General features: G+C 43.6%; 6 protein-coding genes and 1 long non-coding RNA gene across 14 annotated transcripts in view; 4 read left to right on the forward strand and 3 right to left on the reverse strand.

Moving 5' to 3' along the window:
• amn1.L (antagonist of mitotic exit network 1 homolog L homeolog) overlaps positions 1-3,963 on the forward strand; it is a 7,417-nt gene extending 3,454 nt beyond the window's left edge. For 2 of the 3 annotated variants that reach the window (XM_018251887.2, XM_041585855.1), the window contains 4 exons: positions 222-439; positions 667-723; positions 1,875-1,986; positions 3,700-3,963. In XM_018251887.2, the coding sequence (XP_018107376.1) occupies positions 222-439; positions 667-723; positions 1,875-1,986; positions 3,700-3,773 (461 nt within the window). In that variant the 3' untranslated portion in view covers positions 3,774-3,963. The remainder of the gene's footprint in view (positions 1-221; positions 440-666; positions 724-1,874; positions 1,987-3,699) is intronic. The other variant, XM_041585856.1, reaches the window with a different exon arrangement.
• Positions 3,964-9,297: 5,334 nt separating this feature from the next.
• On the forward strand, positions 9,298-74,931 carry LOC108710730 (DENN domain-containing protein 5B). Of its 4 annotated transcripts, XM_041585857.1 has the most exons (23): positions 9,298-9,584; positions 28,941-28,991; positions 34,157-34,266; positions 37,223-37,892; positions 40,733-40,920; positions 46,090-46,626; positions 47,268-47,499; positions 51,591-51,741; positions 53,236-53,329; positions 55,496-55,606; positions 58,716-58,847; positions 61,068-61,220; positions 61,341-61,419; positions 61,530-61,611; positions 64,984-65,112; positions 65,202-65,323; positions 66,821-66,966; positions 68,477-68,595; positions 68,806-68,993; positions 69,841-69,923; positions 70,293-70,419; positions 72,083-72,257; positions 73,816-74,931. In XM_041585857.1, exons 1-23 carry the CDS (start codon positions 9,479-9,481, stop codon positions 73,997-73,999), a joined length of 3,969 nt encoding a protein of 1,322 aa, XP_041441791.1. In that variant the 5' UTR covers positions 9,298-9,478; the 3' UTR covers positions 74,000-74,931. The 4 variants fall into 4 exon arrangements, with proteins under 4 accessions (XP_041441791.1, XP_041441792.1, XP_018107378.1 ...); XM_041585858.1 differs by lacking the exon at positions 28,941-28,991; XM_018251889.2 differs by lacking the exon at positions 55,496-55,606 and having other exon boundaries at positions 9,299-9,584.
• Positions 74,932-83,637: 8,706 nt separating this feature from the next.
• On the forward strand, positions 83,638-92,418 carry sinhcaf.L (SIN3-HDAC complex associated factor L homeolog). Of its 2 annotated transcripts, NM_001096009.1 has the most exon segments (7): positions 83,638-83,722; positions 87,719-87,879; positions 88,068-88,167; positions 89,682-89,811; positions 90,236-90,374; positions 90,513-91,455; positions 91,534-92,418. In NM_001096009.1, coding segments are annotated over 5 exon segments (645 nt in total). In that variant the 5' UTR covers positions 83,638-83,722; positions 87,719-87,751; the 3' UTR covers positions 90,661-91,455; positions 91,534-92,418.
• A 5,777-nt stretch (positions 92,419-98,195) lies between these two features.
• Positions 98,196-107,899, reverse strand: LOC108706426 (golgin subfamily A member 6-like protein 22). The gene is made up of 11 exons (XM_041585859.1): positions 107,323-107,899; positions 105,057-105,307; positions 104,182-104,219; positions 103,168-103,240; positions 102,608-102,647; positions 101,974-102,061; positions 101,133-101,180; positions 100,651-100,698; positions 100,475-100,548; positions 98,873-99,848; positions 98,196-98,376 (listed from the first exon to the last, which is right to left on the reverse strand). The coding sequence occupies exons 3-11, from the start codon at positions 104,203-104,205 to the stop codon at positions 98,317-98,319; spliced, it is 1,431 nt and encodes a 476-aa protein (XP_041441793.1). The 5' UTR covers positions 104,206-104,219; positions 105,057-105,307; positions 107,323-107,899; the 3' UTR covers positions 98,196-98,316.
• A 61-nt stretch (positions 107,900-107,960) lies between these two features.
• LOC121401363 lies at positions 107,961-110,577 on the forward strand. Its single transcript, XR_005966181.1, has 2 exons — positions 107,961-108,423; positions 110,170-110,577. It is a non-coding gene; the product is annotated as an uncharacterized LOC121401363 (long non-coding RNA).
• Positions 110,578-116,545: 5,968 nt separating this feature from the next.
• Positions 116,546-168,361, reverse strand: LOC108710732 (lysine-specific demethylase 7A). Of its 2 annotated transcripts, none has more exons than XM_018251891.2 (20): positions 168,194-168,361; positions 145,701-145,786; positions 136,928-137,045; positions 136,231-136,391; positions 134,465-134,606; positions 134,081-134,267; positions 133,823-133,985; positions 132,270-132,357; positions 132,030-132,136; positions 131,631-131,722; positions 130,557-130,646; positions 128,662-128,868; positions 127,498-127,622; positions 126,534-126,688; positions 126,354-126,451; positions 120,575-120,735; positions 120,298-120,488; positions 119,889-119,968; positions 118,174-118,441; positions 116,546-118,031 (listed from the first exon to the last, which is right to left on the reverse strand). In XM_018251891.2, the coding sequence occupies exons 1-20, from the start codon at positions 168,292-168,294 to the stop codon at positions 117,937-117,939; spliced, it is 2,715 nt and encodes a 904-aa protein (XP_018107380.2). In that variant the 5' UTR covers positions 168,295-168,361; the 3' UTR covers positions 116,546-117,936. The 2 variants fall into 2 exon arrangements, with proteins under 2 accessions (XP_018107380.2, XP_018107379.2); XM_018251890.2 differs by having other exon boundaries at positions 120,575-120,738.
• A 24,473-nt stretch (positions 168,362-192,834) lies between these two features.
• Positions 192,835-205,483, reverse strand: slc37a3.L (solute carrier family 37 member 3 L homeolog). The gene is given in 15 exon segments (NM_001088723.1): positions 192,835-194,421; positions 194,514-194,579; positions 194,660-194,811; positions 195,426-195,473; positions 196,807-196,908; positions 197,342-197,483; positions 197,735-197,922; positions 198,073-198,157; positions 199,656-199,752; positions 199,848-199,993; positions 201,537-201,620; positions 202,030-202,122; positions 202,206-202,320; positions 202,597-202,730; positions 205,372-205,483. Coding segments are annotated over 14 exon segments (1,512 nt in total). The 5' UTR covers positions 202,698-202,730; positions 205,372-205,483; the 3' UTR covers positions 192,835-194,328.
• Positions 205,484-206,771: the final 1,288 nt, after the last annotated feature.

A 206,771-nucleotide genomic window follows, 5' to 3' on the forward strand; every position in this document is an offset into this window, starting at 1 on the left:
ATCCAAAAAAGTGGATTTGGTGCATCCCTAATTTAAAACACTAAAGACTTCATGAACCTTGTGGGCCTATTGCAGAAGAATCCAGGTTTCATAGCAATTTAACGCTTTCATTGACAACATTCTTTGCTAATCACGTGTAAATTTAATTACAGTCTGGGTAGTAACGAGTAGTGGGAGGGGCTTATTAGTAAATTCATTAGGAATCTGTTCCATGTTTGCAGGTATCTCAGCCCTGGCCCAGTCCTGCCCCAATCTCAGTGTGATCTCTATGAAAAGATGCTGCAACATCACAGACCATGGGCTCCTGTCTGTCACCCGCAACTGTCGTCTCCTGCGAGTCGTTAATCTGAGCGGCTGCTCCGGGATCAGCGATGGGTCCCTGGGGGCCCTGGGTCAGAACTGCACTTTCCTACAGAGCGTGGACTTCTCCTCTACCAAGGTCTGATGTTCTCCTTTATGGAGGCAGTGGAAACAAACTGATGATGGAGCTGCCATAGAGCTATGGGAGGGGCAGGGAGCCTGTTAGTCCAGCAGTGGGCAGGGCTAGAACACAATGATGGCCTCCCCCCATAGATAAGCTGCGGGAAAGTGATCAGAGCAGAGGCGGGAGTTGCCGATTAACCCACTATTGCTCAGTCCTGATTATTTAACTCTTTCCTTTCACAGGTCACAGATGACGGCGTTAGAGCCCTGGTGAGTGGCAGTTGCGCACAGACGTTAAAGGTAAAGTAACACTTTTATTTCTGTTTCATTCCCGGCTTTATCCCACTCTCTCATATCCAAAAAGATGAAGCACAAAAGGAAGCCATATTGTTCAAATGCCATAAAAAAAGAAGACCAACCGCAAAGTTACTAAGACTCCATCTATAAAATACAAGAAGTAAAAGTACAGGTTGCCCTTATTTTTGGCATTTGTTCTCTGTCGCACAGTGAGGGGCAATATTGTAATTCACTTCCAGCTTCTCATTCCCGTATTCTCATTCTGAGGTTCTTCAGGGGTACCAATGTCCTCCCTTAGCTAAAAGTCACTCTACTTGGCCATGGGAAAGAGAGCAGCCCAGGAGCAGGAAGTACAGAGAATCAGAGCTCTGTACCTGGGTAAGTACTGGGGGAGATTGGATTCACTTACCCAGGGGGAGGTTCCTGTCTGACCATGGGAAAGAGAACAGCCCAGGAGCAGGAAGTACAGAGAATCAGAGCTCTGTACCTGGGTAAGTACTGGGGGAGATTGGATTCACTTACCCAGGGGGAGGTTCCTGTCTGACCATGGGAAAGAGAACAGCCCAGGAGCAGGAAGTACAGAGAATCAGAGCTCTGTACCTGGGTTAGTATTGGGGGAGATTGGATTCACTTACCCAGGGGGAGGTTCCTGTCTGACCATGGGAAAGAGAACAGCCCAGGAGCAGGAAGTACAGAGAATCAGAGCTCTGTACCTGGGTTAGTATTGGGGGAGATTGGATTCACTTACCCAGGGGGAGGTTCCTGTCTGACCATGGGAAAGAGAACAGCCCAGGAGCAGGAAGTACAGAGAATCAAAGCTCTGTACCTGGGTAAGTACTGGGGGAGATTCACTTACCCAGGGGGAGGTTCATGTCTGACCATGGGAAAGAGAACAGCCCAGGAGCAGGAAGTACAGAGAATCAAAGCTCTGTACCTGGGTAAGTACTGGGGGAGATTCACTTACCCAGGGGGAGGTTCATGTCTGACCATGGGAAAGAGAACAGCCCAGGAGCAGGAAGTACTGAGAATCAGAGCTTTGTGCCTGGGTCTAAGAGCCCAGTAATACAAAGAATAAGGACAGTGCTCAGTATTACTGGTCCAGTCTATGTACAGATATCTGTGTCCGGGGCTCTAACACTTTCTCCTTCTCACAGGAAGTTCTCATGAGCCGCTGTGTTTTACTGACGGACCGAGCGGTGGAATACGTCGTCCTCTCCTGCCCCCACATCAACATCTTTGTGTTCCACGGATGCCCCCTCGTCACAGGTCAGTTACCCCCCTCCATAATGTGAAAAAAGGACAACTAAAGCGTTATTTGTATTTATACCTATGGGAGGAGCTGCCATACTGTTAGTGCCGTGGGTATAAGTAATAAGCTGAGGTTACTGTGTGATGCTTCAGTGCTTCAGAGGGTTAATAAATCCCCTAATCTCAGTGGGTGAATGGTATTAAAGGGCCGGAGCAGATTTAGTGGGAGACACAGGATTTGGGCCAAGTGAAATAACTTGGAACATAAATGATAAAACAATGTTATCTCCATCCCTGTGTCTCTCCCAGACGCACACGTGAGAGGGGGGTTCCGTTTCTTTTCAGACTGGGCCTTAAAGGGGTTGTTCACCTTTAAATTAACTGTTAGTATGGTGTAGAGAAGGATATACTGAGACTATTTGCAGTTGGTTTTCATTTATTTGTGGTTTTTGAGTTATTTAATTTTTTATTCAGCCAGATTCTAATTTCAGTAGTCTGGTTGCTAGGTTCCAAATTCCCCTAGCAACCAGGCACCGATCTGAATAAGAGACTGGAATATGAATAGGAGAGGCCTGAATAGAAAGAGGAGTAATAAAAAGTAGCAATAACAATACATTTGTAGCCTTACAGAGCATTTGTTTTATAGCTGGGGTCAGTGACCCCTATTTGAAAGCTGGAAAGAGTCAGAAGAAGAAGAAGGCAAATCATTTAAAAACTATAAAAAAAATAATAATAATAATAAAGACCAATTGAAAAGTTGCTGAGAATTGGCCATTCTATAACCTACTAAAAGTTAACTTCCCCTTTAAGCACAAACAGTCAGGAGTCTCAATGCTCAGGGCCTATTGATATTTCTAAAGCTCCAACATATTCCGTAGCGCTGATCTGCACTCGTCTCCCTACTTTTTGGGATCTGCACCCCAAGGAATTAATAGAATTAATTTTGGGGGGCCGAAGTGCCTGTGATCCCCCCCCTATAAAATCCTGTTCAGGAGCAGCTGGAACAGATTTACTGATAAGGAGGAGATTGACGGTCCCTGGTCACATGGTTTGTTCCCTGGGAGAGAGAATGTGGCTAAACTTCCCAACGCACAGATCGCTCCTGGTTTTGGACTCGGACCCTCTGTTTGTAAGTAGCGATGGGCGAATTTGTCCTGTTTCGCTTCGTCGAAATATTCGTGAAACACATTAAATTTAATGGGCATCAAAATTCTTTTTGACGCGCACCTATTTTGCTGAAATGCATTAAAGTCAATGGGCGTCCCAATAATTTTGACGCGCAACAATTTTTATGTGTGCAACTATTCTGGAAAAATTTCGTGCGGCAGAATTTTCGCCATAGTTTGGTGACAGCCAATTTGCCACGAATTCGCGCCTGGTGAATTGATTCGCCCATTACTATTTGTAGGTTCTGTGTCTCTGCAGCCTCACGATTGTCTTTTCTATTGAGCCATTAGCAGTGGTTTGGTGACACCTTGTGGCTGATTTGTGTTACTACAGTCAAGTCATTTATCAGCTCTTTTTTGGATTCTTTCAATCTGCCTCTTATAATTACCAAAACCTCCATCACATGGACTGACAGATTGACAGACAGACAGACCCCCGGCTGTACCATGAATAGAGAATTTAGCCATTTACAGGCAAGACTTCCTGTAGTAACTAAACTACATTTCCCAGCATCCTCCACCAACACATTTCTATTCTTTTTTTCTTTTGGTTTTGTCTTTTCAGGTTGGTCACGGGAGATTCTGGAGCGCATGGCTCAATCCAACAAACTGAAACAAGTCACCTGGACAATTTACTGAAGCCTCGGACTCCTGACACCCTTTTTGGGGCTCATTCACCTTTTCTCCACGTTCTGAAGGCAAATAGGAACTGTGTATTTGGGGGGGGTATTTAATTTGTTCTGTTATTGGAGAATAATGAGTGTGGGAGTTGCCATACACATAGGGGTGATTCCATTCCAATAAAACAAAGAGAATATTTCTAATATAAGCTAAAGCTGCCGTATTGCTTGTCTCAGCAGTAGCGCACTCTATGGACCTCAGCAGCAGCAGCATCTCTGTGTATTTGTATTTAGGGAGCTGTTGTTCTTATTATCAGCTAAAGCCACATGGCAGCTCCCACCGTAGGTACAAATACAAACTGTCATACAAGGAATTCTCCGTACACACACGGTCGAGACGGTCACACGCTGACAATTTAGGGGACAGTTTAAGGGGTATGGTCCCCTTTATGGTCAGGGAAAGTAATGTAAAGCAGTTTTACAGGTTCTGTCATTGCTTTGAAGCCCCCCCAGATATCAATATAAATGTGATTGGGACAATCAAGCTTTCCTTCTGGCTTCACATTGCAACGCGTGACAGTGGGAGGAGAGCAGCCCAAGAGCAGGAAGTACAAGAGGTTTAAGGCAAATGCTTCATCACAAGTGGATTTATCCTTTAATCCCATGAAAGCTCGATTTTATTTATAGGCCTATGGAAACAATCCCCTTTGTTCTCCCGTATCTTATGTCTCCGTCATTCTCTTGCTTGGTGGATTCAGACAGTGAATATTGGGGTGAGTTGGGCTCCCCAATAAGCACTTTGGTGTCGTGACTGCGACTCTCCAGCCAATCGTGAAGCAGATTCTGCATCATAAAAAATCCGACTCCAGGGCTCCGTCTCCCGACCAATCAGGTTCTCTGCCTGGAAAATCAAAGGCTTCATGTTGTTCATCTGACAGTTCAGGCTAAAGGGAGGGGTGAAAGGGTTTCTTATATTTTCTCTATTTCTGTCGGTGGCAGCTGCCGTATTAGTTCACTTGCTACAGAACAAGGATATTGTTTATTATGGGCCTGTTTGTGGTGATGGATCATTTGCTACATTAACCCTTAGAGAAAATACCAGGATCAATGTGATTGGCCAGGATATAGGAGGCTCCGCCCAGCAGCAAAACCACAGACAATATGCAGAACTGGAGCCCCTCTGACAATCTGTGGGTTATTCAATAGAAACTTGGGATACGGAGGGTTAATTCTGAGTCATCAATAGGAATTGGCATAAAAAAGCCACTTAGAATGGGGCAGCGGGGGCTCAATTGTTTTGCACGGGGGTCTCTGCTGATTAATTGGATCATTAAGTGCCAGAGGGGGAAATTGATGCAAATTCTGCAGGAGAAAAAGAGTCAAATCTCATTGGAATTACCGCAAATAACCACGAGGTGGCGCCAGATCATCAGAAATCGATCGCAACAACTTGTTCAGCGTTAAAGGATAAGTTAACCTTTAAAATAAGTGAATGTAATATTGATGAGGGGGCTATTCTAAGCACTTTTGCAATGTACATTCATTATTTATTTTGTTTTGATTCCAAGATATTAAGGGATACATGTGCTGTTAATATGAATGAATTTTGTTACAACAGCGCCACCTGCTGGTCAGTTTCCCACCAGTCTGACCAGCAAGTAGTCAAGGAAGTTGTCAGGAGAAAGAAAGAGGCTGATGTTCTTCTGCTTAGGAAAGATGTGAGAAAGGCTTATAATTTTATTCCTAAACAGAAGAACATCAGCCTCTTTCTTTCTCCTGACAACTTCCTTGACTACTTGCTGGTCAGACTGGTGGGAAACTGACCAGCAGGTGGCGCTGTTGTAACAAAATTCATTCATATTAACAGTACATGTATCCCTTAATATCTTGGAATTAAAACAAAATTAATAATCAATGTACATTGCAAAAGTGCTTAGAATAGACCGCTCATCAGTTTTACATTCACTTATTTTAAAGGTTAACTTATCCTTTAAAGCGTCGCTCGCCTGATCACTGCGTCTCCTTCCGGCCAATAAGGGGCCCCGTAGGGCCACAGCTCCGGTTTGTGACGCACAGAAGTCACAGCGCGGGGTGAGAAGTCGCAGGTGGATCTCTGGGGTCAGAGGATCAGACGTCGCTTCGGTTTGTTGCAGGAGGCGCTAGTGTTCAGCAAGAGGGAGGGGAGGCTGCGCGTCAGAGCTCGGCAGACAGGTGGCGCTGGTGTTTAGCAATGGGGATTGAAGGGGAGGCTGCACATCAGAGCTCGGCAGACAGGTGGCGCTGGTGTTTAGCAATGGGGATTGAAGGAGAGGCTGCACATCAGAGCTCGGCAGACAGGTAGCGCTGGTGTTTAGCAATGGGGATTGAAGGGGAGGCTGCACATCAGAGCTCGGCAGACAGGTGGCGCTGGTGTTTAGCAATGGGGATTGAAGGGGAGGCTGCACATCAGAGCTCGGCAGACAGGTAGCGCTGGTGTTTAGCAATGGGGATTGAAGGGGAGGCTGCACATCAGAGCTCGGCAGACAGGTGGCGCTAGTGTTCAACAATAGGGATTGAAGGGGAGGCTGCGCGTCAGAGCTCGGCAGACAGGTGGCGCTGATGTTCAGCAATGGGGATTGAAGGGGAGGCTGCGCGTCAGAGCTCGGCAGACAGGTGGCGCTAGTGTTCAACAATAGGGATTGAAGGGGAGGCTGCGCGTCAGAGCTCGGCAGACAGGTGGCGCTGATGTTCAGCAATGGGGATTGAAGGGGAGGCTGCGCGTCAGGTGGCGCTAGAGCGCATTCGTGGGTAAAAGGTTCCCGAAGAGAAGCCCCGCGAGTCTCCAGCACAAGGGCAACATGGCAGCTCCACCCTGGGATGCTCCGCCCCCTCCGGAAGTTGCTTGTTGCACGGCTTTAACCCCTGCTGCCCGGGAGGGAATTAGCTCTGAGCTGTCCTGTCTTGTCTCTGCTGCAGAAGCTCTTGGGGCAAAACTGTGCGAGTCTCTGTGAGTCTGTAACTGAGTGTCCCCGTCCCCTCGTCTCTGCTGTTAACTCTTTATGTGCCAGGCTGCTCTAAGCCCCGCCCATTAGTACATGAAATGGAGCAGAGAGAGTTGGTGCTGGTGGGTCTGTGTCAGTTGCCTGGCCCTGGCCAGTAAAGGGTTAATGGGTTGGGAGGGGACTAGGTACAGTGCTGGGTATAAATTAGCCCTAGAATAAAAACAGTAACCAAGGCAGCAGCAACCTCTTGATGCAACAGTTATTTACAGCATCTGTTGCTATGGCCGCTGATCATAGCAACGAGGGAGTAGTTCAGATTCCAAGATGGAGGCGAACTAAGTTGCAGCAAGATGTTCTGCAGCAGTGGAGAGGGGGGGGTGGGCTAAATAATAGAAGAGGGGCGGGAGGAGCAAGATTTGGAGTTGCAGAGTCAGTGAGTTGCAGAGTCAGGGAGTTGCTCATGGGGGGGATAAGATGATGGGGGGCAGGAAAACCAATTTCTTATCATCAGATAAAGAGTTAATGTGATTGGACAAAGTGTGTTTTGGGGTGCAATGAGTTAAATCTACATAAATATTAAAGGGGCGGTTCACCTTTCAGGTAACTTTTAGTAGGTAATAGAATGGCCAATTCCAAGCAGCTTTACTATTGGTCTCCATTATTCTTTTTTTTTTTATAGTTTTTTAATTATTTGCCTTTTTCTTCTGACTCTTTCCAGCTTTCAAATGGGGGTCACTGACCCCATCTAAAAAATAACCTCTCTGTAAGGCTACAAATGTATTGCTACTTTTTATTCCTCATCTTTCTATTCAGGCCTCTCCTATTCATATTCCAGTCTCTTATTCAAATCAGTGCCTGGTTGCTAGGGGAATTTTGTTCTTAGCAACCAGAGTTCTGAAATTGCAAATTGGAAAGCTGCTGAATAAAAAGCTAAATAACTCAAAAACCTCATATAATAAAAAATGAAAACCAAATGCAAATTGTGTCAGAATATCCCTCTCTACATCATACTAACAGTTAATTTAAAGGGGAACAACCCCTTTAAAGAGATGAGAAGTTTTTATACAGGGGGTGCATGTGGGGGTGGGGCTGGGTTTTACCATCAGCTCTTTACACCTTTATTCTTGCCCTGGTCTTTATGGACTTTCCACATCTCCAGACCCGGCTGAAATTGGGGGTTCACATGGTAAAATGAACCAACAAATGGGGGGGTACATAGATTAATTGGGGATGAAGAGGAACAAAATGTGAGTGGATAATGGGGGAGTGCGAGGAGTTAGTGGCAACATTTTCTTTCCTATTATTCAAAGGACGTTTAAAAATAACAAAGACCAACTGCAAGTCGTTTCAGAACAGCTCACTTCAAGGCGGAGAGACCTATTAATTCTACTGCACGGTTGCTATGGTCACTATCCCTGGTAACCAAAGAGGACAACTAAAATGAGCGGTGGCTTTATAGATCAGTGAATAAATTCTTGGTATTGCGTCGGCCTGCAGTTTACACTTCTGCCAGTAGAGGGCAGTCATGTAGCGCCGCATAGACAGAAGCCAAGACAAGACTATTAGCAGAGATGTGCAGTTCAGCAGTATCAAATGATCTCCTTTTAGTGGTGGTGGTAGGGGCAATAATCTCCTTAGAAATGTTCTTCTCTCTGTCACTTGTATTTACCTGATGACTCCTGTCACTTTGTATCCAGGGAACAATGGGAAGGATTTTCTCTAAAAAATTTTCTTAATTTTTTTAAAGAACCCCTTTCCTATGCTGATGGTGAGATCTCCTTTCCTCCCCACCAATGAATCACTCATTCCCCCTCTCTTGGTAGGGAATCCCATAACCTAGTGGCTAGTAGGGTGGCTAGTAGGATGGCTAGTAGGGCGACTAGTTGGATTGCTAGTAGGGTGGCTAGTAGGGCGGCTAGTTGGATGGCTAGTAGGGCGGCTAGTTGGATGGCTAGTAGGGCGGCTAGTAGGGCGGCTAGTAGGGTGGCTAGTCGGGTGGCTAGTAGGGTGGCTAGTTGGATGGCTAGTAGGGTGGCTAGTAGGGCGGCTAGTAGAGTGGCTAGTAGGGCAGTTAGTTGGATGGCTAGTAGGGTGGCTAGTAGGGCGGTTAGTTGGATGGCTAGTAGGGCGGCTAGTAGGGTGGCTAGTTGAATGGCTAGTAGGGCGGCTAGTATGGCGGCTACTAGGGTGTCTAGTGATGCAGTGGGACGTACAGTAGATAGAAATTGCTTAGAGGAGTTTCCTATAGTAGCAGAGCACAGTCAGGGGCCCCTATATATCCGGATCCCCAGGAACCAGGGCTGGTGTTAGAGTTTCACACAACAGAGAGACCCAGGCTCAGTATTAGCCCCTGGGAAGAGTGGAGCATATAGAGTGCAAGCTGTGTAGTTCACGTCCCAAGCACAGTCTGTATGGAGCCCACTGTATATTAATGGCAATAAATCAGCGCAATCGTTAGGAATTCCCGGGCAGCGCAGTGGTTTCGGGCTCCGCAGTGGCAGGGAAGTGGTTAAGCCGCAGCGCAGAGAAGGGGCGGAGCCAGAAGATAAGCGCACGGTGCGGTGGGCGGGGCTGGAGTGAGTGCGCGCTCTGGAGTGTCGGGGACGCGCTGGGATCAGAGAGGAGACCGGTTTGTGTAGCGGGAGCTGCTGTGACAGCCAGAGGGGCCCGACATGGAGACACCGGAGGATCAGCGCTAGTGACGGACACTCAGGGGCCCAACTGCTCCCGCGCTACCGACACAATGAGCGGCTCCTCGGGCACCGCCGGACCCCCCTGCCGCCTGGCTCATTACTTCGTTATCTGCGGGACGGACGCGGACAGTGGCCTCGAACCGGATGAACTGGCGGGTAAGGGTCGCCGGGGGTCGCCCCCTTTATTTTTAGCGCTGCAGCTTACATCTCACACATGGGGCCCCTTATTCCTGCTACAAATACACGGGGCCCCTTATTCTTCCTACAAATACATGGGGCCCCTTATTCCTGCCACAAATACATGGGACCCCTTGTCCTGGCCCTGGCCCAACTAATGCCCCATATTCCTGCCACTAAATACCACTGGGTGCCCTTTAATCCTTGCCCCATATTAATTACAATTTCCCCATTATACTGGACACCCGTGTTAATGTCCCTGGGGCTGAGAATGTGCCCCTATCTCTAACACTCAGTAGCGCTGCTTCTAGGGGCATCAGTCTGATTGGCTGCCAGGCAGGAGGGAAGTAAGACCCTAATACTGTTGGGCATTGCTGTGTTGCCCTTTGTCCTTATTGCCATTGGGATGCCAGGCTGGGCCGATGCTTTTATTTCTTTACCAGCTGCACAATTCCAGGGTGCATTTGCCGCCTCTAAGTGTCAACACAAAGGCTGGTTTTGGATTTATTGGGGTGCTGGGCTGGAATGTTGTTGTGCCAGTCTGGGGGTGAATTAATAAAGGACCCAATGGGGCGTGAGTATCTGTGCCAGGTGGTGCAGTTGGGGGTGTCAGATTGAGGGTGCAGAGTTGAGGGGGTTCAGTTCCAGCACAAAACACAGTCAATATGTTGCAGCAATTTGTGGGCAAATGACTAGAATTTCCCAAGGAAGGGTTAATATGATTATTTCAACTCCCGTTCAAGGCCACAAAACCAGATGAATGAAATACGTCTGTGGTGATGTCACAGAAGGAGGTAAAATCGTGACTCGGGACATAAAACTGCCTACTCTATGGGGGGGTACTAGGTCTCACCCCAGAATGTGATTCTAGTAACAGCGCCCTGGTGTTTGCTTATTGGTGCAGGAGGTGGGTATAACTATAACACTGAAACAAACTATACACTGGTAATGTATCATAGGTGCCTATCTGCCAGTTGGGCAGTCTGTGGGTGTGGGCACAAATCTGGGTTGCCAGGCATAACTTCCAGCTGTCAGTTTGTCTTTTGTAAGGTTCTAAAGCTGAAGGATCTCAAAGTTCCTGTGTAACTATAAGGTGCTGCAGCTGATGGATATAATGGTTCCTATATAATAATAATAATAAGGTGCTGTAGCTGATGGATATAGTGGTCCCTAAATAATAATAATAAAACGGTTCTGTAGCTGACGGATATAGTGGTTCCTATATAATAATAATAAGGAACTGTAGATGGATATAGTGGTTCTTATATTATAATAATAAGGTGCTGCAGCTGACGGATATAGTGGTTCCTATGTACCGGTAATTATAATACGGTGCTGTAGATGATGGATATAGTGGCTCCTATATAATAATAATAATAAGGAGCTGCAGCTGGCATATAGTGGTTCCTATATAATAATAATAGTAAGGTGCTGCAGCTGATAGATATAGTGGTTCTTATATAATAATAATAAAGTGCTGCAGCTGACGGATATAGTGGCTCCTATATAATAATAATAATAATAAGGTGCTGCATCTGATGGATATAGTGGTTCCTATATAATAATAAGGTGCTGCAGCTAACAGATATAGTGGTTCCTATATAATAATAAGGTGCTGCAGCTAACAGATATAGTGGTTCCTATATAATAATAATTATAATAATAATAAGGTGCTGCAGCTGATGGATATAGTGGCTCCTATATAATAATAATAATAAGGTGCTGCTGGGTTTAGTGGTTCCTATATAATAATAATAAGGTGCTGCAGCTGACGGATATAGTGGTTCCTATATAATAATAATAAGGTGCTGCAGGATATAGTGGTTCCTATATAATAATAATAATAATAATAAGGTGCTGCAGCTGACGGATATAGTGGCTCCTATATAATAATAATAAGGTGCTGCTGGATATAGTGGTTCCTATATAATAATAATAAGGTGCTGCAGCTGACGGATATAGTGGTTCCTATATAATAATAATAATAATAAGGTGCTGCAGCTGATAGATATAGTGGCTCCTATATAATAATAAGGTGCTGCTGGATATAGTGGTTCCTATATAATAATAATAAGGTGCTGCAGCTGACGGATATAGTGGTTCCTATATTATAATAATAATAATAATAATAATAAGGTGCTGCTGGATATAGTGGTTCCTATATAATAATAAGGAGCTGCAGCTGATGGATATAGTGGCTCCTATATAATAATAATAGGGAGCTGCAGCTGACGGATATAGTGGTTCCTATATAATAATAATAATAATGAGCTGCAGCTGATGGATATAGTGGTTCTTATATAATAATAAGGTGCTAGAACTGATGAGTATAGCAGTTATCCATATAAGGGGCGCCTCCTGCGTGGGTTTGGGCCTAGGATGCTGTTCTGGGTTCCCTTCAACTCCCAGCACCCTCCCCCCATGCTGTATCCACACGCAGCTCCATAATAAAGCCATGGCTGGAATAATTTGACTGCTGATGAGCTCACAGCCGGGGCTGCTATGGAGGTTTCACGCGGGACCTTGTAGCAGCGACATGAGAACAGTTGTTGCACACGGAGGCCTAATGTGTTGCTGTCTCAATAGGCCAGGCAAGTTTGCATTAGTATATGGGGGGGGGGGGATGATGCTGTTGGTGCAATGTTATTTAAATGTGCAGACCAATCACTTCTATTCATCCGCCCCCCCATCCCCCCCAAAGAATGGGTTTACAAGGCACTTGTGATGGTATTCAGCGCCCCCCACCCCCCCCTGTCTTTATTGTGGTTGGAGTTTGACTGGGCTCAGCCATTTGTTTGTATCCCATAATATATGTGTGTGTGACACCCAAGTACCACTTACTGCTGCTGGGGGCTAGAATTTCAGTACAGACGTCCGTTTATTAATAATAATAATAGTAATAGTAATAATAATACTCTGTGATACTTGTTGGGCTGTATCTGCCAGAACTAGTTAAAGTGCCAGTGGTACTAATGATGATAAAAGAAACGCCGCTGTCTGATTGGGCAGGAACAGTAGAGAGAATACAATGAACATAATTGCCTTTTAATCCCACGTTTTTGATCAGCAAGTTCCTTTTATTCTCCAGTTCCGATGAGAATTCTGTGTTGCTGCGTCACGGCTCCGGCACTCGCAGGAACCACCTTTGTACTTTGCTTTTCTCATACCTGAAACGTGAGCTGAGCGCCTGGCCGGTCATTAGTGTGTCACTTACTAAACACAAGCCTCGATTAATATCTGCTGTGGATGGGAGCTGCCATATTGATTCCCTTAGACAGTACAGTATGAGGGTATAGCTTATTGTGTGCCCAGAACATTCCTTCTCTGTATATTTGTATTTATACATATGGGAGGAGGGAGGTGCCATATTGATTCCCTTAGACAGTACAGTATGAGGGTATAGCTTATTGTGTGCCCAGAACATTCCTTCTCTGTATATTTGTATTTATACATATGGGAGGAGGAGGTGCCATATTGATTCCCTTAGACAGTACAGTATGAGGGTATAGCTTATTATGTGCCCAGAACATTCCTTCTCTGTATATTTGTATTTATACATATGGGAGGAGGGAGGTGCCATATTGATTCCCTTAGACAGTACAGTATGAGGGTATAGCTTATTGTGTGCCCAGAACATTCCTTCTCTGTATATTTGTATTTATACATATGGGAGGAGGAGGTGCCATATTGATTCCCTTAGACAGTACAGTATGAGGGTATAGCTTATTGTGTGCCCAGAACATTCCTTCTCTGTATATTTGTATTTATACATATGGGAGGAGGGAGGTGCCATATTGATTCCCTTAGACAGTACAGTATGAGGGTATAGCTTATTGTGTGCCCAGAACATTCCTTCTCTGTATATTTGTATTTATACATATGGGAGGAGGTGCCATATTGATTCCCTTAGACAGTACAGTATGAGGGTATAGCTTATTATGTGCCCAGAACATTCCTTCTCTGTATATTTGTATTTATACATATGGGAGGAGGAGGTGCCATATTGATTCCCTTAGACAGTACAGTATGAGGGTATAGCTTATTGTGTGCCCAGAACATTCCTTCTCTGTATATTTGTATTTATACATATGGGAGGAGGAGGTGCCATATTGATTCCCTTAGACAGTACAGTATGAGGGTATAGCTTATTGTGTGCCCAGAACATTCCTTCTCTGTATATTTGTATTTATACATATGGGAGGAGGAGGTGCCATATTGATTCCCTTAGACAGTACAGTATGAGGGTATAGCTTATTGTGTGCCCAGAACATTCCTTCTGGCAGCTACAGTACCAAGAGCACTTGTACACTAAATATGCTAATGAGTGTAAGGGTGATTGGGTGCAAAGTGTACAGTTTACAGTGGCACCTTCCACACTGCATAAAGCTGGTGTATAATCAGATGCCCTCGACAGCTCCCAAGTTTAAGTATAACAAACATTTATATGGGTTTTACCCTTTAAAAGAGGAGTATTTATGGACAGGGTGTGTGTTAGAGTTTTGTTCAGCAGGGCCCCAAAATCCTAAATGTATGTGAAAAATACACACCGCTCAAACACATTGTTGTGCATGTTACTGTCCCTTTAATTGGCAACATTCTTGCATTGCTATGATACCCTGTCTGGCCTGGCGATCTCTCCTCTTCTGTGTTACCCACCCACCTCCCTCCCTCCAAAAACACAGGGTCCTTGACTTTATAGACCATCCCAGACTGATTTATCTGCCAATAATTCCCCAATGGCTTTGCTTGTAAATTCCTAATCCTTACAGTGGTGCAATTTACTAAAGCCCCATTGTAAGCAGCAGTCCTGTCCTGCTTTATGGCAGCTGAGATTCTAGCTATCTGTATAACAGAACATTCTGTCCCAGTGGCTGCACAGATCCTATCTGATCCCCATTGTAAGCAGCAGTCCTGTCCTGCTTTATGGCAGCTGAGATTCTAGCTATCTGTATAACAGAACATTCTGTCCCAGTGGCTGCACAGATCCTATCTGATCCCCATTGTAAGCAGCAGTCCTGTCCTGCTTTATGGCAGCTGAGATTCTAGCTATCTGTATAACAGAACATTCTGTCCCAGTGGCTGCACAGATCCTATCTGATCCCCATTCGAAGCAGCAGTCCTGTCCTGCTTTATGGCAGCTGAGATTCTAGCTAACTTTATAACAGAGCACGGATCAGATGGAGTTTGGGTGACAGTTGGCTAAGGATACTGGGGGGTGTTGGCAGTTGTTGTTCTGATTCGCAGGAGAGTCGCAATGATCTCATTACTGATACAGATGCAGCTGTATGAATAATTAATTATATGTAAATGAGCCTTTTCAGCGGTTGCTTTGCAAGTGGCGTCACCGGGTTTGTTACTGAGCAGATATATATCCTTATAAAGAAGGATAATGGGTTTGCGTGGGTCAGCGCTTCACTATTAGACGCCTGATGTTGATGGACAGCGGAGCCGAAATTTCTGCCCCCGAGACTTAATCCTACGGTCCCTGCCATTTGCCATCTGTATCCTGAATCAGAATCATTCCCTTTCACTCTCGCTGGCTGTGGGATTTATTGGGTTTAGCAGAGAGAACTTTATTTGCTGTTTTGTTTTTAATCAGTGCGTTATGTGCTGGCGGTTGGGCACCGACGGCTTCTTGTTATAGTCGCACAGCGGGGGGAGGAGCCTTGGTTTAAATGCACCTGGTGCCTTGGCAGAGACTCACTTTTGATCTGAAATGCAGTTGAAATTGTTTTTCATCTACTGAAACCATTACTTTGTTTGGGACAGATAAGGCAGAACCAGCAAAACCACTAAAAGTTGCAGTTTTATCAGTGTCCCTCTCATCATTATTTGCAGAGTAAATGTAAAGGTTACCGATGTGTAACAACTCGTTCCATCTATTTAACTTGGGATTGAAACACTGAGCCGGGGCCTGATAGGGGCCATTGTCTTCTGTCTGGTGTTTGTCTGGCAGTAAAGTGATATTCTGTGTTTTATTGGCTGAGGGGATTTCTTCATTGTCTTTATTGCTCATTAGGGGACTTGTTTCGTCAGAGCTGGCCAATAATGACTTAGAATAAAACATCGGCCTCATGTGACCTGTCCATTCTGTTGTATTTCTCATCGATCATTAACTTTGTAGCCAATCGGATGTTTCCCTTGCCAAGCAGGTCATCCAATTAAGTCATTTATATTTCCTCTGCCTGTTGTTCATTATGTCCATGTTCTAATATATAATATATGTATATAGATATAAATACAAATATACAGAGAAGGAATGTTCTGGGCACACAATAAGCTATACCCTCATACTGTACTGTCTAAGGGAATCAATATGGCAGCCCCCTTCTCCCATATGTATAAATACAAATATACAGAGAAGGAATGTTCTGGGCACACAATAAACTATACCTTCATACTGTACTGTCTAAGGGAATCAATATGGCACCTCCCTCTCCCATATGTATAAATACAAATATACAGAGAAGGAATGTTCTGGGCACACAATAAGCTATACCCTCATACTGTACTGTCTAAGGGAATCAATATGGCACCTCCTCCCATATGTATAAATACAAATATACAGAGAAGGAATGTTCTGGGCACACAATAATCTATACCCTCATACTGTACTGTCTAAGGGAATCAATATGGCACCTCCTCCTCCCATATGTATAAATACAAATATACAGAGAAGGAATGTTCTGGGCACACAATAAGCTATACCCTCATACTGTACTGTCTAAGGGAATCAATATGGCACCTCCTCCTCCCATATGTATAAATACAAATATACAGAGAAGGAATGTTCTGGGCACACAATAAGCTATACCCTCATACTGTACTGTCTAAGGCAGGGATCCCCAACCTTTTGAACCCGTGAGCAACATTCAGAAGTAAAAGGAGTTGGGGAGCAACACAAGCATGAAAAATGTTCCTCGGGTGCCAAATAAGTGCTGTGATTGGCCATTTAGTAGCCCCTATGTGAATTGTCAACCTACATTAAAGCTGTTTGGCAGTGCACCTAGTTTTTATGCAACCAAAACTTGCTCCCAACCCAGAAATTCAAAAATAAGCTCCTGCTTTGAGGCCACAGGGAGCAACATCCAAGGGGTTGGAGAGCAACATGTTGCTCACAAGCTACTGTTTGGGGATCACTGGTCTAAGGGAATCAATATGGCACCTCCTCCCATATGTATAAATACAAATATACAGAGAAGGAATGTTCTGGGCACACAATAAGCTATACCCTCATACTGTACTGTCTAAGGGAATCAATATGGCACCTCCTCCCATATGTATAAATACAAATATACAGAGAAGGAATGTTCTGGGCACACAATAAGCTATACCCTCATACTGTACTGTCTAAGGCAGGGGTCCCCAACCTTTTTCACCCGTGAGCAACATTCAGATTTAAAAGAGTTGGGGAGCAACACAAGCACAAAAATGTTCCTGGGTGATGCCAAATAAGGGCTGTGATTGGCTATTGGTAGCCCCTATGTGGACTGACAGCCTACAGGAGGGTCTGTTTGGCAGTACATCTGGTTTTTATACAACCAAAACTAACTTCCAAGCCAGGAATTGAAAAATAAGCACCTGCTTTAAGGTCACTGAGAGCAACATCCAAGGGGTTGGAGAGCAACATGTTGCTCACGAGCTACTGGTTGGGGATCACTGGTCTAAGGGAATCAATATGGCACCTCCTCCTCCCATATGTATAAATACAAATATACAGAGAAGGAATGTTCTGGGCACACAATAAGCTATACCCTCATACTGTACTGTCTAAGGCAGGGATCCCCAACCTTTTGAACCCGTGAGCAACATTCAGAAGTAAAAGGAGTTGGGGAGCAACACAAGCATGAAAAATGTTCCTCGGGTGCCAAATAAGTGCTGTGATTGGCCATTTAGTAGCCCCTATGTGAATTGTCAACCTACATTAAAGCTGTTTGGCAGTGCACCTAGTTTTTATGCAACCAAAACTTGCTCCCAACCCAGAAATTCAAAAATAAGCTCCTGCTTTGAGGCCACAGGGAGCAACATCCAAGGGGTTGGAGAGCAACATGTTGCTCACAAGCTACTGTTTGGGGATCACTGGTCTAAGGGAATCAATATGGCACCTCCTCCCATATGTATAAATACAAATATACAGAGAAGGAATGTTCTGGGCACACAATAAGCTATACCCTCATACTGTACTGTCTAAGGGAATCAATATGGCACCTCCTCCCATATGTATAAATACAAATATACAGAGAAGGAATGTTCTGGGCACACAATAAGCTATACCCTCATACTGTTCTTTTTAAGGGAATCAATATGGCACCTCCCTACAAATATACAGAGAAGGAATGAAGGGGGTTTTGCACTGAAAGTCCATCCCTACAGCTCCCAACTTGCTCATTGGCCTGACTGGTGGCTACAGATGGGCACGTATCAGCTTGCCCGCGACTGCCGGTTCCCACAGTGAGTGCAGTCACAGTCGCATGGAGCTGCAGATATGTACAGACACGCCAGTGGTCCCTGGAATGGGAACATTATAATGTGAGATTTAACCTTAATAAGTAAAATAATGGAGAAAGTCAATTAAAGGGCACATTGTTGCTGTTGTCACATTTTTCATTGTGCTACGGGCAATTGCTGTGGAGTTAAGTCACTTAAACCCCCCTCTTAGATTGCAAGCTCTGTGGAACAGGATCTGGTCGTGCTTGCTAAATCCTACCTAGAGCAGGGCATGTAATAAATGCCTACAATGTGATACAATGTTGCATTCCTGTGTTACTTTGTCTTTCGTTTGACTCTATAAGGCAAGAAAAGACACATTTGGATCCTCATACCCTGCCATGTGCCCTGGGGACAAATGGATTCAGCTCATCCCGCTCCCTGGCAGGAACCTTCCCTGGAATTGTCAGGAACAATCAGCCTTTAAGCCTTCAGAGAAAGGCAGCAGAAACTGCCCGGGGGCAATGGAACCGCAACAAGGTTGTTCAGAGGGATTAGTGCTCTCTCTGCCTGTCAGCGCTCACAATGAATGAGAGATTTAAAGGGCCACTGCAGAGTTGCATTTTCATTTAACACCCCTTACAATGAGCCGCTCCACTCCTGCTGAGTTGAACAGGAGAAGGATAAATCCAGCAGCGGCCTGAAGAAATTCCTTCTCCCAGCTGGAAACACAGGAACAGCATCAGCCGACGCATTTTGAGCAACTTTCTCGTGGCTGCAGCCGTCCCTGGGGATTGCGGGAGCCAGATTTCTGTCAGTGCAAAAATGCTGGATGTGCTAATTATAATAACTAGGGCCATTTATCTGAGCAATGGGGAGGCTCCGCCGCAGCTGAAATCTGTTTGACTTTCACATGGGAGAAGGAGACGGGGGGTCACAGGCAGGTGCAGTGCGGATGTATGGGTTCTCACAGGATTTGCCCAAAAAAATATAGAAAAGGAACACGAAAGAGAATGGGAACAGCCTGTAGTAGGTTCTCCGTCCTCCATTGGGTGCTGAGGGCATCTCAAGAGCTTGGAGGTTATGTTGTCGCCCAACATTCTACTCTCCATTCATGTAATGCGCTTTCCCTGTAGAAGGTTCTCAGTCCACCATTCAGTGCTGAGGACATCTCAAGAGCTTGGAGGTTGTGTTGTTGCCCAACTTTCTACTCTCCATTAATGCAGGGTGCTTTCCCTGTAAAAGGTTCTCAGTCCTCCATTGGTTGCTGAGGGCATCTCAAGAGCTTGGAGGTTATGTTGTCGCCCCACATTCTACTCTCCATTCATGTAATGCGCATTCCCTGTAGAAGGTTCTCAGTCCTCCATTGGTTGCTGAGGGCATCTTAAGAGCTTGGAGGTTGTGTTGTTGCCCAACATTCTACTCTCCATTCATGCAGGGCGCTTTCCCTGTAGAAGGTTCTCAGTCCTTCACTGGTTGCTGAGGGCATCTCAAGAGCTTGGAGGTTGTGTTGTCGCCCAACATTCTACACTCCATTCATTGAATGCGCTTTCCCTTTAGAAGGTTCTCAGTCCACCATTCAGTGCTGAGGACATCTCAAGAGTTTGAAGGTTTTGTTGTTGCCCAACATTCTACTCTCTATTCATGCAGTGCGCCTTCCCTGTAGAAGGTTGTCTGTCCTCCATTGGGTGCCAAGGGCATCTCGAGCTTGGAGGTTGTGTTGTTGCCCAACATTCTATTCTCCATTCATGCAGGGTACTTTCCTTTATATAATTGCATCTCACATTGCCCTTAAATTATCCATTCTGTGCTAATAGATTGCGTGTGACTTCCAGTTGGGAAGCCAGAGAAACACAACCGCTGCCTCTGTAAAACCTGTGACCCATGGTTGGACCATTCTGCATTGGCGTGCATGCTCATGAGTCTGAATGAGTTATGCCTCTCGGAATATTAGACCTGCCGGCACTATTTATTGGTTGGAATGGAGAAGGTCAAGCAACCATTGAATGAGCAGTGATTGGGAGGAGGGTGGATGGAGATCTCTTTAGGGGGCAGCATTCAGTGGGAATACTGGGAGGAAGTAGGGCAAGATGGCAACAGTAATACTCAATACGATTGTTTTCTCAACCTGCAGCCCTTTGTTGTTGTAGTCCGCTCCAAAAAGCCTTCTGCCCCGGCATCTACCAATGCTTGGCTTGATAACCTGCAAGACGTTCCCTATAGATGTTCTTCCTTCATAGACTTGTTACTGTTTAGACGATCTAGACGTCTCCTTGGTTCCATCACTAAAAACTTCACTTTATTTACCCTCAATCTCTGCATCACTGTGACCTCGTTACCCTCCTGCACCCACGTTATCGCCCACCTTATTAAATGAAGTCCCACTGAGTTTCTATGTGTGCCAGGTGTTGGTGCCATAGCTGGGATCACGGATATGATGTGAAACCAACACGTGTCTGTTACGTTTCTCACTTCCCCTTAATCTTCCTTCTAATTATACTTTCTGTAACAGCCGGGGGGGGTGTTGGTTAACCACTGCTCATTAGGGTTTAATTTGACTGCCTCAGAGAGGATCATTTGGTAAGAGATAAAGCTTCAAAATGAGAATCCCAAACAGGCCTTGTGTAATACAATAAGACAACGGGCAGATGAATATACCCGCCTGGTCCTCTTGGGTAAGTCTCAGCGGGTGCCAGTCCCATCAGGGGTGTCAGAATATGTTTCTCTCTATTTTCCAATATAAATCGTTGCGTGTCCTTCAAGCAGAAGGCGCCATTCATCGACGCCTCTCATTATCCCTGTTAGAGCAGCGGCAGCTTGTCACACTGTTTATATCAACACCAGCAGCTGCGAGTCCCTTGCCCACATTATAGCCCAACGCTCTGTCGGTTGTGCCATGTTACAGGAGCGCCACGTCTCGCCCACGCCACCCAACGGGAGAGCTCAGCCCTCAATCAGAAGCACTTTCTGCTTTAGCCATGTATTGTTACTTATTGGCCCCTCTATGTGGTGGCACTTGGGTTCCACTCTGTATTTGAGATGCCCCTGGGTAAAAATATACGGTGGTTTAATTTAGGTGAGTCAATGCCCTGGGCACACAATAAGCTATACCCTCATACTGTACTGTCTAAGGGAATCAATATGGCACCTCCCTCCTCCCATATGTATAAATACAAATATACAGAGAAGGAATGTTCTGGGCACACAATAAGCTATACCCTCATACTGTACTGTCTAAGGGAATCAATATGGCACCTCCTTCCTCCCATATGTATAAATACAAATATACAGAGAAGGAATGTTCTGGGCACACAATAAGCTATACCCTCATACTGTACTGTCTAAGGGAATCAATATGGCACCTCCTCCCATATGTATAAATACAAATATACAGAGAAGGAATGTTCTGGGCACACAATAAGCTATACCCTCATACTGTACTGTCTAAGGGAATCAATATGGCACCTCCTCCCATATGTATAAATACAAATATACAGAGAAGGAATGTTCTGGGCACACAATAAGCTATACCCTCATACTGTACTGTCTAAGGGAATCAATATGGCACCTCCTCCTCCCATATGTATAAATACAAATATAAAGAGAAGGAATGTTCTGGGCACACAATAAGCTATACCCTCATACTGTACTGTCTAAGGGAATCAATATGGCACCTCCTCCCATATGTATAAATACAAATATACAGAGAAGGAATGTTCTGGGCACACAATAAGCTATACCCTCATACTGTACTGTCTAAGGGAATCAATATGGCACCTCCTCCCATATGTATAAATACAAATATACAGAGAAGGAATGTTCTGGGCACACAATAAGCTATACCCTCATACTGTACTGTCTAAGGGAATCAATATGGCACCTCCTCCTCCCATATGTATAAATACAAATATAAAGAGAAGGAATGTTCTGGGCACACAATAAGCTATACCCTCATACTGTACTGTCTAAGGGAATCAATATGGCACCTCCTCCTCCCATATGTATAAATACAAATATACAGAGAAGGAATGTTCTGGGCACACAATAAGCTATACCCTCATACTGTACTGTCTAAGGGAATCAATATGGCACCTCCTCCTCCCATATGTATAAATATCAATATAATATAAATGCTGTAGGCTCATTCCATGATATCATTCTTCTTTGACATCAATAGACATTGTGGATATTGATTAAGAAGCTGGTGGAGCTTAAAGGGCCGGTAATAGGTGGTAATTGCTGGGAATTCCTTGGAGTAGCTCTTGTGGCTAGATGGGCTAGAGACCAGCACCCTACCTTGGTCATTTCACTTCCGTTGGCTTTGGCAGAAATCTTCTCTCATCTAAAATCTGCTGTTGGGCACTTTGCCAGGGAACTTGCTGCCATCTCTTCAGCTTGTGGCCTCCTTCCCAATGACTGGGCAAGAGACAAATGTGCGGCCGTGTCGCTTTAATGTGCTGCAAATCATTGGGTCCTGCGGCCGGTCGGATCATTATTAATCGTTTCTCCTTTGCCGTCCGGCCCCACTGCAACTCATTAGGCTAAATCTCCTTATAGATCCGCTGCTTGTAGTCCTTCTACTGGCCCATTATGGATTCTGCAATGGATAAATGTTTGTAAGCCCTGGGCCTGTGATTTATTGGAATGGCACATATGGGGGTGCTTATACTCACTTAAAGGGATTCTGTCATGATTTTTATGGTGTTGTTTTTATTTCTAAATGACACTGTTTACACTGCAAATAATTCACTGTACAATATAAAATGTCATTCCTGAAGCAGCAATTGTATTTAGTTGTAATATTGGTGTGTAGGTGCATCTCAGCTCATTTTGCCTGGTCATGTGATTTCAGAAAGAGCCAGCACTTTAGGATGGAACTGCTTTCTGGCAGCCTGTTGTTTCTCCTACTCAATGTAACTGAATGTGTCTCAGTGGGACCTGGATTTTACTATTGAGTGTTGTTCTTAGATCTACCAGGCAGCTGTTATCTTGTGTTAGGGAGCTGTTATCTGGTTACCTTCCCATTGTTCTGTTGTTAGGCTGCTGGGGGGAAAGGGAGGGGGATGATGTCACTCCAACTTGCAGTACAGCAGTAAAGAGTGACTGAAGTTTATCAGAGCACATGACTGGGGGCAGCTGGGAAACTGACAATATGTCTAGCCCCATGTCCGATTTCAAAATTAAACATAAAAACATTTGTTTGAGAAATGGATTTCAGTGCAGAATTCTGCTGGAGCAGCGCTATTAACTGATGTTAATCCCATGACGGTATCCCTTTAAACCTCCTCTCCCGCAGCTTTGAGAAGCTCCTAATGGCACTAGAGCCAAGCAGTATGGCGTTTCCTGCATATTCATTAATACATATTATAGGGATGAACCGAATCCACTATTTTGGATTCGGCCGAACCCCCAAATCCTTTGCGAAAGATTTGGCCGAATACCGATCCGAATCCTAATTTGCATATGCAAATTAGAGGTGGGAAGGGGAAACCATTTTTAACTTCCTTGTTTTGTGACAAAAAGTCACGCGGTTTACCTCCCCGCTCCTAATTTGCATATGCAGGTTCGGCCGGGCAGAAGGATTCGGCCGAGCCAGGCATCCCTAACATTAGGGATTGCTCCACCGAAAATTAAACGTTTCCCGTTTCTGATTTGTGTTCTTATTTGTACTTCAATAAAAAGCTCATCTTTAATGACCTAGGACATGGCCAGATGCAGCACATGTATATGAGCATCTGGCGCAGGGAAGATATATATGTATATATATATATATATAGCTCAAAGCAAAATGGAGTGGATTGCAATCCCAGTCTGTGATTTAGTCCATACATGACACATTATATAAGTTGTCTGGACCTTTTTGTTTAATAAATATATATATATATATATCAGACAGAGTAAGAGCTTCTGAAATTCCAGTAGAGATAATGAATTCTTTCAGTGCAAGGTCACCGGCCGCATTTGTCCATCATCGGATTCCTGCAATGACTCCAATTCCTCACTGTTCTGTTTGCTCATTAAAGGGGAACTAAAGCCTCAAAATGGCTAGAAATGACTGTTTTATATGATTTAATGCTCTGTCAGACTCAGGAAGATGCTGTGAACCCGTAGAATTTCACAAGGAGTTTAGAGGGCGGTCATTGGAAGCTACCCCACGTTTGCCTTACAGCTTTAGCTGCCCTTTAATGCCCTACTTTATGTATGTGGTGATTGCTTGATTTATTCCGCAGCTTCTCGAAGCGCCGGAGGATTAAATTTATGTCCATATCTGGAGAGTTTGACACTTTTCAGCAGCGCGGCTCTGTTCTCCAATTATGCCCCCCACCTGTCTCACACATACACGGGGGGCCCACGAACGTTCTCCCCTTTCCCAAAAATTCAGTTTATGGTTTTCTTTGGAGGGCAATTCAATAACGAAATCACAGCACCATCCAAATGGTGTATAATCTTAAAAAGCCTTTATTGGGTTTCTGGCTTGGATCTCGAACAAACTAGATTGTTCGAGATCCAAGCCAGAACCCCAATAAAGGCTTTTTAAGATTATACACCATATGGATGGTGCTGTGATTTCGTTATTAAATTATCTAGCCAGTTGGAGTGGACAACCTTGCACGTGCACCTGTCTATTGGGCTTGTGGTTTGGGTGAGTGCTGACCCAATTGTTCCAGTATTCTTTGGGGGGCAGCAAGTGGACTCTGTAACCCCAGTTCCAGCACCTTTTTTTATTGTATTCAATAGACATTTTCCCACCTGTGGCAGAAGAGGGAGTAAAATCGGTTTGCCGACTCCAGCGCCGATCGGATCATAACAGAACATTAGCTGGGGGTGCACACTGCGGGCAGGACTGTATAACGGGAGGTTTTTATTTGAGGTGGGTGTTAAAGGGGTAAACGGGCAACCCTTCCTGAGTTGTATTTTTAGTAGGGGTGCACTGAATCCACTATTTTGGATTCGGCCTAATCCCTGAATCCTTAGTGAAAGATTTGGCCGAATTACTGAACCGAATCTGAATCTTAATTTACATATGCAAATTATGGGCAGGAAAGGTAAGAGTGGAGAAAAGTCGCGTGATTTCCCTACCCGCCCCTAATTTACATATGCAAATTAGGATTTGGTTCGGCCAGGCACAAGGATTCGCCCGAATCCTGCTGAAAAAGGCCGAATCCCGAACCAAAATCCTGGATTCGGTGCATCCCTAATTTTTAGTTGGTGCTCTTATACAGAGCTGTGTGCAGCCAGAGAGGGTAGAACACAAGTGCAAAAAGCTGTTTTAAAGGGAAACTAAACACAGTTTTAATAAGAGGTTTGGCTATCCAATAAGAAGCCTTTTTCTGCATCCTGGGCCTGTTGGATCACTGCTTTGGGCTAACGGAGGGACAGAACTGGATCTGTGAGCTGAGAACAAAATGTTGACGTCTGTGTCATTATTCATCTGTGATTCCTTTAGCCTTTAGGGTTAATGGGAGCGTTTGGCTTCACACACATGAACCACAGAGTGGGGGTGTTTTTTTGTTTTGTGTTCAGGCTCCAGAGTCCATCCTCTCTCCTGCACCACGTGAATAAGGGTGACGTCTCCCAGTTGCTGATATAAATGTATATACATGTGTATATGGGATGCCGAAGTCGAGGTTGTATTCAATATCCTCGATATTATAAACCGTGTAACTGTGACATCACTGCACAGCTCCCCCAAACACTAATGCTGTCTCCCCTCAGGGAGCCCCAGTTTGAAGGCCGTATAGACTGAGATTTGGGTGGGTGCCATTATGTTCTCCTTGTGTCTTCTGGGAGCCCGGCCTGAAGGTCATTCGGGGTGAGATTTGGTTAAACAGTTATTTGCAGCCCTAGATATTCTTGGCACCCGTTCGGAATGGCTGATATGGATGTTTTTAGGTGTCTGTAACCTTGTCAGGAGCCCAGGGGGACCCTGATTTATCCTTCAGCCTATAGGGTGCTAATAAAGGCTTTGTCTGATGATACACAGGCGCAGAGCTGAACTGTTTCATTTTTGGGCACATGATCAGAAGTGATACTTTTGGGTAGAGTCCTGCAGCGGGTCGGGTACCCGCGGGTTACCCGCAAGAACCTGTGCTACCCTGCAGGTTGCGGTTAGAGGTTCCGGGTGCGGGTATAGACGCGGGTCGGCGGTTTTGCGGGTCGGGCCGCAGGTCTTCTTAATAGCGATTTTTACTCCTTTTTTCTGATCACGCCTACTTCCGATGATGTCAGTAACTGATTCTTGATGGTCAGTGGGTCCGGGTTGCGTATAAGGTACTTGTGGGTCGGTTAGCGGGTCCAAGCGAGTAAGAACGGGGGTCGCAGGTTGCGGGTATGGGTCGTGTACGGGTTCCAGAAAATGGACTTGCGCAAGATTTTACTTTGGGGTAACAGTGGAGGCGTCACAGCGGGTGAGAAAAACAAATAGGAAGGATGGAACACACTGTTGCCAATGGAGTAAGGCACATGAGTGCCAGCGGGGTGGCCACATCTGCATTAAGGCCACTGGGATTAGTGGGAAAGTGGGACTTTTGCTGCCCCTCCCCCCCTTGCACATGTAGCACCCCTTTAAAATACCAAATGTTTCCCCCTGGTTAAGTATCTGATTTTCTCAGAGGCAGCAGAGGGGCGCAGATGCTGATTGGGGTGTAGGGAGGTAATTGCTGCTCATCAGTAACAGACATTTGTATTATTCTGGCTTCTCTCAGTGACTTGAGTCATCAGGAACCCACATATCACCCACCTCCTCCTGAATTGTAATCACAGGCTGAAGCTGACAGCTCTTTTATGGGGAGCCAACAAATTCCTGGTGGGGATGTGGGGTATTGGGGGACAGGGGTGCACCTGTCACTGGTGGGGGGGTGTCTGCCTGGGTCAGTGCTGGGGGGCTTCTGTGCTGAGTGCTCTTTTTGGTGCCCCTTTACTTTTATATCTTATTATATCTACCAAGATTCATTTATAAGTAATAATAGAGGTGCAGGTACCCAGGTAATAGAGAGGTTTGAGTATTATGAGTCACTCGTAGTTCTGTGTCAGGATTGGTGGTGTCAGGATTGGTGGGGGCACAGCAGAATGTGCCTGGGGGCGTGTATCTCAGGTGTGACTCACTCCTCCCATTTTCACTCATTAACCCATTACGCTGTCTGTATCTACCCATCATTCTGCGCCACATACTATAACTGAATCAGTGAAGGTAAAATCACAGTCCTTCCCTAAATATATATATATATATATATATATATATATATGGTATTCCTATGGGCAGTACTCCGCTTCAATCTGAGCCCCAGGTGCTCAACAGTATATTCAAAAAAAGACCAGCAACACCGGGATTTCTCATAAAAAATCAATCTATTAAAGTGTACATGTGCAATATATTGATTTTTTATGAGAAATCCCGGTGTTGCTGGTCTTCTTTTGAATATATATATATATATATATATATATATATATATATATATATATATATATATATATATATATATATATATATATATATATATATATATATATATATATATATATATATATATATGTGTGTGTGTGTGTGTGTGTGTGTGTGTATATATATATATATGTGTATATAATGGGTGGGAAAGTGTATATTTAATATATATCCCTATATATATATCTATACCAGACCAAAACGTCAGTCTGTAACTTCTACAATAAAAATTATTTTCCTTTTAAGAAGTCCTGAGAGTTCGGACCTTATTGCATTTTGGATTATTTATATATATATATATATATATATATATATATATATATATATATATATATATATATATATATATATATATATATATATATATATATATATATATATATATATATATATATATATATATATATATATATATATATAAAATCCAAAAAAAAATTGCTTTTTATTCCTCCAGAGATTGTTCGAGAAAGGGGCAGATATAATGAGCATCACTCTCAGTCCTCAATGTGCAGCTGTCTCTATTGAAACTGCCGGTTTTCATTGTGAAAATAGCAGCTGCCGCCTCCTCTTCTGTCCCAGTGATTGACCCCGCGTTACAATTGAATTGACCAAGCTGTCTGCTTGTCTGTGACCTGTTTTACATGTTTATATTATAGGAACCTAAGTTTTCTCATAGTCTGTACAGAGAGATCCCATAAAACTATGGCAGCATAGGTATTCCCTGTACTAAGCACAATTCAGCAGGAACAGTCCCCTAAGATTGCTCATAGTCTGTACAGAGAGATCCCATAAAACTATGGCAGCATAGGTATTCCCTGTACTAAGCACAATTCAGCAGGAACAGTCCCCTAAGTTTGCTGATAGTCTGTACAAAGAGATCCCATAAAACTATGGTAGTATAGGTATTCCCTGTACTAAGCACAATTCAGCAGGAACAGTCCCCTAAGTTTGCTGATAGTCTGTACAGAGAGATCCCATAAAACTATGGCAGCATAGGTATTCCCTGTACTAAGCACAATTCAGCAGGAACAGTCCCCTAAGTTTGCTGATAGTCTGTACAAAGAGATCCCATAAAACTATGGCAGTATAGGTATTCCCTGTACTAAGCACAATTCAGCAGGAACAGACCCTAAGTTTGCTCATAGTCTGTACAGAGAGATCCCATACATTTAGAAAATTCAATAACTGTATTAAGCACAAATGAGAATAATGTTAAGGTATTGTGACCCTTTAACGTAACGAGACCTTTTATTATCAGCATACTCTTAGTGTTGCGGGTGTGACTGGGTTTTCCCATCATCCTCAGTCAGTGAGACAATGGGACCATGTAGTTCTATATACAATATATATAAATATAAATAGGGCTGTGCTACAGTGTGTCTGTGTATATCATGTCCATGCCACTAACCATGTGTGTGTCCTTTTCCATTCATTGTTCATTTGTCCTTTTTTCGTTTGTCATATAGTTTTGTACCAATGGCTCGAGGCAGACCGGCATGGCAGGGGCCACGACACAGGTAAAACAGGGTGGCCACTAGTCTGTCTGCGCCCTCCACCAATCACGGTGCCATTTACTCCTTAGTAATTCTGCACTCTGTCCTGTGGCTGCTCCCTCACTTTACCCCTAGACCCCCGTCTCACCCCAACCCCCAAAACATCAAGCAGTGATCTAAAGGGTTAACTGCACAGCTAGTTCACTATCTTACCAATGACTGTACAGTCTTAGCTGCTGGCCCTGGTGATAAGTGAGTCTTAACCGCTTGTTAGACAGGCTTTAGAACAGGTATGGGATCCATTATCCGGAAACCCGTTATCCAGAAAGCTCCGAATTACGGAAGGCCTGTCTCCCATAGACTCCATTTTAGCCAATAATCCAAATTTTTAATAAATTAATAATAAAACAGTCGCTTGTACTTAATCCCAACTAAGTTATAATTAATCCTAATTGGAGGCAAAACCAGCCTATTGGGTTTATTTAATATTTATATGATTTTCTAGTAGACTTAAGGTATGAAGATCCAAATTATGGAAAGATCTGTTATCCGGAAAACCCCACGTCCTGAGCATTCTGGATAACAGGTCTCATACCTGTACAATTAATCCTTATAAAAAGTAAAAATCAGCCTATTGGGTTTATTTAATGTTGATATGATTTTCTAGTAGACTTAAGGAATGAAGATCCACATTATGGAAAGATCTGTTATCTGGAAAACCCCAGGTCCTGAGCATTCTGGATAACAGGTCCCATACCTGGAGTATAACAAATGTAAAGCAGCGTCCATTTAGTCACATTTACTTCACCCACTAGTTATAAGTCATAGTTCTCGCAGCTTAGTATACCCACCCCCATTCCATTCAGTCTCTTCTTGTGCCTCTGTACCCCCTCTCCTATCCTCATAGATTTGGGGCCACGCTTAACCCCTTAACCCCTTATCTGCCGCTGATTGGCAGATAACCGTGTTTCCTCTGACTTCTGATTGTTTCTCTCTACTGATCAATAATATGTGTGAAATGTATCTGAATCTCCAGGGGGAGCGTGGGAATAATTATTGGGGTTCTTTTGATTTATTTGATTTCCTGATTCTCATCTCTCCGTTAGGGCAGAGACACGCGGAGATTCGGGGGGATTTAATCGTCCGGCGACAAAACGCCTGTTCTTCGGGCGACTAATGTCCCCAATCTGCCTTCCCGTCGGCTAGAATCTAAATCGCGACTTCGTAAAACAAAGCACTCAAAAGTGCCATCCTGCCGGCGATTTCGATTCTAGCCGGCGGGGAGATTAGTCGCCCAAAGAAGAGGAGAGACTAATCTCCCTGAATCTCCCTGTGTGTCTCTGTCTCTGTTCTTCTCATCAGTGGAATGTTCATAGAGATACCGGCTTTATTTGCATTTCTCTTTAGCTGTTAGTTATTTCTAGATAAAGCCGGGTCAGAATTATGTGGTTAATGATCCGTCACACACAGACGACTTATTGCTGAGCCCAGGGAGGCGGATGAGTGTAAGCACTACTCATGTTTATGGTTAACGCATCAGCTATTTGCTTTTCTGTGAACCTTCAGCCCAACGGGGAGCTCGGATTTTGGTAGGAAAAATAACAAGTCATAGGGTTCATGTACAACAGAACCTAAATCCTCTGTCCTGGGCAGAATTCATTCTGAGGTTTATTGTAGCCTTAGATTTTCACTTTATTATTATTATTATGGAGATTATAACAGTGTGTCAGTGTTTGCCTTTAGTGGGGCAAAACTGCTGGGAAGTCTATGGGAACGAAATGAATGTCTTATATTATTCCTGGTTCACGGTTCTGCTGCTTGAACTTGTATCAGAACCAGAACCTTCTTGTCTTTGGAATGCTGTGGGCAGCTGATAGTAAGGATGGCCCAAATGCTGCCCCTCTATTTACTTACCTTTACATGTTACAAATATAGATCAGTGGTGTTACTGGGCCCACAGCGAATTAGTTTTAGGGTCCCCAGCATATCCAGAGGCTTTTTTACCAATATATGTGGAAATTGTTTATTAATTAGGGCCTCATGGGGCCCCCTATACCTCCTGGGCCCCTCTGCAGCCGCAGGGTCTGCTTCCCCTTTAGTTACACCTAGGGTTGCCACCTTTTAATAAAATTTCCACCGGCTGGTGGTGGGGGCGGGAACAAAGGGGCGGGCCGTGACGTAGAAAGTGCCGTAAAGGGGCGGGACCAGAACAAACGATTGGACAGAAGACAGCAGAAAGGTAAATTTGAAGTGTATTTGGGGCAGGCCGAGGGCTTTTGTTAGGAGTAGTACAAATATACAGGCAGATACATTGCCGGTAAATTTGTAATACCGGCCCCAGCAGGTGTTTTACCGGCTAGGCTGGTAAAAAACCGGCCGGGTGGCAACCCTAGTTACACCGCTGGTTCACTTGTTTCCTCTGGGCAATAGCAGCTTTTCTGCCCCATGTGTTACTAAACTATGTTAGCTCCTCACCTGGGCTCACGACAGGTGCTGTTACTGTCCAGATGCAATACCAAGGGGCAGATTTATCAAAGGTCGAAGTGAAAATTCAAATTCAAACTAGGGAATAGTCCAAATTCAATTCAAATTTGAAAAAAATTCGACAATTCAAAAATTCATTTCGATGAAATTCATGTACTGTCTCTTTAAAACTTTGACTTCGACCATTCGCCATCTAAAATCTGCCGAATTGCTGTTTTAGCCTATGGAGGACCTCCTACAACCTATTTGGAGTCAATTGGTGGACTTTAAAAAAATTTTTTTTTTTTTTTGGAAAAAACTTCAATTCGAATTCGATCGAATGCAATATTACTTCGCTTTGGACTATTGACCCGCAAAAAAAACTTAGATTTTTCTTTTTTTAAAATAAATTTAATAAATTTTAATATAGTTACAAAGAGTTGAATTTTTACTAGTCCCCCTTTTTTTAAAAAAAAAAACAAAAAAAACTTGCGAATCAAATTCGCTAATTCGAATTTGAATGACAATGGACTATTCAGCCGCAAAAAAAAATCTTTTTTAAAATGTATTTTGGCTGATCTTTTTTAATTTGAATTTTGACGGTTTTTAAATTTGAAATTCTGTCCCTAATACCCTTGATAAATCTGTCCCTAAGACTATAGAGAAACCATGAGAGATGGTGAGTATCATGGTAAGTATATATGTTACAAAGAGTTGAATTGTTACTAGTCCCCTGATTTAAAAAAAAAACCAAAATAATTTAACATTATAATGAACTCCTCCTTGTCTGCAAACCGGAGACCCAGGCTGCAAATAGCAGAAGGGGGAGGGGCAGGCTCATTCTCTCTCTCTCTCTCTCTCTCTCTCTCTCTCTCTCTCTCTCTCTCTCTCTCTCTCTCTCTCTCTCTCTCTCTCTCTCTCTCTCTCTCTGTGATAATTTTATGATTACAGGGGAGGGAGAATAAAATTAATTTTCAGGACAAATCCGAATTTATTTGCTTGTGTTAAACCTTCGGTGTATGTTGAAGTGTAACGTCCTGCCCAAAAAAGTAGATTATGTGTAGCGGGGCTATACGTGGTCCTGCTGCCTACATATAGGGGCAGATTTATCAAGGGTCGAATTTCAAATTTAAAAAAATGTTGAAATTCGAATTAAAAAAGATTTTTTTGCGGGTGAATAAGTCCCTATTAGTTTTTTCCAAAAAAAGAAGTCCACCAATTAACTCCAAATAGGTTTTAAGAGGTCCCCTATAGACTAAAAACAGCAGTTCGGCAGGTTTTACATGGCGAATGGTGGAAGCCGAATTTTTAAAGAGACATTACATGCTAAATTTCGATATTCGAATTGTCAAATTTTTTTAATCGAATTTGGACTATTCACTCGTTGAAGTACAAAAAAAAAAAATAGCTCGAAATTCTAATTTTTTTTTTAATTTGAATTTTCACTCCGACCTTTGGTAAATCTGCCCCAAATAGTGATGCAGCAAACGGAGGCCCAAGCAGATTCCTCAGTGTAGGAATCTTTCCCTTGGGCAAATTCCATCTGTTCTGCAGTTACTGTACATTCCGGCTGCACTTTGTTTAACCACAAATGATACATCGTTACCATCTTGTTCATTTATCTTTTTCATATTACGGTGCTCATATTGTCCTAATAAATGCCTGTAGCCAAATAAAGGGGCATTTATTCCTTGTTACTGCAGAGCCGCAGAACGAGAGGCAGGAACAGCCTGAAAATAAAAAAAACAACAACTCGCTGCTTATTTATGAACCGCAAAACATTAAATTGTGTTGGAATTGTTATGTCAAGCAAAGATGATGTTGCAAAAGAGAATTTTCCCTTAAAGGGGCAGTTCACCTTTAAAGGAACAGTAACATTAAAATTTATTTTAAAAAAAATTTAGTATACTACAAAAAAAAAAAACCAACACATATTCAACTTTAAAATTGCAAAGTCTTTATTATAAAATAACTTAGCAAAACTCCGCTTGCGCTCCTCTTCAGAAACTGCGATCCATTGTGCGGCGCTCGATTTCTCCTCCCTGCCTTCCTTTTAGGAGATAGCCAGGGGGAGAAATCGAGCGCTGCACAATGGATCGTCGCCTTTTCTGAAGAGGAGCGCAAGCGGAGTTTCAGTAAGTTATTTTAATATGTGTTGGTGGGTTTTTTTTCATAGTATACTAATGAATTTTTTTAAAAATGTTGATGTTACTGGTCCATTAAGTTAACTATTAGTATGTCATAGAATGTCCTATATCTTTTCAACTGCTCTTTTTTTATAGTTTTTTTCCCCCCATTATTTACCTTCTACTTCTGATTATTTCCAGCTTTCAAATCAAGGGGGGGTCACTGACCCCAGAAGCCAAAAAAAAGTTGTATATCCACAGTTTAAAAAGGTTTAGGGTTTCTATCACTTTATTATTGCTGATTATCTGCAAGTACAGGTAAGGGGCTGGTTATCCAGAAACCTGAGGTTTTCCAGATAAGGGATCTTTTTCTAATTTGGATCTCTGCTAAAAAAAATCATTGCAACATGAAATAAACCCAATAGAGTTGATTTGCATCCAATAAGGATTCATTCCTGTAATTTGGAGTTTTCTGGATAATGGATTTCCGGATAACGGATTCCCATGCCTGTACTGCTGTTTTTTGATTGGCCAGATTCGTACGTGTAGTTTTGGCTGTTTCACAATGTCGATTTCATCAACTAAATGTAACAATTACAGGGGAGAACTTTGAGCAGAGCCCGCTGCGCAGGACCTTCAAGTCTAAAGTTCTGGCCCATTATCCGCAGAACGTCGAGTGGAATCCCTTCGATCAAGATGCCGTTAACATGGTGAGTCGAGTGATTTCCCCTTTAGTGAATAAGGGAGACTTTAAAAATGGAAATCAGTGGATGGTGGTAGTTTCAGGAGTCAGAACCAGCAGTGCAGAAAGGCACACACAATAGCAATGACCGAAGTTGCTAGGAATGAGAAGAGGGCATTTGGGTGGAGTTCCCCTTTAAATGTAAGTCACAATAAATTTCCTGCAGGAAAAGACATATTTAATATTCCGGTCAGGTCTGTCCCCTCCCTGGAATCTGCGGGAAGCAATTTTCTTTTGTATCTTTTTTTGTTGTTAAAGAGCAAGATGATAGAAATTAGGAGAAAATTACTTCTCTCCAGTCTGAGAAAGAGAAAGAAAACTCATCCCATACTAACTGTCAGCTCACCACACTGACTGTCAGCTCACACACTGCCTCCTTGGCCTGGGGGTCTTGAGAGGGGTTGTTTGACTTTAAATTAAATTTAGTATAATGTAAAGAATAATATTCTGCTATGATTCTGCAGTTGGTCTTCATTTTTATTATTTGTGGTTTAGGAATTTGTTCAGCAGCTCTTCAGTTTGACATTTCAGCAGCTATCTGGTTGCTACGGTCCAATTCACCTTAGCAACCAGGCAGTGACTTTGAATGAGAGACTGGAAGATGAATAGAAGATGCCTCAATAGCAAGATAAGTAATAAAAGATAGGGATGCACCAAATGCAGGATTCTGCCTTTTTCAGTAGAATTCGGATTCGGCCGAATCCTTATACATGAACCGAATGCTAATCCTAATTTGCATATGCAAGTTAGGGATGGGGAGGGAAATCACGCAACTTTTTGGCACAAAACAAGGAAGTAAAAAATGTTTTCCCACCCCTAATTTGCATATGCAAATTAGGGTTTGGCTCGGTATTCAGCCGAATGTTTCGTGAAGGATTCGGGGGTTTGGCCAAATCCAAAATAGTGGATTCAGTGCATCACTAATAAAAGGTGGCAATAACAATAGAATTGTAGCCTCACAGAGCAAGAGTTGTTTTGCCTGCTGGGGGGTCAGTGACCCCCTATTTGAAAGCTGCTAGGAAGGCAAATAAGTAATGAACTATAAAAAAAAAAAAAAATTAAGACCCGTTAAAAACTTACTAGGAATTAGGAATTCTGTAACATACTACAAGTTAACTTAAAGGTAAAGTACAGAGCAGAGCAGCACCTCCTGCATGTGAAATCTAAGCCCCACCCACAGACTCCCTGCAGGTAAGCAGACCCTGACCAGTTCTCAACCTCATTGAGCCCCAGAGAAGAAAAGAGGCCAGAGAAATCTAAAATTTGAATTCAGGGTTATCAGTTAAGAGTAACGTGGAAGTGTAGTTGTCGATATCACTTTAAGTATCATTAAAATACTGCAAATTGGGCTCCAGACCCCTCAGTGGATTCCATTTATATCTCTGCTAGTCACAGGCTCTTCTCTATTCATAATGTGTGATGTCACGGACACATCTGCGGGAGCTGCCCATTGACGGAGGGGTTGGGGGAGTCATTGCCAGACACAGGGGGCTTTCTCCTCTCCCACCTGCCTTTCCGATGGGATAAAACAAAACTCCATTCTGTGGGGGCAGCTGTGTCGGAAATCAAACCTCCGTGCCAGCAATCTGATTGGACAAGGTCGCTGTTTAGAAGGGGGGTAAATAAAAGATCTGAGCTCAGCTGCTTAATTTGTCTTTCCTGTCATTGTGTTACAGCCAGAAATGTCCTAGAGAATGCGCCTCTGAATATAAAGTACATTTACCCAATAGTCCTATGGGCAGAATTGTATATATTTGTATGCCCAGAACATTCCTTCTCTGTATATTTGTATTTATACATATGGGAGGAGGAGGTGCCATATTGATTCCCTTAGACAGTACAGTATGAGGGTATAGCTTATTGTGTGCCCAGAACATTCCTTCTCTGTATATTTGTATTTATACATATGGGAGGAGGAGGTGCCATATTGATTCCCTTAGACAGTACAGTATGAGGGTATAACTTATTGTGTGCCCAGAACATTCCTTCTCTGTATATTTGTATTTATACATATGGGAGGAGGAGGTGCCATATTGATTCCCTTAGACAGTACAGTATGAGGGTATAGCTTATTGTGTGCCCAGAACATTCCTTCTCTGTATATTTGTATTTATACATATGGGAGGAGGAGGTGCCATATTGATTCCCTTAGACCAGAGGTCCCCAACCTTTTTTACTCGTGAGCCACATTTAAATGTAAAAAAGAGTTGGAGAGCAACACAAACATGAAAAAGTCCATGGGAATGCCAAATAAGGGCTGTGATTGGCTATTTGGTCGCCCCTAGGTGTACTGGCAGCCTAAAGGAGGGTCCGTTTGGCAGTACACCTGGTTTTTATGCAACCAAAACTTGCCTCCAAGCCAGAAATTCCAAAATAAGCGCCTGCTTTGAGGCCACTGGGAGCAACATCCAAGGGGTTGGAGAGCAACATGTTGCTCGCGAGCTACTGGTTGGGGACCACTGCCTTAGACAGTACAGTATGAGGGTATAGCTTATTGTGTGCCCAGAACATTCCTTCTCTGTATATTTGTATTTATACATATGGGAGGAGGGAGGTGCCATATTGATTCCCTTAGACAGTACAGTATGAGGGTATAGCTTTTTGTGTGCCCAGAACATTCCTTCTCTGTATATTTGTATTTATACATATGGGAGGAGGGAGGTGCCATATTGATTCCCTTAGACAGTACAGTATGAGGGTATAGCTTATTGTGTGCCCAGAACATTCCTTCTCTGTATATTTGTATTTATATATATGGGAGGAGGAGGTGCCATATTGATTCCCTTAGACAGTACAGTATGAGGGTATAGCTTATTGTGTGCCCAGAACATTCCTTCTCTGTATATTTGTATTTATACATATGGGAGGTGCCCAAATGAATGAACCTATGGAAAGTAAATGAAGCATCTGATTTCTCCCCGCAGCTGTGCATGCCCAAGGGGCTATCATTCCGGACACAAGCCGACAACAGGGACCCGGAGTTCCATTCCTTCATCATCACCAGAGAGGACGGTTCCCGCACCTACGGCTTTGTGCTGACGTTTTTCGAGGAGGTGACCAGCAAGCAGATGTGCGCAGCCATGCAGACGCTGTATCACATGCACAATGCGGAGCAGTCGGGCAGCGTCTACGCCTCGTCGTCGTGCAGCATGGACTCTCTGGCGAGCAGCATGGAGGACGGCGACGACACGTCATTGGCCAAGACCCAGCAGCGCTACAACTCATATGACATCAGCAAGGACACGCTGTATGTATCCAAGTGCATCTGTCTGATCACTCCGCTGCCGTTCATGCGATCCTGCAAGAAGTTCCTGACGCAGCTGTACAAGGCCGTCAACTCCCCGCAACCCCCGCCTCTGCCGCTGGAGAGCTACATCCATAACCTACTGTACGAGGTGCCTCTGCCTCCCCCGGGGAGGTCTCTCAAATTCTACGGGGTGTACGACCCTATTGTGTGCCAGAGGCCGGGGCCCAGCGAACTGCCGCTCTCCGACTACCCCCTAAGGGAGACCTTTGAGTTGTTGGGACTGGAAAATCTGGTGCAACTTTTCACCTGCGTCCTGCTGGAAATGCAGATCCTGCTCTATTCCCAAGGTGGGTCCTGTTTCCCTCTCTCTTCCATCTTGTGTGAGTCAGTGGCACTGCACATGCTCAGTGGGCTGCTGCTGAGAAGCTGAGCTTAGGGGTCGGGGGAAATCATCCAGCAGAAAGTGAGGTGCAGCTGCCTTAGAAGCTGATGCTACATGACTGATTATGAATCAATTCTGATGCAGGCTGCACTGGTTTCTATGCTGCCATGTCAGGTGAATCTGAATTAATTTCTAATCAGCCTTTGTTGGATTGTATGTATATTGGAAATGGGTTGCTAAGCTCAGTAAGTGACAGCAGCTCAGAGCATGTACCTGGAATTAGCAGAAAAGAAGATGGGGAGCTACTGGGGCATCTTTATGGGCGCAGATCTTTACTGCTAAAGGGCCAGGCTGGTACAGTACCCCAATACAAAAGGTTTGTAGCCAGATTATTCATTCAGATGTCGTTGTCCCCCCTTTTTTTGTAAAGTATTTAATGGAACAGTAAAACCAAAAATTGAAAGGCATTTAAAGTAATAAAAATATAATGTAGTGTTGCCCTGCACTGTTAATACTGATGTGTTTGCTTCAGAAACACTACTATAATTCATATAAACAAGCTGATGTGTAGGTGGAAATTGAAAAAAAGTTTGTATGGCACAGGTTACATGGATAACGGATAACACCAGAGCTTATCTGCTGTGTAACCTGAGCCTTTTCTTTTTTGAATGGCTGCCCCCATGGCTACACAGCAGCTTGTTTATATAAACTATAGTAGTACTTATCTGTTATCTACTGTGTATCCTGTGCTTGAATGGCTGCCCCCATGGCTACACAGCAGCTTTATTTATATAAACTATAGTAGTACTTATCTGTTATCTACTGTGTATCCTGTGCTTCAATGGCTGCCCCATGGCTACACAGCAGCTTGTTTATATAAACTATAGTAGTACTTATCTGTTATCTACTGTGTATCCTGTGCTTGAATGGCTGCCCCCATGGCTACACAGCAGCTTGTTTATATAAACTATAGTAGTACTTATCTGTTATCTACTGTGTATCCTGTGCTTGAATGGCTGCCCCCATCACTACACAGCAGCTTGTTTGAATAAACTATAGTAGTACTTATCCGATATCTACTGTGTATCCTGTGCTTGAATGGCTGCCCCATGGCTACACAGCAGATTGTTTATACAAACTATAGTAGTACTTATCTGTTATCTACTGTGTATCCTGTGCTTGAATGTCAGCCCCCATGACTACACAGCAGCTTGTTTATATAAACTATAGTAGTACTTATCTGTTATCTACTGTGTATCCTGTGCTTGAATGTCAGCCCCCATGGCTACACAGCAGCTTGTTTATATAAACTATAGTAGTACTTATCTGTTATCTACTGTGTATCCTGTGCTTGAATGGCTGCCCACATGGCTACACAGCAGCTTGTTTATATAAACTATAGTAGTTTCTGAAGCAAACACAGCAGTTTTATCAGTGCAGGGCATCACTACATTATATTTTTATTACTTTAAATCACTTTCATTTGTTTGATGTTGCTGTTCTTTTAAAGGCCACATTAACCTTTAGTAAGTGCTGTGCCTAAATTAAGCAGGCTCTGCTAATAAATTAACTCCCCTGCACTTCCCATATTTTAAAATTGGGAATCCGTGACGGGCACCTTTTTTTCCCTTCTGACTTAACGCTCCTTAGTGAATCACTCCTGGCAGTTAGGAGGCTGCACCGCCGGATATTAAATTGCTCACCCATAGGAAATCAAGTACTTGGCGTGTGCATTTAGGGGCTGTTAACTGCCTGTCACAAAGGCTGACAGTTTCCATTATCTGAGAGACAGACGGCACACAGGGATGAGAATCATGACGTGTGCCACAGGCCTTATCCTCTTACCGGCCCTTTAATTCTCCTGCTGCGAGAGAGCCCAGTATGGAAATGAGCGGCTTTTTGGAACAAAGGTTCTCTGCACTGGCTTCCTATTGGCAGAGAAAGGAGCAGTGACGGAATCTTGAGCAATCTAGGCCAGACGGGCTTAGTGTGGGGTCAGTAGCTGCAGCTGAGGCTGATTAACCCCTGCTTTCCCAGGCTCAGGTCTTACATTACTCACACTGATTAATAATTAAACGCTTCCTCCCAACGGTGACCTGACACTCTGTGAAAGAGGTTACGTAAAGGAAAAATCTCATTACTGAGCCGCACTGCTGAAGGCAAAGCTATCCCCACAATTCCAAAATGTCACTCTGTTTCCAGGGAAGGTTTGATCAGTTGAAAGCTTTAGTTCCCCTTTAATCTCGCTGCCTGAGCTGCAGCAGAAACGGTGATCGTTTTTTTTTTTTTTATCATATATTTATGTTCCAGGGATCACATTAGGTTAAAATGATTATGTTTCACGGTGATGAAAAACTCTTAATCTGCACTCGTCCTACTTTCCTGGAGGATCGGACCAAATCCGCTCTTCGGGGGGGAAATGTGATTTGTTAATCCCTAAAGGGAAAGTTCACTTCTTTAGGAAGTTTTCTTTTTTAGTCTGTTGCCGATAAACGTAATCCAAGCCACTTTGCTATTTGTCACGTTAATGTCACGCCGGGCTGTTTCAAAGTGATATGGAAAGTGCTCTTTGGTTTCTAGGGTCAGTGACTCCTAGCAACCAGAAATATGTATCATTTTAGTGCTGCCTATTCTGTTGAGGCTGCCGCTTATTGCGCATCTGCCAAATTACCTTTGTCAGAGTATAAAAACGAATATGTCACACAATTCAGAGACTATTACTGAAAATAATCTATTTTGTTGTTAGTATTTGCTTTTATATTTTACTTTGTAGTCAAATTCCTTATCTTTCTTCTCCCGGTACAGACTACCAGCGTTTAATGACTGTTGCTGAGGGCATCACCTCTCTCCTGTTCCCGTTTCAATGGCAGCACGTCTACGTCCCCATCCTACCCGCCTCCCTCCTACATTTCCTCGATGCTCCTGTTCCCTACTTAATGGGTCTTCAGTCCAAAGAAGGGACCGACCGCTCCAAACTCGAACTTCCTCAAGAGGCAAGTAACTGAAATAGGGTTCTATTAGTGTCTGGGCTATTAGGGGGCTGTTCCTGCTGAATTGTGTTTAGTACAGGGAATACCTATGCTGCCATAGTTTTATGGGATCTCTCTGTACAGACTATGAGCAAACTTAGGGACTGTTCCTGCTGAATTGTGCTTAGTACAGGGGAATACCTATGCTGGCATAGTTTTATGGGATCTCTCTGTACAGACTATGAGTAAACTTAGGGACTGTTCCTGCTGAATTGTGCTTAGTACAGGGAATACCTATGCTGTCATAGTTTTATGGGATCTCTCTGTACAGACTATGAGCAAACTTAGGGGACTGTTCCTGCTGAATTGTGCTTAGTACAGGGAATACCTATGCTGCCATAGTTTTATGGGATCTCTCTGTACAAACTATGAGCAAATTTAGGGGATTGTTCCTGCTGAATTGTGCTTAGTACAGAGGAATATCTATGCTGCCATAGTGTTATGGGATCTCTCTGTACAGACTATGAGCAAACTTAGGGACTGTTCCTGCTGAATTGTGCTTAGTACAGGGAATACCTATGCTGCCATAGTTTTATGGGATCTCTGTACAGACTATGAGCAAATTCACGGGCTATTCCTGCAGTTTTTTATTTCCCCAGTGATAGAAATGTCCCAATGTCACATTAAGGAGAGCCCAGGAATTCCCAGTATAGGAGCTGAAATGACAGTTCCTTCCTGATATCAGTGTTTCCTTCCTGTGACACAAACTGATTAACTCCGCATGTTTCCAGGGGAGCCCGCAGGCAGAGCTGACATGCTACTGAGTCAAAAGACGAGATTTGGCAGGAGCCTACGCACAAGGCAGACGCTGAATTTGTATTCCCAGTTGGTCGATAAAGATATAATATAAATTACCAGCGGTTAATAAATAGCTGTCTTTATTGAGGTCACCTGCCAATGTATTTTATTTGCAGTCCTTCTGCCAGCGTTATTAAAGTGCCACTGCCATCCACCCGCCTGACAGTTGTGTTTGCAATCACTGGAAAATAGATATTTACACAAATTTCAAAAAGGGTTATAATAATATCTGTGTATTTGTATGATTGCCCCCTCCTTTCTCAAGAAATGCAGCAGTCCTGCCCTTGCTTTATGGCTGAGATCCTAGCTCTCTGTATAACAGAGCATTCTGTCCCAGTGGCTGCACAGATCCTATCTGATCCCCATTGTAAGCAACAGTCCTGTCCTGCTTTATGGCAGCTGAGATTCTAGCTATCTGTATAACAGAGCATTCTGTCCCAGTGGCTGCACAGATCCTATCTGATCCCCATTGTAAGCAACAGTCCTGTCCTGCTTTATGGCAGCTGAGATTCTAGCTATCTGTATAACAGAACATTCTGTCCCAGTGGCTGCACAGATCCTATCTGATCCCCATTGTAAGCAGCAGTCCTGTCCTGCTTTATGGCAGCTGAGATTCTAGCTATCTGTATAACAGAACATTCTGTCCCAGTGGCTGCACAGATCCTATCTGATCCCCGTTGTAAGCAGCAGTCCTGTCCTGCTTTATGGCAGCTGAGATTCTAGCTATCTGTATAACAGAACATTCTGTCCCAGTGGCTGCACAGATCCTATCTGATCCCCATTGTAAGCAGCAGTCCTGTCCTGCTTTATGGCAGCTGAGATTCTAGCTATCTGTATAACAGAGCATTCTGTCCCAGTGGCTGCACAGATCCTATCTGATCCCCATTGTAAGCAGCAGTCCTGTCCTGCTTTATGGCAGCTGAGATTCTAGCTATCTGTATAACAGAACATTCTGTCCCAGTGGCTGCACAGATCCTATCTGATCCCCATTGTAAGCAGCAGTCCTGTCCTGCTTTATGGCAGCTGAGATTCTAGCTATCTGTATAACAGAACATTCTGTCCCAGTGGCTGCACAGATCCTATCTGATCCCCATTGTAAGCAGCAGTCCTGTCCTGCTTTATGGCAGCTGAGATTCTAGCTATCTGTATAACAGAACATTCTGTCCCAGTGGCTGCACAGATCCTATCTGATCCCCATTGTAAGCAGCAGTCCTGTCCTGCTTTATGGCAGCTGAGATTCTAGCTATCTGTATAACAGAGCAAGGCAATGCTAGTGCTGCTTTTGGGCCAAACCCAAGCTTGATATAATGGTTAGTAATGACCTTGCTGTGTGTTCCAGCCTGTTAATGATGTATCATGCAGTCAAATAATCCCTTTAATCACAAATTGCTTTTTGAAGAGAGACGTTGCCCCGCTTCCCCCCGGGGTTTTATTTCTGGGATCTTACATTTCAGTTTCGTAATAAGCATGAAATGCCCAAATGAATCAAGTCTTTGAAAAAAGCCAATGACAGATGAGGAGGTTGGAAGAAGGGAAAATATATTCCTATTGCCCCAATGCTACACTGAAATATACAGGGGTCCCCCCTGTTAGTAAAAGTCTGAATTGGGGGTAGCCTTGATGTTGATGGGGGTTCCTTTACTTAAGAAGGGCCCAGGCATAAGGAAGAGGGTCAGGAGCATCTTCCTGACTTGTATCTTGGGTTGTATTTAGAAGTAACAGAAGAATTTGCCGCAGCAGAGATGTTCCTGTGCAGAGAAGCAGAGAAGGAAAAGCACAATAATAGAGATGCCGACGTGGCTGGAGGGGATCTAATTACACACTGGATATTAACAGGCTGAGTGGCATCACTGCTGAGAGCTACGAGCAAAGACGATTGTCATTAAGTGGCTTATTCAGCAGCTTCTTACCCCTGTCACTAGGAATATATACCCTTGTTTAGCCCTGGGCTTTCTCTTCTGTTTATTTCCCATTGGATAGACAGTACAGTATGAGGGTATAGCTTATTGTGTGCCCAGAACATTCCTTCTCTGTATATGTGTATTTATACATAGGGGAGGAGGAGGTGCCATATTGATTCCCTTAGACAGTACAGTATGAGGGTATAGCTTATTGTGTGCCCAGAACATTCCTTCTCTGTATATTTGTATTTATACATAGGGGAGGAGGAGGTGCCATATTGATTCCCTTAGACAGTACAGTATGAGGGTATAGCTTATTGTGTGCCCAGAACATTCCTTCTCTGTATATTTGTATTTATACATATGGGAGGAGGTGCCATATTGATTCCCTTAGACAGTACAGTATGAGGGTATAGCTTATTGTGTGCCCAGAACATTCCTTCTCTGTATATTTGTATTTATACATAGGGGAGGAGGAGGTGCCATATTGATTCCCTTAGACAGTACAGTATGAGGGTATATCTTATTGTGTGCCCAGAATATTCATTCTCTGTATATTTGTATTTATTTATATATATATAGATATATATATATATAAGGGAGGAGGGAGGTGCCATATTGATTCCCTTAGACAGTACAGTATGAGGGTGGAGCTTATTGTGTGCCCAGAACATTCCTTCTCTGTATATTTGTATTTATACATATGGGAGGAGGAGGTGCCATATTGATTCCCTTAGACCATACAGTATGAGGGTATATCTTATTGTGTGCCCAGAACATTCCTTCTCTGTATATTTGTATTTATATATATATATATAAATAGATATATATATATGGGAGGAGGGAGGTGCCATATTGATTCCCTTAGACAGTACAGTATGAGGGTGGAGCTTATTGTGTGCCCAGAACATTCCTTCTCTGTATATTTGTATTTATACATATGGGAGGAGGGAGGTGCCATATTAATTCCCTTAGACAGTACAGTATGAGGGTATAGCTTATTGTGTGCCCAGACACTCCTTCTCTGTATAATTGTATTTATACATATGGGAGGAGGGAGGTGCCATATTAATTCCCTTAGACAGTACAGTATGAGGGTATAGCTTATTGTGTGCCCAGAACATTCCTTCTCTGTATATTTGTATTTATACATATGGGAGGAGGGAGGTGCCATATTAATTCCCTTAGACAGTACAGTATGAGGGTATAGCTTATTGTGTGCCCAGAACATTCCTTCTCTGTATATTTGTATTTATACATATGGGAGGAGGAGGTGCCATATTGATTCCCTTAGACAGTACAGTATGAGGGTATAGCTTATTGTGTGCCCAGAACATTCCTTCTCTGTATATTTGTATTTATACATATGGGAGGAGGAGGTGCCATATTGATTCCCTTAGACAGTACAGTATGAGGGTATAGCTTATTGTGTGCCCAGAACATTCCTTCTCTGTATATTTGTATTTATACATATGGGAGGAGGAGGTGCCATATTGATTCCCTTAGACAGTACAGTATGAGGGTATAGCTTATTGTGTGCCTAGAACATTCCTTCTCTGTATATTTGTATTTATACATATGGGAGGAGGAGGTGCCATATTGATTCCCTTAGACAGTACAGTATGAGGGTATAGCTTATTGTGTGCCCAGAACATTCCTTCTCTGTATATTTGTATTTATACATATGGGAGGAGGAGGTGCCATATTGATTCCCTTAGACAGTACAGTATGAGGGTATAGATTATTGTGTGCCCAGAACATTCCTTCTCTGTATATTTGTATTTATACATATGGGAGGATGGAGCTGCCATGTTGTTTGTGTGGTTCCCCTTCTGGATCTGATTACAGAAGAGATCTAGTTCTTTGTACCCCTCATGTTGTGTTTCCTGACTGGGGGAAGAGAGAACAGTGTAAGGTGACATTATGTGATGATTATCTGCATCTGGAGTATATAATGAAGAGTATAATATAGATCGCTCCCATCTGTCCTTTTTTTACAACACCCGGAGGATCCAGCACTAGATCACAACATGTGTTTGATTGGGATTAACCCCTGAGCATCTGAGACACACAAGACCCGTCGTGATGCTGTTGCTCTATGGGATGCAGCTTAATGGCATTTCCTTAGGATTAATTGAGAACATTTTGTTAAATTATTTGCATCCAATTTTGTATAAAAAATCTAAAAAATGTAGTTGCCCCTCCAACGCAGCCCTGTTTGTCCTAACTGTTGGGGTCACATGATTACTAATGCAATCTTTTATGCATCCTTTATTATAGGGACAGGGAGTAAGGTTAAAATAAAACATTTGTGTTTTGGTTTTTTTTAAAGGGGAAGTCAAGCTTTTAACTAGAGATTGCGCTGCAATTTTTATTTCTGTAGAGGAAAGCTCTGCGCTATTTAATACTAACGTTGATTGCTTCTCTCTCGCAGGCCAACCTGTGCTTTGTTGATATCGATAACCACTTCATCGAGCTGCCCGAGGAGTTCCCCCAGTTTCCCAACAAATTGGAATTCATTCAGGAGATCTCGGAGGTCCTTTTGCAATACGGCATCCCCCCCGAGGGCAACTTGCACTGCAGTGAGAGCGCCACCAAGCTGAAGAGCCTGGTCCTGGACGACTGGGTCAACGATAAGAAGAACGGCAACCTGTCGGCCAATAACATCAACATGTACGAGCTGCTGAAAGGCAACGAGACCATCGCCCGGCTGCAGGCCCTGACCAAGAGGACGGGGATCACCATGGATAAAATCAACCTGGCGGCCCCCACGATGGACCCGGAGGAGGAGCAGAAGGTGCAGTGCGCTGAGAAGGAGCTTCAGGACTATAAACTCAACGTGCAGCTCCGGGAAGTCTTCGCCAGTCGCTTCACCCAGATGTTCTCCGACTACGAGGCCTTCGTGATCCAGTCGGCCCATGATATGGAGTCGTGGCTGAACAACAGGGAGCAAATGCAGAACTTCGACAAGGTAACCACGAAACAGCGTTACGGCACATACGTACTCTTCTCATAGGAAGTCGTAATATTTGTAGACCTATATTGGCAGCCCTCGGGCCCCTTCTTACTGGCTAAATGCAGTCACCCCTAGGGATGGGCGAATTTGACCCCTTTCGTTTTGCCAAAAATTTGCCGCCGGCGAAATGTCGCCGACGCCCATTAAAGTCTATGGGCGTCAGAAATTTTTTTGTTGCACTACGCCATACTAGTCTAAGTCATTTCTGCGTAACAAGGCGAAAAAATTCGCCCATCCCTAGTCACCCCCAAATCTCAGTCTGATTTAGACTTCCTCTTCACCCCTTGTAGGTCTTTAACCCCACTTAGGTGAGCTAGACCCTCAGCATCTTAAACTGCTGATCCCCAAACACATGTTGCTCTCCAACCCATTGGATCCATATAGAGCCTACCAATAGTCAATCACGGGCACTTCTTTGGCACCACAGGAACTTTTTGCGTGCTTATGGTGCTCTCCAACATTTTTACAGTTGAATGTGGCTCACGGGTAAAACAGGTTGGGGATTCCTTTATCCCTAAACAGTTTCTATTCTCAATAAAGAAAAGTCCTCTCTCTTAAAGAGACATCTCAGGCTTAAAGATGTCCTCCAATTGCAGGCTTCCTTTCTGTCGGACCAGCCCGAGCCCTACCTGCCGTTCCTCTCCCGTTTCATCGAGACGCAGATGTTCGCCACATTCATAGACAATAAAATCATGTCCCTGTGGGACGAGAAGGAGCCGCTGCTGCGAGTGTTTGATTCCAGGATTCAGAAGACGCGGCTGTACAACGGCCGGGCCCCTGCGTTACGAACCTCGAATTATCAGAAGTGCACTACCCTGAAGGAGGCAGGTTTGTGTCTACGCCCACTGGTTTGTTTACGAAAAATGCTGGGGTTGGAGCTGCCATATTGTTTCCTTTGCAAAGTAAAGATAAGAACATCAGAATGTATTTGGATAATTCATCTATATATACACATATATGTGTATATATATATATATATATATATATATATATATATATATATATATATATATATATATATATATGTATGTATGTATATTACACATACATACATATATTGATGCTGCCATGCCATGGGTGAGATGCCTATGGCTTCATTAATTCAGATTCATTAATTAGTGCCCTTCCTTAATCAAGGGACAGATTTATCAAGGGTCGAATTGCAAATTCGAATTTTCACGTTTTTTGATGGTCAAAACTGTCATTAGACTAGGGAGTTATTCAAATTCGATAAGAGTTTTTCAAGAGATTCAAATTAGATTTTCGAGATTTATAATACTCTGGCCCTTTAAGAACTGAAATTCGAATATTCGCCACCCAAAAACTGCAGAATTGCTGTTTAAGTACATGGGTCAAGTCCAGGGATCAATTTGGAGTTGTTTGCAGACTTCCTGACATTTAAGTTGTTAATGGAGAAAAAAAAAACCTCGAATTGAGTTTTTAAAATTGGATTTAATTCGAGTTTTTGGGTTGATTAAATTCACCCGAGTTTCAAAAATTTGATTTTTATACTTAATTTTGATTAGGGATGCACCGAAACCAGGATTCAGTTCGAAATTCGGCCTTTTTCAGCAGGATTCAGATTCGGCCAAATGCTTCTGCCGGGCCGAACCGAATCCTAATTTGCATATGCAAATTAGGGATGGGGAGGGAAATCGCATGACTTCACAAAACAACGAAGTAAAAATGTTTTCTCCTTCCCACCCTTAATTTGCATATGCAAATTAGGCTTCGGCATTCGGCTGAATCTAACGTGAAGGATTTGGGGGTTCGTCCAAATACAAAATAGCAGATTCGGTGCATCCCTAATTTTGATTGGTCTCATTTCGAGTTCATGGGAGTTTTAAAAAAAAAACTCACATGAATTCGAAATTCGACCTTTGATAAATGTGCCTCCCCGTGTTTCCCTTATTTTGGCCCAAATAAGAAGTGGCGACATAACTGATTGGACTGCGGTTCTGTTAGGGAATCTGTGATTGGAACGTGCAGCAGAGCAGCTGTGATCACGACATCTCCCGGCTGGGCGCACTAATCACTAACAGCTGTAGAGCGGCGAGATTGATGCGGCTCATTAGTGCCTTACGAGATTACGCAGGACCCCGCCGCAGCGGCTCGCTGCTGCCAATACACTGAAATGTGTCCGTCCGTGTGAAATGCTTCACCGCGAAGGGAAAATCTGGGCGAAAGGGAACTTAAAATGAGGAAGCATGTGACACAAGTTTCACTTGCACAGTGATCACAAGCCGCGTCTGATCTCTCAAGGAAGGACGTGTTACTGAAAGGGGGACGTAAAGCTTATTAAGATTTCACTTTAGGGGTTTATAACTACTTTAAAGGAGAAGGAAAGCTACCAAATAGGTTTATTGCCAATAGATTAGGCACAAAAGTGCAAGCTATAACACTATATTTATTCTGCAGAATGCTTAACTCTCTGTTTGTTTAGGATAGCAGCTGCCATATTAGCTTGGTGTGACATCACTTCCTGCCTGAGTCTCTCCCTGCTCACTCATAGCTCTGGTCTTAGATTACAGCAGAGAAGGGAGGGGGAGAGGTGCAAACTGAGCATGCTCAAGCCCTAGCCCTGGAGGTTTAAGCTGAAAACAGGAAGTCTGATACAGAAGCCCATGAGTACACAATAGAAGGAAAGAAATATGGTGTTTCTTTTGACAGAGGACTCAGAGCAGCATTACTTTGAGGGTTTACTGGTGTATTTATATAGACCTTTCTGATAAAGCTTATTTAATTTTAGGCTTTCCTTCTCCTTTAAAGGACCAGTAACATCAAAAAATGTTAAGGCAGCACATACGTATAAAACAAAGAAGTTTCTTCCCCTGGTTACAATGTAACAAAGGCTGTCCCGAGAGATCAAGCGAGAAAAAAAACTGCACCTTAAAGGACCAGTAACATCAAAAAAAAATGTTTTCAAAAAAATTCGTTAGTATACATCGAAAAAAAACACCAAAACAAATTAAACTTTAAAAGTTATTAAGAAATAGCTTACCGAAAATCCGCTTGCGCTCCTCTTCAGAAAGCAATTGGGCGATCCATCGTGCAGCACTCGATTTCTCCTCCCTGCCGTCCCTATAGGAGATAGCCAGGGAGGAGAAATCGAGCACCGCACGATGGATTGCCGCTGTGTTGCCTCTACTAAAGAGGAGCGGAAGCGGAGTTTCGGTAAGTTATTTCTTAATAACTTTTAAAGTTTAATTTGTCTCTGTGGTTTTTTTTTCTGTGTAAATGTATATTTCTATGTAAACTATCGAGTTTTTTTCAAAAATTGATGTTACTGGTCCTTTAAGGTGCAGTTTTTTCTCGCTCAACCTCTTGGGACAGTCTTTGTTACATTGTAACCAGGGGAAGAAACTTCATAGTGTTATGGGTATGTGCTGCCTATAGGCAAACGCTGCACTGTTGGTTTAACCCGGGATTAGATGGGTTCTACCAAATGCTTTGTTTGGGGGACGTCCTGTTTGTTGGCTCAGCACCTCAATCACAAAGACCCGGGAAGTGTCAATAGTAAGCGCCCGCTGCCCTGATTATATTGGGGGTAAATCTCTGCTCCGAGGGGGCACTGGTGAGGGGGTCGCAGTTTGTCTTCTCAGGAGGAGATTAAAGTTGAGCCGAGGCAACAGCAGGGCAGCAAATGTATTCACTGGGAATAAAAGCAACTGGAGGCTTATGGGCACAGCCCAGTGTAAATCCAACAACAGCAGCTCCTTTGTAATTAGTTAATAAATGTATATTTAACGATAGGGGAATCTGTATAATGATCTTCTTCAGGACTCTTTCCCCCATATGTAATAAAAGGCATCAAGTTACTGCCCAGGAGCAGTAACCCATAGCAACCAATAAGATGCATGCTTTTAAAGGAGAACTAACCCCTAAAAATGAATATGGCTAAAAACGGCATGTTTTATATAGTGAACCTATTGCACGAGGCTAAAGATTCAGCTTGTCAATAGCAGCAATGATCCAGGACTTCAAACTTGTCACAGGGTGTCACCATCTTGGAAAGTGTCTGTGACACTCACATGCTCAGTGGGCTCTGATTGGCTGTTGAGAAGCTAAGCTTAGGGCTCGTCACTAATTATCCAGCAGAAAATGAGCTTCCCTGGCTGTAATATAAGATGATGCTACAGGTTTGCTGATTATTCAATTCTGATGCTAATTGCACTGGTTTCTGTGCTGCCATGTAGTAATTATCTGTATTAATTACTAATCAGCCTTATATTGTGACATTTCTATTCTATGTGTACTGTATATTGTGAGTGGCTCCCTAAGCTCAGTAAGTGACAGCAGCACAGAGCATGTGCAGTGAATCAGCAGAAAAGAAGATGGGGAGCTACTGGGGCATCTTTGGAGACACAGATCTTTACTGCTAAAGGGCTGTGGTTGCCTTGAGCTGGTACAGAAGCACAAAACATAATGTACAACATTTCTACCTACTTCTTTAGTTAGGCTTTAGTTCTCCTTTAAACACGTGACCAGTAAATGCTACCTGCTGATTGGTTGCTATTATTGCCCTTGTGCAAACTCAGTGCGTTTTATTAAATAACCCCAATAGCGTTTTATCTCTAGTGTAATAAAATTAGAGTGTCCCTATCCCCCCAGCTTGGATGGGGAGTATAAAGTGCCTGGGTGTACCCCGATACCCCAGGGCCACCTGTGCGTGCTCCGAATGCATTTGTCTGGATCCCAGTACATAACTGATCTCCTATAGAAAATGACTTTGCTCTTCTGGGCCAATAAAGGAGAATAAAAATGACATAATGAAGTGTAATGGCGTGTAGCACCTCTCTCATAAGCGCCTACTATTAACACAAGCACACGTGTCAATATAAATCGACGCACTTTCTCGTGATTAGTGCGTGTTGTACATTCTCTCTCTCTCTCACATTCCTAATAAATCTCTTTTACAGCCCAGGCCATCGAGCAGCGGCTCACTAAGATCGATCACACGGCCGTCCATCCCCACCTGCTGGATATGAAGATTGGCCAGGGCAAGTACGAGCAGGGCTTCTTCCCCAAGCTGCAGTCTGACGTCCTGATGACCGGACCGACCAATAACAAGTGAGTATATTTGTATTTATAGCTTATTGTGTGCCCAGAACATTCCTTCTCTGTATATTTGTATTTATACATATGGGAGGAGGTGCCATATTGATTCCCCTCGACAGTACAGTATGAGGGTATAGCTTATTGTGTGCCCAGAACATTCCTTCTCTGTATATTTGTATTTATACATATGGGAGGAGGAGGTGCCATATTGATTCCCTTAGACAGTACAGTATGAGGGTATAGCTTATTGTGTGCCAGAACATTCCTTCTCTGTATATTTGTATTTATACATATGGGAGGAGGTGCCATATTGATTCCCTTAGACAGTACAGTATGAGGGTATAGCTTATTGTGTGCCCAGAACATTCCTTCTCTGTATATTTGTATTTATACATATGGGAGGAGGAGGTGCCATATTGATTCCCTTAGACAGTACAGTATGAGGGTATAGCTTATTGTGTGCCCAGAACATTCCTTCTCTGCATATTTGTATTTATAATATGGGAGGAGGAGATGCCATATTTATTCCCTTAGACAGTACAGTATGAGGGTATAGCTTATTGTGTGCCCAGAACATTCCTTCTCTGTATATTTGTATTTATACATATGGGAGGAGGAGATGCCATATTGATTCCCTTAGACAGTACAGTATGAGGGTATAGCTTATTGTGTGCCCAGAACATTCCTTCTCTGTATATTTGTATTTATACATATGGGAGGAGGGAGGTGCCATATTGATTCCCTTAGACAGTACAGTATGAGGGTATAGCTTATTGTGTGCCCAGAACATTCCTTCTCTGTATATTTGTATTTATACATATGGGAGGAGGAGATGCCATATTGATTCCCTTAGACAGTACAGTATGAGGGTATAGCTTATTGTGTGCCCAGAACATTCCTTCTCTGTATATTTGTATTTATACATATGGGAGGAGGGAGGTGCCATATTGATTCCCTTAGACAGTACAGTATGAGGGTATAGCTTATTGTGTGCCCAGAACATTCCTTCTCTGTATATTTGTATTTATACATATGGGAGGAGGAGATGCCATATTGATTCCCTTAGACAGTACAGTATGAGGGTATAGCTTATTGTGTGCCCAGAACATTCCTTCTCTGTATATTTGTATTTATACATATGGGAGGAGGGAGGTGCCATATTGATTCCCTTAGACAGTACAGTATGAGGGTATAGCTTATTGTGTGCCCAGAACATTCCTTCTCTGTATATTTGTATTTATACATATGGGAGGAGGAGGTGCCATATTGATTCCCTTAGACAGTACAGTATGAGGGTATAGCTTATTGTGTGCCCAGAACATTCCTTCTCTGTATATTTGTATTTATACATATGGGAGGAGGAGGTGCCATATTGATTCCCTTAGACAGTACAGTATGAGGCAGATGTATTATACAGTACATGAATGTCCTATACAAGTTATACATTCTGTAACCCTCAATACACATTTTACATCTTAATTGCTGTCTGTCTGTTGTTATTTACAGCCGATGGGTCAGTCGTAGTGCAACAGCGCAGCGGAGGAAAGACAAACTGCGACAGCACTCGGAGCACCTGGGCCTAGACAATGACCTTAGGGAGGTACGTTACGTGTACAGTGATTGCCAGCTTTATGGCCAACTTCAAACTCATTTATGTTCAAAAATATTCCAATTCCTCCCTAAGCTGGACTTTTAAAGTTTCCCTTTAATTACTCATTAAAATCCAGCGACAATGAGGAATAAATGGATATACTAGATTTTCTTTCATGTTGTAAAAATAGTTTTATGGTGCAGTTCCCCTTTAAATACTATTTTCCTGCAGTGTAATAAAGCAATTTATTTTGAGAGATTCCTAAGCAAATCCATTTAAAGGGACAGTACGGCTGCAACATTCCCGTTATTTCTAGCCAGTAAACCAATGATAGTATTTAATGTACTTGGGGAAAAAAAAAAATCTTAGAATTACATTTTTTCTTTCATTATTGAAAATACAACCTTTGGTTGGCGTTACCCTTTAATCACATGACTTAGTGGTGGATAGGGATTGTTTACGCATGGTGTGTGGCCCTTGCATGGTCCCTGCTGGTGCCCAGCTTGCATGGCATGACCTGGACGGGGTTGTTGGACTTCAGCTCACACTCTATGTACATAGAGAACCATGAAATTATGAAACAGAGCAAGTAGCTTTGACTCCGCCTCTTGTCAATCAAGGTGGGTGGAGCTTTTTAAAATAACATAACTCCGCCCATTTGGGTGTACATTGCAGAGACTGCATCAGCTCTAGTTCCAGTAAAGATAGAAATGATTACAATTCTCCTTTAAAGGGGAGGTTCACCTTTAAGTTAATTTTTAGTGATAGAATGGCTAATTCTAAGTAATTTTTCAATTGGCCTTCATTTTTTCTTTTGTATCGTTTTTTCATTTTTTGTAGGGATGCACCGAATCCCTGAATCCTTCGTGAAGGATTTGGCCAAATACCGAATCCGAATGCTAATTTGAATATGCAAATGAGCGGTTGGAAAGGAAAAAGTGGAGAAATTTTCTATGCTTTGTGACGAAAAGTCCTGTCCTTTTTCCTTCCCGCCCCTAATTTGAATATGCAAATTAGCATTCTGAATCATTTCGACCAGTTGTAAGGATTTGGCCGAATCCAAATCCTGCTGAAATAGGCCTAATCCTGGATTTGGTGCATCCCTTATTTGTGTTGTTCTTCTGACTCTTTCCAGCTTTCAAATGGGGGTCACTGACCCCATCTATAAAACAAATGCTCTGTAAGGCTACAGGTATTATTACTTGTCCTTCTTTTCAGGCCTTTCCTATTCATGTTCCGGTCTCTTATTCAAGTCAGTGCATGGTTGCTAGGGGAATTTGGACCGTAGCAACCAGACGGCTGCAAATACAAACTGGAGCGCTGCTGAATAAAAATACCACGAATAATAAATAATAGGGCTGCTCCAAACCCACTATTTGGGATTCGGCCGAATCTTTTGGGAAAGATTTGGCCACATACTGGATCCAAATTTGCATATGCAAATTAGGGGCAGGAAGGAAGGAAGAAATTTTTTTTTCACTTCCTTGTTTTGTGATTAAAAAGTCACGTGATGTACCTCCCTGCCCCTAATTTACATATGCAAATTAGTATTTGGATCCAGTTCGGCCAGACACAAGGATTCGGCTGAAAGTGGCCAATTCCCCAACTGAATCCTGGATTTGGTACATCCCTAATAAGAAATGAAAACCAATTACAAATTGTCTCATCAGACTAACAGATAATTTAAAGGTGTACAACCCCATTTAAGATCTATATTTCCTGTATTTGTGTCTCACAGGGGTCCTCGTCTCCCCCGCCCCATCACAGTGTCTCCAGTTCTCTCTTAATAATTTATGCGGAAAGGCCCAATTCCCAGTGGGCGTGGGGGGGGGATAAACTCATTGTCAGAAGCAGATGGAGGGGGCGACTTCCAAGCTGTTCAGGTCACTGTTAAGGTCCAACATTGGAATCAAATGATTTTTTAGTTGGGGACCTTTGTTCCCCCCGGCAGCTGTAGGGGGGGTCATTCCTAATCAGAGAATGGGGCCATTACTGGGAATAGATTTGCCGTCTCCTCCATATTTATTTCTGTTATTTTGATTTTATTTAACCTCGACATGTTCTGCTTTCCCATATTTACTTTGTCTCTTTTTATTTCTCCTCTCTCTGCCCATGTGCATGCCCCCCCCCGTCTCTTTTTGTTCCTTCCTCTCTGACGTATCACCTCCTCATTAGCCCTCAGAGGAGATAGTGATCCGGCAGAACTCTATGGCATTCTGGGAGTGGGATCAGGGGTCCCCCCCTCCAGCACGGCCTCCCAAAAAATCCTACTCTGAGTGCTGTCTGGTACGTTTGCTTAGCGCTGCCGTGTAGTGACTGCCGCACTCTAATATTCCTACTCCAGCTTCCTACTCCTCACACTTTCATCTCCCTCCTTTGTATTAGAATCAGTGGTAAATTCCTTATTCTTTTTCTTCGTGTCCTTTAGGAATTCCTCTGTCCACAAATAACCTTGTAAATTCTATTTGATGCCCTTTATATATTTTATTTGCACATTAGTTCTGTGTCCTCAGCATAATAATCCCCAGAATAGCAGCCCTGTACTACAACCTCCATTCCCCATGTAGTGTTTAGTCTATATACATAGTATTGTGTGTTCCACTAGCTCCTGTTGTACTGCAACTCACAGTAGCGTCATCTTTATTGAAAGTGGGTTCCCATTATTTACATAAAATAGGATTGACCTGTATATTATTCATTATATGTTATCCCCCACTGTTACTATAGACACCATCTCTCCCTACTATACCTGCTATTCCCACAGTCACACTCCCTTCCCAGAGACTATTATCCACTGTTACTATAGACACATCTCTCCCTACTATACCTGCTATTCCCACAGTCACACTCCCTTCCCAGAGACTATTATCCACTGTTACTATAGGCACCATCTCTCCCTACTATACCTGCTATCCCACAGTCACACTCCCTTCCCAGAGACTATTATCCCACTGTTACTATAGGCACCATCTCTCCCTACTATACCTGCATATCCCACAGTCACACTCCCTTCCCAGAGGACTATTATCCCACTGTTACTATAGGCACCATCTCTCCCTACTATACCTGCTATCCCACAGTCACACTCCCTTCCCAGAGACTATTATCCACTGTTACTATAGGCACCATCTCTCCCTACTATACCTGCTATCCCACAGTCACACTCCCTTCCCAGAGACTATTATCCCACTGTTACTATAGGCACCATCTCTCCCTACTATACCTGCTATTCCCACAGTCATACTCCCTTCCCAGAGACTATTATCCACTGTTACTATAGACACATCTCTCCCTACTATACCTGCTATTCCCACAGTCACACTCCCTTCCCAGAGACTATTATCCACTGTTACTATAGACACCATCTCTCCCTACTATACCTGCTATCCCACAGTCACACTCCCTTCCCAGAGACTATTATCCCACTGTTACTATAGGCACCATCTCTCCCTACTATACCTGCTATTCCCACAGTCACACTCCCTTCCCAGAGACTATTATCCACTGTTACTATAGACACCATCTCTCCCTACTATACCTGCTATCCCACAGTCACACTCCCTTCCCAGAGACTATTATCCACTGTTACTATAGACACCATCTCTCCCTACTATACCTGCTATCCCCACAGTCACACTCCCTTCCCAGAGACTATTATCCACTGTTACTATAGGACACCATCTCTCCCTACTATACCTGCTATCCCACAGTCACACTCCCTTCCCAGAGACTATTATCCACTGTTACTATAGACACCATCTCTCCCTACTATATCTGCTATCCCACAGTCACACTCCCTTCCCAGAGACTATTATCCCACTGTTACTATAGGCACCATCTCTCCCTACTATACCTGCTATCCCACAGTCACACTCCCTTCCCAGAGACTATTATCCACTGTTGCTATAGACACATCTCTCCCTACTATACCTGCTATTCCCACAGTCACACTCCCTTCCCAGAGACTATTATCCACTGTTACTATAGACACCATCTCTCCCTACTATACCTGCTATCCCACAGTCACACTCCCTTCCCAGAGACTATTATCCCACTGTTACTATAGACACATCTCTCCCTACTATACCTGCTATTCCCACAGTCACACTCCCTTCCCAGAGACTATTATCCACTGTTACTATAGACACCATCTCTCCCTACTATACCTGCTATCCCACAGTCACACTCCCTTCCCAGAGACTATTATCCCACTGTTACTATAGACACCATCTCTCCCTACTATACCTGCTATCCCACAGTCACACTCCCTTCCCAGAGACTATTATCCACTGTTACTATAGGCACCATCTCTCCCTACTATACCTGCTATCCCACAGTCACACTCCCTTCCCAGAGACTATTATCCACTGTTACTATAGGCACCATCTCTCCCTACTATACCTGCTATCCCACAGTCACAATCCCTTCCCAGAGACTATTATCCACTGTTACTATAGACACCATCTCTCCCTACTATACCTGCTATCCCACAGTCACACTCCCTTTCTATTATCCCACTGCTGCTATATCAGTAGGTATAATAGGCATTCATGTATTTAATTTGTTACTCTATTTCATTTAGAATGTTATTTCTCATTATAGATAATCTGAAAGTGTTAATGCTTAACGTCAGACTGTTACATTAGTTGTGTGCATTAACAGAAGATGTAATTTGCCTTTTGGGCAGTTACACCCCAGACAGAATAGTTTGTGTGAATATCCAGCGTGTGGCTACATGTGCAATGTCCCTGGTATAAACAGATAATCACCAATATAAAGGAAGAGCAAATACAAAATACCTAAATGGCCTGTAGTCTGGTTGCTATGCCCCCTGCTGGTGAGTTCCCATTGGAAAGAACCTGATGTCACTTCCTGCTCCTTCCTTGCGCTTGGGCATTTTTAATCCTGCCCCATGGCAAGATGGAAGGCTGATTTAGTCCAAGAACCACATTTGTCATACTTTGTATCCCTTATTTCCTTTATTTTGGAAGTTATCTGTGTGTACAGTAACTAACATAGGATAGACTCCGTATCCACCAATGAAGCCTCATCCAAAAATTCTGATTCAGCCGAATCAGAACCTACATAATTTCTTTTGTTTGTTTTTTGAGTTACCCTTAATATATGATAATACTCGAGCGCTGTCTATGTCTGCGGTAAAATACAATTCCCAACAGATGTGGCTGCCTGAGCTTTCTGGGAGTTGTAGTTTTCCACAATGGAGAGCGGGTTGGAGCCTCTGATCAGGACTTTGTTGTTTTTATGCCCAGAGAATGCAAATAACTGTGTATCAGTACTCACATCACTCCCTTGTTTTGGACTGATGCACCTCCTCTGTGCGGCTCTCTGAGAACTGGGGGAACCCTAAAATAATTATGTTTGTTACCCATTTCAGAAATACATGCAAGAAGCCAGGGGTCTGGGCAAAACTGTCAGGCAACCAAAATTATCGGATCTCTCCCCGGCAGTTATTGCTCAGACTAATTCCAAGTTTGTTGAAGGATTATTAAAAGAATGTCGCATGAAGGTAAGTGGGGTCTTGTTTCTGTCCCTCTATTTGTTACCTGGGAACTCTGAGTATCACTCATGTATTATAAGGGATAATGTACCCCCTACTGTAAATGATAAGGATATTAGAAATCACTGAGGGGTTGTTCTGTGACCATATAAAGGCACAAGGCTGCAGGCTGAGTTATACAGGGAACTCTGAGTATCACTCATGTATTATAAGGGATAATGTACCCCCTACTGTAAATGATAAGGATATTAGAAGTCACTGAGGGGTTGTTCTGTGACCATATCAAGGCACAAGGCTGCAGGCTGAGTTATACAGGGAACTCTGAGTATCTCTCTTGTATTATAAGGGATAATGTACCCCCTACTGTAAATGATAAGGATATTAGAAGTCACTGAGGGGTTGTTCTGTGACCATATAAAGGCACAAGGCTGCAGGCTGAGTTATACAGGGAACTCTGAGTATCACTCATGTATTATAAGGGATAATGTACCCCCTACTGTAAATGATAAGGATATTAGAAGTCACTGAGGGGTTGTTCTGTGACCATATAAAGGCACAAGGCTGCAGGCTGAGTTATACAGGGAACTCTGAGTATCACTCATGTATTATAAGGGATAATGTACCCCCTACTGTAAATGATAAGGATATTAGAAGTCACTGAGGGGTTGTTCTGTGACCATATAAAGGCACAAGGCTGCAGGCTGAGTTATACAGGGAACTCTGGGTATCACTCATGTATTATAAGGGATAATGTACCCCCTACTGTAAATGATAAGGATATTAGAAGTCACTGAGGGGTTGTTCTGTGACCATATAAAGGCACAAGGCTGCAGGCTGAGTTATACAGGGAACTCTGAGTATCACTCATGTATTATAAGGGATAATGTACCCCCTACTGTAAATGATAAGGATATTAGAAGTCACTGAGGGGTTGTTCTGTGACCATATAAAGGCACAAGGCTGCAGGCTGAGTTATATAGGGAGATTTATTTGTCTGTATGCTTTAAATTAACTGGGCACTGAGTCATAGCCAAAAGTTTTTTCTTAATTGAAAAAATATTCTTTCAAACACAAATACATGACAAGATGTAATGAACATAAGCCATTACCGTGGCAGATCGATGTTAAGTGGTTGCTACGTGACCGAGATGAATTAGTGACCGTATTGATGTTCGAGAGGCTCCCCAGTCAGTCATCAGAGTGAGAGGCTCTTGGAGCAGCGCCAGGGTCTCATGTCTTTTAATCTGCACATATAGAGGGGGCGCCCCGGGTAACATAACATATTGATAAAGCCTGGTCTGGGTTGTTAGAAAAAGAAAGACATGATAAATAATAAAGAAAAAATCAAACTTGTTTGCGAATAGTACCGAGTACATTATACCTGTAATAATAAATAAGCCTGACAATCCCATGAGTTCTAACTGCCAAAATCTCATCACCCCAATGTTTCTATATATCTGTAACCTAGTTATGAGCTAAGGGGGCCCAGTCTGAAGGTCAGTTAGGGGGAGATTTGGGGTGAGTGCTTATTTGTACCCTGGGTACCCCTGGAACTATAGCAGGGTGACTGTTACCCCAATGTTTCTATATATCTGTAACCTTGTTATGAGCTAAGGGGGCCCAGTCTGAAGGTCAGTTAGGGGGAGATTTGGGGTGAGTGCTTATTTGTACCCTGGGTACCCCTGGAACTATAGCAGGGTGACTGTTACCCCAATGTTTCTACATATCTGTAACCTTGTTATGAGCTAAGGGGGCCCAGTCTGAAGGTCAGTTAGGGGGAGATTTGGGGTGAGTGCTTATTTGTACCCTGGGTACCCCTGGAACTATAGCAGGGTGACACCCCAATGTTTCTATATATCTGTAACCTTGTTATGAGCTAAGGGGGCCCAGTCTGAAGGTCAGTTAGGGGAAGATTTGGGGTGAGTGATTATATGTACCCTGGGTACCCCTGGAACTATAGCAGGGTGACACCCCAATGTTTCTATATATCTGTAACCTTGTTATGAGCTGAGGGGGCCAGTCTGAAGGTCAGTTAGGGGGAGATTTGGGGTGAGTGTTTATTTGTACCCTGGGTTCCCCTGGAACTATAGCAGGGTGACACCCCAATGTTTCTATATATCTGTAACCTTGTTATGAGCTAAGGGGGCCAGTCTGAAGGTCAGTTAGGGGGAGATTTGGGGTGAATACCCTTGTAACTAAGTTTCTGAGTCTTTCCTTATTTTCCTTTAGACAAAGCGGATGTTGGTGGAGAAAATGGGCCATGAAGCGGTGGAGTTGGGCCATGGAGAGGCAAATATCACTGGGCTAGAAGAGAATACTCTGATTGCCAGCCTGTGTGACCTGTTAGAGAGAATCTGGAGCCACGGCCTCCTCATCAAACAGGTAAATATCATGGTTACCTGCACCACGACTGAACCTTCCTACTCTCCTGTTCCCTCCTTCTCTCCTGGTTCTTTGCGGGGTTAATTTCAATAAATCGTAAATTCTTTTTTTGTACTTTAGGGTAAATCTGCGTTGTGGTCGCATCTGGTGCAGTTTCAGGAGAGAGAGGAGCGACTGGAGCACATGGCAGAGTCACCAAGTAATTATCAGACTCTCTGTATAGAAATAAATGTGGAATGAATAACTTGGCGCCTCGCAGTTCATTCAACAACATTGTAACCGCTAATTTATTCCTTCACCAATTAACAGTGGCCCCTGGGCCAGACAGAAGGAAGTCGGACACGGGTGTCAGTTTGCCGTCTCTGCGAGTGTCGCTGATTCAGGACATGAGGTGTGTGTAGTAAACATGACACTGTGTATTGTGATACGTTTATTATATACAGAAACATTATAGAATAGAGAAGTATCATCCCATAGTGTTGTACAGAAACATATTTGGATCTCATGTCACAGCATCAGGGAACAGTGTCACACAGCCCAGCTGCTGCCATTGCAATGAAATTGTAGAACAGATTTATGTGAAGCAGCAGTCCTGTCCTGCTTTATGGCAGCTGAGATTCTAGCTATCTGTATAACAGAGCATTCTGTCCCAGTGGCTGCACAGATCCTATCTGATCCCCATTGTAAGCAGCAGTCCTGTCCTGCTTTATGGCAGCTGAGATTGTAGCTATCTACATAACAGAACATTCTGTCCCAGTGGCTGCACAGATCCTATCTGATCCCCATTGTAAGCAGCAGTCCTGTCCTGCTTTATGGCAGCTGAGATTCTAGCTATCTGTATAACAGAACATTCTGTCCCAGTGGCTGCACAGATCCTATCTGATCCCCATTGTAAGCAGCAGTCCTGCCCTGCTTTATGGCAGCTGAGATTCTAGCTATCTGTAAAACAGAACATTCTGTCCCTGTGGCTGCACAGATCCTATCTGATTCTCATTGGAAGCAGCAGTCCTGCCCTGCTTTATGGCAGCTGAGATTCTAGCTATCTGTATAACAGAACATTCTGTCCCAGTGGCTGCACAGATCCTATCTGATCCTCATTGGAAGCAGCAGTTCTGCCCTGCTTTATGGCAGCTGAGATAGCTGTATAGCTAGCTATTAATTTTGTATCATTTTTAAATTATTTGCCTTCTGATTCTTTCCAGCCTTCAAATGGGGGTCACTGACCCCATCTAAAAACAAATGCTCTGTAAGGCTACAAATGTATTGCTATTGCTACTTTTTATTCCTCATCTTCTATTCAGGCCTCTCCTGTTCATATTCCAGTCTCCTATTCAAATCCGCGCATGGTTGCTAGGGGAATTTGGTTCCTAGCAACCAGAGTTCTGAAATTGCAAACTGGAGAGCTGCTAAATAACTCAAAAACCATAAATAATAAAAAATGAAAACCAATTGCAAATTGTCTCAGAATATCCCTCTCTACATCATACTAACAGTTAACTCAAAGGTGAACAACCCATTTAAATCCACAGTATAACAATGTATCACAATGGCTTTTTTGTTAATAAAACCCATTTTAGGAGAAGTTTACATATTAACACTGAGGTTATTTGCTTTGCTGGATGTAAAGCCGTCTGGATATAATTATTTTCATGTAGTGTTTATGTTATATGTTAGGGTTATTACCACTAATTGCAGATCCTATCTAATCTGTAGGATACAGACTGTTAAATCAATATATAAAAGCCCAAATTAACATTACGGGAATAAAAGAGCTCTGTAATGGTTTTCCCTCGGCACAAAGGGCAGAAACCCCTGAAATTGCGCAGAAATTTGGTTTTATTAAAGAAGGAACGGTTATGTGCGCCCACCGCTGGCTAATTTCAGGCACTTTCCTGCACTCATAGGGGCAAATTCACTAAGATTCGTAGTTTCGCCAGCGCTCCGCAAATCCACTAAAATCCGAAGTTGCGCACAGGGGTAGCGCAAGGTTGCGAAGTTAGAGTTATTCGCTAAGTGAAGCGAAGTTACGCTAGCGAAGGTTAATTTGCATACGGCGCCAAATTCAAATTTCAATGGAGGAATACGTATCAGCACTACAAATGCCTGGGAAACCTTCAAAACATCAAATACATTTTTTTTTTGCCCTACACATGTGCCCACTGTATAGTTAAGTCGCCATGAGTCAGGAAATGTAGGGGGGAAGGAGGGGAGCCCCAAAAATGTTTTCGATCTTTTTCAGCCTATCACCCATAATATAGAAAACACGCCAGCGTTTTTTGGGACTTAGAAAAAATTTGAACTTTTTTGGAAGCAATCCCTATCTACTCTATTGCGCTTCGCCTGGTCTGAGGTGGCGAAGGAAGTCTAGCGTAAAAGGTAGCGTTCAGTACGCGTTAGTGAATTTGCGTAGTTACGTCCGTAGCGACAATTCGCCAGGCGTAATGGTGCGAAGTAACGCTAGCGAATCTACGCCAGCGTTCGTTAGTGAATTTGCGAAGTAACGAAAATGCCCAACGCTAGCGAATTGACACTAGCCTTCGGCGCTTAGTGAATTTGCCCCATAGTGTTTTTTGGTTTTAAAGCCAAAATTAAGAATCTTTTCCTTTCTTTGTTGCTTTTCCTTCCCCTCATCTGATTCTTCGAACGTTATTTTTGTTTTCTGTGCGGACGTGCCCCTCATACTAACCCAGGACCGTGGGCCCCAGCAATGAATTATTGATTCAGACATGCTTTCAAATATTTATATTGACATAAATACACGTGATTAGAGGGGCCTCATTGGCAATGCATTATTTACTTTTATCGCACGCTATTGATTTTTGCCAAAGAGGAACTTGGTTTAAAGGATAAGTAAACCTTAAAAATAAGTGAATGTAAAATTGAATGGGGGGGGCATTCTAAGCATTTTTGCAATGTACATTCATTATTTATTCTTTTTTAAATTCCAAGATATTAAGGGATACATGTGCTGTTAATATGAATGAATTTTGTTACAACAGCGCCACCTGCTGGTCAGTTTCCCACCAGTCTGACCAGCAAGTAGTCAAGGAAGTTGTCAGGAGAAAGAAAGAGGCTGATGTTCTTCTGCTTAGGAAAGATGTGAGAAAGGTTTCTAATTTTATTCCTAAGCAGAAGAACATCAGCCTCTTTCTTTCTCCTGACAACTTCCTTGACTACTTGCTGGTCAGACTGGTGGGAAACTGACCAGCAGGTGGCGCTGTTGTAACTGCTGTTGTTTTGTGACAAAAAGTGACACGATTTCCCTTACCCACCCCTAATTTGCATATGCAAATTTGGTTCGGCCAGGCAGAAGGATTCAGCCGAATCCGAATCCTGCTGAAAAAGGCTGAATCCTGAACTGAATCCTGGATTCGGTGCATCCCTAATAAATAATATATAGATTTTAGGTGCAAAATATATTGCTGACCATTGATTTGTGTGATTTATAGGGATGCACAGAATCCAGAATTTAATTTCAGGATTCACCCTTTATCAGCAGGATTCGGACAAATCCTCGTGCCTGGCCCCTATGCAAATTAGGGGCGGGAAGGGAAATAACATACCTTTTTGTCAAAAAACAATGAATTAAAAAATATTTTTTCCACTTTTTTCCCTTCCCGGCCCTAATTTACAAATTAGGGTTCGGTATTCGGCCAAATCTTTCATGAAGGATTCGGCCGAATCCCAAATAGTGGTGCATCCCTAGTTATGTACTTATAGATAAATGACATTTTCTCATCTCTGTGCCATGTCTCCCCCCCAGGCATATCCAGAACCTGAGTGAGATCAAGACGGACGTGGGCCGAGCTCGCGGGTGGATACGATTGTCCCTGGAGAAGAAGCTCCTGTCTCAGCACCTCAAGCAGCTTCTGACCAATCAGTCTCTCACCAAGTAAGAACGGGCTGTAGCTTTAAGACTTACATGTGCAATGAAACAGGACAATGGGGGCGGCCATACTGATTGCTTTATTTTGCTTATAGGAAGCTATACAAGCGTTACGCGTTTCTCCGCTGCGAGGAAGAGAAGGAGCAGTTTCTCTACCATCTCCTGTCCCTCAATGCGGTGGATTATTTCTGCTTTACCAGCGTCTTCACCACTATAGGTAGGTGTCCATTGCTCTCTCGTGTTGTGGTTCCAGTGGAAACGGCTTATAATGGGAATAAGTAGCACAATCCGTAGCTGGGAGTTGTATATCGGATGTTCGACCTCTTCATCTGGTCAGGTTGTTTCAATATTTAATTCTGCAGTGAGTAGGACTAAAACATTCTGATTCCAGTGTACGGGGGAGGAGCAACTCGAAGTGGGTGGGACTAGAACAATTAAATGGCAGCTTGCAGAGTGAAGGGAAGTCTTTTAAAGTGGTGGTTCGCCTTTAAAGGAGAATTCAGCAAAAAAAAAAAACCCTACCCCTCCCACCCCACGTAGACCCCCTTCCCTCCTCCCCCCAGCCTAACTGCTGGGATTCAGGCATTGGAGTTCCACTCAGCCATCTTCCGGGTCTTCAGTAAGCCGGAGTTGCAGAAGTGCCGGAAGAAGACATGAAGACCCGGAAGATGGGGTAAGTATAAAGTTAGGGGCATTTCCACAGGGGGGGGGCAGTTAGGCAGTTAGGAGGGGTGGGTAGGGTTTTTTTTTTGCTAAATGGTTGAATTCTCCTTTAAAGGCGAACCACCCCTTTAAAGACTTCCTTTCACTCTGGAAGCTGCCATTTAATAGTTCTAGTCCCACCCACTTCTTGAGTTGCTCCTCCCCCGTACACTGCAATGGCCGATTGAGCAATTTTCATTGGGTCTTCATTATAAATTTTTTATAGTTTTTAAATGATTTCCCTTTTTTCTTTCCAACTCTCAAATGGGGTTCACTGACCCCACCGGACGGGACTAAAAATCCCGTCGGATTGTGGCCGCATCTGTTCGTTGATGCAGTCCCGCGATCCGACCGCCCGTTACTATTCGTTAGGATCCGATCGTTGGGCCCTAGTGCCCTCGATCGGATCAGATTGCCCACCTCAAACCGGGCATATCGGGGAATGATCCGCTCATTTGGCGATGTTGCCAAACGAGCGCATCTTTTCCCAATATGCCCACCTTAAGGCTAAACATTTATTATTATTGCTGCTTTTTATTCCTCATCTTTCTATTCAGTCCCTCTCCTATTCATGCTCCAGTCTCTTATTCAAATCAGTGCATGGTTGCTAGGGGAATTTGGACCCTAGCAACTGGATTGCTGAAACTGCAAACTGGAGAGCTGCTGAATAAAAAGCTAAATAACTCAAAAACCACAAATAATAAAAAATTAAAACCAATTGAAAATTGTCTCAGAATATCCCTCTCTACATCATACTAACAGTTCATTTAAAGGTGAACAACCCCTTTAACGTTGGCAGCTTTGAAGGAGGCGGGGACTATTTCTTCTATGTTCAATGTGAATCGCCTAATTTTGAAACTCTTCTCTCGTGTATTAAAACTGCGAAGCTTTTTTTCCTACATTTCTTTGCAATGGTTACAAAAACCTGATTCCTCACTTTGCCTGTCCCTGGTCTACGATGTACGAAATTCTGTGAAATGTTAAAATGTATCCCCCCTTTCTTTGTTTCCAGTGGTTCCGTACCGAGTGTTGATCATCCCCATCAAGAAACTGAGCAACGCCATCAACACGTCCAACCCGTGGATTTGTGTGTCGGGGGAGTTTGGGGACACGGGCGTGATGCAGATTCCCAAAAATCTCCTGGAGATGACATTTGAGGTTGGTAACCTGTCAATGTCAATGGGAAGGATAGGGGTGGACTGATCTCTCCTTCCATCACATTGGACCTACCTGCTCATGAGTCCTGCTCAGCATCGTACTGGGCCTGCTGGATGCTGGGAAAAAACCTGATGGGCTCTGACCCCTCTCAGTCCGACCCTGGTCCTGCTTCCAGCCTTTAGAGGAGCCTGTAACATCAGATACCCCCCTGTTATGGCCAAAAAAAATATTTGTCCTTGATCTTTGCACTTAACCCGTTTCCTTACTTCCTTGGCTTATAAAACCCATCGGATGCCATTTATTTCCTCCTGTCACCTTATGCCCGGGACCGATAAACTGATTGACTTGGCGGCCGCCCAAAGCAACGCAACACCCAAATGGCATTTGTAAAAACCTGCACTTTTTGACGGTACATCATCAGTCAATGGGAAGCAAGAGATCAATTTCCCTGCAGAGTTAAGCTGGCCATAGATGTTGAGATTTTTAAAAGATCAGATCCTGATCGTGAGACCACGATCTTCTCAGAACGATCGTACGATCGTACGAATCTACCATCAACTAAAAAGACCAATTTACCAGGAAAACAAAGGGGAGCTGCCTGCTTGGCCCTGCAAACATAGAGAGATTGCACTGGGACCGACAAAGATTTTTTGACCTGGCCGATCAATTTCCCGACAGATGTCGGACGAAAAATCGTAAGATGTACGATCGTTCGAATACCACTAACCGCACGATAATTTCGAAGGATCGGTCGGGCTTCCCTAAAATCGGTCGTTCGGCAAGAAGAATCGTCGCGTCTATGGGGACCTTAACACTGAGACACTCAGTGGGGTCACTGTAATACATTCAAATCCCTTTTAGACAGTATGGCGTTTCCTCTATATGTTTCCCCTGATCAGCAGAAATACCGGTTGGTAGGAATGCTTACGTTGCACTTTGTGTAGTTGCACAATTGTGTTGCAAATGTATTCTGCTGTTGATGAAATAAGGTGCTCTGTATTAAAAAACCTAAGCTGAAGCCTTTGTTAGGCTTTGCAATAAGAAGCAGATAATTTTGATTTTTTACTACCTGCTCCTCTGCAAACAGGGACTTGGCAGAACCAGGATGTTGGAAAGACAAGGCCAACTTAATTATGTGCAGGTCCACAAATAGTCTACCCCTATCCAACCCTAACTTGCCTTCTCCTGACCTGGACTCTACCAAACCCACAGGGCTGTCGTCACTTATTTTATATATTATATATATTCCGGTGCCTGACCTGCCCTTCTCTTGTGTCAATGGTGGGAGCGGGGCAGGTGCAAGTATATAAATGAAACACGGCTATGGGCTAGGGCACCCACTAGAAATGTGTTTTGCTGCCCTTTTTATAGCATCTCTTTCCCAGGGCTCCCGTCTTGCAGGTGTCAGCGGAGAATGGACTGATAAGCCGTGGAGACCAGTCTGTATATAGAATGACTATTCTGCCATTCACAGCAACAGAAGTTTATTCTCTTGCTTTTTTTTTTTCAGAGCCAGAATTTGGGCAAAATGACAACAGTTCAGCTGGGACACGACAACTCGGGTCTTTTGGCCAAGTGGCTCGTTGACTGCGTCATGGTCCGAAATGAGATCACGGGACACACATACAAGTAGGGATTATTCCTCGCTGTGTTTTACTCCTATTTACTGTTGGTATACTATGTATTAAAGTGTATTTTTGTAAAAGTCTGTGCTTTGCTGTGGTGTGAAATGCGTCAGGCTTGTCTTTCTTTAAGCTTTTTTGTGTTTCCCCAGGAAGAAAACAGCCGCCATGTTGTCCTTGAGTCAATGTAATGTGTGTTTTTTTATCTGTCACTAAGGTTCCCATGTGGCCGTTGGTTGGGGAAAGGGGTAGATGATGGAAGCCTTGAAAGAGTTTTGATTGGTGAGCTGATAACCCCCATGTCAGATGATGATCTTGGGAAACAAAGCCGCACCCCTCCCCAACAGAAATCTCCCACTGTGGCGCGCAGGCTGAGCATAACCTCCCTTACTGGGAAAAATAACAGTAAGTTGTTTATTTTTAAGAGGGGGGACAGTGAGTCTGTGACTCAAGCAGTGGGTGGGACTAGAACACTCTGATGGGAGCTTACTGGGTGGGGTCTGGAAGTCTGTACCGCAAACAGTGGGTGGGACTAGAACACTCATGTCGGCTTACAGGGTAAATACAGGGCGTTTGTGACTCAAGCAGTGGGTGGGACTAGAACACTCTCATTGCTGGAGAGTCCTAAATACCTTTAGTAGGCTGTACAACTATAGCAGCTCACTGGGAAGTAGTGATGTGTGGGTAGAGAATTTCTCGACCCGCACCCGACCCTAACCCGCCCGCTCCCTACCCGCATCTGACCTGGGCCTGCTGCTCCCCTTTATTTATAGGCCCACGAAGTCTATAAATTCCGGCGCCGGGAAGCCGACAGTACTAGGTCGCAGGCGGGGAGAGCAGGAGAAGAGCTCGACCAATCGCCCTCGCATTTCGTCCAGGGGTCGGCCCAAACCCGCCCTTGGCCCTCACATCACTACTGGGAAGCCTAAGTTGTTGGTGTATTAGTGATGTGTGGGTAGAGAATTTCTCGACCCGACCCTAACCCGCCCGCTCCCTACACGCATCCGACCCGGGCCCACTGCTCCCCTTTATTTATAGATCCGCGCCCGCCCCGCCGTGACATCACAAAAGGGGCCGGCAGGCGGAAGTCTATAAATTCTGGCGCCGGAAGCCGGCAGTACTAAGTTGCCCGCACATTTTGTCCAGGGGTCGGCCCGAACCCGCACGACCCGCAGGCCTTGGGTCGGCCCGCACATCACTACAGTGTATCCCACCTAATTATGTTTTCCCCCTTTTTTTTTTTTTTTTACAGAACCAAATGCTGGGCAGATCCAGGAAGGAATTGGAGAAGCCGTGAACAACATAGTAAAACATTTTCACAAACCTGAGAAAGAGGTATGGCTCATATGTACATAACATTGGCTCAGTAGATTTCAAGCATTTTGCTGGGGATACTGGGAGATGTAGTACAACAGCAGCTTGAGCCAATGGTTTTGTTCTGTGATCATTTCTATGATTTGGTACCTTTATTTTAATTGGTGACTATCACTCCACCTGTTAAGAGTCCTCCGCTTCCTAATTCCGGCCCTGCTTGAACTATATTCCTGAATATTCAGCTCTCTGTTTCCTTGACTCCCAATCGCTCATTATTGAACTTTAATTGGGATAATAGTGATTGTTCAGCTAAACCAGAGAGATGTTCATACATGGCAGCTATTTCATAAGACTACAGACCTCCCATCTATCCCAATTGTTTCCCTGCAGAGGGGCAGCCTGACCGTCCTGCTGTGCGGAGAGAGTGGCCTGGTAGCGGCGCTGGAGCAGTTCTTTCACCATGGATTTAAATCCGCTCGGATATTCCAGAAAAGCGTCTTCATCTGGGACTTCATAGGTACAAATGCAAGCTCTGTGGGTCTTTGTGTATCGGTTATTATTCTGTACAAGGTGTATGACCCCCGCCCCCCCCCCCCAAAAAAAAAAATCAAAGTGCAGTAATTTTCAGCCGGGGGAATGAAGAGTTAATAAGAAGTGGCTCCACCAAATCATTTCCATTTTTTGTCCTTTACTCGGGACGGTCACTGCTACAGAGTAGGACGAGAGCCCTTAAATCTGATGATTTACTATTGGCTAATGCAGCTATTTTTGGCAATGTAATTCTGCTGCGTCATTGGACGGGCCAGCGAGTCTCCGCTCTCACTCACAGCCAGGAATATTGAAATCGGATCATTAATGTGCTGCTCAGGGTTTCAGCTTTGCTGTGATTACTAGGAGCTCATACTGCCACCTGCAGGCTTTGTATGGGAAGTGCAGCCTTTCACCCATTTATAAGGGCCCAAAAAAATCTGCTATTATTATTATTATTATTATTATTATGTATTTATATATATATATATATATATATATTATATATATATATATAATATTGGCAGGTGAGGACCACACTGGTGCAGTGATGTAGTCCTTGACCTACGGACTCCATAAGCCCACAGCATGGGCCCCATTTGGCCCTGTGCATGATTAGGCAGATATCTTTTAAGGGGTTGTGCACCTTTAAATGAACTGTTAGTATGATGTAGAATTTTTCTGACACGATTTACATTTGGTTTCAATTTTTTATTTGTGGTTTTTGAGTTATTTAGCTTTTTATTCAGCAGCTCTCAAGTTTGCAATGCCAGCAATATGGTTGCTAGGGTCCGAATTACCCTAGCAACCATGCATTGGTATGAATAAGGCACTAAAATATGAATAGAATAGAGGCCCTCAGTAGAAAGATAAGTCATACAAATTAGCAATAACAATAACTCTGTAGCCTTAAGGTGGCCAGCTTATTGGCCCATGTACGGGGTCCTCTGATGGGCTTCCCCGATCGATATCTGGCCAAGAGTTGGCAGATGCTGATCGGGCAGGGGTAAAAATTCCGTTGGATTGCGGACCGCATCTGATCGTGGTCCCGCGATCCAACCACCCGTATACCTTTCATTATGATCCGATCGTTGGGCCCTAGGGCCCACAATCACATCAGAACAATATTGCCCACCTCAAGGTCGCTCGTCTATGTATGGCCGCCTAAACAGAGCATTTGTTTTTAGATGGGGTCAGCGACCCCCGTTTGAAAGGAAGAAAGCAATTAATTAAAAAATGAAAGCCAATTGAAAACTTGCTTGGAATTAGCCATTCTATAACATACTAAAAGTTAAATTAAAAGTGAACCACCCCTTTAATGTATCAATAACTTCCTAGTCTTCTATCTTTAATCCACGGTATTGTAGTAGTGATGTGCGGTTTACCCGCAGGTCGGTGGGTTTGGGCCGACCTCACACTCCCATTTGCTCTCCCCGCCTGCAACTTACACTGCCGGCTTCCACTTTATAGCCGCGCGCCTGCTCGCCCCTCTTTTTTTTTGTGATGTCATCGGCGGGGCGGGTCTATAAAAGTAACCCAGAAGTCGGACACAGGCGGGTGCGGGTGGAGGGAGGGTTCGGGTCTTGCAGATTAGAATATATATAGAGGGTCAGATATGATGTCATTAATCTGTGATGTCACTTGTTCCCCAGAGAAGGCCGTGGTTTACTTTGAAACTACTGACCAAATAGGGGACGGGGAAGCGGATCAGTTGATTCCAAGATCGTCCTGCAAGACCTTCTGCCACTATGTCAATACGATCGTCGCTGCCCCCCGCAACATCGGCAAAGATGGGAAATTCCAGCTCTTGGTCTGTCTGGGGGCGAGGTAAGTGGCTGGATCTCGGGCACCCAACTCCAATGCTGGGGTTGTTCCTAGGAGACGTTATCATATACCACATTAGTGTGAATTAGTGGCCCTATTAAGGGCCCGGTGGAGAGATCCCAGTTTATAAGCAATGTCTGTATATGTGACAAACAGGGCAGTGGGAGGGGGGCCGGGAGGGTCCTACAAAAGTGTTTTGTGTCAGGCTGAGTAATAGAGACCTACCAGGAGAATTTACTACATGTATCAGACCTGTTATCCAGAATGCTCGAGACCTGGAGTTTTCGGGATAACACATCTTTCCATAATTTGGATCTTCATACCTTAAGTCTACTAGAAAATCATGTAAACATAAAATAAAGCCAATAGGCTCCTTCCAATAAGGATTAATTATATCTTAGTTGGGATCAAGTACAAGCTACTGTTTTATTATTACACAGAAAAAGGAAATCATTTTTAAAAATTCTGTAATTCTGAGCTTTCTGGATAACGGGTTTCCAGATAACAGATCCCATTCCTGTACTAAAAAACTGCATGGTTTGACCTCTGCAGGTATCGAACCTGTTATCCAAAATGCTCGGGACCTGGGGTTTTGTGGATAATGGATATTTCTGTAATTTGGGTCTTCATACCTTAAGTCTACTAGAAAATCATATAAACATTAAATAAAGCCAATAGGCTGATTTTTCTTCCAATAAGGATTAATTATATCTTAGTTGGGATCAAGTACTAACGACTGTTTTATTATTACACAGAAAAAAGGAAATCTTTTTCAAAACATTTGGATAAGGTGGAGTCTATGGGAGACGTAATTTCCATAATTTTGGAGCTTTCTGGATAACTGGTTTCTGGATAACGGATTCCATACCTGTACTAAGAACTGACAATGTGCATGGTTGGACAGTCCTGGGCTCTGCAGTTTACAATCACGGCATGTAGGATACGGTGTAGTACAGGTATGGAACCTGTTATACAGAATGCTCGGGACCTGGGGCTTTCCGGATAACGGATCTTTCCGTAATTTTGATCTTCATACCTCAAGTCTACTAGAAAACCATGTAGATATTATATAAACCCTATAGGCTGGTTTTGCTTCCAATAAGGATTCATTTTAGTTGGGATCAAGTACAAGCTACTGTTTTATTATTGCTAGGGATGCACCGAATCCAGTTCAGGATTCGACCTTTTTCAGCAGGATTCAGATTCGGCCATACCAAATCCAAATTTGCATATGCAAATTAGGAGCAGGTGAGGAAAATCGTGTGACTTTTTTCCTCTTCCCATCCCTAATTTGCATATGCAAATTTGGATTTGATATTCGCTGAATCTTTCGCAAAGGATTCGGGGGTTCGGCCGAGTCCAAAATAGTGGATTCAGTGCATCCCTAATTATTACACAGAAAAAGGAAATCATTTTTAAAAATGTGGATTATTTGTTTATAATGGAGTCTATGGGAGACGGCCTTTCTCTAATTCGGAATTTTCTGAATAACAGGGTTCCTGATAACGGATCCCAATAACCACATTAGCAAGATTTCAGCCCCTTTTCTGCCTTGTTACAGGGATCACTTGCTGGCCCTCTGGATCCCCCTGCTAGCCGAGTGTCCGGCCATCACCCGCATGTACGAGGAAAACGCCCTTCTCAGAGACCCCATGACTGTCAACACGCTCATACGGGTGCTGCAGACTTTACAGGATTTCAATATCGTGCTGGAGGGCTCGCTAGTTAAAGGCGTCGACGTGTAACCTTTATTTTGTGGGGGCGGGGCAAATCCACCTGAAGGTGGTTTCCCAAGGCACCCCTTGACGCTCATGGGAACAAAATGCTTCAGGCGTCCCCTCCCCCCACCCACCGAACCGTTCTCGTCTCAGAAGCTTGCATTTGTTTCTGAAAAAAAGCCACGGGGGGCGGAGAATTCAGTATTGTTGCTCTGGGGGCAACGCTGCAGTGTCATAGAGTAAATTTGAATCAGATATTTAGTACAATAGAGTATTTTTCCTGTGGTGTGTGTAAATACTGCTGTCGTTTTTTAAGAAGAAGAAACGAAAATAACGTTAGAATTACCATGAATTATTCCCCCTTTTTTCCCCCATGAACTGTAAACGACATCCTGACCGGGTATTACAACTCCCAGCATTCTCTGATTGCCTGTGAGGATACTGGGAGTTACATGTCATACTTGATAAAGTGGAACCTACAAGAACCCTTTCCGCTTTCCCTTTAGACTCTTCCTCCTCCCCCATTGACTGTGCTTGGTATGTCCTACAGGTAAAGCCGCCTGGGATCCCATGAAAGTGATAGAAATACCTCAAAATCCTGGGATTGCCATTGTTTTCCCCAATAATAAACCGCTGCGAGTATTAAGCTGTAGTCACACAATGGCCGTCTTGTATATTAATATATATATATATATTTTTTGTGAATGTAAAATGCTTATTCTGAGGTTCTGTTCTCCCCTTGTACTTGATTGTTTTATTTAACGTTTCAAAGTGTTTATAAAGGTGCGGCCCTCCTGCTGGACACGCTCTGGGCATTTAAGGGTGCTGGGAGTTGCAGAGGAGAGGCCGGTGTAAGTGTTTCATCTCAGTGTATCTCCCTATAGGACTGAGCTCTTGCTTAACACTGCTAACTGTATTTTAGGCTTGAGACCTTCCCTGTAACCTTTAATCTCTTTGGACCCCCCTTTCTGAACCCCCTCCACCCAGTTATTGCTTTTTTTCCCCATAAAAATAACCATATGTTTGCTCCATTTCTAGTAACCTATAGCAACCAGGCATCAGGCTGAAAGCAAGCATCTGATTGGCTGCAATGCTTCATGGATTATTTGTATTAAACGTAGGGCTCTAGTCTGAATTAGCACCGGCATGTGGCACCAGCCTAGGAGTTCACTGGGTTTTTATTGCAGAACTTTTCACATTGGGAAGCGATGTTGTTTAATTAAAGGCAGAGCAATTAAAAGTGCCAGATTTGGGTTCTTATGGTGGTTCCGGGAGTTGTAGTTTAACGTCGGGTGGAGGGGTAGAGTGTAGATAGCTTGGAGCAGTGGGGATCCTAGGGACATAAACTTTATGTTGGCCTATCAGGGGTTTAAAGCATTCTGGGAACTGTAGTTCAGCATCAGCAGATTCTCTTAAAGAAACACTGATGGATAAACCTTTTCCCAGAACTCTATCTAACTTTTGCATGTGGATCCCCCACATCCATGAGATCAGGCTGGAAGCATTAAAAATTAGGGATACATCGAACTCGGGATTCGGCCGAATCCTTCGAACCCAATCTGAATCCGAATTTGCATATGCAAATTAAGGGTGGAGAGGGAAATCAAGTGACTTTTTGTCACAAAAAAAGGAAGTAAAGAATGTTTTCCCACCCCTAATTTGCATATGCAAATTAGGGTTTGGTTCGGTATTCGGCCGAATCTTTGTCAAAGGATTCGCTGTTTCGGCTGAATCCAAAATAGTGGATTCGGTGCATTACTATTAAAAATACAGTTTTTCTGGCCCTGGACACCTAAGTAATGTAATCTGAGCAGCCGGAATAGTCCGTAAGGTGCCTGATATGGAGCTGGCGGGGGGATCCTCATTTGATCTTAATAAGAGCGAGGCAGGGAACCCCAATATCTGTCCCTTGCTGCTTTTAGTATTATATCTCCCCCTCTCTATCCCAGAGGCAACAGCTGTTTGTCTGTCTGTCTTGTATTGGGGGATGTTGCTTTTCTACAGTATTCTTACATGGGCAGTGTGTGTGTGTTAAAGGATAACTAAACCTTTAAAATCAATGAATGTAAATTTGATGAGGCTTCTATTCTAAGCACTTTTGTAAATTACATTCATTGTTTATTCTTTTTAAATTCCAAGATATTAAGGGATACATGTTCCTTGACTACTTGCTGGTCAGACTGGTATCATATTAACAGCACATGTATCCCTTAATATCTTGGAATTAAAAAAGAATAAATAATGAATGTAAATTGTAAAAATGCTACGAATAGACCCTTTATCAAGTTTACATTCACTTATTTTAAAGGTTTACTTATCCTTTAAGTGCTTGTCTAGCTAAGCATTATGGGAATTATAGGCCAGCAACGTACGGATGCCTCTTGGAGTAACTATCTGTAATACCCAAGGCACTGGCATCTCTCTTTCTATTTGGCTACAGGAGGTCTCTTCTGTGTTCATCACAATAAAGGGGAGTTTTAAATGAACATTTAAAGGAGAAGTGTCCCCTTTCTGTCATCCAATGGCCACTGGGTGGAGGCACTGGCTGAAATTTTGTTCATCAAATGGTGATTGTTCCAGACAGTTATTGGACGAGCCCGCACTCTGATTGCAATGGCATTGAATGTGATTGAATTGGGCAAATACCTTGTCTTATCTGTAAATGCTAAAATACAGTCTGTGCTATAATAATATTCTTAATTCTTCTCTGCTCCCACCGTTACTTATCGCACGCTGCCATATAGACTGCTTAGTCCTCCCACCAACCTGAATTCTAATATTGATCTGTACATAAATACTTTGCCCTTTAATTCCCTACAGCTGGAGCATGCAATATTCTAATTAAAGGGCACGTGTATGCGAATATTTGGCTTCAGGTTCTGTTACGGCCGCTGACTAGGATCCGGTACTACTGAGGGGCCAGTCTCCCTACCCCTGTGCATGGCTCCCCTTTAGCCTGCAGCGGGGTTTCATTTATAGGAATGTGAATGATTATACCTTGTACTGTTCCTTTAATTACGACAGATGATCTCTCATTTGCTGCATTACAAGACGCTGTACCTTTAATTACGATGATTATTTTGTGCTACTGTTCTTAAAGGTTCTGCTGATCGGCGGCACCAGAACTCCGTTACAGTTATTAAATGCCTTTTGTTTTGTGTTGAACTACTGAATTGCATATCCACTGGGTTTTGCTCTTACTGGAAAGTATTTTAAATAATGCACTTTACCTGCCAAGTCCAGGGCCGGAGAATCGAACCTGCGACCCTTCCGCTGTTGTTATATTAACATCTGAATGAACAATTGTTACGTAGAATAATGAACTTTAATCTGATCTCCCCTTAGGGGGCCCCTCAGCAAATGCTCTCTGCACCCCTCCCTAAAACTGAACCCTGTGCATACTTTGAATATATTGTCATTTCCAGCAGATACACAATGTATAGGAATTGGGTTTGCTCAAATGTTAAACTTCATGACATAGGGGCAAACACTGGCCCGAGAGCCCCACCTTGTTGCCCCCCGTTGTCTCAAATGAGCAGGGGAGGCAGAGAGTAGATTTGCTTTCCTTTTTTCTTACAATAAGTGAATCCATTCAATGTAACTGCTTTCCTTCATATGGAATAAACTTTTTTTTTTTTCTTGCTACAAAATGTCTTTTGTGATTTGTATTAAATTAGCATTATTTAAAGGGGAACTAACATCTGGGGGTGAAGTTGAATTTTAATTATTTTTATGGTCTAGGGCTACTGTGGGTTTCCCTTATCGGCATCCCCATCACTTCATAAGGATCTATGCCTATAAATTACATTATTGTGTATACATTATTACATATACATCATTTACATTAGTGTATCTAGAGGAATGTGTGGGCTTTTGCAGCAGTGATATTTTCCTATGAATTTAGCTGATGTTTACCTCTTCCCCATCTACTCACTTTCCTCCATCCAAGACAGGTCTGTTAACCAATTGGCTACAATGCTTCAAAAGTCTGAACCACCAGTGCAGTGAATAGTACGGGGCAGATACTGCTTTCAAAAACTAGTTCATTTACTAACTTTAATCAACTTTACAGTATGTTTCCATTATCCATTTGAACTCTTGAATATCACTAATGTATTATAGGGGATAATGTACCCCCTACTGTAAATGATAAGGATATTAGAAGTCACTGAGGGGTTGTTCTGTGACCATATAAAGGCACAAGGCTGCAGGCTGAGTAACTCTCAGTATCACTCATGTATTATAAGGGATAATGTACCCCCTACTGTAAATGATAAGGATATTAGAAGTCACTGAGAGGTTGTTCTGTGACCATATAAAGGCACAAGGCTGCAGGCTGAGTTATACAGGGAACTCTGAGTATCACTCATGTATTATAAGGGATAATGTACCCCCTACTGTAAATGATAAGGATATTAGAAGTCACTGAGAGGTTGTTCTGTGACCATATAAAGGCGCAAGGCTGCAGGCTGAGTTATACAGGGAACTCTGAGTATCACTCATGTATTATAAGGGATAATGTACCCCCTACTGTAAATGATAAGGATATTAGAAGTCACTGAGGGGTTGTTCTGTGACCATATAAAGACACAAGGCTGCAGGCTGAGTTATACAGGGAACTCTGAGTATCACTCATGTATTATAAGGGATAATGTACCCCCTACTGTAAATGATAAGGATATTAGAAGTCACTGAGAGGTTGTTCTGTGACCATATAAAGGCACAAGGTTGCTGGGAACTAGGAGTATCATGTACAGTATTATAAGGGATAATGTAATTATCTGTACAGTTCCTTACATCCCATGAGATACAGTGAGTGTAGAGAACAGGGGGAAAGTGCTGAGCTGCTCACCTGAACAATAACTGCAAATCTCTTTCCTCGCAAGGAATCCAAAGAATGTGCGGTGTCTCCGATTACCTGCATTTCCTTTGATCAGGTCTCAGGGCGCAGTCACTCGCTTCCTTTTCTCATTGTGTAAAGCAAATAAAGTCTGGGACACAAAAATGTCACCGCCAGTAGTTCTGCCATCGGGTTCTTCTTCTGCTGCTGCTGCGACAGTTCTGCTCATAGAATAAAAGAACAATACGTTTCACCAGATACAAAATGGGTTTGATAAATAATCATTGCAAGGAATGAGCTCAACCCTTTACCCCATCCACAGGCTGCATTTAGGATTGCCACCTTTTCTGGAAAAAAATATTGGCTGATTTTTCCTATTAGTTGAATAAATAGTAGAAAATTCCATCAACCATACCAAAAACAAATGAATTATTATTATTAATTTATTATTAATACTTCTCATCTGTAAAGAAAAAAGGGGGTAATATATGTATTATATTTATTAAAGTGTCCATGTGTACTTGGCCATCCAGGGCTGTTAAAGTAAGATTAAATGAACACAAAAGTGTAATAAGGAATTTTAAAGGATAAGTAAACCTTTAAAATAAGTGAATGTAAACTTGATAAGGGGGCTATTTTTACAATTTACATTCATTATTTATTCTTTTTAAATTCCAAGATATTAAGGGATACATGTACTGTTAATATGAATGAATTTTGTTACAACAGCGCCACCTGCTGGTCAGTTTCCCACCAGTCTGACCAGCAAGTAGTCAAGGAAGTTGTCAGGAGAAAGAAAGAGGCTGATGTTCTTCTGCTTAGGAAAGATGTGAGAAAGGTTTCTAATTTTATTCCTAAGCAGAAGAACATCAGCCTCTTTCTTTCTCCTGACAACTTCCTTGACTACTTGCTGGTCAGACTGGTGGGAAACTGAACAGCAGGTGGCGCTGTTGTAACAAAATTCATTCATATTAACAGCACATATATCCCTTAATATCTTGGAATTTAACAAGAATAAATAATGAATGGTATTTTCTAAAGTGCTTAGAATAGAAGCCTCATCAAATTTACATTCACTTATTTTAAAGGTTTAGTTATCCTTTAAACCTGAGACTAAGGTTCGTACACACGGGCAGTTTTTCCTGCGCTACCCTGCGGCTGAACGGAAAAAAACATGCAACACAGGGGAGTGCAGGAAAAACTGCCAGACGCATGTAATCACCGAACGCTGGTGTCCCACCTGCGTTTGGCGCATACATGCGCCTGTGTGAGTACAGCCTCCTTCACAATAACTGACTGCGTCTAGTCCTGCGCTCCCATGCGGCTGGACGGAAGAAAACGCAACGCAGAGGAGTGCAGGTAAAACCGCCCCGTGTGTAAGGGTCCTAACAGAGAAAGTACTAAAAAAATATAAAAAAGAGATTTTATTGGCGAAGTATTTTTTTTGAAACATAACCTATTTCTCAATTAAGATGACAGGTTTGAGAGGTGGTACAGAATGTAATGATGTAAAGAAATGTTTATTAAGGGGTGAGGCCTATTGGATTTGGCAATTAAAAACGCTCAGAGGGCCTCAATGAGAGTTTTAGTTTAACATGTTTTCTTTAAATGGCAATGTATAAGGTTCCACATGGGCCAATAGGCTGCCGACTTGGTCTGTCACAGCTTTTATTGGCCCGTGTATGGGGACTTTTGGATTCGAATTACTAATGGGTTAAAGGGGATGTTCACCTTCCAAACACTTTTTTCAATTCAGTTGTTTTTAGATTGTTCCCCAGAAATAAAGACTTTTTTCAATTACTTTCCATTATTTATTTTTTACGTTTTTTCCAAAATCAAAGTTTAAAGTTGAATGTTCTTGTCTCTGATGTTTGAGTGACAGCTCAGTAATTCAGACTCTGAACTGTTACAATTTTTAGTTGATCCATTTCTCAGCAGCATCTCTGGAGTATCAGCAACTATTGTATCAATTCTAACAGCTGCCTGTAATGAAACTCAGGGATTCTGCTCAGCAGGGACAAAGATAAGAAATGGATCAACTAAATGTATCAATTTAGATCAGTTTACAGGGTCGGCGACCCCCCCCTCCCAGAGCTGCTTCAGAAGGAGAGAAATGACACTTTACACTTCAATATTAGAAAAACCGTCACACATAGAAAATAGAAAGTCATTGGAAAAAGTCGTTATTTCTGGTGATCTATCTGAAACCAACTAGGTTTAAAGGTGAACAATCCCTTTAAAAAAAAAATGTGCATTGTGAGTAATGGACTGTGGCTGAAGAGGTGATTGTTGCACTTGAGGGAGGTTAAACATCCCGAAATGTTGATCTTGTTGGTGATATAATAATAAACAGAGGGGCCACGTCCCCGACTGCAGAGAATAGTTTAATGCAGATCTGTGACATCTAATTGCTGTTATTCTGGGGGCTGGACAATGACCTCCTACATAAATCAGGGACCTGATTGCAGAGAGGCCTGAATAGAAAGATGAGGAATAAAAAGTAACAATAACAATACATTTGTAGCCTTACAGAGCATTTGTTTTTTAGATGGGGTCAGTGACCCCCCATTTGAAAGCTGGAAAGAGTCAGAAGATAATTCAAAAACTGTAAAAAAGAAAAAAAATTGAAAAGTTGCTTAAAATCATCCATTCTATAGCATACAGTGAACTGAAAGATGAAGTGCCCTTTTAAATCCACTGATAAATCCCCCATGGGCATTAGGCCTGGGCCCCTTGATACCGAGTAATAACAGATATTGGCACTAGGCCCAAGCTGAGGCTATGTAGCTGAGGTCAGACAATTCCCAGCATGCTGTGCGGAGCAGTCCCTGTTTCAGCCTCAACAGAGACTATTTACAGTAGGGATGCCGGGAGTTATAGTTCAGAGGCTGCAGGACACAGACTATTTACAGTATGGATGCTGGGAGTTATAGTTCAGAGGCTGCAGGACACAGACTATTTACAGTAGGGATGCTGGGAGTTATAGTCAGAGGCTGCAGGACACAGAGACTATTTACAGTAGGGATGCTGGGAGTTATAGTTCAGAGGCTGCAGGACACAGAGACTATTTACAGTATGGATGCTGGGAGTTATAGTTCAGAGGCTGCAGGACACAGAGACTATTTACAGTATGGATGCTGGGAGTTATAGTTCAGAGGCTGCAGGACACAGACTATTTACAGTAGGGATGCTGGGAGTTATAGTCAGAGGCTGCAGGACACAGAGACTATTTACAGTAGGGATGCTGGGAGTTATATTACAGAGGCTGAAGGACACAGACTATTTACAGTAGGGATGCTGGGAGTTATAGTTCAGAGGCTGCAGGACACAGACTATTTACAGTAGGGATGCTGGGAGTTATAGTCAGAGGCTGCAGGACACAGAGACTATTTACAGTAGGGATGCTGGGAGTTATATTACAGAGGCTGAAGGACACAGACTATTTACAGTAGGGATGCTGGGAGTTATAGTTCAGAGGCTGCAGGACACAGAGACTATTTACAGTAGGGATGCTGGGAGTTATAGTTCAGAGGCTGCAGGACACAGAGACTATTTACAGTAGGGATGCTGGGAGTTATAGTTCAGAGGCTGCAGGACACAGAGACTATTTACAGTAGGGATGCTGGGAGTTATAGTTCAGAGGCTGCAGGACACAGACTATTTACAGTAGGGATGCCGGGAGTTATAGTTCAGAGGCTGCAGGACACAGAGACTATTTACAGTAGGGATGCCGGGAGTTATAGTTCAGAGGCTGCAGGACACAGAGACTATTTACAGTATGGATGCTGGGAGTTATAGTTCAGAGGCTGCAGGACACAGACTATTTACAGTAGGGATGCTGGGAGTTATAGTCAGAGGCTGCAGGACACAGAGACTATTTACAGTAGGGATGCTGGGAGTTATAGTTCAGAGGCTGCAGGACACAGAGACTATTTACAGTAGGGATGCTGGGAGTTATAGTTCAGAGGCTGCAGGACACAGAGACTATTTACAGTAGGGATGCTGGGAGTTATAGTTCAGAGGCTGCAGGACACAGACTATTTACAGTAGGGATGCCGGGAGTTATAGTTCAGAGGCTGCAGGACACAGAGACTATTTACAGTAGGGATGCTGGGAGTTATAGTTCAGAGGCTGCAGGACACAGACTATTTACAGTAGGGATGCCGGGAGTTATAGTTCAGAGGCTGCAGGACACAGAGACTATTTACAGTAGGGATGCTGGGAGTTATAGTTCAGAGGCTGCAGGACACAGAGACTATTTACAGTAGGGATGCTGGGAGTTATAGTTCAGAGGCTGCAGGACACAGAGACTATTTACAGTAGGGATGCTGGGAGTTATAGTTCAGAGGCTGCAGGACACAGACTATTTACAGTAGGGATGCTGGGAGTTATAGTTCAGAGGCTGCAGGACACAGACAATCTGATTGAGGAGACAAAACAAATAACAGGTGGCGGTATCCAAGGCTTTAGCCCATTGTTTCCCATCTCCCTCCGCCACCATCTGCTTGACGGGACCAATCACGGCCATCGTATTCGCGAACCGGCCCGCCCACTCCAGCTTCGGACCTATCACCGTCATTGTTGTGAAAGTCTTAAAGCGACGGCCCCGCCTCCGTGTTTGGAAGTCCCGGTTGCCATGGCTGTGATCCGCATCATCCCCCTTTCTCTTCCCGTCGCCCCGCCCCTCTTTTGATTTTTCTTCCCGCCCGGACCTTGTTCCTAATAAGGCGAGTGAAGACGCGGGAAGGGTGACGTCAGAGCGCCCATGCTAATGAGCTTGATTGAAGAGAACAAGAGCGTGGGAATCGCGCATGCGTCGTACAAGTGCGAGTTTGGAGGTGGCCCCAGTGTGAGAGCTGTAAGTGCGGTCTGGTGCCCTGCAAGTGTTTGGGGACGCGGGATTATTCGAGGTGAGTAAGAGGTTGGCAGCGCTTATATTGCTTCCCCCTCTTGTGCTTTACTTGGTACTTCCCGGAACTTTGCAGCCGCGGAGACTTTGTTGCTATTGTTACACAGTCACGTTGTTACTTCACATCCCGCCCCCAGCGCTGCTGCTGTGGATTCTGGGTGGTCCTGGGAAGAGCAGCAGCTGTGTCTCACTGTAGGACTGTCACGTGTTTACTCTCTCGTGTGTGTGACACCAGTGTGTGTGTGTTTAGTCCATTATTATTATCCCTGCTGTGTGGGCTGCACACGTGACCCACTTCTGGTGCAACTTGTGTACGTGACGGGCAGTGTGTGGCGATAATATTGCGCAGGGATTCGGGGCTCAGAGATGAGGGGGAGGGGCGTTATAGTTGTGCTGGGGGGATAGGAAGCTGCACGTAGACACACAGCCACGCCCCCTGCTGAGCTTTAGCCACGCCCACAGGGTATTTATATGGGGCAGATTCACTGGCAGGTGTTTAGTTCCATCTGAATTATCTGCTCATCCCCCCCAGGACAAGAGGTGAGTTGGGGGCATTGGTGCAGTTAATGGGGAGGGAGTAGTTTTGTAGGGGCAGTTTGTGAATACTGAGAGCTGTAGTTCATCTACATCCGGGTGCTGAGCTTATACAGATGCCAGACAATTGCTCAAGAAAGGGACTATAGGCCCATGGCCACCAACTTTGCATTTGATCAGCCCCAATGGAATCCACTTGTTCCCATGACTTGTGGGGTGTCCTGGGCTTTACTGGAGTCCTCAGTTGCCCCCCACATCTCCTGCGTAAATCCAGCCCTTGGGCACATTACATTGGCTAATGGTTATGTCCAGTAGGTTCAGCCATGTCCAAACTGTGGCCCTTCTCAACTTGCCACGTCCCTAAAAATGGGGCCTGCAACCCTCCGGCCTTGCTGCTCTTTAGCTTCAACAATCCCCAGCATAACTAGATGGCAAGCTCTGTGGGCAAGCTCTGTGGAGCAGAAGTGGCCCAGTGACATAGGGCAATTTGCGGGAGAGGGACAAATGCTGGGGACCCTTGTTATTTCTATGGGAGGTTGGTGTCTGATTATAGTATTGCATTGGCCATCTGTTGTGATAGTAACTGGTTAGCAGCTCTAAACTGGCCCAGTTACTGACAATTGAGATCTGTGTGCAGTTCATTGTGCTTTGCATGGAAATGCCCTGGATTAAAGGGGAAGTTAACCCGTGCACATCTTCTGGTTGAGGGGGGCAGCGTGTAGGTTTCGATAGAAATAATCTCTGCATTAAAGTGTGTGACCGTTACTATCTCTTATGTGTTGTTAGAGATCTGTAATTAAAAATGAGGTCAGGAAAGGGAATGGTGGGTAAATGGCACAGCAGTGCATCATGGGAGCACTCACTAGAGGTTTGAATTCACAGTTGTACAGTGTTTCTCAATGAGTGTAAATCCTGCGGGTGGCGCTCTTGTTTCAGATTTATTGTTTGGTTTGGTTTTGGGAATGTGACCATCCCAAAATGGCTGCTCTAAGTGGGGGGGGGCATGCATCAGAATCTGGATTAAATAAGGGCTGGAGGGTCCTCTGTTTTGGGAGAAAACCAAATGCTCCTGATAAAATTGTCCCTTGTGGAAATAGGGCCCTTAGATGGTTCACTTCACTGGGGCAGGGGCTGAAGGGAAGGATATTTCGGGGGTCCTCAACCTGTTTCTCCTTCCCACCTCCTTAAATGTCTCCACCACCAGAAATAACCTGACCCGGTGACATTCCCCAGTGTGTCCCCTCTGAGCCACATCAGCTGTGACTCCTCCCACTCCCATCAGCCCCCTCATTCCTCCTCTCATTTCAAATTGAACTCTTCTTTATGGCCCCTGGGTCCTTTAATGTGGCCCTAACAGACCCTGCTGACGGTCGTCCCAAAAACATGTATTTCTTATCATGCAAGTCCCGGCACCGCATTCCTATTCCTGCGATTGAGCCTGCAAACAGCCAATCACAAGCCTGCGAATACTGTCCCCTAACTGTTGATCCTTTCATTCCCATTGGTTGTTATATTTCCAGTTCAGTTTTTTTTATGTCAAAAGAGGGAAATAATGCTACCGTATATACTCGGCTATAAGCCGAGTTTTTCAGCACCAAAAATGTGCTGAAAAACTGTACCTCGGCTTATACTCGGGTCAGTACGCAAAACCGAAAGGCTGCGCTTCAGGAGAACAAATGGTGTGTGAATGGAGCAATATGGAGGCTTTAAATGAGACGGAAAGGCTGGAGACACTTGGGGGTGCCAAACGTTAGGCACCCCCAAGTGATTGTAGCGATTTACTATAGGAGTGAGCAGCACGGAGAAAGTTACCGGTACTTCCGTCTTCACGCAGCTGCGCATTAGAACGAAAAGCCGAACTTTAACTGTAAAGTCGGCTTTTTTGTTCAAATGCGCCAGTACAGGGAAATGCGCAGCTGCGCGAAGACAGAAGTACCGTAGCTTTCTCCGTGGTGCTCACTCCTATAGGTCCTGGGGTTTTGGTAAGTCGCTACAATCACTTGGGGGTGCCTAACGTTTGGCACCCCCAAGTGTCTCCAGCCGTTCCTTCTCATTTAAAGCCTCCATTTTGTGTTACCATGCCTACAGTAATGACTGCTGCCCCTGTATGTCGCTACAATCACTTGGGGGTGCCTAACGTTTGGCACCCCCAAGTGTTTCCAGCCTTTCTTTCTCCTTGAAAGCCTCCATTTTTTGTTAGGAGCCATGTACCATGCCTAATTACTGCTGCCCCTGTATGGCACACACTATCTCTTCACTGATGGATATACATAGCTAGTCTGAGGCACAATAAATATGTGTTATGTGTGTGTACAAGAGACTTCAACCCATTCTCCATTGCTGACAAACTGCCTTGGCTTAGACTTGTGAAATGTACCAGTTTTCTTTAACCCACTCACCCTCGGCTTATACTCGAGTCAATACATTTTCCCAGTTTTCGTAGGTAAAATTAGGTACCTCGGCTTATACTCGGGTCGGCTTATACTCGAGTATATACGGTACTTGTTTTACATTTACATAGAGGATGTTGCCTTTTATGCAAATTTTATCTTGTAGAATAGAAATATTTTGCCTCCCCCTTCTGCCTCTTTCCAGCTTATAAATTGGGGTCGCTGACACCCAGTCGCAAAAAAAGTTTGCTTTGTGCTTCAGTTTAGTGGTTATTTTCTATTCTCCGCCTTTCTCTTCACCTCTCCTACTCATATTCCAGGCTTTTGTTGAAACAACTGCCTGGTTGCTAGGATAAATTGCACCTTAGCAACCAGACAGTTGCTTACATTCCAGACTGGATAACTGCTGAACAAAATTTACTTTTTTTTTTTTTTAATAAATTGCAAATTGTCTGAACATGTCACTGTCTACATTATACTAAAAGTTAATCAAATTTTTAGTTTAGGTCCCTCAGAAGCCAGTCCTGTTTGTTGAAACAATGCAGTGAGTCCGTTTATCCACTGGCTTCTGCGGCATTGTTTCTGGGGTCAGAACCACCAGGGGGCAGGGAAATGAAAGGGACAGACAGACCGACACGTACTGCTTTCAGGAGCAATTTATTTTTGTTTCTTTTTATTACTCCTCTTTCTATTCAGACCCTCTCCGAGTCATACTCCAGTCTTTTATTCAAATCAATGTATGGTTGCTAGGGTAATTTGGGCCCTAGCAACCAGATGGCTAAAATTGCAAACTGGAGAGCCGCTGAATAAAAAGCTGAAATAACTCAAAAACCACAAATAATAATAAAAAAAACTGATTGCAAATTGTCTCAGAATATCCCTCTCTACATCATACTAACCATTAATTTAAAGGGCATATAAACTAAATGTGAATTTATGGAAAGGCTGAAGGAATGTGATAAAATGGAACACATTTACTTACTGATTGTTCTAGGGCATCTTAGTCTTTTGCCCCATCCAGAGGCTTCTCTTTCTTCCCTCACCTGTTTGTGCTTCTCCATGTTTCCCGGCAGGTGCCTGCACTATACTCATTACAGTAAGACAAGATGATTGGGTTTTACAAGCCGAAGACTTACCGGAGCACAAGGGGCTGCTGCATCTGCAAAGCCAAATCCTCCAGCTCCCGCTTCACAGACAGCCGGCGATACGAGGGCGACTTTCAGAGCTGTTTCGGGTAAGACCCTGCCGAGTCCCATTACACTACAGACACATCTACCCACCTAATTATAGGGCAGGCTTTAAACTACAACTCCCAGCACCCCCTGACTGGATGCTGGGAGTCATAGCTCAGAAACTGGATGAACTTGTACAGCAACAGGCGTCCTCTATGTAAAACCCTGACTCGTCTTCATATTCTTTTAGGATTCATGAAAGCCGCTCGGGGGATATCTGTAATGCCTGTGTCCTGCTGGTGAAAAGATGGAAGAAACTTCCCACTGGGACCAAGAAGAACTGGAATCATGTGAGTGTTGCATACATTAACCAACTTGTATGGACATATTCTATATAGGGGTTTCCCTTAGACAGTACAGTATGAGGGTATAACTTATTGTGTGCCCAGAACATTCCTTCTCTGTATATTTGTATTTATACATATGGGAGGAGGAGGTGCCATATTGATTCCCTTAGACAGTACAGTATGAGGGTATAGTTTATTGTGTGCCCAGACACTCCTTCTCTGTATATTTGTATTTATACATATGGGAGGAGGAGGTGCCATATTGATTCCCTTAGACAGTACAGTATGAGGGTATAGCTTATTGTGTGCCCAGAACATTCCTTCTCTGTATATTTGTATTTATACATATGGGAGGAGGGAGGTGCCATATTGATTCCCTTAGACAGTACAGTATGAGGGTATAGCTTATTGTGTGCCCAGAACATTCCTTCTCTGTATATTTGTATTTATACATATGGGAGGAGGAGGTGCCATATTGATTCCCTTAGACAGTACAGTATGAGGGTATAGCTTATTGTGTGCCCAGAACATTCCTTCTCTGTATATTTGTATTTATACATATGGGAGGAGGAGGTGTTATATTGATTCCCTTAGACCAGGGGTCCCCAACCTTTTTTACCCGTGAGCCACATTCAAAAATAAAAATTGTTGGGGAGCAACACAAGCATGCAAAAAGTTCTTGGGGTACCAAATAAGGGCTGTAATTGGCTATTTGGTAGCCTCCTATGTAAACTGGCAGCCTACAGGAGGTTCTGTTTGGCAGTGCATCTGGTTTTTATGCAACCAAAACTTGCCTCCAAGCCTGGAATTCAAAAATAATCATTTTCTTTGAGGCCACTGAGAGCAACATCCAAGGGGTTGGTGAGCAACATGTTGCTCGCAAGCTACTGGTTGGGGATCACTGCCTTAGACAGTACAGTATGAGGGTATAGCTTATTGTGTGCCCAGAACATTCCTTCTCTGTATATTTGTATTTATACATATGGGAGGAGGAGGTGCCATATTGATTCCCTTAGACAGTACAGTATGAGGGTATAGTTTATTGTGTGCCCAGAACATTCCTTCTCTGTATATTTGTATTTATACACATGGGAGGAGGAGGAGCCATATTGATTCCCTTAGACAGTACAGTATGAGGGTATAGCTTATTGTGTGCCCAGAACATTCCTTCTCTGTATATTTGTATTTATACATATGGGAGGAGGTGCCATATTGATTCCCTTAGACAGTACAGTATGAGGGTATAGCTTATTGTGTGCCCAGAACATTCCTTCTCTGTATATTTGTATTTATACATATGGGAGGAGGAGGAGCCATATTGATTCCCTTAGACAGTACAGTATGAGGGTATAGCTTATTGTGTGCCCAGAACATTCCTTCTCTGTATATTTGTATTTATACATATGGGAGGAGGAGGTGCCATATTGATTCCCTTAGACAGTACAGTATGAGGGTATAGCATATTGTGTGCCCAGAACATATTATGGAGCAGCCCCTAATTCTCACTGTATTCACAGGTGGTCGATGCCCGAGGAGGGCCCAACCTGAAAGCAATGAGGATACGTCCCAAAAAGATCCGACCCTTTGCCTCGCGAAGGCATCAAAGCAAGCAGGTGGCGGAGCTGAAGAGCGGTATCTCAAGTCTATGTAAGTAAAGCTGCCCATAGATGTAAAGATTTTAAAAGATCCAATCGTGAGACCACTAATATTTCGAAACGATCGCTTAAATGTACGATGTGTCCAACTAAAAAGACCGTTTCAGGCGATAACTGAGGGGAGCTGCCTGCTTGGCCCTGCAGACATAGATACATTATACTTGGACCCATCAAGATTTTTTAACCTGGCCGATCAATTTTCTGACCGATGTCGGATGAAAAATCGTAAAATGTACGAACGTTCGAATCCCACTGAGCGCACGATAATTTCGAAGGATTGGTCGGACTTCGCTAAATCAGTTGTTCGGCAAGAAAAATGTTTGCGTCTATGGGACCTTAAGCCCCACTATCAGCCAACAGGACTTCTAATTGTGTTAAGTTGCAAATGATTTAGTGTTTGTCTGTGTATCCCGCAGACTGTGGAGCATCGAGCACCTCCCCAGAGCATTCCTCGTCCTGCAGCAATCACTCCGATACTGACACCGACACTGAACTCAGGTCTGCATCCAGCACCGACTCCGGCTTCTCCTTCCTAGACCCCACCTACTGGAAAAGGTCAGCATTGTTTTGGCATAAAGAAACTCTACCCCAGCCCTAATAATGTAGTATACCTGATAGCCACTAGAGGGCACCCCTTCACAATCCTACAATTTAAAGGGGAAAGTCATGATTTTTGTTTATTTCTCACTCTAGGCAGAAGGTTTGCTGTGGGATCGTTTATGAAGGTCGTTATGGGGAGTTGCTGATCGACGCCCGGCAATTCAAGCCATGCTGCACCTCTAAGAAGCCAGAGACCCCACAAACGGAGCCAGTCGACTCCCAGCAGCCTAGACCAACATAAAAGAAAATTTGTATTGTGTGTGGGGGCTCGGGCTCTGACCCTGATTTGCCAAAGAACTTTGATACAATTTACTTTTTCTTTTTTTCCCTTCCTGTTGATGCCAGTTTTTTACTGTATGTAGATATATAATATATTTAACGTATATATTATGACTCCCGACCGCCTGCTCTTGTCCTCAGACTCCACCCCCTCCCCCTACAAGAGATTGTGCATTTAGGATACGGTTTGTTTTTCTGCCTCATATTGACTAGATGAGCCGACTCTTGTATATAAGCTATTTGCTAGTATTTTTTTTTTTTATATTGTATATGTATAATACTGATGTGAATGCCGCTATTTCTATTTGCAAATGACGTCTATGCATTTCTGTGGAAGGCAGAATATTTTTGAACATGTAAATGTGAGATTTTCTTTGTGCCCCAATTCCTTCATCTCAACTATGCAGTAACCCAGCCTCCAGCAGGGGGCAGACGAGAGCTTGATATTTTAGATTGATAAGGTGTTTAAAGGATAAGTAAACCTTTAAAACAAGTGATTGTAAAACGGATGAGGGGGCTATTCCTATTCTAAGCACGTTTGAAATTTACATTCATTATTTATTTTGTTTTTATTCCAGGATATTGAGGGATACATGTGCTGTTAATATGAATGGATTTTATTACAACAGCGCCACCTGCTGGTCAGTTTCCCACCAGTCTGACCAGCAAGTAGTCAAGGAAGTTGTCAGGAGAAAGAAAGAGGCTGATGTTCTTCTGCTTAGGAAAGATGTGAGAAAGGTTTCTAATTTTATTCTAAGCAGAAGAACATCAGCCTCTTTCTTTCTCCTGACAACTTCCTTGACTACTTGCTGGTCAGACTGGTGGGAAAATGAGCAGCAGGTGGCGCTGTTGTAATAAAATTCATTCATATTAACAGCACATGTATCCCTTAATATCCTGGAATAAAAAACAAAATAAATAATGAATGTAAATTACAAACATCCTTAGAATAGCCCCCTTATCAGTTTTACATGATGTAAAGAGTACTACTCTGACGCAAATTGCAATTGGTCTTCATATATTTTTAATTTATGGGTTTTTTGATTATTTTTGTGCAGTGACTACAGTTTGACATTGCAGCAGCTATCTGGTTGCTAGGGTACTGCTTACCCTTAACAACCGCCCATCGGTTTTAATGCGTGGCTGAAAGGTGAATAGGGACAATGACCATTTAGCCTCACAAAGCTGCTGGGGTCGGTGACCCCCCGTTGGCACTCAGATCAGTTGAAAGGTTGCTAAGAAGAGGACTTTCTATAACATAGTTCTGGTTAATGTAAAGCAGCACTGGTCCTTTAAAGAAGTGGATCCCATGGGGCAGACTGTAATATTTGTAATATTAAATGCATGGGGTTTACTGTACACACCACGTTGTGCCTCAATATGCAGAGGGCGCCTCTAAATAAAGGGGGGGAGCCTTTGTTAGCATTTATTAAGCTATTATTTATACTTCCCCTTTATCCTGTGAACCCAAATCCTCCTCATTAGGGTTGGACTCGGTGTGTATATATACAGTATATTCAGGCAGCTATTAATACTTCTGGATACTGGAAGTATGGGACATTTCTTTGGGGTGTATATGAGACCCCCCTGAATCTTTCAACCGTTTAATCTCCATGTGAGATTTGTGACGCTCATGTTTGTACATGGATGTTTTATAATGAAGATTTTGTACCTCTGTATAGGGAATGTTATTCTTTCTACAATAAACGTTATATACTTGTATATGTGCCGAGGCTCCCAGCAGGGGGCAGTGTTTTCTCTCCCTATTGTAAATAATGGGATTAACCTGTAGTTTCCCAATTACTTTATTGCGAGGTGCTTTAACTTTTTATACCTCCCCGGTGGGAGATTTCTTGCTTTGTAAATAACTTACACCCCCAGCTGGTAAAACATTGTCTCCAAGGACCAGAGTCGCCCCCCAGCTGTTGCCCCCGGGTCCCTCCTGAAGTTGCTCATTCACGGCTTGTGCCTTGTGCGAATATTTTCTCTCCAAACAATGTGGGAGGGGGAACTGGATTGTGATGTCAGAGTTGGACCCCTCTGAGCTGATTCTGAACAACTTTCTGTGCCATAGATTGTACAATCTACTATTCACCCGGTCTATGGCTGGCTTGGAAAGGGTTAAAAGAAAAAGCATTTAGGGGCTGTCACGCTATAGTAGGAAATATGTGGCTGAGGAGACTGAATACAAGGGAGATTTATGCAAGTCTGACACTGCAATCACTATATCAAGCCAAGGGGTCCCTTAACTCCGGGGGCTGTTCCTGCTGAATTGTGCTTAGTACAGGGAATACCTATGCTGCCATAGTTTTATGGGATCTCTCTGTACAGACTATGAGCAAACTTAGGGGACTGTTCCTGCTGAATTGTGCTTAGTACAGGGAATACCTATGCTGCCATAGTTTTATGAGATCTCTCTGTACAGACTATGAGCAAACTTAGGGACTGTTCCTGCTGAATTGTGCTTAGTACAGAGGAATACCTATGCTGCCATAGTTTTATGGGATCTCTCTGTACAGACTATGAGCAAACTTAGGGACTGTTCCTGCTGAATTGTGCTTAGTACAGGGAATACCTATGCTGCCATAGTTTTATGGGATCTCTCTGTACAGACTATGAGCAAACTTAGGGGCTGTTCCTGCTGAATTGTGCTTAGTACAGGGGATACCTATGCTGCCATAGTTTTATGGGATCTCTCTATACAGACTATGTACAGAGAGAATGAACATTTATATTATTCAGTATCTTGTGGGGGAAGCAATAGTCGGTGCAGGGGGCTCATGGCAGAGAACAACACATGGGACTCAAGGGGTGGAGGTTGCAGGGAGTGGTGGATTTATTTGGAATGATTGGGCTGTGGATTTGTCTAAGGGATTTATACATTGAGCCCCTATTAATTATGGGCAGGTTCTTCCACCCTTGGGGTCCAGGAGGTTAATAGTTAGGGCAACATTGAGAGTAGATTTGTAGTAACAATAAGAACTTACCCTGGAGCTGTAGAATCCTCTGCACCTAAACAGCAGCTCCTGTCGCCCTCCCTTTATTTCTGTGTATTTAGGGTCTCTGTCCTACGCTGATCTTGCCACAACTATCAAGAAGTCAGGGGGGCATTACATTTACCTTTTGGAGACCCTCTGCTTCAGTGTTTGACTAACAAGCTGCTCAGACTCACTTTCTGTAAGTGTCTTTATTCCCATGTATCTGCCCTGCCCTGAGAGGGAACCATTGCTCACTGAGGAATCTAATGTCCCTGCTTATTGGCTATTTTCCAGGCCTTCTCTTAGCCCAGTGGTGAGTTTGGCATTTTGGGCAGTACCTTGTAGAACTGTGAGTATCACACCGTCCCATGAGTACGGGACATTTATTCACATGGAGAGAGGGAGCTCTGTATAAACAAACTGTTCCCTAAGCTGCAGCCTTTGTTAGGCTATGAGATAAGAAATAGTGTGTTACACAGGGACTACATACAGGGGTTAGGACATTGTTTTGTTGAAATCTCAATATGAATATACAGAACAGACCCCTCATGGAGCATGAGAAGCATTTCTAGGTATAACCCAACTGTTGATGCTCATTAAGGAATTGGGTGCAGGGTTTTCACCCCTTGATAAATATGCCCCATTGTCCTTATCTCTCATCATTTCCCTGAACTGCTGGAGCATCAGCTGGTCGGCCAATGTCCTGACAGCTTTCTCTGCCACCAAGTTGATTGCCAATAGACCCGTCATCTTTCCTGGGCTGATTGCACTCTCCGCAGGTTAGTCAAGACTCCTCCCATAAGAGGACACATAATGATTCCATATATGCTCATCAGCTTCCTTGCCAGGAGTGACCTCATCATTGTTGGATCATAAATCTTCATCAACTTTAATGATGTCATCACCTGCCCTCTTTGGCAAGACCCAGGAAGGAATCTCCTTCCTTTCCAGTTATGATGTCATCAATTTGTTCCATTGGGCGGGGCTACAAACACCACTGGCTGCCATGATTGGTAGATGCAGCTCCTCATCATTATGGGTCATGGAATAATACATTTGCCCCTCTGTTATTTCATTCTTTGCAAAATGAACGAGGCTGCTCTGATCTTCTTCTGCTTAGGAAAGATGTGAGAAAAGGAATCTGAGGTAGAAATAGGGCCACTTAGCCAAGACAGGGCCAACAAAACCACTGAATCAGTGTCGGACTGGGCCGGCGGGACACCGGGAAAAACCCCGGTGGGCCCCGGGCTCTTGTGGGCCCCGCCGGCCCAGATCCGCTACTTAGTGGGGCGGTGCGACCCCACTTTGTTTGGGGTCGCGGTATAATAGAGTAACTGCGCATGCGCATAAAGGTAGCGCCGCGCGCCTGCGCACAAACACGGCACCGCGCGCATGCGCACTAGTCCCCTAAAGCACTCCGGAGCGGTAGCGGCAGCCGGAGGGGGGCCCTGGGGCAGTAGCCCCGGTGGGCCCCACGCCTCCCAGTCCGACCCTGCACTGAATGATCAATAGCCAAAGGCAGAAAATATAAATGAGAAGAGAACAGGACGGCTGGAATCCATATGGAGATGGGCTTATATAAGGAGCCAACGGGCAACGACAGTCTCCAGCCACTTCTTATACGTCATTATTATATTTGGCTGACGTTCAAATTGCCTGTGGGTTTGTTCAAGTGGGCGTGTCTCACTCAGAGGGGGGAGTGGTTAACTGTACTTTTTGGTAAGATATTTAGTATATAAGGAGGGGGGTCCGCCTGAAACATCTAATCTGAATTTTTCAGCAGTGGAATCACTAGTTATTGGGCCCTCCAATCAGATCGTTGGATCCCCTAAAGTCCCAATCAGCCCCATATAATTCCTGGGCACCCCAATAGTTGCAGGCTCATCTCCCTCTATAGAGTCCCCCCTGCATTTCTGTAAAATGATTTGTATGAATCTCAGCAGCTTTGGTTGGAAAAAACCCACATTCATTGAGTTCAACCTTTTGTCCTGGCAAAACCTGACCAACTGCAGGGGGGTATTTGTGCGGCACATACAAGGGGCACAGCCAAAAACTATTGGTACTTCCCACTTGTGTTCATAGGGGGGCAGACAAATAATGTGTGGAGTGAATTGAGATGGCGGTGCTATTACATAGGGGGCACTTTACCATTGATGTATATGGGGGTACAGTGGGTGGGTGCTGGGATGTATTTTGGTGAGGGGGTGTCAGACTAGTGTATTGGGTCCTGTGATTCGCTGTCGGCTCAGTGAGGCACTTTAAGAGGCAGTGACACCCCTTTTAAGGGGAATTTTGGTCCTTTCCACTTACACAAACTGCTGCACCACTGACTGTGCTAAATCCAATGTGACTGAGATACACCTGGGGCATTTTTGGAGAAACCATTGTATATGTTGCTTGTAACCCACCCAGCACCCATATAATACTGTTACATGATGTACTGTGGAATAAAGTGATATTGTAGTATAATATAGTAAGTAGGGTCTCCTCGTATCTGTGTCTATTGCTCCTTCTGTATTTCAGCCCATCACTTACATATTAACCAATGAATTCCCAGAGCAGAAACCATTCTAACAACCCCCTGCACAGATATTAACCCTGTGTATTTCAGCCCCATCACATACATATTAACCAATGAATTCCCAGATCAGAACCCATTCTAACAACCCCCCTGCACAGATATTAACCCTGTGTATTTTAGCCCCATCACATACATATTAACCAATGAATTCCCAAATCAGAACCCATTCTAACAACCCCCTGTACAGATATTAACCCTGTGTATTTTAGCCCCATCACATACATATTAACCAATGAATTCCCAGATCAGAACCCATTCTAACAACCCCCTGCACAGATATTAACCCTGTGTATATCAGCCTTATGATGTACATATTAACCAATAAATTCCCAGATCAGAACCCATTCTAACAACCCCCTGCACAGATATTAACCCTGTGTATTTTAGCCACATTACATACATATTAACCAATAAATTCCCAGAGCAGAACCCATTCTAACAACCCCCTGCACAGATATAAAACCATACGAACCTTTAACAAAACCTCTTTCCCACTCTGCCCCACACCTGCCCATTTGAGCAGTCCCCCCACAGTATTAAATGACACAATTGGTCAGTTACCTTTATCAGAATGAGGCACTGGAGCCTCTTACCTCCCCTCAAGATTCACCATAGAGATTCAATAAAAACACAAAGACATATTTATGGGTAAACCTGTTGGTGGGAACAGGATTTATTCATTTTAAAGTCAATTTGGGTTGGGCATTCATAACAGCTAATGATCCAGAGGAAGGCAAAAACCCTAGGGAAAAATTCCTTCCTGACTCCAAATGGCAATCGGTATTACTCCCTGGATCATGGCTTAAAGGAACAGTTCAGTGTAAAAATAAACACTGTGCAAATAGATTGTGCACAATAAAAAATGTTTCTAATATAGTGAGTTAGCCAAAAATGTAATGTATAAAGACTGGAGTGACTGGATGTCTAACATAATAGCCAGAACATTACTTCCTGTGGCCCCCCTTCAAGTCACTGATTGGTTAGTGGCTGGTAACCAATCAGCTGAAACCAAGAGAGCTGCAAAGCAGGAAGTAATTTTCTGGCTATTATGTTACACATCCATTTACACCAGCCTTCAAACATTACATTTTTGGCTAACTCACTACATTAGAAACATTATTTTATTTTCACAGTCTATTTACCCAGTTTTTCTATTTACATTAAACTGAACACAGGAATCGTATTAAAGGAATCATTCGGTATAAAAATAAACACTGGCTAAATAGATAGTCTGTGCAAAATAAAAAATGTTTCTAATATAGTAAGTTAGCCAAAAATGTAATGTATAAAGGCTGGAGTGACTGGATGTGTAACATAATAGCCAGAACACTACTTCCTGATTTGCAGCCCATGTGGCCCCTTCAAGTCACTGATTGGTTAGTGGCTGGTAACCAATCAGTGGAAACCAAGAGAGCTGCAAAGCAGGAAGTAGTGTTCTGGCTATTATGTTAGACATCCAGTCACTCCAGCCTTTATACATTACATTTTTGGCTAACTCACTATATTCAAAAGATTTTTTATTTTACACAACCTATCTATTTACCTAATGTTTATTTTAATATAGAACAGTTCCTTTAATATGTCTGTGTTTAGTTCACTGTAAAAAAAGAAAAACTGGGTAAATAGATAGGATGTTTAAAATAAAAAATGTCTCTAATATAGTAATTTAGCCAAAAATGTAACATATAAAGGCTGGAGTGACTGAATGTCTAACATAATAGCCAGAACACAACTTCCTGATTTGCAGCCCATGTGGCCCCCTTCAAGTCACTGATTGGTTAGTGGCTGGTAACCAATCAGTGGAAACCAAGAGAGCTGCAAAGCAGGAAGTAGTGTTCTGGCTATTATGTTAGACATCCAGTCACTCCAGCCTTTATACATTACATTTTTGGCTAACTCACTATATTCAAAAGATTTTTTATTTTGCACATCCTATCTATTTACCTAATGTTTATTTTAATACTGAATGATTCCTTTAATATGTGTGTGTGGAAGGGAGGGTGCGTGTGTAAGTGTATGTGTGAATGCTTGTGTGGGGTCCAGTGTGGGTGCAATGTATTTACGGCGCAGGAGTGGGGCGACGACAATTTATCCCTCGGAAGAACTTCTTGGTGGAACGCTGCAAAGAAAAGAAATATCTTGTAAATTGTTAAAGAAGAATTAATTACAGATAAATAATTATTAGCATGTCAGCTCTCTGGAATGGCACCTTTTATTCTTATATTGATCAGCTGGTGTGAGTCTAGTTTCTAGTGGCAAAGTTATTTCCAAAGAAGGGAAGAGCTACAACAGCCCTATGAGAGTTACCAAACCTCCCCCTAGTTGTCTATAGAGAATCAACAGCGGTATCTGGAGACTTGGCCAGATCTCTGCTCAGAGTCAGTAACCCAGTACAACCTATAGACAGCCATACCCTGGCCAATAGGGGAAATTCTCTGACTGATCAGGCCACAGGCAAAAAAAGACAGAGAACATACAAGGCAGCTATGGCAACCTTTCAATTTCTCCAATCATTTGGGTAGACAGCCTGAACGACTGGAAGGCTATAAAGTACACGAGAGCCAACATGGTGTATTAGCATAAGAAAATAAAAAGCCAGTAATTAGATATATTACCCAGATCCTCTGGAGCCTGTTTGCAACCCTTCTTCTCCGGGTTGGCTGCTGCTGTTTTTGCTCAGCAGGAACTTCTTCTTCTAAATCCTGCTTTTTCTGCTCTTGTTCCTCCAGGTCTGTCACCTCTTTCTCCGGTTCTTCCCCATTTTCTTGGTTTTCAGCAGGAATATCTTCTTCTTGTTCCTGCTTTTGTTCCTCTTCTTCCTCCACTTCTATCACCTCTTCTTTCTCCAGTTCTTCCATGTCTTCTTGCTGTTCAAGAGGAACCTCTTTCTTCTGTTCTTCTGCCTCTTCTTGCTGTTCAGCAGGAACATCTTCCTCTTGTTCCTGCTTTTGCTCTTCTTGTCCCTCCAGTTCCATCACTTCCTCTTCATATTCAGGAGGATCATCTTTCTCAAGTTCTTCCAAATCCTCTTTCTTTTCAGCAGGACCATCTTTGTCTTGCTCCTTTTTTTGCTCCTCTTGTTCCTCCTGTTCCATCTCTTCCTCTTGCTGTTCTGGAGGAACATCTTTCTCTAGTTCTTCCATATCCTCTTTCTTTTCAACAGGAACATCTTCGTCTTGTTCCTTCTTTTTCTCCTCTTGTTCCTCCTGTTCCATCTCTTCCTCTTGTTGTTCTGGAGGAACATCTTTCTCTAGTTCTTCCAAATCCTCTTTCTTTTCAGCAGGACCATCTTTGTCTTGCTCCTTTTTTTGCTCCTCTTGTTCCTCCTGTTCCATCTCTTCCTCTTGCTGTTCTGGAGGAACATCTTTCTCTAGTTCTTCCATATCCTCTTTCTTTTCAACAGGAACATCTTCGTCTTGTTCCTTCTTTTTCTCCTCTTGTTCCTCCTGTTCCATCTCTTCCTCTTGTTGTTCTGGAGGAACATCTTTCTCTAGTTCTTCCACCTCTTCATGGTGTTCCACCTCTTCTTGCTCCTCCCGATGGTTCTCTTCCTGCAGCTGATCTTCCTCCACTTTTTCCTGTTGACTGGTCCTAAAGGGGATATAATCGAGAATCAGTCAGTGTAATTTGTTTCCAAAGTGTTGAGACTACAAATATCATTACTGAAGTAATAATATATTCCCTGATAGTCTTTGATGTGTTGTTGGGGGGGGGGATTTAGTATATTATATGGGTAGATAAGAGTAAACTGATAGACCAGCTCAAATTTTTGTGTAAAATGGGATAAAAAGAACAGGTTTTCCAATATAATTTTTTTTTGCCTTCTTGCTGTGTTATTATATAGAACCTATTTCTGTGTGATCTTTGCCTGAATGGACTGAATGGTTCCTAACTCACAATTCAAACTATTGCAAAGCCACACTCCAACTGGTTGTACAAGTGACTTTTTCTGTTTAATCCTGATTAGATTAAATTAGATGTCTAATTGTAGGCTGCAGCTGAGGAATTCTGGGAGATTGTGGTGGCACCTGCAGTCCAATATGAAACTGTGTAACGCTGAAATCAGTGCTCTGACTGGCTACATTCATTTTTTCTTTTATATATATATATATATATATATATATATATATATATATATATATATATATATATATATATATATATATTGTTCTTCTGCATCATAAACTGGAATGGAATATTAAATGTAAAATACATACATGGCAGCTTCTTCCAGCTCCTTCTCCTTCTCGAGGAGTTTTCTCTCCATGCCCTCCGATATTGATCTTAAGGTCTGTCGGGGAAGACACAAGGAGAGGAGCAAAGGGTAAATAAGACATTTATACTCTGTATTGGAGGAAGCATGAGGGACAGAGACAGTGATCCGGACACTTACTTTTAAGGCTTCAGCAACCTCCTCTGGGTCTATGTTGATGTCTCTGAGCTGTGGGAGAAGAGACTCAATGTTATACAAACACTGCATTGTACCCATGTTATTAGGGTTCCTATGAGGGGCCTCTGTGCATAACCCACACTGCATTGCAACAGTTTTTGCTTTTGCTTTGTTGCTGCTGAAAATGGGACTTAAGTGGGTGAGTTTAGAAAAGATCCGGTCAATAATACTGTTACTACTGTTACTAAGACACCCAGCAGGGGCGTAACTATAGAGGAAGCAGACCCTGCGGCTGCAGGGGGGCCCAGGAGATATAGGGGCCCCACGAGGCCCTAATTCATATACAATTTCAATAAATATTGGAGAAACAAGTCAACCTCTAAACATTTTGGGGGCCTGAAAAATAATTTGCTGTGGGGCCCAGTAATATCTAGTTACGCCACTGACACCCAGTCACTAATAATAAGACTAATAATGCCACTTACAGGTGATTCCGGCAGCTGGAAATCAGCCACAATATTATCCAGTTGTTCCTGTAAAATAAAAAAAAGTGTCAGTGTGAGGGAGAAATGGATTAAGCAATATTATCGGGTAGATGAGAAGCAGAAATATGGAGCAGCGCTGCTGTGCAGTTCCCATTCACCTGCAGTGTCACTATAGGCCACACATCAGTGATATGTTTATAATTATAATAATAATAATAATAATAATTAGATATATGATTATATGGGTTACTGTCAGTTCCTGGTTTAAAGGGCATAAGAACCAAATACTGGCAACAATAGGAATTTACAATAAATATTAGTGCTTCACCCGCATGTACATGAAGGCCACAGGGCAATGTTTTTACAGACATGGGGATAACATTTTAGTTTTCTTCTCAGTTTGGGACATAAAACATATATAGTCTCCTCTATAATTAGTTTCTAGTCTGGAGGTGCAATAGCTGACTACATTGTATAAGCCAAGAGCTGGCAATCTAATGCCACATTTGATTCAAAATAAATTACAAATAGTTAATGGACTGAATCAGACCAGGGGCGCAACAGTCCATGAGAAACAAAAGGCCTGGGGATACAATATTTCTATCATGTCTGGACTGAGAATTAAAAAAGGTCCTGGGATTTCAGGTACACAGAAGCCCAATCAGCCCACATAGAGGCCCAAACAGCCCCCACCAGCCCACTAAATACTGACTTTCTATGGGACCTTAAAGCAGCCCCTCTGGCATTTGCCAGAACCCATAGATTGCCAGTCCAGGCCTGATTTCTATAAAAATAATAATTACAATCTAATATCATTTATTCCCTATTTTGGATTCCTTACCTGATTCATGACCACGTAGATGTAATACACCAGGTTCGCCCTAGTCAGGTACTGGTGGGTGGCTGCATATCGGATCAGGAAGTTGGCTCTGAAAAAGAATTGCCATTGAGCATTAATACAAGGTTTTATCTACTGCTGCATTGCATTTCTACTATGTCTGGGCCCTGGTTAACCTATATAGAGCCCAAATGATCTAAAAACAGTGAAAATAAAAAGGCACTAATAAAATAACAATTTCCGGCAAAATAATCTTTTTTAGAGATAGTTGAAGGAGGAAAAGTCAGCTATAAATGTTCTAAATTGCTTACGATGAATATTTATAAATAGGGCCCTGGTGTGGAGCCGATGGGCAAAGTCCATACAATCTTGAAGCAGGGGGTTTATTTACTATGTGATGCTGCAATTAGAGAATGGGTGATTGGGTGCATGTGTCTGGCCCCTGGCACACCTTGTACTTTATTCAGACCCCCAAGAGATAGTGTCTCAGGGGCCAAACAATACAGGACAGGTCAATTGACTCCAAATTCTGAGGCCAATGAGGGATCCCATTTTGCCCCCTTATCTCTCCTACACCCCCCCCCCCGGGGCAATGGCCAACAATTCCCAAAAATAAGCAGATTTCTGTTTTACTTACAAGTCGTCGATCTTCCCGAACTGTCTCCTGTAGTGATGTTCTGCAAGGGAAAAAACATTTCCATGAAACACTGAGCTAAAGGAGGGAAGGACATTCACATACAATTCTCTCTCTGACATTTTCTCCCAACCTTTATGCCTTCAAAAGATCTCTTAAAATACACTTATTTAGAGAAGCCTCCCCTCCCCCTGCTTAACTACCAAATGCAATACCACATACAGTACTACATCTCTCACCCGCTTATATCTGATCCTGCCCACTCCCACACCTCGTGTCTTATTCCCTTCCCTTTAGATTGTAAGCTCTTTTTGCACAGAGCCTTCCTTACCTTTTGTACCGGTATTGGTTGTGATGTATGTAACTACATATGTTCTATGTTTGTAATTAATGTGACTTAGTTGTATAAACACATTTACTTTACAGCACTGCAAAATATGTTGGCGCTATATAAATACATATTATTAATAATAATAATAAACCAGTGCTACAGCCTTTGAAACCCTAGCAGCCTACTGAGAAGCCCATTGAATAAAGGAATGGATGATTCATATAATATTTACCATAAAAATAGAGGAGACTCTTGATGTCTGTCTCCTCCTCCTCCCTGAAGTTCTTCCGGGTCAACAGAACCGCCTGTAAGAAAAGAAGGAGAGATACAATTTAGAATGGGTGTAAACAGGGCTGCCATCAGAAATCGCAGGGCCCCATACGACAACATTTCCTCGGCCCCCTTCGCTGAGCCCACCACAAGCCCCACCTACAGGTCCGCCCTCCCCACCCCACAGGTCCACCCCCCACATTGGTGGCTAGGGTTCCCACATGTTAATAAAAAATACAAAACTATTGGTGGTCAGGGCCAATCATTAAAAAATATTGGTGGCTCGGACCCCACATGGGAAAAAAATAATTGGTTGCCAGGGCCCCCCCCACATTATAAGAAAATTGGTGGCCAGGGCCCCCCTTAAACATCCATGTAAAAAAAACTTGCCCCCCAGAAGTTTGAAAGAAAATTAGTGACCAGGGCCCCACCACACAACAGGTACCACAAAGGGTTATCTTTAGGGGGCCCTGCCATGTTGCACTTACTTCATTAGTGTGGCCCACCTGCTGTAAGTGAGCTGCCAACTGCAGAAGGGAGGAGGGGAGCAGCATTTTCTTCCCTTATAGGTCACAGAATTTCAAGTCCCGGTAAAGCTGCATGGTGATTGGATGAGCTGGAGGGGAAGTTCAAACCTCAGCTATTTAATCCAGCAGCTCAACTCTAACTTAAACTCTGTGACCAATAAGAGAAAGTAATGGACATAAGAGACCTCCCCCTGTGCTCCCGCCCTGCCTTCCCGAAGTCGGCAGCTTTCAGAAAGCAGGGGGGCCCGGCTAATCAAGTAAGTGCGGCGTGGCCAGGCCCCCCTTAGCCTCGGGCCCCCTACAACTCTCTCCCCTCTCCCCCCCTGTTGGCGGCCCTGGGTGTAAATGCCGCCTGTATCATGGTATGGCAGCTCCCACCAGAACTTCCAGTTTAGATGAAGGAATGTTTTTTCTCTTTTTTGGAAGTACAAAAGAAACAGATACATTACCTCCATCTCTAGGGAGCGGTCCATGATGTTTCAGTCGTCTAAAGGAAGAAAAATGATACAAATCAGCAATATATTCGGCACAGCAATAGTTTCACGTTTCAAAGACTTTAATATGAATGTGACAGTCGTTATTGTGTAGTTTAAGTGTTATCAGGTGAAATAAAGTACGAGATTAAGAGACAGATATTTCCTTATCTTTATTTTACGGCACATTATGTTAAATGGCACATTATAATGCTGGTGATTGTGTTGAATTTGATTCTTTTAAGGGATACATGTGCTGTGAATATGAATGAATTGTGTTACAACAGCGCCACCTGCTGGTCATTTTCCCACCAGTCTGACCAGCAAGTAGTCAAGGAAGTTGTCAGGAGAAAGAAAGAGGCTGATGTTCTTCTGCTTAGGAAAGATGTGAGAAAGGTTTCTAATTTTAATTCTAAACAGAAGAACATCAGCCTCTTTCTTTCTCCTGACAACTTCCTTGACTACTTGCTGGTCAGACTGGTGGGAAAATGACCAGCAGGTGGCGCTGTTGTAACAAAATTCATTCATATTAACAATACATGTATCCCTTAATATCTTGGAATAAAAAGAAAATAAATAATGAATGTAAATTATAAAAGTGCTTAAAATAACCCCCTCATCAATTTTACATTCACTTATTTTTAAGGTTTACTTATCCTTTAAAGGTGAACCTTTACCCTCACAGAGCATTCTTTACACTTCATTGAAATGCATTTACATTTACAGGAGCCATAGTGTATTGGGTGCAGAGTGGGAAAACACTGGGGTTAATACAAAGTCTCATGTGAACTTAGGGCAGAGTTGCTCTAACAGATATAATACAAGTATCAATTGGATTTTTTCAAGGTTACCTTTTAAAAAAACACAGAAGTCGTAGATGTTGTCGCTTCTGGAAGAAAAATAAAAGGGACCGGCACAAGGCCGGGTACCCCAAGGGGTCTCCCTGAGGAGACCTTGGCTATCCCAAAAAACTAGTTTTGATAAGATGGATAATATCAAACTAGGGGGAAGCCAAAAAATGCTCTGATGGAGATGAGCAGCAAACTTGCAGATCTTGCAAAAAAATCACAAAAATCGCAGGTAACGCGCTGTAGCCCGATGTCTGTATAGAGAGAGAGAGAATAACAATTAATACACGGATAATGCATTCAGCGCTTCATATTTCGCATAAAATACAGAGTATGGGAGAGATCTGACTATTTTACCCTTAATTTTAGCTTTGCGTCACTAGAAACTCACGGGCCTCAGATTGTACAAAACTGTAAGTCTGATCATAGCGACCAATAAGAAATGAGCATTGGCACCGATAAAGCCAGGACATAGTACACTGGTGCAATTTACTCCACGTTAGTAAGAACGGCCCAGTTATAGAGGTACAAGGGTGCAAGAAACACCATAGCAAGTAGTATTAAATGGTCTAGTACAAATTAGTATTAATACATTGGTTGCCAAAAATCAAACAATGATCCTTCTTGTCCCCAACTCAAGGACAGACTCATTGGTTTGTTAGATTTTCATCCACTGTTTAGTAGCCAGGAATGTACCAAATCCACTGTTTCAATTGGACTTTTTTTACATTTTATATCTGGTTGCTAGGCTCTCTGCCCTTAGCAACCATCCATTTGTTTGAAATCAGTGACAAAAGGAACATCCGCTAGTTAGGGGGTGTAAGCCAAATATTTCCCCTCTTTTTCCATTAAAATAAGGGTTATTTGGCAATATACAGGCAATATTAGAGGCAATATACACTTAACACAGAGCCAACCAACGGACAAAACTAACTGTCAAAACCTAGGGGTAAAGTCATCTCTCTTCTATGGGCCCTGCTGTATGTCCCCCACTCATTTACTATCACCCCCCTACTGTCCCTATGGCACGTGCCTCTGCTTCCCACCCCTAGTTCCAGACTTGGATAAAGGGAACATGTATTTAGCTACAATGTTGGTACATAAGAGCAGGGCTGGGGGCAGATACCAGGGCTGGGGGCAGATACCAGGGGCAGAGGGGCAAATCTCTAAGGAGACTGTCAGTACTGGGAACACAAATTAAGCAGCTTATGGTGAGGTACAGGGGTCCCCAAATGTTCCCTTCATTAATAAATGTGAATATTTGCTGACAGTCCTGTGTAACTGCCAAATCCTGGTCTGTGTCTCCCAACCAGCACTAAGATTAAAGGCTCCTCCCAAGCCCATTTTAGGGGAAAATCTCCAAATTCACTAAAATCAGTGACAAGAGGAACATCTGCTAGTCAGGGGGGGGGTGTAGCCCAAATATTTCTCCTTTTTTCCCATTAACATAAGGGTTATTTGGTAAAAAACAAAGTTTCAGAGGGAATATTAACAATGCAGAGCCAACCAACGGACAAAACCAACTGTCAAATCCCTTGGGGTCTCTTCTATGGGGCCTGCTGTATGTCCCTCCCACTCATCACCCCCTACTGTCCCCATGGCACGTGCCTCTGCTTCCGACCCCTAGTTCCAGACTGGGGGGCACCAACTATCCCTTTTTTCACTAATATAAGGGATATTTGGCAAAAAAAAGTCTTGGAAAGAATATAAACTTAACACAGAGCCAACCAACGGACAAAACCAACTGTCAAAACCTAGGGGTAAAGTCATCTCTCTTCTATGGGACCTGCTGTATGTCCCCCACTCATTTACTATCACCCCCTACTGTCCCCATGGCACGTGCCTCTGCTTCCCACCCCTAGTTCCAGACTTGGATAAAGGGAACATGTATTTAGCTACAATGTTGGTACATAAGAGCAGGGCTGGGGGCAGATACCAGGGGGCAGAGGGGTAAATCTCTAAGGAGCCTGTCAGTACTGGGAACACAAATTAAGCAGCTTATGGTGAGGTACAGGGGTCCCCAAATGTTCCCTTCATTAATAAATGTGAATATTTGCTGATAGTCCTGTATAACTGCCAAATCCTGGGTCTCCCAACCAGCACTAAGATTAAAGGCTCCTCCCAAGCCAATTTTAGGGGAAAAAATCTCCAAATTCACTAAAATCAGTGAGAGGCACAATACCCACAAGTTTGGGGGGCATCACCCTATTATTTACCCAAAATAAGGGTTATTTGGCAAGAAAATGTCTCAGAGGGAAAGTCCACTTACCTCTCACCAAAGTGACAACCAACGGACTGAACCAACTGTCACATCCTCAGGTGGAAGTCACCTCTGTTTCCTGCTCTTAAAGGGGAAGTGTCCCCTTTTGATGAGTGAGGTTTATATGGCATTTATTTCTAATTAGATGTGCAGTACATACACAGCCTATTAAGTACACTGAGCATTGCTTTGTATGTGTGGCCTATTGAGTCAGCGCACTGAGTCCAATGCCAATGGCAACCCACGTAACAGAGAGGAATGCTGAAGCAGCAAACATAAGCCATTAGTGACCAGTACAGAGCCATATGGGCAAGTCATTAGACTACAGGACATTGATACATGAGAAATCTCTGGAACATCCACAATAAAGAGATGAGAATGAAACGTCTGGCCGTTCTGTCCCTTATTATTGGAGAAACAGAAGTAGATAATATCAGTAAGTACTGCAGGAAGCCCCAGTCTGCTTTGTACAAAGAGTGAAAATGTGTGTAGGGAAGTCGTGTCAAATCTTTGCACTTATCCCTGTAAAGGAGCCTGTCTGTGTGCTGTGAGCTGTTACCTAGCAACCAGCTGTACAGGATCTCAGTGCTACAGGAAGTGACACAGCAGCTAGTGAGTGGCTGGCAGGAAGAGGAAGTAGCAGAAGAGAAAAGCCTGGCAGAGAGAAGCACACGCTGGACACAGAGAGAGACCAGAGAGCTGCCGGTGGGCCCAGAGAGCTGAGAGGCTCCACCAAAATCAGACATTTGGATCAGGCTGGGACAGGGAAGCCTCATACTGTGCCTGGAGAGACAGAGAGTGTGAAAGGAATCCAGACTGGAGGAACAACCAGCAGGAGATTCCTATCTGAGCATCCAAAGGGGCTGCTAGTCTCACTGTATGTCTGACTGTGCTGGACTCCACTCAAGACAAACTGTAAAGCATCTAAAGAGGATTTGGAGTGAGGACTGAGATTTAAAGTGACAGGGTACTAAAGGAGCGCTCGCAGATTTCTACACATTTCTATTAGTTGGACTGTGAGGAGCCATCCGTTACTTTAAAGAACTTATCCAGTTATTTAGTCTGACAGACCACGCAAGCAAGTTACTTAGTGAGGCCCTATTGCCACCGGTTAGTGCTGTCTCTATTAGTTGCCCATTTATTTTACATAAACAAGTTCTGTGTAACAAATAGTGTGTGTGTTTTATTACTGTGTTCCCAGTGGGGCCACTCGTAGGTTCCCGCTAGGTGGAGACACTGCGCTACTAAGTACCAGGATCATACCTCCTAACTGTCCTGTTTTTAGAGGGACAGTCCCTCTTTTCAACCCGCAGTCCCTCATTTGTACTGGAAAGTCTTGTTTTTCTCTGCACTGAACAGCCAGAAAAAGACACAAAGTTTCTAACTTAATTGGCTTTTGGCAGAGAGCCAGAACAGCCACAGCAGAAGATAAGATACTTTTGTAACAATTTCTAGATAAGCAAATAAGTAATTGTAACAGGTCCTTTGGTAAATGTTAGACTCACAGCTTAAAGGGCAATTCACCTTTATTAGAAAAACTATAATAATGGGGAAAAAAATACTGAAATATGTTCAAACTGTGATAACCTGCCAAATTTTGTAAAATGAACATGGTAATTAGGGGTGTGGCACAGAGAGCAGAATTCTGCAGGGCAGCAGCTGAAGAGTGGAGCAGGAAGCAGTGCAGGAGCAGTACTGGAAGCAGAACAGGAAGTAATACAGAAAACAGTGCAGGACGTAGAGCAGGAAGCAGAGCAGGAAGTTATACAGGAAACAGTGAAGGAAGTAGCGCAGGAAGTAATACAGGAAACAGTGCAGGATGTAGAGCAGGGAGTAGTACAGGAAGTAATATAGGAAGCAGTGCAGGAAGTAGAGCAGGAAGCAGTGCAGGAGACAGACTGGAGGAAAGAGGATCAGAGAGTTCAGTTCTGGACTTGGGAATCGACAGCAGAGAGAGGAGTTGGACCAAGAAATGACAGGCAAAAGTATTGAGCAGGAGGAGAATCGACAGGTGGTGACTTGGGCAATGGGGATTGGGAGGAATGTAGTGGCTTCCTAGTTGCTTTGGTCTGTCACACTCAAGCTCACCACACATTCAGACCATTCTGATTGGACAGATTATTGCATTGTACTAAATTGGCTCTATATTGCTAATACAGAGTTTTTTCAGAGTAAATCAGACTTGGAAGGTTGAGAACCTGGCACTGATATGTTTGCAGTCATCCACCCTATATACTGGGGCCCCCAGACTGGCCTCAGATCAGATTGAAAGACTGAACAGGTCTGTGTATGGCCATTTTAAATTTTAGGTTCGTGTCTAGAGAGTAAATCAACTTCTGACTGTTAATTATCTGTTAATTATCTCATGGTGCCAGGTGCAAGAATGAGTGTCAGCTTATGAAACCAGCTGCTTGCGTTATCTCACTGACACCAGGCACTGGGTGCATTTGTCAGACACAGGCCAGCATGGCAAATTATCATCTTGGTGAGTGGCTGCTTGCAGCTCATTTAGTAAGCAGCCAATCACGATGAGTCTGTCTAAACAACTGATGTCTTGGGTATCTGCTTGCAATATCTGTTGTCTAGTGCCCCCTACACCCCACCCACCTTGAGCTGAAACCTTTGTGCTTCATTATAGAAGTGCAAAGAGCTGCAACTATGTTCTAAAACTGCAGTGCAAAAAATAAGGCTCTTTTCACTATTTTTTTCCACTTTACACCCTGTCCAAGGCTTCGTAAATGTCAGCTTCAGTTACAACTACTGAATGAACCAGTGAATAAGAATACTTAAGATAAAGTTAACGTCCCCTTTAAAATGCAACAAGTGGAATCACTAATTTGTGTGTTGTGGTTTTAGAAGCTGCTGCAGAAGAAAAGCGCAGGAGCGGAAGGCGGAATCCCATATCCAGGAACAGCTCCCGTAACAGCAGCTCCAGGAGAAACATCTCTAAGAGACTGGAGCAGTTCTACCGCAAAGTGGAGCAGGAATCTCAGAGGGACCTGGAGATGCTGAAGCACCTGTAGGAGCAAAATCTCCAGGTTCTACGCTTGGCCATGGTCCGGTAGGAAGGAGGGAGACTGGGAATGTGCTGTTGGTGTGTGTTTGTGTGCACGGCATCAGAATGACTGCACCCCAATGAACAGAAGTCTGTACCCCTAGAGTGTATGAGAAACTGAAGCATTAACCAAAATGGAAATCACTTGGCCAACTTAAAGGGCTGAAACAATATTGGCCTTTAAATGAAATTGTAGCATTAATACAGTAGCACAGTTTGCAGTTGTTCTTCATTTATTTATGGTTTGCAGTTTTGAAATAATCTATTATTCTCCTAATGAACCGCACGGTGTCTGACAAGGAAGTGACACTCGTATACCCTCTTTATGATATGGACACAAAACATTTTAATTGGATTAAAAGATCACAAATATTTCATATTAAACTAATGTCCTTTGCTATATTGTATGTACATTATCATATAGATTCCCTTTAACACAGGGGATTAAAATACAAAGGTATTGTCAGGCCTTTTTTTCCCTTCATTCAAATGTGACCCACTGTAGATTTCATGTTGCTGGCAGGAGGTAACCCCATTGCGGACAACATGGAATCTACATTGTTGGCAAAGAAAAGGTTAAAAGTCACGCTGTTATGCCAAAATATCTCCATCTTCCTATGGATACTGGTCCATCTTTCCCATTCTGAGACATGGCCTTCCATTCCAGTAGTTGAAAGCTCCGGTTCCGGTATCATGGCTAGATCATTAGGGAAGCAGCATTTTTCAACAGGAGAGGCAGAGCCACCTCCAAAATATCGACCTCCAGATCCAGGGACTGGCCGACTCCTTCCAGAACCATAACGGCAAATATCACCGACGTAAAGTTGCTCTGGAGCTTTACCTGGAAGGGAAGGAAGTTGTTTTGGGTTCCCAAGGACACTCAGAACATTTGGGTTGTTAGGTTTTAAGGTTCTACACAAAGGTTTTCCAGACTCGATGGAAGAGCAGAAGATGGAGTTAAAAAACTTTACATTGTACGCCATGAGAATCCGGAAAACTCGGGACAGCAGAACTACCACTTACAACTGCAGTGAGACGGGAAATTAGTAGCTACTAACGAGTGGGACTGGAGGAGACAGCTAACCTTTACCATAACAACTGTCATCCTCCTGACCTCTGTCCCAGCTCTGCCATGTCCTTCATGTATCCCTCTACATCTGTGCACTGATTGGCTCTGGCGTAACGTAGGATCAGCTCCGCTACTTCCTCACCCTGTAACACATATATCTTCTCTATTACTGACCAATGGGGCAGGGGTCTGGTCAGACCACCTGTGGGACATACCAGGTAGTGGGTTTACATTTAGGTCAGGGGGTCCTGGTCAAGCATGGTTGTGCCCACACAGGCCAGTGCTGGTTTTAGAAGCAAAAAGCTTCCCTTCTTGTTCATGGAGTAACCCAACAATGTGAGTGTGATTGGTTGCTTTCACCTTGGTTCTGAAACAGCCAATCACAGTGAGATATTCCCAAGACATTGGCAATGATGTTCTGGTGCAGTAGAACCTGATAAAGGTGTGACACAAGCCTTGCACACTTACCTGGTGAACCTCTAGCACCAGGATATTTCCAGGGTGCAGGTCAGCATGGACGAAATTATCTGGGGGGGGGGAGATTGAGACAAAGAGATTCCAGTTTAGGTGATTGTGTGGACCAAGTGAAGCAGACATAGTGATCAGTGTGTGGCTGCATTTGCAACCCAAGTGTACAACCCAAACAATCAGGGTTGGACTGGGACACTGGGGAAAAAAAACATGGTGGGCCGCAGCCCTCTTGGGACATTGCACTTGGGTGCTCCTCACCAGACTCTGCTGCTCTATTGCACCCCAATGGGCAACAGTGGTACTGCAGCTAATAATCTATAAACATATGTATCTATGGACTTTAGCAAGAGAGAAATGTGAATAAAGCAGCGCCCAGATAACAGAAGCGCTTTCCATTTTGAGTAACAAGTCCAACCCCAATGATCCTTTGTTTTATCTGGACAGCGTCTGGCTCTTGCAGGTACAGGGACAATTTGATTCCCCTTCCTAAAAACACAACACAAAATTGCCATTATTGGTATTAAGTAATTTGCTATTCTCTGCACTGTGGGTCCTGACTACACAGACCAGCTCTGCTCCATTTCCCATAATGCTTTGCGCACTGCTTTCAATCTTCTTATCCCAAGGCATTGTGGGAAGTACAGCCTTGGCTGAAGGAGCTCTATAACCAAGTTTTATATAGGTCATGGGCCTCGAGCACCGTCACATTTTAAAGCAGGGGGTACATTACTTTTATAATACACAAGTCTCAGTGATGTCATTTATTACCACTGATGACATCACTAAGCCACGTTTATACAGATACATTTTACCAGGATATTCAAGGCCCCTGTCTATTAAGACTCCAAGAACTTACTTTGAAGGTCTTGAATCTAAAACACTTCTTTGAGTTCACCACTAGGAGGCAGCAGAGTATGGACTGTGCGGGGCTCATTTGTTTCTGATGTTGGTTTCTGGACTTTCCCTTTAATTTATACAATGTCAGAAGTCAAGGGGGCACTAGAGGGGAATCAATTTTCTTATACGTTGTGCAGCTAATGGCAAATACTTCTACTTGAAGTTTACGGGGTTTTTTTTTATTACCCTTAACTGGGATCAGCACCTACTTCTGTTACATACTTTCAGGAGTCAGAACTGCCAGTGTCAAGATTAAAAACAGCAGATGCTTTCAATTGAAATTACATTTGCACATAAAATCATTTATTTACATATATGAAAAAAAATAATATATGTACATTGGATTGTATGTTTGGGTGTACTTCCCCTTTAATGTTACTCAATCATCCTTCCCAGCTATCCATTAAGGTAAATACTGAACATAGAGGTTGAGGTTTTCTTTATTCTATGGCCCTGGTCTCTCCGGAGTTGCACTATGCAGGAATACACGTGGCTTCAATTTAGACAGGTTCTTAGATAAAGGCCAAAGGCATCAGATTTGGGATTTTATTGTTTGGCTCCACCTACCCCAATCTTCTTTGCCCCAAAAACATAAAGTAATTCCCAATGGCAAAGGGGAAATAAACCGATGGGTATCGGCCTTTGCTTGTTCCTGTTTCTGCTTTTTTTTTTTTAACTTCCTGTTCGTAGACTGCGTAATTTTAATTTGCTTGTTCAGGGGGTACAGTATAATTTAGGGTTGACAACGAGAACGATTTGCTTAGACTGCCCGGGCACTATGGCCACACACTCTGCTGATTGGTGCTTTGCTTTTATTCCCAATATCCAGATGGTCTGATGGAAGTGATACCCCAGGAGATTCCCAGAGAGTCTGTTACCCTTGTCTCTTTAAATGACTACAATCCCTGCCATAAAGCAAGGCAGGACTGCCGCTCTTTTGCCAGACAGGAAGTAGAGACAGTCACATGATGATCCCCTCAATCCTATTTTACACAATATTTCCCATGAGTTTGCTCAGAGCTGTACCCACTTAGCATTGTATTAAAGGGGCAGTCGATTACGGATCTTCAGAAGAATGGAAGGCGTGTGCTGATCCTAATGTGGCCACTGGGGGGCACAGTTTCATGGGAGTGAATAGAGAAGATTTCATTTAAACTCAGTAGAAGGGCAGTAAGTTTTACCCTGTGCTTATAGGTAAAGGGCAAGTAAATCCCTTCAAAGAGTTTGATCAGAAAAAAATAGCATTTAAATCCCACATTTATTTAGAAAAAAAAAGGTGAAAAAGAGAGAATACATTTGATAGCACTTTTAGTACAGTTCTGTTGACCCAGGGGCCTGACGAGGGCCAAACCCCCACATACAAAGGAGCGAAATGATGAAAAGATCTTGTTCCAGAAGCTTCTGTACAATCTCCATATTTACACTTTACACAAAATCATAGAAAGTGGGGGGAGCGCAAGTAGTAGGGGCGCCACCTGGTCAGTAAAAATGCTGCTTAAAGTCAATGTTATTAAAAATGCAGAAAAAATATATATAATTATATATAATTCTAGCAAAGGTGGCACCGCTATGTTCAAGTGAAGTCCCATTTAGTTACCATCCCCTGCCTGTCACTCCGTATAAATAACAGTCAAACTCCACTCTGATTGGCTGTTTCCATAGCCCTGGGAAGATACTCATGCTGTGATTGGCTAATATTCCAGCTAGCGGTTTCCTCTAGCCTTTTAGAATATTCTGATTGGCTGCCCAGTATGCAGTTATAGGCTGGGAATTTTATTATCTAGTCCAAGCCCAGAGTTCAACGATGACCCACTGGAGGTTAAGCCCGGGGAGAGAGGGGTACGGCTTTGGCCTATAGTGAATCTTTATCGTGTTCTGCCTCCTAGTGGGGAAACCTACATCCCACAAAGCCTATGCCCAAAAAAGTAGAAGTCAGTCAGGTTTGGGCCTTGCTCCTTATAGAAAAGGGCCAATATCTGTGCCGGGAAACAACCAATTGAATGTCCACACTTTTAATTAAAGTAGGGTCTGCATGCATAATACTCTCTCAAAAGCAGAATAACACTGCAGTTCTGTGGCAGCAAATTAAGTACAATAGTGCACCTGTATAAACAACCCCATCCCAAACCATGGTACACGGATTCAACCAACCCCCACCATACATAAGCACTATTCATCAGTTCACATTAATTAATCCCAACCACAGCCAATCAGGAGCTGGCGTCGGGTTGTCGGGGTACTTTGGTATTTTGTACATCCGAATATTTTATTCACGTCGCTCTGTCCTGAACAAGTACCAAAAGCTACAAAAGTTGAAGGATTCCTGGTGCACAATAGGAGCGAACACACAAATTGCATAAGTTCATTGATCTGAGGTAACAGCCTTGAAGCTTAATGTCCAGTTAAGCATTAAAATAAAAATAATCTCCCTGTGCCGCCATAAAAACGGGTGCAAGGGGTTCCCCTGAAGTGGGAGTCATTTATATCCTAGAAATGCAGAATTTAAGGTCCCAGCCTGGAAAAGAGTTGGTGAAACACGTGCCCTGCGCTAAATACTGATGCTTTAAGAGGGTTATAAATGATAATATTTAAAGGAGAACTAAAGCTTAAAAAAAAAAGAACATTGCTAGAAATGCTGTATTTTATATACTGTACTAGAACAAATATAGAATATGTGACTCAAGAAGCAAAAGGCAGAATACCTGCACAATAAACACTAATTAGCAGGTATTCTGCCCTTTGCTTCTTGATTCGCATATTCTATATTTGAATCTATTTTGTGGTTGCCAGTGACGGAGCACCAACGTGAATCAAGGATATACAACTACGCTTGGCTTGTGGTGTGTGCTTCTAAATGTGAACTGTACTATAACAGTAATGATCCATGACTTTAGTTGGCCCCAGCAGCTCCCCATCTTGGATCTTGATGTGCGAGTCAGTGGCACTGCACATGCTCAGTGGGCTCTGGGCTGCTACCGAGAAGCTAAGCTTAGGGGTCGCCCCTGTTAAAAGGGTGTGGTTGCCTTAATGTCCTCTCAATGGTTCCCCTTGGAACATTATTCAAATATATAGATTGGGAATCAAACACTGTGATATTGGGAACCCAAAAACATGCAACTCCCAGCTTAAAGGGTAAATTGACGGGGGATACAATAAGCTTCCAACAGCATTAAAGCCGCCACAGGGACACGTGAAAAGCAAATCCATTCTCCTCCCAGTAAGTAACCAGATACAAAACTAATCTGTACTATCTGCTCTTGGCTGCTCTCTTTCCATAGGCTTCCTGCTCCTGGGCTGCTGTCTTTCCCATGGCCAATAAGAGAGGTGGAGCCAAAAGTATAGAGTTCTCATTCTCTGTACTGCCTGCTCTCTTTCCATTGGCCAGAGGGGTGGGGCACTGTTATAGAGAGTCTTTATATTTCCTGCTCTGTATCTGCAAGTTTTTGAGGTAGACTGGACTCGCTTAAAACAGGGGGTCGCTGTAGCAAAGGTGATTGGGTGAGGTTTTGGTGCCACCAACCATAGCTGAATGTGGGCCAATGGCATGCTTGGGGGGGGGTAACCAACAATTAACTGCCACAAACCTTCTAAATCATCCCCATAATCTCTTACCTGCTTCTTCACAAACTCCCCGCAGGCCCGGCGGGATTAAAAGTACAGTCGGCACCAACAAAATGAATCAATGGACAAAAAAATAATAATAGCAATCAAAACATGCGCTTACATTAAAGGGGGAGGGAGTGCGTTAAATATTTAATTTTATATTACAGAAAATACAAAAAAATCTAAAATCAGCTTTATGTACAAGGGGAATCGAAACTGGCATGTGTTTCAACTGGCAGAAACTGGCACAGAGATGTGTGACTGAGTGGGCACACACACGTACAGAAATAAAAGGGAAACAACAAAACATGGAAATTAATTAACAAATAAAAAATACAAGAGAGAGAAATGGTGAGAAAAAGGCTCAAAATCTGGTGGGCGTCGCCCCGTTTTTCTTGTTTGAGCCGCGAGCTGGATGGAAGAATGATGGGTCGTTGTGATAGGACTGCAGGTATCCTATGTAATAATAATAATATAAACACACAAATGGCTCCGTTCCGCCATGCTCCCAATTAATTACCCTGAGATCCTCGTTAGTTGGTATAAAAAGAAAAAAAAAAAGGCTGCTGCGTCTTTAAAGCTTTTCCAAAAAGAAAAAAAAGATACATTTATATAAACGAAGCCTTTAAAGTCGTTAGTGTATCGTCGTTTCTTCTCTTTGGAGACGAGTTTTAAAATCGCGAATTGTGTTCAACTTCCCCTTTGTTTCATAGCACCAACACAAATCATAGAACCTGCAATGCTCCCCAAAAAAACTCACAAATCCTTATGCCAAATGGTAATAAAAGAAACCCGTGGCAAGATGGCGTAGCCCTTGCGTCTTCCAGGAAGATCTACGTGGCGTCCGTTAAGCCCCGCCCTCCCCTATAATAAACCAGAATACAGTGTTGACCAACACCCGGCTGCCACCGAGCCGACAGCTTATCAAGAATCAAATTAAATCAGCACAAAAAAACAAAAACCCATCAACGATAGCAAAAATAAAAATATGGATTTCGTATTAATTTAAAAATAATTACAAAAAAAACACATTAAATCCCTGTTTAAGACTACAACCTGAATTAAAAAGTTAAATGGTACCCCCCTCTTTCTTCACGTCTGTGGTTTTGCCTCACACCACGCACATAAGATATTAAAACCCCCAACTAAATAAAATAAAAACTTTCACATTGCTTAAAATCTAAAAAAAAAAAAAACCAAACAAAAAAATTTTAAATAAATATTTAAAAAAAAAAATTAGAAATCTGACTAATAAATTATTGAAGACCATAGTCCTCCCCCGCCCCTGCTGATGGAGCCATCGGAGTCAATGGGGCGCCCCCCTCCCCGAAAACCAGAAACCTGAATCCAGAGTCCTCTGGTTATTGCTGAGTGGGCGTGGCACAGTGTAAGAGCGGACATCTTTGTTCTTGCGGCGGCGCTTGGTGGGGTGAGTGTTTCAGTTCAGCGGAGTCGGGCGACGGGAAGAAGCTCCAGGCCTCGGGTCGCCCCAATACTGTTATGCGCGGGAATATGCGGGGGCTGGGTGTTAGACAAAGAAGCGGGCGTGGCCATTGCGGTTGAGCTTCAAGATTTTGCCGAGGCGTTGCTTCGCCGTCGCCATGCCCTTCTTTGGCCGTTTGCCTATGGCGGGTAAGAAGAGGAAAATTCGATTTTATACATAATAATAACAACAATTATAATATAACAATAATAATTATAATATAACTGTACTGTGTATATATATATATATATATATGGCAGCACCCCAGCCACACCCACATACCTTTAGTTGCCTGGTTGCTGATAGGAGGAGGGTTGGAGGCGGGTCTCTTTGTGGGGTGCAAGGGCAGGGCCGTCGAGGGGTCCCCGTAGATCATCGTAGGACTGAGGCTGCCGTCGCTCAGGTGACATTCGCCGGAACTCGAGCTCGACTCGTATTTATCCGCGGAGTCCCAGCAGCCGATCTCTAAGTAGCGCTGGTCCTTCGGCGACTTCTCGTAGTCCTCGTGCGCAAGTTCTCTCCGCAAAGATTTCGGAAGGTTGTGTGAATCCTGATACAGAATGATTTATATTATATATAATACACAAAAGCCATGAATATCTTGTAAATTATATCCTTATAAACGGTGAGTTCTGATGTCATTTCTATCACATGACTCACTAAAATGTGTGTATTATAATAAATAAAGTACCCCCAGTTGTAAAATATGAGGATACTATAAGTTACCTCGGAGTTCCATGACCTGTATAAAAACACTCGGCCTTCGGCCTCGTACTTTTATATGGTCATGAAACTCCTCGGTAACTTATAATATCCTTATATTTTACAAGAGGGGGTACTTTATTCACTATATAATACACAAAAGCCATGAATATCTTGTAAATTATATCCTTATAAACTGTGAGTTCTGATGTCATTTCTGTCACACAAGTCACTGAAATTTGTGTATTATAATAAATAAAGTACCCCCAATTGCAATATATGAGGATATTAGAAGTTACCTCAGAGTTCCATGACCTGTATAAAAGCCTTCGGACTCGTACTTTTATATGGTCATGAAACTCCTCGGTAACTTATAATATCCTTATAATACACAAAAGACATGAATATCCTGTAAATTATATCCTTATAAACGGTGAGTAGTGATGTCATCAGTTATAAACGGTGAGTTCTGATGTCATTTCTGTCACATGACTCACTAAAACTTGTGTATTATAATAAATAAAGTACCCCCAGTTGTAAAATATGAGGATATTAGAAGTTACCTCGGAGTTCCATGACCTGTATAAAAACACTTGGCCTTCGGCCTCGTACTTTTATATGGTCATGAAACTCCTCGGTAACTTATAATATCCTTATATTTTACAAGAGGGGGTTCTCTATTCACTATATATTTTACAAGAAGGGGTACTTTATTCACTATATAATGTAGCTCCTCCCTCTCCCCATATAGACTGGGAACTCACTGTGCCTACTGTATCCCCCACCCCTCTCCCACCTGAACTCAAACTACCTACCTCACATACCATGGGGGGCTTCTTAATGTTAAAGGAGAAGGTAAGATAAGGAGGCATTTTGTTGCCAATAGATTAGCCACAATAGTGCTGAATGCTATATTTATTCTGCAGTAACAACTCTAGAAGCTCTCTCTGTTTGTTTAGGATAGCAGCTGCCATATTAGCTTGTTGTGATATCACGTCCTGCCTGAGTCTCTCCCTGCTCACTCATAGCTCTGAGCTCAGATTACAGCAGGGAGGGAGAGAGGAGCAAACTGAGCATGCTCAAGCCCTAGCCCTGGAGGCTGAAAACAGTTAGTCTGATACAGAAGCCCATGAGTACACAATAGAAGGAAAGAAATGTGGTTTTTCTTTAGACAGAGGACTCAGAGCAGCATTACTTTGAGGGGTTACTGGTGTATTTATATAGACCTTTCAGATAAAGCTTACTTACTTTTAGCCTTTCCTTCTCCTTTAAGCTGTACAGATGAATTCACTCACCTGAGGGCTTGTTCTGCAGGAAGCATCCGGTTGCCGCATCCAGTCCAGAGGGGACAGTTCTTCGTCTTTCACGTGGGGACCTGATCAAGTCGAATGTACAACACCGTTAACCGGCTATTCTTCATCGAAAATGACTTTAGTAGGTTATACAATGGCCAAAGCGAAGCAACTATTCAATTGGTCGTCATTATTTAAGTGTTATAGATATAGATAGACTCTTTCCAGCTTTCAAATAGGGGTCACTGACCCCCATCTGAAAAACAAATGCTCCATAAGGCATAACAGTTTTATTGTTACTTTTTATTACTCGTCTTTCTATTCAGGCCTCTCCTATTCATATTCCAGTCTCTTATTCAAATTGATGCATGGTTACTAGGGCAATTTAGACCCTAGCAACCAGAATTCTTACCACTTGCTGCTTTCGGGCTGTGGGAATCCAGATGCTTCTCACTGTTTCCCTGGGAGACGTTGATGTGCAGTTGGGGGTAACCCCCCCTAGTCTTGCAGTCTGTGCTCTTTGCGGTGGGGTAGTGCAATGCAGACATGGAGAGCATTCCTTGTACAACTTCTTGCTCCATGCTGGTCGAGGTAGGACATTCACTAATAAAGGAGAGAGACCAATTAACAACTAAGGTTCGACTACAACTCCCAGCAGTTCCTATCACACCAAAGAGAAGATCTCTTACCTTTTCTGGGGAGAATCGTCATCAGACCATTGGAAATTAGGATCACAGGGCAATCTTCTCCCACTGTGTTCCTCTTTAAGGTTACGAATGGGTTCCTGCCGCTCCTCCTCCTCATCATCATCATCATCACCTGAGCTTTCCGATTCCTCGGAGAAGTGTTTCTGCTGGATCAGACAGGAGAAATTCTTTATTAAAGGACCAGTAATTCATTAGTATTCGCATGCCAGAGACACATCCCGTACTTATACAGTCATATGAAAAAGTTTGGGAACCCCTCCAAGTTCTTCTGAGTTTTCTTTCTCATTGGCTGAGCAACTTTCTTTTAATATATAACATGCCGTATGGAAACAGTAGTATTTCAGCAGTGACATAAAGTTTATTGGATTAACAGAAAATATACAATATGCATCATAACTAAATGAGACAGGTGCATAAATTTGGGCACCCCAACAGAGATATGACATGAATACTTAGTTACAAATGTAACAGCCTCTAGACGCCTCCTATAGACTTTGATGAGTGTCTGGATTCTGGATGTGGCTATTTCTGACCATTGGTCCATACAAAATCTCTCCAGTTCAGTTAAATTTGATGGCTGCCGAGCATGGACAGTCTGCTTCAAATCATCCCATAGATTTTCCATGATATTCAAGTCGGGGGACTCCAGAATATTGTACTTGTCCCTCTGCATAAATGTCTTTGTAGATTTCCAAGTGAGTTTAGGGTCATTGTCTTGTTGGAATATCCGACCCCTGCAGCGGAATTTCAACTTTGTGACTGATGCTTGAACATTATCCTGAAGAATTTGTTGATATTGGGTTGAATTCATCCGACCCTGGACTTTAACAAGGGCCCCAGTAGTCCCTGAACTAGCCACACAGCCCCTGAACTAGCCACACAGCCCCTGAACTAGCCACACAGCCCCTGAACTAGCCACACAGCCCCTGAACTAGCCACACAGCCCCACAGCATGATGGGACCTCCACCAAATTCGACAGTCTGTAGCGGGTGTTTTTCTTGGAATGCCGTGTTCTTCTTCCGCCATGTTTGTTATGAGAAAATAACTAAATTTGTGTCTCATCCGTCCAAAGCACTTAGTTCCAAAATGACTGTGACTTGTCTAATTTCCATACAACAAGCGAGTGTGTTTGTGTGAGTGCAGAAAGGGCTTCTCATCCCCCTGCCATACACATGTGCTGAATTGTAGAACGATGTACAGATACACCTGCATCTGCAGCAAGATGTTCTTGCAGGTCTTTGGAGATGATCTTTGGGTTGTCTGTAACATTCTCACAAACCTCCGCATATGCCGCTCCTGTATTTCTCCTAGGTCTGCTTGGGGGACACAGGAACAATGGGGTATAGCTAACACCACTAGGAGGCAGGACACAACAAAAAAACAGAACTAATCCCTCCTCCTCCTGCTATACCCCAGCTCCCAGGCGGAGCCAGTTCAGTTTTAGTTGTGTCCTCAGGAGGTTAGGACATAGGCTCCTTCAGGAGTTAGTTTTTATTTTTTATTTTCCATTTTTATTTGTTTCTTTGTTTTCTATTAGTTTTATCACTATCTGAGGATGGAATGGGCTTCCACACTGCGTGTTTTGCCTTCATTACCTCCTCCAACTGGATGTCTCCGGGGTCTATTGTGCCCTGGCACTGACCACCCAGACCCAGGTTTTTATTCCCCCTTACACTAATGTGGGGATGAACCGTCTGGCCGGCAGACTACACAGAACTGGGCAGGTAAGCATCTGTTTGTTTTACCTTGCCCTGTTTCTTCCATGGTGGGATGCAACTATGCTGGGATAGGTGACTCTCTGTTGTGCCTGAGTACTACCTCCCATTATGCGCAGGCATTTGGGGTCTGCTGTGCTCATGCAGCTCTTCCCCTCTGCCTTGGCGCTTCTCACAGCCCCTCTGCCAGACGCATTCGGATCGGTAAGGGACTTGTCTCAAGGCGCGCAGCGCGCCTTCAGTTAGTTTGCGCCGCATGGCGCTTCCTCCACTTCCGCCCAGCAGTTCCTCAAACCGGAAGTGCGCGCGCATAGCGCGTCACGCTGGGAAGGCGGTCTCTGTTGCTTCGCGCCCTTTCTAGTGTGGGACATACTGCGCACCTCTTCCCACACGGAGCAGTTCCCTGGCATCTCTCCTTCAGAGCACACGGGTCTCCCTGCCACACGGCCCCCCCCTCACTTCTCTGCTGGGCTATTACCTTTAACCTCTGCACTGCCTTACCTTCCACACGGCCTGGTTCAGGGGTAACCTGTATTCATTAGGGGGTTTAGTGTTTAGGGTCCTCCACCCTACTCCTGGGACATCTAGCTAGTGGGATTAACCCCTGCTCCCTTGCAGACTCAGTGTTTTTTCAGGAACAGTTTTTTCCTTGACTTAACTTCTGAATTCTTTATCCTAGCATCATGTCTGAGGGTTCCAGTGACAACCTTTTTCCACGGACGGCTGTAACTGCTAAAGTGACCTTTTTAGCCTGTGCCAAATGCCGCAAACGATTACCACTTGGTAACAAGGAACCTCTCTGCTCCACGTGCATGCCACCTGAGCCTGCTCCGGAAAATCCGGTACCCAGACCTCAGGTAAGTCTAGAAAACCAAGGGGCTCCAGCTGTTCCTGCTTCGGCGTTTTCCTGCAAATATCCCAGAGGTGGGGCACTCCAGAGGTCGACCTCATGGCCTCTCGCCACAACCGCAAGGTGCCTCTCTTCTTCGCGCGGTGCAAGGATCCACTGGCCCTAGCGGCGGATGCCCTGACGGCTCCTTGGGACTTTCGTCTCGCCTACGCCTTCCCCCTCTGCCCCTTCTTCCCAGAACCATAAAGAAGTTACAGAGGGAGCACACAGCTCTCATCCTCATCGCCCCCAATTGGCCTCGGCGCACTTGGTTCTCGGACCTCATAAACCTATCTGTCGACGAGCCGTGGCCTCTTCCCGCCATCCCAGACCTTCTTCATCAGGGACCAATTCTTCACCCAAGCCCCGTCAAACTCCAATTGACGGCGTGGCTCTTGAAACTGCTATCCTAAAGAGAAAGGGTTTTTCCGACGACGTTATCCTGACCATGAGAGCTGCTCGCAAGCCTGTCTCCGCCAGGACTTACCACCGGGTCTGGTCCACTTATCAACAGTGGTGCCTGGCTCAGGGAGCGGAATTCCTTCGCTTTTCCGTCGCCAACGTGTTGGCTTTTCTTCAGGAAGGGCTTTCCATGGGGTTCTCCTTGGGCTCTCTGAAATCCCAGGTTTCGGCCTTGTCTATCCTGTTTCAGAGGCATCTTGCCTTCCACGCTGATGTCAAGACCTTCCTGCAGGGAGTTGCTCATGTTCGGCCTCCCGTTCGGTCCCCCGTTCCGCCCTGGGATCTCTCTCTGGTTCTCCGTTCTCTTCAACGGCCTCCGTTCGAGCCCCTGTCTTCCATCTCTCTTCAATGGCTCACGTGGAAGACAGCTTTTCTCGTGGCCATCGCATCGGCTCGACGAGTATCTGAGCTGTCTGCCCTTTCATGCAGATCTCCCTTCCTCATTTTTCACGAGGACAGGGTGGTTCTACGTACCATTCCTTCCTTTCTTCCTAAGGTGGTTTCTTCCTTTCATCTCAACCAGGAGATCACCATTCCCACCTTTTGCCCTTCCCCGGCTAACCCTAAGGAAGTGGCACTCCATTCGCTGGATCCAGTCCGGGCGCTCAAATACTATCTTCATCGAGTGGAGGATGTCCGCAAATCGGACTCCTTGTTTCTCATTCCCTCCGGGACGCGACAGGGTCTTCCTGCCTCTAAGGCGACCATTTCCCGCTGGATTACACAGGCCATACAGAGGGCCTACACGGCTCAGGGACTACGACCCCCAGCTAGGATCAGGGCTCATTCCACCAGAGGTGTGAGTACGTCCTGGGCTTTCCGGAATCAGGCTTCAGCTGAACAATTGTGCAAGGCTGCCACTTGGACTTCTATCCATACTTTTGCCAAATTCTACCACTTTGATACCTTTGCGGCATCTGACACCCGCTTCGGTAGGAAGGTACTGCAAGCCGCGGTGGCTGGTTCCACGTCGGCCTCTACCTCCCACCTGTGATTTTTGGGACAGCTTTGGTATGTCCCCATTGTTCCTGTGTCCCCCAAGCAGACCTAGGAGAAAAGGAGATTTTGTGTACTCACCGTTCAATCTCTTTCTCTCCAGTCGCTTGGGGGACACAGGACTTCCCTCCCTGGTGAGGCCTTCACGTGTTCTTTCAGACATGGTCTCTAGTGCAAATCTTTTATGTATATAGTTACTGGCTTCATGTTTTTTGGTAACCTCCTGTTCCGTACTTTGGTACACACTGAACTGGCTCCGCCTGGGAGCTGGGGTATAGCAGGAGGAGGAGGGATTAGTTCTGTTTTTTTGTTGTGTCCTGCCTCCTAGTGGTGTTAGCTATACCCCATTGTTCCTGTGTCCCCCAAGCGACTGGAGAGAAAGAGATTTAACGGTGAGTACACAAAATCTCCTTTTTTCTTGACCTGCCAGACCTGGGTTTTACAGCAACTGTGCCTGTGGCCTTCCATTTCCTCATTCCATTCCTTACAGTTGGAACTGACAGTTTAAACCTCTGAGATAGCTTTTAGTAGCCTTTCCCTAAACCCTGATACTGAATAATCTTTGTTTTCTGAGAGTTGCTTTGAGGATCCCATGCTGTTACTCTTCAGAGAAGAGACAAACAGAAGCACAACTTGCAGTTGGTCACCTTAAATACCATTTCTCATGATTGGACACACCTGCCTATGAAGTTCAAGGCTTAACGAGCTAATCCAACCAATTTGGTGTTGGCAGTAATTAGTATTGAGTTCAGTTCCATGCATTCAAATTAACAAAATTACAAGGGTACCCACATTTTTGCACAGCTGCTTTTTCATATTTGATTTAATTTCATACTGAATACTGTTTCACTAAAAATCTTTGTTCAGAAAACACCCCAGTACTCAGATGTTCCTGGGAAATGAAAGACATACCACTGTTATCTTTTTTTGTTGTTGAAAGTGGAGCAAATTATTATGCAGGCGGAGAGGGGTTCCCAAACTTTTTCACATGACTGTATGTTATATATCTGCAGTGTATCCCATGTGCCTGCCTGTGGGGGAGCAGGTTTTACATTTCACAGTTGGCCCTTGCTTCCCAGAACAGAGGATAGAAATGTCGGGAAAAGCAACATCAGGGGACACACAGAGGGGAAACAAGTGCTAAGATTGAATGACCATTTATTATTCATGATAAACTATTGATTATCAGAGGCACCGGAGCATCAAACAGCTTCCCCCACCCCCCTGTAATCAATTAATGAGATTAATTAGCTGACTGATCTGTGCAACATGCAATAAGTCATTATCACAGAGATGTCTATGAGGGGGCAGGGACCCCCCTACTAAGGGCACAGACACACGCTCAGATTCGGGGAGATTAGTCGCCCAGCGGCAAATCTCCTCTTCTTCGGGGCGGCTAATCTCCCCAAAATGCCTCCCGCTGGCTAGAATCTCGATCGCTGACGGGATGCCACTCGGAGTGCTTCGTTTTCCGAAGACGCCCGAAGTTTCCTCATGAGGCGACTTCGGAAAAACGATTTAGATTCTAGCCGGTGGGAGGCAGTTCGGGAGATTAGTCGGCCGAAGAAGAGGCGATTTGTCGCAGGGCGACTAATGTCCCTGAATCTGAGCGTGTCTCTGCCCTAAATGGACATGTTGGGGAACTTACGGGTAACCCCAATATCCCATTTCCTTTTCCCAATAACCCCCCCCCCATACCTGGTTAGTGCAATTGTCTTCGGATCCCTCGGAATCAGAAATATCGGAATATTCGGAGGATCCGTTCCTGAGCTCCGACTTGACACTTTCAAAGAACACTGGGGAGGGAAAGATGGAAAAGATCAGTAAATAAAGCAAAGAGAATAAACAACACCTCGACCCCTGGAGGGTTTTACTTACTGTTAAGTGGTTTCTGTGTTTCCGCTTTATCCTCCATCCCCGACGTGGAGCACGGCTTCTCCTGCTTAATGTCCTTCCTCCACCTCGTCCGGTCGTCCTCATCTTCGCTGTCCGCCGTGTAGAGGCTCCGGTCAGTAAACGTCTGCCTTTCATCTCTGCTTAAAAAACACCAATGTTAAATAAAGGGAAAACTGCATTTTTTTTATCATTTAAAGGGACAGTGACACTGTTTATCAGGAATGTGCCACTATCCTTTTAATAATTCCAGCTTCTTCCCTGCAGACCTCTGTGCCCCCATCTCCCCTGCAGACCCCCGTGCCCCACATCTCCCCTGCAGACCCCCCTGCCTCCCATCTCCCCGCAGACCCCCGTGCCCTTCATCTCCCCGCAGACCTCTGTGCCCCCCATCTCCCCACAGACCCCCGTGCCCCTCATCTCCCCGCAGACCCCCGTGCCTCCCATCTCCCCGCAGACCCCCATGCCTCCCATCTCCCCGCAGACCCCCATGCCTCCCATCTCCCAGCAGACCCCCGTGCCTCCCCGCAGACTGTGCCCCCCCATCTCCCCACAGACCTCTGTGCCCCCCATCTCCCAGCAGACCTGTGTGCCCCCATGGAAACAGTCCTAATTCAAAAATTCAAATATAACCTGGCGAGTCAATGGCCGAGATTTGTTGAGCCATTTGGAGATGTTAATAGCCTTCCAGACATTAAATTTTTTTTTTTGGGGAGAAAAACTTGATACGTACAAATCGAATACGAATCCAATACGATTTAAATTTCTGGGTTGGAACTATTTGATCGAATATTAGACATTCAAACCTCCCAGTTGAATCGGGGGTATATTCGAATTAAAAAAAATTCACATAAAATCGAAATTCGACCTTTGATAAATGGGTCTCTAAATCTCTGCCCTGTTCACTGGCTTAACATGTAGAGAAGTACAATTGATACGGTGCCCTCACCGGATAATCCTCCCATTGGAGAGCAGAAGGCGGATGCCATTGTCCCTCACTTTCGGCTCAGGCACTGTTGAGGACGGCTGCAGGGGCTTATTGAATCTCATATTCAGTTTATAGGTTTCCGCGTCCTGGTAAAGGCAAAGCAAAGAGGCGTTAGGAGCGAAGCGATGGAGAGACTTCAGATCCGTGCGCGAGAGCTGCAGAGAGTGATCACAATAAAAACCAAAAACGTATTTCGCCAACTGTAAAATCAGCCAACTGTAAAACTCGCACTTTGGGCTTGAGGCCTGCGTACGTGACTTGGGCCTGATCCAACGTGCGCCGATTGGCTGGCACATCTGCCGGTAACAAAAAGCACCAAACACTATTGGCACTTTGAAGTCATATGTTTAGTGGTGATGGATTGATGACATCACAGTCTCCATCAAACCGTCCCACCGCTGGAGGGGAAGAGAGTGCAACATGGGTTACTTGTGCAAGTCCCACAACCACCACACTGAGTCGGTTGTCGTTCAAAGGTGAAGTCCGCCCAAATGGTGACAGAAAGCGTGATTTTGTCTAATGAAAGGAAACGTCGCTGCCAGCAACTCTCTGCACTGCTGGTACCGACTACATATGCCATCGAAACAGTGCAGCAGTATTCAGTTCCCTGTCCAGCTAAGACTTGGCTGGAGGGGGAGATGACGACTGCTACATTGTTGATGGTACATGTAGTCAGGAGCAGCAGTGCAGGGAATAGGGACAGACAATTAATATATTTAATGTATAATAATTAGGGATACACCGAATCCAGGATTCGGCCTTTTGCAGCAGGATCCTGATTCGGCCGAATCCTTGTGTGTGGCCAAACCAAATCTGAATCCTAATTTGTATATGTAAATTAGGTGTGGGAAGGGAAATCATGTGACTTTTCGTCTCGAAACAAGGAAGTATTATTTTTCCACTTATGCAAATATGCAAATTAGGATTCGGATTCTGTTCGGTATTTGTCCGAATCTTTCCCAAAGGATTTGGGCGAATCCCAAATAGTGAATTCGGTGCATCCCTAATAAAAATGAGTTGCTCACAGTGACGCTTCCTTTAATTATGCAAAATGCCGTTTTTTTTGTTATTATTTGGGTGGAATCCCCTGAAGCTGCGATTTTTCGGCCGAGTACGAACACAAACCTCTTCCCACGGGGACATTTCAAGCCTTTTCAGGACCTCCCGCGTATGATGCTCTAGGATGTCGAGGTTGGAGGGGGTTTTGGTGGAATGGTCTCGAAGTCGCCGCGCTTTCCGCCCGGGATGATGCGAGGGTTTCTCGTCCGAGGGCCGGGAGACCGGGCAGAGGCCATGAATTCCCTGAGATTTGACCGGCTTGTTCCCCTCCTCCTGTGGGAGAAAAGTAATTAGTGGATCTTGTAGTATGACATCAGCGAGTGACATCACTTCCTGGCTGGTTAAAAGAAACACAGAGCCAATCTGGATCACTGCTTAGTGTAAACGCTTTTGTACTCAATGGGTCTCAGCCTAAGACTATCTGACACACTAGTGTTGTGTATGCATTGGTACATTTTACTTTACTTTTTCTTTTCTTTTCGGGTTATTGTTCAAGTTCAACGTTAGAGCATTATATGGAATAACTATATGCTTTATACATGTTTCAGGATACCATGTAACATTCCAGTCTTGCATGAATACTGCATGTTTTAAAATGCAATAATAAAAAAAAAAAAAAAAAAAACGCAGATGCCCCCAATTATGAACTGTAAGTGAACACTAGTTGACCTCTACTCCTAGGAGGCAATTTGGGGAAACTGAAATACCCCCCAGCACGTGACCCAAAGAGATATTAGAGACAACTGGATCATTTTCAAAGCTGGTACAGTGAGGTATTATAACCCTTTGCTGCCATCTAATTGGCTGCCTCTATTTAATCAAGCAGCTGCTTAAATAAATAATGCATGCCAATTGCAGCTCTTTCCAATGATTAATAAAGGTCCAACCCCCAGTGTCGTGTCTAAGGATATCTGCTAATTGAATGGAGCTCCCCTGACAGAGCAGGAGTAGCCGATATAAGTGGTGGTGAGTGCTAGGACCCAGGATCCTTCAGCAGCCAATTCATGGGACTCTAACCTCATTAATGGCTTGTGCTTCTCCCTGTACTAAATAGAGACTAAATATGGCCATACACAGGCCTCTACAGTACCAATACCATTAGCCTGCGGGCCAATCGACAGACACTGTACTATATCCTGTTCCATATCCTATACTAAATCCTATATTATATCCTATACTATATCCTATACTGTACTATACTATATCATATACTATATCCTGTATTATATCCTGTATTATATCTTATACGATGTACTATACTATAGCCTGTACTATATCTTGTACTATACTACACTATATACTGTACTACACTATACTGTACTATATACTGTAATATACTATACTATATACTGTACTACACTATACTATATACTGTAATATACTATACTACACTATACTATATACTGTAATATACTATATACTGTACTATACTATATACTGTAATATACTATACTGTACTATATACTGTACTATACTATATACACTGTACTATATACTGTAATATATTATATACTGTAATACACTATATACTATACACTGTACTATACTATACTGTACTATACTATATACTGTACTATACTATACTACACTATACTGTACTACACTATACTATATTATACTGTACTATATACTATACTATATACTGTACTATGTACTGTACTATACTATATATTGTAATATACTGTACTACACTATAGTATATACACTGTACTATATACTGTACTATACTATATACTGTACTATACTATATACACTGAACTATATACTGTACTACACTATACTATATTATACTGTACTATACTATACTGTACTATATTATACTATACTATACTATACTATGGTTGTCTATAGCCAACGACCCAAATAACCAGAACTCCCATATCACTTCATCGTTTGCTACTGTATTATCCTGCTTCAGGGAGATTAAAAAGGCATAGAAGCTTTCAGGTTAGTATCATTACCTCGACCGAGCGAATAACTTTTGAAAGCTCTTTAACGAGATGCCCAGGTCTGATGTTATCTGGGATTTCGAACGCGTGCTCTGCTACCGACTAAAATGAAAAACAATAGATAGATCAGTGAGACAGCAGCTCCAGCATGAAATTATAGATCTGTATATTTGTATTTATACATATGGGAGGAGGAGGTGCCATATTGATTCCCTTAGACAGTACAGTATGAGGGTATAGCTTATTGTGTGCCCAGAACATTCCTTCTCTGTATATTTGTATTTATACATATGGGAGGAGGTGCCATATTGATTCCCTTAGACAGTACAGTATGAGGGTATAGCTTATTGTGTGCCCAGAACATTCCTTCTCTGTATATTTGTATTTATACATATGGGAGGAGGAGGTGCCATATTGATTCCCTTAGACAGTACAGTATGAGGGTATAGCTTATTGTGTGCCCAGAACATTCCTTCTCTGTATATTTGTATTTATACATATGGGAGGAGGAGGTGCCATATTGATTCCCTTACACAGTACAGTATGAGGGTATAGCTTATTGTGTGCCCAGAACATTCCTTCTCTGTATATTTGTATTTATACATATGGGAGGAGGAGGTGCCATATTGATTCCCTTACACAGTACAGTATGAGGGTATAGCTTATTGTGTGCCCAGAACATTCCTTCTCTGTATATTTGTATTTATACATATGGGAGGAGGAGGTGCCATATTGATTCCCTTAGACAGTACAGTATGAGGGTATAGCTTATTGTGTGCCCAGAACATTCCTTCTCTGTATATTTGTATTTATACATATGGGAGGAGGAGGTGCCATATTGATTCCCTTAGACAGTACAGTATGAGGGTATAGCTTATTGTGTGCCCAGAACATTCCTTCTCTGTATATTTGTATTTATACATATGGGAGGAGGAGGTGCCATATTGATTCCCTTAGACAGTACAGTATGAGGGTATAGCTTATTGTGTGCCCAGAGCATTCCTTCTCTGTATAATTCTATTAGTATATATGAAGGAGCCCTTATTCTGTATCTCATAAATAAAATGATAAAAAGTAAGAACCCACCTCTTTCTTCATCCAGCTCTTCAGAGCAGAAATAAGTGCTTTCACCCCGTGCTTTAAGTAGTTTGGAGGATGGAATCCATCTTCTCTTAGTTCTGAGTAAAGGGAAAGTTGAGGGAGACATATTAAATTTTATTGGGCTTTGGCTATAAGGCAGTCTCCAATTAAAGTGTAAGAGAGGTGTGGCCAAAAGAGATGGGAACATAACATAAGTATTAAAAGAACCAAGGTTGGGTCTGCTGAGCACTAAGAGCTATGGGACATGGGTGCCATAGTCCTACAGGTCTGCTGCAATGGGTGACATGAGAATATCCGACATTAAATCTATTAACCTCTAAAGCACCTCAGAACTGCTGCATTCCGGACAATCAGAGAAGACTGGTAGTAAAACAAGGTAATTACCTTTCAAGGTTTCCAGGAGATTTTTGGCCACAAACCAGCAAATTGCCTCGAAAAAAGGAAACTTGAAGAGATCAGGTGTCTTCAACCTTTTTTCCATCTCGTAACACCTACGGCCGGGGCAAAACGAGCAATCTGATTGGGCGAGGCGGTTACAGCGACCACAATAACAATGTTTTGCAAAAACAAAAGACCCGTGGGTTAGTCGGGATCAGGTTGTCCTGCTGGGATATATATACGTACCTGAGTTGCATGCCAATGTTTAGATTGTGCAGAAAGTTCCCACCAAAGGCCATGCAGTCCTGAGACGTGAGAACAGCGTGGATCCAACCTGAAACCATACAGAGGCTTAGCCACCCCTTATCCACAGCTCCCACGCCCCTCCCTAAACTACTGGTGCCCGTGGGATCAAATCAGAGGGTACAGATACCTGTAGATGAACAGCAGGGGGCACAACCTAAAGTGACTTGGCATTATAGGTGCAGGATGTGGGTTGTTCCCCTTTAAATTAACTGTTCAATGATGTAGAGTCTTATTCTGAGACGATTTGCAACTGGTTTTAATTTTTTTTATTATTTGTGGTTTTTGAGTAATTTAGCTTTTAATTCAGCAGCTCTCCAGTTTGCAATATCTGCAATCTGGTAGCTAGGGTCCAAAATACCCTAGCAACCATGCCTTAAATTAAATAAGAGACTGGAATATAACTAGGAGAGGCCTGAATAGAAAGAGGAGTAAATAAGCAGCAAAAACAATAACTTTGTAGCCTTACAAGGACTTTAATTAGATGGGGTCAGTGACCCCTCTTTTAAAGTGGAACTGGAAAAATTCAGAAGAAGAAGGCACATAATTCAAACTATTAAGAGCAACTTCATGTTTAAATTAATTACCAACCTTTTATGTGATTAAGGGGCAGACTGATCAAGGGTCGAACTAAAGATTTGAATTTTCGACTTTCTTTTTATGGTCAAAATTGTTCGACTAGGGAGTTATTCAAATTTGATTTGAGTTTTTTTAAAAAAAAATCTAGGGATGCACCGAATCCAGGATTCAGTTCGGGATTCTACCTTTTTTCAGCAGGATTCGGCTGAATCCTTGTGTCTGGCCGAACCAAATCCTAATTTGCATATGTAAGTTAAGGGCGGGGAGGGAAATCACGTGACTTTTCATTACAAAAAAAGTGAAAAAAATGTTCACACTTTTTCCTTTCCCGCCATTAAGTTGCATATGCAAATTAGGATTCGGATTCAGTCCGGGATTCGGCCGAATATTTCACAAAGGATTCGGCCAAATCCCAAATAGTGTTTTCGGTGCATCCCTAAAACATTCAAATTTTAGTTTTCGAGATTTATCATACTCTGGTCCTTTATGAATTCAAATTTGACTATTCGCTTAAAACCTGCTGAATTGAAGTTTAAGTCAATGGGAGAGGTCCAGGGATGAATTTGGAATTGTTTGCAGCCTTCCAGTTTCAGGGTTTTTTTTGGGAGGAAAAAAAAAAACTCGAATCAAATTCGATTTAATTCAGGCGAGTTTTAAAAATCCAATTTTTTTTTTTTTTTTAAATAAATTTTGATGAGTCGAATTTCGAATCTATGGGAGTTTTTAAAAACTCACATGAATTCGAAATTCGACCTTTGATAAATGCGCCTCTAAGTGTTAATTTTTCACTTTTTTTTTTTTTGTGGTTTTCAGATTGTTTTGGCTCCCTAATGTCACTCTCTCTCCGTTCATGCCTGTGTGGTTGCTAGGAACACGGACGCCAGCAACCACAGCTGATTCCCTAGGGAAATCGTTACCTGTCGGGACAAACAGTGTGTGCCCTTGTTTGACGACACACTTGTAGCATTTGTCCACTTTGTCCCCGAAAAACTCCTCGCTTTGGGTAATGGAAGAGCTCCAGGATTCATACAGTGCCAGGTTTTCTTCGGAGGGCTTGATCAAGTAGAAAACCTTCTCCCCCTGAAAGGAAAAGGAAAATATGATTCAGACGTTCCCTGGACAATGATTGGATCATAACAGGCGGCCTTTGTGAGCCCTCGCTAACTGTCACTTACCCACAGGACATGATACCAGACAGAAGTGCCTCCAAAATCTATGTGGAAGTCTGTGTAACTGTCCTTGACCCCCATCAGGCAATACTTTTGGACAAAGGGCTTGGTGAAGAGCGAATCATCGGGCCAGTAGTTTTCCACCCAAGACAGTTTCTTGCTGATGTCCGGCACCTTCACCAGATCCGCCATCCTATAAGGAGCACAAGGAATGTCAACGCTACCCCTTTAATTAAACTCATCGCCCACAGCAGCCAATCAACTGTTACCTTGTACCAACGTTTAAACAACAACATTTGATTGGCTGCTCTGGGTTTCTGGAATCACCACACCTTGTGCCCCCAGTCCCCACCAAAATGCTCCATCAGCCGCTCCCCAAAAACCACTCACTTGGTGTCGGAGAATTCCAGGCTGATGACGTTTAATACTTTGGGGCGGTCGGGGTTGGTGAAATACTTGATGAAATTTTTCAGCTTCATCTTGCTGTCCGCTTGCCTCGCCACGTCGATGACGTCGATGATCTTTTCGCCACCTGTCGGGCGGCAGTTAATGAAAGGAATGAACGAATTCCCAAAAATATTAAAGGATAAGTAAACAGTTAAAATAAAACGGATGAGTTGCTATTCTAAGCACTTTTGCCATTTACATTCATTATTTATTTTGTTTTGATTCTAAGATATTAAGGGAGACATGTACTGTTAATATGAATGAATTGTGTTACAACAGCGCCACCTGCTGGTCAGTTTCCCACCAGTCTGACCAGCAAGTAGTCAAGGAAGTTGTCAGGAGAAAGAAAGAGGCTGATGTTCTTCTGCTTAGGAATAAAATTAGAAACCTTTCTCACATCTTTCATCAGCCTCTTTCTTTCTCCTGACAATTTCCTTGACTACTTGCTGGTCAGACTGGTGGGAAAATGACCAGCAGGTGGCGCTGTTGTAACAAAATTCATTCATATTAACAGTACATGTATCCTTTAATATCTTGGAATTGAAAATTAATAAATAATGAATGTGAATTACAAAAGTGCTTAGAATAGCCCCCTCCTCAGTTTTACACTCACTTTTTTTTTAAGATTTACTTATCCTTTAAAAACAAACCAATGAGACAATGTCTATGCGGTTGCATATTGCCAGATGACTGGCGTTTATTGGGACGGGGCCCTTGGGAGCCACAACGTTGCCAGCTGTCTGTGCCAGTCTATAGCAGGGATTTTATTATTTTCAGCTGGGGGGGGGGGCGCAAGTAATGAAACGTTATAAATCACGAATGCTCTTTAGTGATCAATTAGCGAAATCCAGTTAAGCAGCTCTGTAATTGGATATACGCCCATTATATGGGGACAATGCAAGCGCCAGCTGTTGGCTTAATGAAACAAGTGCCATCAAGTGGGGAATAAGCAATTGACAGTTATTGGTACTACTACAACTCCCAGAATCCTCTCTGCAGTGAACACTTCCAGGCTAGAACCCCCCCCCTTACAAAGGGTGCAGGGCTGGGCTTTAACACATTATCCAGCCTCTTGCTTTGCCCAAGGGCATTAAACCATCTGGTGCCTTTACAAATGGCCACTAGAGTATCGAGTGAATGTCAGGCTGAAGATGAAGCCGTGCGACAGGATTCCATGGGAAACTTAATAAGCAGGCGAGACGAATATGGGCCGGCAGCCAAAGGCAGATTAAACGGCCCGGCTTATACTACTAGCCCTGTGCAGTAAACAGAAGGCCGGGGATATATACAGTGGATTAATGGGATCACATTCCCAGCACTGAATAGGCATTTGCACCAACACAAAAGGATGCGATTTGGCAGTTGTGTAGTCGGGGTTCCAGGGAGGGGCTTTCAAGGCTTCACGTTATCCACAAGGCTCTATTTAGCCGCAGAGACTTTGCAGGGTCCATTATGAATTTAATGTGGGACTGTCAGTTGTTGCAGACTGAATTAAAGGGCTGCAGATTGGCCAACACTATTTACCAGTGTTACATCTTGGCTACGATCCCCGATTATAGAATTCACTCCAGTCCCTCTGTAATCTCCCATTAGAACGTTCTAGTTCAACAAAACAGACACTCTGCCCCTCCGGTGTAATCTGCCATCCTCATGTTCTAGTCCAGCCCACTGCTTGAGTCACAGGCTCAGTGTGCCAAACTGTCACTTACCCACATATCGCTCCACATCCATCACTGAGAATGTAGGAGGCGGCAGCCTGAGGCCCAAGTCGTCCAGCCTGGGCACCATAATGGGAAGGTTGAAGCCTTGTTTCTCCAGGTACCTCTGTGTCAGCTGACTTCCATTCATTTTCAGGAGGAGATCATCAGCGCTAGAATCACACACAGGGAATGAAATGTTTTATGGCAGCTGAGATTCTAGCTATCTGTATAACAGAACATTCTGTCCCAGTGGCTGCACAGATCCTATCTGATCCCCATTGTAAGCAGCAGTCCTGTCCTGCTTTATGGCAGCTGAGATTCTAGCTATCTGTATAACAGAACATTCTGTCCCAGTGGCTGCACAGATCCTATCTGATCCCCATTGTAAGAAGCAGTCCTGTCCTGCTTTATGGCAGCTGAGATTCTAGCTATCTGTATAACAGAGCATTCTGTCCCAGTGGCTGCACAGATCCTATCTGATCCCCATTGTAAGCAGCAGTCCTGTCCTGCTTTATGGCAGCTGAGATTCTAGCTATCTGTATAACAGAACATTCTGTCCCAGTAGCTGCACAGATCCTATCTGATCCCCATTGTAAGCAGCAGTCCTGTCCTGCTTTATGGCAGCTGAGATTCTAGCTATCTGTATAACAGAGCATTCTGTTCCAGCTGCTGCACAGATCCTATCTGATAAGAATCACTTCTTTACCTTGGGAATGACCGTGCCTGTAGCTGCTGTATAAAAGTCCTTGTTCCCGCTTGGACCGGCTTCGTACCATCGTCAGACTCTGTGTAGTCATGTCTGTGCCAGTTCCGTCTCTTCTTTACTGCAAAGATGTAAATAAAGAGAATCAGAAGGTGTCCCCAGAGGAATGCTGTATATCAGTCCGTTGCATAAAATGATTTACTATCTAGAGAGACTGTGTAAGAAAGTTATTGTGCCCATCTCCCATTCACAACTATTTTAACCTCTTCCCTGCCAAAGGCCAACTCTGCAATGGGTCGCTGACACAGTTGGTAATAAAACAGTTAAATTAGTAATCATGATGCGGTTATGACAAAAAAATATCAATTGTTGTAAACACGGGAAAAAAACAAACAGAAAGGAAGAGAAAAGAGGCAGAGCAAACAAAACCACTGAATGTTTAAAAATAAAACAGATCAAACCAAAAACTGTGGGTATCGACACAGTCCAATTATAGTAAAATAATCACTGCAGTTAATTTATTTCAGAGGAACAGTTTATGGCGAGTTTGTATCATGTGACACGGGGCTTGTGCGGAAAAGATCACCATGTCCGGACTTCCAAGGTCAAATAAACAAGAAAAGCACGTTTGGCTCAGCAGAACATAAACTGGGATCCAAATGACATTTATCCCATCTGGAGAGCGACCAACATGATAAGAGTTTGGCTGATGCAGAGACCGCAACGACCAGATTAAACAGTCAACTCTGATTTGGCATCTGTACATGTTGTCTGTCTTAGGAAGGTTTTATTTTCACAAAAATCGTAAAATCTGTGTATTATGAAATAATAACACTTACATGGTGTCTTCTAAAGGGTTATGGTAAAAGCCTTGCACCTTTATATGGTCACAGAACACCCCCTCAGTGACTTCTGATATCCTTATCATTTACAGTAGGGGGTACATTATCCCTTATAATACATGAGTGATACTCAGAGTTCCCTGTATAACTCACCCTGCAGCCTTGTGCCTTTATATGGTCACAGAACAACCCCTCAGTGACTTCTAATATCCTTATCATTTACAGTAGGGGGTACATTATCCCTTATAATACATGAGTGATACTCAGAGTTCCCTGTATAACTCAGTCTGCAGCATTGTGTCTTTATATGGTCACAGAACAACCCCTCAGTGACTTCTAATATCCTTATCATTTACAGTAGGGGGTACATTATCCCTTATAATACATGAGTGATACTCACAGTTCCCTGTATAACTCAGCCTGCAGCCTTGTGTCTTTATATGGTCACAGAACAACCCCTCAGTGACTTCTAATATCCTTATCATTTACAGTAGGGGGTACATTATCCCTTATAATACATGAGTGATACTCAGAGTTCCCTGTATAACTCAGCCTGCAGCCTTGTGCCTTTATATGGTCACAGAACAACCCATCAGTGACTTCTAATATCCTTATCATTTACAGTAGGGGGTACATTATCCCTTATAATACATGAGTGATACTCAGAGTTCCCTGTATAACTCAGCCTGCAGCCTTGTGCCTTTATATGGTCACAGAACAACCCCTCAGTGACTTCTAATATCCTTATCATTTACAGTAGGGGGTACATTATCCCTTATAATACATGAGTGATACTCAGAGTTCCCTGTATAACTCAGCCTGCAGCCTTGTGCCTTTATATGGTCACAGAACAACCCCCCAGTGACTTCTAATATCCTTATCATTTACAGTAGGGGGTACATTATCCCTTATAATACATGAGTGATACTCAGAGTTCCCTGTATAACTCAGCCTGCAGCCTTGTGCCTTTATATGGTCACAGAACAACCCCTCAGTGACTTCTAATATCCTTATCATTTACAGTAGGGGGTACATTATCCCTTATAATACATGAGTGATACTCAGAGTTCCCTGTATAACTCAGCCTGCAGCCTTGTGCCTTTATATGGTCACATAACAACCCCTCAGTGACTTCTAATATCCTTATCATTTACAGTAGGGGGTACATTATGCCCTGATACATGCATTGTGAAGACCATTTGGCAGATTGGGCACTAGGATGCATATAAGGAGATCACAAGGATGTTAGTGAAAAGGCAGAAAGAGTGGAAGTGATTTCGTTAAAAGAAAATCCGTCAGCACCAGATGATGGGAAATATCTCCCTGTAAATTGGATTCAGTTCCTTTGATGTCAATCAAACACTTGGAATTAACTGTTCTGTTGCCACTGTGGTCTGCGTAACATTGCATAGCAAAGAGACGAGGTTATATAGTTCCATGGGTTGTAGTTACTATAAGGCACTGAGGCTTAACCCTGTCCCTGCCATAAAACACCATTTTTTCCACGAGATTTAGCCCAATACTGGCTTCAAGCAGCTAGTGCGGATAGGATTGCTTTAAGCCTTTGGTGCCAAGGAAGGTGAAACTGGGTTTAAGAATAAAAATGAAATACATCTGGAATAAAATAGGTTTTAAAAGTCAATGGAACTGATCAAACATGGGTCCCTATAATGCAAAAAACATGGCTGCCGGCAGCGTGGGACCCGAATAATTAAAGTAATAACAGTGATCTTCTTATTCCTGAGGTATCGAAGGGTTAACCACAAGAGACTGAGAGAAGCACAGTAGCCCATGGTTTAAGCCCTTATACTAATAATAATTTGATGGAGGCACCTAACAGAATAAGAAAATAGGATTAGCAGGTGGCAAATCCAATTTATCAGGATTTAATACTATAGTGTTTGGGTGCAGAGACTCCCACATCCAGTCTGAGGGGCCGCACAGTGGTACCTTGTGTTCTGCACAAAAGGACCAATCAGTGTAGCAAGGGGCTTGAGATGAGATCCTTTGCCGTGCCTGTTGCTTTAAGAGGAAGGCCAATCCTATTAAACCCAAAAAAAGTGTTGCCTAGAGAAGATGCAATCCTCTGCAGTTTTTTAATGTTCACCAAACCTTTTCAGTTATGTGTAAATACAATTGCTTTCCTGCTCTCTCGTTCTGACCCTTGAAACAAAGCAGCAGCAGTCAGAACCAGGGGTGCAGCTTCTAAAATCAATTCCATTTACAATTAACTTGGCATTGTCCCTTTAAATGCCCCCTGCCCATGCAAAGGGGTTTCTATGGGAAGCCAATGAATGATTGGTTCTCTGGAGAGCGGTGAACAGGTCGGTAGCCCACAGTCGAGTAAAAGACCCTCCCGGTAGGTACTGGAGCACTGGGGCAAGTGGCAGTTTTTTCTCCAGCCCGACTGCCAGCAGGGGGCACTGCAGAATTAAGAACTAATTACCTAGGAGAGAAAACACACAGGGTGAGTAACGTGCGGTACTTTATCAGTCCTGCAATGACCCACAGCGGACTCCTCCTCTCTAGATTTCTATTGCTTGCTATCAATGTACGTGTTCTTTACTTCCCCTTTAATCTGACATTCACACAAACAAGGAAAGCAACTGTGAAACAAAGCATGACATCCAAAAAGGTATACAGAAGGTTGAATACATCAATATGGCAAAAAATAAATGGACTTGGGGGGGGGGGGGGGTTTGCGCCATAAAATGTCATTTTTACAGAGCGGGGGTCTCAACTGCCGGGAGTTGGATTTTCTCGGCGCGGAGCCAGCAACAAGCAGTTAAACTCTCCGGAGTGAAATTCAATCCATTGTCACTCTGAGCTGGGGCTAAACAAGAGAGGTTTGAGTCAAGGCCGCTCCCTGGAACAAGAGAATTTGGGTCAAGGTCTATTACAGGGCAGCTTGGGGAGGGGGGATTGGGTCTGTGAGGGCCACACGGGGGGCAGTGCAACTTTGCTCCTATTGATAAGTGTTAACTAATTATTCTGTATGTGAGCAATGTTATGTATAAATATTAGCTCTAATAGAACAGTGTTTCCCTTTTAGAACTATATTGGGTCCGTATAGCTTATTGTGTTCCCAGAAAATTCCTTCTCTGTATATTTGTATTTATACATATGGGAGGAGGAGGTGCCATATTGATTCCCTTAGACAGTACAGTATGAGGATATAGCTTATTGTGTGCCCAGAACATTCCTTCTCTGTATATTTGTATTTATACATAAGGGAGGAGGAGGTGCCATATTGATTCCCTTAGACAGTACAGTATGAGGGTATAGCTTATTGTGTGCCCAGAACATTCCTTCTCTGTATATTTGTATTTATACATATGGGAGGAGGAGGTGCCATATTGATTCCCTTAGACAGTACAGTATGAGGGTATAGCTTATTGTGTGCCCAGAACATTCCTTCTCTGTATATTTGTATTTATACATATGGGAGGAGGAGGTGCCATATTGATTCCCTTAGACAGTACAATATGAGGGTATAGCTTATTGTGTGCCCAGAACATTCCTTCTCTGTATATATGTATTTATACATATGGGAGGAGGAGGTGCCATATTGATTCCCTTAGACAGTACAGTATGAGGGTATAGCTTATTGTGTGCCCAGAACATTCCTTCTCTGTATATTTGTATTTATACATATGGGAGGAGGAGGTGACATATTGATTCCCTTAGACAGTACAGTATGAGGGTATAGCTTATTGTGTGCCCAGAACATTCCTTCTCTGTATATTTGTATTTATACATATGGGAGGAGGAGGTGCCATATTGATTCCCTTAGACCAGTGATCCCCAACCAGTAGCTCGTGAGTAACATGTTGCTCTCCAACCCCTTGGATGTTGCTCCCAGTGGCCTCAAAGCAGATGCTTATTTTTCAATTCCTGGCTTGGAGGCAAGTTTTGGTTGTATAAAAACCAGGTTTACTGCCAAACAGAGTCTCAATGTAGGTTGACAATCCACATAGGGGCTACTAAATGGCCAATCACAGCACTTATTTGGCACCCCAAGAACATTTTTCATGCTTGTGTTGCTCCCCAACTGCTTTTTCTTCTGAATGTTGCTCATGGGTTCAAAAGGTTGGGGATCCCTGCCTTAGACAGTACAGTATGAGGGTATAGCTTATTGTGTGCCCAGAACATTCCTTCTCTGTAAATTTGTATTTATACATATGGGAGGAGGTGCCATATTGATTCCCTTAGACAGTACAGTATGAGGGTATAGCTTATTGTGTGCCCAGAACATTCCTTCTCTGTATATTTATATTTATACATATGGGAGGAGGGAGGTGCCATATTGATTAACTTAGAAAGTAAGGGGAAATATCTTGTAGTTGGTATCCCTTCCCATAATCAATCGAGCTATGTTGTGCTTTGAAGACAAACATATACAGGATGGCTCTCAGGGACGGGCTACAACAAGTCTCTGCAGGATACTCTGCGTACCAACATGAATGTCATTCTCAGCCAAGTAGAACACGTAGGTGCATTCACTTCCACTATCCCACTGCACTACTCGGGGCTCCAACTAAGCTGCCCAACTGCTGTTAAAGCAGGGGGACCCACCCTAAATCACATAGGGACCCTTAGAGTTTCAATGGACAAATTATATATATATATATATATATATATATATATATATATATATATATATATATATATATATATATATATATATATATATATATATATATACACACACATATATATATATATATATATATATACACATATATATACAAACCTATAAGAAGTGGAGCAAAGCTAAAAGCAAGCAGCCATGTGCCAAGCCCCAGAAGACGAGACTTCTCTTCCTCTCTGATGTAACATTCCCGAGAGGTAGAACCATGTTTTGGTTTCTCAACAATGAAACTAAAAGTCTGACATTTCCTCCGAAGGAAATGATTTATAAATAACCCTCCACTTGCCACTGAACTGATTTCCTGCCACTGATACAAATCCTTTCCTGCACTACTTCCTTCCTTCTCTGTAAGAACGAGCTACTTATTCCCTCACTTACAAGTCTGCCCTGTGAAATCTAGGCCAGGTCAACTGTGAAGAATCTATTATTAATTTTACCATACCTGGAAGACCAACTTGAAGATCAATGTCAGATTTGGGGTACCCCTGGAACTATAGCAGGGTGACACCCCAATGTTTCTATATATCTGTAACCTTGTTATGAGCTAAGGGGGCCCAGTCTGAAGGTCAGTTAGGGGGAGATTTGGGGTGAGTGTTTATTTGTGCCCTGGTACCCCTGGAACTATAGCAGGGTGACACCCCAATGTTTCTATATATCTGTAACCTTGTTATGAGCTAAGGGGGCCCAGTCTGAAGGTCAGTTAGGGGGAGATTTGGGGTGAGTGCTTATTTGTACCCTGGGTACCCCTGGAACTATAGCAGGGTGACTGTTACCCCAATGTTTCTATATATCTGTAACCTTGTTATGAGCTAAGGGGGCCCAGTCTGAAGGTCAGTTAGGGGGAGATTTGGGGTGAGTGCTTATTTGTACCCTGGGTACCCCTGGAACTATAGCAGGGTGACTGTTACCCCAATGTTTCTATATATATGTAACCTTGTTATGAGCTAAGGGGGCCCAGTCTGAAGGTCAGTTAGGGGGAGATTTGGGGTGAGTGATTATTTGTACCCTGGGTACCCCTGGAACTATAGCAGGGTGACACCCCAATGTTTCTATATATCTGTAACCTTGTTATGAGCTAAGGGGGCCCAGTCTGAAGGTCAGTTAGGAGGAGATTTGGGGTGAGTGCTTATTTGTACCCTGGGTACCCCTGGAACTATAGCAGGGTGACTGTTACCCCAATGTTTCTATATATCTGTAACCTTGTTATGAGCTAAGGGGGCCCAGTCTGAAGGTCAGTTAGGGGGAGATTTGGGGTGAGAGCTTATTTGTGCCCTGGGTACCCCTGGAACTATAGCAGGGTGACACCCCAATATTTCTATATATCTGTAACCTTGTTATGAGCTAAGGGGGCCCAGTCTGAAGGCCAGTTAGGAGGGATTTGGGGTGAGTGATTATTTGTGCCCTGGGTACCCCTGGATCTATAGCAGGGTCACTGTTACCCCAATGTTTCTATATATCTGTAACTTTGTTATGAGCTAAGGGGGCCCAGTCTGAAGGTCAGTTAGGGGGAGATTTGGGGTGAGTGTTTATTTGTACCCTGGATACCCCTGGAACTATAGCAGGGTGACACCCCAATGTTTCTATATATCTGTAACCTTGTTATGAGCTAAGGGGGCCCAGTCTGAAGGTCAGTTAGGGGGAGATTTGGGGTGAGTGTTTATTTGTACCCTGGATACCCCTGGAACTATAGCAGGGTGACACCCCAATGTTTCTATATATCTGTAACCTTGTTATGAGCTAAGGGGGCCCAGTCTGAAGGTCAGTTAGGGGGAGATTTGGGGTGAGTGTTTATTTGTACCCTGGATACCCCTGGAACTATAGCAGGGTGACACCCCAATGTTTCTATATATCTGTAACCTTGTTATGAGCTAAGGGGCCCAGTCTGAAGGTCAGTTAGGGGGAGATTTGGGGTGAGTGCTTATTTGTACCCTGGCCACACCTGGAACTATAGCAGGTTGACTGTTACCCCAACATTTATTTAATTTTGTTTCAAGCTAAGAGGGTCTCTGCTCAAATATTAAACCTTAAAGGGGAGACAAATGGTGACCCTTTATATCAGACACCACCATAACACACAGACACACAGAAGAACGTCAGAACCAACTGGTTTCCTGGAAGCTGTTTTGTAGCCAAATTGTATCTCTGTGCCTGGGATTAAATTATCACCAAAGAAATCCATTAGGCGCAGGAGCCGGGGACTTCCCGATCCCATTACTCGTGTTTCATTAGGGAAAAAGCACCAGACTGTCGCAGGAGCCGTGATCAAGTTATTTATCCATTACAATGAATTCTCATCTAAATGCGCAGAGTTTAACCTTCCTCCAAAATCAATTTCCCTTGAACACAAAAAGGCCGAGCAGACTCCCTGGCTCTGGAGATGAAGGTGCAAGCGAGGTGGCTGCTGCCATTAAAAGATTCTATTACTCCGACATCACAATTACCAATAGATCTGCCGAGGTTCTAACAATTTGGCTTTTCTTCCACCGGCCCACCAGCTCAGTATCAGTATCTGATCAGCATAGGCGCAACTCCTACAGCAGAAGGCCTGTAGGGTGTCATTGTGCTTCGGTGTCCTTAGGACTTGCAATAAATCATTGGTCTTTAGGGGCTTGAAAGAAAAAATGAAGCTGTGAAGCAGATCAGGCTCCATTCTAGGTGGAGGTGGTGCAAAAATGAAACCTTTCAGCTTTCTGTTTAAATCACCATCACGGCAAAGGGAAGGAGAGGAACATCAAGTCCAACGTCTTGCTGATAAGTGGAAGGCTGTGATGGAAAGGTTAAGTCTCATACTGCCACGACAGAAAGGGGGTTGTCCCCTCATTTTAATGTTAGAAGCACAGAGCCAGGGATTTAGAACCTAAAAAGGCAACTTCAAGTCCAAACAGATGGATTTATCCTTTTTGTAACAGCGGGAGGTAAAGAGAAGAACCTGCTGATGCCCCAAGCACAGGCCAACATGGTCCCACAAACACACAAGACATAGATATGGGCCCAGATCATGGCTTATAACGTGGACAAGGCAGGTGCTGGGTATGTGTGTGGGTAGGGAAGGGGGAAAACAAGGTGGGTAATGAGGCTACATAAGGTCCCAGAAGTGGACAAGGCCAATGCGTAGGTAGACAGCTAGAGAAGTTGACGGTTGGGTTGGTGTGTGGGTAGAGAAGCACTAATGTAAGTGAAGAGGGTGGAAGACAAGGTGAATCATTATAAAGAGAAACTACAACAGTTCCATTGCTGTAGAGAAAGAATATTTATGGGGGAGGGGGGTGCACAAGGTACTTACATTGTGACGGTCCATGAAGAACTTCACAGTTGGGACAATGATACAGGTCAATATCGGCTGCTTGATGCTCCTCGACTTTGACACAACTGGAAAGAGAACATGAAACATTTAAGACTACAAATCCCACGAGACCCTAATCCCACAGCACCCTGGCACATTAATTGGTGGCTACACAGTCACATTGATCTTTATGGAGGTGTGAAAAAGGCTAACACCCCCACCCCAAACTAACAGCAATGAATTTTATAGAACAAACAGGATTGGCCCTGTATTTATCCTGCTGTGTGTTCTGGGGTATTATACATGGTTTTGGCCCTGTATTTATCCTGCTGTGTGTTCTGGGGTATTATACATGGAATTGGCACTGTATTTATCTGCTGTGTGTTCTGGGGTATTATACATGGAATTGGCCCTGTATTTATCCTGCTGTGTGTTCTGGGTATTATACATGGAATTGGCACTGTATTTATCCTGCTGTGTGTTCTGGGGTATTATACATGGAATTGGCACTGTATTTATCTGCTGTGTGTTCTGGAGTATTATACATGGAATTGGCACTGTATTTATCTGCTGTGTGTAATGGGGTATTATACATGGAATTGGCACTGTATTTATCCTGCTGTGTGTTCTGGGGTATTATACATGGAATTGGCACTGTATTTATCTGCTGTGTGTTCTGGGGTATTATACATGGAATTGGCCCTGTATTTATCCTGCTGTGTGTTCTGGGTATTATACATGGAATTGGCACTGTATTTATCCTGCTGTGTGTTCTGGGGTATTATACATGGTTTTGGCCCTGTATTTATCCTGCTGTGTGTTCTGGGGTATTATACATGGAATTGGCACTGTATTTATCTGCTGTGTGTTCTGGGGTATTATACATGGAATTGGCCCTGTATTTATCCTGCTGTGTGTTCTGGGTATTATACATGGAATTGGCACTGTATTTATCCTGCTGTGTGTTCTGGGGTATTATACATGGAATTGGCACTGTATTTATCTGCTGTGTGTTCTGGAGTATTATACATGGAATTGGCACTGTATTTATCTGCTGTGTGTAATGGGGTATTATACATGGAATTGGCACTGTATTTATCCTGCTGTGTGTTCTGGGGTATTATACATGGAATTGGCACTGTATTTATCTGCTGTGTGTTCTGGGGTATTATACATGGAATTGGCACTGTATTTATCCTGCTGTGTGTTCTGGGGTATTATACATGGAATTGGCACTGTATTTATCTGCTGTGTGTTCTGGGGTATTATACATGGAATTGGCACTGTATTTATCTGCTGTGTGTTCTGGGGTATTATACATGGAATTGGCACTGTATTTATCCTGCTGTGTGTTCTGGGGTATTATACATGGAATTGGCTCTGTATTTATCTGCTGTGTGTTCTGGGTATTATACATGGAATTGGCACTGTATTTATCTGCTGTGTGTTCTGGGGTATTATACATGGAATTGGCTCTGTATTTATCTGCTGTGTGTTCTGGGTATTATACATGGAATTGGCACTGTATTTATCTGCTGTGTGTTCTGGGTATTATACATGGAATTGGCACTGTATTTATCTGCTGTGTGTTCTGGGGTATTATACATGGAATTGGCACTGTATTTATCTGCTGTGTGTTCTGGGGTATTATACATGGAATTGACACTGTATTTATCTGCTGTGTGTTCTGGGGTATTATACATGGAATTGGCCCTGTATTTATCCTGCTGTGTGTTCTGGGGTATTATACATGGAATTGGCACTGTATTTATCTGCTGTGTGTTCTGGGGTATTATACATGGAATTGGCCCTGTATTTATCCTGCTGTGTGTTCTGGGTATTATACATGGAATTGGCACTGTATTTATCCTGCTGTGTGTTCTGGGGTATTATACATGGAATTTGTACTGTATTTATCTGCTGTGTGTTCTGGGGTATTATACATGGAATTGCCACTGTATTTATCCTACTGTGTGTTCTGGGGTATTATACATGGAATTGGCACTGTATTTATCTGCTGTGTGTTCTGGGGTATTATACATGGAATTGGCACTGTATTTATCTGCTGTGTGTTCTGGGGTATTATACATGGAATTGGCACTGTATTTATCTGCTGTGTGTTCTGGGGTATTATACATGGAATTGGCACTGTATTTATCCTGCTGTGTGTTCTGGGGTATTATACATGGAATTGGCTCTGTATTTATCTGCTGTGTGTTCTGGGTATTATACATGGAATTGGCACTGTATTTATCTGCTGTGTGTTCTGGGGTATTATACATGGAATTGGCTCTGTATTTATCTGCTGTGTGTTCTGGGTATTATACATGGAATTGGCACTGTATTTATCTGCTGTGTGTTCTGGGTATTATACATGGAATTGGCACTGTATTTATCTGCTGTGTGTTCTGGGGTATTATACATGGAATTGGCACTGTATTTATCTGCTGTGTGTTCTGGGGTATTATACATGGAATTGGCTCTGTATTTATCCTGCTGTGTGTTCTGGGGTATTATACATGGAATTGACACTCTATTTATCTGCTGTGTGTTTTGGGGTATTATACATGGAATTGGCACTGTATTTATCTGCTGTGTGTTCTGGGGTATTATACATGGAATTGGCACTGTATTTCTCCTGCTGTGTTCTGGGTATTATACATGGAATTGGCACTGTATTTATCTGCTGTGTGTTCTGGGGTATTATACATGGAATTGACACTATTTATCTGCTGTGTGTTTTGGGGTATTATACATGGAATTGGCACTGTATTTATCTGCTGTGTGTTCTGGGGTATTATACATGGAATTGGCACTGTATTTCTCCTGCTGTGTTCTGGGTATTATACATGGAATTGGCACTGTATTTATCTGCGGTGTGTTCTGGGGTATTATACATGGAATTGACACTATTTATCTGCTGTGTGTTTTGGGGTATTATACATGGAATTGGCACTGTATTTATCTGCTGTGTGTTCTGGGGTATTATACATGGAATTGGCACTGTATTTACCTGCTGTGTGTTCTGGGGTATTATACATGAAATTGGCACTGTATTTATCCTGCTGTGTGTTTTGGGGTATTATACATGGAATTGGCACTGTATTTATCTGCTGTGTGTTCTGGGGTATTATACATGGAATTGGCACTGTATTTATCTGCTGTGTGTTCTGGGGTATTATACATGAAATTGGCACTGTATTTCTCCTGCTGTGTTCTGGGTATTATACATATATCACCCTCAGTCTACAGTTCTTTAAGAGTCTGCTGCCACATTGATTCATTTGCTAACATATGTCTATGGCTCACAGGCAAGACAAGCTACATATGTTGGTTTGTTACACACATTGTCCAGAGTAAACACACAGCTTAATGAGACTACAAACACACAACACAATCCAGGAGGCTTCTAAACACACACATATCCCCGCCACGTGCCTGACTGATGACAAACAGAAGTTGTGTTGCATTTGTTACCCCAATCCAGTGGAATAAAAGAAAATCTGTTATTTGTACAAGATACCCAGAGAGTGGTACAAAGAGCCACAGTAAATATTATGGGGAAGCGGCTGCTCGTAAATGCTGAGTACTACATTAAGTCTGCTGTTTTGGCTGTTCAACCAACTAGTCTGATGCTCAGCTGGGGATGTTTAGTCTGGATTATGCTGCCATAGTTTTATGGGATCTCTCTGTACAGACTATGAGCAAATTTAGGGGACTGTTCCTGCTGAATTGTGCTTAGTACAGAGGAATACCTATGCTGCCATAGTTTTATGGGATCTCTCTGTACAGACTATGAGCAAACTTAGGGGACTGTTCCTGCTGAATTGTGCTTAGTACAGAGGAATACCTATGCTGCCATAGTTTTATGGGATCTCTCTGTACAGACTATGAACAAACTTAGGGGACTGTTCCTGCTGAATTGTGCTTAGTACAGAGGAATACCTATGCTGCCATAGTTTTATGGGATCTCTCTGTACAGACTATGAGCAAACTTAGGGACTGTTCCTGCTGAATTGTGCTTAGTACAGGGAATACCTATGCTGCCATAGTTTTATGGGATCTCTCTGTACAGACTATGAGCAAACTTAGGGGACTGTTCCTGCTGAATTGTGCTTTTTACAGGGAATTCCCTCTATGAGCATAACTTTGGTCGCCCGAACTATGAAGAAATATTATGTTTACCAAACATGAGTATTCTCTGCAGTTTTCAATAAAATGATTCAACCTTATTTACCAGAAACCCTTTTATAACTGGTAACCAATGCAAATACCAAAGCGTACCTTTTATGAGAGAGAGCTGGAACTATTTCGAGAATGAACGTTAGTATTTATCACTATGAATCACTACTAGAAGTCGGCTGTACCGAGACCTGACGTGGTTATAACCCGACACATTGGGCTACAGACAGGAGCTGGTTATTAATCAGCCTCGTTCTATGTAAGGGAAACAATATGGCAGCTCCCTCCCATATGTATGAATACTGCACAGAGCACGTCTTAGTGGAAAAACCACAGGTTTAAGACTACAAATCACGGCACGTTGCAGACAAAGAGAACATTATAAGGGGACACTTATCAAGTGCTTTCATTTGCCAGTGTTACCGGCCCTTTAAATACAGTGGAAAATTCCGACGATGTCATTACGAGGAGTGGAAGGCCCTTTCCTGAGCTCAAGTATCCGACAAGCGTAATATTTCCAGCTGTATATATTACGCGCTAATTTGTGGTCAGCGCTGACGGCTCCCGCGGCTGCAGCTTCTCAGGCCCCTGTACAATGTGTCATGAGTCGCAATGTTTACGTTTTTCTCGGAATGCCTGCGACGCATGAACAGAAGAAACTGCCTGTTGGTTTTAAATTTTTACTTTTCAATAGAGACTTAAAGGGAAAGGAGGGGGTTCGAAACGGGTAGCTGGGGGGATTCCAAATGCTTTTTTAAAAAAAAATACTCCAGTTGTAAATATCCTACTGGAACAAGCGAGATGGAAAGAGCGGCACTTTGATGTTAATTACAGGAAACAGGCGTAATTAGGACAATTCCCATTAAACAGGGAGACCAAGGACTGGGTGCTCGGCGCTGTTATTAGAGATTATATAAAGGAAGAATTAGAAAATTCAAACTCCATCAGTGATTACTGTACTTTATTTGGCAATGGGGATACAGGCGGTGCAGTGTCGCATCCCCAACAATGTACCCCAAGCAGGTGATATTCTTATAAAACAGGTGCCAAACAAAGAGAACCCCCTCCAGTGATCAGGATGGGGGGCTTCGTTCTCTCTGCGGCTGGAGGCCTCATCTGGCCCAAACTGACCCTGCCACCACCATAACTCCCGTTTTCTGCGGGACAGTCCCGATTTGGACAGCTCAGCCCGCAATCCTGGGTTTCTTACTGAAATTTCCCGACTTTCTCCGAGAGCTCAGAACAGCCAGCAGCTGCACTTGGATACTTTTGTAACAATTTAAGATAAGCAAAGAAACAATTGTAACTATTTCAGATAAGAGGTCTCTTAGGAGAACTGTGAATCACAGTAGAGTCCTGCAGCGGGTCGGGTACTGCGGGTTACCCGCAAAAAAAGCGGGTACCCTGTGGAATGAGGGTAGGCTTTTCAGGTGCGGGTCTGCAGGACGCAGGTCGGGTTGTGGGTCTCTTCCCTACACTCATACCCCCCTTCCATCTCTTAAATCACACGTAGCGCTGCTGTCCCTGTCGGCCAAGTTTGATGATGTCACTTCCGGTTTGATGGTGGTCGGTGGGTTGCGGGTCGGGTTACGGATAAGGCAGTTGCGTGTCCGGTGGCGGTTCAAAGTGGGTAAATATGCGGGTCGTGGTTCGGGTTGCGGTCCCGGTCTTAGAAATTGGTTCCACACAGGACTCGAACTCACAGCTTAAAGGAGAACTAAACCCTAAAAATGAATGTGGCTAAAAATGCCACATTTTATTTAGTGAACTTATTGCACGAGGCTAAAGTTTGAGCTTGTCAATAGCAGCAATGATCCAGGACTTCAAACTTGTCACAGGGGGTCACCATCTTGGAAAGTGTCTGTGACACTCACATGCTCAGTGGGCTCTGATTGGCTGTTGAGAAGCTAAGCTTAGGGCTCGTCACTAATTATCCAGCAGAAAATGAGCTTCCCTGGCTGTAATATAAGATGATGCTACAGGTTTGCTGATTATTACATTCTGATGCTAATTGCACTGGTTTCTGTGCTGCCATGTAGTAATTATGTGTATTAATTACTAATCAGCCTTATATTGTGACATTTCTATTCTATGTGTACTGTATATTGTGAGTGGCTCCCTAAGCTCAGTAAGTGACAGCAGCACAGAGCATGTGCAGTGAATCAGCAGAAAAGAAGATGGGGAGCTACTGGGGCATCTTTGGAGACACAGATCTTTACTGCTAAAGGGCTGTGGTTGCCTTGGGCTGGTACAGAAGCCCAAAACATCATCTACAACATTTCTACCTACTTCTTTAGTTTAACTATAGTTCTACTTTAAAGGGCAATTCACCTTCATTAGGAAAATTGGTATAACACATAAAACATGGCGCTACAACTGCCAGAAATGTGTTCACAACTTTCATAACCTGCCAAATTTTGTAAAACGTACATGGTAATTAGGGATTGTGACAATAAAATGGGCGAGGCCGAATAAATTTCGCTCTCCGCAAGTTTTTTGTCCCTCTTTTCATTTTTCAAACGTTGGGAGGTATGCCACCACCCATTAACTATAATGTGAACCCCCATAAAGCTCTAGTACTCTTGGCCTACGGATATGCGGGTCGGGTTTTTCCAGACTCCAGATCCTAACCCGCCTTCCCTCTGCCCAAGCCCGCCTTCTCTTTATAGACGATGATGTCACAAAAGGGGCGGGATGAGCAGGCGCGCAGCTATAAAGCCTGAAGTCGGCAGTGTAAGGTGGTGGGCGGGGACAGAAGGAGGAAGAGCTCGAACCACCGCCACCACCAAATAGGGGTGCGAGGTCGGCCCAAACCCACATCACTATCTTGGCCGCCTCCCCCTAAAATGCTTCAATGCAGTTTTTCAGGCAGAGGGTTGTCAGTAGAGGTCTTTTCAGGCAGTTTATGTTACAGGCGAGTCTCCAACACGATGGTGGAGGACACGCCCATTGCCCTAAAGCGACACTTGCTCTATTGTCTCTTCTTGCATGAGAACAGCAGCTCTTCCTTGCTTTACGGCAAGGATTCTAGACACTAGAAAGCTGCAGTGGTGGTCAAAGTGCCCTTTCCCGACTGAAATGAGAAGCAGAATCCTAGGGATTCTCACAATTGTAACCCAGCCAGGGGGATTAGTCAAATTTCCGCATCTTTTCCTCGGCAATTTAACAGGGAAAAAGAAGATGCCCTTCTACAGTCATAAAACAAATTTACTTTGCGTTTGTTTTCTGTTCTCAGAGATGTCAACACTGGGAAAAGCCTTCAATAATGACTGGGTTAGTTATTAATCCACGACCATCCCAGGTGCCAAATTTACCAAACCCCTGGCGGCAATTCAAAGTACCATACACATAATGTCCACTTTTCTACTCTATTACCATAAGGACCTTTATTTATATTTATCCTTTAAAGGGGTTGTTCACCTTTGAGTTTGATGTAGAGAGGGATATTCTGAGACAATTTGCAATTGGTCTTCATTTTTTATTATTTGAGGTTTTTGAGTTATTTAGCTTTTTATTCAGCAGATCTCCAGTTTGCAATTTCAGTACTGGAATATGAACAAGAGAGGCCTGAATAGAAAGAGGAGTGATAAAAAGTAACAATACATTTGTAGCATTACAGAGCGTTTGTATTTTAGATGGGGTCAGTGACCTCCATTTGAAAGTTGGAAAGCATCAAAAGAAAAGAAGTTCCGGCTAAATATTGGGAAGGGGTTTGTTACAGTGAGAGCTGTGAAGATGTGGAATTGTCTCCCTGAATCAGTGGTACAGGCTGATACATTAGATAGGTACAAGGAAGGGTCGGATGCTTTATTCACCAGTAGCTCCTCCCAGCAGACAGGAGGGAGCCAATGAGATTAGAGGAGGGAAAGGGGTGTTACAGGGAGAGCTGGGAAGTGAATCAGTGGTACAGGCTGATACATTAGATAGGTATAAGGAAGGGTCAGATGCTTTATTCACCAATAGCTCCTCCCAGCAGACAGGAGGGAGCCAATGAGATTAGAGGAGGGAAAGGGGTGTTACAGGGAGAGCTGGGAAGTGAATCAGTGGTACAGGCTGATACATTAGATAGGTACAAAGAAGGGTCGGATGATTTATTCACTAGTAGCTCCTCCCAGCAGACAGGAGGGAGCCAATGAGATTAGAGGAGGGAAAGGGGTGTTACAGGGAGAGCTGGGAAGTGAATCAGGGATACAGGCTGATACATTAGATAGGTACAAAGAAGGGTCGGATCCTTTATTCACCAGTAGCTCCTCCCAGCAGACAGGAGGGAGCCAATGAGATTAGAGGAGGGAAAGGGGTGTTACAAGGAGAGCTGGGAAGGGAATCAGTGGTTCAGGCTGATACATTAGATAGGTACAAGGAAGGGTCGGATGCTTCATTCACCAGTAGCTCCTCCCAGCAGACAGGAGGGAGCCAATGAGATTAGAGGAGGGAAAGGGGTGTTACAGGGAGAGCTGGGAAGTGAATCAGGGATACAGGCTGATACATTAGATAGGTATAAGAAGGGGTTGGAAAATTAGCACTTAGTCTCGCTCTCTCTCTAATCCCGCTCTCTCTCTCTCTCATCCCGCTCGCTCTCTCATCCCGCTCGCTCTCTCATCCCGCTCGCTCTCTCATCCCGCTCGCTCTCTCATCCCGCTCGCTCTCTCATCCCGCTCGCTCTCTCATCCCTCTCTCTCTCTCTCATCCCTCTCTCTCTCTCATCCCTCTCTCTCTCTCATCCCTCTCTCTCTCTCATCCCTCTCTCTCTCTCATCCCTCTCTCTCTCTCATCCCTCTCTCTCTCTCATCCCTCTCTCTCTCTCATCCCTCTCTCTCTCTCATCCCTCTCTCTCATCCGGCCTGCAATTTAGATTCTCGCGAGGAAACTTCAGGCACTTCGGAAAACCAAACGCTCCGAGAGCCATCCCGCTGGCAATTTGGATTGTAGCCGGCAGGAGGCTGTTCGGGGAGATTAGTCGCCCAAAGAAGAAGCGATTTGTCCCTGGGCAACTAATCTCCCCCAGTAGCTTCGTGTGGCCCTTCCCTACGAGTCACTAACACTATTTAATCCCAACACTGCTGACCTATGCAAATAATGAACAAGCAGGACATACGTTCCATAAGGAAGGGGATCAGACTCTGGCAGCAGACAGTACATCCATATAATTAGTATATATATATATATATATATATATATATATATAAAATCAGTACTATAGCTATGCCAGAGGAACATATAATAAAACACCGTAGCGCAGGCTGGAAGCTTATCTGATTTAAACTGGTCACCTAAGGAAGAGCTTATCTTCTACTTCAAAGCCAGATCTGATCCAGCAGCAGCAGTTACAATAAGAGAGGACATTCTGGAACCATAAATCAGGAGTCACACACATTCTTTCTGGGCACAGACATGGGGTATGTACTTAGCATTTGCACCAGTCATTGAAACAAGCAACCCTACCACTCATTCTATTTCTTTTTGGCCACATATCGTTGTCTGAAGGGCCTATCAGCGCCTGACTGCTCAGTAACTTTTATTTATATATGGCCAGCTAAAAGGAACATTAACAACAAAAAATGAAAGCGTTTTAAAGTAACAACAATATAATGTAGTGTTGCCCTGCACTGGTAAAACTGGTGTGTTTGATTCAGAAACACTACTATAGTTTATATAAACAAGCTGCTGTGTAGCCATGGGGGCAGCCATTCAAGCACAGGATACACAGTAGATAACAGATAAGTACTACTATAGTTTATATAAACAAGCTGCTGTGTAGCCATGGGGGCAGCCATTCAAGCACAGGATACACAGCAGATAACAGATAAGTACTACTATAGTTTATATAAACAAGCTGCTGTGTAGCCATGGGGGCAGCCATTCAAGCACAGGATACACAGCAGATAACAGATAAGTACTACTATAGTTTATATAAACAAGCTGCTGTGTAGCCATGGGGGCAGCCATTCAAGCACAGGATACACAGTAGATAACAGATAAGTACTACTATAGTTTATATAAACAAGCTGCTGTGTAGCCATGGGGGCAGCCATTCAAGCACAGGATACACAGTAGATAACAGATAAGTACTACTATAGTTTATATAAACAAGCTGCTGTGTAGCCATGGGGGCAGCCATTCAAGCACAGGATACACAGTAGATAACAGATAAGTACTACTATAGTTTATATAAACAAGCTGCTGTGTAGCCATGGGGGCAGCCATTCAAGCACAGGATACACAGTAGATAACAGATAAGTACTACTATAGTTTATATAAACAAGCTGCTGTGTAGCCATGGGGGCAGCCATTCAAGCACAGGATACACAGTAGATAACAGATAAGTACTACTATAGTTTATATAAACAAGCTGCTGTGTAGCCATGGGGGCAGCCATTCAAGCACAGGACACACAGTAGATAACACATAAGTACTACTATAGTTTATATAAACAAGCTGCTGTGTAGCCATGGCGGAAATTGAAAAAAGCCAGTATGCACAGGTTAAATAGTGGATAACAGATAACATTATGTTCTACAGAGCTTATCTGCTGTGTAACCTGAGCCTTTTCTGGCTCATTGTTACACAGCACAGGATTATATATATAGTGAATAAAGTACCCCCTCTTGTAAATTATAAGGATATTATAAGTCACTGAGGAGTTTCATGACCATATAAAACTCGAAGGCCGAATGTTTTTATACAGGTCATGGAACTCCGAGGTAACTTCTAATATCCTCATATTTTGCAACTGGGGGTACTTTATTTATTATAATACACCAATTTCAGTGAGACAGAAATGACATCACTACTCACCGTTTATAACGGACGACATCACTACTCACCGTTTATAAGGCTATCATTTACAAGATATTCATGGCTTTTGTGTATTATAAATAAATAAAAGTCGTGTTTCTAAAGCAGACACAGCAGTTGTACCAGTGCAGGGCAACACTGTTATATTTTGATTACTTTAAAATGCTTTTAAAATTTTTTTTCAGGTTTCTGTTGCTTTAATAAACAGAATAACTGGAGTAGAGAGCCTTGAGCTTTGCTAAATCAACCGTTACAATAGGATACATTAGGTTCTTGAATTCAACAGAGAAATGGATCCCTCTTGCATCAACATATGCATCACCCCATGCATCACCCCATGCATCACCCCATGCATCAACCCTTGCATCAACCCTTGCATCAACCCTTGCATCACCCCTTGCATCACCCCTTGCATCAACCCATGCATCAACCCATGCATCAACCCATGCATCAAAATATAGCCACACAGAGAGTTGGTGAACTTCCCCTTTAATCTGGAAGTTTTTATGTGAGACAGAGAACCTTAGCTAACCCTCCCACAATGCATCTGAAAGTGGGAAAGTGCAGGCATTAGACAAGGCTACAGCAGAGCAGCGAGTACTGGGAAGAACAGAATGTCTCCTGGCTCAGGAGTGACGTGCCCCAGTACAGCAGATGATGCAGCTTTGAGTCTGGGCACAAACATTGAGAAACATTACGTTCTCTGAGAATTAGCCCCCTGCCGCGCCAAGCTGCTTGTGATTAAATCTATTCTATTTCCTTCCCTCCGACACGGAACAATTAGGCCAACGTCGCTCCCGTCTTGCTGAGAACCAGGAGAAATGGGCCCTCGGAATCAGCACCGCAGCGAAAAGACAACAACAACTTTTATATTATTAGTCGGTTTATTTCTTTAACGGGGTGGTTCAACTTTAAGTTAATTTTTAGCAGGTTATAGAACCTAAGCAACTTTTCAATTGGTCTTCATTATTTATTTTTTTATAGATTTTTAATTATTTGCCTTCTTCTGCTCACTCTTTCCAGCTTTCAAATGAGGGGGTCACTGACCCCATCTAAAAACAAATGCTCTGTTAAGCTAAACATTTAGGGGTTATTTATTATAGTCCAAATAGTAAATCTCGAAAAAATTTTGTTTTTTTTTTCACTAGAAAACACTAGAATTTTTTGAAGGGAAAAAAAACCTTAGATTTGTCAAGATTTATTATACGCTGATGCTGCAGAAAGCCTGAATCCAAAAATCCACCATCTCAGACCTGTTGGGTTATTTTACCAATAAATAAGGTCAAATTGGGCATGGGAGTTTGGTTGTGGTTTTTTAAAATAAGAGCTAAATTTGGATTTAGTAAATAACCCCTTTACTCTTATTGCTACTTTTTATTACTTATCTTTCTTAGGCCTCTTCTATTCACATTCCAGGCCTCTTCTATTCATATTCCAGTCTCTTATTCAAATCAATGCCTGGATGCTAGGGGAATTTGGAACCTAGAAACCATATTGCTGGCATTGCCAATTGGAGAGCTGCTAAAAAAAAGCTAAATTAACTCAAAAATCACAAATAAAAAATGGAAACACTCTCTCTGCATCATATTAACAGTTAACTTAAAGGGGAACAACCCCTTTAAGGTGGGTTCACCTGTAGCCCTCCAGTAGTAAGTTAGACCGCTAGTCAGAAAACGTCATTGCGATACAGCATAGAAGGGGTTAACATAGAGCCCAGTGATAAACCACAACCAAGATGCTTCACTGATGATGAGTTAATTATCCCATTTAAGTTCCTCTGACACTAATTACACATCGATAGAACACATTACATGAGCAAGGATAGGAACCAAGAAAATACATTTATTCTCAATCACCGGCACCAATGCGGAGATGGAGACACACTGGCAGTTCCATTCAGATTATTATTCAATCAGGAAATTCTAGAGTGTTTGGTACAGGTTGTTAAGGGAAGCAAGTTCTATTTGCAGAACTGACTTCCTGTACTGTAGAGCACCCTCCTGTTCTGCAGAGCACCCTCCTCTTCTGTAGAGGACCCTCCTCTTCCTCTTCTGTAGAGCACCTGCCTCTTCTGTAGAGCACCTGCCTCTTCTGTAGAGCACCTGCCTCTTCTGTAGAGCACCTGCCTCTTCTGTAGAGCACCTGCCTCTTCTGTAGAGCACCTGCCTCTTCTGTAGAGCACCTGCCTCTTCTGTAGAGCACCTGCCTCTTCTGTAGAGCACCTGCCTCTTCTGTAGAGCACCTTCCTCTTCTGTAGAGCACCTTCCTCTTCTGTAGAGCACCTTCCTCTTCTGTAGAGCACCTTCCTCTTCTGTAGAGCACCTTCCTCTTCCTCTTCTGTAGAGCACCTTCCTCCAAAATGTAACGGACAAGTGTAATCCCCCCATTGTCTAAGGAAAATCACAGAAGCATGCCAAGCATTATGGGAACCAGAGTCTTGGCTAGAGGATTGATGGCCGCTGCTACATTGTTTCAATGGTACATGCGGTCAGAACCGCCAGTGCAGAGAATAGCAAAGGAAAGACTGATACTGCTTCCAACAGCAATTACATTTACACATTACTTTAAAATCATGGAAATAATCTATACATTCGCATTCTTTTAGACAACAACTTGGTTATTGGGATAGAGTTCCCCTTGATCCACTTCAAACTCAGCCCACTTTCCAGTACGCTTTCTATTGGAAATTCTGGGGTATCAATTGGGGCATCTGGGGATGCTTGCCAATGTTTTAGGATGACAGTCCGAAATCAAGGATCCCCCAAAGGGAGTCAACTAGAAAGTGGGCAGGTTTTAGGTTGATCTGGCCTGTTGGCATGTATTGTTTTTTGCACAAGGCCAATACGTGTATCCCATTTTTCATGGGACAGTCCCGATTTTGACAGCTCAACCCGCAGTCCCGGATTGTTACTGAAATGTCCCAGCTTTCCCTTTGATCCCTTGCACTGAACAGCCAGAAAAAAGACACAAAGTTCTTAAAACTTAATTGACTTTTGGCAGAGAGCCCAGAATACATGGCAGCTGCACTTCTAAACATTGCTAATGATGTAAGCAAAGAAACAATTGTAACAATGTAAGATAAGCAGATCTCTTGGGGAAACTGTGATGTGCAGCTTAAAGGGCAATTGAGCTTCATTAGCAAAACTGTAATAACACAAAAAAAAAAAAAACACAAAAATGTGTTCAAACTTTCACAATCTGCCAAATTTTGCAAATCTTTTTGTCCCTCTTTCTATTTTTAAAATGTTGGGAGGTATGTGTATACATATGTATAATGAGTTTCCCCTTTAGTACACAGACAGGAACATGCAGCCTGTGCCCTCATGGGACTTGTGCCCCCCGCAGGCGCAAGGAATTCAGGGATTCGATTGCAGTTTGTGGCCCTCACAGGCCCCGCTCTGGGCAATAAAGAAAATAAAAATGCAATTTAGTCGGCTTGCAGAGACCGGGTCTCATTTGGAATTCATAGTGAGCAAACACTTTGGCGGGGGAATTGAGCATCTTTCTATCCGGGGAGAGGGGGGGCTTTTCATGACGGATTTTAATGCACAATCAGTCACGCAGACAAAAGCTTTGTCACAGTGCATCTCCCCCGGCCTTTGTTCTATGGCGGCTGGAGTCTGAATCTAGAAATTAATTATCCTCTCACCTCTCCATGAGATACTTCCTTCTGAGAAGTGAATGTGCAGAATGTGGCCTGCCGGGGAAGGTAGCCAATCAGTCGGCCAACCTGCTGCACTTGGACCAACACCTGGTCACCAAAACGGCAAAACTCACTTGCTCAGCTATATAGTGAATAAAGTACCCCCTATTGTAAAATATAAGGATATTATAAGTCATAGAGGAGTTCCATGACCATATATAAGTACGAGGCCGAAGGCTTTTATACAGGTCATGGAACTCCAAGGTTACTCCTAATATCCTCATATTTTACAACAACGGGGTACTTTATTTATTATAATACACAAGTTGTAGTGAGTCATGTGACAAAAATGACATCAGAATTCACCGTTTATAACGGATGAGATCAGGATATTCATAGCTTTTGTGTATTATATATGTAATGAACTATGAACCCCCTATTGTAAACTAGAAGGAAAGGAGTTAAAATGTCAAGTGCATTTATACAAGTCACAAAAATATCCTCAAACTTTATAACAGGGGGTACATTATTTATCATACCGTATATAAGCCGAGTTTTTCAGCCCCCAAAATATGCTGAAAAACTCTACCTCGGTCAAGAGCAAAATCGGTCGCCAGCGTCCAAGTATAGTCGCCAGCGTCCAAGTATAGTCGCCAGCGTCCAAGTATAGTCGCCAGCGTCCAAGTAAAGTCGCCAGCGTCCAAGTAAAGTCGCCAGGAATAGTCATCGGCGTCCAAAAACGAGACGTCGGCACCTCCAATGGGAGCAGAAACCCTCAATTTTTTGATTGAAACTTACCAGAAGCTGCTGCATTTCTCACCCTAGGCTTATACTCGAGTCAATAAGCTTCCCCAGTTTTTGGAGGTAAAATTAGGTACCTCGGCTTATACTCGGGACGGCTTATACTCGAGTATATACGGTAATACCCTCGTTTCAGTCATGTGACAGAAATGACATGGCTAAGCACCGATTATAACTGCAAAATAAAAGGATAAGAAAACCAAGCACTGAGCCATAAATACTAAGCAGAATGTAATAATAAGGGCTATTAGCTCACAGCAACCAATCCGAAGGCAGCATTTACAGTGTCAAGCAATTATCTGATTGGTTATTGCATAGCCTGTTTCATCCTAACTGCAAACATAAGGGGTAAGCAAACCAGCCACATATATTTCTGTTTAGATCATATTTCCCACTGTTATAATGCGCACAATAAAAATAAGTCTGGTATTCGGATTCCCCCGGCACCAGGTTTCCAGGAGCGCAGATGGATTAATTAGAGTCATTATGGAAAGTCCACCTGTTTTCCTAAGGTTTTAAGCTCAGTGGGGGGCCCTTGAGGATAGATGTTGGGAACACCTGACTGTTCCCTCTAAGTTTTGGGGTCCGGGGTGATTTCAACGATGCTCCAGTTCTGCCAGGAGAATGCGAAACATAAAACAACTGTACTGAACGTACAGGATAGCAAATTCCTATGGATATATAGTAAACATCGTAGAGCACTAGAGTAGCCCAAGAGCTACAACTTCAACATACACAGGGGCCCTTACGCCCCCACAAAGCATATTTAACATCCTTTCAGGAGCCAAAAATATCAAAAAGTACAGATAATATATGGCCTATGGTACCACAACATCTCAAGCCCAAACCAAGGGGTTTAATATGCAGTTGCCGCTACTTTTTCCGGCTGTAACGGCCCCTACTCTGCTGGGAAGGTTCCCACTAGATGTTGGAACATTGTTGCTTGCATTGAGCCACAGGATCATTAGAGAGGTTGGGCACAGATGTTGGGGATCGGGCTCACAGTTGGGGTTCCAGTTCATTCCACAAGGTTTCAGTTGGGTTGAGGTCAGGTTCTTCCCATCTCAACAAACCCATTCTGTAGGGACCTGGCTCTGTGCAAGAGGACATTACTGAAACAGGAAAGGGTCCCCCTAAAACTGTTCCACAAAGTAGGAAGCACAAAATTGTTAGGAATGTCATTGTACCCTTAAGCTTTCACTGGAAGCAGGGGCCTAAACCGTGGAAACAGCCCCAGACCACATCAAACTGGCATATGAAGAGAAACGATTCATGACTCCAGAAAAACCCTTTCCACTGCACCACAGGCCACTGGTATGGTGCTGCTCACCAATAAACATGCCGTGTAGTCTTCTCTTGATGTTGCTTCTGGAGACCTTTGAGACTCGACAGTGAGAGTTCCAACTTAGGAGTTGTTTTTTTAAATGATACTTCTGGCCATACAGTGTATTCCATACTTAAAATAGTAAGGTAAGAAGTACATATTCCTCTACTTTGCTTCTGGAGACCTTTGAGACTCAACAATGAGAGTTCCAACTTAGGAGTTTTAGACGTGCCCAGATACTTTGGGCCATACAGTGTATTCCATACTTGAAATAATAAGGCAAGAAGTACATATTCCTCAACGTTGCGTCTGGAGACCTTTGAGACTCAACAGTGAGAGTTCCAACTTAGGAGTTGGTGTTTTAGACATGCCCAGATACTTTTGGCCATGCAGTGTATTCCATACTTGAAATAACAAGGCAAGAAGTAAATGGTCCCCTACGTTGCTTATGGAGACCTCTGAGACTCAAAAATGAGAGTTCCAACCTAGGAGTTGGTTTTTTAAATGCGCCGAGATACTTTGGTCCAAACAGTGTATTCCATAGTTGAAATAGTAAGGCAAGAAGTACATATTCCTCTATGTTGCTTCTAGAGAAGTTAGAGACTCAACAGCGAGAGTTCCAACTTAGGAGTTGGTGTTTTAGACATGCCCAGATACTTTGGGCCATACAGTGTATTCCATACTTGAAATAATAAGGCAAGAAGTACATATTCCTCAACGTTGCGTCTGGAGACCTTTGAGACTCAACAGTGAGAGTTCCAACTTAGGAGTTGGTGTTTTAGACATGCCCAGATACTTTTGGCCATGCAGTGTATTCCATACTTGAAATAACAAGGCAAGAAGTAAATGGTCCTCTACGTTGCTTATGGAGACCTCTGAGACTCAAAAATGAGAGTTCCAACCTAGGAGTTGGTTTTTTAAATGCGCCGAGATACTTTGGTCCAAACAGTGTATTCCATAGTTGAAATAGTAAGGCAAGAAGTACATATTCCTCTATGTTGCTTCTAGAGAAGTTAGAGACTCAACAGCGAGAGTTCCAACTTAGGAGTTGGTGTTTTAGACATGCCCAGATACTTTGGGCCATACAGTGTATTCCATACTTGAAATAATAAGGCAAGAAGTACATATTCCTCTATGTTGCTTCTAGAGATGTTAGAGACTCAACAGTGAGAGTTCCAACTTAGGAGTTGGTGTTTTAGACATGCCCAGATACTTTTGGCCATGCAGTGTATTCCATACTTGAAATAACAAGGCAAGAAGTAAATGGTCCTCTACGTTGCTTCGGGAAACCTTTGAGACTCAACAATGAGAGTTCCAACCTAGGAGTTGGTTTTTTAAATGCGCCGAGATACTTTGGTCCAAACAGTGTATTCCATAGTTGAAATAATAAGGCAAGAAGTACATATTCCTCTGTTGCTTCTGGAGACATTTGAGACTCAACAGCGAGAGTTCCAACTCAGGAGTTTTAGACGTGACCAGATACTTTTGGCAATGCAGTGTATTCCATACTTGAAATAATAAGGCAAGAAGTACATATTCCTCTACGTTGCTTCTGGGGATGTTAGAGACTCAGCAGTGAGGGTTCCCATTTAGGACTTGGTGTTTTGGCCATACAGTGTACTCCATACCAAAAATCGGTTAGTACAGCACATTTGTAACGGATTTATTTTATTAATAAAAAGCCCTAAAAGATACGACTTCCCCCTGTAAATAAGAGTTACGTGGCAGAAACACGGAGACTCATTAGGCCGAGTTTCTAGCTAAACTGTATAGCAACACGTCTCGAAATTAATCGGTCCTTGACGCGCGCCACCAATCAAGGCAAATTAAGCACTTGTCTGAGCAATGAAGTTACAGGAAAATGAACTAATTCTGGGGGAGACGGTGGGTTAAGAAGGAGGGGTGGGAGAAAAAAAGCCGAAGCAAACTCAGCAGGTGGAGGAATTATGGAAAGCAGGCCACTGCTGTGAGATATAATTTTACAAACGTGCAAAATATTTACATAGCAACTGATTCTGAGAGCTGTTTATGAAGGTAATCAAAGTGCACTGGCAACCTGGAATGCACAGGGTTTTCTGCTCTGCAACCCAAAACATAGGGATTCTGCCAGGGATATTATATATTGGGTGGGGTCTGATGTTTCTACTGGAGGAAGGCGGCAGTTGCACCAACTGAGTGGCAGCTAGATGGACAAACCAGATATAAACAGTAGCGGTCACCATCCTGCCCTAATCTCACAATCATGATCTGCCATATGTACCCCCTACTGCAAATGATAAGGATATTAGAAGTCACTGGGCATAAAGGCACAAGGCTGCAGGCTGAGTTATACAGGGAACTCTGAGTATCACTCATGTATTATAAGGGATAATGTACCCCCTACTGTAAATGATAAGGATATTAGAAGATACGGTAAAGGTTTTTAGATCTTTTTGGATTAATCCTTTGAAGTACAACATTTGAACAGGGCCCAATCAGCTCACAAGATAGTTACAGATATATATAAAAAAAATAAAAAAAAAGCTGCCGTATCAGTGGTAGAGTAACAAGGATATAATAGAACTTTTCACTCCACATTTCACTCTAAATGACCCTCAATCTGAGCTTCCAGGTGTATTTAGAAAACACAAAAAAGCCGTCTCTCTAAATCTCCCCCTGGCCGGCCTTCAACCTGGGCCCCATCTCTCATCTCTGTATTGGTATTTGGGAAATACCAATACAAAGGCACCAGGTGCAACGCGGGTAAAAAAAGCACAGAAAGGTGTGACTATACACCTGTTTGTACATAAGTAGCACCCATTCAATCCCTTTGCCTTAGTTCTGGATTCTTTCAGTAAGTCACACACCCATATACACAAGACTCTGGTTATTGTTGTCTGAACACATTCCATAGCACACACAGGGCACGAACAGACATTTTATGCAATCCATACATTTACACGACAAACACTTTTTATTGTTTTAAATAAACAATTTTTTTTTTCAAATTGCCAGTGGCGGTTGGGTTTTTTACAGTAGTAAATCCAGAGTGTAAGCTCTTTGGGGTAGGGACCTCCTTGTATCTTATCTAACACAAGGCATTGTATCTTATAATGGTGCATATTCATAATTACAGGTATGGGACCTTTTATCCAGAATGCTCAGGACCTGGTGTTTTCTGGATAACGGATCTTTCTACAATTCAGATCTTCATACCTTAAGTCTACTATAAAATCATATAAACATTAAATAAACCCAATAGGCTGGTTCTGCTTCCAATAAGGATTAATTATATTAGTTGGGATCAAGTATAGGTATGGGATCAGTTATCAAGAATGCTTGGGACCTGGGCTTTCCGGATAATGGATCTTTCTGTAATTAGGATCTTCATACCTTAAGTCTACTAGAAAATCATGTAAACAATAAACCCAACGGGCTGGTTTTGCTTCCAATAACAAGTAATTGTGCAGGTATGAGACCTGTTATCAAGAATGCTTGGGACCTGGGCTTTCTGGATAACGGATCTTTCTGTAATGTGGATCTTCAAACCTTAAGTCTACTAGAAAATCATATAAACATTAAATAAACCCAATGGGCTGGTTTTGCTTCCAATAAGGATAGTGACAGGTATATCTTACTTTGGATCTAGTACAGGTATGGGACCTGCTATCAAGAATGCTTGGGACCTGAGCTTTCTGGATAACAGATGTTTCTGTAATTTGGATCTTCAAACCTTAAGTCTACTAGAAAATCATGTAAACATTAAATAAACCCAATGGGCTGGTTTTGCTTCCAATAAGGATAGTGACAGGTATATCTTAGTTTGGATCAGGTACAGGTATGGGACCGGTTATCAAGAATGCTTGGGACCTGGGCTTTCCAGATAACGGATCTTTCTGTAATTTGGATCTTCAAACCTTAAGTCTACAAGAAAATCATGTAAACATGAAATAAACCCAATAGGCTGGTTTTGCCTTCAATAAGGATTAATTATATCTTAGTTGGGATCAAGTACAAGCGACTGTTTTATTATTACACAGAGAAAGGAAATCACTTTGAAACATTTGGATTATTTGATTATAATAGAGTCTATGGGAGACAACCTTTCCGTAGTTCGGAGCTTTCTGGATACCGGGTTTGTGAATAACGGATCCCATACCAGTATCTATTGCAATCTTTGTCCTCCGTGTGAGTCCAATACATACAGCCGGTGTATATTATACAAAAGAAATAAGGTAAAACTAGTTAAAAAAAAGAAAAACAAAACTCAAAGCCTTATCGCAGGTCACACACAAAAAAAAAAAAGGTGGGGGGGTCGCCTGCCCTCCGTCTGACTTCCATTAAAATAAAAAGTAATAATAAATCACTTGCAGCTGCTCAGGCAGATGAAAAGGCTTAAGGTTACAACAGGAGGGGGACGCTCACCTCTTACTTGTTCTACTAGAAAAAAAAATTGAATTTGTCGACAAAAAAATTAAATTTTTTTTTTTTTAAAGGCACATCTGGTTGTGGAAAGGGACAAATAAAAAGTGTGGGTCGTCGCGCTGACTGACATGAAGTGCAGCTGCTCGGCCATTGAAATCAAAGCAGCAGTCGGGGGAACAGAAATACACACACACAGCAGAAGGTGCAAGGACACTGCAAGTGCAACTTGTATCCACAAGGGGCAGCAGAGGGGCAACTCAGTGTTTTTGTTAGCTGGGGAGGATTTAAATGTCCTGCTGTTAATCATCAGCACCCCCTGACAATCACAACCTCCTCCTCTCCCCTCAACAAATACCCCCTCCCAGCACCACAGCAGCTAAATAATGTCTGAAAACAAAGCTAAAAGCACAAAAGGCAAGTCCCTGGTGCAACAAGCATGCAGAATGCGCTCGGCAAAGTGCAAGGGGGCAGTATGGAGGCGAGCATGCAGCGAGCATGGGGACAGCAGGGCGACAAAACTACTTCCTTTGTTTAAATGTCCCTAAACAGGAACAGGAGCACATGACAGCCAACGAGGATCTCTTGTCCGAGCCATCAGGGGTTAACCATAAACTGTCAGTTGTCTGCCGCCCGGCCATTTATGTCTACATTATAACAACACAATAACACCGACACACACAATAAAAGGCAAAAAAAGTTCTGTAGAAGGGGCAGCGGTGGAACATGAAAGGGAGACAATTACCCCCGATAATGAGTCTGATCGAAGCGCAGGAAAGTTCCCTGGTGCGTTTAATACACATTCCCCCCCACTGACGGGGTATATGGAGCAGACCCCTCATATAAGAACAGTTTCCAGGGAACTCAGACAACACCCCATAAAAGCTCAAGTATTGGGGAGAGTCTTTTTGTAAGAGTCCCCTCTGTGTTTATTATTATTATTATTATTATTATTATTATTATGGGATTGATGAGGTCATACCACTAAGTTGTCTCTGTGTCACCCCCAAAAAAAACCTCAACAAAGGTGGGGGGCACAGGGCTATAAAGTGTTGTAAGAAGTTAGGGGTGAGGGGGGGCTGCCCTACATGTCACTATAATACACCCCCTCCTCGTGTTCAGTGTCTGCTTATGACTTCCCCTCCCCCAGGCAGCCCCCCCCCGTACCCCATTAGTTGGAGGGGTTCCCCAGTACTAGGGACAATGTGAGTCCTGGATTCCCCCATTACCTCAGAGCACCTTATTGTTGTTATGTTCCCTCCCCCAAGTCCCACTCACACTCGCCCCTGTACCCAGCGACCCCCGGCGACCCCCGGGCTCTTGCCCCCTGCCCCCCGCACCCCTCACCTGCTGTGGAACCAGTCCTTGCAGATGTCACACTCGATCATAAAGCGGCTCACATCATACGGCTGCCGGCACACACAGTACACTGGAGCCGCTCCGGCCATCTTTAAAAGCCACTCTCAAGCCCAGACATCGCACACAAGTCTCGGAGCGGGGGAGGGGGAGAGTACGCATGCGCCAAGGCGCAGCGGCCTCCACACACTCTGCCTTAGCTCCTGCCTCTTCATTGGCTGCAGACTTAAGCCCGGGGGCGGAGTTTCCCCTCTGCTGGCGGAAAGAGCCGAATAAATGCAAGTTCAAACCAGGAGTGTCCGGAAATCCCCGAGTCCCCGAACATGTGCGGAATGACAGCGTATTTCCTTTACTACTCATCTCTAATGATCACTAAAGCATCGTGTCATCCATGTGTCTGTCTCCTAGGCAACGGGATAGTAACTCCGCGTTAAAGGAGAAGTAGTAACACATAGGGATTGTAGTTGTACACTTTTAATTAATTATTAATTTGATGTAGATAGGGATATGCTGAGACAATTTGCAATTGGCGTTCATTTTTTATTACCTGTGGTTTTTGACTTATTTAGCTTTTTATTCAGCAGCTCTCTGGTTTGCAGTTTCACCCATCTGGTTACTAGGGTCAAAATTCCCCTAGCAACCAGGCATTGATTTGAATAAGGGACTGGAATATGAATAGGAGAGGCCTGAATAGAAAGACGAGGAATAAAAAGAGCATTTGTTTTTAGATGGGGTCAGTGACCCTCATTTGAGAGCAGGAAAAAGTCAGAAAAAAAGGCAAACAATTTAACAAAAACTATAGAAAAATATAAGAGACTGGAATATGAATAGGAGAGGCCTGAATAGAAAGATGAGGAATAAAAAGAGCATTTGTTTTTAGATGGGGTCAGTGACCCTCATTTGAGAGCAGGAAAAAGTCAGGAAAGCAAATAATTTAACAAAAATTATAGAAAAAAAAGAAAGAAAGGAAAATGAACAGGAGAGGCCTGAATAGAAAGATGATTAATAAAAAGTAGCAATAACAGTAAGGGGGTTATTTAGTAAAATCCAAATGTATCTTGTATATGATGTAGAGAGGGATATTCTGAGACAATTTGCAATTGGTTTTCATTTTTTATTATTTGTGGTTTTTGACTTATTTACCTTTTTATTCAGCAGCTCTCCGGTTTGCAGTTTCAGCAATCAGGTTGCTAGGGTCCAAATTCCCCTAGCAACCAGGCATTGATTTGAATAAGAGACTGGAATATGAATAGGAGAGGCCTGAATAGAAAGATGAGTAATACAAGTAAGGTTGCCACCTTTTCTGGAAAAACATACCGGCCTTCCTATATATTTATCTTTTTTCCCTATTAATAACATTGGGATCAACCATCATTTTTACCGGCCAGGCAACCCTATATACAAGTAGCAATAACAGTAAGGGGCTTATTTACTAAAGTCCAAATGTATCTCGTATATGATGTAGAGAGGGATATTCCGAGACAATTTTTTCTTTATTATTTGTGTTTTTTAAGTTACCGTATTTAGCTTTTTATTTCAGCAATATGGTTGCTAGGGTCCAAATTCCCATAGCAATCATGGACTGATTTGAATAAGAGACTAGAATATAAATAGGAGAGGCCTGAATAGAAAGATGAGGAATAAAAAGTAGCAATAACAATACATTTGTAGCCTTACAGAGCATTTGTTGTTTAAATAGGGCCATTTGAAAGCTGGAGAGTGTCACAAGAAAAAGGCAATTAATATAAAAACTATAAAAAAATAGACAGTGAAGACCAGTTGAAAAGTTGCTTAGAAAAGGCAATTCCGCAACATACTAAAAGTAACCATGAAGGTGAACCACCCCTTTAAAGGGAAAGTAAACCGTTAAAGTTAACTGTTAGTTTGTTATACATTGGCTAATTCTAAGCAACTTTTCAATTGGTCTTAATTTTTTCTCTTTTTTTTTTATTTTTCGAATTATTTGCCTTCTTTTTCTGATTCTTTCCAGCTTTCAAATAGGGGTCACTGATCCCATCTGAAAAACAAATGCTCTGTAAGGCTACAAATATATTGTTATTGCTGCTTTCTATTACTCATCTTTCTATTCAGTCCCTCTCCTATTCATATTCCAGTCTCTTATTCAACTCAGTACATGGTTGCTAGGGGAATTTAGATGCTAGCAACCAAATTGCTGAAAGAGCTGCTGAATAAAATGCAAAAAATCCCTCTCTACATCATACTAACAGTTAGCTTAAAGCTATACAACCCTTTTAATTGTGCCTGTTGGGTAAAATTTAGCGTCTTGACTTTCAATTGAAATTTATTTTGTGTTAATTGGAAGCAACATCAGACTGGGGGGTCCAGGCCCACCGCAGCTGCCGCCTCCACAGCCACCACCACAGCTGCAATATCTCTTTATTGCAATTGGGTGGGGGAGGTCAAGGAATAGGTCAGGCAGTGTAAGGAACGGGCCTGGGCCAGCAGGGTCCCCAAAGGCCAGGGGCTGACTGGGTTTTTTCCCCACCACTGTCCCGTTGACCCAGTTCGACCCTGATTAGAAGTTGACTTTTACTGTGACAGGTGCAACGGAGGAAGCTTTTTTACCTCTGTCCCCCCTGTTTCCTCTGTTCTGCAATCACAATGGCAGCCCCCGCCCACGGTCCCCTCGCACTGTAACAGCTGCCAGAGGTGATACAACAGCCGGGAGTCTAGACGGAGGTGTCACTTCACACATACATTTGATCTTGTTGGCATGTCACACACAGACTGTCTGCATCTGGCTTCCCACACTCACTGCTCTGTCACGTTTCCTTTCATCTGCCACTGCAACATTATATCAGTCTTTAAAAACTGACTTTCACCAAACTTCTTTCTCTATTCTAGGCACCAGAAATGGAGAGTATACTAGCAATAAATCATTATAAATTATAATCAGGGCCGCCATCAGGGGGAAGACCCAAAGTCACGAAAGGAGCCGAACTTGAAGACCTGAAGTCACGAAGAGAACCTAAGTCAAAGGAGCCGAAGTTAAAGTCCCAAAATTAAGAAAAGTCCTGAAGCCATGAAAGGAGTCGAACTTGAAGTCCTGAAGCCGTGAAAAGACCCAAACTCATGAAAGGAGCCAAACGTCATGCACCATTGCCCGCCCCCCTCTAGTTACGTTTCTGGTTGAAGTCCTGAAACCGTGAAAAGACCCGAAGACGCGAAAGGAGCCGAAGTTGAAGTCCCAAAGCTGTGAAAAGACCCAAAGTCATGAAAGGAGCCAAACGTGAAGTCCTGAAGCCATGAAAAGACAGAAAGTCACGAAAGGAGTCAAAGTTGAAGTCCCGAAGCCGTGAAAAGACCCAAAGTCACGAAAGGAGCCAAAGTTGAAGTCCTGAAGCTGTGAAAAGGCCCGAAGTCACGAAAGGAGCTGAAGTTGAAGTCCAATAGTGGTGAAAAGACCCAAAGTCATGAAAGGAGCCAAACGTGAAGTCCTGAAGCCATGCTTGACAAAGGGGACCACCCCGAAACGTTGCATCGTGTGCAAATAAATCTTCGCAAGGGTTTTCCCTGCTTGATCGTGCCCAGTGTGCCATTGCCTTTCTTTCCTTACTATTGGTTGAGGAGGGTGCCGATCCCTCCTGGTATTTGAGCACCTGGCAGAGTTCCTGAAGGCCAGGGTGTGCGAGGTGACTCTTCTTTTTCTGAAGCCATGAAAAGACAGAAAGGAGCCAAAGTTGAAGTCCCGAAGCCGTGAAAAGACCCAAAGTCACGAAAGGAGCCAAAGTTGAACTCCTGAAGCCGTGAAAAGACCCAAAGTCACGAAAGGAGACAAACGTGAAGTCCCAAAGCCATGATAAGACCCAAAGTCATGAAAGGAGCCAAAGTTGAAGTCAGTGGCGGAACTACCGTGGGAGCAGGGGGTGCGAGCGGGCCAGGGCCCACACCCCTCAGGGCCCCCCTGCAGTCCGAGCGCCACTGAAATGTGGGCCATACGGAGGGGGCGGGGGCCCGGCTGCGTGTCATGCACCAGGGCCCGTCCCCCTCTAGTTACGTTTCTGGTTGAAGTCCTGAAACCGTGAAAGGACCAGAAGTCGCGAAAGGAGCCGAAGTTGAAGTCCCAAAGCTGTGAAAAGACCCAAAGTCATGAAAGGAGCCAAACGTCAAGTCCTGAAGCCATGAAAAGACAGAAAGTCACGAAAGGAGCCAAAGTTGAAGTCCCAAAGGCGTGAAAAGACCCAAAGTCACGAAAGGAGCCAAAGTTGAGGTCCTGAATCTGTGAAAAGGCCCGAACTCAGGAAAGGAGCCGAAGTTGAAGTCCAAAAGTCGTGAAAAGACCCAAAGTCATGAAAGGAGCCAAACGTGAAGTCCCGAAGCCGTGAAAAGACAGAAAGTCACGAAAGGAGCCGAAGTTGAAGTCCCAAAGCCGTGAAAAGACCCAAAGTCATGAAAGGAACCGAAGTTGAAGTCCCGAAGCCGTGAAAAGACCCAAAGCCACGAAAAGAGCCAAAGTTAAAGTCCCGAAGCCGTAAAAAGACCCAATGTCACGAAAAGACCCAAAGTCACGAAAGGAGCCGAAGTTGAAGTCCCAAAGTCGTGAAAAGACCCAAAGTCATGAAAGGAGCCAAACGTGAAGTCCCGAAGCCGTGAAAAGACAGAAAGTCACGAAAGGAGCCGAAGTTGAAGTCCCGAAGCCGTGAAAAGACCCAAAGTCATGAAAGGAACCGAAGTTGAAGTCCCGAAGCCGTGAAAAGACCCAAAGCCACGAAAAGAGCCAAAGTTGAAGTCCCGAAGCCGTAAAAAGACCCAATGTCACGAAAAGACCCAAAGTCACGAAAGGAGCTGAAGTTGAAGTTCCAAAGTCGTGAAAAGACCCAAAGTCATGAAAGGAACCGAAGTTGAAGTCCCGAAGCCATGAAAATACCCAAAGTCACAAAAGGAGCCGAAGTTGATGTCCCAAAGTCATGAAAAGACCCGAAGTCACTAAAGGAGAAGTTTTTACAACTGTGTGTGGGGGGGTTTACTGTTTTTAGCGCTTATGTCTGTGTGGTCTTTTAACTGTGGTGTGGGTGGGATCTGGGGTGGGGCTTGGGGTGAGCAGGCCCAGATGGTCCCAGAAATTTTGTTGTATGGGCCCCGTGATTTCTATTGGCGGCCCTGATTTTAATTCTCTGTCAACTCTGCCGCCATCTTTTTTCTTCCCCTGGGATGTTTGCTGCTGTCCTTGAGGGGTACAGACTTAACCCATACCTGACCCAACCCGACCTGCTGTCATTAATTATATGACAATACCTAACCTGCCCATCACTGAGGTCACCAGATGTGGTTGGGGCTGGCACAAGTTTATATATGATAGGACTGAGGGGAAAATGTTATAGCGTTGGGTCTTGGGCATGATGTGTTGTGGAAAGGTAAGCCCAAGACCCACTAGGAAAGTATTGCGCCAGCCCGAACCCACCTGACCTATCCTGTGGGTTTCAAACTGGTCAGCACATCACTATTGGGAAAGTCAAGAAGATCTTAAAGGGATACTGTCATGGGATTTTTTTTCTTCAAAATGCATCAGTTAATACTGAAATCCGTTTCTCAAAAGAGCAAACAGATTTTTTATATTTAATTTTGAAATCTGACATGGGGCTAGACATATTATCAGTTTCCCAGCTGCCCCCAGTCATGTGACTTGTGCTCTGATAAACTTCAGTCTCTCTTTACTGCTGTACTGCAAGTTGGAGTGATATCACCCCCTCCCCTTTCCCCCCAGCAGCCTAACAACAGAACAATGGGAAGGTAACCAGATAGCAGCTCCCTAACACAAGATAACAGCTGCCTGGTAGATCTAAGAACAACAATCAATAGTAAAATCCAAGTCCCACTGAGACACATTCAGTTACATTGAGTAGGAGAAACAACAGCCTGCCAGAAAGCAGTTCCATCCTAAAGTGCTGGCTCTTTCTGAAAGCACATGACCAGGTAAAATGACCTGAGATGCACCTACACACCAATATTACAACTAAATACACTTGCTGGTTCAGGAATGACATTTTTATATTGTAGAGAGAATTATTTGCAGTGTAAACAGTGTCATTTAGAAATAAAAACTACACCATAAAAATCATGACAGAATCCCTTTAAGCCCCCTTAAGAACAGAAACTCCAGTTATTAAATTGGAAATTAGGCTTTTGGAAATTAAGAACTTTGTTTAGCTGCAGGGGGGCCCATGAGGCCCTAATTAATGAGCCATTTCAACATATAGGCAAAACAGAACAACCTCTGGATATTTGGGGAGCCCTAAAAATGAATTTGCTGTAGGGCCCAATAACATGGAGCAATTGCCATAAACTGCAGCGCTGGAAAAAATATTGACACCATGTGGGCCCCTGGAGTTTCATTTTTGAAGAAGTACAGAATCAATATCATTGAACGTATCTATTAGTTTTCCCTCAACCGTGTCTGCAAACAAAGCGTGCGGGAAGGAAACCCAATCTGCCATCAACCCACAGTAAAGGCTGAAAAGGAAACTTTATACGAGTCTGGGCAAAACTGCACTTTATCCGCTGCGTCCAGAAACTGGCAAGACACTGTCCTCTTATGGAGCGGAGAGGAAATCACTGAGTCACAGATTCCACCCACGCAGGGTCCCTGAAATAAAGAAAAGGAACAATCTGGTGATTCAGGATCCACACTTTCTCGTGCCAGAACGTCACAGATCTTCTTCTTCTTCTTCCCCAAGCCTCCTCCTCCTCCTCCAAACACCCACACAAACCCCCAGTGTTCTATTACACAATGTGTCAAGGAGGGAACAGACTTGGAGTTCTCAGAACATCCTCATGATGAAAGTTACTTCCTCTCTACCATTCAGTAATGAGATCTCAGTCAGATAGTCATGCCTGGTAGAGATACTTAGTACTCGTATGGAGTCCACTTGCTGCGCCCAGGGTGCTTTGCATCTAACACTGCAGTGTTGTGGAAACAAAACCAAGATCTGATATCTGAAAACATCAAAAGTTATTTTTTTGTTCCCCTAGTAAGCGCCACTGCATTCTGCTCTCCAAATTTCATGCCTTTACCCTAGAGGCAGATCTGTGGTCCTTCTGTGCTGCACCTTTGCTCTTGATATTACAATGCAAGTACTGTCAAACGTGGGTATAGGTAATTAAAGGTTCTTATGGGATAGGACTGAAATGATACACATAATTCTAATTGTTATGCTTTTGAACAAAGGTTCATTGAGGTTTTTGGATCCCTCAGTATTTAGTTGAGGCACCACATAAGCACTCTCTCCAGATATCGATATTATTGGCTTTCAGGTTGGGCCCAATCTGTTCAAATTAATATACAGAAACATTGGCATAAAAGTCTCCCTGCTATAGATTCAGGCCAGTCAATAAACACTCACCCCCAAATCTCCCCCTAACTGGCCTTCAGACTGGGCCCCTTAGCTCATAACAAGTTTACAGATATATAGAAACATTGGGGTAACTGTCACCCTGCTATAGTTCCAGGGGTACCCAGGGCACAAATAAGCACTCACCCCAAATCTCCCCCTAACTGACCTTCAGACTGGGCCCCCTTAGCTCATAACAAGTTTACAGATATATAGAAACATTGGGGTGTCACCCTGCTATAGTTCCAGGGGTACCCAGGGCACAAATAAGCACTCACCCCAAATCTCCCCCTAACTGACTTTCAGACTGGGCCCCCTTAGCTCATAACAAGGTTATAGATATATAGAAACATTGGGGTGTCACCCTGCTATAGTTCCAGGGGTACCCAGGGTACAAATAAGCACTCAACCCAAATCTCCCCCTAACTGACCTTCAGACTGGGCCCCCTTAGCTCATAACAAGGTTACAGATATATAGAAACATTGGGGTAACAGTCACCCTGCTATAGTTCCAGGGGTACCCAGGGTACAAATAAGCCCTCACCCCAAATCTCCCCCTAACTGACCTTCAGACTGGGCCCCCTTAGCTCATAACAAGTTTACAGATATATAGAAACATTGGGGTGTCACCCTGCTATAGTTCCAGGGGTACCCATGGTACAAATAAGCACTCACCCCAAATCTCCCCCTAACTGGCCTTCAGACTGGGCCCCTTAGCTCATAACAAGGTTACAGATATATAGAAACATTGGGGTAACAGTCACCCTGCTATAGTTACAGGGGTACCCAGGGTACAAATATCCCCCTAACTGGCCTTTAGGCCGGACCCCCTTAGCTGTGTTTAGTTTCTGACCCAGGTGTGTCGATCCCTTTGTATGTTCCATGGAAATACTGTTATATCCTATGTCAGTCTAGAGATGATACATCAAGTAATCATTTAATGCCAACAATCCAAGGCATATACCAACATGTAGCCTTTGTAGCCTTTGGGAAATATAAGTGTTGTTTGTTTGGCTCTTTTCCTGGAGGGGAGACAGCTACCGCTACATTTTATCAGGGATGCATGTAGTCAGAACCTGCAGTGCAGAGCATAGCGAAGAACAAATAAGACACTGCTTTTAACAGCAAATCCATTTACAATCAAATAACTTTGAGTTGAAGGTTCTAGGTGTCAGCAGGGCTGTCAGTTTCCATGTGAATAGGGAAAGGTTCAGTGTTTGCCCAGCAACTGAGCTTCAAAGTCCACGTTTTTTCCTTCCTACAATATGGTATTTGTTTATTTTGGTTGGCAGTTTTAGCCTCTTGGATATATTAGTTCCTATTCCCATCCGGGTACATGTTTTCTTGGAGGTGAAATGGCAACTAAAGTGCATGAGAAACATTGATATATTTGTAATGATTATGTGTATTGCATTATTATCTGATACCATTGTAACAGTGGCTGCACAGATCCTATCTGATCATTGGACCCATTGTAAGCAGCAGTCCTGTCCTGCTTTATGGCAGCTGAGATTCTAGCTATCTGTTTAACAGAGCATTCTGTCCCAGTGGCTGCACAGATCCTATCTGATCCCCATTGTAAGCAGCAGTCTTGTCCTGCTTTATGGCAGCTGAGATTCTAGCTATCTGTATAACAGAACATTCTGTCCCAGTGGCTGCACAGATCCTATCTGATCCCCATTGTAAGCAGCAGTCCTGTCCTGCTTTATGGCAGCTGAGATTCTAGCTATCTGTATAACAGAACATTCTGTCCCAGTGGCTGCACAGATCCTATCTGATCCCCATTGTAAGCAGCAGTCCTGTCCTGCTTTATGGCAGCTGAGATTCTAGCTATCTGTATAACAGAGCATTCTGTCCCAGTGGCTGCACAGATCCTATCTGATCCCCATTGTAAGCAGCAGTCCTGCCCTGCTTTATGGCAGCTGAGATTCTAGCTATCTGTATAACAGAACATTCTGCCCCAGTGGCTGCACAGATCCTATCTGATCCCCATTGTAAGCAGCAGTCCTGTCCTGCTTTATGGCAGCTGAGATTCTAGCTATCTGTATAACAGATCATTCTGTCCCAGTGGCTGCACAGATCCTATCTGATCCCCATTGTAAGCAGCAGTCCTGCCCTGCTTTATGGCAGCTGAGATTCTAGCTATCTGTATAACAGATCATTCTGTCCCAGTGGCTGCACAGATCCTATCTGATCCCCATTGTAAGCAGCAGTCCTGCCCTGCTTTATGGCAGCTGAGATTCTAGCTATCTGTATAACAGAACATTCTGTCCCAGTGGCTGCACAGATCCTATCTGATCCCCATTGTAAGCAGCAGTCCTGTCCTGCTTTATGGCAGCTGAGATTCTAGCTATCTGTATAACAGAACTTTCTGTCCCAGTGGCTGCACAGATCCTATCTGATCCCCATTGTAAGCAGCAGTCTTGTCCTGCTTTATGGCAGCTGAGATTCTAGCTATCTGTATAACAGAACATTCTGTCCCAGTGGCTGCACAGATCCTATCTGGTCCCTATTGGAAGCAGCAGTCCTGCCCTTCTTTATGGCTGTGATTCTAGCTATCATTCTATCACTATGTTGCACATCTCAACCAAATTTATTTTACCTTGCTTGGACCCCTTAACTCTTAGCAATGTATGCAGGCCCTTAATAATAAAAAGTAATCAAATGATAATTACTGTGTTATGAATGGAAGGACAGAAGCATTACATACAAAAACAGGAAGCGAGGAAGATAGAATAATAACTCCTCAGTGGGAAATATTACATAATGCCATTCCGGTTGTGCTTTATGGCAGTGGTAGGCGTTTATGATTCAGAAAATCCAGTGGGAGCCTCAGTTAGCCTTTTCTCTCTCCTCCTCATCATCAGCTGTTCCCTTATGAGTCTCTATTATTTCCACTGGGGTAAAATCTCTGTGGATGAGCCGAGGTGCTGAAAGGTTTCCCATTTGCAAATGTCTGTAGTGTCGGTGTCGCTCGCTCAGCACATGCCGCCTGTCACATCTTCTCATTGCTCACGGCTCTCGGCACAAAGACGTGGAATAAGCCGGGGGGATTTAGATGCGGATTTTGCTGCAGACTCACAAAGGCCCAAGAGAAAAACAACAAACACACAATAGTCAGTGCTTGGCCACTTGCAGCCCGAGATGCTCTTAAAGTAACAATGCCAGTCGTTTAAAGGGAAACCGTCCAACGCTTAACCAGAAAACACCCAATAAAGATTAATTAGGGAGGCAACCAACCACTAGTAATAGCAATGCTCGGTGATTCTGATTTAAATCAATGGGGGCAGCAGGGGTGGCATGGGGTATTCTCTTCCAGCTGGTATTGGAGAAACCCCCTTGTGTGCTCAAGGCAAAGCGAAAACACAGAACAAAGAGAAATTAGTTATTAAAAGGGATCAATCTCCTTTAAATGAACTTTTAGTGTGTAATAGAATGGTCAATTCGAAGCCACTTTTCAATTGGTCTTCATTGTTTTTAATATAGTTATTTGGCTTCTTCTTTTGACTCTTTCCAGCTTTCAAATGCGGGTCACTGACCCCATCTACAAAACAAAAGCTCTGTAAGGCTACAAGTGTATTGTAATTGCTACTTTTTATTACTCATCTTTCTATTTGGGCCCACGTCTATTCATATTCCAGTATTCAAATCAGTGCATGGTTGCTAGGTTAATTTGGACCCTAGCAACCATAATTACAAACTGGAGAGCCGCTGGATAAAAAGCGAAATAACAAAAACCACAATAAAAAACAAAAGCCACTTGCAAATTGTCTCCGAATATTCCTCTCTACATCATACTAACAGTTATTTTAAAGGTGAACAACCCCTTTAAAGGCCAAGAAAAGGTTAAATTTTCACGCTAACCCCTCTTTAAGAGCACTACCCCACAACATACCACTTTTCAGTTAATTTTTAGTAAGTTACAGAATGGCCAATTCTAAGCAACTTTTCAATTGGTCATCATTATTTATAGTTTTTTAATTATTTGTCTTCTTCTTCCAGCTTTCAAGTGGGGGTCACTGACCCCAACCAAAAACAAATGCTGTGTAAGGCTACAAATTAATGATGTGTGCCACGCACCCCCCTTTGCAGGTCGCGGCTGGTGCAGGTTGAGCTCCTCTGACTGCTCTCCCCGCCCACGACCGTACAAATTCCAGGTTGAACTATTATAGACACGCGCCTGTTAACCCCGCCTATTTTGTGACATCATCGGCTAGGTGTGGCGGGTGCAGTTCGGGAAAAACCCGACTTGCACATCACTACTACAAATGTATTGTTATTGTTTCTTTGTATTACTCATCTTTCTGCTCAGGCCTCTCCTATTCATATTCCAGTCTCTTATTCAAATCAGTGCACGGTTACTAGGTTAATTTGGAACCTGGCAACCATATTGCCGAAACTGAAAACTGCAGAGCTGCTGGATAAAAAAAGCGAAATAACTCAAAAACCTCAAATTATAAAAAACAAAAGCCAATTGCAAATTGTCTAAGAATAGCCCTGTCTACATCATACTAACAGTTAATTTAAAGGTGAACAACTCCTTTAAAGGCCGAAAAAAGGTTAATTTTCACGCTAACCCTTTTAAGACCACTTAACTTTTAGTATGTAATAGAATGGTTAACTGTCAGCAAATTTTCAATTGCCCTTCATTATTTGCCTTCTTCTTCTTCTGACCCTTTCCAGCTTTCAAATAGTGACCCCATAGAAAAACAAATGCTCTGTAAGGCTACAAATGTATTGTTATTGCTACTTTTTATTACTCCTCTTTCTATTCAGGCCTCTCCTATTCATATTCCAGTCTCTTATTCAAATCAGTGCCTGGTTGCTAGGGGAATCTGGACCCTAGCAACCAGATTTGCAAACTGGAGAGCTGCTGAATAAAAAAGCTAAATTACTCAAAAACCACAAATAATAGAAAATGAAAACCAATTGCAAATTGTCTCCGAATATCCCTCTCTACATCATACTAACAGTTAAAGGGGTTGTTCCCCTTTAAATTAACTGTTAGTTTGATATAAAGAGTGATATTCTGAGACAATTTGCAATTGGTTTTAATTTTTTTATTATTTGTGGCTTTTTTTCCGATCTGTTCAGCAGCTCTCCAGTTTGCAATGTCTGCATTATGGTTGCTAGGGTCCAAATTCCCCTAGCAACCATGCACTGATTTGAATAAGACTGGAATATGAATAGGAGAGGCCTGAATAGAAAGAGCAGTAATAAAAAGCAACAATAACAATACATTTGTAGCCTTACAGTTGCCACTAGTGATGTGCGGGCCAGCCCAATACCCGCGGGTTGGGCAGGTTTGGGTCGACCTTGCACTATTCTTCGCAGGTGACGGCTTCCGGGTTCTTTTTTTTATAGACGCCAGCGCCTGCTCGCCCCGCCTCTTTTGTGACATCATCGGCGGGCAGATCTATAAATGGAACCCGGAAGTCGGATGCGGATTGGGTGTGAGGGAAATCCTGACCCGCACATCACTACTTACTTTATTTTATGGGTGATGGTGGCGGGAACAAAAGGGGGCGTGACTGAATGGGGCGGGCTGTGACAAAAAGAGGTGGAGTCATGTAGTTTTGAGCGGAATGGCGGCAGACCAAGGGCTTTTTTTACGGGTACTACAAATTTACACAACTACATTGCCGGTAAACTTGTTATACCGGTCCCGGCCTTGGCAGGTGTTTTACCTTCTGTGTGGCAATCCTACTTACGGAGCATTTGTTTTTACATGGGGTCAGTGACCCCCATTTGAAAGCTTGAGTCAAAAGAAGAAGGTGAATAATTCAAAAACTATAAAAAAAAAAGAATAAATGAAGACCAACTGAAAAGTTGCTTAGAATTAGCCATTCTATAACATACTTAAAGCTAACTTAAAGGCAAACCACTCCTTTTATCCAAAGATGAACAAAAACATGACAACAAAAACAATTTAAAAAAAAAATTCCGGTTGGAGCGGAAGGGATTAACCAGAATACGATCAGTAACATGGCGCTTAGATATAAATCGCTCTTGTCACAGAAATGTCTTTCTTTAGGCAAAAAAACAGTTATTTTGGGGTTTCTATCCCCTTTAAACCTACTCTAGTATAGAATTAGTCATTTAGGGGAGAAAGTGTGCAGCTGAGAGGGGATTGAGAGAGGCAGGAGGGATATAACATGAGACCCTCAGGGCAGTGCCCATAAAAAGCTGCACATTTCCCCCAACATAAAAATATCTCCCACATGAATAAAATACACCGGATCCTGTGGCAGCTCAGTGATGGCGCGTCCCATTCCTACACACAGGGGGGTACGTTTTGGCAAAGAATCCCAGAACGAGGTGCCGGTCGAGCAATTGCGCAGTAAATGTGTGTCGGGACAGTAAGTTCCATGTAATTATTCATCCAAAAGAAAAAAAACTGCAGATAAGTGGCGCCTCTTTAGAGATTATGTTGACAGGATGATGGCAGTATCCCCTCCGCAGAGAAATGGTCTCTCCCGCTCCCCCTCCCTTCTCATAGGCCGTAGGGCAGGCGCCGCTGCCAGCCAAGGGACGTGCCGGACGTGAGGCGCGCGCTGATTGGCGGGATTCCGCCGTTGTTGTGGAGACGAAGACGCCGGGCAGGGGGGGAAGTAAGGACACGAGGCCTCCCTACAGGGAAAGCTGTGAAGGAGCGAGAATAGAGCACGTGCTGCCCTCAAACACTGCGACTGGCTCCTTATTATCACCCTGTAATGTCTCTAGAGACTGAGCATGCGCACTGCTCCCCAGGGCCTGTACCCTAGTATAACACTGCAGTGACCCTGATCTCTGGTAACTTTGCCTTGATTCACCCTCACTGACCTTCAGACTGGCCCCCCTTAGCTCATAACAAGGTTACAGATATATAGAAACATTGGGGTAACAGTCACCCTGCTATAGTTCCAGGGGTACACGGCACAAATAAGCACTCACCCCAAATCTCCCCCTAACTGACCTTCAGACTGGGCCCCCTTAGCTCATAACAAGGTTACAGATATATAGAAACATTGGGGTGTTACTCTGCTATAGTTCCAGGGGTACCCAGGACACAAATAAACACTCACCCCAAATCTCCCCCTAACTGACCTTCAGACTGGGCCCCTTAGCTCATAACAAGGTTACAGATATATAGAAACATTGGGGTGTCACCCTGCTATAGTTCCAGGGGTACCCAGGGTACAAATAAACACTCACCCCAAATCTCCCCCTAACTGATCTTCAGACTGGGCCCCCTTAGCTCATAACAAGGTTACAGATATATAGAAACATTGGGGTGTCACCCTGCTATAGTTCCAGGGGTACCCAGGGTACAAATAAGCACTCACCCCAAATCTCCCCCTAACTGACCTTCAGACTGGGCCCCTTAGCTCATAACAAGGTTACAGATATATAGAAACATTGGGGTGTCACCCTGCTATAGTTCCAGGGGTACCCAGGGTACAAATAAACACTCACCCCAAATCTCCCCCTAACTGACCTTCAGACTGGGCCCCCTTAGCTCATAACAAGGTTACAGATATATAGAAACATTGGGGTGTCACCCTGCTATAGTTCCAGGGGTACCCAGGGTACAAATAAACACTCACCCCAAATCTCCCCCTAACTGACCTTCAGACTGGGCCCCCTTAGCTCATAACAAGGTTACAGATATATAGAAACATTGGGGTGTCACCCTGCTATAGTTCCAGGGGTACCCAGGGTACAAATAAGCACTCACCCCAAATCTCCCCCTAACTGACCTTCAGACTGGGCCCCCTTAGCTCATAACAAGGTTACAGATATATAGAAACATTGGGGTGTCACCCTGCTATAGTTCCAGGAAAGCCCCGAAGAGCCAAACTGCTGAAGACTTGAAGCCATGAAAGGAGCCGAAAGTCGTTTTTTAATTAAACCCCTGGCCACAAAGAATTAAAAACATTTTTTATGGGGCCCCATACCACCATTTTTTTAGCTTGTAAGTGGGGGGGGGGGGCTGGCCACCATTTAAAAAAAATCTATGGACCCACCATTTTTTTTTAGCTTAGGGGGGGCGCTCTTGCCACCAATTAAGGTTTTTAGATTTTTAACTTTTATGGGGGTCCCTGACCACCAATAGTTTTTTTTTTAACTTGTAGGGGGGACCCAGCCCACCAATGGGTTGATTTAAATTGTAGGGGGGCCCTGGCCACCAGTGAAGTTTCTTAAACTTTTATGGGGGGGCCCTGACCACCATTTTTTTTAACTAGTAGGGGGGGACCCTGGCCACCAATGGGTTTGTAGTGTTCATGATTTAGCACTCATGTTTGTGTGGCTTTTTTACTGTAGTATGGGTGGAGCCTGTGGTGGTGGGCAGGGCCCAGTGAATTCTGTTGGCGGCCCTGCTGTTGGGTATCGGGCAGGTTTGGTTTTCCCTTCGGATCGGGGACTTTATCTGCACATTGATGGAGTCCTCTAACTGATGGGGGCAGATTTACTAAAGGGCAAAGTGACTAACGCTGGCGAAGATTAGTTTTTCCGTTCCATTTTCAGGGACTTTGCCGATTTACTAACGGGCGCAGGTCTTACTTCGCTAGCAAAGGAGACAGACGCTAGCGGTGATTCACACTCTATCGGCAGGCGAATTTTCGCTCTGGCGAATGGACGTTACTCCGCAAATTCACTAAGATGCAGATTTTACTGAGCGTTACCTCTTTCGCCTGATTTGCCTTCGCCAGCTCAGACCAGATGAAGTGCACGGGAGTACACAGGTATTCCTCATTCTTCTGTTACTTACATCATATTTTTTGTGGAAAAAGTCTCGAAAAGTCCTTAAAAAATTTTTTTTTGGGTAACCGGGTTCCCCCATACATTTTCTAACATATGGAATATAAACTATACAGTGGGCTCATGTGTAGGGCATTATAATAACTCTATTGTCTTTATTAAAGGACCAGTAAGGTCAATTTTTTTTATTCAAAAACTCGTTAGTGTAGAACGAAAAAAAAAACCACAAAGACATATTAAACTTTTAAATCGATAAGTCTTTATTAAGAAATAACTTACCGAAACTCCTCTTCAGGAAAGGCGATCCGTCGTGCGGCGCTCAATTTCTCCTCCCTGCTTTCCTTATAGGAGTTAGCCAGGGAGGAGAAATCGAGTGCCGCATGATGGATCGGTACCATCAATTTTTTTTTATTAAAAAACTCATTAGTGTAGAACGAAAAAAAAAACCACGAAGACATATTAAACTTTTAAATCGATAAGTCTTTATTGAGAAATAACTTACCGAAACTCTTCTTCAGAAAAGGCGATCCGTCGTGCGGCGCTCAATTTCTCCTCCCTGCTTTCCTTATAGGAGTTAGCCAGGGAGGAGAAATCGAGCGCCGCATGATGGATCGGTACCATCAATTTTTTTTTATTAAAAAACTCATTAGTGTAGAACGAAAAAAAAAACCACGAAGACATATTAAACTTTTAAATCTCTATGTCTTTATTAAGAAATAACTTACCGAAAACTCCTCTTCAGAAAAGGCGATCCGTCGTGCGGTACTCGATTTCTTCTCCCTGCTTTCCATATAGGAGATAGCCAGGGAGGAGAAATCGAGCGCCGCATGATGGATCGGTACCATCAAATTTTTTTTATTAAAAAACTCATTAGTGTAGAACGAAAAAAAAAACCACGAAGACATATTAAACTTTTAAATCTCTATGTCTTTATTAAGAAATAACTTACCAAAACGCCTCTTCAGAAAAGGCGATCCGTCGTGCGGCGCTGGATTTCTCCTCCCTGCTTTCCTTATAGGAGCTAGCCAGGGAGGAGAAATCGAGCGCCGCATGATGGATCGTCGCCGTTTCTGAAGAGGAACGCAAGCGGAGTTTCGTTAAGTTATTTCTTAATAAAGACTTAACGATTTAAAAGTTTAATATGTCTTTATGTTTTTTTTTTCGTTCTACACTAACGAGTTTTTTAATAAAAAAAAATTTGATGGTACCGTCCTTTAAGGTTCCCTGCACTTGTGTAATGTGATATATTTGCTGCAACATATACGTCCGTGCAACTTTATAATTTCCCGCCGTATGCAAATTAGCCTGAGCGAAGACCTCTAACGAAGTTGCGCTAGGCAGACTTGATGGCTCGATGGCAATTTTTCGCCGCTTAGTAAATTTACCCCATGGCCTTCATAGCTACAATTATAATCCTACATTGGTTTGAGGGCCAGCGATTGGATCGGCCTGATATTGCCCAGGCTGAATAGATTCACATGTTTGGGTGGTTTTGGCATTGGGGTCTGACAGTTTCGCTCTGCAGTAAATCAGTCATGAAGCAAATGAGTCTCCGATGAAGTGGCACTTGGCAGGTCTCATTAGAGGAGACTAAACCCTTTGTGTATGGGGGGCGCTGACCCCACAGGCCGGTACACAAGCAGCTTCCTAAGATAAACTTTGCTGACCTCTTGCACAGACAGGGCCTGGGGAGACAGACGGACAGACAGACTGGGTCAGGTTTGGAGGTGAGTGATGGATGCCTTCCGGGACCCATGTTTGTTTTTCTGAATAACCGCAGGGTGTGCGGAAGTCGTCAGGAAAACGTTGGGACAGACAGAGAGGGGACAACGTTTGGGTTCATTGCTTCCAGCCTTGAAGCATCAGTCCTTGAAAGGGGTTGGTTCACCTTTAAGTTAACTTTTAGTATGTTATAGAACGGCCAATTCCAAGCAATTTTTCAATTGGTTTTCATTATTTATTTTTCTGACTCCAGCTTTCATGTAGGGGGTCACGGACCCCATCAAAAAACATATGAACTGGAAGGCGACACATTTATTGTTATTGCGACATTTTATTCCTCCTCTTTCTATTGAGGCTTCTCCTATTCAGTCTGTTATTCAAATCAATGCATGGTTGCTAGGGTAATTAGGACCCTAACAACCAGCTTGCTAAAACTGCAGACTGGAGAGCAGAGCTAAATAACTCAAAAACCTGATAAAAATATGAAATATGTATATATAATACTGTATATAATAATAAAATTGTCTCAGAATATCTCGTTCTACATCATAGTAAAAATGAACTAAAGGGGAACAACCAATTTAAAGGGGCACTGCCTGTTATTTCAAGTGCAGTGTTTGGCAGCTGAATTCTATAAAGAGAATATAAAGGGCAGAATATCTGGGGCAACTCACACCTGCATCTTCCACTGACCCCAGCACTGACCCTATAGAGTTTCTTATTCTGTCACATATAGGCAATGATCAATGTCCCCCCCCCCGTGCAGGTGCTGCCCTAATAGGGGTGAAACAGCTGGATCCCCACCCCCAACACCTGTAATCAATCAGTAAGATCTGTCCCCGGGGGGCATTAGTGCTAAGGACGAGAGAAGCTTTATGAACAGACTGGGAAACAACAAGAATTCAAGTACTGGGGAGGCCTCGTCTCCTGCACCAGGCCCAGCACTACTGTACTGCTGCATTAATTGTTACTTTGTATCAAAAAAAAACTAGTGATGTGCAAATTGTAAGCAGCAGTCCTGTCCTGCTTTATGGCAGCTGAGATTCTATCTATTTGTATAATAGAACATTCTGTCCCAGTGGCTGCACAGATCCTATCTGATCCCCATTGTAAGCAGCAGTCCTGCCCTGCTTTATGGCAGCTGAGATTCTAGCTATCTGTATAACAGAACATTCTGTCCCAGTGGCTGCACAGATCCTATTTGATCCCCATTGTAAGCAACAGTCCTGTCCTGCTTTATGGCAGCTGAGATTCTAGCTATCTGTATAACAGAACATTCTGTCCCAGTGGCTGCACAGATCCTATTTGATCCCCATTGTAAGCAACAGTCCTGTCCTGCTTTATGGCAGCTGAGATTCTAGCTATCTGTATAACAGAACATTCTGTCCCAGTGGCTGCACAGATCCTATCTGATCCCCATTGTAAGCAACAGTCCTGTCCTGCTTTATGGCAGCTGAGATTCTAGCTATCTGTATAACAGAACATTCTGTCCCAGTGGCTGCACAGATCCTATCTGATCCCCATTGTAAGCAACAGTCCTGTCCTGCTTTATGGCAGCTGAGATTCTAGCTATCTGTATAACAGAACATTCTGTCCCAGTGGCTGCACAGATCCTATCTGATCCCCATTGTATACAGCAGTCATGCCTTGCTTTATGGCTGAGATTCTGATGCACATTGTTCATATCATTGCTAGATTTTAAATGATTTTGATACGCAGTGGCAAGGGAAAGTATGAAACCTGGATCCATCTGGTAATGAAAAACTTCCAGCCGATTTAAGATAGAAAATTGTTTATAGAAATGTCGATTTTGGGCTGATAGCAGTGATTTTGCAGATACAGTATAGATAGTGGGTGATTTATGAGATTAATGAGACAAATCAATGTGCTGACACATCATATGAAGATGAGATCCAGGACCCCTTGTCACTGACAGTCTAAATGAGATGGGGGCCCACTCCCATGATGCCTTTTTTTTTTATTGTCAGCCATAATTATGTGTTGAAATAATGAGGACAGTGAGGCTCCCTCGGATTTGTCTCTTTCTTTCTTGGAATGCTGCCCAAATGTCCCGGTGATCCCCCTGCCGCCACCTTCACAGACAGGTGAGTTTATGCTTTTTGGCTTGTTAAACAGTCTCAGGGCTGCTGGGAGAATAGAGGGGATCCCTGTCTGTCACTTCTCAGCCGGTAATTTAGTCCTGAGCCTCCGGCGATTAACCCTTCCCCAGCCACAGCGTCATTACTGTACAATGTGCCCCTGTTTCCCCACAGCACTGAATGAGTAACACATGCCTGCTGCTTCCAAAAAGCACTTTATTATAGATATACTGGGATTATTTCTCTGTAAATTCACTTTTCATTTTTATGGAGCCAGAAATATTAAAGGAGTCCATTAGTGTCTTGTGAAAATAATCTTTTTTTTTTTGTTTAGTACAGGGGACTGTTCCTGCTGAATTGTGCGTAGTACAGGGAATACCTATGCTGCCATAGTTTTATGGGATCTCTCTGTACAGACTATGAGCAAACTTAGGGGGCTGTTCCTGCTGAATTGTGCTTAGTACAGGGAATACCTATGCTGCCATAGTTTTATGGGATCTCTCTGTACAGACTATGAGCAAACTTAGGGGACTGTTCCTGCTGAATTGTGCTTAGTACAGGGGAATACCTATGCTGCCATAGTTTTATGGCATCTCTCTGTACAGACTATGAGCAAACTTAGGGACTGTTCCTGCTGAATTGTGCTTAGTACAGGGAATACCTATGCTGCCATAGTTTTATGGGATCTCTCTGTACAGACTATGAGCAAACTTAGGGGACTGTTCCTGCTGAATTGTGCTTAGTACAGAGGAATACCTATGCTGCCATAGTTTTATGGGATCTCTCTGTACAGACTATGAGCAAATTTAGGGACTGTTCCTGCTGAATTGTGCTTAGTACAGGGAATACCTATGCTGCCATAGTTTTATGGGATCTCTCTGTACAGACTATGAGCAAACTTAGGGGCTGTTCCTGCTGAATTGTGCTTAGCTATGCTGGAATAGATTTTTGGTATCTCTATGTGCAGGCTAGGAGAAGACATAAGAAGCTGTATAGAGGGTCACACACCCTTGTTTACATCATGTGACGGGATTATAACACAATAGGGGGATGTAGGAAGTGATAATGATGTTTGTGTTCTGCCCCTAGTGAGAAATTTAGATAAGGCTAATCCTATTAGCTGGGGCAGTGTACTATTCACAGAAGCCAGGGGATATAAAGCAAAATTCACATTATTTCCATGAGGAAGATGATCGGAGATCAAGGCAGAGTCACCATTAAAACAGCTCACTGCCTCACAATTTATACCCCAGTGAGCGGTTTCTCTTATGCCTTAGTCATCCATGGGGGCGCTGTTCTCTTGCTGTCTATGGAAGAACACAGGTGAAAAGTGGTACTGCAAGTCATGTTGGAACAAGAAAAACTTCTTACCCAATTATCACCCGTGTCTAATAACGATAATAAGAATATCTTTGACAATAAACAGCAGGAACCAAGGAGTGCGACAACAAAATGTTTCCCCGTGCGCTACAATGCAGAGCAGCCTGTCTTAGAACATTCTTTTTGGTAAAAGGGATCTGTGATTAGCATCTCTGCGTCCCTTTAATTCCCCCCTAATGTATTCAGCCCTGTCACTCCCTGCGCCTCGTCACTCCCTGCACCCTAATTGGGACTGAAATGTCAAAACCGAGACGCAGGGAATCTACCGCTGAGCACCTTTATTATCTATTCAACTTTCTTTTTTGGCAGTTCCCCGGGGGACCGGATCCGTCAGCTGAAAGTATTATTTGAATTTAATTCCCAATAGAAAAACAAAGGAGGAGGGGGTTTGATTAGAAGGCGCATTCTGCTGTCAGGGCTGGATTTTGGGTACAAAAGAAAAAGCATAAGCCCCGGGGTCGTCAGCCACCTATACGGCCCCTTGGGTAAAAAAGAAGCTGCTACAATTGCAAATCATTTAATATTGTTACTTTCTGCTGCTTACCAACTACAAATCAGCTCTGTTGAACTACAACTCCCAGAAGCCTTTGGCTTCCAGCTGTTGAACTACATTTCCCAGAAGCCTTTGGCCTCCAGCTGTTGAGCTACAACTCCCAGAATCCTTTGACCTCCAGCTGTTGAACTACAATTCCCAGAAGCCTTTGGCCTCCAGCTGTTGAGCTACATTTCCCAGAATCCTTTGGCCTCCAGCTGTTGAACTACAATTCCCAGAAGCCTTTGGCCTCCAGCTGTTGAGCTACAACTCCCAGAATATTTTGGCCTCCAGCTGTTGAACTACAACTCACAGTAGGCTTTGGCCTCCAGCTGTTGAGCTACAACTCCCAGAATCTTTTGGCCTCCAGCTGTTGAACTACAACTCCCAGAAGCCTTTGGCCTCCAGCTGTTCAGCTACAACTCCCAGAATCCTTTGGCCTCCAGCTGTTGGAACTACAACTCCCAGAAGCCTTTGGCCTCCAGCTGTTGTACTACAACTCCCAGAAGCCTTTGGCCTCCAGCTGTTGAACTACAACTCCCAGAATCCTTTGGCCTCCAGCTGTTGTACTACAATTCCCAGAAGCCTTTGGCCTCCAGCTGTTGAACTACAACTCCCAGAATCCTTTGGCCTCCAGCTGTTGAACTACAACTCCCAGAAGCCTTTGTCCTCCAGCTGTTGAGCTACAACTCCCAGAATCCTTTGGCCTCCAGCTGTTGAACTACAATTCCCAGAAGCCTTTGAAAATGTAGCCTTGGTTCTGTTTTTTTCATATTACTGGGCCCAAATTGTTTCATAAGAGCAGCAGTGTCCTTTACACCCCGTGTCTCTTTGCAGAACATAAACATTCACAGGCTGGAATTATTCTCTTCTTACTCACGGCTCTCCCAGCATGTCCCTCTAAATTGACATTATTCCTAATCCATTGACTCATCCCTGGCATCATCCCCAAATAATAACACAAGCAGCAACATTGTATGTGTGTAGGACTGATCCAGACTCACTCTGATATTACATAACTGAGATCTATACACAGTCTGTACATAATGTCATGAGTCAGAACATTTTCTATTGGATTTAAATGTTTTCTAGTTTGTCAGCTATTTAATGTATATACGGAATATCTATAGATTATACACTTACATTATGTGCATATATGATATGGGGGTGACAGAGGAAAGATGGGGGGCTGTGCCTATATATTATACACTTACATTATGTGCATATATGATATGGGGGTGACAGAGGAAAGATGGGGGGCTGTGCCTATATATTATACACTTACATTATGTGCATATATGATATGGGGGTGACAGAGGAAAGATGGGGGTATATTTGTGCCTATATATTATACACTTACATTATGTGCATATATGATATGGGGGTGACAGAGGAAAGATGGGGGGCTGTGCCTATATATTATACACTTACATTATGTGCATATATGATATGGGGGTGACAGGGGAAAGATGGGGGCTGTGTCTATATATTATACACTTACATTATGTGCATATATGATATGGGGGTGACAGAGGAAAGATGGGGGGCTGTGCCTATATATTATACACTTACATTATGTGCATATATGATATGGGGGTGACAGAGGAAAGATGGGGGCTGTGCCTATATATTATACACTTACATTATGTGCATATATGATATGGGGGTGACAGAGGAAAGATGGGGGGCTGTGCCTATATATTATACACTTACATTATGTGCATATATGATATGGGGGTGACAGGGGAAAGATGGGGGTATATCTGTGCCTATATATTATACACTTACATTATGTGCATATATGATATGGGGGTGAGAGAGGAAAGATGGGGGGCTGTGCCTATATATTATACACTTACATTATGTGCATATATGATATGGGGGTGACACCAGTAGTTATATTGCTGAGAGCTGTTGTTTTGATGAAACAATGTGAAAAAGGACAATGTGAAACACATTCCCACCTTGTCGTGCCCCAGTGATATGTTATGTTCCCTCTACTGGTCAGACTGGAGAATTACATGCACACACAGGTAACAGATCCTTTGTTCCTTTCTCAGCCAGAACGTACGTACGTAACCCCCCCCCCAATCCCCACGTGACGCCAGGATTAATTACCCTCTGGTGCATCAGCTAAAACTGTTGTTGTCATTTATGGAATTTCATACTCTAATACTAAAGCAACAGAATAGAATTAAAATGACTATATACAGTATTCCTTAGTTACAGCCCTTTCCCCTTGTCATAATACATGCATCCACATACACACACAATTAGCAGCAGGGAACTCTGAGTATCACTCATGTATTATAAGGGATAATGTACCCCCTACTGTAAATGATAAGGATATTAGAAGTCACTGAGGGGTTGTTCTGTGACCATATAAAGGCACAAGGCTGCAGGCTGAGTTATACAGGGAACTCTGAGTATCACTCATGTATTATAAGGGATAATGTACCCCCTACTGTAAATGATAAGGATATTAGAAGTCACTGAGGGGTTGTTCTGTGACCATATAAAGACACAAGGCTGCAGGCTGAGTTATACAGGGAACTCTGAGTATCACTCATGTATTATAAGGGATAATGTACCCCTACTGTAAATGATAAGGATATTAGAAGTCACTGAGGGGTTGTTCTGTGACCATATAAAGACACAAGGCTGCAGGCTGAGTTATACAGGGAACTCTGAGTATCACTCATGTATTATAAGGGATAACGTACCCCCTACTGTAAATGATAAGGATGTGTACAAAGGGGCACTCACACCTACCCATTTATAAAATAGAGATAAATGTCTTACAGAAGATGAATGTCCATTGCAGTTGTAATTTTCAGACCAGATATAATAAGCACATTATAAAACAGTGAATTAAAAAAAACACATACAATCATATTATTAAGGGAAAAGTCTAGCAATGAAGAATCCCTGGCAAGTGCCTACTTCAAGTTCAATTTGGCCCTTGTTTAGTGATGACCCCATCATTCCCCACTGTCTATAAACCCCTTTAGCAGTGGAAAATTATATATATATAATAATCAACTTGGAGGTAATTTTTGAAAGCAGTTTGGGTGGGGGGAAACAGTGGGTGGCACTAACCCTAGAGGTACTTCATTGCTTTACTTACCCTTTAAAACACAAAAAGGTCAGTTAAAAATCCCTGGTTCCCAGCAAGGTAACTTATAACAAACTAACAATACCGTTTGAGAAGTCTGTCTACATAAATTCCCTTGTGCAAACAGAATACAGCACCCCAACAACAACAATAAACCCTTTACACCCCAGTATTTCTACTACTAATGTGACGAGACAGGGAGCATCCCATATAAAAGAGGGGGTGAAACTGGAATTCCTTCGCTTGTCGGTGGCGTAACTGGTGTTTTGTTTTTAACCCTACAATTTCCACCAGGTTGTGGACCTACAGGACACCATCGGCCCTTGACTGTGCCACATCCAGTTAAAGGAGGCCAAAGACGCACCGACAATATCGCACAAAACTAATTTTCGGACGATCGTCGGTGTGTGTATTGCAGGAGACGAGACGATTGATATCGGAAGAAGATATCGGTCGGCTCGTCAATCGGACTGGACGGAAAATTTTGATTGGGCGCCTTGAAAGCGCCTGAACATCGGCCATTTTTAGTGCTGAATCGTCAGATACAAGTAGAATTCTGTTGTTTCTCACCGTATATCCGACGATTCAGCGCTACACGTGTGTATTTAAACAAACCATCTTTCCTGGAAAGATTGTAATTGTAACGTCTATGGCCGCCTGGGAGAGGGGCTTTTAACGGAAGGCACAGAGAACGTGGCCAATGGAACAAACCAAGTGTAAAATAACCCCCCGTGGATTGAGCCCATGGGAAGATTAGAAAGTGCCTCCTCTTAAAGGCTAGGGCTAACCCATGGCAACTCCATAGTATTTAAAGGGCCACGTTCTGAGTCCATTTCCCTGCAGAAAGAGCTGGACAGCCACAGGAATATCGGAAGGGTTAAAATCCACCGTCTCCTTCCACTACACAGGTAAATGCGTTTGCAGAACTGCAAATCTCTGCCGGTGCCTCTGCACATGGTGTCCAGACGCGGTGTCCATTTAAAGCGCCTCCGTACTGCAAAGTGGACGGTTGTGTAAAACGAAGAGAAACTGGATCCTTTTCTAAAGGGTTGTCCGTCAGTCTTTAGGGTCCCATCATCAGCGAGAAAGTCTGAGAACTCAACGGCAAACTAGTCCTCTCCCCACGGGTAACTCGCCCTCTTGCCGTCAGTTCCGGTTCGATTGGTCAGTTTAAATGTCCCGGCGAGTCACCTCTCCAGCCGCGAGGAGCGTCTCTGCCTTAGCCAGTCCCGTGTTTCCCGTACGATGAGGGGAACCATGAAAACGGTGGTCATGCAGATCTGTGGGTAAGAGAGAAACAGAGCAAGGTACAGGGAGTCGGCTGGTGGTTATTACCAAACAGAAGTGCAAGTCATCCGCAGACCAGTCTTACCATGAATATGAAGAAATAGAAAACCCACATCCAGTTAAGGGAATTCTGGATTAAAGGCACCAGGAACTGCAAAAAACAAAACAAAGGGTAAATATTACCTGGAGTACAAGAAACCAAGTACCCAAACCACGCAAGCACTCTATCACCTGGCCCATTGCTGCGCCAATGCTTCCGGTGCCATCCACGATCCCCGTGACGGTGGCCAGCGCCTCGCTGCTGCCCCTCACCATCTCCTGGCGGCCCAGGTCGGCAGAGATAGCAGAGCTGATCATGTTGGAGGGCCCTCCGATGAAGAACCCTGCGGGGGAACATATATTTAAAGGGATACTGTCACGGGAAAACATGTTCTTTCAAAACACATCAGTTAATAGTGCTGCTCCAGCAGAATTCTGCACTGAAATCCGTTTCTCAAAAGAGTAAACAGATTTTTTTATATTCAATTTTGAAATCTGACATGGGGCTAGACATATTGTCAATTTCCCAGCAGCCCCAAGTCATGTGACTTGTGCTCTGATAAACTTCAATCACTCTTTACTGCTGTACTGCAAGTTGGAGTGATATCACCCCCTCCCTTTTTCCCCCCACCAGCCTAACAACAGAACAAGGGGAAGGTAACCAGATAGCAGCTCCCTAACACAAGATAACAGCTGCCTGGTAGATCTAAGACCAGCGCTCAATAGTAAAATCCAGGTCCCACTGAGACACATTGAGTGGGAGAAACCACAGCCTGCCAGAAAGCAGTTCCATCCTACAGTGCTGGCTCTTTCTGAAAGCACATGTCCAGGCAAAATGACTTGAGATGCACCTACACACCAATATTACAACTAAATACACTTGAATAAAGGGGAAGCAGTAGGGAAAATAAGGAAGACTTAAAGGGGAAGCAGTAGGGAAAAGAAGGTTGTTTCTTACCTGTGATTGACATGATAAAGGCATTCATGACCTTATCATTTGGGGAATCTGAAAGAGAAGAATGAACCAGCCAATGACCTATCTGCATGTTCCCAGGCCCACCCCAGGCAGCAGAAACATGTAGGACTATATAGAGAGAATAGCCGGCCCCTCTCAAGCACAGATTGCCTACCCCACGGTGCCAGGAACAAGTTGCAGGAGAGTGATAGAGATTTGCTTTTTCCCTTTCCGGAATGCAGAATTCACACAACCGCAAGCCGATTGATGTATCCGGTTGTTGTGGCAAAGGTAAATCTGGCACAGATATAACCACAAGCAGAGCAATTGCATCTATCTGATCTACACTGTGCCCATTTACTATTGAAGGGGAAGTTCACTTTTATCTGTGGTATTTTGCAGGGGAAGTAATCCAAGCAACAAACTTATTTTTTTTTTTTTATGGTCGTAGAATGACTTTCTGTTCTATTCCGTCTCCATATTGGATATTAAGATGGTACTGGACACGTGATATATATACGGAATGAGGAATGGCCAATCCAATCATCTGCCCTGGCCACTGCCACCACTTAAAGGAGAATTCAACCTTTACCAAAAAAACCCTACCCCCCACCCAACATGCCCCTAACTTTTTACTTACCCCATGGCACAGATTCAGGTATTGGAGTTCCCAACAGCCATCTTCCGGGTCTTCAGTAAGCCGGCGAAGCAGTTGGAGCAATTTACCAGCTTGCGACAACTGCGCATGCGCCGAAATGGATGGAAATTGCCAAAACACCGGAAGAAGACAAAGACCCGGAAGATGGCTGCAATGAACTCTGTTGCCCCTAAAAAATTAGGGCCATTTCCCGGGGGGGGGGGGGGGGTGGGTAAAGGGTTGAATTCTCCTTTAAGGTGACCATAGAGGCACCGATAATATCGTACGTGTGTGTATGGTGGGAGACGAGCAGACAAATATCGGCAGAGAAGACTTGGATATCAGTCGGCAACATCGGCCATTGTTAGTGCTGAATTGTCAGATACAGGTAGAATTCTATTGTTTCTCACCGTAGATCTGCTATATCATGCTTGATAAAGGGTTTTGCCCCGAAATGTTGCACGTTTGCACCAAATAAACCAGCAAGGGGTAACCCTGCATTGAAGTTGCCTTGAGTGCCAGCGTATTTCTATTTCACCGTATATCTGACCATTCAGCTCTGCACGTGTGTATTGAAACCAACCATCTTTCCTGGAAACATCCGAACAGGGACTGATCTGATTGTATCTCTTCCCTACACATGACTCTACCAATTCCACCGAAACTGACCAAAACAAGACGGCCCGGCTCCCGTGTTCCCCATTTCTGGCTAAATCTCCAAGCTGAATATCAGAGCAATGTACTTACGGCTGTATCCAAACAGGGCGCCCACTGCCAACACCAGGCTGACAGTTAGTACCGGGGATCTCATCTTCATTAAATCTGAGATTAACCCTTGGACTGTCCCACCTGCAACGAGAAAAGAAGTGGATACACCCCTGATCCAGGATTGTCCCATTTATAATCCCCACGAAGACTGTGCCACATATTTTAATCAGCTGTTTTTTCCTGCTGCAAACCACACAGTCATGCTGCAAGTCATGCAAAAGAGCTGCTGACTCGGTTCTTCTGGACCAAGTTGGTGCCTTATTGGCACGGGGCCTGTGATGGATCGAGGACGAGGTTTTCTGAGGATGTTTCTCAATCTGTTGCACAATTATATATAAAAGGGGAAGTAACATTATGACAGTGAATCTAGGAAGTTGGAGAAGTTGTGGACTTCGGGGTTGCACTTAGTGTGGGGGTTTTCCTACTAGAAGTGGCAAAGGCAGAGAGCAGCTCCCAACCCGGTATATATATTTATTTTTTGATACTTTATCATGATGAGGTTTATTGTACTGACCTACGATCCCTCCAATGTCGTACCAGATGGAGAGCTGGTCGGCCTCCGCTTCTTTCCACTTAAAATTGTTGCTCAGGTAGTAGGGCAGCCAGAAGAAAAAGGAGTAATTGACCAGCTTGAGGCAGGCGTAAGCCAACGAGTACTACGGAGAGGAAACGATGGAGAAACGGAACGTTTATGAGGATTGTTGCAAAGGGTTTTAAAGACTTAAGTGAGAGGAAAGTGATGGGTCTCGGCAGCACTGAGAATAAAAGAAGATTTAGGAGACAGATGTTTATGTAACCGGATCTGGGTGCAATGCTGCCCCTGGTGGAAGTACTCAGCAATATTATTTATGTATTGGGCAGATCATTTGCTATTGCTGGGGGGGGGCATTAAAGAATTTAGTCTTACCAGCAGAACCCCAGGCAGACAGCAGGCCTGCATGAAACCAATGGCTTTGGGTGTGATGACAACATCATCGCTCTGAATGGAATAATTTGATTCGTCATCTCCTTCGTCATTTCCACCAATGAGTGGTTTGTTTGCCCCTTCCTCTTGGGCTGCTCTGTCCATCTCTCCTTCTCCAGTATCAGGGAGGCCTGAAATATGCCCCAGTGCATAAAAAAAAGATGGCCAACTGCAACTTTATCTCACACAGAATATATCCATATGAATTAGAAGTGTACCCCCCAATTCCTTAGTGGTCCCTTCCATACAAACAACATAACATTTTGGATCATACCACATACCTAACTCTTTAGGGGACGTGACAAGCCCAAAGAAGATGATTATTCCTCCAGCAAATTGCACCGATGCAGTCACCAGGAAGGCATACTATAAGACGGAGGGTACAAACGTATACATGTATTAAGCTATACTCATTCTTTACTGTCCAGGAAAAAAACATATGGCACCTCCTCCCATTTGTATAAATACAAATATACAGAGAAGGAATGTTCTGGGCACACAATAAGCTATACCCTCATACTGTACTGTCTAAGGGAATCAATATGGCATCTCCCTCCTCCCATATGTATAAATACAAATATACAGAGAAGGAATGTTCTGGGCACACAATAAGCTATACCCTCATACTGTACTGTCTAAGGGAATCAATATGGCACCTCCTCCTCCCATATGTATAAATACAAATATACAGAGAAGGAATGTTCTGGGCACACAATAAGCTATACCCTCATACTGTACTGTCTAAGGGAATCAATATGGCACCTCCCTCCTCCCATATGTATAAATACAAATATACAGAGAAGGAATGTTCTGGGCACACAATAAGCTATACCCTCATACTGTACTTTCTAAGGGAATCAATATGGCACCTCCTCCCATATGTATAAATACAAATATACAGAGAAGGAATGTTCTGGGCACATAATAAGCTATACCCTCATATTGTACTGTCTAAGGGAATCAATATGGCACCTCCTCCCATATGTATAAATACAAATATACAGAGAAGGAATGTTCTGGGCACACAATAAGCTATACCCTCATACTGTACTGTCTAAGGGAATCAATATGGCATCTCCCTCCTCCCATATGTATAAATACAAATATACAGAGAAGGAATGTTCTGGGCACACAATAAGCTATACCCTCATACTGTACTGTCTAAGGGAATCAATATGGCACCTCCTCCTCCCATATGTATAAATACAAATATACAGAGAAGGAATGTTCTGGGCACATAATAAGCTATACCCTCATACTGTACTGTCTAAGGGAATCAATATAGCACCTCCTCCTCCCATATGTAGAAATACAAATATACAGAGAAGGAATGTTCTGGGCACACAATAAGCTATACCCTCATACTGTACTGTCTAAGGGAATCAATATGGCACCTCCTCCTCCCATATGTATAAATACAAATATACAGAGAAGGAATGTTCTGGGCACATAATAAGCTATACCCTCATATTGTACTGTCTAAGGGAATCAATATGGCACCTCCTCCCATATGTATAAATACAAATATACAGAGAAGGAATGTTCTGGGCACACAATAAGCTATACCCTCATACTGTACTGTCTAAGGGAATCAATATAGCACCTCCTCCTCCCATATGTAGAAATACAAATATACAGAGAAGGAATGTTCTGAGCACACAATAAGCTATACCCTCATACTGTACTGTCTATAAGGGAATCAATATGGCACCTCCCTCCTCCCATATGTATAAATACAAATATACAGAGAAGGAATGTTCTGGGCACACAATAAGCTATACCCTCATACTGTACTGTCTAAGGGAATCAATAAAGATGAGCAACAATGGCAGATAGGATCAGCTTGATGCCACTGGCCACCTACCTCGTAGCCATATTTTAGCACCGAAGAAGCAAGGAAGGCACCCAGGATATTTCCCACAGAGGCACAGGCGCTCCACAGGCCAAAAACAAATCCTCTCCTGCAAGACAGAGGCAAGGGTTGGGAATCTGTTTCATGAATATTTAGCTCAACCACATTCAAGACCAGAGTTGCCCAAAATAAAACAGAACCAACCCGGACTTTCCGAACCAGTTGCCCATGATGGCCACGACGCAGGGCCAGCCGGTAGATTGCAGAAGCCCATTGACTATCCACACCAGGCAGTAGAAGATCTTATTGTAAAACTGCAGCCACTCGGTGAGCGTCCCGAACACGAACATCTGCAACACAAACAAGCGCCAACGGAGCATTTAGCCTGAGCAGGGGCCGTGCACTGTAATGTTGTATTGCGCCCTGCTCAACTGTATGCAACGCTGCCCTATAAAATGTAGATGCATGCTGCCGACAGTGCTGCCATGTAATCAAATGTTCTAAATACTGTAACCACGTGGCTTTGAGATATACTCGGCGTTGCAAAGGTTAACAGATGCACAGCAGTTACATCGGGCAATCTACTAAACACAAGGTTCTACTTTCGTGCCGACAGTTTCAATATGTAATGGCCCTGTGGTGTCCCATTACTTACTGTCATGGCCCTGGGAGTCCCGTTACTTACTGTCATGGCCCTATGGAGTCCCGTTACTTACGGTCATGGCCCTGGGAGTCCCGTTACTTACGGTCATGGCCCTATGGAGTCCCGTTACTTACGGTCATGGCCGTGTGGAGTCCCGTTACTTACGGTCATGGCCGTGTGGAGTCCCGTTACTTACTGTCATGGCCCTGTGGAGTCCCGTTACTTACTGTCATGGCCCTGTGGAGTCCCGTTACTTTCGGTCATGGCCCTATGGAGCCCCGTTACTTACTGTCATGGCCCTATGGACCCCCGCTACTTACTGTCATGGCCCTGTGGAGTCCCGTTACTTACTGTAATGGCCCTATGGAGTCCCGTTACTTATGGTCATGGCCCTATGGAGCCCCGTTACTTACTGTCATGGCCCTGTGGAGTCCGGTTACTTACTGTAAAGGCCCTATGGAGTCACGTTACTTACTGTAAAGGCCCTATGGAGTCCCGTTACTTATTGTAATGGCCCTGTGGAGTCACGTTACTTACTGTAAAATCCCTATGGAGTCCCGTTACTTATTGTAATGGCCCTGTGGAGTCACGTTACTTACTGTAAAGGCCCTATGGAGTCCCGTTACTTACTGTAAAGGCCCTATGGAGTCCCGTTACTTATTGTAATGGCCCTGTGGAGTCCGGTTACTTACTGTAATGGCCCTATGGAGTCCGGTCACTTACTGTCATGGCCCTGTGGAGTCCCTTTAATTACTGTCATGGCCCTGTGGAGTCCCGTTACTTACTCTAATGACCCTGTGGAGTCCCGTTACTTACTGTCATGGCCCTATGGAGTCCGGTTAAGGTGGCCATACATGGAGAGATCCGCTCATTTGGCGATGTCGCCAAACGAGCGGATCTCCCTCCGATATGCCCACCTTGAGGTGGGCAATATCGGGCTGATCCGATCGTGGGCCCTAGGGCCCAACGATGCCTTAACGGGCGGTCGGATCGCGGGACCGCATCAACGAATAGATGCGACCGCGATCCGACGGGATTATTTGTCCCATCCGATCGAGATCTGGAGCGACTTTCGTCCAGATCTCGATCGGTGAAGCCCGTCGGGGGGGCCCATACATGGGCCAATAAGCTGCCGACACGGTCTGTCGCCAGCTTTTTATCATGGCCCTATGGAGTCCGGTTACTTACGGTCATGGCCCTATGGAGTCCCGTTACTTACGGTCATGGCCCTATGGAGTCCGGTTACTTACCGTGATTGCCGAGGAACACATTCCAAAGGTAAGGACCAATCGCATGTTGAGACGGTCCCCAATGATGCCACTGATAAAAAGGCCCTGTGAGTCAGAAGAGAAGTGTTTTTATATTAAAGGTGAGCACAGGGAGACACAAGCTGGGGCACTACTGGGGGTTAGGGGTATTTGCCATCAGGGCCGCAACTGAGGGGTAAAGGGGGTCCATGGTAGAGGAGGGGCCTAGATGGCATTGAAAAATCTTGACTTGCGGGTTACCAAAGGGCAGATTTGGCATAATTGAGGTGGCATGGGGTAGATCACTGGTGGAGTTTGGAAGGACTGTGAAGTGGCTGGGGTAGATCCGGGGCGTGTCCATACAAGAGGCATGGCACAATGGACTCCCACCTGCTAAGGTAACCAGTAAGTTAATTGGGGCCCCCCTGGGGAGAGCCACAATAATATTAGTTGCTATGGATGCTAGTACCTCTTGTCCCAACTCTGTGTAACTCACCACAGCATAAGCAAAAAGGAAGATTGTGTCCAGCAGCCCAAGAAAGAGGGTGGCGGATTTGGTATCCGGGAAGAGAGTATTCCCATTCCATGTCTGTTGGGAGAAAGAAAACAAACACTAATTATTGGCCGTCACCAACGTCACCGCCATTAGAGCAAATCCTGCGTTGCCCGCACCTCGTTGGGGAGCACAATGTACGCGGAGGAGTTTAAATCGGAGGGTGTCCACTGGCTGGAGACGCTGACCTTGACGTTGCTGAAGGACTTGCGGGAGGCGTGGAGAAGAGAATAGCTGCACGGGAGGAACAGAGAAGAGATTGAGCAGGAGCCGCAGACTCAGCCCAGGACATTCTAACATTTCCCTGCTCCAAAGTCTCTACGGTGTTTCCTCCTGGTCAGTTGGAATTAGACAAACGTTTCCCTACGGCTGACAAGCAAATCATTCATCAAGTGAAGAGTTGTGTTGCCTGCTCTACAGCTGCAGGGAAACGTTTGCCTGTAGGACTTTGGAACAAAAATGTCAAAAATGCTACTGTATGAACCGCCGAGTCCACCCTTTGTTTCTCACCTGAAGAAGGTCAATAAAAAGGCAGCCAGATGGTGATGGGTATACTGGGAGAAGAAGCCCCTCCGTCCAGCCATCCTTCTTGTATTCACTGGGAAGTCCATGACTGGGAGCTCGGCACCCCTCTGCTGCTCTTACTGCGAATGGCAAAGAAGCAAAGTTCAAACCCCCAAATTAAACTCCCCAATTCTGTCCGTACCACCGAGCATGCTGGGAGATTTCCAACCTGCGGTATCACCAGCATTGGTTGGAAAGCGACTACTGCTACACTGTTGCTATAATACATGTAGTCGGGACAAGCAGTGCAGAGAATCGCAAAAACGTGGGTTTAAATGCCCTTTACGAATATGCGGCTCTGCAGATGCGCGTGTTTTCATTGGGCAAATATAAATCTGTGCCCACTAGTCGCAATGGAAGCCACAGAGACCAGTCCTTGGTGCCGGCTGCCAGCTAAGAGCTGCTTCACTGCCGACAGTTGGTCGCAAACTCAAGGGAAGCTTGACCCCTTCAATACCCAGGGTTTACTTTGCCTTTAACTAGAAACAACACCCAGACCGACTCAATGTACAGGTATGGGATCCGTTATCCGGAAACCCGTTATCCAGAAAGTTCCAAATTATGGAAAGGCCATAATCCAATTTTTTTTTTTTTAGAAATTATTTCCTTTTTCTGTGTAGTAATAAAACAGTCGCTTGTAATTGATCCCAACTAAGATATAATTAATCCTGATTGGAGGCAAAACCAGCCTATTGGGATTATTTCATGTTTATATGGTTTTCTAGTAGACTTAAAGTATGGAGATCCAAATTATAAAACCCCAGGGCCCAAGCATTCTGGATAATAGGTCCCATACCAGGTCTCCCCTGTAATCGCTATACTGTATAGAGTGCCTAGTTCTACATTTGCCAGTGAAGTTCAGCAACTCTGAGCTCTGCCGCTGCCTGTACCGGCTGGAAGGCCGTATAACAACAAAAAACTGCAGGGGCTCTCCTAATCACTCAAGGAAAATAAAGTCTACAGGCGAAGCTTAAAGGGGATACAAGCTCAGAAATATAATGATGCCCATTGAAAGGAACCTCTGGTCTCAAGGGATTCCCCCGAGTCGTGTGTACATAATATATATAATATATAATATATAGTGACACAGGCTGATAGGAGTCCTGTGCTTGGGGATGGGCACAGCTCGGGAACATGAGGGATGAATGTGCCAGTGTGACTGAGTGAATGAGGCTTTTTTGGGATCCAGATGAAACGATCTTTGTCCCTCTTCAGGGGAGAATTTATTTTATGAATACTAAATAGAGACGTATGGAGGGGAAGGCACTTCTGTGTATTGAATATCTGGGAAGGGGAGGCACAGGAATATACCACTACAGGCAGGAGGCACAGGAATATACCACTACAGGCAGGAGGCACAGGAATATACCACTACAGGCAGGAGGCACAGGAATATACCACTACAGGCAGGAGGCACAGGAATATACCACTACAGGCAGGAGGCACAGGGATATACCACTACAGGCAGGAGGCACAGGGATATACCACTACAGGCAGGAGGCACAGGTATATACCACTACAGGCAGGAGGCACAGGAATACACCACTACAGGCAGGAGGCACAGGAATACACCACTACAGGCAGGAGGCACAGGAACATACCACTACAGGCAGGAGGCACAGGAACATACCACTACAGGCAGGAGGCACAGGAATATACCACTACAGGCAGGAGGCACAGGAATATACCACTACAGGCAGGAGGCACAGGGATACACCACTACAGGCAGGAGGCACAGGAACATACCACTACAGGCAGGAGGCACAGGAACATACCACTACAGGCAGGAGGCACAGGAATATACCACTACAGGCAGGAGGCACAGGAATATACCACTACAGGCAGGAGGCACAGGGATACACCACTACAGGCAGGAGGCACAGGAACATACCACTACAGGCAGGAGGCACAGGGATACACCACTACAGGCAGGAGGCACAGGAATACACCACTACAGGCAGGAGGCACAGGAATACACCACTACAGGCAGGAGGCACAGGGATACACCACTACAGGCAGGAGGCACAGGAACATACCACTACAGGCAGGAGGCACAGGAACATACCACTACAGGCAGGAGGCACAGGAACATACCACTACAGCCAGGAGGCACAGGAATATACCACTACAGGCAGGAGGCACAGGAATACACCAGCACAGTCAGGAGGCACAGGAATATACCACTACAGGCAGGAGGCACAGGAATATACCACTACAGGCAGGAGGCACAGGAATATACCACTACAGGCAGGAGGCACAGGAATATACCACTACAGTCAGGAGGCACAGGAATATACCACTACAGTCAGGAGGCACAGGAATACACCACTACAGTCAGGAGGCACAGGAATACACCAGCACAGTCAGGAGGCACAGGAATACACCACTACAGGCAGGGGGCACAGGAATATACCACTACAGGCAGGAGGCACAGGAATACACCACTACAGGCAGGAGGCACAGGAATACACCAGCACAGTCAGGAGGCACAGGAATATACCACTACAGGCAGGAGGCACAGGAATATACCACTACAGACAGGAGGCACAGGAATATACCACTACAGGCAGGAGGCACAGCAATATACCACTACAGGCAGGAGGCGCAGGAATATACCACTACAGGCAGGAGGCACAGGGATACACCACTACAGGCAGGAGGCACAGGAAGTCACAGGGGTGACTGGCACATATAAGGCACTAGAGGCAGAGGAAAACTTACGCCCCACGAATCCCCGTTTCTCCCCAGCAGGTCGGGCTCCCTCTCTCCCGGCTCATCGGTCTCTGACCAGCAGCTGCCAACGTATCACACTCCGCCCCTACTCCTGCAGCGCTTCCTGGAACTGTGACATCAGTGCGCGGGGAACGCTGGGACTTGTAGTTTTTGTCCCCAAGGTTCCGGGAGGAGCAAATCTTGGGCTGCTTCGCCCTAATATATTTTTTTGTCTCCCCGTCTTGGTCTGACCGAGTGATTGTACTTTCCCATTGGCTGGAACTATCCGGGGGACTAAGTTTGAGTCTGACTGGCGCTGGGAACTGCTCTCATCGTGGGGAAAACAGATGCCCTATACAGACGTCACTTCCGGTTTTGTCGAGCTGGTCCTCCCGACCTCACATTGTAAGAGGAGAGTTAGTGAGTGTGTGAGGGGAGGAAATGGATGTGACTCCTCCTCTATCACCTGGACTTACCTGGTCTCCTCTTTGCCTTTACTGTCACTAACAATGCACAGCCCCTCCCCCAGGCATTTCATTTGTTTCCAATCCTGTAAGTTTGTTTCCAGCAGCTCCAGTCTGGACTCTGGAATCTAATCAGTCATGTGGTTGCTATGAACCCTCTGTCCTTAGCGACCAGACGCAGGTGTGCGCAACTTGTCCAGAGAAAAGACGAAGCCATGAAAGGAGCCAAAGTCGAAAGCCACGAAAAAACCCAAAGCCACAAAAGAGCCGAAGTTGAAGCCTCAAAGCCGCGAAAAGTCCAGAAGCCGCAAAAGAAGCCAAAGCTGAAGTTTCAAAGCCGTGAAAAGACCCGAAGCCACGAAAGGAGCCGAAGTTGAAGTCTCAAAGCCGCAAAAAATCCAGAAGCCGCGAAAGGAGCCGAAGTTGAAGTTTCAAAGCCGTGAAAAGACCCGAAGCCACGAAAGGAGCCGAAGTTGAAGTTTCAAAGCCGCGAAAAGACCCGAAGCCACGAAAGGAGCCGAAGTTGAAGTCTCAAAGCCGCAAAAAATCCAGAAGCCGCGAAAGGAGCCGAAGTTGAAGTTTCAAAGCCGTGAAAAGACCCGAAGCCACGAAAGGAGCCGAAGTTGAAGTCCTGAAGCCACGAGTTCTACTGAACAACGATGTGTTTTATTTTATTAAATCCCTGGCCACCAATGTATTATTTTAATCCTCTATAGGCCTCTCCCACTAATGGTTTTTTAAAAATAAAATAAACATTTTCTAGGACCCCAATGTTTCTTTTTAATTTGTGGGCCTGACCACCAATGATTTTTTAAAAAAACTTTTATGGGGGGCCCTGGCGCTACAATTTTTTCTTAAACTTATAAGGGGGCCCTGACTAACAAATGGCTTTTTATAACTTGTGGGGAGTTATGTTTTTTTAGCGCTGATGTCTGTGTGGTCTTT

Source organism: Xenopus laevis, chromosome 3L, assembly GCF_017654675.1.
Source record: "Xenopus laevis strain J_2021 chromosome 3L, Xenopus_laevis_v10.1, whole genome shotgun sequence".
NCBI classification, from domain to species: domain Eukaryota; kingdom Metazoa; phylum Chordata; class Amphibia; order Anura; family Pipidae; genus Xenopus; species Xenopus laevis.

Excerpts from the sequence above, each read along its gene's own strand:
- LOC108710730 (XM_041585857.1), top strand. The coding sequence starts at position 9,479 with ATGAGCGGCTCCTCGGGCACCGCCGGACCCCCCTGCCGCCTGGCTCAT. Across the intron at positions 51,742-53,235 it reads ACCGGACCGACCAATAACAA|CCGATGGGTCAGTCGTAGTG; the intron begins GTGAGTATATTT and ends TGTTATTTACAG. Across the intron at positions 70,420-72,082 it reads CTTCATCTGGGACTTCATAG|AGAAGGCCGTGGTTTACTTT; the intron begins GTACAAATGCAA and ends CTTGTTCCCCAG.
- LOC108706426 (XM_041585859.1), bottom strand. The coding sequence starts at position 104,205 with ATGGACCGCTCCCTAGAGATGGAG. Across the intron at positions 100,699-101,132 it reads TCCAGCTGCCGGAATCACCT|CTCAGAGACATCAACATAGA; the intron begins GTAAGTGGCATT and ends CTTCTCCCACAG. Across the intron at positions 100,549-100,650 it reads AGGTTGCTGAAGCCTTAAAA|ACCTTAAGATCAATATCGGA; the intron begins GTAAGTGTCCGG and ends CTTCCCCGACAG.
- sinhcaf.L (XM_041585252.1), top strand. The coding sequence starts at position 87,752 with ATGATTGGGTTTTACAAGCCGAAGACTTACCGGAGCACAAGGGGCTGC. Across the intron at positions 88,168-89,681 it reads CCAAGAAGAACTGGAATCAT|GTGGTCGATGCCCGAGGAGG; the intron begins GTGAGTGTTGCA and ends CTGTATTCACAG. Across the intron at positions 89,812-90,235 it reads GAGCGGTATCTCAAGTCTAT|ACTGTGGAGCATCGAGCACC; the intron begins GTAAGTAAAGCT and ends TGTATCCCGCAG.
- LOC108710732 (XM_018251890.2), bottom strand. The coding sequence starts at position 168,294 with ATGGCCGGAGCGGCTCCAGTGTACTGTGTGTGCCGGCAGCCGTATGAT. Across the intron at positions 134,268-134,464 it reads CTGGAATTCTCCGACACCAA|GATGGCGGATCTGGTGAAGG; the intron begins GTGAGTGGTTTT and ends TGCTCCTTATAG. Across the intron at positions 120,489-120,574 it reads GACGATTCTCCCCAGAAAAG|TGAATGTCCTACCTCGACCA; the intron begins GTAAGAGATCTT and ends CTCCTTTATTAG.